Genomic DNA, 287,526 nt, shown 5'->3' with positions numbered 1-287,526 from the left:
CTAATACTGTTTGTTCAAAACTTCAACAATTTTTCCGAGATGCATTCTGACAGTATTCGCTGACAAAGGAATGGATTTTAGTTTGTCACCATAATGCTTCACATGGATTTATTTTGACCTTTTTTATCAAGATAGGAAAAACAAGTCTTTCCCCAAAGGGATCTGTGAACCGTCATTTTTCATTATTTAGCAAGAAACTTTAAATGAAGCTTCTAAACATGTATCTTTACATTTCGTGAGATTTAATAAAGTACTAGGTTGAAAATCACATGATGTTACACATCGCTGAAAAAATAGAGATTTATCTTTATGTTCTGGATGCCCAGTTTTTTAATGTAAACTTAAAAAAAAATTATGACATACATACAGGAAAGTGCACAAATCATAAGTGTACAGCTTGACAAATTTTTACAAATTGAACACACTTATGTAACCAGTACCCAGATCAACAAATAGCTCATCACAGCGCCCGGAAATCCCCTTGGCACCCCCTCCCTTTTATTACCCCTCCAGTTCCTATTGCTCTGTAACAAATCACCCCAAAACTTAGTGGTGAAAATTAAACATTTTATTGTGTTCGTGGATTTTGTAGGTCAAGAATTCAGACAGAGCACATGAGGGTAGCTTGTTTCTGCTCCATGATGTCTGGGGCATTGGCTGGGAAGGCGTGATGGCTGAGCGTGACTCCATACCTGGGGGCTCCAGAATCGTCTGGAGATGTCTTTCCTCACACACCTGTCATTCCATGATGGCAGTTGGCTGGGACTTTACTTGGGGCTGCCGGCCAGAACACTTGCACCCGGCCTCTCCGTGCACTCTGCGATCTAGCTTTGGCAGGTGGGTAACATCACTTCTGCCATACTCTGTTGGTCGCTCAGATTCAGGGGTAGTGGACGTAGACTCCTCCTCTCCAAAGGAGGAGTGTCAAAGAATTTCCAGACGTGTTTCAAAACTGCCACAAAAAGGAACCACCATTAACGTCTACCAGCAAAGATCAGTTAAGCCCCCATTTTGGGAATGCTTAGATTTTAAAGATCTTGCTAATCATGATAGCCTCATATTATTATTAGCTGATATTTCAAGGCAAAGTACACACTTAAAGTGAGTTTGTTATTGACAAAGTTGATCTGAATCAGACTTTAAGTAGCTTTCTTTCTTTCTTTATATATATATATATATATATATATATATATATATATACACACACATATATATTTGGCTTATTTCTTATGAGAACCAGTGTGTTGGTTGTTGTTTTTGCTTTGTAATGGGGCCGAGGAAAAGCTCAGAGTACGAATGGGAGATGAATCAGTTCTCCCATTTTCCTATTGCCTGCTTGTATTCTTCACATTATCTTCATTCAGGCTGTGGTTTATTTGTAGGAATCTTTTCAAGCCAATTTTCCATTCGGGGAGGACTGGTTTAGTTAAAACCAGATGATATAATCTGTAAATTCACAACTTAACACCAAAGTTGCAGAACTTTGCTATAGGCTAAAAATAAAATGAAAGAGGGCAGGCAATGGGGCTGCCTAGTGATGTAGAAGTTAATTTCTCACGCTCTACTTCACCTGCCCAGGCTTTGCTGGTTCGGATCCTGGGCACAGACCTACGTACTGCTTATCAAGCCATGCTGTGGCGGTGTCCCTCATAAAATAGAGGAAGATGGGCACAGATGTTAGCTCAGGGCTAATCTTCCTCAAAACAAAAAAAGAAGGCAGGAGCCACCATCAACCCTTCTGTGTTGTGGAATTCCCGTTCCTCCTTCAGGAAATCCATCAGTGACCATCTTATAAATGCACCAAATGAGCGTGTGAGTGTCAACCCATGTCTTGTGTACATTACAGTTTAATTTCTCTTGTGTTTTTGTTACAAAATAAATTTAAATAGAAGTTCTAATATTTTCTTCCCACACCTCAATGAATCATCTTGCACATCCCACTTTGGAGGTAACTGGTTCATTGCCTTGGTTCCGTTTTACAAACGAGACAATTGAGGTACTGACTGGTAAAGAGATTTACTCAAGGATACACAGCTAGTATGTGATGGAGCCGGTTTTTAAACAAGTCTGTTTGACTCCAATGCCCATGCTCCTTCTATCACAAACAAAAGATTCCGGCTAGTTCAGTGACACACGGTTTCCGGTTTGAGACACCCAGAATGGGGGTGAATCTTATTCTCCCAGCTGGGAGCACAGTTTCCCTCTGAGTGGTCTGTGGCAGAGTAAGGGTTAGGATTAGAGGGAGTATGTGGGCAAAATTGGAATCTAACTACCAGTCATCGGGCGCTTACTATATGCAAGATGCAGAGCTGAGCACTGAATGCTCCTCACACCCCTGTGAGGTAGCCTCTAGTGTTATCGCCGTTTTACAGATGACAAAATGGAGTAGGTGGCCATGCTGAAATTCCAAGCCAAAAATGGAATGACTCCTAAACCTGGGCTCTCGAGCAATACAGAGTGTTGCCTCTAGTCCATCTGCCTCATAGGCAATATTGTTATAGAAAGCACACAGGAAGAGTTAACAATATGCCAGGCACTGTGCCAACTGCTTTCCATGTATTCTATCTCCTTTAATTCTCACAACAGTCTCATGAGAATGGTACTCATTTTACAGATGCAGAAACTGAGGCTCAGAGAGATTAAGCAACTTGCACAAGGTCACGTGGCTGCCAGCAAGTGGCAGATCCTTTACCAGTCTGGCGTGCCTTCTGTCAGTGCTTTGGGTAGGGAATGGAGAGAATCTCAACAGAGCTAGCCTTTCTTAGGGAGTCCGCTATCCATGCTGTCAGCATCTCCTCGCTGAGCAAATGGAGTCCAGAGAGGCCTAGAATGGCGTGATCTGTGGACTGATGCCTGTCCAACAAGATAAGAAAAGAAATTGAGAGTTTAGAGACATTTATATAAATTCGATATTGCTGTGGCATCTCAGCACATGATTCATTTTATTTTTTATTTTACAAAAAGTATCTGCTTATTTATGACAGATTGAAAATTTTTAAAAAATAACCTACCTTTCACCACAGATAGCTTGAGAAGCACTGATAAAGACAAAACCTGTCCACTCTCCACCCCCATAGTCTGTCCTTTTGTGAGCAGGGGAAGTCAATTCCAAGCCAGAGGAGTGGTGAGCTGCCTGTAAATGGTTTCCAAAGGATGATGGGAATGACTTGACTCACCCCAAGTTGAACCTGATGCTGAGGGTTTGTGAAAGACAATAAAGATCTGATCTTATTTCTCTTGAGAGGTCTCCAAGAAGAATGAGGTGGTTGGCTTTAAATGATGATGATGCTAGCTTTAAAGATCCAGCATCATTTTTATTTCAAGTGTTCCCTCAGTAGTGCTCTAAGTGACCGTCCATCAACAGAGGGCATCGATGTGCCATCCTCTGGATCCAGAGATGCTACTGCTGTCCTCAGTTTCGGTAGGCACTGCCATCTCTCCAGATACAGCTGGACATGACCGAGTTAACTGCTGTGGGACAGGACGGATGGTGAGGAGCTGGGCGCTGGAACTAGATTGTAAAGTGACTTTTAGGGGGCTAAGCTAAAGGTCTAGGTGGGTGATTAGACTCCAGCTTTCCCTCCTGCCTTCTGCCAGTGCAAATGCTGCCTAACCCAGCTCTTCTTCCACCAGGCAGCTCTGCTTGACTACTCCAATCTTAATCACTTTCCCCTTCACAGAATTCTTGCTGTCTGTACCAACCAACCCAACACTTTATCATATGTATAGTATCCTGAATGGTTCTCAAATGACTTATGTCTCAATTTCCCATCTAGGTTAAAGGTCCCCAAAGTAAGCACAGGGGAAAAGGCAAGGATTTAGCAACCACAACTGAGGCACGATGGAAGGGGGGCCTAGGCCTCAGGAGCAAGGGGACTGCTTAGTTATCAGAACTGAGGTCTGAAGTCAGGGCTGGCCCAGCAGTAGGGTGACCCCAGGCAGAGTCCCAGAGTGCTGGGCTGGAGCTGCTGATGTCCCTCTGGCCTAGAGCCTGGGGCAGGAGGCTGAGCTTCTACCTAGAGGACTGGTTGATCCTCAGAAAGCGGCTCCGGTCATTGGGAGGGGAGGAGCAGAGTCTGGGAACAGGCAGGAGCTGAGTGTGCATTGTTCCTTAGCCTGGCACGCAAAGCCCTTCATGATCTGACCCCATCCTAATGATAACAGTTAACACCCAGTGAGCACGTCCTACGTGCCAGCCGCTGCTCCAAGTTTACAAATACTAACTCACTGAATCCTCAGACTAACCTTATGCGTAGGTTCCTTTATTACCCCCATTTTACAGATGAGGAAATTGAGGCACAGAGAAGTTAAGAGGTTAAGTGACTGGCCCAAAATTGCACAGCGTGTGGTAGAGTTGGGATTGGAACCTAGTCAGTGTGGCTCAAGGGGTGGATGTTTAGTCAATAGCCTACAATTTGAAATATTTGCCTTGTGATAGGAGCCTTTGATGCCTTAAGCTGAAGGAGTGGCTCTAGTGGTAGACATCTCAGACGGGGGGTAGCCTGCTAGGGGAGAGAATTCTGGTCTTGGAGACCCTTCCTGGAGGCACACTCAACTCTGCCATCCGAGCCCTACGGTTCATGGTGGCTCCTCTGTGAGACCATACCTGCCTCTTGTGTGAAGTAAATGAGGGAAGATAGTCTCCTGCTTGGGCTTGTGGCATCTTTCTAAATGATCCAAGGCCTCCAAGCCTTGACTTCAACGTTTCAGTGGCCCTGGTACGGGCTGAGTTCACTTGAACATTGTTCCAACTCAAATGGGCAGAATCTGGTGAGACCTCAACTTGAAGCATCTTTGGTTGTATTTTGTATCCTACCTCATTATCATTCGTTCTGTTTCTGGAGATGGAGAAATGGAGTCTGTGCTTTTACTGCCACTGAGTCTGTCATTGTCATCTGCGCATTCTGTGGCCTTGGGGAAAGCACATTCTGTCTCTGTTTTCACCTATCAGTCAGGGCAGGTGTAGGCGGTCCCTCACCACTGATCTGCTAAGAGCACAGTCCCTTTGTCTGATGTGCTGAGGTGTTGGTCCAGGTTGGTAGAAGGGTCAAGCTGAGCGTGGGCTCTCAAGAGAAGACACTGTCCCTGGGTCAGCTCTTCCTGTGGGTGGCTAGTGATGTCTACAAACAGCAAGGAAAGGGAGGGGGAGAGAGCATTGCAGTTGGTCCCATGTTAATGGATTTGCACGCCATCTTTGGCCTGCATGCCACAGGTTGCCAACCCCTCAACCCCTGCCAGGACAGTTGAAGTATCAAGGTCTACTACCTGCTAGGTGCTCTAGGACCCTGAGGCCTACAGCTCAGCATTACCTATCCCGTAGTGGTTCCCATTCTTTTAGAAGTTTGGCTGCTCCCTTAAAGCACAAGGAAGAATTTGCTGCAGCTTGACCACCCCTTCCAGTTGGCCAGCTGGCATCATCAGGAGTTCTGTTCCTGGGGTCCCCTGGCAGCCAGTTTGGCAAGAGCAAGCTGGGAAGAATAGTCTCTTGATTTGTTTCCTGTCTGCCAGACGCTCAGAGCTGCTGGAAATCCATGCGGATGCAATAACTAGACATGGTTTCATTCATCGAGATCCAGAGGGAGGACACACTCCTTCCAAAGACAGAGAGGGCCCACACGCCTAATCTAGCAAGTGGGGTAGGTTTACACTTCTCCACACATTTCAAAGTATAATTAAACGTCGGGGCTGCCTCATGCATCTCCTTCTGTGCTCATATAACACTTGTTTCTCAAGGCTCCTGGGGACTGAAGATTTTGTAAACGAACAAAACAGACCAAACATATATGCAAATTATTCATATTTATGAGTGAAAAATGAGTAAGACGACAGATTGATGAGGCTTCCTTCCCAAGACAGTAGTTTGATTCCAGGCTGCGGGAATGGCTGGACAGCGTCCAGAGTGGAGGAGGTGGGGGCACAAGAAGGCTGCTCGGCATGGGATTGGCCAGGCCCCACCTGGAATATTGCGCTCAGTTTTTGGAGCCCATCTTTGGAGTGACCAGGAGTGAAGGGACTCCTGATGAGAAATGGTTGAAAGAATTGGGAATGTGTAGCTGGAGGAGGAGAAAACTCATAGGGAACATGACAGCTGCCTTTATAAAACGAAAGGGCTGGCCCGTGGGCGAGAGGGAGGGGACTCAAGGCAGAGTGGAGGAGTGGAAAGTGGGAGGTATGGACTCAGGAATCCCCAGCTGAATTAATGGCTCTGCAACTTACTAGATCTACTCTCTTTGGTAAGTCACTTAATCTGCTGAGCCTCAGTTTCTTTAGCAGTGCAACGGGGAGGATAATCCCTTCCTTGCTGTGCTGTCGTGAGGATTCAGCGAGAGGGAGTCTCTAAGAGTGCTTGAAATCTGCAAAACGCTTTGCAATGTATATTACTGTGAGTCTCTGTGATCCCAGAGCACAGAGCCTAGTCGAGCGGGTGAAAGTGACAGAGAGGCAGATTTGGGGGCGCTACAATTAAGAAGAGCTACCTAACAATTGTAGGGGTTGTAAAATGCAAATGGCTACTTTGGGAAAGAGCTAGTTCATCATCACTGGAGATGTTCCAGCCAAGGCTGTACCAGCATTTTCTGGGAGGCTCCATGAGAGAATTCCCACTTAGGGAAGAAAGTTAGAGTATGTCACTTCCAGGGTCTTTTCCAACATTTGGAGTTGAAGGTTCTATACAGAGTTTCTGCACAGTTCTGTTACTGAAACGAACTGTCCATGCCCCACTTCTGCAGTCCGTCCCATTTCCTCTCACCTACCCAAGACCTTGCGCCAGCAGTCGCCCTCTCTCTCGGATATCATCAGTTTTCCCCTCTTCACTGGATCTTTTCTCTGAGCACACAAATATGTTGTTTATTCTCCAACTGAAAAAAAAGGGAAAATGCTTTCCTCTAGCTATTGCCCCTTTTCTCTCCTTCCTTTTTTCTAAACCATTCGAAAGAGTGATCTGCATTTGCTGCCTCCTGTTTTTCTCCTCCAATCTTCTCTTTTACATAGTCCAATCTGTCTCTTGTCCCCACCACTCCACCAAAGTTGTTTTTTTAAGATCGTTGTGAGATAATAGGCGAAATATATATCAGTCTCTGCCTCTGGTCCCTGGCACAGAGCTCCCAAAACCCTTGTAATTTCCTACGTAATAAGAACACTAGGAGCATGTCTTGTTCTAACATTTGTCTTTGACCGTCTCCCCAAACCCCGCAGGACTCCCAAAACCATTGTAAATTCCTAAATGATAAGAGCACTAGGAACACCTTTTGTTGTACTGAGGTGACTCTGGGTGGGGTCCTGGATGGCTCCTGGACGGGGGCTGGTCACCAGAAAGACCGCTGTGATTAGAAGCTTGGGATTTTCAGCCCTGTCTCCATCCTCCAGAGAGGGGAGAGGGGCTGGAAATGGAGTCAATAACTTATCAGGCCTCTGTGAGGAAGCCTCCATAAAGGCCCAGTAGTAAAGGGTTCAGAGAGCTTCCAGGTGGGTGAACACATCCACACCGGGAGGGTGACGCACCCCAACTTCATGGGGGCAGAAGCTCCTGCTCTCGGGACCCTCCCAGACCTTGCCCTATGTATCTCTTCATCTGGCTGTTCATCTGTATCCTTTATCATATGCTTTAATGAACTGGTAAATGTAAGTAAGTGTTTCCCTAAGTTCTGTGAGCCGCTCTAGCAAATTCATCAAACCAAAGGAGGGGGTCATGGGAACCTGAAGCCTATAGCTGATTGGTCAGAAGCACAGATGACAACCTGGGCTCACTACTGGCCTCTGAAGTGGGGGGCAGTCTTGTGGGACTGGGCCCTTACCCTGTGGGATCTGATGCTATCTCTCAGTAGATAGATAGTGTCAAAATTGAGTTGAGGGGTCGCCTCCGTGGCGGAGTGGTTAAGTTCGCGCGCTCCGCTGCAGCGGCCCAGGGTTCGAATCCTGGGCGCGGACATGGCACTGCTCGTCAGGCCACGTTGAGGGGGCGTCCCACATCCCACAACTAGAAGGACCTGCAACTAAGATATACAACTGTGTACAGGGGGGTTTGGGGAGATAAAGCAGAAAAAAAAAAAAAAGATTGGCAACAGTTGTTAGCCCAGGTGCCAGTCTAAGAAAAAAAAAATTGAGTTGAATTCTTGGACATCATGTTGGTGTCTGAGAATTGCTTGTTGGTGTGGGGAAAAACCTCCCAACATTTGGTGACCAGAAGTGTCAGAAGTAAAATGTTTTCTGTGAAGGTAAAGGAGACACACAGGGAAGAAACATACAGTGGGGAAGAACTGGGTTTTTTCCCTTCACAAGAAGGAAAAAATCCCTGAAGTTTTTCCCAATATGACCACCAACAACTTACATGCTGCCAAATCTAAGGATGAATTTTCTCCATCCTCCTCTGACTTGTTCCACCTAGGTAACTGACAAAGCTGACCTCTCCCTCCTCCCCCAGGGCACCATGCTCTCCTGGCTTTTCTCCTAACTCACTGGTTTTCAGTCTCCTTGGTGGGTCCTCCTCATCTCTTGACTTCTAAATGACGGAGTGTCCCAGGGCTGCACCCTCAGATCTCTTTTCTTTCCTAGTGTTTCCTAGTGGTCTCATCCAGACTGGTGGCTTTAAATAGATACTGGACATGGTTCTTGCGTCTATATACTAGACGACTCCCACATCCATTTCTCCAGCCAGGACCTGTGTCTTGAACTCTACCCCTGTATAACCAATGACCTCCTTGACACCACCATCTGAATGTCTAATTGCCACATCATATTTAGCAGGCTCAACACAAAATCCCTGATACTTTCCCCCAAAACCTGCTCCTTTCACAATTTTTCTCATTTCAGAAATGGCAACTCCACGCTTTTAGTCACTCGGGCCAAAAACCGTGGGGTCATCTTGCACCCCACATCCAATTCATCAGCAAATCCTGTCAGCCCTATCTTCAACAAGTATCCAGAACCCAGCCGCTTCTCACTTCTTAGTAAGACATAAATCAGATGACATCACTTTTCTTCTCAGGACTGCCCAACGGCTCCATATTACTGAAAGCAAAAGCCAAAGTCCTCGTCTCCAACCCTTTTCCCCATCACTCACCCTGCTCTGGGAATCAGCTGACCTCCTTGCCATTCCTCCGGTCTGCCAGCTAAGCTCCTGGCCTGGAATGCTCTTTCCCCAGACATCTGGCTGGCTTGCTTGCTCACCTCCTTCAGATCTTCTTGGTGAGGCCTTCCTTGATCCTCCGACTTAAAATTGCAGCCCCTCCTGCCATTCCCTCTCTCCCACTTTCCTTTCCTGGCTTTATTTTTTCTCCTTAAGTCTCATCACCACCTAGCATACTATGTGTTTTTACTCACTTATTTTGTTTGTTGTTGACCATCTCCTCCCATGAGAACATAAGCTCCATGAGGGCAGGGATTTTTGTGTTTACCCTGAGGTCTCTCCAGCTTCTAGATCAGTGCCTGCCACAGGGTAAGTGCTCGATAAAATGTTTGTTAGTCTCCCAGGCAGACTGGTGAGTGCCAAACGCAAGTTGCAGAACAACAAGAACTAGTGTGATCTAATTTATGTAAAAGAACACCCACAAAGCACCACTCTGTGTCTGTATATATCCATACATATGGATGGAAGTGCGTGGAATAGGCTCAAGAAGGATCTCAAAAGCTGTACCAGTGCTTATACACAGGGTTATCCCAGTGGGCTTGGGGGGTGGGGAGGGGGGTCAAACGAGACTTTAGTCATATCTGTAATATTTTCCTTTTTTTCCCAAGGAAGATGTATTCCTGTATTACTTTTGTGGGATTTAAAAGAAATAAAAATGAATCAATTAAAAATTATATGTTGCAACAGTTTCCGGAAAGTGAAGAGAAAGTGTGGAGGACTCTGTAAGTGCTAAGGGCCATTCTTAGGGCTGGGCCCCAGCACCGTGCTCTTCCTCCCCGCACCCTGCCCTGGTCCCCCATCACGCAGGATGTTTCTGTAGCATCATTTGCCCTGTGGTAGGCACTGTTCTAAGAGCTGGGGCTAGAGAGACAGAGGGAGCCCTTCTCCTCCCGGAGTTGGCTTTCTGGTGGGGGAGCAAGAGCACCCCAGCTGCCGAGCCCGGCCTCTGTAAGCGGAAGGTCTGGACTCTGCAGCAGCAGGAACAGTGTCCCAGAGGGCTGATGTCCAGGCCCAGGCTGCCTCCAGCCGTGTAAACTTGTCCTGGGGATTTTTCCTTCTAGAGCCCCAAAGGGGCTACCTCCTTCTCGCTTGGCTGGCGCTGGGGGATGGAATAACACGATCACACTAATCAGAGTTAACATATGTTGACAAGGGGTGTCTCTGGAATTTTCTCCTCCACCCCTGCCCCAGGCCCAGTCTTGGAGGAGGGGGGTCCATTCTGCTGCCTGAAGACAGCAGATCCAAGAGGATGCGACTTCTTGCCTCTGGCTGTCCTTCATCTCTTGTTCTCATCAGGAGAACCCCTAGCTTCTCTCCAACTCTCTCAGCTGGAGGCCTGGAGGCGACATTTCTCTGTTCAGTTCACAGTTACAAACGACAGGTACATGCACCATTTTCTCCAGAGACTGGACCGACTGCCCCCACTCTTGTCACTTCCCTCCTTCGGTCAGTACCTCAAACTGCCACTCTGGGCAGATGCTCCTTGATGGGGTCAATTGAAATGCTTTTAGCAGAGGCGAGGGCGGGAGTTATGTCTTGGTCTTCTCTCTGCCGCCAGCCTGGGCAGTCCCCAGCCCAGCCCTGCCCCTGTTTCCTCGTGCTGCCTGCTGGCTGCACTGGGCCCTGTCGAGGTCCCTTAGCTCAGTTCAGAGAATTGTACTCCCCTCCAACCCCCAGGTGAGAACAGGCTTCTTGTTAGCAGAGTGGTTTTAGAAGATGTAAAGGAAAAACTCAGCTTTTTCCTTCCTATCGAAGGGGAGCAAAATATACCACCCCAGAATATGCCTCTTTAGCATATTGATTATTTTAAGGTGACTATTTTTAAGAAACAGCAGACACAGGTGAAGCTCTGAAAACTGAGTAGAAGTTACCCTCTTGTAAGAAACATTTACTTTTATAAGAGAAATCTCCATTTGTAAAGGTGTCTCCCTCTCTGTACCAGGAAGAGAAGGATGACAATAAATCTCTAGAAACTCTTATCAGTGGAGAAGGCCATGACTCAAATCTGCAGAACAACCTTACCCTGGTTTGCTGTGCTTTTCCTGATAGCCTCCCATAACTGGCTACCTGCCGCCACCATCTTCTTTGGTCTTTAGCTGGAGATGGTTTTTAAGGCAATGACTTAGGCCATTTCAGAGAGTTACTCAGTTGTCCTGGGTCTCTCCCACGTATACAGGAGGCATACATGTTATTAAACTTCTGTTTGTTTTTCTCCTGTTAATCTGTCTTTTATTACAGGGCTGTCTCAGCCAAGAGCCTTAGAAGGGTAGAGGGAAAATTATTTTCCTCCCCTACGCTATGGAGGGAAAACCTCAGTTCTTCCCCGCTGTGTGTTTTTCTTCCCTGTGTGTCTCCTTCACTACTCACACAAAACACTTCACCTCTGGTCACCAAATGTGTGGACATTTTTCCCCACAACAAGCAATTTAATTCAATTCTGACATTACCATCTGGAGATAATGTCAGATCGCACAGGTTAAGGGCTCAGTCCCACAAGACTGCCCCCCCTTCAGACATCACTTGAAAGTCCAGGTTGTCACCTGTGCTTCTGACCAACTGGCTATAGATCGGAGGTTCCAGTGACCCCTCTTGGGTTTGATGAATTTGCTAGAGTGGCACACAGAACTCAGGAAACAGTTACTTACATTTACCAGTTTATTAAAGGATATGATAAAGGATGCAGATGAACAGCCAGATGAAGAGATACATAGGGCGAAGTCTAGGAGAATCCCAGGTGCTGGAGCTTCTGTCCCCATGGAGTCAGGATGTGTCACCCTCCTGGTGTGGATGTGTTTACTAGCCTGGAAGCTCTCCGAACCCCCTTCTACTGGGATTTTATGGAGGCTTGCTCGATCATTAATTCCCTTCTCAGCCCCTCTCTGGAGGCTGGGGCGGGGCTGAAAATCCCAAGCTTCTAATCATGGTTTGGTCTTTCTGGTGCCCAGCCCCCATCCAGGAACCCTTGGACAGTTTGCAAAAACTGGGTGCGGACCTCGTTCTACACCACTGAGTTCCTCATTTGGGAAGGAGGGTGATAACAATGATAATGCCTACTTTCAGGCTTGTAGTGACAATTAAATGGATACTTTGTTGCCTGGAAGAGCTCTTAGAACAATGTCTGGCACTAGTGGGTGATCAATACAAGGAGGCCGTTATTTTTACTCTCGTTAATATCGTATTTTATTTCATTTAATGCTTATAACAGCCCTGCAGGGGAGAATGAACAGAATGGGCTTTGGAGTCAGACAGACTTGGTCTGAATCTCAACTAGGAGACTGAACTCTGTGCCCTTTGTGAGGCACCGCACTGCTCTATGCCTCAGCTTCCTCATCTATAACGCGGAGGTTGTGATAATTACGTCTGCCTCCTGGGAGCCACGTAAGAATTGAAGTTGCTCTTCCAAAGACAGCACATAGCACAGTGCCTGGCATGTGGCAAGCCTCAGTTACTGGGAGCTGGGTTTGGTTTTATTTTACCATCCTGATTCGGCTGTGACCTCTCTGACTGGCCTTGGGCTCCTCTGCCCTCTCCCTCGAGCTCGTTTTCTTCGGCTGTTTTCAGAGCTACTGAGCCTCCCCACGACCCTTGCTCCTGCCTGATGGACTGTGACAGGTGCCCCGCGGGGCAGCTGCTGGCCCTGCCTATCCTCTGGCCTCCTTTCTAGCATCCAGGCCACTCACCTCCTCCGGGGACGGGACTTTGGGGCTCCTGGTCTTGACTTTAGTGACTAAACATTGAGTGCCATGTCTATTTGTCACCAAGTTGTTGAGACGGCACAAGTCCAGCTACCTCACCCCGCAGCCCCAGCTCCTGACCGAGGAGGAGGCTGCAGCAGGATCACTATTGTGCCTCCCTGGCCACGTCCAGGCCCGCAAGTGACATTTCTCTGCTTAGTTCACTGTCACAAAGGAGGGGTCATGGGCTGTTTTCTCCAGAGCCTGGACTAACCCACTACCCCCTCCTGCCACTCAGCCCAGCTTGTCACTTCCCTCCTTCAACCAGCGCCTCAAACTGCCGTCCTGATACAGCCTCCACTCTACTGCCACTGCCCCAGGCACTCTTCCATTTGCCCCCTCTGTCAGCTCCTGCTCAGCAGCCAAATGCAGGATTCTAGTGCTTTTTGAGGCAGCCCTCGCCTGTGGCTCTGTCTCCCCCAACAGCATTGTCTTGTCTGGGGCAGAAGCATGCCGCCTGAGCTTGTTGGATGCCATGTCCCTACAGTGCCCTTCACAGGGCTCTTGGCTCCGAGTGGGTCCTCTCCATGAGCCTGACTGGCTGCCAGCTGGCCCACTCTGAAGCCGACTCTGGGGAGGGAGTCCTGCCAAGGGCTGGCCTGGGTCACTGTTGTGAGAGAAGCAGACATCCCCCGCCCCCAGAGAGACATCGATTTCCACACCCGTGAGTGCACATGCCTCAGGAATTTGCTACCTCCACTCCTCACATTTGAAAGCTGGCTAAAATGGGCAGCCAAGGAGAGAGGGAAAGACCTTATTGTGCTTGGAGCCTTTGGTCTGCCAGCCACCAGCTGTGTGACCTTGTGCCATCACTTAACTTCTCTGAGCCTCTATTTTCTCATCTGAAAACTGGACATGAAAGGAATTACTTTATTGCTTCACAGGCCTTTTGTGAGGATCAAATGAGATCATGGATGTGGACACTCTTGATGACCAGAGATGCTGCTGCTGCTGTGTGTGCGATGTGGATGCAGCATTTCAGCTAAGACAGAAAATGCTGATTTGTTTTACACAAACAGATAAAATTTGCCATTGGTTCTACTCTGAAGTACTCAGGGACTTTGCTTGAGCAAGTGTCCTCTCCTGTTTCTGCATCGTTAACCCCCCAATGGAGCATTGCCACATTCAAGCGCACCGTACTGCTTCCTCTCTTTAATAACACCACAACCTTCTTGACCCGATATCCCCATCTACCCACCAGCCCATTTCTGTGCCCTCCTCTACAGTAAGACTCCCTGGAATTCAAGTTGTCCTTTCTGGCAATCTCTACTTCCTCACCTCATCTTGTCTTTTGAACATATTTCAATAAAATTCACCCCCCACCAAGCCTCAGAAGCCACACTTGCCAAGGCAGGACTGCTTCCACAGTTTTCAGGGCCAGCCAAACGTGAAAATGTGAGGCCCCTTGTTCAAAAGTATTTATTTCCTAGAGTCATTGTAACAAGTTATCACAAACTAGGGCGCTTGAAACAACAGAAATTTATTCTCTCACTGTTCTGGAGGCTGCAAGTCCAAAATCAAGGTGTCAGCAGGGTGGGTTCCTTCTGGAGGCACTGAGGGAGAATCTGTTCCACGTCTCTCTCCTAGCTTCTTATGGTTACAGGCAATCCTTGGTGGTCCTTGTCTTGGAGATACACCACTCCAATCTCTGTCTCTGTCTTTGCATCACCTTCTCCATGTGTCTTTCCCCACTCTTCTCTCACGAGAACACTTGTCATTAGATTTAGGGCTCCCCCTAATCCAATAAGCTCTCATCTCAAAATCTGTACCTTAATTACACCTGCAAAGACCGTTTTTCCAAATAAGGTCACATTTCAGGTGGACATATCTTTTGGGAGAGGGGCCATCATTCAACTCACTGCAAAAAGTTATTTAAGAATTCAAGATGGTCACAGAAGAGCAGTAGATCAGGGCAGGACCCTGCTGCAAACAGGGCCCTGTCCAACCACACAGGCTACACGTCCGCGAGGTGAGATTGTGCCAAGGCCCTCCATGGCTCTCCCTTCCTACTGTCACATCCAGTGGTGAGTTCTGAGTCCTCATCTTACTGGGCCTCTCAGCGGCATTTGACATGGTTGCGACCCTTTCTTGCCTTGGCTTCTGGGACACCAGGCTCTCCTGGTTTCCTTTGGTCTCACTAGCCAGTCAGTAAGTCCTCAGCGCCTTTTACTGGCCTCTCTCTCCATCCTCTGGAGTCTGGAGGTTGGAGAGCCGCAGGGCTCAGGCCTTGGACTGCCTTTCTGTGCGTTCACTGCTTTGAGGATCTTCTCCGGACTCAGGTCTTTCACTGCCCCCTCTGCATGGGCACCTGCTGCTCTGATCCCTCCTCTGGGTTCCAGACAGACAGATGCAGCTGCCTCCTTGATCTCCCCGGGGAGGTCTCAGAGGCCTCTCAAACTTAGCCCGTCCAAACTGAAGTCCTCCTGAGCTTCCCCCAGGCTCCTCCGCAGCCCTCCATGGCATCTCCTTCCTTCAGCTGCGTAGGGGAAACCTTGGGGTCATCCTAGCACCTCACTCTCCTCTCACACCCCAACATGCAGGCTCAGCAACACTTCCCATCCCACTTAGAGTGAGCTCTCCACTCCTTGCTGTAGCCCACAGGGCCCTACATGATCGGGTCCTCCTCTCCCTCACCCACCCCATCTCCTATCAACTTCACCCTCCACCCCCTCGTGCTGCTCCTGTCCTTCCCCACCCCACCTGCTTGTTCCCTGATCATGCCAAGCATGCTCCCACCCCAGGGCCTTTGCACCTGCCATGCCCTCTGCCTGGCATGAGCTTTCCCTGTTCATCCACAAGGCTTGCTCCCTCACTTCATTCAGTCCTGCTCAAATGTCGCTTGGTCAAGGAGGCCTTCTCTGACCACCCTGTCTAAAACAGCCCCTCTGGGCCCTCTCTCTTCCCATCCCCTGCTTTAATCATATCCCTTTGCTCTGTGTCGAGCTCTCCACCCAGAATGTAAGCTCCATGGGTTTAGGGACTTGGCTTTTCCACTGCTGTCATCCCCACCACCTAGTGCAGTGTGTGGCACATATATATTGAGTCACAGAATGAATCAAACTGATCACGTTGTTCTCCCAGGTTAAAATCCTACAATGCCCCATGGCATCTCCATGCCTTTGCCCATGCTGTTCCCGCTACTTGGAAGGTGCTTCCTCCTCTTAGTCAGCCTGGAAAACTCTTACTCATCCCTCAAGACCCCACCCAACTGTCACCACCTTTGTGAAGCTCCCACGTCCCCAGGTAGTGTTAGCCAGGTGACCCTGAAGCATCCTGTACATGCCTCAGTTAATGCTTGACTCTCACGCAATTTATCTGTGTGTCTTCTTCAGTAAACTGTGAGCTTCCTGAGGGCAGGCGCTGTGTCTTCACATCCTGGATGCCCAGAGCCTAGTCCAGTGATTGCACAGCCTTAAGTAAGTATTCGGTCAAGTTTGCTGACTGACTGAATAAATGAACCAACAGATGAGGGCGGAAGGGAGTAGAAAGGAGGGAAAGAGGAAACCATCTCTTTCCCTGGAGGTGTCCTCAGGGTGCCTGGGAGCCCCTTACCAGGGAACTTCTCCTGCTCCCCAGACTAATCCTGATACTCTGCCTCCTCATCCAAACTTTCTAGAAGCAGATGCTACCCTCTCTGCCACAATAACTTAGTTTCCAAACTCTAGAATTAGGACCCATGATCTGACAAGTTTGATCATGTGTTTCAGAGACAACATGACTGAATTTTTGAAATCTATTGCGTGCAGGGCCTACAGCTGCTCAGGTTTCTGTTAGGGTGAATGCACCCAGGAATCAGGGCTTATGGATCTAATGCATATTTACTGGAGAATATTTAGAAAATACAGGGAAAACCCATCTGCAGTCTTACATCCTGGACGCTAAAATTTGTTAACATTTTGACATAATTTTCTCTAGTGTGTACGTAGGCATCAATACATGTGCATGTGTGTACATGAATCATAATATATATCCATAACTGCATGTGTAAAGTACATGAGTGAAATCACTCTGTGCCTTTCATTTCATCCCAATGGCATCTTCATATTGTGGCAGACGCCTACCCACTATCTTAATTCCATGAGTGGCTGACAGTGGGTGTTCACACCAGACACCCTGGCAGGCCTGGCTCTGCCTAGGTCCCAATGCTGCCCTCATCCTCAAGCAGGGCCTCTAGGAGCGTTAAGGTGCCTGGAGGGCCAGGGCCAGGGCCAGGTGTGGGTAAACAGTGCCATGGTGGGCGGGACCAGGAGCTGGGCCAGCCCTCCCATCAGTCCCGCAGAGCCTGAAGGACCAGGGCCAGATTTCCTGGGAGCTGGGATTTGGGGATGGAGGGAGAAGATATTGTCACAGGGATGGAAACTGGGAGTCCTGCCTGGAGAAATCCAACAGTGGGGGCTCTGCAGCCTGAACTGACTGTCAGAACCCTCCACTTCAGCGTGGTCCGCGGCTGTGTTGCTCTTTTCCTGGGAGAAAGAGAGACATGCCTGGCGCACTACCCTCCTTGGTGTAAGAGACACTCATATTTTCTTCTCTATATTAAAAAAGGCAAGAAACCAATAACAAAAGTCAACTCCACTCATCTCTTTTCCTTGCCTCTCCCAAGGCAACACCTTTCTTAGATTACAGTAGTCCCCCCTTATCCAAGGTTTCAGTCTCGGCAGTTTCAATTACCTGCAATCAACCACAGTCTGAAAATACTAAATGGAAAATTCCAGAAATAAACAATTCATAAGCTTTAAATTGTGTGCTGTTCTGAGTAGCATGATGAAATCTCGCGCCGTCTTGCTCCGTCCCACCTGGGACGTGAATCCTCCTTTTGTCTAGTGTATCCACGCTGTGCACCCTACCGTCCCACTAGTCACTTAGTAGTCATCTGGGTTATCAGATAAGTTGTCATGGTGTTGCAGCACTTGTATTCAAGTCACCCTTATTTTACTTAATGATGGCCCCAAAGGCAAGAGGAGTGATGCTGGCAATTCAGATATGCCAAAGGGAAGCCATAAAGTGCTTCCTTTCAGTGAAAAGGTGAAAGTTCTCAACTTCATAAGGAAAGAAAAAAATCGTATGCTGAGGTTTCTAAGATCTATAGTAAGAACAAATCTTGTATCCACGAAATTGTGAAGAAGGAAAAAGAAATTCATGCTAGTTTTGCTGTTGCATGTCAAATATGTATGTATAGGAAAAAAATGTAGTGTATATAGGTTCAGTAGTATCCGTGGTTTCAGGCTCCACTGGGGGTCTTGGAGCATATCTCCTACAGATAACGGGGGACTTCGGTATTGTAATAGAAAAGACAGTTAGTTTTTGTTTTATTTTGTTTTAATAAAGTAGAACCTGGAGGTAAGAACTTGGTGGGTCACAAGGGGGCAGCAAAGCGTTCCTACTCTTAGAGGAAGGCAAGAAAGCCTTTCTTCAGCAGCCGGTGAGGAGAAGCAGTCTTGAGCCATGGAAGCAATAAAGGATCAGCCAAAGAATTTACAAACGACTGGCCATCACCCACTCCAGCGTCAATATTTGAAAAAGAAATAGGAGTTTAAAATCTCAGCCCAGCCACTTAGTCTATGCCCTTGGGCCCGTCACAATCTATTTACCCTCAAGTTCCTCATCCGCAAGCTAGGGATTCCTGCTTCCCAATATCACTCCTTCCTCACGTGGTTGTCTTGATAATTAAGTGGGATAATTAACATAATAGGTAAAGTGCTCGGCATGTGGTAAGTGTTCATATGTTAAATATTATTATTACTGTATAAAGAACCAAGGGGACGGACAGTTATTGAAGACTTATTATGCGTCAGGCGCTTTGAATCCTTTGAACAATCAAGTGAGGAACAATGAGAAGTTAAATGAGAGGTTGAATCACAGAAGAGAGATTAAATGACACGGCCAAGGCCACATGGCTAGTGACAGTAATAGCAGCTAACACGTAGACAGCCATCCAAGATGGTTGTTTAACTGGTTCCCCTGCTTCCACTGACTCTTATCTAAAATACTCCAACGGTTCCTTTCCTCTTAAAATCAAGGTCACAATTCTTGGCACAGCCTCTGAGGTCCTGTGTAGTCTGGCTGTGCTCCCTCTTCAGCCACATCACCTCTAAGCTCCCCCTTGCTCTCGGGACTCTAGTTTCCCCTACATGCTTTCGGTTCCTCGTGGAATGCCCCACTCCCTCCAACCGCAGGGCCTTTTCACATACGGTACCTCCCCCGTTTTTTTAAGTGAGGAAGATTGTTCCTGAGCTACCATCTGTGCCAATCTTCCTCTATTTTGTATGTGGGATGCCGCTACAGCATGGCTTGATGAGCAGTGTGTAGATCTGCACCCGGGATCCAAATCCACAAACCCCAGGCCACTGAAGTGGAGCACGTGAACTTAACCACTAGGCCACCAGGACCCCTCCTGACCCCTTTTTTTGAAACAAGCCTTCCCTCTATTCTTTGCCTAGTTAACACCCACTCATCCCTTTGATCTTGGCTCAATGATCAGTGCCTTAGAAAAGACCTGAGCATTCCTTGTATTGTGTGTTCTCAGCTAATTCTCCTTCCTGGACCTGACTATGGTTGCGATTTTACATGTCTGTGTGTGATTCTTGATTGTTGACCTCTCCTAGACGGAGAGGAGGTGCACTTAAACCCAGTGTTGAAGAGTGAGTAAAATTTAGCCAGATGATCAGCGGTAGGGGACCATGAAAGAAGGCGCTGTGCTGGCTCTGGGGACACAGTGGTGACTAGGACTGACTCCCTTCTAGCAGGGAAGACAGACAAGCAGGAGATTACAGAACAGGAAGAGTCCCTGAGAGGTGTAAGCACTGGGGGCTGTGGGAGCACAGAGGAGGGACCCCTGACACAGCCTGGGGTGGAGGGGAGTTGCGCTTGAACCCAGTGTTGAAGAGTGAGTAGAATTTAACCAGGTGATCAGCAGTAGGGGGCCATGAAGGAAGGGTCTTCACAGCAGAAGGCACCACATGAGCAGAGGCACGGATGTGTGAGACTGCATGGAGTGTGGGGGAGCTGCGGGTAGTTCTGCTCGGCTGGGCAAGGTTGGCGGTGCCGGGAGAGGATGCTGGCGGGGTGAGACACGGTGAGGGGGGGAGGGCGCCACGGTGAGGCAATGAGGAGGTAAGGTTACTGTGGGCTTTTTCACAGAGGCTTGGCACGTTTGTGGTTTGGAAAGGTCCCTTGGCTGCTGTGTTGAGGACAGGCCGGAGCTGGACACACACAGGGAGGTGAACCTCAGCTGGACATTGGGGGCAGGGGCGAATCAGAGGGTGGCACTTCTGGGGAGCAGTCACGTATCCGGGAGACCTTTGGCCCGGCTATAAAGCACAGTCACATACCCTGGCAATAAGGTCTATACTGATTACTATTGGATTTTTCTAGAAACCTACAGTATTCAGGAGAGATTAACTCAGAGCAATAAAGAAAACTCAGGCCTCGCTTGCCCCCAAGGAGCACCCCTACCTCTCCGTCACAGGGCTGCCCCTCCCCTTCCCGGCCAGATGCCCACAAGGAGGGAAGGAGTCTCCAGAAGGCAATCATTTGTTTTACATTCAAATTTGTTTTATTTTGGAAATCAATTCATGCTTACGGAAAAGCCGCAAGATTCGTACAGAGGATCCCTGTCTAACTCCAGTTGAAAAAGTCTCTATTTCTCCAGGGCAGCTCCCGCCCTTTCTGAGCATGTCTGGCCACCTTCCTCTCAGCCACCACGGCCCTTGAGCAGTCAAGATAACACACTAGGTGGTGGACAGCAGCCAGTTGCACACAATCAGTAAGGCGGCAGGAAGATGGCGGCCCTCAACGGCCGTGCTAGGTCAGGAGGTGCTGCCCAGGGCTGAGGTCGCACTACTTAGCTCGGAGCCAGCCTGGGTGCTGTCTCACCTGACACACTGAGACCTCCTTGGGGTTTGTTGGGTACACTCAGCCAGGCAGGGAGACAGCCAGAGTCACCTCAAAGAGAGGCCCAGGGGTCAGAGAGGTGTCATGCGGCCTCTAGAAGCCTCCTAGACTGTCAGTTGAAACGCATGCCCATCAGGCCTGGGACAGAGAAGGGACGGTCATTTTGTCCCCAGACCCCTGTGGGGATTAATGCAGTGTTTCATTTTGAAATGTTCTTGAATATGACCCACCCTGAGAAATGCATTTTTCATTACAACCCAGCACACACACACTCATACACACAGACACACGACATTATTGCAAAAGTTTCAAGATAATACCCTTGTACATATGATATACTCTGATATTTTCTCTTCTCTTCTCTTCTATTTTATCGAAAAGAAAATGCTTGATTTCAAAAGCCTCTAATGGGTTGCCACTTACAGTTTGAAGCACACTGAATTGGGGCTCTCAGGTTGCAGGCAAGAGAGACTCGCAGGAGCTGGTAAACCCCCATTTATCTATGGTGCTACAGAGGTCAGAGGAGTGGTCACCTTTGGGAAAGATCTACTGGGAGAGGCCAGGAGGGAGGCTTCTGGGGTGCAGGAAATGTCCTACATCATGAATTGGATAAGTATACACAAGAGCAGGTAAAAATATGTAAAAATTCATTCATCTATACACTTGGGATGTGTGTACTTTATCATAGCGCCACAGGGATGTGTCCTGGAATCCAAGGACAAGAGTGTATCCTGGGCCTCAGGATGGGAAAGAGCCAGGGCAGCAATCTAGAACAAGCACCAGGAATACAGGACTGTGAATCCAGGCAGATTGGAAACTTTGCTCTGCTACTTAATAGCTGGGCAGCTTTGGGCAAGCAACTTAACCTTTCTGAGCCTCACTTTTCTCGTCTTTACAATGGGGGTAATATATGTTAACGTGATGCGATGAGCTGCCGGATGTAAAGCAGCTGCCCAGCCCCTTGCACATCCCCCGTAGTCGGTAAATGGGAATTGCCTAGACTATCAGCATTGCCTCCTCCCTGTCTCTCTGGGCATCTGCTTCCGTATTCCCTCTGCAGACTGGCTTTCTCTGCTTTTCTGGCCCACAGAGAAAAATAGCACTCTTCAGCTCACAGTTCATAAGGTGCAGTTCCAGCCACACCTGAGCTGGACATTATATCCGCCTGGGGAATGTTTTCCCCACCTACTATTGTAAAAGAGAAGGCATGTAAGTCCGCCCTTCAATCAATATTAACTGGACAAGCTAAATGGGAACCAGTAAGATTGCCTGAGCCCACATAGTGTAGAACAGAAGTTGGAGCGCTGGTAGGGACCAATTCTCTGTTCCATAGTCCTACGTGGAGCTTAGACTGGGGCTTATGGCAAGAGCCTGTGAGCGCCTCCTAGCGGCGACTGCTGGGACTTTGGACTAGAGAATTTCCATTTGAAGGGCATTCAGACATTAATTAAAGTTACCCAGATGACTGAAGGACATGAAATGATCCTGAAACCTGAAATACACACACTGTCTTGGGTGGTATTTAGAGAAATACTCTAATGGGGATGGCAGTGCCCAGAAGAATTCCATAATATAACGGAAATGGTTTATACAGGATCACGCCGCTTGGGGAATCCAAGGAGGTGATACTCACGAGCAAGGAGCCTTTTCTTCCCCTAGGACTGACTTTGGAACTGCAGGAGGAGCTGTTGGCTCCTATTGTTACCTGGACAGTGTCCTATAAGCAGCTCTCAACTGACCGACAGAGAGCTGCTTGGCTTGTGGACGGCAGCTCCATGGTAAACGGACAACATCCCGTTTGGGTGACCACCACTCTGAACGAAGAAGGTAAAAACAAATCAGCTCAGTGGACTGAATTGTGCGCTGTTTTTAGCAGTGATGGAAGAATTGAACAGTGGTAAAAGCCCCAATGTTTGGGATTTTACTGACTCATGGGCAGTGGCCAATGGCCTGGTCATACGGTCAGGCAGGAGGACAATGAAAATCTGGCCTACTAAAGGGATGCCCATATGGGGCATGGCCCTATGGATATTTGAGGGGTGCATTAAAGTAGGACATGTCAATGCCCATCAGAAGAACCCCTTTCAGGTTTAGAAGGTGACTGGATCCCCGTGTGCTCGCTTGAAGGTGGCCATGTGGACCCATGAGGTGAGTGGACATGGGGGGGTCTGCAGCAATGCAGAGATGAGTTGAATCTAGTCATATTCCTCTTGTACCCTCTGAGGCACAAAATGCTAATAAGAACTGTTCTGTCTGCCAACAGGAGAGACAGAGACTGCAGATGGTTATGTGGCCAGTTCCCCGGTGGGAAGGCCCTGAACACAGCTGGGAAGTCAGACTGATGCTGGCGGCCCTGAGGGGCTACAAACGGGTCTTGACAGGAATAGACACTGATTCTAGACTGGACTTTGCTTACCTGGTGGTAGACGCAAATGCTCTGAGTGCTATAAAAGGACTAGGACAAAAGATATTGCACCAATTTGGACGACTGAGCATCATTTCTGCAGACCACGAGACTCGCTTTGCTGCCTATAATGTCCAACAGTGGGCACAAGACTGTCCTCCTCAGATAGTCTGATAGAGAATTGGAATGGGCAATTGAAATAGTGGTTGTCTAAAACAGGGCGCATGAAGGGCTGGCTTACGTGCCTTCACAAGTGTGTGCTCACACTCAACATGAACATGAGTGGGGCTAAAGGAGAGTCCCCTCTGCGTGGATCTCTGTTTTTCTGCTGGAGCTGGGGAAGGATGCTGGTGTGACTATGCAGTTCTTGCCAAAGGAGGACACTGGTATAACGACTATACTTCGTCTTTTTCTTTCCCACATCGCCTCAACTTTTTCTTTCCCTACTTGATGTAGTGGTCCCAGGACCACGGCTGCGACTACAAGGGCTGGAAGCAGGGATGGTTCCTAAGCAAGAAACTAGCTACTTAACCTTTATGCCAGACAGAATTCCTAAGGGCCTGATGGGGCAGACTGTGCCTTCACCTCATGTGGCAAAACTGAGATTAACAGCAAATGCAGCTCTGTGGCCTGGTCGTAAGGACAGCCCACTGGTTCTGCACCTGGGTCATCCTACCCTATGTGAACGGGAGTGGACTGAGGGGAGACACCTGCTAGACTAGTATTGCTGCCTGCGATCTAGACCAGTACGGCCGTCAAACCCAACGTCCCTTCCAAAGGTGGAAGAGTTTGGCTATAAATGGACAGAAGGAAAAATAGTAGCGGAGGGTAGGGGAATGAATAAATGGGTTACGTAATGAGGGAAATCCAATATTACATTAACACCTCCAAACAGGCTCAGAGCAAGAGATGACGCTTTCTCTTAGCTCAATTATACCAGATGCTTGAAAGGATGAAGGCATATGCTCGTCAAGACCACTCCTGTTTTTGGAACCTGACAAGATCGAATGGAAGGCTGCAAACCTGAGTGGCCTTGCCCTGGGAGACATTTTCATACAATATGATGATGGACTGAATAGTTATTAATGACTGCATGAGATTCTTAATGTGCCAGTATCCTTTGACTTGTTTATCATTTTGCCGTAAGGGGTCTGTGGCCAGAGACCAGGGGGTGGGCTGCGAGATAACAGAAAATAGATATATTGGTCTCTGCCCCCAGTCCCTGGCACAGAGCTCCTGAAACCCTCGTAATTTCCTAAGTGACAAGAGCACTAGGAACATCTCTTGTTCTAATATTTGATCTTTAACCCTGGTTCCTGACACAGGGCTCCTAAAACCCTAGTAATTACCTGGGTGATAGGAGTGTCTTTTGTTCTACTGAGGTGACTCTAGGTCGCCTCCTGGATGGCTCCTGGACAGATGGTCACCAGAAAGACCAAGCCATGGTTAGAAGCTTGGAATTTTCAGCCCTGCCCCCATTTGCTTGAGAAGGGAGAAGGGCTGAAAATGGAGCTAATGATCCATCACGCCTACGTGATGAAGCCTCCTTAAAATCCCAAAAGCATGGGGTTCTGAGAGTTTCCAGGCTGGTATAGCTGGGGGTGCGGGAAGAGTGGTGGGCCCAGAGACGGCATGGAAGCTCCGCACCTCTTCCCACATACCTCGCCCTCTGCATCTCTTCCATCTGGGTGTTTATCTGTATCCTTATCATATCCTTTAATAAACTAGTAAATGTTAGTGTTTCTCTGAATTCTATGAGTCGCTCTAACAAGTTAATCAAACCTGAGGAGGGGGTCATGGGAATCTCTGATTTATACATGATCGGTCAGAAGCACAGCTGGCAACATGGACTTTCGATTGGCATCTGAAGCAGGGGAGGGGCAGCCTGGTGAGACTGAACCCTTGACCTGTGGGAATCTGACACTATCAGATAGTGTCAGAATTGACTTGAATTCTCAGTCAATCTGCTGGTGTGTGAGGATTGCTTGTCGGTGTGGGGAAGCCCCCCACCTACACACACACTGGAATTGTGTCCAGAACCGAGATAATAGTTAATGAGGGTTTTTTAAAAAAATGTGGTCCCAGACTGTAAATACTGTTTTGCAATATATCTTTGAGTTCACTCCATGTCAGCGTACATATAGATCTACATGTAGAGAAAGTGCTTTAGAAGAACGTATGTCGAGCAGTGGTTACCGCTAGGGAAGAGATTACGTTTGGAGATGGCTGGTGAAGGGGAATTTTTACTTTTTTCTTAGCTTTTGATGTCATTTTCTTTTTTTATGAGTGGATTCATGTATTATTTGTGCAATTAATAATAAATTTATATTTTAAGATTTGAACTCTAAAAGACTAACATTCAATGTTCCCACTCTGTTGTCCACATATCTTTTGCGCCTGCTTTCATTCAATTCATTCTTCCACTCAGCTATTATTGTGCACCTGCTACATGCATGGCATTGTGTTAGACGCTGAGGGTATATGATGAATTTAAAATATGGTTTGGTTTCTGTTGATTAGCAGCTTTAAATCTGTGTAGGAGAATTGCAGGACAATTCCTCCCTCAAAGTAATAAAATTAGCACATGATGGATATGATCAGATATTAAAAAGAACACTTTCAGGACAAAATATTTTCCAGGCCCAAAGCAGGAAGAGTAAGAAATTGATTGTAACTTAACGGAGAGTTATAAGCCAAGAAAGGATGTGTCCGTCGGAAGGAGAGCAGTCAACACTAGAAAGAGAAACAGGAATTAGAGAGAAAAAGAGTTGGCAGGGCCCACCCAGTGCTACTAAGTCTGAGCGCTTCACTCAGCTTATTGAAAAGTCAGGTGTATGTCTGAATCCTCATGCCCTGCCCCCATCTCAGGAGTGGGACAGGGAGTGGGAGGGTCCCCACTGGGGCTGTGCAGCTAGAGAAGCTTAGCAAGAAAAGTCAAGGAGCAAGTCCAAATTGAAATCCAGTAGGGAGAGGCTGCAAATTAAGCCTCAAGGAGACCAAGGGCGAATGCTAAAACAGAGGGTCAGACACCGGACCTCAAATGGATGTGATTGTGGACTTGAGAGTTACCGCCAGCCAGAGACACTGCCAGGTGAGGAGAAGCTGTGCACAAGAAGGGAGGGTCCAGTGCGACGGGATCAAACAATCTTGGGGTGCATTCTTGGGGCAGTAGGTGTGTTGGGCTGTTTTAAAGGCAGTTTATTCAGGGAAAGAAGTTTGTTACTGCAGTGGAGATGAATATATCAGGCTATCGTTGCTTGCAGTCTTTGGACATTACAGCCGTCCAGCTAAGTCCTTTGCTCTGGTTCTATGGTCACTAAGCAAACTTCTCCTTAAATGTGGCCCCCACATAGATCTGCCTACTGGGAGATAATGAGCTGGCTAGCCAGCATGCGTAGTCCTTCTCTCCTGGCCTCTATTTCTCATTGTAGTGTTTTTTCAAAATGAAATCTATTTTATGATGTTCTGTTATTACAGAAGTAATAGATGCTAATTATGAAAATATAAACAAGCAAAAATAGAGCATAAAGGTCACCCATAATCCCACAGCCAAGAACAGTTACTCCTAACACTTTCCTATTATTAGTTCAGATCCTTTTTATATGTATATTTATCTAAAATGCATATACTCTTGGTCAAATATGCATATTTACCTTTGGTATTTTACCTTTATTTGTCTTTTATTTTGATTTGAAACCTCTTCAATTATGCAAGTGACACATAAGTTCATTTTCATAGAAGATTTTAACACGACATAGAACTCTATAGGGTAAAGCGTGAAAGACCTCAGAAGCAACTCATAGTAAATAGTTTCACATTTATGCTTGCAGTTCTTTTTCTATGAATTTAGATGTCTATATTACATACTATTAAGATAGAAAACCTAGGATCCTTCCATCAACTTGCTAGTAACTGCTTATTTTTACTAAAGAGTCTATCATGAACATCTTATCATGTCACTGAATACAATTTATATGATCATTTTTAACCGCTGCACAGTATTCCATTGTATGACTGCACCATGCTTCATTTAACTAATATCCTTTTTTTAGACTGACGCCTGAGCTAACACCTGTTGCCAATCTTCTTTTTTTTTCTTCTTCTTCTCCCCAAAGCCCCCCAACACACAGCTGTACACTCTAGGCGCAGGTTCCTCTAGCTGTGCCATGTGGGACAGTGTCCCAGCATGGCTTGATGAGCCGTGCCAGGTCTGTGCCCAGGATTCAAACTGGAGAAACCCAGGGCCACTGAAGCAGAGTGCGTGAACCTAACCGCTCAACCACGGGGCCAGCCCCCCTTCTTTTTTTTTTTCTTCTTCTCCCCAAAGCCCCCCAGTACATAGTTGTACATTCTAGTTGTAGGTCCTTCTGGTTCTGCTATGTGGGACGCTGCCTCAGCACGGCCTGATGAGTGGTGCTAGGTCCACACCCAGGATCTGAACCGGCAAAATCCTGTGCTGCCGAAGCGGAGCGTGTGAACTTAACCACTGGGCCACGGGGCCGGTCCCCTAACTAGCATCCTATTGTTGAACACTTAGGTTGTTTTCAACCTTCTCCTGTTACAAACAGTGCTTCAATCAACTTCCTCCTGTGTATACCATTATGCACATGAGTGATCATTTTCTTGGAATAAATTTTCATGGGTAGAATTGTGGGATCCAACAGTGTGAACACCTGAAGGTCCAATTGCCCTCCACAAAGGACACAGCAGTCTACACGCCCAGCACCCGGAGCACAAGAGTGCTCATTTTCCTCAACTCTTGCCCACGCTGGGTATTTTCAATCTTTTTAACCTTTGCCAATCTATGGGCACAATAGGGTAGATCATTGTTGCTTTAACTAGCATTTAAGATTGTTCCTGAGGTTTATTCATTTATTTAACAAATATAGTTCAGGACCTACTATGCGCCAAACACTGTATTAGGCACCAGAGAGATGATGGTGAACAAAAATGGCCACAAATGTTGATCTTATGGAGCTTACAATCTAATGAGAGTCAGACATTAATCAAATGATACCATAAATAAAGGTAAAACTGCAACTGTGATAAGGGTCATGAAGGAGAAGTACAAAGAGCTCTGAGAGCATAAAACAGGAGGCTCAGGAAGGCTTCCCTGAGGAAGTGATGATTAAGCTGGTAACTGAAGGGAGAGTTGGAGTCACCAGGGGAAGCAGGGAAGGAAGCATTCTGTAGAGGGAACAGCATGTGCAAAGATCCTGTGGTAGGAAGGAGCTTGATGAGGTACTTGAAAGCAGTTCAGTGGACTCAGAGCACAAAGAGTGAGGGACAGGTCAGGACCAGGACATTCAGGCTGGTCAAGTGGGTTAAGAATTTGGGTCTTTAACCTCCGTGCAAAGGGTAATCATTGAAGAGATTAAAGCATGAGGATGACCTGATGAGATGTGCCGGATAACAAGATCACTGTGGCTCCAGGGTAGAGGGTCGATTGGCAGGGAACACGAGTGGATGCAGGTCATCCAAGTGGGCAGTAATTGAGATGAGAGATGACGGTGGCTTGGAGCAGTGGAGCGGTGGGGTAGTTTTGTAGTTGGAGAGCAATGCACAGATACAAACTCTGGTAGAATCAGGACAGATACAGAGAATCAAGTCAAAAAAGAATCATCACTGGGGCCAGCCCCGTGGCTGAGTGGTTAGGTCGCACACTCAGCTTCGGCGGCCCAGGGTTTCGCCGATTCTGATCCTGGGTGAGGACATGGCACCGCTCATCAGGCCATGCTGAGGTGACATCCCACATGCCACAACTAGAAGGACCTGGAACTAGAATATACAACTATGTACCAAGGGGCTTTGGGGAGAAGAAGAAGAAGGAGAGAAAAAAAAAAAGAATGGCAACACATGTTAGTTCAGGTGTCAATCTTAAAAAAAACAACAAAAAACCCTGAATCATTGCCAAGTCCTGGACTATCTCCATCTGGAATCTCTCTTGAATCTAGTCCATAAACCTGGTTCCAGCTCAGGCCTCATCCTCTCCTGCCTGGACCATGCACCACTCACTTCTGTGGCCTCCAGTCTTGCGGCCTCCAATTTCTTTTCTGTACCTGTACCCACAGAGATTTTTCTTAGTAACAGTTTTATTGAGATATAATTCACATATCATACAATTCAGCTTTTTAAAAGTTACAAGTCAATGGCTTTTAGTATTTCGTGGATATGTGCAACCATCATCACTATCTAATTTTAGAACATTTTCATCACCTCAAAAACAAACCCCATAGCCATTAACAGTCACTCCCCATTCCCTTCCAACCTTCCCAGATCTAGGCAAATGCTGATCTACTCTCTGTCTCTATAAATTTCCCTATCTGGACACTTCATAAAATTAGAATCATACATATATGGTCTTTGGTGACTGGCTTCTTTCACCTAACATCATGTTTTCAAAGTTAATCCATGTTGTAGCATGTATCAGAACTTTATTCCTTTTTATTGCAGAATAATATTCCATTGTATGGATATACTACATTTTATTTACCCATTCATCCATTGATGGACATTTGGGTTGTTTCCACTTTTTGGCTGTTATGATTAATTCTGCTATGAGCATTCACGTACAAGTTTTTGGGCGGACATGTGCTTTCATATCTCTTGTGTATATATCTAGGAATGGAATTGCTGGGTCATACGTTTAACATGGGTCATATGTTTAACATTTGAGGAACTACCAGAACTCTCACCAAAGCGGCTGCACCCTTATATAATACCACCAGCTGTGAATGAGGGTTTCAATTTCTCCACTTTCTTGCCAACACTTATTATATGTCTTTTTTATTGTAGCCATCTTTGTAGGTGTGAGGTAGGTGTATCTTGTGGTTTTGATTTGCATTTCTCTGAAGGCTAAAAATGCTGAGCATCTTTTCATAAACTTATTGGCCACTTGTCTACCTTCTTTGGAGAAATGTCTCTTCAGATTTTTGCCAATTTTTAAAGTATTTTATTGATTTTTTTTATTGCAGTATAATTGACATATAACATATGAGCTTCAGGTGTACAACATAATAATTTGATATTTGTATATACAGTAGTCCCTCCTTATCCACAGTTTCACTTTCTGTGGTTTCAGTTACCTGAAAATATCAAATGGAACATTTTAGAAATAAACACTTCATAAGTTTTAAATTGCGCACCATTCTGAGTAGCACTGAAATCTCGCACTGTCCCGCTCCTTCCCACCAAGGGCATGAATCATTCCTTTGTCCAGCATATCCGTGCAGCATATGTTACCCTCCCATTAGTCGCGTAGTAGCCACCTTGGTTATCAGATCGACTGTTCCGGTATGGCAGTGCTTGTGTTCAGGTAATCCTTAGTGTACTTAATAATGGCCCCAAAGTGCCATTAATTTTTTACTGTGCCTAATTTATAAATTAAACTTTACCATAGGTATGTATGTATAGGAGAAAACATAGTATATATAAGATCGGTACTATCCGTGGCTTCCGGCATCCACTGAGTGTCTTGGAACATATCCCCGGTGGATAATGGGGGACTACTGTATGGTGTGTGGTAGAGATCCAGCTGCATTCTTCTGCGTGTGATATCCAGTTATTCCAGCATAATTTGTTGTTTTATTTTTTCCCAGTTTTATTGAGATATAATTGACATACATCACTGTATAAGTTTAAGGCATACAGCATAATGGTTTGATTTACATATATTGTGAAATGATTACCATAATAAGTTTAGTTAGCATCCATCATCTTGTGTAGATAAAATAAAAAGAAAAAGCAGAAAAAGAAAAACTTTTTTTCCTTGTGAAGAGAACTCTTAAAATTTACTCTCAACAACTTTCATATATATCACACAGCAGTGTCAGCTATAGTCATTGGGTTGTATGTATACCTTTAGGACTTATTTATCTTATAACTGGAAGTTTGTACCTTTTGACCACCTTCCTTTAATTCCTCCTCTGTCCACCTTTGCCTCTGATAGCCACAAATCTGAGCTCTTTTTCTACGATTTTGTTTTTCTTAGATTCCACACATAAGTGAGATCATACAGTATTTGTCTTTCTCTGATTTATTCACTTAGCATAATGCCATCAAGACCCATCCATGTTGTTGCAAATAGCAAGATTTCCTTGTTTTTTGTCAGCATCATTTGTTGAAAGGACTATCCTTTCCCCGTTAAGTTGTCTTGACACCCTTGTGGAAAATCAATTGGCTCTGAATGGGAGGATTTATTTCTGGGCTCTCAAATCTATTCCATTGATCTATATGTCTATCCTTATACCAGCACCACACTGTGTTGATTACTGTAGCTTTGTAATAAGTTTTGAAACGGGGAAATGTGAGTCCTCCAACTTTGTTTTTCTTTTGAAAGACTATCCTGGCTATTCTGGATCCTTCAAATTTCCGTATGAATTTTAGGATCAGCTTATGAATTTCTGCAAAAAAAAAAAAAAAAAAAAAGGCAGCAGGGATTTTCCTAGAGACTTTGTTGAGTTAGTAGCTTAGTTTGGGGAGTATTGCCATCTGAACAATGTTGTTTGCCAATCCATGAACATGGATGTCTTTACATTTATTTAGGTCTTTGTTAATTTCTTACAATGTTTTGTAGTTTTGTTTTGTTTTTAAACATTGGCAGCTGGGCTAACAACTGTTGCCAATTTTTTTTTTCTGCTTTAGCTCCCCAAACCCCTCCTGTACACAGTTGTATATCTTGGTTGTACGTCCTTCTAGTTGTGGGATGTGGGATGCTGCCTCAACGTGGCCTGACGAGCGGTGCCATGTCCGCGCCCAGGATCTGAACCCTGGGCCGCCGCAGCGGAGCGCGCGAACTTAACCGCTCGGCCACGGAGCCGGCCCCTGTTTTGTAGTTTTAAGTGTATATATCTTGAACGTCTTTTGTTAATTTTGTTTCTAATTATTTTCTTCTTTTTGATGCTATTGTAAACGGAATTGTTTTCTTAATTTCATTTTTTGAATGCTCACTGCAAGTGTATAGAAACACAACAGATTTTTGGGTGTTCATCTTGTATCCTGTAACCTTGCTGAACTCATCTATTAGTTCTAATAGTTCCTAGCGGATTCCTTAGGATTCTCTGTATACGAGATCATGTCATCTGCAAATAGAGATAGTTCTATATTTTCCTTTCTAATCTGAATGTCTTTTATTTCTTTCCTTTTTTTTGCTTAATTGCCCTGGATAGAACTTCCAGTTCAATGTTAAATAGAAGTGGTAAAAGTGGACATCCTTGTCTTGCTCCCAATCTTTTGGGGGAAAGCATGCAGCCTTTCACTATTAAGTATGACATTAGCTGTGCATTTCTTGTAAATGCCCTTTATCAGCGCATTGAGGGAGTTCGTCTATTCCTAGTTTATTGAGTGCTTTTATCATAAAGGAGTATTGAATTTTGTCAAATGCTTTTTCTGCATCTATTGAGATGATCTTTTTCTGTTTTTTATTCTATTGATATAGTGTATTATATCATTACTTTTCAGATATTAAACCGACCTTGCATCCCTGGGATAAATTCCACTTCGTCATGGAGTCGAATCCTTTTTAAATGTTACTGCATTCGATTTGCTATTATTTTGTTGAGGATTTTTTACATCTATATTCATAAGAGATATTGGTTTCCTTTTCTTATGATATCTTTGTCTGGTTTTGGTACCAAATAATACTTTATTAATGTGGTGTATTACGTTGACTGATTTTCATATGTTGAACCATTTTTGTATTCCAGGAATAAATCTCACTTGGTCATGCTGTATAATCAGTAAACTGTTGAGTTCAGTTTACTAGTATTTTGTTGAAGATTTTTGCATTAATATTCATAAGGGATATTATTCTGTAGTTTACTTTTCTTGTAGTGCCTTTATCTGACTTTGGTATCAGGATAATGCTGGCCTCACAGACTGGGTTTGGAAGTGTTCCCTTGTCTTCTATTTGAAAAGGTAGGATATTAATGCCTCTCTAAATTTTTGGTAGAATCCACCAGAGATGGCATCTAGTCCTGGGCTTTTCTGTGTTTGAAGTTGTTGGATTACTGATTCAAACTCTTTCCTTGTTAGATGTCTCTTCAGATTTTCCATTTCTTCTTGAGCCAATTTCTATAGTTTGTTCCTTTCTAGGAATTTTTCCATTTCATCTAAGTTATCTAATTTGTTGATGAACAGTTGTTCATAGTAGTTCCTTATAATCTTTTTTATTTCTGTAAAGTTGGGAGTAATGTCCTCTTTCATTCCTGATTTTGTAATTTGAGTGCTTTCTCTTTTGTGCTTAGTCAATCTAGTTAAATGCCAATTTTGTTGATATTTTCAAAGAACCAACTTTTGTTTTTTTAAAATTTTCTCTATTATTTTTCTGTTCTCTGTTTCATTAATTTCCACTCTAATCTTTATTAATCCTTCCTTTGATGGCTTTGGGTTTAATTTGCTCTTCTTTTTATAGTTTCTTAGGGTGGAAGTTTAGGTGATTGATTTGAGAGCTTTCTTCTCATTTAATGTAGGTGTTTACAGCTATATGTTTCCCTCTATGCATTGCTTTAGCTTCATCCCATAAGTTTTGGTATATTGTGCCATCATTTTTGTTCATCTTAAAGCATTTTATAATTTCTCCTGTTATTTCTTCTTTGACTCCTGGTTATATATGAATGTGTTGTTTAATTTCTATATATTTGTGAATTTTCCAAATATTTTCTGTTATTTATTTCCAATGTCACTCCATTGTGGTCAGAGAATATATTTTGTAAGATTTCAATCCTTTAAAATTTATTGAGGCTTGTTTTACGGCCTAGCATATGGGCTATGCTGGGGAATGTTCCATGGTCACTTGAGAAGAATGTGTGCTCTGCTGTTGTTGAGTGGAGTGTTCTATAGATATCTATTAGGTCTAGTTTATAGTGTTGTTCAAGCCTTATATTTCCTTTTTAAAATCTTTTCCTTATCCATTCTATCCATTTTAGGGATTTGTTATTAGGTACACGCAGAGACCTTTTTAATATCCAAATCTGATTTTGTCCTTCCTCTGGATCCTTTGGCGTCTCGCCTACCACAAGCTAGAGAAAGCGCTTCAATATGGCACTCAAGGCAAAGATCTGGCAACTGGCAATTCCCAGTCTCCTCAAATTCTGACTTTCAGTCTCATTGAATACCTTAGAGTTCCTTGAACACACAATGTTCTTTCTTCCTTCTGGTCTTTGTATGCACTATTGTTTTTTTTTGCCAAGACTATCTCTAATTCAACTCCCCCTTCCCCAGCTAACTCTTACTCATCCTTCAAGGCCTAAGGAGTCTTTCCAAACCCACATCTGATTAACTTGCTGCTCTTCTGTGGTCTCTCAGCATCCTGTGCTTACTGACCTGTGTTTACTGCACAGCACTTCTCTAAAAAACAATTGGAAGTTTGTCTGTTTCCTGTATCAGACTGGAAGCTCCTTGAGGACAAGAACAGATTGGGTCATCCCTATTTCTCCAGCATCCATCATAGGGCTGAGCAAAAAGGGAAATGTCAAATTTAATTGAATAAACAAACAAACAAGCATCCAGGCTCCACTACACAAGCCAGTAGGTTTGTGACACTATTAAGTGAAAAGGCAAGAGAGGAGTTTGTATACATTGGTCATAGCTTTATAAAAACAGATGTGTGGGCTTCGAATATTTGAGAGACATTTAGGAGTTGAAATGGGCTGGTTTTGGCAATGGATTGACATGAGGGTTGAGGGAGAAGGACATGTCAAGGATGACTCTTATGATTTTGACCTGTGTGACAGGTGCCATTCTCTGAAAGGTGGAACACTAGATGAAAATCAGGTTGAAGATCAAGAGGGGGGAGGAGATGATGTGTTTGTTCTTAGGTTTGTTGAGTTTGTTTCTTTTGAAACAGCCAGGTGGAGATGCCAGATGAGCAGCTGGATACACAAGGCTGGAGCTCAGAGAAGGGCTTCAGGCTGGAGATGCAAAATGTACTATATTGGATATTGTCCTCAACAATATATATGTACTTTTTTTTGAGGAAGATTAACCCTGAACTAACATCTGCTGCCAATTCTCTTTTTGCTGAGGAAGACTGGCCATGAGCTAACATCCGTGCCCATCTTCCTCTACTTTATATGTGGGACGCCTACCACAGCATGGCTTCCCAAGCGGTGCCATGTCGGCACCCGGGATCCAAACTGGCGAACCCCGGACTGCCAAAGCAGAAAGTGCGCACTTCACCGCTGAGCCACCTGGCCGGCCCCCCAACATTTTTTTGATAGTCATCAGAATAGCATTTCATATGGCTCTTTATTGTTGCGATCTTTGGGAAAAGGTGAAGGCATGGCATTAGAAGTAAAACTCAGGGAAGGTGATTCTGCAAGGGTGAGCAAATACACAAGTTTCCAGTGGCCTAATTTGACTGAAGAATAGAACTTAGAGTACCTAGGAGAGTGAGTGGACTGTATGTCCCTTATCCATTCAAACATGGCCTGGGAAAGGCAGAGAGGCTGCTTGTGACTGCCTGAGATTTTTAGCAAAAAATAACAAACATAATTTCCTTAATAACTAATACTTACAGCACTTATTATATACAAGTATTGTTTTAAGTATTTTACAAATTTAAACATATTTAATATTCGTAACAACCCCATAACATAGGTACTCATTATCATTATCTGAATTTTACAGGAAGAGAAGAAACTAAGGCACAAAGAGGTTAAGCATTTTGTCTAAGATCATGTAGCTAGCAAGAGGCATACTGAGATTTAAACCTAAGGGGTCTGGCTCCAGAGTTCATGCTTTTTTATGCCAACCCACATGAATTAGAGGTTCCAACCAGCTCAAAGTAAGGACTTTGAAAAGTTCTAACCACGGAAAAGTTCACTTGCTATACGTGGAGCATCTGCTTTGAAAGGCAAGCAAGACATAAGCAATGTATTCAAGCCAAGAGAAATTTGGTGGGCCCAGCTGTCATTGCCTTATGCTCCATGCCATGAATTTTGCAAGTCCGGTTCACCACATCATGTGATGGAAGAAGCCACAAAGATGATGAATTTTCTCTGTGCTCATGCCTTTAATCATGAACAGTTTACGAGCTATTTATAAGAGATGCATCCCAAGTATGGGGATTTACTGAGCTGCCATCTCCAATCAAGGACTTTTGGAATAAAAGAGTCCCCAAATCCAATTTGTCAGCCCTCCAGTGATTGACAAGATTATATTTTCCTATGGATGTGACAAGACATCTGAACACATTCAGCTTGAAATTGCAGGGGACAAACAAAAACTCTGTTGATTTGTTCAAAGAAATGCAGACTCCAACTGGACATGTGGATTGGGCAGATGGTCACTGGAAACTACTCATTTTCCTTTGTCGAGCAGCCTTGAGTTCAATGCACTCATAGATTTTGAAGAATGCTGCACTATATTTGGTGGAAAATAAGTCACAAGTGAGTGAGGATTCCCTTCCCTGGATGCAGGAGTAGGGGTGCGGAAAAGAATTTAGATTACAGGTTCCTGAGAGTCCAAGACTGAAGGAGAGAGTCTCTTAGCTTAGGCTAGACATGCAGAGCCAGGAATCTGCAAGCCAAAAAGACCAAAGCAATAACAGCAGGTCAGTGCCAACTCCCAAGCCTGGGCCATGCTTGGCAGGTGCCAGGCATGGTTGATTGTCCTGCACTTCATGTACCAGGCTCAATAGGGTGCAGAGAGCCCAGTTGAGTTTAAGGTATGGTGATGGGATGGTCAGAGGGGCTTTATAGGTTTTGCTTTTTCTAATATAACAGTTTCATTGAGATATAATTCACATACCACACAATTCATCTGGTTTGTAGGTTTTGACGAATACAGACAGTCCTTTATTTTCATAAACAAATGAAATATAATTTAAAAGACAGTTTTATGTTTGCCTTGGGAGTACAGATATTAGGTTGTCATTTATTTATTTATACGCTGCCTATGACTAAATTATCCAGCTCTCCTCTAGTGTGTGTCAACATTCAGCTCAGTGAACTGGATCCACCAAGAATTTTGCAGGTAAACATTATTTCAAGCTCTCGGGTTGGATGGCTGAGCTCTCGACAAGGTTAAGGTCTTTGTGATGCAGCTGAAAGTGTGTTCTATTTTTCAAAACTGCCAAATTTGAAGCCCCCACTGGGAATCTGTCTCTGGAGTGAGCATGAGACAGGCCCAGGCTGAATAGCACCCACTGTTCCAGTGCATTTTGTTCAATGTCAGTTTTCTACTTGATGGGGCTCAGGGCAGCCCACACCAAAATATGCCAAAGTGGCATACTGATTAGTTTGAATTAAAGTTACTTAAGAAACAGCTGGTTCAAGAAGGACACTCTGACCCTTCTCTCTGTCATCCTGAAAGCAGGAACTAAATCTCGCATGTGAAAGGTACCCTCCCTGTGCCAGGAGGTAGAGAGACATTCTCATCAGCGGAGATAGGGAATTCGGGGCTGAGAAGGCTGTGTAAACAAACTCTGCTTAGCTTTTTCACTCATTAGTACCTAAGTCTTCGCTAATTAGTACCTAAGCCTGAGTTTGTTTGTCTTGTCAGTTCTTCACAAATTTATTGTTTCTTTGTCTAAAAGGTATATCAACAGCCTGCTTTGGTCACTTCTTGGGTCCCATACCTATGAGACCTCTGTATGTATGAAATTAAATTTGTTTTTTTCCTGTTAATCTGTCTAGTGTCAATTTAATTATGAGACTAGCCAAAAGAACCAAGAGGGGGAGAAGGATATTTTCCCCTCCATGACTCTTCTTATTGAATCAATCAAAATTGACTAATGACCAGTAATTGGCCTATAAATGTGCACGTTTGAGTGAATGCAGTTGATTATACTTTTTTTGGATGCTTTTGTATTACTGTCCCTACAATCCATATTGTTGAATAGCCAACATGCCATATTTCACCATTACTATCAGTTTATGCCACCTGTATATATCTGCATCTTTTATCATGTGACCTATAATGGAAAAAATGGGAATGACCCGCTTTAAACAAACTTTCCTAAAATTTCAGTTCTCTTGTCTAGATTTGTGATCAGAACTACATAGCAGGTAATTTAAACCTGTGATCTCTGATAGGGGCTTAGAGAGCTAGTAGTTTATCTCTTTTGTTTACTGAGGGCTGATCCATTTATTTTGGACGTCAATAGAGGAGATGGTTGGTAGATATTCTGTTAAAAAAGTTGAGAAGCTTGACTTCTGGTCTCACCTAAATAGAAGGTCATAGGACCTCTGGAGGTGAGCCATGGAGCTACTTACAGTGAAGCCTGGACTTTCCTCAGAAAGCAGCTTTGGCTATTTGCCGACATGTCAAAAAGCACTCCACTGAGTCCCTGAGTTCCAGAATACGGAGCATGGCATTAACCAATAACATGCCTTGGTCGTAGAAAAACCTCAACGCTATTCCAGCTCCACAAAGGCCACATAGGCCCCCTTCAAAGAATGGAAGTGGGGTACACCATATGAAAGCAAGCTTCGATAAAGGGTGTTTGTCCTTTCTGACAAGATCCCACCTGAACTTGAGGTATGATTATTTTGGCTTTGCTTTTTTTTGAGGAAGATTGGCCCTGAGCTAACATCCACTGCCAATCTTACTCTTTTTGCTGAGGAAGACTGGCCCTGATCTAACATCCATGCCCATCTTCCTCCACTTTATATGTGGGACGCCTCCCACAGCATGACTTGCCAAGCGATGCCATGTCCGCACCCGGGATCCGAACCGGTGAACCCTGGGCCGCCGAAGTGGAACGTGCGAACTTAACCACTGTGCAACCGGGCCAACCCCTTGGCTTTGCTTTTTAGAGCTCTCTTCAAAGTCCCCATACCCCATGTCTCTGCAGGGACAACTAAAGGTTCTTAATTCTGGAACCTACCCCCACTCCCATCTATACAACCACGCTCATCCTCAGTTTCTGATGATGGACTCACAGCATTGGAATCTACCCCTGAGCGTTTGTTGACCATCTGGCATTTTTCAACTCATTTCTGGTTACTAGTGTTTTATTCTTAGACCTCATTCTGATAAGATGATCATTTCTTTTACCCTGTTCACTCAACCAACTCCTACTGCCATTCAGCCCTCAACTTAGTTATCACCACCTCTGGAAAGCCTTACTTAATTACCTGAATCTGATTAGGTACTCATTCCCAGAGCACTCCATTTTTCTCTTTATCACCCTGTATTATAACAGCCTGTATGTCTTTCTCTCCCTGCACTCCCACCTAGAATGTAAGTTTCACAATAGCACCTGTTCACTGCTGTATCCTCAGTGTTATGTACAGTGCCCAGCAGTGCTCCGTAAACCTTTAATGAATAAACAAATAAGTGAATTCATTCCACTGGCTCACTCATCCCTTTAAACCCTGGCTGTACCCTTCACTTGATCCCTCAGCTGGAGATCGGCTCTTCGGAACATCTGATTTTAAGTAAGAAGACTTCCCCATAAATTGGCTTGGTTGAATTAGCTGCAAGTCAATATGCCCCCAGGTGGCTGAACCTACTTTATAAAGTTATTTAATATTGACCAAGTGAGTACAGAAAATAAGTGCTAAAGTCAATGGTTACAATTTTATCTTAATTACTTCTAATAGGAGCAAAATACCACAACCGATTATCTTTTGAGGTACCTCTTGGCAGATGATGATAGAATCATGTCACCAGCTTACTAAGGGTCCCTGAATGACTATTTGTCATGGTAGGGAGAATTTCTGTCCAGAAGATTGAAATGTAGGTTCAAATCATTGGAGTAAAAATTTAAAAATAGGGGGCAGGCTCTTGGCAAGTACCTTCTGTCTTACCGTGATATTTGAAATAATTAATTGAAAAGATGAGGTTACAGGTGTCACCTGGCCACCAGGAGGACTCACAGGGTGGTAGTACCTTGGTGAGTTTACAAGATCCATAGTCTGTTCTTCACCTTTGCAATTTAAAACACCTCAGCTTCAGGAAAGCTAATTCATGGTGGCCAAATTCACATTAATCAAAGCAGAGTGCCAATTTACTAATTTGCAAGGAAACGCAGAACACTGGGGGAAAGTCATAAAGGGAAATATTGATAGATTTTGACTGTATAAATATTTTAAACTACTTTACAAGAAAATCCTCTATAAATAAAATTAACGACAAAAATTAATATCCATACTATATAGAGAAATCATATGAATTAAGAAGAAAAAGGAAAGTGTTTTAATATAAAAGCAGGCAAAGGACATGCACAGGAAATTCATAAAAGAAAAAATAGAGTTGGCTGATAACTGAACATTTCAATCCTTCTTCCTCCTGTCAGTGGTATGCTGGAACCTACTTGCAGGGCTTGAGACCTCAAATTGACAGCTCGAAATCAGTCATGGTGAGAGTATTTACACCATGGAAATCAGCAAATGCTGCATGTCCGGGTTGTTGTTTTTTTCTTGGATATCATAACCTATGATAAAGTTTAATTTATAAATTAGGCACAGTAAGAGATTAATGGCACTTTGGGGACATAGGTAAAATAAGTGTGACTTGAACACAAGCACTGCCACATGGAGACAGTAGATCTGATAACTGAGATGGCTACTAAGTGACTAATGGGTGGGCAGCATATATAGTGTGGATATGCTGGGCAAAGGGATGATTCATGTCCTAGATGAGACAGAGTGGGACAGCGCAAGATATCATCACGCTACTCAGAATGGTGCACAATTTAAAACTTATGAATTGTTTATTTCTGGAATTTTCCATTTAATATTTTCAGACCACAGTTGATGGCAGGTTACTGAAACCATGGAAAGCAAAAACTTGGATAAGGGGGGACTACTGTACTCATTTCTCAATCATTCCTCAACACACTTAAGCCGTTTTTTGCCACCAACATTCCCCTGAAACAGCTCTTGCTGAGATAAATGACCTCTGTGAACCCTAAATTCTATAGACAGTTCTCAGGTTCTTCTTCCCATTTCCCACCTCTCAATGTTGGGGTTTTCTAGGGATTAGCCTTGAGTCCTCTTCCCTTCTCTACTCTCTCCCTAAGTAGTCTCATCCATTCCCATCACTTTAACACTGCCTATACACCAATGACTTCTAGATTTATATCTCCAGCCCTGGCCTCTCCTCTGACCTCCAATTATCTACTTCACATCTTCCCCTTCAATGTCTCAAAGGCATCTCAAACTCAACATATCCCAAACTGGAACCAAAGACTTTCTCTCCCTTCTTCAAGCCAGAGTTTCTCCAGTGTTCCTCGTTTTAATAAAATGCACCACCATATAAGCCAAAAACTTAGGAGTCAACTCCGGCATCTCTGTCTTCGTCATCTCTCACACCATCAAATCTGGATTATCTTTCCCTGCTAAATGTCTCCCACATAAGTTCTCTTCTCTCCATCTCCACTTCCACCATCCTAGTACAAGCCTCCATGATCTTTCAGCTGGACTACTGCAATAGCCTCCTAACTGGTCTTCCTGCCTCCATTTTCCCCCCTTCAATACACTCTCCTCACTGAAGTCAAAGGGACTTTTCAAAACACGAGAGTGATCATGTCACACTCCTATCTTAAACCCCTCAGTGGCTTCCCATTGCTTAGGATTAAAATAACTCCTTACAAGCTGGCCCAGCAGCATAGTGGTTAAGTTTGTGTGCTCTGTTTTGGATCCCAGGCACAGACCTACACCATTCATCAGTCGTGCTGTGGCAGCGACTCACATACAAAATAGAGGAAGATTGCCACAGATGTTAGCTCAGGGCTAATCCTCCTCAAGAAAAAACCAAAAAGACAAAAAAAGTCCTTACGATGGCCCAGGGTCTTAAATTATCTCGCTCTATGCCCACATCTCCAGCCTCATTTCATACCACTCTCATCCCTCTATACTCCAAGCACAACAGTTTTCTTTCTGTTTCTTGAACAGAGGCTTCACACATGCTCTTCCTTTTGTCTGGAATACTCTTCCCACTCCTGTCCTCCCTTCACCTTGCTGACTCCTATTTAATCTTCAGATCTCAATTCAAACATCGCTTCCTCCATGAAGCCTCCTATGCTGACATGCTAGACTAAGTCAAATCTGCATCCCTCCCCTGTGCCCCACCTCCCCCAACCATTGTAGGTTCTCAGGGCATGATAAATCTCTCCTTAATGGCTTTAATTACAGTTTTTTTAAAGATTTTATTTTTCCTTTCTCTCCCCAAAGCCCGCCAGTACATAGTTGCATATTTTTAGTTGTGGGTCCTTCCAGTTGTGGCATGTGGGATGCCACCTCAGCGTGGCCTGATGAGTGGTGCCATGTCTGTGCCCAGGATCTGAACCAGCGAAATCCTGGGCCACTGAAGCAGAGCACACAAACTCAACCACTCGGCCATGGGGCCGGCCCCTACAGTTTTATTTTTGCATTTATGTGTGTGATTATTTGAGCATTGACTGTCTTGCCTACTAGACCATAAGCTCCATGAAGGCAAGGATCAAGTCTGTTTTTGCTTACCAGTGATCTCCAGCACCTACTCTAAGACTTGTCACACAGTAGGTACTCAATTAATATTCGTGGGATTAATGAATCACTTAGTGATCCTTGTGTATAGAAAATATACAAAACTAGCCCAACCAGTATTTCTCCTTTTATCATGGCTTCCAGGATGCTAAGAATCATATTTAAAGCTTGATCACAGCAATTATATCAACCTACTAGAAATAGCATATTTGACTTCTCTCTTTTGATCTTGATGTTCTATTCCTGGTTCCTCGACCCAGAAAATCTGTTTTGAAATAAGATGCTGGGTGTGTGTGTGTGTGTGTTGTGTGTGTATACATGCACACGAGCACACAAATACATGTGCACATGTGTATGGAAACAAAGATAAATCAGTACCTAAATGCAAGGTGTTGAGAGATTGATACAAACAAACACTTCATCTTAATCAATGATTAATGGTGGTGAGGGTGAAGCGAGTATCTCACCAAGGTGTCATTATCATCTTTTTTCCATCTCTGTCTTATTTCAATCCTTTCACAGTGCTGGTGGTTCATCTGTGGAGGACTGCAAGGTCACTGGATAGAGACCTTGTTTCTCTAGATTCTGTACCACGTCTATGGGCTGTTGATTAATGTCATTCAACTCACAGAACTTATTGTCTCTTTTACACTTTTTTATCTTGTGAAATGTAGCATATCCAAAAGAGTTCTTAAAGCATAAGGATACAGCAAAAATCAATGTTCATAAACCAAACATCCATATGACCACCATCAGGTTAAGAAATAGAGCATTGGTATTTCTTGTCTATACTGCATGTTGGATACTGCCTTATGGCACATTGATATACTACCTGACTTTTAGTGAATATATATCTAGTCTCCCCTCTTAGACAGTAACTTCTTTGAGAACAGAAGCCATACCTTATATTTCTTTATATCTCCCACAGTGCCAAGCGCAGTGCCCTAGATTTGGTAAGTGGGAAATGCATTTTACATGACTGTACATCCTTAGATTAACTCTGTGACTGGGAAGACCACTGAGGACTAATTTGGCCAAACAAGAATTGTTTGAGGAAATACAAAGTTGTATCATTTGTCTGAATCAGTATGTACAAATCAGGGTAGAAGGATAACGTATATCATGACGTGGGCAGTAAGCCCAGCCTTCTGTTGAGTTCTGGCTCTTGCCCAGTGGACAAAGCCAGCCTAGGACTATTGCAGTACAGTATATACTATATACACCATATACCATCATATGCATATGTATATACGTACATACTGTACACATATACTATATACTATCGCAATCTAGTATATATGGTCTCCCTGTCTCTAGTTTTGTCCTCATTCAATCAGTTCTTCATGTGGTGATTCAAGTGATCTGTGTAAACATAGATGTCACTGCATCAGGCCACAGCTCAATCATCATTCACAGAGTGGTTCTCCAGCTGTGATGTACCTCAGAACCACCTAGAAAGCGTGTTAAAAGCTTATACCTCTCCCATACAAAGAGTCTGATTCAAGAGGTCCGAGGTGCCTCTGCATCCATAAGAAGCACTGCAGGTGATTCTGATGCAGCTGGTTCTGGTACCATCCATGAAGAAACACAGCTTCAAAGCCTCTTTATTCCCTAAAGGTTGAAACTTCAGCACCCTTAGCATGGCACACAAGGCCCTTAATGAGTGGCCCCTTTTAATGCTGACTCTGTTCCCTCCATGCCAATCTATCCCCATGTCACTGTCACCATCATTTCTTGCCTGAACTGCTGCCACAGTGTTCTGACTCCCAAGTCTTAACTGTTTTAATCGCACTGTGTTCCAATCTTTTCCCCAAGCTGGAGCCAGAGTGACCTTTCAAAACTGCAAATATATTCATATCACTCCCCTGCTCACAACCCTTCAGTGGCTCCTCACCATCTAAGGGATGGTTTCTCCAACTGGTTCAGGAGGCGCAGCATCTGGATGTCACAGTGTTCTTTCCAGAATGTCATGAAATAATTGATATATTAAATTGCACCATATGAAATAAAACACTTTTCAAAATAACACTTCTGGGCTAGCAGAAAATATGTCTACATTATGTGTGTGCAATATAAAATCATAGCCACAAGCACAGATGCCCATGAAAAAATAAACTGTTGAATTAAGCATGATCAGTACTGGGATTGTCTGTTTAATATTCATTTGCTATTTGTTCATTCATTTCGTTGCTTGCTAGCAGATAAGCAGGAGCATCTGTCAAAGATTTAGGAAAAATTTATGGTTAAAAAAAGTTAAAATAGAGAAATTTCAATCCATTAACTGATTTTTTTCTTTCACTGTGAGCATCCTTCCCATTTGCACCGGGCATGCTTCCAGGCTGTGCAGGCATTGTCCCTGGAGAGCACAGCTTGAGAACCCCTATTCTGGAACAAAGGTCTAAGCTCTTTGGCATGACCAGTGATCTGACCTCATCTTATCTCTCAGCCTCATTTACAGCCAATGTCCCCTCCTCCACCAAGCCCTCTGGCCAAGACTTGGAATTCCCTAAGTGTTCTCCATCCTTTTCGTCTGTGATTTTATACATGCTGTTTTTCTACTGCCCCCAGGCCCCCACCTCCCACCCAGAAAAACTGCTACTCATTCTTCAAGATTCAATCCAAATGAATCTTCTTTGAGAGGCCTTCCCTCACCTCTCTGGGTCTTGCTCCTGACTGATTGTATCACTTACCACATTACTGGTTGTTTGTGGAGCTATCTGGCAACTGGCCTGGGAGCACTCTCAGGTCATAGAGTGGGTTCTTGTCATCCATTTTTTCTTGAGTCCTCTGGCGCTTATGACAGTGACTGATGAGTAGTGGGGACTCAGTGCGTATTTGTGGAATGAATGAGTAAAATTGCAAAGGAAGCAACGTCTGTCTTTAGAACCTTCCAGCTCCTTACAGGGGTCCCCTCTGCACCTTTTTTGGGACTCCTTCCTCGACCCTAGGCACTCAGTACCCTCATGCTGCCCACTGTAGAAATCCACCAAGATCTGCCATTGTTGCTACAGCCCAGGCTTCAAACATTTCCCTCAATATCCTACCAAGCCTTATCAGTCCTGTGTCCCATCCCTCTAGGGCTAGATTTCAGATAAAACAGTGGTTCTCAAACTTTAGCATAAATTAGAATCCCCTGGAGGACTTGTTCAAACACAGATTGCTGGGTCCCAGTCTTGCATTCTGATTCAGTAGATCCGGGGTGGGGCCTGAGAATTTGCATTTCTAATAACTTCTCAGGTGATGCTGCTGCTGCTGACAAAGCCCACATTTTGAGAACCACTGGAACAAACTAATGTAAAACCATGGCCAGCAGGTAATATTGCACAAAGGAATCCTTAGTTTATCTTGACTCAGCCCCTTAACTGAGTTTCTGAGTCTATCAGCACTGTCTGGATTTGGTTAATCCCACGTCACTTTCCCTCTGCTTCACTTTGTCCTCCTTTAACGTTCTGATCTTACTTTTCAGATTGTTCTTAGAGCTTCTCTACTTTAGACCAACTCTACTATCCTTCTCTTTCTCCTCTCATAAAGCCATGGTTTTAGGGCAAATCCCTTTCCTCAGCTCCATTTTGCTGCCCTCTTCCCCCTCTCTCTACCCCCCTGCTCCCCCATTCAGTCTTAGCATCCCTTACCCCAGCAGTCAGGTGACCTTTCTAAAGCTTGGCTCCAATTAGGGCCCACTCCTATCTAGCAGCGGGAGCTATTTCCCCTTACTCAACAAACAGTGACTGAGCACCTGCCAGACACTGTACTGAGCCCAAGGACTCCACCAGGACACATCAAACATGAACACACGTTCATGGTCGTACCCGAGAGTCCACTGCACTTCTTCATGAAGAAGATATTTTGCCCCCACTCATCTACATGGGACAGACATTCAAGGAAGAAACTGACCACTCATGAATCCTCTTGCCTCAACCCTCCCATCTGCCCTGTGCCTGGGCAGATGACCTAGGACCAAAGACTGGGAGACACCAACCCAGTGAGTTTCCAAACCTCTTTGGTGAAATAAGCATTATAATCCACATTTTTCGGTTATTGGCCCACTGCATTGAGTGAAGTAAGGTATGTAAAGCCCAGAACATAGTGAGCTGAAACCTTACACACACACACACAAGCACACGACACATATACCAACACGTGTACATACTGACACACACACCAACACACAATACTGGCATACACACCTTTACATACATACCAACACACGCTGAAAATATACACTGACATGCACATTGATGCAGATCCAGACACACACTGAAACACATACAAGCTGGCAGACATACCAACAAATACAAACATAGGAGTAAACACATGCCAATACACACACACATTGACACATACTGAAACACACAGACACACAGCTGACACACACACTGACACATACAAATGTAACCTACTCACACATCAACACCAACCCACACCCCACAGAAACCGGGAGGCCCAGGCCTCAGGAGGTGCTGCAGCCGCAGGCGGCGGTTCTTGCAGGGACCAAAGGGCCGCAGGAGACTTGAATTACACACTTGGTTCCAGTCTGCGAGGTCCACCCTTTTGGAGGGGGAGGCCTCTGAGAGGTTCTGAGGGTCTCTAGGGACAGGCCGGCCCAGTGGGGCGCGCTGGGCGGGTCCCCAAGGATTCTGCGCTCAAGCGCCCCAGGCTGCTTCGGGCCCAAATGCACAGAGCTTTGGTCAGCGCGGCGCGCTAGGCGGGGAGGGCAGCCCGCCGAGAGGCAGGCAGGATTCCCAGGGAGCCTCCGAGTCTGCCAGCCTACCTCCGCCAAGCCCTCCCCCGGGAACAAGCTCTCAGTTCTGGCTTCCAAATGCGCGCCTCTTCTCCCGTCACAACCCAAGCCCCACGTCCAGATCAGAGCTAGTGACCTCGAGCCCTTCCCGGTCCACCACCCCCAGCCTTTGCCGGGGACGACCTGTCTCCCTCCCAGACACCCAACCAGGAAGCGGCCAGTCACCTCTGACTCCCCGCCCCCATCCGGTCTGGGCCCAGCTTTTACAGCGGTTCCTCATACAGAGCTCTGGTCCCGCGTGTCACTGCCACCCCAAACCAGGGCCTGGCACCTCTCCCAGGCCCTGCCCCGGGTCCTTGGCGGGCCTCGGAGACAAGGGCTGCCTCTCTTCCCTGCCACCACCGTCTGCCCTGCGGGCCTGAGCTCTGTCTACAGAACTCCCGTGTACCGGTTCCTGATTGTGCCAGGCTCTTCTCTTTCCGGGTCTCTGGGGTCTCCAGCACAATGATGGACACACAGTGGGCACCCCCAATGCTCGCCTCTTCATGACTGTCTCTACTGCTACCCCCTCGTTTCTCTTTTTTCTTCTACGCCCCTCTCCCGCCCCCCTCCCCCCAATCCAAATCCTCTGCCCTCCTGTTCAGGAACGCTTAGTTGGGCGCTTCCCCGGACTAGGCACTGGGGATGCATTTTGCGGAGTCCTTGTCCTCAAGGTACCCACCACACATAAGGAACTCCCTGAGACAGTAGAACACACATTGTGTCCACCTCGTTTCTCTGCCTTCCCTCCTTCTCCCCAGGCCCCGGCCTCTGGGTCGGGTCCCTTCTCCCTCTGGCTTCCTGGTTCCTGTTTTTCTTCTTTCCTCTCTCTCCTGCCTCCCCCTCAGCCTCTCCTGCGTTGGGCCGCTGCGGGGCCATCTCCCACGCGCCATCTCGGTCCCGTTGCAGGTTGCCGCCAGGCTTTTGCCCACGGGCTTGCCTCCTCCTGGGTCCCGGGCTCCACTAGAGGCTCTGGGTCCCTCTCCAAGACCAGGGCGCCTGCCCTTTTGAGGAGTGGAGTGGAGTGTCCCGCCAAGGTTCTGCCAGGGTTCACCTGTCACAGGGAGCTAGCAAGGGGCCACTCCTGGGAGACACAGTGGGAGGCGGCTGGGCTGGAGAGGTGGAAAGGTGTCGAGGGCGAGGGAGAAGACCTGCGGAGGCGGTTGGCCAAGAGGAAAAGGAAAGCAGCCGGGCACAGCCTCTGCCTTCAGAGGTTCCCGTTGCCCTCTCTGCGCACCGCCAGCCGCCTAGTCACCGGCTGACTGAAGGTTAAGAGGAAATCAGGGGGCGGGACGGAGCCGCCGGAGCCCGCTCCCCATCACTCCCCACTGTCCCGCTCGGCAGAGCTGGGGGCCTTCCCCCGCAAGCCCCTCCTCTGAGACTCCCCAGAGGTCCCGGCACCAGAAGTGGGTGGGTCGTCTGAGCCTCCGCTCACACGCTGAGCATCTAGGGCTTGGTGGGGAGAGGAGGCGCGGGGTTTCCCTGTACTAAGTACCCAAGGGCAGTGAGCTGGGTTCCACGAAATTACAGCCCGCAGCACCCGAGGATTGGAAATCCCAGGGCAGAAGGGGCGTTTCGTCTTAGGACCGCTGGACTCGGACTCGGCATGTCGCAGCTCAGTTGTGGGGCTGCAGTGCGGCTCCCCCCAACCGTCCGCTTTCTAAGCTCCACTGTGGAGCGGCAGGTGCCGCAGCTCCTCCCCTCCCGCCTCGGCGCACTCCCGGGTCATGGGGGCGGGGGGAGGGGAGGTGTGGTGAAGCATCTAGACTCAGCGGCGGGCGCTCCCATCCAAGCACCCTGAGATCTCGGTGTTGAGAAAGAGGGGGTACAGGAGGCGGGGAGGAGGGTGAGGAGGACTGCAGAGCTCAGGCGCTGAGCTGTGCACTGGAGGGGGGAGGGATGGGAGCTCCCTTCCAGCCTTGGGGGTCTGGGGACTCAGGGATGTAAGGCGAGAGCAGGGGGGGTGTGACAATTCAGCAGAGGTCGGGACGTACCACGGAGCCCAGTGGCGGGGGGGGGGCAGAGGACGTGGTCACCAAGGGGAGCCCCCGCCCGCCTTCGCAAAGGCCTACGCCTGAGGTTGCAGGGAGAACTGGAACTGGGCTCCCGGTAGGGGGAAGCGGTGTATTAAATCCGCCCCCTACTCATACCCCACTTCCGAGGGGGTGGACGATAGAGGGAGGTTGGGGTTGGAGCAGCGGCGAGGGGGCCCCTCCCTAGCACCTCCCCCCACCGGACTTGGTCGCGCCCGAAGTGTAACACTTTCTCTTTGTCGGAGGAGCTCCGCTGTTTCCTGTGCTGTAGATCCCGTTGCAGCGGCGCCCGTGGCAGCCCTGGCGGACGCAGGAGCGATGGCAGCGACCGATATAGCTCGCCAGGTGGTGAGTGCGGGGCTTGGGTGCCAGCGCCGGGGCCCGGGCTGGGGGCATGGGAAGGACCGAGGGGACCTGACCGCGAGGAGGGCAGTGGGCAGCATCCAGGAGCCAAGGCATGGCGAGACTTCTGCTCCCGGGATCAGCGGCTCAGTCCCGCAGCGTGTCTCCGAGAACGGTGGCGGCGGGGCGGGGTGGGGGCCTGGCCCAGGCTGCGGGCGGGCTGCTGAACTCGCCTTGCCCAGGAGCTGCAGTAAGCGCCGCCGCCTCCCTCGCTGCAGCTGCGGTCCCGTCGCTGGGGCGTTGCCGAATGAATGGCCGCGCGAGCCGCCGAGCCCTCCGGGTCCCCGGCACCCTGGCCTCGCTTCCTCAGACCGCGGGGCCGCGCCCCTGCGCACAGCTGCCTGCCCGGACCCGGGCCTCCTTAGGAAGAGGGGCGCGGGGCTCGGGTTAGCCTGGGGCAGGGGGCGGTGAGGGGGGAGGGGAGGTGACTGGCTGGGGTAGGGCTTCTCCATATGCATTACATATGTGACTGCGTCTGTGTATGTAGCACTGTGTTGCGTATGAGTGCACGCGCGCGCACTCGTGCCTCCCCGGACTGGCCGCGGCGCCCAGGTTGTCTGTGACCCTGGATGAGTGCGCCTGTTTCTCTGAGTGTGCTCACTTTCATGGTGTGTGTCCGTGTGTCTGCATGTGCTGTGTGCCTCTGGGTCCCATTTGTGCGTCTGTGTGGGGTGCAGTTGGCTGGCCAGTCGGTGGCTGGTTGCGTATTTTGGCATCTTTCTGAGTACTTGACTGGGGTTTTGCGGGCTTCTGGGGGTCTATCGCGGGTGCGTGTTCAGTGTAGCTGGGCTTGTGTGCCAAAACCTGTGGAGCTGGCTTCTTTCTATGAGGACTCAGGAAAATAAGTGTGAGGCTTGCAAAAGCGGTACCGTCTCTCTTTTTGTTGGCAACCGACTCTGGAAAAGAAAAATCTTCATTTAAAGAACTGAAGTTTTCCAGCCTGGGATGTGCAGAGAAATCATATTGAAGTGACCTAAGGCTCCATGTTTGTTTTTTTAGACCAGAAGTTCGATTGCAAAGGGAGGGGATGATTCCATTTGGGGGAACAATCTAGCCTTTCTATTCATCCATGGCTATCTGGGATTTTAAGAAGCCCACAATTACCAGCACCCTGAGATGAGGAAGGAGAGAAAAGCAGAGGTAGGTCAAATCACATGACACCACATACTACTTGATGAAAATCTCTGAGCCACACACAGGCGCACACAAACACACGCACACACTCAAAATGTCTTTAAACCTTGTGACTGACTTGTTTAGGGAAATAGTCCATGCAATGCAATTCCAGTGCAGAAAAAAACATAGCCTCTAGGTATATGGTGTAGTTGAAATTGATTTTTTTTTCAAAATCTGAGTTCAGAATCCGGCAGTGTTTTCTCTACAGGATATGTATGAATTTATTCCACCCTCTTGTCCCTGTTTGGAAGGGCAGGGTGATTTCTTTGGAAGCTCCCACACCCCCTGCAGACCCCAGCACAGAGCTCTTTATGCAGTCATGATATGGAACCAGCGGAAGGACCAGGAATAGATAGGAGACAATGCTGTGTGATAATGGAACTTGAGAGAATTATCTTCTCCCCAAGATTGACACTGTAATATTTATTGCTTTAGTGTTTTGAGGGTTCCCAGAGTGCTTTTCTGCTCCTCGTTACTTGCATTTTAGAGATGGCAAGGCTTAAGTAGAGGAATTAGTCTCCTGGATTACACTTATTCCATCCTTAGTGACCACAAAGGATGTTAATGATTTTTTTGTCAGCTAATTAATTTGCGTCGACCTGTCCATAGTCTCTCACCAGTCCCCCTAGCCTTGATTAGGATTGCAGGGTGGATGTGGCAAAGAAGAACATTCCAAAAGGTTGTCTTTCACCTCAGGCACAAGTCGGGCAACCCAGAGATCCCCTTTGTTCTGCAGATGGAGGGGTGGGGGTGGTTTAGGGCCACTTGGTCTGCTTTGCATGGTTCCAGTTTGTTCTCTCTGGCCTTGCCACACTTTATGATGAAGAACATAATTGTACGCCAGATTCTGAAGCTGAAAGAGCGGCCCAAGCACTTGAGACCTTGTTACCATGATAAATGGGTTTCTGGGAAAACTGACGTCACTCTCCGTGCCCCCCTTCCCCAGCCAGTGAAGCTCTTGTTTATGTGTCATTTGTCTCTCTGCTCTCCTTTGTGTCTGCAAGAAGTTTTAATTCACCAGGGGAAGATGGAATTAACTCAGGAGACCTTGGATATCTGGTTGCTGTTTGTTTCTTCCAAGGAACGTGTATCCAGGGTTTGGGAAAACCAGACTGGAGAACACACCTAAGTGTGCCTAGCTTAGTTCTTTTTAATGAGCTCTGAGACATGCTACCATGCAAGTAGTGCTCTGGTGTGTGTGTGTTTTGGGGGGATGTCCTTTTCAGAGTCTGTTGAGGGTCACTCTGGCTAGTGAGGTAACATCATTAGTGACTAAAACAGGCTTTAGAGTTGTTGGGTAGGATCCTTATTTGGGCATGCATGCAACTTGGAAGTTCAGCTCTTGTGTACATAATACAGTCCTATCCCATTTGAATGAACACCACAAAGATTCTGCAGGACAAAACAAGTTTTTCATTGTGTCCATAAATATTTATTTGGTTGACCGATAAGTATCTGGCACTATTGCTAGCCCTGGTCAACTATACAAAAAAAAAAAGCAGTAGACATAGTTCCTGGCTTTTAAGCTTACAGTCTAGTTGGAGAGACAAATTTGGACACTGAAATAATTAGAGAACTATAGAAGATTCTTGGGATGTTCCCACCCACAGCCCGTGCTTGTGAGGTGGCTTGGATTGCTGTTAATATATACTCTTAGAGATTACATGACTTGTCCAAGGCAACCTAACAAGGCACAGTGCAGACCCCAGAGGCTGCATCTCCTGGTTCTTGCATTGAGCTGTTTCTTGAAATGTTGCATTTTGAGGTCCAGACCTTAAGTGCCATAAAAAGAACCACTCATTGATTTTGGCTTGAACCAACCCCATGAGGTGGACAATGATGCTTTCCTCCAGTGACAGCCAGGTCTTTCTCCCTGACGAAAGAGCTTGCAGGGGCTCACATAGTCCTAGCTGGGGTTTGCCTGGAGCAATTGTCTCAGGGCAACTGCCCACAGGTGGTTGCACTCCGGCCTTGCTATCAAATGGCACTCACTCTTGATTCCCCTTGAGGCTCCCCATCTCAGCCATCTCCCTCACCTCACACTAAAAGCAATATTACATCCCAAGCAGGGAGAGCAAAATCCCAGTATTCGCCCATGGCTCTACTGGGATGCAGCACTGAAGAAAACTTACATGACCCCAAATATTAAAAATTCTTGAATCAAAATCGAGGGTACGTGGATCATCATTGTACTATTTTCCAACTTTTCTGTGTGTTGGAGACTTTTCAAAATAAGAAATTGGGGAAACTATGACAACATCCCCCCCAATTGCACGTGGCCCCTTCCCTCAGGGAGTTTGTAATCTAGCAGTGGAGGCAAACACAAGTAATACTATAATTATCATTGTGTTAAGTGCCGCACGGTAGAGCTACTGCCTGCCGTGAGAATCCATCACGAGGGGACCTAATCCAGCAGTGGATGGGGGCGGTGGGTGACCCAGAGGCTTCCTGAAGGCTTCCACGGGGGGACAGGGTAGGTAGGAAGATGGGTGAGAGCTCACTTCTGCTGCTGGGCTGGAACATTTCACTTGTTAATTCACTTGCTTTTAGTTTCATTCATTCCTTCAACATGTGTTTATTGGGCACCGACTCTGCCAGTGTGCCAGGTGTTGGGGATATAGTGGTGACCAAGGTGCACGAGACTGCCCTCTCTGAGCTTCCAGAGGAGAGGTGGGAATAAGCCCCGCTTCCCCTTCATATCCTAAATCCTGGAAAGGCGAGTGTTGGCAGCGTTCTTATTACAAAACTGCATTATAGCTGAGCGATTTGTCTGTACAGTATAATGAGATTTTGATCTGCTGTCCTGTGCATAGCATTTACTTTGTGGAGTCTCTGCTGTAAATTTTCTGTTAATCGCTGGCTTTGCTACCCAGCACAGCCCCTCCCTTTGTGTGCTGTGAGGGAGCAAACCCGTTGCATTTGCCTGAGCAAAACTAATTAGAAAGATAAGTCCCCTGGAAAACGGTATTCCAAAACAAAATAAGGCTGATTTCTGGACTTGCCTGGGTTTCTGGAGTATCAGAGCTGTGGCTTCACATTAGCATGAACAATTGAGAGGGGCTTTTAATTGCATGTACATTAAAGCTACACTCAGAAAAGAAAGAGAGAGAGAAAAGAAAGAGAAAAAGAATGCCATGGATAAGTGTAACATGTTTCTTTCAGCTGTCTCAAAATGCTTCCATCTGTATGATTTCATTTTCCCCAACAGCTTCCTGGACAAGGGTTATTGTTCTCTTAATTTTATGGGCACAGGGAGACCAAGGGACTTAGTCCAACGTGTTATTGCTGGTCAGCAGACGAGACAATGAAACACCTACCAGATGACACAGATTCATATTTTTAAAAAACTTTGGCCTTTTCATGATGTTTCTAAGAAATATCAATCCTGCCCTGTCCCCTCTTACCCCTCTTTTCACTGTACTCCACCCCCACCAAGCACACTCATGGGGGTCAGAGAAAAATATACTCGGCTGCTTTGAAGACTGATGTTAAAATGATTCTCAGCTTAAATCCCAGAGAGCGCAGTCATGGCTTATGTGCGGAGTTTCTTTTTTTCCCCACATTGCTTTAAATAAAAATCTTGGAGCCAGCAGCCATGTAATGATGGATTATTTTAAGTAACAACTGGAGGAGGGGGCAGAATAAATTAGAAACACAGACCCTTCCTCCTCGGTTTGGCAGGATTTGGGATTTGAAACCGTGGGTTCCTCTGCTGCCTGCACAGAGGAAAGAGGCCACATGCTCCGGAGAGTGAGAAATCATGGTATCCTCTTCTTCAGTGTCTTCTCGTTAGAGGCAGCCGTCTGCTGAATTAGGCAGCCTGCTCTCGTCTGGCCCTGGAGTTGGGTCATCCGTTCCGTTCCCTTAAAGGTGACGGGGGAAAAGATTTGCAGGCCCTCTCAGGGACAGGACTCAAGGCTCCGGTTTCTCCTGCCAGGGCCCTCTCTGACCCCTGATGAAGGCCCTGGGGTAACAGGAGCAGAACTCTGCTTTCACGGCCTTGATGAGGTGTGAGGTAGTGTTGGGTTTCCTTTCACAGCGAGGCCCCCAGCTCTGAACACTGGCGCTGAGGCAGGAACTGGGTTTTTTCAGATCCCCTTTAAACAAGACCAGATGGAGGCAGAGGCAAACTCTGGCTCCCCAGAGGACAGTTGGGCATTCATCCAGAGGCCTGTGAGTAAACCTTTTTTCTTTTTTTTAACAGAGTGGAGATAACAATGGCCAGAACACTGAGAAAACTCTGTTTAAAGAGCCTGGCTTGAAGGGAATCTGTCTGGATTTTGTGGGAAAGTTGATCCACCCTGAGCAGGGTCGCCCCTGGCCTGAGGTGGAGGTATTTTACCTAGACTCTGGCTTATTGGGTTAGGCCACCCTGGGGATCTTGAGCAGAGCTAGGCAGCTGGCCAGGCGGAGGCTTAGGCCAGAGTCAGAAGAGAGGGAAGTGGGAGAGAGAACACAGAGGAAGGACACAAGCCCCTCCATGGCATCACTGCCTCAGTTGCCTTCCACGGGCCAGAGCCCCCTTGGTGAGCTCAAAGGCTTCTGGCTCATGTTCCGTGACTCTTCTCCCTCCAGCTGGCATCAAGCCACAAGCCTGATACCCCGGAATTCTAGCAGCATAAAGAAATATATCTGCCACTTGAGTCAGCATTTCCATTTGAGAGTGGCAGTCTGCTTGACAGGGCCTTGGATCCTAGCACCCCTGTCTGCCACTAAATCACTCTGTGACTCGGGACAAGTCACTTCCTCTCTTTGAGTCTCTGTTTCCCCTTTCGTAAAACGAGCGGGTTGGATTAAATGATCTTTAAGGGCGTTTCCAGCTCTAACGTACAGTTCTTCTGTTTCCTTATTCTCCAGCCTGATTTCTTTTAGGTCCGTGCCTGCTTCTGCTCCCGAATGAGGTGGCAGACTTTAACTCCACCCCTTCCCTGCTTTGACTTCTTGAGCTGGGTGGGGAGAGAGTTGTAGAGAAGGCAAGTCTGTGCTTTTAGCTCAGCAGGGGCTCTGTAAGTAGAAGAGAAACAACCCTTCAGATAGCGTCTGCTCCTGTAGGTGTATGCAGCTATTGTCTCCCTATAAAGGTACATGACAGCTGAATTTTTGTCTATTGAATCCCATTTTAAATGCACGAGGAGAGCTGGCTATTTAACGGAATCCTGCTGTGAATCCTTTTATAGAATGAAAAGCCACTCTGGAATTGATCTGGTGTATTAAAATCCGGAGTTTCATCCATTGGATTTGCCGAAAATGGGCCTTCTCCCTGTGCGGTGGCGATGGTCACTGCTGTGCTTCCCTGGGGTCCCTAATCTGCTCCCCCACCGAGGGCATTTCTGGGGCCCCTGAGGTGTGCTGCCAGCTTTTGCAGGCTTTCTTTCTCCTTGGAAAGGCCCCCAAGTTTCTCCCTCCCAGTTCAGGGCTCTGCCGCTGCTGTCAGTGTCTTCTTAGCCTGGCTTAATCAGCTCGAGGGAAAGCCTGACATTTGATGTGTTCGGCACATTGGAGGGTTTTATTTTTTAACCTCTGGGAATTTATCATCGCTTTTGTGGTCCTTAAGGCTGATAATACAGTGGCATCCACTCCCTTGACAACGCTGGAGGCAGCCGATAGGGCCGTCAGCCTCCTGATTGTTCCATCAAGACTCTGCTGCATATTTCAGGATATGTGATTTGAGTTCTGGTTCACATGAATCTTTATAATAATAAGTTACACTGTATAATAATAAGTTATGTATATATAATAATAATAATGTTATAATAAGGAGAATAATAGGGTTTTATTGTATTATTGGTAAAATAAATGTTTCATGTACAACAAAACTGCCTGAAAGCTGAATACTTAACCAAATTTTCTGATTATGTATGTAAAGCACCTTTTTGATTGTGGTTGAAGATTTTGCTAAAATATCTGAGGCCACTTTCCTGCCTAGGAGAGTACCATCCTAGAATCTTTTAAAACCATAACATTTTTATTCTGATTATAAAAGTGAAATATGCCTATTGTAGAAAATTCGGAAAATACAGAAAAGAAACAATACCTCCAGCCCCTCCAGCCAGAAGTCACCATTGTCTCCATTTTGGTGTATATTCTTGCAAACTTTTAAAAATGCGTATCTACTTTTTTCCCATGATTGGGATGATCCTGTATACACAGGGTTTTGTTTTGTTTAGTCTTTTGCCCAACAGTATTTGGTGATCATTTTCCTATGCCATGAAATATTCTTAGAAAATATTTTTCGCAGCTGCTTAATATCTATCATGCATCATGGAACTATTAATTGATTTTGATCATCCTGGAGATTTGCAGGGTCTATCAGAGATCAGTATCCAGGGCTGAGGATGGAGATGGAGAGAGGGAAGGAGAAAAGGAAAGAGAGATCAGCCCCACCAGTAAGTGACCCATGAGGCCACTGGAGAGACTCGTATTTCAGCGTTTCTGTCCTTTCTAGCCTCTATGTACAAAGGCCAGAGGAGAAAGTTTAGGGAAAGCCCAGTCATCGGCAGTGGGTTCCAGACATTTTGCTTTGGTCGCGTCCTTCAGAATGACAGCTAACTTAGCCACCTCAGTTTTAAACGGAGACAGGAAATTCTCCATTGACACAATGCACCCTCAGTTCCCGGAGGCCTCAAATACTGCTTGCTTACTATACCACAAAGGTTGGAAGAGGGGCGGGGGTGGGTAGCGGGGCACAGGGTTTGCCTACTTGGGTGCTTATGGGACTCTTTGTTTTCAGAATAACAGCAGTGGGAGAAAGATGCACAGCTGGAATGGCCATAACTGCGTTCTTCATAACATGAACCTTTGAATATTCAATTAAAAACCAAAATTGGTGTGTCCTCAGGGGAGGAGGCGGAAGAGAAAGAGAGTGGTGTTTCGGCCTGTGATATGAAATGTGGTGTAACGTATTTCAAAACCGCAGGTGACTGCAGATGAGGAGAAAACAGGAAATGTAATTGGGGAGGAGAGTGGGGGCTCTCCCAATTCTCAGGAGCACTGTTTGGTTTTGCCTTCCTTTTAGCTCCTCTCAGACTCTCTGCATCCTAATTACCTCTGCTGCAAAGCTGACTGAGCACTCTCTTTTCTTGTATTAAAATGTTTTTAAATTACACAGGTAATGTGTGAATACATTCATGTTGTAAAAGAATCAAACAATACAGAAGCATACTGCCTACCCCCCTGAGTAAGCCCCTATTTCCATTCCTCTCCCCTGAGGTGGCCACAGCTCTTGGTTTGGTGGATGTCTCTTCAGTCCCCTTTCTATGCACTCACATGAATTGATGTGCAAATACACATACAGAGGGCTTTTTTGCATATATGGGCTCATACTGTACTTACTGTCCTACAACTTCTTTTTTCTACATTATGATATGTCTTGGAGGTATTCACTTCAGTACATTTAGACCTACCACATTCTTCTGAATGGCTGCAGAATATTCCAGAATATTCATGTTCCATAATTTTGTCAATATTTTCCTATTCTCAGACATATAGGTTTTTTCCTAGTTTTTCAGTATTATAAACAATGCTGTAATGAATTTCCTTGTCCATGGATCCTCGTGCAAACGTGTGAGTTTCTGGAGAACAGATTGCGAGAGGAGGTTGCAGGGTTACGGGAGGTGGGCCATTTAACGTTTTGGGGACTGTGGCCTTTCTAGCATCTCAGTTCAAGCCTTGAATATGGCACCACCTGCTATTCAAGAGGATAACTTGAGTTTTTAGTGTGAAACGGCTGGGCAAAGTTGCCACTTCCGTCTCTTCTTGTGCACATTGTAATCCAGGGAACGTTCAATTATCTGCAATCAAAGTAATCAGGACCTCAATTAATCAGGCCACCTTAAGGATAAAGAGGAAAGAGATAAGATATCAGAGGTTTAGTGAGGGAGGGGGGAAGAAAATTCCAGAGATTGTCCTGGGGTCAGTGTACATTCAGTCCAATGTCCTATACTTTCTACCTCTACATATTTAGTCCCGAATAATGAGGACTGATATTCACAATAAGGACCTTGACATCTTATAAAATACATCAAAGCAAGAGTGAATGGTGCTTGCTAGACAGGATTTCCTAAGGCAGGAACTATATATACAAATGCATTTTTGAAGCTTTCTCAACTACAAGCCTTAAGACAAAAAGTTTGCTGCTTAAATCTTGGTTAGCGAGAAAAGCACATTAACCAGATCCCATGTCCTCTGTCGCCAAACCTTCCAGTTAATTTAGGCGTATTGGACACTGGGTGAAAATATACAGAAGAAATAAGGATTCTAGAAGTCATCCGCGACCTTCACCAAATCCCGATCAATGACTATTTCTCTGTAATTCTTCTTAACTTCAACCTTGGCCTCTGGCGATAGAAAACCATTGGGCCATCTCTTATTTTTGTGATCGTTTCTCCCTCTTGGAAGAATCCTCTTTGTCTTCCCATCCCTTACTTGTGGGCATTTCCTATATTCAATCTAGCTCTTTTCTCCGTGTACTTTCTCTTGGAGAACACATCCAGCTTCATACTCCTCACTCCTAAATTTATATCCCAGTCCTGAATTCTCCTTGAGCCTACAATCCCATATTGCTAAGTACTTATTGGATTTCTTATCCTGGATATCTCACCATAAAATCAAAACTAGCTTATTCAGAAGAGAAAGACAAACACCTATTATGGGCAAAGACATGAAAAGGAAGCTTACATATATGTATGAATATACACAGTACACATATATAGTTGAGCAATAAAAAATGTTCATTGGGGTCAGCCTGGTGGCATAGTGGTTAAGTTTGCATGTTCTGCTTTGGTGGCCCAGGGTTCGTGGGTTCGGATCACAGGCGTGGACCTATACACTGCTCATCAAGCCATGCTGTGGCAGGCATCCCACACATAAAATAGAGGAAGATGGGCACAGATGTTAGCTCAGGGCCAGTCTTCCTCAGCAAAAAGAGGAGGATTGGTGGCAGATGTTAGCTCAGGGCTAATCTTCCTCAAAAAAGAAAAAGTTCACCTTTACCAATAAAATGCAGATTTAGTAACACGATGCTATTTTTCAAAGATTCAATTCACAATGGTTAAAAAGCCTCAGAAACTCAGTGGTGCTCTGAGAATGGGTAAACAGACACTATCGCATATTGGTGGTGGAAACAGACATTTGTACTACTCTCTGTTGAGTGATTTCTCAATGTATATCAAAGTCTTTCGAATGTGTGTGCCTTTGGACCTGGTGGGCTTCAATTCTAAGAACTTAACTTAAGGAAATAATCAAAACACACACAAACCTGCAAGAATAAGAATTAATTGTTTGAAAACTTGGAAACATGCTAAATGTCTAGCAGTGGAAGATTGATTAAGAAAACATGGTAAATTCCTACAATGGAATGCTATGAGGCCAATAAAAATAATGTTTTAGAAGTATACTTAATTACTTAAGAAAATATCCTTATTATATTAAACATCAGGTTATAGAGCCAGGTTATGAAAAGGAATATACAGGATTATCCCTATTTTGTTATTAAAAAAAGGTATACAGACTGGAGGGAAATACGTAAATATTAACAGTGATTATCTCTAATATTTTTTATTTTCTCCTTTATAATTTTCCATATTTTCTAAAATTCCTACAGTGAACATTGATTACTTTTGTAAAATAAAAAGCCTGATAAATGTAATTTCTTTTAGTAATAGCTATTTAAAACCAGACCCCTCGACTTGCCAACTAAACAAGTTCCCTTTCCTGGCTTCCCTCTTTCTGTCCCTGGTGCCATCAGTCCAAGTCCCCAGGCTTAGACCTTGCAGCCTTAGACCTTTGATTGCTCCCCCACTCCCTCCGCCCAGTCACTCATTGAGTCTCGTCCCTTCTTTAGGAAGGCTCTCCAATTTGTTCCTCTCTCCTGAGTCCCAAGGCCGATCAGTTCACTTCAACCAGCATTTATTGTCACAGTACCTGGATGTCACTCTGCCAGTTCAACATTGTTGGAGTCATCTCCTAATATGTCTTCCTGCCCCTACTCTCTCCTCCAATCAAGTAAGCACCCTGCTTGTCTCATGGCCCTCCTTGCTGAAAACACTCAAAATCCCCTCAAAACCCATTGCCTAGGCAATAAAGCCCATACTCTTTCTTCTGCTATTTAGGGCTCTTTACAGCACTGTGCTAGGTGGGAGATAACAGTGTGCATATGGGAAATACTTGGTAAGCCTTTGACAATGAAGTAAATCTTCAAGAATAAAGTGTGGCCTTCTCCCCACTGCCCTCCACTGTCTTCAGTTTGAAAATTTCCCTTCTTCTCCTCTTGGCACTTGGACCAGAGGCTTTGGAGCACTTCAAGTTTCATGGTGCTGAATTTGGAGACAGGAAGAGGCAGCCACGGGTGATAAAATATGGCTCAGGAAACCTCAACTCTGTGTCCCTCCCAATTTCCGACGCCTGATACGTAGGAGGCTCCACTGAGAAAGCATATTGACTCTTAAATCTCCCCTGCAGTGTTGAGGACCAAGAATGAACAGTCGGACACATAATCTTTCTTTATTTGCTTTAATAAAAAGAAGGAGAAAGAGGGAAGGGGAAGCAGAAAGGAGTGACTATAGAACAAGCCCTGAGCGATGTGGGCCGCTCATGAAACCAAGCTGTCTTCAGATGTCCCTCTGGGGCTCAGAATACGCCCCCCCCAGACTGAAGGATAGCATATGGTTGTGTGTCAAGAATACTCCACTGGGAGTGTGTGGGGTGAGATGTGTGAGGGTAATGAACTTGCCAGATGGCAGTCACTGGCACTAGCCTAGCCCTGTCACTCCCTCTTGGAGGATCTGATGACACCAATGGGAGTGGGATCCCCAAGCTGGGTGAAGCAGCTATCTGGGAACCAGTTCTGACAATGTCAGCTGCTGAGAGGCTCCCCCACCAACCCAGCCCGTCCCTCTCAGTGTGAAAGTATACCCTTATTATGGACCTAGTTGAAAAGTAGATCCAGTCCAGCCTAAGAGCTGCCTGCCAGTACAGCCTGGGATTCCAGCGCAGGCCTCCTGACATGCCCTTCCTGGATTGCTCTCGGCACCCTTCTGGTTACAGAAATCTTGGTGTAGCTCCATCCAACAGAAACTCAGGCTCCTTACATAGCCCACCCCTCTTGTCTAGCTCGGCTGTCTCCAGCTTCCCTTCTCCTCCCTTCTCCCCTCCCCTGTGGCCATTGGCAGTTAGCACATTTCTTGAGTACATGCAAGTCCCCTTGGGTTTCCCCCTTGGCTCCTTGGAAGCCCGCCTCAGTTTGAGGTTCTCCCTATTTTGTAAAACCATTAAGAATAAGAAGCTTTGGAACTTGCACCCGAAGGAAGAGTCCTCTGCTTTCCAGAGCTGTGAATGGCTTGGCTGACCCTGAGGGAGACAAGGGAACCAGAGGAAGCGTGGAGGCAGCTCTCTAGCTGGAAGGAGCCACAAGTGTTCCATGGTGTCACGTGCTATTTTGGGGGTCTGCGTGGAAGGGTAACCTCACAGTGCAATAAGAACAGCGGCTGCTGTTTGTGGCGTGCTTACCACATGCTAGGCACTGTGCTCAGTGCTTGAGCGGCATTATCCAGTCTAATCCTCACACCGGTACTATGAGGTAGTAAGCAGCTTCCGATTTTACAGATGGGGACATTTTGAGAAGTTTAATAAATTGTCCGAGGTCAGAAGGTAGAGGAGGTGGGGCCCTCAGACCTGCTTGATTTCAAGGCCTATTCTCTTAACCTCTGTGCTGTGCCACCTTTGTAGGTCCCCACAATGTCCTAGAGAGAGGAGTAATTGCTTTTCAAAGTTCCTGAACACTTATGCATGCACCAGGCATTGTGCTAAGCTCCTTACATGTGTTATTTCTTTTGAGTCTTCCAAGCACCTCTAAGATGGGTAATATTATCTCATATGATAGACGTGGAAGGAAACTGAGTCTCTGAGAGGTTACCCAGTGTGTAAGTGATTGAGTCAAGAGTTAACTCAAGTCTGTGAACCTCTGGGACCAGCGTTCTCATGCCCTGACCCCACCCTCCCACCCCTTGTAAGTCCTCTCTGTAGTTTGCTCTGTCTGGAACTATGACGACATTTATTATGGAGCCCCGAGAATGCCTGTACCCAAGAACCCATGATTTCTAAGCTGACGGCCATTTTCGATTTGGAGCAGGGAGTAGCTAAGGGAAGAAATGACACTGGGCCTGGGCGGGGGTTACTTCCCAGCATGGAGAGCATTTGGATGGAGAAGTGAGACTCGGATTGCTTTTAAGCACATTTCATTTTCTCCCCTCCCTCTCCTTCCAAATTAGGGTGAAGGTTGCCGAACTGTCCCCCTGGCTGGACATGTGGGGTTTGACAGCTTGCCCGACCAGCTGGTGAATAAGTCAGTCAGCCAGGGCTTCTGCTTCAACATCCTGTGCGTGGGTGAGTATTTCCATAGCAGGAAATTCTATTAAAGAATATGGATCCTTAATGACTGGATGTGGCTTTGCAGGTAATTAGGTTAAATAGTGTGTCATTCTGATCTATTTGCAGGTGTACCCCCCCTTCTTTTATCCCTCTGCTTGTTTTTCTAAGCAGCTGGCTGTGATTACATTTTTCCCTGGCCAGTCCAGAATATGAGGCCATACCTTGGGGGAACTGAGCTGTGTGACACCCAGCGGAAATTTTGTAAGGGAGCTGGCTGGCTCAGCTACTGCCGTCAAGCTCATTTTGGCTGCAGAAAATAGGAGCCAGGACAGAATTTGGAGGGAGGTGATGGCTGCGGAAAGATGCCTGCCCACCAGCTGTGGGCAGTGGATTGGGTCTGTCTGTTTCCTCTGCAGCCCTGCTGTGCTTGGTACAGTTTGAACTCAAGCGCAGGGCCCACACAGCTGTGTGCAAAGTTCTTTTATTCCTCTTAAGTATATCTCTGCCTGGACCTTTAGTCTCATCTAAGCCACATTTTAGTCACCTCTAATATGCTAATCACAGCAGAGTTCAATAATGTTTGTGAATGAATGAATGAGTTAGCCCCACAGGAACCACTCTTTATACTTCTTAAACACTTCCCTGTATTAGCAGTTTGGATCCTTACCAGGACTCTGTGAAGTGAGCAGAGCGAATAGCATCCGTAGCCTCATGGAACAGATGGAGACCCAGAGACGTGGGAGGATAAGGAACTTACCTGAGGCAACACGGAATACAAGGCAGAGCCACGACGGGGACCTGGGTCTGGCTGACCCGTTGTCCCTCCCACTACTTCTCTAACTGCTGCCAGCAACATCTCTTGAGAACACAAAAGCACTCTGGAAACTGTCACGCACCAAGCGAATATGAGGAAAGACAGTTCCTTGACGTTCTTTAAGAATCTCTCCTTAGACCCTAAGGAAAAATCCCGAATTTGCAAACGTGATCATAGTATCTAATTTTCACTCTGCAGTAAGGCATACCTGCGTATTTTCAGTGATCCACGTCCAAAATTTAATGATTGTATAAATACTGTTATTATGACTTTATTAAGTCAGTTTTCACGCTGGCTAGAACACTCAAGCACTTGCTAATCGCCTTTTCTTATTTTTATATAGAGTGTGTGGGGAATCATTCATGTTGAGGATCTGAACAACCGAATTGGATATTTTTCTCTTTAATGTGGCCTAAAGTTTTGTTTTCTAAGTAAGGTCATTCATTTTCTTGGATTCTTTACTTTTTCTTCTCCTCCATCCCCAGCACTCTTTTTTTTTTTTCTGAAGAGGATTAGCCCTGAGCTAATATCTATTGCCAGTCTTCCTCTTTTTTTTTTTTGGCTTGAGGAAGATTAGCCCTGAGCTAACATCTGTGCCAATCTTCCTCCTCTCTATATGTGAGTGGCTGCCACAGCATGGCTGACAAGTGGTGTAGCTCTGTGCTCAGGATCCAAACCTGTGAACCTGGGCCACCAAAGTGGAGTGCACCGAACTTAACCACTATGCCACGGGGCTGGCCCCCCCCCAACACTCTTTTCTAGATCACTTTCTGTAGGAGAAAAACTGCACACTCAAGTACGAGTAGAAAATAACAAAGCCACTTCTAAATATGGACTACAGGCAGTCAACTAGGCTCACTCACTAGCTAAATGACTCGCTCTCGCACACCAACTTTGGAACCTACGAAATGAAAATATATGCTTCACAGAATTATACATCATAGGCCTTAGAGTCCAGATCTAGGCTGTTAATTCTTCAAATGCCAAAAGTCTACTCATGGTTGTGATGAGGTGCTATTAGGAGAGTGATACAAAATAAATAGAAGTCATGGTGAGTGACATCAAGATCAAATGCTATCACATCCAATACTAGCACTGCCAAATCTCTCCAATCTTTGGCTGATGGCCAACTTATTTCACATAAGATTTGATTACCGAAACATTTCCGCAGAAACACATTGGATTCCCTTGGCATTCTTCCCACGACTCCGTATGACCTGTACTGGAGTTGAGGAGATGAGAAGTGAAATGACAGACCCACCCTAAGCAACCTTTCAACTAATTGAGTGGGCTAGTAAAGCTTTAGGAGGGAGGCCATGTAAATCAGAATGGCTGTCTGAGGGCAGAAGTGTAGGGAAATTGGACGCACAGACCACAGGCTTCCCTAGAGCCCAGAGGAAGATGAAGCCAAGCTCAAGGCAAAATAGGTGGGAGAAATAGTAACCCCCTATCTTTGAATTCCAACCCAGGCACTGCACAGCTACAACTGCTTCAAGTGTGCCCCTGCTGGGATGAATAATAGCTCAATTGCCCGGGGCAGACCACTCAAGAGGGGAGGGATAGAAAGAGAGAAGGCCCTTTCACCCCCAAGGAGTCACTGGCTCTCTTTCTTTCCCCACTTGTCAAGTTTCAGGAAATGGCTGCCCTAATATCTCCCCTCTTAGCCCTGTAGGTGCAACCGTTGGATGCACCAGCCTGGACCAGGTTAATTACATTCCCCATCCCTGATCCAAAAAAGCCTACAACTCGCATCCCGCTCTCTGGCTGTGCTCACACAGAGAACACACAATTTGGGCCAAGGTCATGAGTGATTTAGGGTTGCTCTGAGGCTGCAATCTCAGCCCAGCCATGGGGCTGGGTCCTGTTGCTGACTTAGCGGTGGGTCCATAGCTTGTCTGCTGAAGGTGATTTTTTCTCTCACAGGACTTTCAGTGACCACACTTTCATGCCTACCGCCTGTGCATAACTGTCAGGTTTGCTCCCTCAATGACTGTTACATAACAATCCTGTTTGTGCATAGAATATGTTCTTTTCTGATAGGGCGTTTTAAGTGTAAAGTTATGGTAGCACTTGCTTCGACTATTAACAGAGACCTAGGATATTTTTATCACACTATTGTTTGTCTTGGTGCTGGGCTGCTGATCATAGTCCCGAGCCCAGCAGAGTGAACGCTCTACCTGCATTTGTGCATGTGTGCTTGTATGCATGTGTGTGTGTGGGGATTGGGAGAGAGAATTTTTACGAATCCAGAGTTCACCTTGTGTGTAAGGGTACCAAGAAATGGCACCTACAATGATTATTTTTAGAGGGTTAGGCACACGGGTGTGAGCATATTATGACTCCTCTCCAACAGATTCTCTAGGGTTGACAATAATTACTGAGTGGGGCGAGGTTCCCCTCCGCCCATAAAAAGCATCTACTAGTCCCTTAGCTTTGGGAATCGCTAGGATCTCATGATCCTAGATGCAGCACAGGAGACCTCAGAGGAACCACCAGAGCCAACAGTACAAATGTTCTGCTGGGAAAGAGCCCCACAGAGACTCAGCTCTCTGAATGTGCCAGCAACAGAAATGCCTGTGAAGAGCACAAAGGGTCATAATGATAATATTTACTTTGAAGCTGCTCAGGATTCCTGGGCTCTGGGCTCTGTTGAACTTGGAAAAAAATATACAAGAGACGCTGGATTGAGGCTCACTAAGGGAGAAGGGGAAGGGCAGCTAGCATTCGATCAAGGTCAGGGCTCAGTTGTCTCGTCCCCCCATCTCCGGGAAAGGCAGCTGTCCACCTGTCTAAGACACGCTGCCAGCAGTGGTGTGCTGGTCAGTGTCTCACAATCCTCTCTCAGGAGAAAACTCGCCATGCAGCAAACTAGCATTTGCCGATCTCCGTGGTGTCGTTACTTCCACCATAGCTGGTTTTAAGCTGCCAGCATGACGTCACCGCACATGGGCTTGAGAAGAGCTGCAGGAAGCAGGGCGAGCTGGCTCCAGCACACCACTGTTGGCCAGGCCTCTACAACATCAGGAAGGAGAAGAGGGCAAGGTCACAGAGCCAGACAGGACCCGTCCCTGTCCATAGGCTCCCTTGGCCAACTGGAGTTCCTGGAGAGTTTCCGTTTGGACACCTCCCTGTTGAACTGAGAGATGTTTCTCTTGGTTTATTCCAACATTTGGAGCCGCAAGAGACTTTAGCTCCATGCGATTGTGAGCTCCATGTGGCTATCTTGTTCATTGCTGTATCCCGGCCCCTAAAAGCCTGCCTGGCTCCTATTAGAGGCTTTGTAAATAGTTGTTGAATGACCGAATGAACCAACAGATCACACTTAATGGGATGCACCAGAGCATATTGGTGACAAGCATGGGCTCTAGCATCAGACTGCCTGGATTCAAATGCTGGCTCTGCCACTCACTACTTTGTGACCCTGGACCAGATACTTTGTCCACACTTTGTAGATGATGAAGGTAAGGTGCAGAGAGGCTGAGGAGCTGGGGCACATTCACACAGCTAGGAAGTGCTTTGGTTAACCCATCTGTAAATTAAGGACAAATAGTAGTTTCTCCCTCACAGGCTTATTGTGGGGAATAAATAAGGAAATATATGTGAAGTATTTACAGTGATGCCTGGCACATCGTAAGTGCTCCAGGAGCGATAGTTATTCTTATTACTCTAACCTGCTCACTTTGTGGAAAAGGAGACTGCGGCTCAGAGAGGGCAAAGAGCATGGCTCAGGTCACACAGTCATTTAGTGATAACCTGACTGAGACTTTGCATTTCATCACTTGCAAGAACTTAATTGCACAAGGTGCCAGAGGATGCTAATGTTAACAGCAAATGAGGAAAAGGACTAAGCTTTTCTTTCTTACAGTTGTGTTTATCTCAGAGTGGAGAGGTCAACACTGGACTATCCCAGGGAGTGTAGTTTGAAAAAGCATAATTCATGTTACATGTCTTAAAATGAAATTATTTTTTTAAAACTCTGATGTTTCCAGGGGCCAGCCCCGTGGCGGAGTGGTTAAGTTCATGCGCCCCGCTTCGGCCACCCAGGGTTTCGCTGGTTCGGATCCTGGGCCTGGACGTGGCACCGCTCGTCAGGCCATGCTGAGGTGGCGTCCCACATGCCACAACTAGAAGGGCCCGCAACTAAAAATAGACAACTGTGTACTGGGGGGCTTTGGGGAGAAAAAGGAAAAATAAAATCTTAAAAAAAAAAAAAAAAACCTCTGGTGTTTCCAGAATACTATCTACATTAAGCAAAGTGAGATGAAACCTTCTCGGCTGGTGGAGATGACTTTCAAAGGGTTAAGAAACCCCGCTGTCCACTATGAGGAGTGAAGAGAAGAGGGAAATTGACCCCTCGGGACTCCTCAGCTTTCCTAATTGCCAAGTCCCCACCTTCCTGCAGGGGTGTGGAATCTGCTGACCTGATTCGAGTTAGGCCACATGTGCTGCCCCCTCCCTCACCCCACCACCAACTCAATACTGGGCCCAAGGCAGCGTGAGAGGAGACAGCATCCTAGGTTCAGGCTGGGTCTGTGCCAGCCGTTGAGAGAGGTCACCCTCCGTCCCCCAGGCTCCACATTGATGGAAAACTGGAACGGGAGCCCTCGATAGCCACGGGAGGAGCCTGCTGGATTTTCTGCCCTCTTCTCGTGCTGCATTTATCACGATTCCCTAGACACCCACGGGTTCTTTCCTTCCAGACATTCATCATCGGGCATCTAATTTCCACAGCCCGTTTGTGCTGGCAGGCATCCGCGTGGTCATTTTTTCTGCTGCCTGGCCGTGCCCTGCCCTGATGCCTGGCCTCCATTTCTCCAGCTGTGCAAACAGGGCGGGGCCCCTCTCTCATAGTACGGCTCCTGAGGCCTCTGTGTGACCCTCGTGTTGGGCCCTCAGAGGAGCACAGAAAGATGCCCCATCCCCTGCTCTCTGAGAATTCTTAGGCTCAGGGAGGCAAGGAGCTAGCTCTGGGTGCCGCAGAGACAGCCCACCACTTTCTAGGAGCCACGGGGCATTGGGCAAGGAGCTCACAGAACAGAAGAGGGGGTGGTGGTGGGAATGTACTCGGAAAACTCCTTAGGCACATACAAAGGCAGGCCAAAATGTAGCCCGAACCTCAGCACCCAGAGGGAAGGTGAGTTAGGGTGAGGGGGCCACCCTTGTGCTCCCGCCTCAGCGGTGCTGGCCCCGTTTGCAGTCGAGCTGCCCTCCCACCGTGGGCGAGGGGAGGGTGATACATTCCCTCGCTTGGCCAAGTCTGCCACCTCCCACGGCAAAGGCCCTACCTCACCAAATTTTTCTTGGGACCCAAATACTTCCTGTTCCTTTAGGGAGGAAAATGGGGGCCTCTTCTGGGAGAATCTTTGCTGCTAATAGGTATAGCAGACCCTGGCTGGAAACATGATCTGTGTGAGGAGCCACTTCTCTGCGCCCTGGCAATCAACCATGTTAATCAGACCTGGCTATGAAATTGGGCAGGGGGTGGGGGGTGGGGGCGGGGAGTAGCCAGGCTGAGTTGAATGTTTTCCTTGTTCTCTCTCTCTCAGCAATCTCTCCATGCGCAGAAAGCTCTCATCATAGACAGATATTTTAAAAATCACCTTCTGCATCCATAGCTCATTATTCGGGATAAAAAAGGCATGGAAGATGCAAAGCCAGACACATCCAGAGGCTGGAGGGGAGACAGACTGTAGTAATGTGTTCTGCAGCTCTAACCTTAGCCCTGGATGCCTTGCCCGATGTGTGCTGTCGGTCACAAAGCGGGGTTTGCCAGGCCAGGATTTGCCCAGTGCCAACCCACTGCTGACTGGGAAGACATGTCAATGCTCACATCTCAAGGGTTGGGAGAGGGGAAGAGGGATGATGATAGCAGAACAGCAGGGTAGCCTCGGTCTTCAAAGGGCAGTCCAGGGTACTTAGCTTCTGAATCTTCTATTCCTGGTATTTCTGAATCACTTGGGGTGGGGGTGGGGACGAAATACAGTCTGGATCCATGGAGATTATAAGCGTCTGTAGTGCTCAGCCCAGTTTGTGGCCTCATATCAGATTCTTGCTTGACTCCCATGCCACCAATTTCCCTCCCAAGTCTCATTCCCTGAAGACTCCTTGGCTCCTGGCAGTGGCTTGACATCCCTTGGGTCTCCCAGGAATAATCTCAAAAATCTTTACCAGTCCCTCACAGCCCTTCCTCCACTGTCTCCCCGGGGTGAAGGTCAATTTTCAAAATTCCAGTGGTTTAATTTATTAGTATCCTGTAGCCTGTTAGCTAAACAAACAAATGACCGGTTTGTTTGAAATTTAAGGGGAAGAGTAATTGGTGGCCTGCTAAATTCCCTCCTCATTAGCTAAAAATGGTCGCCCCACTGGGATGCGCATCCTGGCGTCTGCAGAGCTCTGTCTGGGCCTGGCAGGGAGTGAGGTGGGGATCAGAGGAGAGGATATTTATTTGACAGGGGGCCTGCTGTCCCTTTCTTTTAAAATTTAAAATAGCCCATTAATTTTTATTACAAAAGCTATGCATGTTCCTCGCAGAAAACTTGGAAAATACAGAAAAGCATAAAGAAATGAAAACCACACATAACCCCACCGCCCAGAGACAACCAGAGATGCTGTGTTTCCTACCAGTCTTCTTCTAGGCATAACGCTGCCTCTCCGTCAGTGCCTGTAACGTAGTTTCTTTTCCTGACTATAAAAGCAATGCATACTCACTTTTCAAGTAACACAAAAAATATGAAGAATAAAAGGAAAATTGCCCCAATTCTACTATTCTGAGATGACTACTGCTAATACACGGGTGCAGTTCCTTTCGGTCTTTCTCACTTGACTGAGATGAAACAGTCCGGAGAGTTCTATACGCTCCTCACTTAGTGTCTTATCGTGTACGTTTTCCCATGTCAATAAATATGCACCTGAACTATGATGTGTGACAGCTGCATGGTGATTGTACGAATGGACCATAATTTATCTTTTTGCTTTTCAGGAGAGACAGGTTTGGGCAAGTCTACCCTCATGGACACCCTGTTCAACACCAAGTTTGAAGGGGAGCCGGCCACTCACACACAGCCGGGTGTCCAGCTCCGGTCCAATACCTATGACCTCCAAGAGAGCAACGTGGGGCTAAAGCTCACAATTGTTAGCACGGTGGGCTTTGGGGACCAGATCAACAAGGAGGACAGGTAAGGAAGGCAGCAGGGTAGAAAGGCTGGTGGGAGGCCACAGGGAGGGGCCCACCACGAGGGTCCTGCCTGGACCTCTTCTCAGAATGGTGTGGGCAGGCAGCAGATACCTCACAAGCCCCGCCTCCACCCAGGGCCCCTATCTACAGCAACTGTCCTACTCCACATGCTTTGCCAAAAGAAGGCTGTCTTCCTGATATACAAGGGTGAGGTCTCCTTTCCACTGAGCTCCTGCCTTGTGCCAGGTACGCCTGTGCTCTGACAATCTACAAAGGAATGACTTTATCTCTGCCCTTGTGAAGACCGGTTTTAAGCAAATCAGTTCCATCAAGTGTGATATGCTCTGTAAAGGACAGGGTACAAAGAGGTAAAGGACAAGTTACAATGAGAATACGAAGGAGAGAACAGTCAGTTCCATGTGGGGAGGTCAGGGAGGCCTTCACAGAAGAGGTGTCCCCTGACCTGGCCCCTGCAGGATGAACTATTTTGCCAGACAGACAAGGGAAGGAAGGGAAGGGCGTTCCAGGCAGGAGAACCGCTGTGCAAAGGCAAAGAGATGTGGATGATTATGGTATGTTCTGGGGAACTGCAGCGTGCTCTCTCTGGCTAGTTCAGAGGCAGAGTTACTGTGAAGCTAACGAAGCTTAAGCTTCAGGGCTCTCACTTGCACAGGCCCCTTCCAAGGCCCTGTAACTAATTTTTAGTCATCATATTGAATTACCTATCTTGGAGGGCCTTCAAGTCACACACGCCTAAGGCCCCACAATACCTGGGTGTGCCCCTAGGCTAGTGCTTGGCATGAGTTAGGGGAAAAGTAGGGGAGATGAAGCTGAAGAGGTAAGCAGGAGCCAGATCGTGGAGGGATCGATAGAATGCGCAGATGTGGAGCCATTGAAAGGTTTTAAGAAGTAGACTGATGTCCGATTGGCCTTTGACGAAGATACTTTGAGATAGTATGGAGGTAGACTGGAGAATGGGAAGACCAATTAGGAGACTATTGGACCAGTTAGATCAAGGCCAGAGGTAAATCAGGTGTGGAGCTAGGGAAGAGGAGATAGATTTGATAAACATCGAGTAGGTAGAATCAACAGGACTTGGTAGAGACTTGGTGTGGGGATGTGAAGACAAAAGAATAATCTAGAATGAGGCCCAGATTTCTGGCTTTGGAGAGTGGACAGATGGTGGTGGCATTCAGTAAGAGAGGTAATGTAATAGAACCAACTTTTAGAGGAATCGCCTCTGTTTTGGACATGTTGAGTTTGAGCTGTCTGTGAACCATTGAGAGACATGATGACCCTCAGTGGTAGGCAGCTGAATATACAGGGTTAGAGGTCAGGAGAGGTCTGGGCTGGAAATATAGATTTGGGTTATCAAGGTATAGGCGATATGTTCCAACCGTGGACATATGTAAGATTACCCGGGGATGGGAGTCGAGCGAGATGAACAAGGGGCTAAAGACAAAAACCTTGGGATGTGAAGTCGGCAGATGGAGGAAAGACATCCTGAAAAGAGACTGAGCAGGACTAAGCAGAGAGGTAGGAGGAGAGACCATGGGGGTTAGAGAATGTTGTGTGAGTGGAGAGCAGGGTGAGGCTCAGAGATGAGGATGTGATGGGGGCTGGGGCCAGGGAGGGGGTGGGGTCAGGCAGCATCTTCATTTAACTAGAAGTCACATGTTTGTCACACATGCCTGCTTGTCTCAGAAAAGGCCATTCATCATTTTGAGCGGTGTCTGCTCATCCTTTGAGGACTCTCCTACTTCTTAAATCAACTTCCAAATTCTCCTATTTCTCCCTTAAAGTTACTACAGCCATTCTCATTTCCCTATAATGAATAAATATATTGAACCTCTTAATAATGGAACTGGATTCTGCTTTCCATTTGGAATTCTAGATGAAGGACAACTCTGCTTTTTATTCGCTTGCTTATTGTGCTAATCTTGTTTGGTTGAGAATAATTAGACCCTGGGACAGGGGATGTTGGTCACAATATGAGTGCTTCATATCAGCTGCAGATTGCCTGAGATCTCCTCAATTAAATTCCTCCCGAGTCTCAGTAGCGTACATTCAACATATCTACCATTGGAAAATGCCTTGGTAATGGTGGTTTGGGAGGACTGAACTGATATGGCCCCTTAGAGGCTAATCTCCTTCCACTACATTTTTAATGTCTTTGTTGTTTTTCCTGATTATAAATATGATACATACTCATACAAAATCAAATAATACCAACTCAAATAAGCAGAAGTGAAAAGCCTCCCAGAAATTGGGTTGGAGAGCAGGGGTGGAGTAAGCTCTAGGGATCTGTAATAAAAAGCAGTGTTTTCTCCATACTGACAGGGCCATTTGGGCCTAGATATGTAGTGCAGCTGCCTTGAAATACCATCAGAATGCCCTGCTTTACCCAGGGTGCGTGGGTAAACGGGGAAGAGCAATGACTAAGGCTGTACCCTGGGAAAATCACCATTTAAAAGATGCTGGAGCAAGAAGAACCCAAGAAGGAGACTGAGAAGGACAGGCTAGAAAGGGCCGTGCTTGGGAACGTAGGCTTTGGCCTCAGACAGACCTGGGTTCAAATCCCATCTTGTCTACTTATTAGCCCAGGGATCTTGGACAAGTGTTTTGTGGTGGTCTTAGCCTATCGACAACCAATGTTGTGGCTGAACCAGCCCTTGTGGTTCTTATTGTAATTGCAAGATGCCCTCAGCAATAACCATCAGGAAACTCTGGGGAACAAAAGGTTTATTATTCACAGGTCCTGGAAAGCACATGGCCCGCCTGGGGCCACACAGCAAGGTCATGAGTAGAGAAAAAGAGAGAGCACATGGGCCTGGGGTTCTGCTTTTATTGGGGTTGAGTGTGGTGGCCTAGGGTTTCGCAGGCTCACTCTTTATTGATGAATTTAAAACATAAGAGCTGGAATTCAGAGTGTGGAAGGGAAAAAATCAGGGCCCAAATGGTCAGCTATGGAGATCAATCAAGATTTCTGAAACAAAGGAGCCTGAGGGGAGAATGTGGCCTGGCTCTTTGTCTTTGTGTGGCTGGTAATGGGTTTATTTGAGTTAGCCAGCTTTGAAGTGGGTGCCTCCATAACCAAAGCTTAAATCCGGCACTTGCATTATGAAAAAGAAAAACCAAGTGCCAGGGCTTACACTACAGCAAGATACTTGAATTCTCTATGCTTCAGTTTTCTTACCTATAAAGTGGGGATGATGATAATACTAATATCTACCTTGGAGGATTGTGGTGGGGCATACTTGACATATGTGCGCTATGAAATGCTTCAACAGTGCCTGGCACAGAGTAACTAAGGAACAGAAGATATTGTTATGATCATGACTTTTATTGTTAGAAGAAATTCAAGGGAGTGTTGTCTCATGTAGCATATGGGAGGAAATGATAAATGGTGTCCAGGAAGATAAGAACTGAAAAATATCCATTGGGCTTGGCAACATGAAAGTCATTAATAATGCACTTAGGAATAATAATTCCAGGGAAATTGTGGGTGGAAGCTGGACTGCCATGAGGGAATCGGAGGTAAGTAAAGGCATCAGAATAGCAAAAAGAGCAATAGAACAGAAAAGTGAGCTCAAGATAAAATTCATATTTATATGGGAATTTAGCATTTGTAAGTCGGTGAGGGAAAGAATGAACTATTCAAGAAAATGTGCTGGGAAAATAGGCCATCCATTAGGAAAAAATAAAATGAGACCCTCCCACACGAACATCATTCACAAAAATAGATTCCAGTTGGATTAAAAACAAATTCTAAAAATATAAAGAGAAAATATATGAGAATATTTTTATAACTTGGGGGGCAGAGAAGCCTTTTGTAGTCATGACACAAAATCCAAAAGTCATAGAAGAAAACACAGATTTAAATTCATTAAAATAAAAAAAAGCTTTGTATATTGAAAGATACCATAAACAAAAGTAAAAACAAACTACAGATGGGGGGAAAATATTTGTAACCTGTATAACAGACAAAGGATTTCTCTAAAATGTAAAAAGAGCTCCTACAATTGAATGAGAAATAGACAGGTAATTGACAGAAGGGGAAATAGGAATGGCCAAGCAATATATGAAATGATGCGCATTCAACTTCACCAGTGATTAGGGAAATGCAAAATGAAACAATGAAATATATTTTCATCCATCAGATTTGTAAAAATAAAAGATGAAAATATAACATCCACTAAGACCAGGTAATTTCATTCATGTCGCTGGGAGTGTAAATTGCTAAGAGATTTTTTAGAGGGCGAATTTGGTGGTATCTATTAAAATTGAAAATGTGGATACCTTAGGATCCGGTGGTTCCACTTTTAGGTATACCGCCTAGAGAAACAATTGCATATGTTCATGAAAAGCATACGGAAGGGATGTTCATTGCAACTTTGGTTATGGAATAAAAAAAATTTTTAAACAGCCTAAATTTCTACCAACAGAGCAACTAAATGAGCTGTAGTACAGCCATACAATGGAATTGCATTTGACAGTGTAAGAGAACGAGGCAGAGCTGTATGGGTTCACAAGGACATGTTGTTAAGTGAGAAAAAGAAGCTGTGGAGTGATCCACAGATCATGATGCCATCTCTGTAAATCTGCCCCTTCCCAATAAAACAATAAACATTTCTCCCCCTCTCTCGTTATTTGTATAAATGCACAGAAAAGGTCTGCAGCGAAAATCAGCAAACTGAAAATTCTAGTTCTTTCTGAGGAGGGGAGAATAAGTACATCTATTACTGGCATAATTAAAACTAAATTTTAAAAGAATGATGTTTTTAAAAAGGAAGCAGATAAAGTGGGTGTAGACTACTGACTTAAGAAGCTTTTCTGAGCTGGGAAAAAGAGAGAAAGCAGTGTCCAGAGGGAGGCAAGGAGGTCATGGGTGACGTTTTTGAAGAAGGGGGAGATGATGGGGGCTTGAACAGGAATAGAAGCTTCGAGGATAGAGAGGAGGGGGCAGATGTCCGAGAAACAAAATCCACAAGTGATAGTAACCAGATTGACGTGGGGGATCTAGTCAAGTTTATAAATACTAAACGTCTGCTGTGTGCCAGGTACAGCATGAAGTGCCAGGGATACTAAGAAATAAGGCACGGTCTTTAGTTAAGGAGCTTGCAGTTTAGTGGAGGGGACAAATCCGTTTACAAATTCTAGGTAGTGCGGTAAGTACAATAACAGAGGCATGTGGAGGGGGACTGTGGGAAAAGGAAGGGTAGCAATCAGTCGAGCCTAGTGGTGGGAATGTAGGGTGGAGGTTATTGAAAGGGGAGAGGAGGTGATCAGGGACAGCTGTGCTAAGGCTTGAAGTCTTGTAGGACGAGTAAAAGTTAGCCAGCTGGCATATAGCGGGTATTCAGTACACATTTGTTGAATGAATGAATGAATGAATGACATATACATTGATGGGAAAAATAAAATAAAGAAAATACCTCTAAGTTCTCATTCAAAACCAAAAGTATCCATTGCATGTGTTAACTACGATGCTTGTGAGGGTAGAAAAGAGTCTACAGTGTGTTGAGGAGTGAATGAGAAGTAAAAAATAAGTAGATAAATGAGTTGATTATTCTTTCAACAAAATCTCCATCCAGCCATTAAATATTTATTGAGCACCTATTACATGCCAGGCCCTGTGGTAGGTGCCGAAGACAAACTTGATTGCTAAGGGAAGAAAAGACATAGGGTAGTAGTTGGGGAGAAATGTGTGGTTGAGGAAGATTGGGTTGAGGAAAGCTCTCTTTTTTGAGACGAGGGAAGACTTACACATGCTTGCAGGTTAAGGGGAAGGAGTCTGCAGGAGGTGAGGAGCTGATAGAAGAAAGAGATTCTCAAAGAGCCTGAAAGGAATGAGATCAAGTGCCCAAGGGGCGATGGGCCTTGAACAGGATGAGGGACCCTTCATCCTCAGAGACTAGAGGGAAACAGAAGGGTTGATTCATTTTTTTTTTTTTTTAAGATTTTATTTTTTCCTTTTTCTCCCTAAAGCCCCCAGGTACATAGTTGTGTATTCTTCGTTGTGGGTTCTTCTAGTTGCGGCATGTGGGACGCTGCCTCAGCGTGGTCTGATGAGCAGTGCCATGTCCGCGCCCAGGATTCGAACCAACGAAACACTGGGCCGCCTGCTGCGGAGTGCGCAAACTTAACCACTCGGCCACGGGGCCAGCCCCGGGTTGATTCATTTTTAGAGGAGAGGGAGTGAGGCGGGAAGTTGGCGTGGTTGTGTTCAACTACAGTGTCTGTGGCCAGTCCTTGTCTTGAGAACCCTGACTAATATATCAGGGAATAGATATTTTATTATCTGTTATAACTCTGTGGTTTCCTTGTCTCTAAATAGAAAGATAGAAAAGTCTTTGTAGGATGAAAAAATATATGGTTCATAAGTCCATGCCAGCAATATAAGAAAAAAATATTACTAATTAGTTTATTAATTGACTGATTAATAATTACAAGCTTAATGTGTGCTTGTGGGTTTCCAGCAAGAGAGCCTCTGATGGCTGTGTTTGCACAGAGGACTGGCACATGGGAGACGAAGGAGACTAGGATGACCTCCAGGGGTCCAGGAAGTGTGATAGGAAGACGGTGATAACTAAGGTGGTGAGAGTGAGTGAGACCGCTCAGGGATAATGCACCTGTAATGTGTAGGATGACAACAGAAGATGGTCCAGGATGGAACCTCAGAGCCCAGCCAAGAATTTAAGGTAAGGCAAGTGAGAAGGAAGAGTTATAGAGGTAGGAGATATTGGTGGCAGTGAAGCCAAAGGACAGTGTTTCAAGAAGGGACTGGTCAGCATGATCAAGAGAGATGACAATTGAAAAGTGTTTACTGAGACGTAAAATAATTATTTTTCTTTATTATGGCTGTTTAGGAAACCCAAAGTAATCAACTGGAAAACAATTTTAATGAATAATCCTTTGGGGGCTGGCCCTGTTGCCGAGTGGTTAAGTTCACCCACTCTGCTTCGGCGGCCCAGCGAGTCGCTGGTTCGGATCCTGGGTGCGGACATGGCACTGCTCATCAGGCCATGCTGAGGCGGCTCCCACATGCCACAACCAGAGGCACTCTCAACTAGAATATACAACTCTGTACTGGGGGGCTTTGGGGGGAAGAATAAGAAGATTGGCAACATGTTAGCTCAGGTGCCAGTCTTTAAGGAAAAAAAATATTTCGGTAAAGTGGCCAGTTTCAAAATAAACATGCAGAGAGCCATAGACTTCTTATCAACCAACAAGAACCAATTAGAAAACGGTATGGAACAGAGGACGCTATTCACAGTAAAAACCCCTTTATACCTTGCCCGCAAGACCCTACGTGATCTGTCCCCTGCTACCTCACTTGCTTCATCTCTTATTCTTGTTTTTATTGAGGTGAAATTCACGTAACATAAAATTAACTATTTTAAAGTGAACAATTCGGTGGCATTGAATACATTCACAATGTTGTGTGAACACCCCCTCTGTCTAGTTCCAAAACACTCTTATCACCCCAGAAGGAAACACATTAAACAGTAACTTCCAATTCCCCACTCCCTTCCGCCCCTGGTAACCACTATTCTGTATTCTTTCTCTATGACTTGACTATTCTAGGTACCTCATATAAGTGGGATCATACAATATTTATCCTTTCGTGTTTGGCTTCACTTATGGTGTTTTCAAAGTTCATCCACGTGGCAGCAAGTATCCAACTTTTCTTCCTTTTAATGACTGAGTAATATTCCACCTTTTGTTTATCCAGTCTCCAGTTGTCGGACATTTGGGTTGTTTCCAAATTTGGCAATTGTGGCTAGTTTATTGTTCTTCCTTCATTCACCAATTCCAAGCTCCCTTGCCTTCCTCCTAGTGCTCAAACTTGTCAAGCTCATTTCTGCCTCAGGACCATTACACTTGTTATTCCTCTGTCTGGAATTCTCTTCCCCCCGATTCTCCATGACTCTCATTCTTATCCTTGCAGCTCAAATGTCACATCCTCCGAGAAGCCTTCCCTCCCTGATCACTGTATTTAAAGTAGCTGAACTCTCAGTCACTTTTTATCCCATTATCCTATTTGATTGTCTTCATAGTATGTATCACTATCTGAAATGAATAGGAGGTAGTGTGTAGACCAGGGGTTGTATGCGCCTTTGGCTTCCTTAGCAATCTAGTGAGGCCTATGGGCTCATTCTCAGAATAAAATTTTTAAATGCCTAAAATACACCAATTATACTAAAAATACAGTTACAGAAATATTTTAAAATTGCTATTTAGCAATCCATGTCCTTCTCTATTAATTCCTAAAATAGTAATATTTATATGCAGGTCTAATAACTATCAAAATTTAGAAGTTGTGACAAGTAAATGATATTTTGAGATATTTGCAACAACTGTAATAGGAAATTACAAAAATATTGGTGATTTCTGTTGGTTGTGAAAGCACAGGTACTGCTAAAATTCCTGTAGATTGTTACCTATGTTCGTACCTGAAGAAACTGCTAAACCTCAGTTCAAGCTTAGTGAAAAAGATGTGGCTTTTTTCTATCCAAGTTCATGCGTCCTATGAGTTCTATCCATAGACCCCCTGGAGGTCCGTGGACCCCAGGTTAGGAACTCCTGCTCTGAAAAGTAAAAGATAAACAGTAGTGATGAGGAACGGGAGAGTATGCTGGAGCTGGGTTTTGTAGGAGATTTAAGAGATCATAGCAAGCCAGGGAATAATGAGCTAAGAAGAAAGTTGTCCTCCCTACCCCTCCATGGAACTCGGGTGTGAGAGATGTAGAAATTCCCAGTTGAGAAGGATATGAGGGAGAGTCAGATATCACTTAGAGGAAGGAGGCATTTTGTGAGAAGGTTGACTATAGGAGCAAGGGCTTTTGCTTATCGTGGACTGGAATCCAGCGAATGCAACAGAGTGTGGTGGAGGAGATGGCCACCGCGGGAAGATGAGCCATTGGGAGTGGGGGTGAAACTCTTACTGTATTCCAGATACCGTACTGGATACTGAGGACACAAAGATGAATAAGACAAAGATGACTCACCCATTTAGGATTAGTCTACATGAAATCCTGTTGGTTGATTGGCTGGTTTGGCTGGTCTGATCCATGCACCTCTTCAGAGACCCTAAGAGCCAGAGGCGGCAGCAGAAAGATAGGCCCAGGGTATCACTAGAGATTCAGGGGGGAACAAAAAGCTAAAAATGTCCTCTTCTCTTTCCTCCTTTGATTTCTTTTGCAGAACGAAAAATAAAGTAAAAAAGGTTGGGGCCGGCCTGGTGGTGTAGTAGTTCAGTTTGCACACTCTGCTTCAGTGGCCCAGGGTTTAAGGGTTTTGATCCCAGGTACGGACCTACATACCTCTCATTAAGCCATGCTGTGGCGGCATCCCACATACAAAAATAGAGGAAGATTGGCACAGATGTTAGCTCAGGAACAATCTTCCTCAAGCAAAAAGAGGAAGATTGGCCACAGATGTTAGCTCAGGGCCAATCTTCCTCACCAAGAAAAAAAAAGTTAAGTAATGGAGAAAAAAAATGAAGCAGTGCCTTGATTAGATAATTCAAATGAGCCAATCATCCAAAAATTAATTAGATTAACCTAAGAGATGCATCCTCCTCCCTCACTCCTAATTCTTCAGGAACCTTCTAAGGATCTCTGCAACCAAGAGATTATTTAATGCTATTACCCTTCAGAACAATATTTGGCTCAGAGGGATCAAAGAAAGAAAGAAAGGACCGTATTTTTGGATTTTTCTCTGGGGTTGCAGAGATACCCTGCACCTGGATCTCTCCTCTGTATGTAGGTCTCAGAATATAGGATTCTGTGATTCATTTTTTAAAAGCTATTTTCCCTTCTCTACTAGGGGGATCTTTCAAAAAGGCCTAAGTTGGGGGCTGCTGCAGGTGGGAGGCAGTGGCTGGGCCCTGCTCCTCTTTTGATCATCTTCCCTTCTGGCAGTGGTATCTGCAAACTCACGGCCCCTGGGCCAGATAATAAACCTCTTCTAGCTTGAAGGGAGGAAGCCCCGGATGGAGAGGCAGCGAACAGACAGGGAGGTGAGAACAGAGGCACGGCTGAAGCTAAACTGACCTAGTTAGAGCAGAAAGAAGCTGCAGGGGCGGCAAGAATGGCCGAGAAGAGAAGTTTCCCAGGACAGGGAGGAGCAGAGGACTGACTCTTGTTTAAGACGCCCTAGCAAGACTTGGGGCTGCAGAGGAGAGCTGGGCGTGGAGACTCAGAGAGCTGCGCTGCATGTGTACATGTGTACATGGACGGTGTAGGGGGAGTATCTTTACCAAATTTTGCCTGAATACTTAGATTTTAAAGTCACAACCTTGGAGGAAATGAGAACAGGAAAAATACCTGGACTTTGGAGGAGCCAAGTGAGGAGCGCCGCTGAACCCAGCAAGACTGAGCAGAACCCAGTGTTCTGACGAGATTCCCCAGCAGTGGGTCAAGAAGTCTTGGCCACCACTGGGTCCCCGGCTCCCATCCTAGGCACTGGGGACCCAGGAAGCAAAAAGACATGGGCCCGGACTGGAGGACAATCAGCCCGTGCACAGGTGCTGCCAGTGGGCTCCACACTGTATCGGGGCCCCAGGGGGAATAGAGAAGTGCCATTCACAGACCGTGCCCTGCAGAAGGATGCAGTTTATTTGAGGGAACACCAGTCCTTGTGAAGTGACAGTAAGCGATCCAATAGCATAATTCTTTTTTATGCTCCTGGGTCATAGAAAGGATTTCTGGCATAATTGGGGAAGGCCATATGGAGGAGGTAGGCATTCAACTGGGCCCTGAGGTCTGGGAGGGCAGGATTGGGATGAGAAGAGAGAAATGGACATCCCAGAGTGAAGGCGCACTGATGGGCATAAGTTTGGCTCATGTGGGGACCAAGGAGGTGGCCAGCCTGACAAGATTGGAGACTCACTGAGGGGAGATGAAGAAATCCAGCTGGATGGGGCAGAGTCAGATTACTGAGGGCATTTTAAACTTCTAAAAGGGACTGTATCAAAATCCCAGTTTTTGAAATGCTCTGGCCATTTCCACACTCTCCCCTTTAGCTACAAGCCCATCATGGAATTCATTGATGCCCAGTTCGAGGCCTACCTGCAGGAGGAGCTGAAGATCCGCAGGGTACTGCACACCTACCACGACTCCCGCATCCACGCCTGCTTGTATTTCATCGCCCCCACGGGTCATTCCCTGAAGTCTCTGGACCTAGTGACGATGAAGAAGCTGGACAGTAAGGTACAGAGGCAAGGGGGAGAGCGGGTGGGAGGCTGGGCAAGCTGGACGCACTCTTTCTGGTCTCTTGTACAAAGGAGATGTCAGATTCCGGGAGAGCATTTGGGGCATCCTCATCCTCTCCTTCATTCCTTGGCCCTCCATAAGGATGGTGTTATTGAGCCAACACCTGCGTCAAACGTTTTGTTTTTCCAGCACCGGGCAAGGTTTTGCCCTGAGCTGGCTTTCTGCCCTGCTCCATCTTGGGAATAAGGGTGGATGCAATCAGGGTGGCTGTTCAGGTCTAGGCGCTCAGGCCTTGGCAATGGAAAGGTGTCTTTTCTTTGTTCCAATATTAACTGCTAGAATCAGGTGTGTAAACTTGACTTTGAAAGTTATTATTCTTATTATCAATAATAATTTTATGTGTGTATGTGTGAGGAAGATTGGCCTGAGCTAACATCTGTGCCCATCTTCTTTTTTGTATATGGGATGCTGCTACAGCATGGCTTGACTAGCAGTGCTAGGTCCGTGCTCAGCATCTGAACCTTCGAACCCCGGGCCACCAAAGCAGAGTGCATGAAGTTAACCACTATGCCACTGGGCTGACCCTAATATCAATGATAAATTTATTTTTAAGATTAGCACCTGAGCTAACATCTGTTGCCAATCTTCTCTTTTTTTTCTTCTTCTCCCCAAAGCCCCCCAGTACATAGTTGTATATTTTAGTTGTAGGTTCTTCTAGTTGTGGTATGTGGGACGCCTCCTCACATGGCCTAATGAGTAGTGCCATGTCCGCACCCAGGATCCGAACCCGTGAAACCCTGGGCTGCTGAAGAGGATCGCACAAACTTAACCACTTGGCCACAGGGCTGGCCCCAATAATAATTTTTGTAATAGCAGCTAACATTTGTTAAACTCTCACTATATGCCATCACTGTGCTAAACACTTCATGGAGTATCTCACTGAATCCTCACAGCAACCCCATAAGGCAAACACTATCATTATCTCCCATGTTACAGAACAGAAAACTGAGGCTCTGAGTGGTTAAGTGATTTGCCCGTTGTCATATAGCTAGCTACTGGCAGAGCCTAGATTCAAGCTCAGATCTGTGGCACCATGTTATATTGCCTCCATATCCAAGAAAGACACCTGTGGGAACAGGCGTGTCCTGCTTTAAGAGAAACTGAAAAATCCAAGTCCCACACCAGATATAAATTTGATAATGATTCTTCATGTTAAAGGATTATTTGCTGTACAAAAGAATAGACCACAGAATTCTTTAAAAAGCCCAATTACTGAGCCAGCCCTGATGACCTAGCGGTTAAAGTTCAGCACCCTCCACTTCGGTGGCCCCGGTTCAGTTCCCAGGTATGGAACCACACCAGTCGTCTGTCAGTAGCCGTGCTGTGGCAGTGGCCCACGTAGAAGAACCAGAAGAACTTAGAACTATACACAGCTATGTACTGGGACTTTGTGGGGGGCTGGGGGAAGGAAGAAAAAGGGAGGAAGATTGGCAACAGATGTTAGCTTAGGGCAAATCTTCCCCTGCAAAAAAAAAAAAAAAGCCCAATTATTAGTACATTTTTTCCCCTAACATTTTGTATGTGTCTGGCACTATGATGAGTCCTTTCTATGCATTATTTTGTTTCATCCTTCCAATAATGCAGTGTGGTGGATACTTTCATTATTACCATTTTACACATGAGGAAACTGAGGTGCAGGCAAGTAGCTTGCTCAAGGTCAGACCACTTGTAATGGATCTGGGATTTGGACTGAGCTCTTTGACTCCAACGTAGTTTACTTTACAAAAATCTAATTTATATGCAGTTATTTAGCAGCACATCCACTATAAAAACCGAATTTCAGCTATAGTCAAAATAGAAGGAATTTTTCATTTTTTGCAGCCCATGAGTAACGGCTGTTCTGGAAATGTTGCTGAGCCCTGCATGCCCTGTGTAGGGCGGCAGAGAGCCGTGTGGCTGGCAGCCTGGTAGGCGGGTTGAGTGAGGCACGCAGGCTTTGGCATATGTTTATAGTGTGCCAGTGGTAGGTACGTGGTGAAAAGCGACAAGGAGAATGGCCTCTGCCTGCTGCTCCACCTTGGCAAGGGCTTTGACCCCCACCCCACACAGACTTCAAGAGAGGTGACTCCAAGGTCCAGCCTTCATCTTTCTTTGACCTAGCACCTGAAGCTGAGAGGGCAGCCTTTAGAGGCACTCTTAAGGCAAAGCACGAAGGAGGTAGAATCTGTCTTCCAAGCCTGGAGCTCCTTTCAGGGCCCGAGCACCATCCACGCCACCCCGTTGCAGTCTGCTGGCAGGAGCAACTGTGCTCTCTGCGTGAACCCGAGCTTAGGTGTGCTCTGTCTCACTAAGCCCGTGCATTTCAAGTTTCTTTACCTTCTGGCAGTAAAAGCTTTGTCCCTTCTTGGAGGAATTTCAAGGATCAGGGTTCAGGTGGGGTTGAACTTTGGAGTGGCATTAGGCCTTTCTCCTGCTGGCTGAAATTGGACATTTATGGCTACTTTCTTTACGCAGAAATTCATCATGAGACTCAGGCAGTATAACTCTTTCTGCATAAGTCTCAGATCAAGTTGGTAAGTGAGAGGGTCTTCTTTGCCTAACTGGTTGGTTCATCAGTGTTTGCTGCCAGAAAGGGGACCAGGTGTGCATCTTCACCGAGCTCTGCCCTGCCTCCCCTCCCTCCATCGCCCATGTGGGTCCCTCTCACACTGGCTGGGGCGAGCCAGCACTGGATGGGTTGGGACAGTTTACTGTTAGCAAGGGGTGGCCACTTCTCCCCTTGTCAACCAAAGATTCCCAACTGTCATCTTTCCCCTTCGAATCACCCAAGCAGTGACCTTGATATTCAGATATCACACAGCTCATCAATTTGGGTCTGAGCTGGTAGACAGCTCATGGTTAAGACTATGGACTTAGGAATAAGGCCAAACTTGGATCCCGTTCTGCTGCTTACCTGATCTGTGGCCTTGGACAAGTTACTTAACCTCTTTGTGCCCCAATTTCTCATTGGTAAAACAGTGGCAATAATACCTCCTGGGAGGGTTGTTGTCAGAATTAATTGTGTTAATCCATGTAAAGCACTTAGTTCAGTGCCTAGCACATAGTAAGCACTCATTGTTTATTATATTGTTACTTGGCCACAGGGGTGGCCAGTCCTAGATCACTGGGTCGAGCTGCTCCCTCTGGCAGCTGGTGGAAGTCCTAGGTCATGCCGTTGTCAGTTGCAGATTACCAACAATGATCCCACTTTGCTCTTCCCTTCCCAGGTGAACATCATCCCTATCATTGCCAAATCCGATGCCATTTCGAAGAGCGAGCTAACAAAGTTTAAAATCAAAATCACCAGCGAGCTTGTCAGCAATGGGGTCCAGATCTACCAGTTCCCTACAGATGATGAGTCGGTGGCAGAGATCAACGGAACCATGAACGTGAGTGGGAGCACAGGGTTCAACTTTCTGACCATCTTAGTGTTGTCAACTCTTGGTTATCTGAGTCTCATCTACTTGTGAGAAAGAATCCAGAACCAAAACAGCTCCTCTCTCCTAGCGGTGGCTGCTCCAAAGCCTCGGAGGTACAGAGATGGATAGCCCGAGACTGAGGGAAGGAAAGGCTGACTCCGGAAGAGTCTGGAGCAGGGGATCCAGACCTCTCCTTCCACTCTTGTCTTTGATGCTGCTCTGGTCTGGGCCAGGCAGCCCCAAGGAACTGCTGGAGAGGCAAACAGTCTTTGTCTCTGACCAAAACAATGCTGTGACATTTACAGAGAACAAGCTGCCTGGCTTCGGAGACTCAAGGATAATCTGTACTCAGATAATCAAGCTCTCTGCCCCTGGGAAGAGAAATGACATATAGCCTCCAATTTTTCTGGTGATTAGAGAAACGTTATTTTTATGTTTCAGGGTTATGCTTTGCTTTATTAAGTGTGAATGAATCAAAAGAAAAAAAAGAAAACCAACTTGCCATCTTTCCTTTCCTCCCCCACATTCCCCAACTAGAGAAATGAGTAATGGAGAAGGCAGAGAGTCAAACAACTCCTCATGCTTCTTTACAATGTGTTGATGCTGTTGCTGTGAAATCTTCAATGTTGTGATTTCAAGGAGACAGCTAATAGCTTTCAGAAAGCCTCTGCTTTGGGAACAGATTTCTTTTTTTCTATTGAGAGACATCAGTTTTTCCTAATGACATAATGCCTGGGTATAGCCAAATTCAGGAAAGCCTTGTAATAAAAGCCATTTTTAGAAACCTTTCCTGCTGTCGCTGCCCCCTAAGTTATCATTATAGCATCAGCTGCCACCTCGTATGAATTGGCCAACAAATTCGCATAGCGGGGCAGCAAGTCATCGTCTCGCCTGACTTCCTGCCCATCAGACACCCGAGATCTGTTTGTTATTAGAAGCCCCTCATCATCTTTGACAAATCTGGCCCAGGAGTAAGGCTGTGTGGATTGTGGTAGGTGGAGTTATATCCTCTTTGACTCGTTGTAAGCATGAAAACAAAAAAGATTCTTGCTTATCCTCTCAAGCAGGCAGGGCGTTTTGATGGAAACCAGGCTTAGCCATGAGGAGAAAACCTGAAAGGGTGCCCAGCCTGCAGAAGAAGGGGAGCTGAGAGAGAAGTGATGTCTGGTATCACTGGTACTCATGTCTGGAAGCGCCTCGTCACCTCAGAACATTGGGCCCCATAGATCCCTTCCCAGCTCAATTCCCTAAGTCACCAGGCAGCCTCCAGGCTTGCGGTTTGCTTTGCTAAGAGTAAAGAGGGGCTTAGAGTCCTCAGCAATCCCAGATATCAGACAAAACTACCTCTCACTACCTTGTGGATCAAGAGTGACAATCACCCTGGCCTCCTGCTTGAGCCTAGGGCAGGCTCAGCCTCAAGCCTGGAAACTTCCTGTGCTATAATAAAGCAGCAGTTCTCAGCCACACTGATTTGTCTGTGAAGGGGTTCTTGGTCCTTTCTTACAACAGTCCAAAGTTTGCCAGTGTTTCACTTGGAAAAACTACATTTGAGTGGATTCAGGGTTTGCCCTGTAATAACGTCACTCAGCACTCACTCTCTGGCATTCCACCATGCTTTTCTGAGTGGGAAAGAGGGAGGTGGCCTCAGCTAGTGTGCCTGGAATTGGGTGTGCCCAGGGGAGGGGGGCATGCATGTGAATGCTGTGTGTTACGCATTGTTTTGGGGGAAATGTGGGGATTCGCTGCTATAAAATACACACACAGGATTGCTTAGCCTGCCTGCCACCAGAACAACTGTGTCGAAAGTCCCCAGAGTTTCCAGACAAGCTGTGGTGCATGAAGCTGCATCATCAGAGACCCAGGCTTGCGTGGTAGGAGGAATGGGTGCTGGCCTTTCAATTCTGAATTTGACTCCAGCCCCACAGCCTCAGCCACCTCAGCCGATTGTCATGGGAACTGGATTGGAAGAGGTGGAAGAAGCCTCTTGCCTAAGTGGAGGAGACCATACTGCCATCCCGCTGCCCCCCACTAGTGATTTTCATGGCAGAAAATGAGAGTGATGAGGTCTCAGTCTCCTCCTTGCCTTATGGCTGCCTCTGAGAAAACTTATTTCAGATTGAGGGCGCAGGAGGAGGGAGTGAGAGGTCTTGTTGCACGCTACTTCCACCCCATGCTCTGACAGCTCTCAAGGTTGTAGACTTGAATACTAAAACTGCTGTTCTTCAAATTGAATGTTGTTATTGGAATGGCTCAAACCATGACCAGGAACCAGGGCATAGGCCCAGTTACTCGACTCAGCTCAGTTGGTTGGCCATCTGCGAGGTCTTGGGTTTGGCTCCCACAAAGGCATTTTGGCCCAGTGAGAGCACACGGTGACCAGGAGGGTCACAAGAAGACCCACAGGCACAAGCCTGTCCCTTCTCCCGAGGGGGCAGTGCCATTTCCATTGTTTGCACATCCTTTTGCGGGAATCACCGAAGGCCGGCCTGAGAGAGGATCAGGTGATGCTCTTGCTCAGTGTCCAGTAGGAGCCTGAAATGGGAGGGAGCCTCGCCCCGTCAGGATGTTGTCAGAGGAGGAGTAGAGTCCTGACAGCCTCTGTTTTGCCGGGCTGAAGGGAGGTGTCGTCTAACCTCCCCAGTATAATGGATGTAGTGGGACCAGAATAGAATAATTCACGCCAGTTGGATTATCAAACACTTTAAAATGTACCAAGAGGAATTTAAGGCGCACACAAGACCGTAAAGGTAGTGAATCTGGGAACAAACTCCCAAGAGGAAGCTTAAGATTATCTCTTGCTGGAGTTTTCTGAGACTGGGACATCTGACATCTGAGGGCACCTCATCAGAGCTCTCCTGGCTGAGAGCTACACGGACTCCCCTTAGGGGCCTGTCTGTGTTTCAGCAGCAGCACTGTCCTGCATCCATCAGAGTCTCCTCCCTGGGCCCACATGTACAATTGTCACCCCTGGGAGTGTGGCTGGAGGGTTTGCCTTCTCCCTGCTCTGCTCGACACCCTTCTGGTTGTCATAGCCATCAGTCTCCCAAGAGCAGCAGAAAGAGGGCCAGAGCCTGGCCCCATGATTTCCTGCCCTTCATGGTTGGCTGGCTTCCAGCAGATGCCATTTACCCAGGAGGCAGAGCGCAGGCTGCCTCGGGGGGCTGGGGGAGGCTGGCAGCCACAGCGCTGTGTCCTCCCTGCTCCCTAGGAAGATTTGGACATGGAGTTAGGGACCTGGGTGACTTGTTTAACCTTTCTGTATGTCAATTCCTCCAAAGCACGAATGGGGTCTATAATAACCGCCCTTTAAGGCTGTTGTGAGAATCAAATGCAGTCTGTCGGGGAGCACTTGGAAATGTTATCCTTGCATATACTTATCAGAACAGACTTTGATGCCAGTTGCAAAGGAGTGCACTGTGGGAGGTCCCGGGAGCCCTCTGAAGCTGGCTTGGCAGGGGCTGTGTGTTTTAGAGCGGGGAGGGATAAAATGACAACAGTTTAAGGAAGAGGGGAAGCAAGTGACCCTGTCATTCTAACTAACACCGTCTTTTGGAGATAAAAATAACAGACTCATGGGAATACTGACATTTTTTATGCCTTTATTCTCTTGGGTTTTTTTCTCCTCTCCTCTTGAGCCTAGAGAAGTACTTCCCACTTCACACACCCTCCTCCTCCATCACTTCCAGCTGGGAGCCCAGGATGCGCGGGAATGATATAACACGCTTTCTCTTTCCCACCTCCTCCCTCGGTCTAGCCCTCTGCCATCACTGCCCCTTGGCTCTTTTGTGTCATGTGGCCAAACTTTGGGATCTCTGTAGGAGGAGCAACATTTTCCCAGAAAGTGTTTGGGGGTGGATTTGAGGCTCCCGACATGTCTTGGGTCCCTGAGTGGGAATGAATTGTGCCCAGATGATCCCCCTACAAAGCCGGCTGGCAGAGGTCAGAGATACTCCAGCCCTTGGGCAGGGTTCTCAGGACTTCAGTGCCCCCTATTGTCCCATGTGGCGCATGCCCAGTGACCCTTTTGATCATTGCCCACTGGAACTGATGAAACATTTCCCACCTCCACCCCTCACTCCCTTCCATATCCGTAATCTCCTCTTTCTCGCTTTCCTATGTCCCTATTTCAGGGACAGTCAGCAGAGGGGGAAGGGGTGGAGGGAATACTTGAGATGATACTCTGAGAGCAGCTGGCGGGGGGAGAGAGAGCCACTTCAGCTGGGCGGCCAAGCACCTCGGGGGCTTAGCGGACCTCCTAGAGCTGAGCTCCTGATTAAGTCTTGTGTTTTTCCACTCTGAAGAACATTCTTGGGGCGCAGAGCTAGAAGAGAATGGAGAGGAACTGGCTGTGAGATCAGTGTGCAGATTAGACAAACAAAAGACATTTGCTGTGCGTCTCCCAGAATTGAGCTGCCTCTTATAATCCAGCCTTGCACAACCAGTTCACCCCAGGGTGTAGAGTGCTCCCCTCATCTGCTTCTTAGACCCCTAAATGGGAGTGGCACACCAGCAGGGGTGGGCTTTGAAGTCAAAGAGACCTGATTCCATGCCTAGCTCTGCCCTCTTTACTACTGTGTGCCTGCTGGCAAGTCACTTGGTCCTTCTGAACCTCAGTGTCCTCGTCTAGAACATGAGGATAATGAGAATAGCTATCTCGTAGCATTGCTGTAAAGATTCAGTGAGATCATGCAATGTAGAGCACCTGGTACATAGGACATAGAGCTGAACAAATTGCTGCTGCTAATGCCAGTTCTATAGTTTCCAATACTGTTAGTACGACTGCACTTACCTACTCTGTGAAGCCTGCTTGGCTTCCCACAAAGTTAGCTGCGCCCTCCTCTGTGTTCCTCCAGCCCTCGAGCCTCTGTTTATAGTCTGGGTCTTACTGTATTATCATCATGGGCATGTGTCTCCCCTAGCAGACTGTGCGCTTTCCAGGGGTAGGCCCTGAGCTTCTTCAGCGTTGTATTCTTCTTAATGCCTAGCACACAGTGGGAGCTCAGTAAATACTTGTAGAATGGATGAATGAGCAAATGGGCCAAAATATCTGCAATCGAGGTCTGTTTCTTCAAGCAGCCCAGTGGACTTTTACTTGTCCGTGTAAAGTCCTTTTGAGCAAAGCCCCGCCCAGATTGCCTGGTTTATAGACAGTATTTATTCAGTGGTTCCATTCGGCCAGCGCTCACTCAGCACTTACCACCTGGCCAGCTCCCTGCGGAACGGGGCTCTGTGAGTGTTTCCCAGGCCCCATGTGACCAACTGGAAGCAGCTGCCACTTCTCTGACCCACAAAGCCTTCATCGGCCAGGCCTAGCTCCTCATCCCCCCCCAAGCACCAAGCTCACACCCTGTTTGTACATTGCCTTTCTTTCCTCTCTACTATTCCCATGGCCCTGCCACTGCCGTTCAAGGAGTATTTAGTAAGCACCTACTATGTGTGGGGCACCAGACCATTTGAGCCCTTGGTCATAGTCTGTCTTTTATGATATTGAGTATGTAATTCAGGCTTCCTCCCCAAGACTATAAGCTCCTAGAGGGTGAGGGAGTGTGTCTGCTGCTTCTTTTGTCCCCCTTACAGCACCTAAAATAGAACCCATCACAGTAGTGGGCAGGTGGCTCAGAACTTTACTTCTGGGCTTGAGAGTTCAGTGTGAGTTCTTGCTCCAGGGGAGGATGAGAACAAGGAGAGCACAGCTCAGTCAGCCGTGTGGTTTCAGTATGTACCCATCCTTGGGGCTCTCACACTCTGGGGAGGGGGAGGGCCAGTGATCCCAGCCCCCTCGGTTCTCTCTATCCACACTTAGCCCCCCATCCCACTCACCCGCCTTCCAAAGGCTCCTCCCCTCAGCAACTGTGAATACCGACTGGCTAGCTAACCTGTGCATCCGCTTCTTATTCTGCTGAGTTTCTGCCTCTCTTCCCTATGCATTCAGCCAGGTCATTGCTACCTTCTATTGCGAATTTCTGAACAGTAGAAGCTTGGATTGGGCTTCTTATCCCCACATAGCTCGGGAACGTAAGAAATGCCTCTTGATGATGACGACAGTGAGGGACATTGCAGCATGAGGGTCCGAGGCCCGAGGGCTGAGCAGCAGTTGTATCGTGGGGCACTCAGTGCCTTTCCCTGGAGTTCTGAGCTTTTGTTTGCCTTTTGTTTCAGGCCCACCTGCCGTTTGCTGTCATTGGCAGCACAGAAGAACTGAAGATAGGTAACAAGATGATGAAGGCGCGACAGTATCCTTGGGGCACGGTGCAGGGTGAGTGAATCTCCTGGAGACAAGGAGAAGGGAGCCCCTTCTGTCTGTCTCTTTGCCTGGCTCCAGCCACTGTGTGACCCGTCCCTAACTTGTCCCCAGTCTACTCATTTGGCTTGGGCCACAAACAGCCACAGACATCACCAGCAGGCAGACTCTGGCTTCATACCTGGATTCTCTGCCGTGAGTAGGCTCTCTTTTGTCTCTGATGGAGAAAGCATTCCTAAAACCAAACAAACGCACCTGGAGCAAGGCAGGCAGGCGGGTGCTAGAAAGCATGTGTACTTGCCCGAGTGCACCAGGAGACCCACGAGAATGTTCACAGCAGTGGTGTTCATAATAGCAAATAAGTAGAAACAACCCAGACACCATTAAAAATAAATTGGCTGAATTGCAAAATGCTCATATGATGGAATATTATGCAGCAGTGAAAATGAGTGGACTATAGTTACATCTCCATGAATGCATCTCAGAAACATAATGTTGGGCTAAATAAATCATAGTAGAATACATGCTGTATGATTCCATTTATATGAACCCCAAAAGTAGACAAAACTAAACAAGATATATATTTTTAAAAATTCATATGTAAGTGGTAAAACTATAAAGAAAAACAAAGGAATGATAACCCAAAAGTCAGTATAGTGTTTAAGTCTCATTGTGGGGAAGGAGGGGTGTGAGATGAGAAAAGGACACAAAGGGACTTCTAAGGTATAGTAATGTTTCACCTGGGGCATGGATACATTGGTATTCTTCTTTTTTTAATTCTTTAACTTGCACATGTACATTTCATGCACTCTTGCATGTATGATTATTTCTCAATGTAAAAGTGTATTTAAAGATGTACATACACTCAGGAAAGTTCCTTTTGTGGTCTGCCTGACGTGTGTTGTTAGCCTCGGTGCCATCAGTGCAGTGGCTAAAACAAGGCCTAGGACACTGCCATGGGTGGAGGAGGCATCTGGTCCTCTGAGTCTCCAGCTGTAAGCGAGGTCTCGGAGCACAGGGTCGCGGTGTGTGAGAGCGCGGCTGTCCACTGTAAACTCAGCCCCACCACTGAGCAAGCAAGTGAAAGCGGGGGTGCGGGGGTGAGCATCACACCCGAAGACCTGCATATCTTAGGGCACGCCAGAGACCTCTGGCCATAGCTGGATTTTTCCATAGGTAGGACAAGACTGTCATCAGAGCTCTGCTAGGTTTTGGTCTTCTCTGCCATTTGGGGCTGGCGATGCTCCACCAGGAACATTTACAAATGCTTTCTGGACCAACAGTCCCACCCTGGGAATGAATTTGTGTTCTCAGAGGCAGGAACCTGAGGTGAAATGAGGAGAAGCCAGCAGACGGGGTTCCAATGACTTCCTCCAATTTAGATCACCCCGCACCTACCCAACAAAGGGATTTTTGAACACTTTTCTTGCAAGTCGTGGTTCACTGTTCTTTTAGAGTGAGGAAGAAGCTGCGGATTGTCTGCACAGCCTGCAGGGGTCTTGGAGTCACTCCTTCCAACTGACCACCGGGGACCACTGCCTGGAGATGGAGAAGGAGATGGTCCTGCGAAGTCACCTGACTGATTTGACTTTTAATATCACCTTCTCTTCTATGACAGCAAGGGCCTTTATCCCAAAGGCAATGGGTCTTTTTTTTTTTTTTTTTTTGATGAGGGAGATTGTCACTGAGCTAACGTCTGTTGCCAATCTTCCTCTTTTTGCTTGAGAAAGATTAGTCCTGATCTAACATCTGTGCCAATCTTCCTCTGTTTTGTATGTGGGGTGCTGCCACAGCATGGCTTGTTGGGCGGTGTGTAGGTCTGCACCCAGGATCCAAACCTGCAAACCCCGGGCTGCCAAAGCGGAACATGAGAACTTAACCACTACACCACAGGGCCAGCCCTGGCAATGGGTCTTAAGCAAAGGGGTTATGGGAGCTGATTTGGGCTTTGGAAAGATTATTCTGATGACCACAAGGCAGTCTGCTGCAACTATACCCCACTCTGTCATCACAGGCCCCCGCCCTGCCCCCACTACCCTCTCGCAGACCTCGCAAGACAGAATCTGGGGTGACTGTGCCTGTTCATCATCTCAGACACCACAGTCCCCTCTCCACAGTGGAGCCATGCCTGCAGACACGCGCCAAGGCACTGCTCACAGCCTTGTGTTCCATCCAGAAGTCCATTTTGCTATGGTCCACATCTCTGCCCTTCTGGGCCACTGCCCCAAATGCAGAGCTTTGCTGCACTCTTCAGAGGAGGGGGCCTGCTCACTCAAGCTGGAAAGTGGGGTCCACTTTGTCATTGTCACCATTGCTGCTGTCAGGCCATTATCCACCCTCCAAAAAGCTTTGAAGCTTCTACCATCCAGATGGGCCCCACCTGTGGTCCATACCTCTCCTTGTCACTGGGTCTGTTGATGTCCTAATTCTTCCCCCTTATTCTTTGGAAACTTTGGCCCCTGGTCATAGCCTTTGCCTCTCCTCTGCTTAGATTGCCTGGATTTAATAGTTTTGTGTTTTGTTTTGTTTTTTTTAAGATTTTATTTTTTTCCTTTTTCTCCCCAAAGCCCCCCGGTACATAGTTGTATGTTCTTCATTGTGGGTCCTTCTAGTTGTGGCATGTGGGACGCTGCCTCAGCGTGGTTTGATGAGCAGTGCCATGTCTGCACCTAGGATTCGAACCAACCAAACACTGGGCCGCCTGCAGCAGAGCGCGCGAACTTAACCACTCGGCCACGGGGCCAGCCCCTAGATTGCCTGGACTTAAATCCTAACACTGCAACTTACGAGCTGTGTAACCTTGCCTAACCTCCTCAAGACCTTGCAAGGACTATTCCCCTATCTGCCTGATAAATTCCTAGTCTTCTTTCAAGAGATATCTAGGGGTTACCTCTTCGGAGAAGCCTGCACTCTCCCAGGAGGTGTTAGGCCCCCTCTTCTGGGCTTTCATTGCACGTTGTCTATCTACCTCCATTTTGGTAATTTTTGCATGATATTATATTTGTCTATTTGCATCTCTTCTTCCATGAAACCGTAAGCTCCTAAGGGCAAGACTCCATGACTTCGTTTCTGAATTCTCAGTGCCTCATACAATACCAGGAACAGAGGTTCTGCAAATATTTATTGGGCGGATGGCTGAATGTGATGGCCACTGTCCTAAAAGTGGTGCAGAGCAAACATTCCTGGAAGAGTCTGAGTGGCAAATTTGAGTTGAGGTGCTACTGAATGTCTTCGTAGATTTTTTTTTATGGTATTGCAGTTTTCCATTCCTGTCATTCTTGTAACTTTTCATTTGCCTTTTCAGTAGAAAAGTGAATTAGGAGGCAAATTCGCAGGCTCAATATACACGGATTGAAAGGCAATGTGGCTTTTAGACATTTCACCTCTCATTTTGTCCATTTCTCCTTCTTCTGGCTTTCCTTTCCATATACTTTCCCAACCCCTGCTGTGCAGTTGAAAACGAGGCCCACTGCGACTTTGTGAAGCTGCGGGAGATGCTGATTCGGATCAACATGGAGGATCTACGGGAGCAGACGCACAGCCGGCACTATGAGTTGTACCGCCGCTGCAAGCTGGAGGAGATGGGCTTCAAGGACACCGACCCCGATAGCAAACCCTTCAGGTACCTCTCCTGTGAGCCCAGCCCAGCTCAGCTCAGCCCACCCAGGAAGTGTGCAAGCCTTGCCCTGGAGAATTCACAGGGGAGGCGAGACACAGGTGCCGAGACCCAGTGCAGCAGAGCTAAGGCCCTTGCCAGTTCCACTTGCCTGTTCCCTCTCTGCCTCTGCACACCTGCCAGGGGAGCTGTGGCAGGGCGGGCTTGGTAAGCACTGGGCCAGGGAGGAGGCCCAGAGGACCAGCAAGGCCGATGGTCTCACGGCCAAAAGCACACACATGGCAGCTGCTGTCAGCTGTGCTGGAGGGGAACCCTGAGCTGCCGCCTTGTTCTGCCACGTGGCAATTTATGCGTGTCCTCTGCCTGCCTAGCTTCATCAGGCTCCTGCTACTCTGGTAGGTTTCCAGTCTGTTCCTTACCCTCCTCCCCATTATCAAAATCAGGCGGGACCAGGCAGCAGTCACCGCACAGGTATTGATGAACTTGAGCCTCTTCATTCACTGGCCTTAGTGTTTGCATTCAAGTGCGAGCTTTGTTTTGACCACAGGATGTTAATAATCACTGACATACTTCTCAAGTCAGAATCTAAGGTGCTTTCCGAGAAGAAGAAGGTTTCTGAAAGCAGTTTACTGTGCTGATATGGGCGGTACGCCAGGTATAAGTGTCTGATTTGTATGCCTGAAGTGTGACATAAGCCCACATTTTAAAGCACCATGTGGCGCACTTTGTTGCCGCTCAATCTCCTTTCAGGGAATGTTAGGCTTCGATAAGCAAGTGAGGAGGACGCTTGTGGGCTAAGAAGGCTTTCAAAAGGCCTCTGAGATCCAACAGTTCCTGTTCACAGCAGAAAGCCAGCCTGAGGGCAGAGCATAGCCAGTCTTCTGGGGCTGCCTGGTTCCAGAGGGGCAGACTCGTTTCCCTTCATAGACAGGCAGGGACGGGGCCACTGGAGCTCCTGAGGCTGGAGGAGGGCATGCTTGCCTTTCTGGTGGGCACTCCCTTAGCTTTGTCCTTCCCCTCCGACAGCTTTAATCTGCATCTGTGGAGGAAGAGGTGTGCCTCTACTGTTCATCTAGTCCCCTCCCCTCCTCCTGCTCCATCCCTGAAAACCTCCGTTACCTGCGTCTTCACCCTCTGCGCGCCTCTGCTGGCTCCTTTCCATATTGCGTGCAAACATTCTCATCCTAAAGAAACTCTCCCTTAACTGCTCCTCCTCGCCAGCCTATCCCTGTCCAGAAGTTTGGCTCTGACGGGAAGGAGAAAGAGTTGTTGTGTATTTACTGGCTTCTGCCCCCACCACTCCACTGAAACACCTCTGTCCAAGCTCAGCAATCACACACTCAAAGCCAATCGCAGTGTGCCTTCTGAGTCCCATCTTTTTTGATCTCAGCGTTTGATGGTCTTCCCCGCTGCCTGTTCCCTGAAGTTCTCTCTGCCTTTGGCTTTTCTGACACTGGTCTGGCTGGTTTTACTCCTATCTCTCTCAGTGCTGCTTCTCAGCCTCATTGGCAGGCTCATTTCCTTCAGCGTACTCCTTTGAATGTTGATATGCCCCAGGATTCTTTCCTAGGGCCCTGCTCCTTTCCCTCTCTCTTCTCTTCACACTGGTTCTTTCTACTCTCACAGCTCTAATACCACCTAGATGACTCCCAAGCTAAAATCTTACATTTGACCTCTGACCCCATTGATCCAACTGCATACTGGATACTTGCACTCAGACCTCCCAGAGAGGACGTACCTGAACTCAGGCTGTCTAAAATTTAAGTCATCTTCTTCCTTCTTAAACAGACTCTTTCTCCAGTGTTCCCTGTCACGGTTCATGGTACCGCCATCCACCTGGTTACCCAAGCCAAAAACCAGGCATCATCTTTGACTCCTCCCAAGTCCTGGGAGTTCTGCCTCCCTTAGTATTCTCCCACATTCCCTGTCCCCCATTTCCTTAACATTAAAAGTAAGACCCTGTCATTTCTTACTTGGATTGTTGCAAAGTCTGTCCTTCACGCAACAGCCAGAGTGGCCTTGCTCATTTTCAAATTGGATCAAGTCAGTCCTTCTACTTAGAACCCTGCAGTGGATAAACTCATCTCCCACTACTCCACAGCCTACACGACACTCTCCAGCCATGTCGGACTGTGCCTGCCTCCCCAGGCATGCCATTCTCTCTTCACACGCGCCTTTCCACCTGCTCCCCTCATCGGAGCACAGTTCCTCCTCTTCACCAGGCCAACTCCTATTTCTCTAAAACTAAGTTCAGGCTGGGGGTACAGAGACTTAGCCCAGGCATCTCCCAGGAGACTGTGAATGCCTTGATGGCAGGCACAGTGGCTGTTGGCTCTAGATGTTGAGAGACTAGCACAGTGTCACTTAGTCCTGTGCCTAGCACATGGTGGAGTCTAATCAAGTGTTTATTGAAATAGTTCATTCATTAATGTGATCAGTTTCAGAGCCAGGAACTGGCAGCACAGTGCAGTGGGAGGACCCAGATTAAGAGACAAGCGATCCAGTTTCTTGTCCCCGCTCTGCCTCTAACTAGCTGTGTGGTCTTGAGCAAGTCACCTCACCTCTCTGGACCTATGGCTTCATCTGTAAAAAGAGGGTATAGAAGCAGATGTCCTAAGCCACTCCCAGTTCCAAATATTTCTCCATTTCACCAGGGCCACCCCATCCCCTTCAAGTAGCCCCATGACCCTGCTGTCACATGCCAAGCCAGCTGCCCACAGCTTTGTGGTTCTGTTTTTGCACCTCTCCCAGAATTGGGGAAGGGAGGATGGGGGAACACAGGGAGCATCATTGGGGCCAGTTTTCATCAAATGGGAGCCATTCTGAAGGCAGGGGAAGTAACCTGACCATGTTCGCAGTTTACAGGAGACGTATGAGGCTAAAAGGAATGAGTTCCTAGGAGAGCTCCAGAAAAAAGAAGAGGAGATGAGACAGATGTTCGTCCAGAGAGTCAAAGAGAAAGAAGCTGAACTCAAAGAGGCAGAGAAAGAGGTAAGAGAGGGGGGCTTCTGGGCTGGAGTCTTGCAGCCTCCAGGCAGGAATGGGCACCGCATGTGAAGCCCTGCCTTGGCTGGCACAGAGTGCTTCCAGATCTGTGACTTCTTGCTCCCTCATTCCTCAGTGCCAGGATGTTTTCTCTTTCTGTTACTTAATTCTCTGGAGCTGCGCTGTCCCCTTTGGTAGCCACTAGCTCATGTGACTATTTAAATTTAAATTAATTAAATTTAAATAAGATTTAAAACTCAGTTCCTCAGTTGCATCAGCCACATTTCAAATACTCAATCCTCGTGTGACTAGTGGCTATCGGACACTGTGCCTATTGGACAGCACAGATATAGAACATTTCCATCGCCAAAGAAATTTCTATTGGCAGTGCTGCTCAAAAGTCAAGACCTGACACAGCCCCTCGAGGTCAGGTGCAGGCTAATTCTTTTCCCTCTTCCTGGGAGTTCGGAGCTCAGTAGGGACAGTTGATCACTTTCTTGGCTGTCCTGCCCCATCCTCCCTTCTGTGATGGCCACGGGGAAAGATGGTCCCAGACAGTCTTGGGGACCTTGCTGAAACCTAAGCCAGTGACAGCTGGAGCATTTCTCCATTCACTTGGATATTCTGTTCCATTTCATTTTATCCTTAAAGAAACAGCTGTGTGGCTCTAGCAAGTTTTTAAACTAAGGTTTGATGGTCTGTCTGGGGTTTTCATTACTTGAGCCATGTCTCATCAAGTGCAGTTGGTCCTCTAACCATCGCCTTGGCTCCCGGGTACCCCTACCAGTTTGCTCACTGCTGCCCAATTAAGTGGCCTCAGCTACAGTTTGGTCACGTCAACAACTGCTTCACCTCTCTAGGCCTTGAAACCCATAAGAAGGGAAGCACTTCATTTCCCGTCTCTTCCTCCTTCGGTCTGCTATGACTCTCTAGGGTTATCACCAAAGCCTGTGGTGACGGTATTGGTTTTACTTCAGTTTCACTTTTCAAAAGAAAAATGTCACCCAGGACTTTTAGGAGGAGAGCTGAGGGGATCTCAAACATAAATGAATGAAAGGCCAATGAAGGGAAGCCAGGTTAAAGCAAGTGACCGGCCGAGCTCCCACCACCCTGCCCCAAGTGACTAGTTACAGCTGGTTTCCACAGCAAGTCTGTCACACACCACTCCCTACTAAGTGACAGTCCCAAATCCCTATAGGACCCGGAGACCTGATCTCCTTCATGGTGCACTGCAAGGGCTGCGGAATCCTAAGCTCCCTCGTGAGTCCCCAAAAGAGAGTGAAATTATGCTTGTCTGCTCTTACTATTCAGGCTAGTTTATCACCACCTATAGACCCCTTGCTCTCTGATCCCTTACCACGATGGCATGCCAGAATATTCTTGCTGTTCTCCTTTGGGTCTCTGGCTCTCTTCATGGCTAGCTCAGCCTCCCTTTGGCCAAGGTGTCTGCACTCATTCCATTGTATGGAATTCTCTTCTCTCCTTCTGTGTCCAGGGACAAGTATTTTCTTTGACCGGCTTTGGCATTGCTGAAGTTTGCTCTGTGATCCATAGTGAGCCTTCCTGATTGGAGGGGATAAGAAAAGGCAGGTGCTCCTTTCATATTGGGAGATTTCATTATAGAATCTTCTAAAGAATGGATTGACCTTGGGCAAATTCCTTAACTTCTCTGACCTTCTGTTTCCTCATAAAGTGAAGATAATAACAGAACCTACCTCATAGGATTGTTGTGACAATTAAATGAGTTCATACCTATAAACTGCTTATAAAAGTCAGTGCCTGGCCTAAAATAAGCACTCAATAAACGTTATGCTATTGTCATCGATATTACTGTGAACCATGTGTGGTACCTCTTTTAAATAAAACATTTGATGAAGCAGAATGCACGGTGCCATGACCATATTCAGTAACAGGAACTTGGAAATAAAATGGCAGGAGAAGAGAACTATCCAGAACTTGGTGCCCTTTGATGCCGTCGTAACTGTCCCTGGCAGAAATGTCCCCTAAGGTCCCAGGGTCCTGCAGGGTTACGACCCTGCCAGTCCCCACCCGCCCTGGGCTCGGCTCAGCTGGGAGCTGCTCGCGAGGACCTCTCCTCAAACTCCTTGTGCTTCCCTGCCAGCTGCATGAGAAGTTTGACCGTCTGAAGAAACTACACCAGGACGAGAAGAAGAAGCTGGAGGATAAGAAGAAATCCCTGGATGATGAAGTGAATGCTTTCAAACAGAGAAAGACAGCAGCCGAGCTGCTCCAGTCCCAGGGCTCCCAGGCCGGAGGCTCACAGACTCTGAAAAGAGACAAAGAGAAGAAAAAGTAAGTGGTAGGCTGCTCTGGGGTAGCGGCTTCCTCCTCCTGCTCATCCCCTCAGGGCAGGGCCTGGAGGCTAAGGGCCGGGGACCAGAGGTGAGCTGCGGGCTGATAGACTCATTTGGCTACCTATAACTGGTCTCAGCAGCCCCATGAGACCTTCGGATTCCCTGAGTTGGGGAAACTGAGAGTAGGGGAGGGGTGTGGTCCCAGAGGCCTAGCCCCTCTGTTCCGCCACTTAGGAATGTCCTGCAACCTTGAGATAGGAGAGGAAGGGAAAGGAGAGGGAAAGCAAAAGAAGTGTGAGAGTAGGAAGAAGAAGGGAGGAAACAATGAGAAGCTGCAGTTACAAGAAAGAGATGAACAAAAAGAAGGGCAGATAGAGAGTAGTGGGAGAAAGAGAGAGCCTTAGCAGAAGCCTCTGGGCGCCCTCTTTCTCCTGGAGAGGTTGGGGCTGACCCGGCTTACAGGCCTGCTTGCTCATCCTATAACTGGGGTGTTCACCTCTGTGCCTGGAGGCCAACCGTCATCCTGCCTCAGTTCTCACTAGTGGCATCCAACAGATGCTGAAGGCTGCAGCCCAGTCCTGACCACCCACCTCTTCTCTGTCCCTCCTTCTTGGCTGCTTAGTTGTCCTGGGCCTGGAGTGCTGAGAACTTGGTGGGGAACCCTCAGATGCTAGAACAGCTGGCCCTCCATATCCACGGGTTCCACATTTGCGGATCGTGCGAGATTAGTTGAATCTGAGGATTCCAAACCCACGGATACGGAGAGCAGACTAAGGGACTTGAGCGTCCCCGGAGTTTTGTATCCGCAGGGGTTGGGTGGGAAGGTCCTGAAACCAATCCCTCCGCAGATACTGAGGAATGACTGTATACTCCGTGTGCCCCATTCTCAACCTAGGGTTTACAATCCATCTGTGTCCTCTGGTATTTGGTAAGGCAAGATAGCATGGCTCCTGGTTACCATGTAGGTCAATAACCCCAATCTAAACCCAGGCTTTGCTTGCTGACGTTACCCATTCCTCATCCTAGAACCAGAGCAGAGAAAAGCATTTCCGATGAGACCTATACAACACCAGGAAAACATCCCATGGTCCCCTGTGCTCTATAGTGGTTTGAGCAGTGTGACTCGAGGAGCCCTCAGGTGGAGTGTTAGGCAATGTCCTTATTAAAGGGGCCTGAGGACCCAAAAGATGTCCATGGTCAATGCCTTCTGCTCTTAGCCGCTTGTTCCTGGACTCAAGTATTGGATATTTGCCAGAAGGAGGAAATATCTTCCTTTCCTCTGTGTCTGGCTTATCACTTAGGAATAAAATAGTGACTTTTGTACAATATTAAAATATTTTATATTTGAAGGCACTCAGTTTTGCAATCCGATTATTCTTTATTCAAAAGTACAATTTGAACATTTCCACCAATTAGTTCAGAGATTTTTGTTACGGAATCCTAACACTATAGTATGTCAAATTCACTGACTAATTAACTTTTTTGGGTATTACTTGATGGATAAAGTTCAACTAGCCAGAAAAAAAGCCCCTTTGGACACACTGTATGTTAACCAATCTGTCATGATGTGTTAGTTGCACCAGCAGAAATGGATTTTCTTTCTTTTTTTTTTGTGAGGAAGATTGGCCTTGAGCTAACATCTGTTGCCAATCCTTCTCTTTTTGCTTGAGGAAGATTGTTGCTGAGCTAACATCTGTGCCAATCTTCCCATATTTTGTATGTGAGATGCCACCACAGCATGGCTTGATAAGCGGTGTGCAGGTCTGCACCCGGATCTGAACCAGCAAACCCCGGGCCGCCAAAGCAGAGTGCACATGAACCTAAACACTACACCACCAGGCCAGCCCTGGATTCCTATTTTTAAGATTAGAAAAATCTAAATTTGTCTTCTAGCTCTAACCCGCTGCCTTCATAGTCCTGTGGTATTTGTTAACTCAATCCCCAGGGAAGTTTCACAGCCTTGCTTGAGATTCATTTGTTCAGAGCCCACTGACACTGAACTATAAATATACCCCCTTCAGATGTTCAGTGGAAGTTCCTCTCAGATCAGGCTTTCTCCTAGTCGCCTCAAATTAACTGACCCTCCCCCGTCACCCCAGGCAGAAGACCCTACATAAGGAGACACCTCTCTCCAGTCTCCAGGGTTATTTGGGATTGGCGATGACACCCTTTCCCAATTCTGAGATGGGCGAAAACTTTGCTGGCATGTGGCACCTCATGTGAGCAATAAGGGCCTGACAAAATAGACTGTCCTCTTCCATACTTCCAGATGTATAAGTGGCTCCAGGCCTGGGCTTTTTATGTAATTCCACAAACGGTTAGCTAACTTCTGGAAACCCCATCATTAGATCTGTGCCACTCTGCTCCCATAGTGATGATGGTGGTGGTGGGTTTTGAGGGTAGAAGTGGTGACAGTAGCATTCCTTCTTAAGAGATGACGATTGGATCTAATAGAGTCACACAGTCAGAATGTCCTTTGGCTGCCCTTCAAGAGGTTAAGAAGGAGTACCAGTGTTCTAGGGGGTCCCTCTAGCCCATCTCGCCCTCTTCCCCTCCCCACTCCTCCTAATCTCCTTTGACCTCTAACTCTTCATTGTTTGTGTCAACTCATAACATTTGATTTCTCCTCAAGCTCGCTCCATCTTCATCAGCTCTTACTGTTTTACAGTTAACTCTGCTGTTTGCTGCATGCTGCATGAGACCCAGGGTCCTGGTAAGCTTTATTAACTCTAAATAGAACTGGCAGTGGCTTTAGAACACCTCTCCCCAAACCCTGCCCCCTCCCCTGCCAACACACATATCTAATCATACAAGAAGCTGCTTTGTGGTCCCAACTGGTTTCCTCTTGTGACTTACAATATTAAGAAATAGTCTGGTGTGGTTTCCAGTGTACATGTGGAACGTTTGCCTGCCTGATTAAAAGGGGGGTGTTTTTAGACTTGCTGCCAGAACAGCTGGGTAGCATAGCCGGATCCTGTGATCAGTATTGGAGCTTTCAGTTTTGACCATTTTTTCCTTAAAGAGCCTTAATCATTACTTTCAAAATTAATTAAACAGTAGTGATTAGGGAAGTTGTTGGGGTTACAAGCCCTGTCTTGCAATGTCTCAGTCAATATGACCCCCAGGTTTGAGAATGTTCTGAGCCAACAGAAACTTGCTTCCCTGTTTACCTCTGGTGGCTGTTTCTTATCTGAGGGGTTCAAGTCTCAAATTTCCTTTGGCTATGTAACCCCCCAAACCCATCATAAAAGTGAGAGAAAACGAAGAGCTCTCAGATATTATAGAGAATTCCTTACATTTAATTCTACGAGTATCAGCTTTATGAACACCTTTGAGAAGGAGATAAGCAGGTCACCTTTGGTAAAATGGATTCCTGAGGGCTAGGTGTTGTGTCTAGAGAAGTGAAGAAAGCAGCCCCTGACGTCACATAGTTTATAGGTTGATTAGAGCAATGACCGAGCACCTTCTTTTCTGTTTTTTTAAAGATTGGCCTTGAGCTAACATCTGTTGCCAATCTTTTTTCTTCTTCTTCTCCTCAAAGGCCCCCAGTACATACTTGTATATTCTAGTTGTGGGTCCTTCTGGTTGTGCTATGTGGGACGCTGCCTCAGCATGGCCTCATGAGTGGTGCTGGGTCCGCGCCCAGGATCCGAACCGGTGAAACGCTGGGACTCCAAAGCAGAGCGTGTGAACTTAACCATTTGGCCACAGGGCGGCCCCCTAAGCACCTTCTATTTATTCTGCTAGACCCAGGTGGTGGGTGGAGAAGGAACATAAATATTTTTAATTTAACATAATTAGGCTTATTACTATTTTAAAAACTTTACCATAGAAACTTTCAAACCGGAACAAAAGAGGAGAGTCTAGCAACAATGCAGCCCCGTGGACCCACAACCCAGCCCCCAAACAGCTATCAACATATGGCCAATCCTGTTTCGTCTATTACCCCAAACCTGCTGGATTATTGTAGAGCAAAACCCCTATCATTTCATCTGTAAACACTTTAGCATGTATCTCTAAGAGATAATGACTCTTAAAAAAATTGTAATCACAATGCCACCATTATCACACCTACAAAATTAACAATTCGTTAACATAAAATTTCTAGTTGGTGTTCAGAATACCCCTGTTGTCTCATAAATGCCTTTTACATTTGGTTTGTTTGGATCAGGGAATATAAAATATTAAGATGACTTCTCTCCACTCACCAATGTAGTTTATGATTTAAATGGAAAGCCTGCTGTTAATCAGCGAACTGATTGCTCCAGCGATTGCACTGGGGACCTTGGGCAGCTGGCAAAACATCCTACTTTCAAGCAAATCCCGAGGAGGAAGTCCGTAGAGGCTTCTGAAACATAAGGCCCGTGAAATTGAGCCAAAGGAAACAACCCTAAAAGAACAATGAAATGATTTATTGTCTGGCTTCAAGGCAAGTCTTGGAGCCCGTGTTCATTGACTTGAATCGAACAGCAGATTTCCATTTGGGAAGACTGAATTCCCAGTGTCTGCCCACTGCTGTAGTCCCAGCGCCTGGCAAAGTTTCTGACACCTGTCTGAGCTCAGTTCATGTGTGTTTTCTTTGTTCTCCCATTTTCAGTGAGGAGAGCAAGACAGATGTATCCTGGTAAGTTAGATTTCAGTTAGTTAATTCAGGTGTCAGTGCACGTAGTTTGACACAATTTGGTTCAGGTTTCCCTGAGTAAATCATTGTTAGTGGCCGTTACTAAAATGAATTCTGGCAAAACTGTAATTAAAGCCATACTTTACAAGCGAGAGGCAATTGGCAAACAGCGGGAACAGCCAACCTCAGCCCCAAGGAGGTTGGGTTTTCCTGGCAGGCTTCTCCCCAGCAGACCACAAAAGCAGTTCCAAACCAAACAGAGGAGGGAGGCCCTGGCTCCCGGGGATCTGAAAGCAGCAAAAACAACCCGTCCCCTCCGCAAAGCCCTCATTCCAGGGGTGGATCACAAAGGCCACCCCTCATTAACCGGAGAGCAGGCGGAGCCAGGCTTGCTGTTCCTCACTGGTTTGAAATTGCTCGAGGCACTACTGGCAGCTGTGTGCAGTTGTAAGAGAAATTCCTCTGTGACCTGTACATAGTTGCAGATACCATATCTTAATGGTTACTGGTCCCTTGACCCTTGGAGGGCTGCACAGTATACACATAACAAAATATATGAGCCCCCCATGAAGCCCAGAACATAGGCTGGTGCACTGTTGGTCAGGTCTCTTCCCCAAACAAGTAGACAAAGCATAAAATAAGAGGTGAGCATTTGTATAACATTTGACTACGCTTCAAAGCAGTTTTCCATATGATACCTCATTTTCACCTTACAACAGTCCTGTGAGGTAGAGAAGGAGAGAATACTCTTCAGTTTTTAAGATGAGTAAATGGAGGAGCAGGGAATTTCAGAGACTTACCAAGGATCACCCAGTGAGTTAGTGGCAGAATTGGAACAAGAACGCAGAACTCCTGATTCCTGGTATAAATTGCTATTCACATGATTGTGTGTGTGTGTGTGTGTAGGTGTGTGGATGTATTCACTCTGAGGAAGTGACTGTACAAACATACTCACATATGCATGTGCTTTTAATTATCCCTCCCAAATATCTAATAGTCTTTATTTAATGAGATAAATATATTCTTCAGGTAAAAAACAGGGGCTAAGATCCACAGGCAAGGAGTTCTCAGGGACACTGCGGGGTGATGGAAAGAGTCTCAATTAAACAGCCAAGGGATGTGGGTTCTGATCCTGGCTGCGACTCTTTCTTTGTGACCATGGGCAAGTCAGTTGGCTTCTCTGTGCTTCTCAGTCGAATGGGAATGGATAACTACTTGCCCTATTTGTATCCCAGGCGTGAAGTTTAAATGGGAGAAGGGTCAAAGTGCTACGTGACTGCAAACCAATAGCGGATTTCCATAGTTCAGATTTTCATGTAGCTGTGGTCTGGACCCTAGTGCGGAGCCCAGCAACCATCCCCAGGCCCTTCTCACGCAGATCTTGCTTCAGGATACCATTAGGTGATTGGGACTGCTCCAGGGCTACCTGAAGTAAAACCTCAGCCCCCTCCGCTTTCCCTATGGGACAAGGCAATCAGTGGCTGAGAGCCTGGCACTCTATCCAGTGGCCTGAGGCCACCTGGAGATTTGTTGAAGGTGATCCTCCACAAAGCGTCTGGATAGGGGAATGTTAGAAAGGACCTAGTAATTAAGAAGAGAGGAAAAGTATTCTTGTGGCTGTTGATTAGTTTGCTAGCTGATGCCACCACTGCTACCACTCAGAGGTGTGTGTGGGCGTATGAGAGAAAAAGCATGTTCCCAGCAGCCAATGCGATAAGACCTTAGACCATCTAACATGGCTGTATTCTAATTTACCCATTAGTCATCACTACTTAAACAATTTTCTTCTAACCTTTTTTTTTTTTTGTACATTAATCCATCCATTCATTAACCCAACTTCTCTTTTCATTTTCAGTTTGGGCTTCCTGTAGACACCCTTTTCCTGCGCAACAGAGCCGGGCCTCCCTTTCTCTAATTCCCCTTTAACACGTGTGGGGGGCACACAACCCGTGTCCTCCTGTCTCTTCCTGCCAAGGTTTATAGAAGCCTGAGAGTCTGAGGATGGCGCCTGGCCTCTGGTCAAGAAGCCAGCAGCCACATGGTTTGGAGATGCATTGTGCATCCCAGTTCCCCTCCCAGCACCCCCAGCCACTGCCCCCCATCTTTGCCAGACTGTAAGACATTCAGGGCTCCCATCTGCTACTTGCCACCACCAGCTTGCCCGTTTGAACCCTTATTGCTGCTTGTCTCCCTAAGGTATCTGCATCCACCACGGCTGGGTAAGCACCAGTCGGCAGGGCTTTCCCCTTCAGGCTCCTGCACCCGGGCACGGGGCTTCCCTGACAGCACTCCCCCGGACAGGAGCCGCAGCCCCTTCTCAGAGGGCTCAAAAGGAGATCCTGTGGTAACTTTTCCTTCGGGCCACCCATCCCAGCCCTTTCCAGTTTTGATTCACTCAAAGTAGCTGCACTCAAGCTGTGTTAAAAATCTGGAATGAGTTTATTTACTCCAAGCCCTTCCCAGAAGATACCACTGCTGAAGAAAATGGCATAAGTTTCCCCTCTTTATAATTCTGGGTACCCCACAGATTCAGAAGGGAGAATAAACCTGACTGTTATTACCAGCCTAGTGTCTTGAATGGTAGACTTCTGGAAATCTTCTGAGATGTCTCGGCATCTCCTCTGTAATTTCTCTTTGGGCTCCACACCATCCCAGTGAGGCAGGGCCAACAGCAGGTGTGATAATCCCACGTCATAAACTGCCCCACTGAGCAGTCAAAGAGTCGGTGTTTTCAGTTTTGCTCTGATGAGCCTTCCAGTCTGTTTAATTGGTAAATGTGATGATGAGTTTTCATCTGCATTTTGCACGTGTCCGCCAGTAAGAAGAGGTGAGAGCATCAGCTGGAGAGGAGAAACAAGGTGTTGTACCTTGAAAGGTCCCCACCTTTACCTCCAGGCTGAGGATTTGATATTTTAAAAATCTTCCAGCCCTAGTTTTTATAATGGGGCCCATTCGATAGTGGCTTTGGGAACCCCTTTGAAGTAGAGAGCCCCCCATTGTCAGGGCCACGAGGCACAGTGGCCTGTGGTGTTTGGCCAGTAGAGAGGGAGAGCTGGAGGTGACCTGGCGATGATCTGTGGCTAACATGCCGTTTCTCTGCCCTTCCTTTGCAGTAATCCATGGCTGTGTACTGAATAGTATTCCCCGCTACAGCTGGACTGGACTCCACTTAGCCTTTTAAGCCAAGGTTCTTATTTTAACCGACAGCTTTCCTTTGGGGTGCCAGGCAGCCGAGCCCCCAGCCCCTGCCACATACTTTCCCTTCAAGCCCCACTTCTTTTGAGTTCTGCCTCCCAGTCCCACTGGCGCTGACCATGAGCTTCTTCTTTTTTATTTCTTTGAGGTTTTTTTGGTCACTTTCTTTCAAAACGCACCAACGAGGCTAAGCCAAATTTTCAGGCCTTTTTGAAGCATTGAGAATGGGGAGGGGGTTTCTCTCTTCAACAATAGATAATAATAGGAAGCGAAAAGTATAAAGAATGCACAGCAGACATGCACACACTTTATCTTTTCTTGTTGGCAAAGCAAGAGGGCAGTTTTGATGAGATATATTGTTTGGGGAGTCGCTGATTGGTTAACGGCCAGAAGCAAGTGATGCTGCCGAAGCACAAGCTAGTTTCTTGAGAAAATCCAAGTCTCAGAGTGCAGCATTTTAGGAGACCCTGTGCTTGGAGGTTTAAAAAACAAACATGGCTACTCAGCTAGTAGCTCAGAAAGATGCTAAGTTTGGGCTGTCAGGTCTCCTTGAGCAAGGCATCTTATTTGCAGTTTTGATGTTTCTATGGCCAGTTTCTCTGCTGCTTCCCAAGAATCCCAAACTTAAACAACCAACTGGTCTCCATCCCCCCCCCCCCGAATAATTATTAGCATTACAATTAGGCCCCCTCATTTGCATTTGTTTGCAGATTAACTACTTGAGGCTTGAGGCGCTCTGTAAACTTCAAAAGAATGAGAGCCACCAGCCTTCGAGAGACCTTCAGGGACTAGGCAGGAATTTTGTATTAAGGGAGAAATTTGGTCTGTAGAACAGATATGACCCACTTTTTTCGGAAGAGGAAATTGAAGCCCAGAGAAGTGAAGGGACTTGCCGGAAGTCCCCGTGCTGTTTTGTGGCAAAAGCCAGGTTAGGTTCACGAAGTCTGTCCTACTCCGATCTATTTCACAAATGGATCCAATCTGTGCATATATGTTCCTGGAGACAAGGTCTTTTGATGGTCGGAGAAAGAGAGTAGTTAGTATTAGAGGGCCTTTGAGGGGTTTGTTCCTATAGAAAAATACCTGGGAATGAGTGGGGAGGGGCGGGCACAGCCGAAGACTCCAGGCCAGCTCCTGAACTGAGCGTTTCTGCTGACGATAGGAGTCACCAGGCACCTGTTAGCCCGTCAGCTTTCCTGGAAGTCTGGAATGGGGCCCAGGCATGCATATGTTTAACAGTGTCCTAGAGGAGCCTTGTAATCAAGGAAGTTTGGTAGACAAAAATCTAACCTGTGAGTGAACATGAGATCCTTAGAAAGTCAACCAAGGCTATTAAAAGAATTGAAATGCTTATTTTATTGGGTGGCTTTCCTCAGTGTAGACAGAAAGATTTTTCTCCTTCAGTGAAAAGGCTTTTTAATTAGTACAATTGTTACTATTTTTAAAAAATATCCTAAGTACTCTGTTTACTTCCGGTGAAACAAAACCAGTCATTAGAAATGGTCTGTGCTTTTATTTTCCCAAACTGGAATAGAACGGCTTTCCTGAAAAATCCCCATGTGTACACACACACACACACACACACACACACACACACAGAGCCCCCATTTCTCTTAAGCCAAGAAGTTTGCTGTTCCCAGCTGCAGGGCAGATCACTTTTGTTTTTGTTTTTGTTTCTTTGTCTTAATCATTTGGCATTTACCCGTGGCTGTTAATATGTGCTTGTTTTTAATTAAAACAAGAAGCTTTAAACCTGTGTGTCGTGTTCTTAAAACCTTCTCCGCAGATTTCCCAATGGTGATGGTCGTCAGTGAGCCCATTTCTAACCTGTCTTCTGCAAGTATAGTCTTTGCTACCTCACACTGCCCACTCCCCTTGCCCTGTCTTCCTTTGAATGTCCTTTCTCTTTGGCTAATTTCATGTTTTCTTTCTCTTTCTCTCTCCCTCTCCAGCTTTTTTTAATCTTGTCTTCAGCAGCTGCACTAAGTCTAAAGGAGAAGACTGCCATTATAGAAGAGTTAGGGTTCCATATTGTTTCAAACCAGAAATCAACCAATCCCCTCCCCCCCAACTGCGTGCACACACACACACACACACACCACATACTCAACAAGTTTTCATGTGTCCCTGTGTCCAGGCAAGAAGCTCTCTCCTGACTTACATGGTATTTTAAATAGAAGTGTCTTGTCCTAACCTAACAAGGCAGGAAAAGAACCGTCAGAGCTGGAGAATGGACCAAATGTAACCTCAGAGAGACAACTGCAGGACGACTCACCCGAGTGTAAGTGACTGGGGCAGGAGACCTCAGCTGTGGGTGTGGAAGTGCTGTTCACAAGTTTTCGTTTGAGTTTTCTGTTTTTCTTTTTAAACACCAATTCTCCGGTTCACTGGGTTGACTGTCTACGGCCACTATTAAACATTTCTGAATTTGGAAGAGAAAGTCAAGTGACGTTTGTATCTTCAGAATTCACAGACCTCCTGCAGAACCCCAGCAAGGGGAAAACGGATCCACTAACACTCAGGTGGAGAAGGGAGAGACGAGAGGGGGGTTTAAGCTTAGTGAGAGCAAAGTTACTCCGTGCAACCTTCCGAGGCCAGTTGGGGTTTTGAGAGAAGTTTCTGCTCAACCTGGGATTTGGAGGGAGAGCTTTGATGTTGATAAATCTGCCTTGAATTCACTGGTTTAACTTGCATCAAAATACCATATGAGTGTGTCCATTCCCATATATCCTTATGAACATCGCCATTCCACTGTCCAGTCTCTTGAGAGAGCCTCTTTGCATGTTTTCCAGAATCTGTGTTTGTTTTTCCTTTCTTCTCCTTTGTTCTTTTTGCTCAAAGGTGTGACCAGTCACTGGCCCTTCGGGGCTTTCATTCGCCAGGAGAAACATCCCGAAACCAGCACTGTTTCGCTTGATACCTTTCTAATGTCCATGTCAATTTTCAATAAAATTCAAAGAAATGCTCAATGGCTGTGTGATCTGATCTTAAATCATTAGGTGATCCTCAGGGTTTGCCGTAGGAGGAGTGGGTGGTTGCCTTCCAAGTGGGTGACTTGAGGGGCTCAGGAGGGTGCGATCAGCCCATATGCAATCTTCCCAGGTGTGCTGCGGTGCCCTCCCCCTTCCTCCATCTGGGTCTGAAATTCCCATGGGGCGGGCTGGAGGGTGGACAGGAAGTCCTCTGCTTTTCTTCTATTAGCATAGATTTAACTGATCCCTTGAGCTCATTATCATCTAAGATAATAGTTGGAGGAAGTGGAGTGCCAGATCCTACAGAACAAGATTTGGGTGAGTTTTAAATTCCGAGAGAAAAAGAGCTCTATGCTGCGTGTCTTCTCTCATTTAATCCTGTGGTGTGAGCATCGCGAAAATTCATTGATACAACTGTTCTTTATGACTCGAAAAGCATTCTACAGATAGCAAATAGTATTTTGTGTCCTGGGTCTGCCAGAAAGGGAAGCCTCCTGCCCCGCCCCAGCCCCCAGCATTAAAGTGGACAAGAGGGAGTGTGATCAGTTTTCATAATTATAGTTGCGGTCAAGGTGGGGTTTCCTTCCCTCGGCTTCATTTCCCGAATGGCCAGATGCTGGAGACAGGAGAGTGGTCCGTATCCTCTGCGTACGGAGGCCTGGAGGCCTCTGAAAAAGTCCCAGAGAAACAACTCTGGCCTGCATCTGCGCAGCTCGAACACTAGGGGGCAGCCGAGCGAGCCAACCATCGCCTGTGACGTCACTGAGCAGCGGTAGGCACTGAGGTGCGGAAAAATACAGGCTCAGAACGCAGAGAGTCTTACTAGGCGTGTGTGTTGTGGGGCAAGTTGAGTTAAAAACTTCTCTGTAAAAAGAGAATATCAGTAACTCCCTTGCAGGGTGATTGTGAAGGCTACATGAGCTAACGTAAATTAAAGAGCTGGGTGCTCAACAAACAGTATCGCTTATTAAGGATGAAACTTCCCCTTTACTAGAAGTATCTTAGATTCCTCTAATTCACGGTTGGTTTCCCAACTTCAGCACTACTGACATTTGAAGCCAGATAATTTTTTGTTTTGGAGGTTGGCCTGTGCATTGGTTCATCTCTACCCACTAGATGTCAGTAGCACACCACCCCAATTGTAACAACCAAAAATGACTCCAGACATTGCCAAAAGTCTCCTGGAGGGCAAAATCGCCCCATGTTGAGCACCATTGCTCTAGGTCAGGGGTCAGAAATTTTTTTCTGTAAAGGGCAAGCTGGTAAATATTTTAGGCTTTGTGGGCCATATAGTTTCTGCAACTATTCAACTCTTACTATAGCACAAAAGCAGCCATAGGTAATATGTAAAAGCATGAGAGTGGTTGTGTGCCAATAAACCTTTATTTATGGACACTGAGATTTGAAAATCATATGTGAATTTCATTTTCACATGTCTTGAATGATTATTCTTTTGGTTTTTTTCAACCATTAAAAAAATGTAAAAACCATTCTTAGCATGAAGGGTCACACAAATACAGGCGGTGGGACGAGATTTGGCCTGAGGGCCAGATTTGGCCTGAGGGCCATAGTTTGCTGACCCTACCTCTGATGCATTTTAGTGCTGGTGGATGCATCATCGAGACTAAAGGTGTTAGAACTGACTGGCCGATCAAAAGAAATCAGAAATGAAGACAAATGTCTGAAGTTTTAATGCAAATTAGGGGGGAGAATGGGTTTGATTAAAATTTGCATACAGTTTCGCTAGAGCGTATGTGGGGGCAGGGGCCTGCTGTGGCGGTGAAAGCCTGCTCCTGGGGCCTTGCTGAGAAGGTGAGAGAATACCAACTGCTTCTAGGGAGAGAGCTGGGCCTCTGATACCTTCAAAAAGGCCAAGCAACCGGGGCTCCCATTGTCAGCACTGAGGTAAAGCAGTGTCCTCTCCTTTTTGAAAGGTCCTCATTCAGGAGATTCATCTTTTGCGATAAGCGCAGCTTTCTTGCAAGGCCATTGTGTTAAAATGTGGCCACCCCTGGAAAGAGTTCCGCATTAGAACAGTAATACTTCACAGTCGCTTTGCCACCTGGACCTACCTTCCATCGGTGTCCATCCAGGTCCTGCGCTACCTCTCAAAGTCCCTGCCCTGGGCTCAATACCTATAAAAATTATACGTATATCTGTTATGTATAGGATTAGGGACAAACTCCTTATCTTGGTTTTGGGCTTAAATTATGTTTCCTTAATCAAATGATAAGGGTATATTTAACACTTCCCGTGGGTTTGGCCCAGTGCCCTGTGCTATGGGAGACACTATTGCATGAGATCTACTTAGACACTGCTCTTGAGGAACTTACACACTGGCCCTATCTTATCTACTCAACCATATTTTCCAATACTTCCTAATAACCAGTCTCTGTTCCAGTCCCTTCAGTCTCTGCACAGGCCTCTCCCTGAGTTACACAAACTACTTATTGACATTGTCCAAAATATCCTCTACTGATTTAAACCCTGACTTCCAGGCTCAGGATGCACCTTCTCCCTGAAGCCTATCTTGACTCCATCCACCTATCCTGATCTCTTCTCCATTTTTGAACTTCCTAGTTGAACTTTTATATTATTTTCTGCTTCCCTCCTCAAGAGATGTAAAGCTTTCTAAGGGTAGGAACATCATTCACAGCCCTCCAGGGAGTCCGGGAAAGTGCTGGACACACAAGAAAAAGTGATTAAGAGATCGCTAGATTGAGATTCTTCACCAATGTAGGGAGCTATTGCACTTTTCAAACATTTAATTTTGAAATTAAGTTATAAGAATTGTACAAAGTATACCCACATGCTCTTGACTCAGATTCACCAATTGATAACATTTTGCCCCATTCAGGCCCTTTCTCTGTGTGTGTGTGTGTGTGTATACAGAGATAGACAGACATAGTTTTTCTAAATCATTTGAAGGTAATTTGCATGTATCATGGCCCTTTACCTATAAATATTCCAGTGGGTATTTCCTATAATAAGGCTGTTCTCTTACATAACCACAGACAGTTAACTTCTGTAAATTTAACATTGTTAGAATACTTTAACCTATTGGATAATATGCTTTATTGCATTTTTTTCTTGCCGTTTAAGATTTGCTCTAGGATCACATTGTATCCTGTCTCTTTAGTCTCCTTTAATCTGGAACAGCCTTTCTTTGTCTTTTATGACATTGATATTTTTGAAGTCCCATTTAAAAAATAGATTGTTTTCGGGGCTGGCTCAGTAGCCGAGTGGTTAAGTTTGCGCACTCCGCTGCGGCGGTCCAGGGTTTCTCTGGTTCGTATCCTGGGCGCGGACATGGCTCATCAGGCCACGCTGAGGTAGTGTCCCACGTGCCACAACTAGAAGGACCCACAACTAAAATATACAACTATGTACTGGGGGATTTGGGGAGAAAAAGCAGAAAGAAAAGAAAAAGAAGATTGACAACAGTTGTTAGCTCAGGTGCCAATCTTTAAAAAAAAATAGATTGTTTTCATTTTAGGTCAAGGTCTTGCCCAATTTCTCCACTACATAATTGCTGGAGGCTTTTTTCTTCTTTGTTACTAATAAACAATCTGTGGGGAGAAACTATAAGTCCTTGCAAATATCCTACTCCTCATCAAAAATTTCCCCTAGATTTAACATCTATTTATAATTCTTGCCGGAACCAATTTACAAAATGATGATTTTCCAACTCCAGCAGTCCCTTCGTATTTACCAGTCAGCACATCGTATTCTTTTGTAAGCAAAGGCCCTCCCTTCTCCCTGATTATTTCCTTATCTACTTAGTGTCACTGTGGACTTATGGCTTCCTATTTTTTCAGTAGTTCATTATCGTTCTAATAATTTTGGTGCTAAAATTACCAAGATTTGGCCAGTGGGAGCTCCTAGCTACTGCTTTTAAATCCACTAGTAAACATTCCTCAAGAGGATATTGTAGTGCAGAGCAGTCTGGCCAAGAACTTTTGGTGATCTAATTTCTGGGATAGTTTATGGGGGTGGTGCTTAGCCAGGCTGCAGGTTTTCCTCCTTTCATCACTCATTGACTCCCCAGTAAGAAAAGGCAGAGAAGGAAGCTCAGAGCTGTCAGCGTGTGTGTGTGTGTGTGTGTGTGTGTGTGTGTGTGTGTGTGTGTAGTGTAAAGGCAGTGGCAAGAGCCTGTGTTAGAATAGAGAAAGATGATGGAGGGGAGGAGGATGGAGACTACAGGAGGTTTCTGGATTGTTTTAGGGTTACAATGGCCACCTTTATCATCACTCCCTCCTCCACTTCTCTTCAACCATTATTCAGATAATCTACTTCTGCTTAGCGGTTTCAATTCCTGCTCACTGAGAAATCATCTGTGACTTCTGAGCAGGGAATGGGGTGAGAGAGGTTGGCTGAGGGATTTTTCAATCAGAAGGATTACCAGGGAAAGAAGGTCATGGAGAATCATGCAAATTTTTGTTTTGTTTTCTAGAGGTGAAACTCTTTATTCCATAGTGGGAGTTACAAATGGAATCCAGTTATGGCTGTTACAGAGCAAATGGCCTGACTTTCATTTTGTAACCCAAGTTCAAAAGTCAGGTTGCAATTTTTTGTTCCTATGTGATGGAAAAATTTCCATCTAAGCTGAGGGGAAGTAGTTTTTATTTTCTCAAATATTTTTCTAGGAAAGATGTGTATTGATTACAATGCAGATTTCCATGAAGGTTGGCAGCTTAGGCTGAAATTAATCCAACAGTATAACAAATCAGCTTAAAATGTAGGCTCCAAGAAAATGAATTTCACAAGGTTGGGACAATGGGAAGAGACTGCATCGATTCAATCATTTATTTAATTCAACAAGTACCTATGGACTGCCTACAGGAGCCAGGTGTAGGTACTAAAAGCAAGATACATGTGTTCCCTGTTCTCATGGAGCTGACACTTGGGGGGGGCAAAGTATAAAAAAAAGTTCAAAAGGTGATACATGCTGTGAAGAAAATAAATAAAACAGGGCAATACGGCGGCAAATGACTGGGGGAGCACTGGATGAAGAGCCAGGGGACCCGCAGTCTAATCTCAGCTTTGCCACAAACAGTCTCCACAGCCTTCAGCAAGGCACTTCACCTCTCCGGACTTATTTTTCTCACTCATACAATGATGACTTTATGATCTCTAGGCTTCCTTCCTACTATCGTGTTCTTTGATGTGACAGTTCAAAGACTACCATTACTTCAATAAACATGAATGCCTACCATCTCTAGAGTCAAAGACAAAGCACACCCGGTGTAATGGGAGAGAGGAAATAAATCATTAGGAAACGGTGTGAAAAGTGCTGTTATCTTCTGCTCTTCTCAGTCCAATACACCCCTACACATAAGATGTGCCATATAAAGAGAAATATGTCATTAAAGAGTGAAAGAGGGCAGTGGGTCAAAGTCACCTCATCCAATGGTCCTGCTGCCGGTGGGACATTGAGTTCTATGCAGGACTATTTCTCTCACCAAGATTATAATCAGTTCTGGGACAATAGAGAAGACCCAGTTTCTTTTTCCTTTGTATCCTTACTATACTGAGCAAACAATAGGTGCCGTGTAAATTCCCGCTGACAGACACTCATTGATCAGCTATTTTTAACAGCATAGGCTGGCAGATAGGGGTTGAGCGAAGTGGCTGGAGCAGATCCACCGCTGGAGCTAAAGAGTGATTTAGCCATTTGCTGCTATGCAGCTTTTAACCCTCTTTTGGGCGCCCCTTTTGTATTTTATAATATTTTGCATGTTTTAAATTGATTGACAGGAAATACAGAAGTATTTGCAATCGTGATCAGAACTGTGTAAGTATGGTGTCTGTATTTGTCAGTAATTGGAATGGAGTAAGGACGATAAAAGTGGTTGACTTGAGAAGTGGTCCTGTGCATGATTTTCTTTGCAAGTCATTCATTTTTCCTATGTTTTCACAATAAAATACAAAGCTAATGATGCACGACGCACAGAGCTTTTCACGCTACTCTCTGAAGAATAGGCGCCTTGGAGAGCCGAAATTTTTTTAAAAAGTATAAAATCCATTCCAAACTTAAGTCCCGCCCAAAGAACACGGTCCCACCGTCGCACAGCTCAGAAACCCAGTAAGAAGCGTCAGGCCAGCCCTTGCTGCCAACGATCATCTGAGGGCGCCTTCCAGGGATTTAACGGAATCAAGTTCCCGAACCTCAGAGAACCTTCCAAAATTCCCTTCCCGGAGTCCCCGCCCTCCGCTTGTGACCGTAGTGCGTCAAACGCCCGTCGTCGGCAGAAGAGAGAAAATGTAGGTCTCGCGAGATTCGGCGACGGGATTTCGAAGTTAGGGAACAGGCGCGGCGCACGCGCACTGGCCTCACAACCTCGGGGCCGCACGCGGGTAGGTAGGCTAGCGCCCAGAGGAGGGGGAGCCCAGCGTGCCGGTGTCTTTTTCTTCTTCTCTCCCCGCGCAGTGCGTGGGGCTGCAGGTCGCTGGGGGCGCGGCGTGCGGGGCCCGGCCCGGCCTCCCCGGCGCGCGTGGGACTGCGGCGGGCGCCCTCCTCCTGTTCCTCCACGAGTTGGAGGAGTGCAGCGGGCGTGCTCCCCGGCGTCGGGACCGAGCTAGTGCTCGCCCTTCCCTTCTGCCGCTCGCCCCTCACGCACACACGCCGGTCCCCTGAGAGTTGGTCCTTGCGCCTTGGCGCGCCCCTCCTCACCCGGCCCCTCCCACCGACCCCCGTTCCCGCTCGCTCCTGGTCAGTAGTTGGCTTCATCCCTGGGGTCCCTGCTTGGGGGCGGAGAAGATGGCTGGCGGACGTCTGCTGTTGGGGGGCGACTTCCTGTCGCCGCCGCCGCTGCCCCCCCTCCCGCCGCCGCCGCTGCCGCCCCTCCCGCCGCCCCCGCCCGAGCCAGTGCTGGAGCAGTGGCGCTATAGCCACGAAAGTGACTGGCAGTGGGCTCTGCGGCGCAGCTTCATCTGTCGGCACCTGCACAGCTATCCCGGGGCTGCCCTCGACCAGCTCCTCGCGCTCTCCGCCGCCTGGACCAACCACGTTTTCCTGGGCTGCAGGTGAGGAAGATGGGAAGGTCCGGGTAGGGACCGGGGTAGGGGATGGGGATGGGGGCGGGGTACGGATGAGGGCTCAGAGGCTGGGGATTTGGAGATGTTGGAGGACACCAGAGGGCTCACTATTGGCCTGGGGGCTGGGGGGTTGGCCAAGCGAGGTGGCAGGGGGTGACAGAAGAGCAAGAAGGGTGCAGGGATCGCGGGAGCGGCCCCTCCAGGACCAGGGATGGAGATAAAGCAGCGCCTGGAAGAGGATTGTTGAGAGCTGGTCATTGTGGTGATGGTTTTGGAAGGCGTGGGAAATGACGAATAGCAGAACCTCGGACCTGCGTAGGACCTTCCAAGGATGCGGTATCCGCAGAGAATATTCGACAGTCGGGTCTGCGAGGGTCTGCGAGGGGAGGGGAGGGGACCCTGCGGTTCTAATCCTAGTCTCCTCCTGACCACTCTCTTTCTGTCCCCATTAAATAAAACACCACCAGTCTCCCTAGCTGGGTTTTACTGTCTTCTCCTGGGGAGGCGGTTTGTATGAGGTCTCTCGGCGCAGGGTCCGCCTTGCTTGTAGATTTGCGCATAATGTGTCTGGGCGCAAACAAAGAAATGGATATATCTGCTGTGAAAATGGATTGCCCTCCTCTCACCTTAAATGTGATCAGAAGGGTTAACATTTGGCCTCTGGGTGAGGTTTCAGGTGTGTGTGTGTGTTTTTCCCCTCTTTCCCAGAACCTGGTGTGCATTCTGAACAGGCCTCTTGGAAAGCTCCTTGCATTCAATGGAGACTGCAGTATGGTTCCAACGCATTCTTTTTTTCAAAAAACAGACTACTTGGACTTCTGTCCTTCAGAACCCCCAAATCGGTCCTATACTACACTAATCATTCCTTTAACAGACTGAGAGGCTTCTTTTTTTGACACTCCTGCCTCATGGTGAATTCTTTATTAGGAAGAATGAGAAATTCTGGAAAACGATCAGGTCAAATTCAGCCAATTCGGTTCCAGGAATGAGTGTAACAGATACAGAAAAATAAGATTGGCCACTCCTACTCATATTTATTGAACACAGCATGCAGTGTGATACTTTGCTTTGCTCTCATCACAAATTTTTTTCCCTATCTTCTCTAGTGTAATTTCTGCCTCCAGAGATAAGGATTATTTCACTGGAGGAACTGGTTACAACTGGGGAAACCTCAGTTATTAATCAAGTCAGATAAATCTAATCGACCTTCACTTAACAATATTGTTCTTGCAGTTGAAAAGGTAACTTTATCCTATAATCATAGGTCTCCTTAATATCACATAAGGAATATCCATGGGGAATCTGAATCCTAAAAAAAATCTTACATGGGGGAGAATAACCATCCTTTGTGTTAATAAATCTTACCTTCCCACTAGAATGTAAACTCCTTTGGGAAAAAGGTTTTTGCTTTCTTGTTCACACTTTTATCCTCAGTGCCTAGAAGAGAGCCTTCTGCATAATAGCCACTCAGTAAATATGTGTGGAGTGAACGCATGAATATAGCTTTTTGGTGTACAAAAGTGTATCTCACTTAATACACCACCCTTGGGAATTAGGTGGTGTCTCATTTTTACAGCTAAATCAATGGAGGCCAAGAAGTTAAGTGACTTTTCCAAGGTCCCACAGTTAGGGCTAGGACCCAGGTCTTCTAATGCTCTTTCCACTGAGACACAGCTGCTATATTTGGGAAGGATGGACCAGGAGTGAAAGCAAGTAACTAACACAAGCCACATCATTATTATATCTCAGGATTTCATTCCAAGAACAGCAGCCTTGTACATAACTAGGGCATTAAAACACACAAAGCAGGCCAGTGGTGGTCAGTGTTAAAAGCTCAACCATCCAGGGCATTTTGTGTGTGTGTGCACTCATCCAAGCACATCTGTGTATAGTGTGTGTGTGTGTGTGTGTGTGTGTGTATGTATAGTCATCATGTTACGTTGTAGTTAAGTCAGTTCAGTCAATACAAGAATTGCTGAAAGTCACTTATCAAATAGCGTAACTGAAAAGTACTGTTTGCATTATATCTGATAACTTAGATACAGGAGAAAGAGAAAAGGCGATAAAGAATCTTGGAAGCTAGGGACCAAGTGCACTCTTCCACTTTAGGCAGACTTTGTGTAGCTGTCATCTTCAGGTGGGTAAAATCTATATTCCCGTACTTCTTTTTTTTTTTAGAGATTTTATTTTTCCTTTTTCTCCCCAAAGGCCCCCGGTACATAGTTGCACATTTTTAGTTGTGGGTCCTTCTAGTTGTGGCATGTGGAATGCCACCTCAGCGTGGCCTGATGAGCGGTGCCATGTCCGCACCCAGGATCCGAACCGACGAAACCCTGGGCCGCTGAAGCGGGGCACGCGAACCTAACCACTTGGCCACGGGGCCAGCCCCTCCAGTACTTCTTAACGTTGATGCTGGCAGAGCTCGTGTTCTCTGGCTGTGACAAAAGACCCTTCTTTTCTCTCATGGGAACTGCAGAATACATGGTGAAACAGTCCATTCTAAACTTAAGTTATTAACTTGTTGCTCAAGGCTCATCTTTTGACTTTTAGAAGAAATTGTGAATGATAGCAAGAAGGGAACTCTGCACTTTTTTCCCCACTAGCAGGACTTGCTGTGTGCTCTTTTAGTTGGGATTGCAATAACTCCTAGGTCAAGGATGTCTTTGAAAACTCCTTGATCATAAGACCAAGCCAGGAGGAGCTCAGATGTGCAGGGAGGCAAACCACACATTTCATTCCTTGTGACAATGGCCATTTTCACGGAACAAGTTTGAATATCTTCTGGACTTCAAACAGTGGTTCTCAAACTTAAGCAAGCATCAGAATCACCTGTTAGGCTTGTTAAAACACAGATTGCTGGGCCGCACTCCCAGGGTTTCTGATTCAGTAGGTCTGAGGTGGGACCCCAGAATTTGCATTTCTGACAAGTTCCCAGGTGATTATGATGATCAGGTCATGCTGCTCCAGGGTCTACACTATGAGAACCGTTGCTTTATAGGATCGAATAAAGCAGTGTTGTCCAATCTGCTTTCTCATCATTTTTTTCCCTCACAGTCTAGGCAACCAGAAAACTCAAATAGCTGAAATTATTTCTCTTCACTTTTGATTTGTCTATTTCACAAAAGTAAACTACCTGTCAAGAATTTTTTTCCGCAAGCCATTTCTAAGATATATCTTGTGGCTAATGAAAAGTTAGTATCGTCTTCTAATCAACTACATCTATAGCACTTACATAATTGTTCACACGAATGCCCAGGGGACTGTGCAATTTTTACTTAAAAATTGTAGATATATTGGGGGCTGGCCCCGTGGCCGAGTGGTTAAGTTTGTGCGCTCTGCTGTGGCGGCCCAGGGTTTCGCCAGTTTGGATCCTGGGCGCTGACATGGCACTGCTCGTCAGGCCACGTTGAGGTGGCGTCCCACATGCCACAACTAGAAGGACCTGCAACTAAGATATACAACTATGTACCAGGGGGATTTGGGGAGATAAAGCGGGAAAAAAAAAAGATTGGCAATAGTTGTTAGCTCAGGTGCCAATCTTTAAAAAAAAAATTGTAGATATATTTAATAAAGCAGAATGTTTGGTTAACTGGAGCATTGAGTTTTCCAGTCATTCTTCATCAATAGGATTAGAAGCAGAATCCTGGCCTCTTGATCTTTGATGACATAGTAGTTAATCGGGAAAATATATCTTAAGATGAAACCAGCTTTGCCACCGTGATTATTTGCCCCTTCTCTTCCTTGTTGACGTGAGACTGGTGTTTGGAAGGTAGGTGCCGGCTGGGCTCACGCTGTGCAACCATCTTTGCACACAGTAGGTAGAGTGCATCAGTCACCAGCTCATGAATGATGTACTTTACATCATGCTTCTCCATAAGGTAGATACTGTACAGCCATTGAATTTCATGTGGTAATGACATGGAGAAAAAGCTTATGATATAGTAAATTAAAAACCAAAAAAACCTCCACCAGATTACAAATCAACATTGATGATCCAATGGTGATTTTTGGGGGGAGGGTGGGATATGGAAAGCATAGTAAAAGGCAAACCCCAAAATGTTACTGAGGTTATCAGTGGTGGGATTTGTGGGTGCTTTTCCTGGAGGAGTCTCTAAAATTTCTGGAGTAAAGCTTACTTTTAAATCCAGTACGAAAAACCACAGTACAGAAGACTGAGCAATGAAAGCTTTACTGCCTTGGCTTAATTCAAAAATGTGGAACCACTTCTTTATCCCTCGATTGCTGTTCTCTGGAGAATTTTAGAATTTTGAATGAAATCCTAATGATCTTATTAAAGATTCTAGATTATACTATTTGCATTGTTCTTTGAATAGTCAAGCGTTGGGTGCTGTACGGTCTTTTCCCTTATTGTTTGAGCTGGTTGGACTTCTTCAGTATTAATACTTCCTAATAAAGGACTGAGAAGCTGACTGTGCTGGCAACCTACGCAAAGGTTTATTTTTATAGCCTATGGGTGATGCTGAATTTTGTCGCAGATGTAATGAATGGAGAACAGTACGTAGGTATAATCATTACTAATGCTGGAAGAAACCTGGGAGAAAAGTGAGTATGAATGGAGTGAACCCCAAATGCCTCATTCACACACACTGTATGTCTGACATACATGCCATTCACAGTTGTACACCATATTTGGAATCAGGCTGTAATTGAAGGTCTGGAGAATTTTGACAGGAATTAAGGTTGAGTGGCTTGGTTGTAGTACCAATTTTGGTAGCAAGAGTGGCATCGCCAGTTTAAGATTTGTAGAGTTCATCTCATTTTCATAATCTTGTTTTCATCTTATGCTTGGAGATGGGACACCCAAATCTGAATGGAAGTGATATATAGAATGTATGATGTTTTAGGCTACACCTTCTGATGTTTAGATAAGAGTAAATGAAAATAAAATTACTCTTGGAGTTTAAATACTGGTGTCAGCGGCAGCAGTAGCAATTATCAGTGGGGAGCGCAGGTTCCAACCAGGCTCGGTAACCTGCAATGAAGGCTACCATGTCTTGACTTCTTTGCTTTGTAAGGAAAGACATCTGATGGGTGTGGAATCTACTGTGCCCAAAATGGAAAGTGTTACCCTCCTTCAAGTTCAGAACCTATTCATGTAAAGGTATGATAGTTACTCATTTTCAGAACTTTCTTCCCAAGTGCCACCAGGAGTCTCTTTCTTGGTCATAGGCCGGGAAAGGCTCTGAAGGTAGGAAGGGTGAGTACATCCCCATGATAACAAAAACTTCACTTGAGCCCATATTTTTGTTTCCCTGTAGTAAAACGCTCTCTCTCAAGCAACCAATCTACTTCATAAGGAGCCCTTTTTAAAATTGTATGTTTTAAAGCTTTTTATTATGGAAAAATCAAACACACACAAAAGTAGAAGGGTTTCATGAACACCCTTGTACCCATCACTTGACTTCAGCAGTTACCAACAGTCTGTCATGCTACGCTTCTCGTTTCATCTATTCTGCCCCCAGTTTTTTGTGGGACGTAGTGTGGAGTATATTAAAGTCTTGACTTCATTTCACCTGTGAATACTTCAGTATGTATCTGTACCAGACAAAAATTTTAAAAAACAGTCATGGGGGCTGGCCCCGTGGCTGAGTGGTTAAGTTCGCGCCCTCAGCTTCGGCGGCCCAGGGTTTCGCTGGTTTGGATCCTGGGTGCGGACATGGCCCCACTCATCAAGCCATGCTGGGGCGGTGTCCCACATGCCACAACTAGAAGGACCCACAACTAAATTATGCAGCTATGTACTGGGCGGCTTTGGGGAGAAGAAGGAAAAATAAAATCTTAAGAAAAAAGTCATAATACCTTTATTCACATTTAACAAAATTAGTAATTTCATCCAATGCCTAGTCCATGTTCAGTTTTCTCCATTTGTTTCAAGATGTCTTTTTACAGTTGGTTTGTTTGATTTATGATCCAAACAAGGTCCACACGTTGCATTTGATTGGTCTGTCTCCTTTAACCTGTAACTGTTCCCCTCTCCTTTGATTTCCATGCTATTTATTGGGTAAAGAAATTGGGCTGTCACACAGTGTTTCCTTCATTCTGGATTTGGCTAGCTATATTCTTGTGGTGGTTAACATTCTGGGAGTTAGCGGCTCAGGTTCAGGTTCAGTTATTTGGAGGGCAAGAATACTAGTGCTTTGTATGTCCTGTATGACATCAGGGGGCATATGTCTGGTTGTCCCATTTTTGGTGATAGTATAAGATTATATAAAGTTCCCCATCATCATTTTTTTTTAAAGATTTTATTTTTTCCTTTTTTCTCCCCAAAGCCCCCCGGTACATGGTTGTATATTCTTCGTTGTGGGTCCTTCTAGTTGTGGCATGTGGGACGCTGCCTCAGCGTGGTTTGATGAGCAGTGCCATGTCCGCGCCCAGGATTCGAACCAACGAAACACTGGGCCGCCTGCAGCAGAGCGCGCGAACTTAACCACTCGGCCACGGGGCCAGCCCCTCCCCATCATCTTTTTTAATAGAAATTTTTATTGAGATAATTGTAGAGTCACGTGCAGTTGTAGGAAATAATACAAAGAGACATCCTGTACTCTTTACCCAGTTCCCTCATGATGACATTTTGTAAAATTGTGTAATATCATAACCAGGATAATGACATTGTTACAATCCCTTGGTTATATTCACATTCCCCCGGTTTTACTAGTGCTTATTAGGGGTGTGTGTGTGTGTGTGTGTGTGTGCGCGCGCGTGTGCGTTCTATACAATTTATCACGTGTAGCTTGTGTGCCCACTACTACAGTCAAGATATTGAACAGTTTCAGTACCACAAGGATCCTTCACATTGTTCTTTTAAAACCACATCCATTTCCCTCCCACTCATACGCAGTACTGCACATATCAGTAGTTTATGCCTTTTTATTGCTGAGTAGTGTTCCGTGGTGTGTATGTACCAGGGTTTGACCATTCACCTGTTGAAGGACATCTGGGCTGATTGCAGTTTGGGACTGATACAAATAAAGCTGCTGTGAACATTCGTATACAGGTTTCTGTATGAACATAAGTTTTCATTTCTCTGAAATAAACGCCCAAAGGTGCAATTGCCGGGTCATGTGGTAATTGCGTGTTTAATTTTATAAGAAGCTTCCAAGTTGTTTTCCAGAGTGGCCATACCATTTTATATTGCCCCCAGCAATATGTGAGTGATCCAGTTTCCCCACACCCTCCCCAGCATTTGGTGTTGTCACTGCTTTTTGTTTTAGCTGTTCTGAGGGTGTGTAGTGATATCTCATTCTGGTTTTAAATTGCATTTCTCTGGTAGCTAATGACGTTGAACATCTTTTCATGTGCTTATTTGCAATTTGTATATCCTCGTTGGTGAAATGTTCTGTTCATGTCTTTTGTTCATTTCTTAATATGATACATTTTTTTTTGAGGAAGATTAGCCCTGAGCTAACATCCACCACCAATCCTCCTTTTTTTTTAATTTTTATTTTTTGCTGAGGAAGATTGGCCCTGAGCTAAAATCTGTGCCCATCTTCTACTTTATATATGGGATGTCTGCCACCGCATGGTTGATAAGCGGTGCACAGGTCCATGCCCGGGATCCGAACTGGTGAAGCCTGGGCCGCCGAAGCAGAGCATGTGAACTTAACCAGCTACACCACCAGGCCGGCCCCTAATGATACACCTTTTTACTCTTGTGTTTTGAGAGATCTTTATACTAGATACTAGTTTTTGTCAGGTATGTGGTTTGCAAACATTTCTCCTAGTTTGTAGCTTGTCTTTTCTTCCTTTTCACAAGGTCTTTTGAGAGGAAAAGTTTTAATTTCGATGAAGTCCATTTTATCAATTTTTTTTATAGGTCATGTTTTGGTGTTGAGTATAAAAATTATTTGCCTAGTCCTAGATCCTGAAGATTTTCTCCTGTTTTTTTGTAAAAGTTTTATAGTTTTACATTTAGGTCCGTGGTGCATTTTGAATTCAGTTTTGTATGAGGTTTAGGTTGGAGGGGCTGGTTTGTGGTGTTTTTTTTTTTTTGCCTGTGGATGCCCACTTGCTCCAGCACCGTTTCTTGAAGAGGGTGTCCTTCCTCCATTGAATTGCTTTTGCAGCTCTGTCAACAATCAGTTGAGCATGTTTGTGTGGGTCTGTTTCTGGGCTCTTCCCCATCAACTTTTCACCTGATAGGCTTGGCAGCCATTGATGATCATTTATTATCTCTTATGGGTTGCAAAATGGTAGTAGTCTATCATTCCTTCATTTATTACTTGGAATGCTTCTGTAAAAGAGATTTTTCCTCATCAGCTCTTTAGTTGCTCTCAGCTACAATTTGTACAGAAAAATTCCAGATAAATGCTTACTTTCTTCTTTTAATATTCCCTTTTTTGGAATAATGACTCCCTACCATCCTCCAAAGGTGACCAATAATGAGTTTGTAAGTATCGTTATAAACCACTGGGTTTTTAATGTATTTGATGTGTCTCAATCCACTGCAGTTACTGTTCTTATTGATACTCAAGTTGGCTCACTTTGCCAGTAGGAGTCTATTCAGATTGGGTTCTGAGTCCATTTGACACAACTCCTGAAGTCTTTGACAGCTTCCTTGTTTCCGGGCACAAGAATGTCTCCTGGGTTCATCTTATGCATTTCCTGCTCCAGACTTGGAATCAGCCATTTCTCTAAGGACTCTGATTGCTTTTCACAAAAAATGATGGAGACCACAATCTGGACGTTAACAACCCAGCAGCTCTTAACACTCTTAGTACTTTTATGAATATATAAATGTAATTAGTTACCTATAGTATGCATATACTACAGGAAAATATATCACGAGTTTATACAGCTACTTTCAATTCAAATTAAAGATAAAGTCTTCACTTACATTTCTTGATTTTATGTTTGTATGTCTTCTAGTGACTGTAACATGATTACTCATTTGATAGCTGAGTATCTTAGGGCGGATTCTTCAGCTTTATAGCCAAGACACTCTGTTGATAACATCCTATGGGAGCAATTATAAGATTGGTTCATTTAGAAGCTTTTGTTAAAACTACATTCTTATCTGTTTTAACTGTAGGTTATATTAATTTTAAATAGGTACAGCCCACGCTTGATGGAAAAGATTCTCCAAATGGCTGAAGGTATTGATATTGGGGAGATGCCTTCCTATGACCTGATGCTGTCCAAACCTTCCAAGGGTCAGAAACGCCACCTCTCCACATGCGATGGTGAGTATACTTGTTTCTGGAAGGTGGAATTTGAAGAAACAACGCGGCTTTTTTTTTTTAACGATTTGAGTGTCGTATATGATTTTAAATAACATTGGTAACATTGGATCTTACACAGATGTAGAAGAGTTTTAACTTTTAGTTATGTATGATTTTTTTTTTTTTGAGGATGCTAAATAGAACTGAAAACTAAGGTTATTGCAGTCACACTATAATGCCGTCCTTGAAGTCCATGCCATGGAACCTCCCTCTAAATAGAACAGCCTTATACTCTGATCATTTGCACATCTAAGTGACTAAATCCTCTTGGATGGGTCCAAGGTGGACCAGCTTTCTACTGACCAGTGTTAGAGGGAGGAAGCTCTAGTGTCGGCCATAGTCTTGACAGAGAGTTCTTCCAAAGCTTTAAGTTTGATGTCCTCCATAAATCATTAGTTTCCAGCTGTTGTTTGTTCTAGAAATAAAATATAGCAAACACGTTTTGTGCAGAATAGGTCAGAGCTAAGATTTGGAAGTTGAAAACCTTTGGGATCTTTTGATAATTACTTTTATTTGATTTTTAGTCGCAACTATACATAGCACCAGCACAGAGTCACTCACCTCTGATACAAAAGAGAGCAACTTTGTAAATGCCTCTGGTTATCATCTCTGTTGCGTTAGAGCCATCTCTTCCATTTGCAATCCTTAAGAAGGGAGCTCTTCAGCACAGGTGGTAAGAGATTGTACTGGAACAACCTCTTACTCGGTACACTTCACCTGTGCTTATAACTCATTAGATACGAAAGCACCTACCAGTCATGTGTGGTGGTGACCTGCATACTTGATGCAATGGCATGATTTCTATCAGGTCTCTTCCCTTACACACGGAAGGACAGGGAGCATCCCGTCTTATGCTGGAATCTTACATTGATAGTGAGTCCCTTCACCCAAATGACCTGACGTTTTTGTGATGGGAAGTATCTTGTACCAACAATGCAGCTTGCAAATAATATGGTTGGTACTATTTTCCTGCTTGGTTCTTTTGAAATATTCCCTTTTTAATGAATTGTAAATTTCACTCATTCTATAGGTCAAAATCCTCCTAAAAAGCAAGCCGGTTCCAAATTCCATGCGAGACCTCGTTTTGAGCCTGTACATTTTGTAGCTAGTAGTTCAAAAGATGAAAGACAGGAAGATCCTTATGGCCCTCAAACAAAAGAGGCAAATGAACAAACACATTTTGCCAGCATGCCGAGAGACATCTACCAAGATTACACTCAAGACTCTTTCAGTGTACAAGATGGGAATTCTCAATATTGTGATTCATCAGGATTTATTTTCACAAAAGACCAGCCTGTGACAGCCAACATGTATTTTGACAGTGGGAACCCTGCCCCCAGCAGCACATCACAGCAGGCAAACTCTCAGTCAGCTCCTGAGCCTCCACCATCACAGACATTTCCTGAGTCAGTGGTAGCTGAGAAGCAGTATTTTATTGAAAAATTAACAGCGACTATCTGGAAGAACCTTTCTAATCCAGAGATGACTTCTGGTTCTGATAAGATTAATTATACATATATGTTAACTCGTTGTATTCAGGCATGTAAGACAAATCCTGAGTATATATATGCTCCTTTAAAAGAAATTCCTCCTGCTGACATCCCCAAAAATAAAAAACTTCTAACAGATGGTTATGCTTGTGAAGTTAGATGCCAAAATATCTACTTAACTACAGGTTATGCTGGCAGCAAGAATGGGTCCAGGGATCGAGCTACTGAGCTAGCCGTAAAACTCTTGCAGAAACGTATTGAAGTGAGGGTTGTCCGACGGAAATTCAAGCACACAATTGGAGAGGACCTTGTGGTGTGTCAGATTGGCATGCCTTCATATGAATTTCCTCCAGCTCTGAAACCACCAGAAGAGCTGGTGGTGCTAGCTAAAGATGCTTCTGGGCAGCCGATTTTTAATGCTTCCGCCAAACACTGGACCAATTTTGTTCTTACAGAAAATGCAAATGATGCAATTGGTATCCTTAACAATTCTGCCTCATACAACAAAATGTCAGTTGAATACAAATATGAGATGATGCCAAATCGCACATGGCGTTGTCGAGTGTTTTTGCAAGATCACTGCTTAGCTGAAGGTTACGGAACCAAAAAAACGAGTAAACATGCAGCTGCTGATGAGGCTTTGAAAATCCTTCAAAAAACACAACCCACTTACCCATCTGTCAAAAGTTCACAGTGCCAAACAGGCTCTTCACCCAGGGGATCTGGAAAGAAGAAAGATATTAAGGATCTTGTCGTTTATGAGAATTCTTCAAATCCTGTCTGCACGCTGAACGACACAGCTCAGTTTAACCGAATGACAGTTGAATACGTCTATGAAAGGATGACAGGCCTCCGATGGAAATGCAAGGTGATTCTAGAGAGTGAAGTAATTGCAGAAGCAGTTGGGGTAAAGAAAACTGTCAAATATGAAGCTGCTGGGGAAGCTGTAAAAACTCTCAAAAAGACCCAGCCGACTGTCATTAACAACTTGAAGAAAGGAGCTATTGAAGATGTGATTTCAAGAAATGAAATTCAGGGCCGCTCAGCAGAGGAGGCTTACAAACAACAAATCAAAGAAGATAACATAGGAAATCAGCTGCTGAGAAAGATGGGTTGGACGGGTGGCGGTTTAGGTAAATCTGGCGAGGGTATCCGGGAGCCCATCTCCGTGAAAGAGCAACATAAGCGGGAAGGGCTTGGTCTTGATGTAGAGAGGGTAAATAAAATTGCCAAGAGAGATATTGAACAGATTATCAGAAACTACGCCCGCTCCGAGAGCCACACGGATTTGACTTTCTCTACAGAGCTGACTAATGATGAGCGGAAGCAGATACATCAGATTGCCCAGAAGTATGGTCTTAAGAGTAAGTCTCATGGGGTAGGCCATGACAGGTACCTGGTAGTAGGTAGAAAAAGACGGAAGGAAGACCTGCTAGATCAGCTCAAACAGGAAGGCCAAGTGGGGCATTACGAGCTTGTGATGCCTCAAGCAAATTGAGATCTTACTAATTTATTTTGTAAATGCCTAATGAGGCAGATTTGTGAATTGATGAAATGCTACATGTTCTGGTTGCAGAGTATATTCATTCTTAAGATGTTTCACCTTGTTCATTTCATATAGTGCTTTATTAGGTATTGGAAGCTGAAGAATTCTGTCCACTTGTATTAGCTTAATCCAGCAGATGATATTGTGCAGTTACTGTTTGTGTCTTTGATATGCTGTGTCCCTCGAATTTTAGTAGTGTGTACAAAGCAGGAACACATATCCAAACGGGATTTCACCCCGAGAAAGGAATTCCCATTTTAAAGGGCACAGCACAGCAATCTGCAACAATATGTAAGGTTGACATTGACGACAATAAAACTGCAGTCTTAATTCCAGACTTACCGAAAATGTCAGATCATTTTGTATTACCTATTTTCATCTTTGTGTGAAGCCAGTTATAGAATGTTTAACAGTAAATTGTGCTGTATGTGTACATGTCCTTACCAACTAAATGATGTAAAACTTTCTTAAAGTAATTTTAGTGTTCATTTATTTATAACTTCTACCATGTGGTTTCCAGAATATTGGAAGTGACTTACTGTATCTTGTGATATACGAGTTTTAACAAATCCTAGTCTTCATGCTGAGAGAGCACTACTTGAGAGAGCAATTGAAAAGTTTCAGAAACTTTGATTCAATCTGAAGAAAGGAAGCTGGAACCGTTTGTTCTTGGTGCCTTGCAGAGAGGCTGACAGCAACTCTCCATTATAGCTTTCACACGGTTTGGATGTCCAGCACATCCTAGACGGCCACAGCTGTGGTAGAGCTTGGTAAAAGACTGAAGCTACATTGGTGCTTTGAGGAGAAGGTCAGTTGGCTGGTCCCTCTCTCAAAAAGCTTATTAGGCCCCAAAAGCCAACTTTGTAACATATTTAAAACTGCTATTTTCACTTATTTCTGGAATGTAAAAAAAAAAAATGTATAAAAAGAATTAGTGTTTGCTTCCTGAATAAAAAGGAGCCGAAGTTGATCAAAACGGTGGTGTGCTTTTTCTGGGCCGTAGCCTAATAGCAACACTTTGGGTCTCTGGAGAGGGGAGGTGGTGTTTGTACAAAATATTTCAACACCAGAGCACATCTGGGTGAACACAATGACTTGGCAGATAGGAACAGCTAAGCAGTCACCCATCCCATTTTTCCTGTGGACCAACATGCTGGCTGGAACCAAATCTCAGGCTCTTTACTTTTCCATGATTTTGTTTGTGTTGGTCAGATAAATCAAGTATTAATATTCACAGATGAATATTAATATTGATAGTTAAATACTGCCAGTGAAATATTTAGAACAATTAGATTGTTTACAGTGTCTTAAAGCATTTAGCACCACGCTTCATGTAATTGGCCCACAATAAACAGTAATTTCCTTTCCCCTTTTTTATATTTTACATTAAGAAGCTGTCCATTGTAGTGAAATAGATATTTTAAAAATTTAGAGGTTAACTTTTACACCTGGATCTGTGTAAATTTTAGTCACCTACAGTGATTAACACAGTGTGTGGTATTTGCTTTCCACTAACCATCTTTCTTCCTAGTGTGTGTGGCCTTTCCTAATGTTGGTGGGAGGAGAAATGAGGTGTGTATTTTATTTTGGCACTTAATGTTTTAACACTGGCAAAGAGAACTAAGCTAAAATGTTTCTAGATTTTATAGGATTTTTTTTTGTCGCTTACAAGGGTCATGCCAACCTTGAGAAGCTATGGTTCAATTAGTGAGTTAGAAAAGCCAGCCTTCGATTCTGTTGGGTGAGAGTGGCTTTGGGGATTAAGGGGTATGAAAACTCATTTCTCTCTCTACATTTCTCTTCTCTTCCCCAAATAGTTTTTTTTGGCGGGGCGAGGAGTAGGGAAATGTTACATGTAAATGCTTAAGTAAGTTCAACAGAACAGAATATTAATGTGCTTAAGTGAAGACTCCCAAATAATTGGGCCAAGTATACACCAATTTGGTTCCTGGATTTGAGGGTCCAGATTTCCTAACTTCTTAGATTAGCTTTGGTATTGATGTGGAATTAGGGCAAAGCCACTTAAGTCTAGTCGACAGTAAAATATGTTGAGAAATGGGTTCAGCAAGAATAAGCTGCTGACAACGTTGCTGTTTTATTTTGTCCCCTTTTTGTTGGGTCCTCTATTTTCCCTCTCTTTGAAATAGCAGTCATTTTTGACCCGGTAACCTTGCTATGAAACCTGTACAGGTACGTGAGCAGTTTCATTTGAATGACTTAAGTATGTTATGCTGAGGAATTTCCTCTGCTTTCAGTTACAGACATAGCATTGAGTCTCACAGATCTGCTTTTTAGATTTTTCCCTCCTCTGATTGCAAAATGAATGGAAATTTCATGCATTCTGTTGGGCTTCTTTTTTTAGTAGTATGCAATGTGTTCACTTCGCTATGAGTAACCCCTGAAGCTGGAGATGGGTCCTAAATAAAGGACTCTAATTGCAGCTTTGGTCCCGTCATGCCCCCTTCCCCACATCAGCAGGTGCAGAATTGAAGACTCAAGTTCAAATCTGACTGCCATTTGAAAAGGGACCTCGCAAATCTGTTTTAGTTAACTTTATAATTATTGCTATAATTCTATGTGGGCAGCCTGTGCCATTTGTAAAAAAACTGTAAAAAAAAAAAAAGGCAAATTAGCATTAAACAGTCGAATGGTTTGTGGTGCCTTTGACATGGGTGTGATGCTTTGGGAGGTCAGCTTGTTGACTCTTGTAAGGTTTTAAAAGGATTATCTCATGAAAGAGATTGGGAGTAGTGTTTCTCAGGAGGTGTACAGAAGAAAAAAATGATTAAATCTGCACATACCTGATCTCACCTTAAATTTTTTCAAGTATGATCAGCAGTGTCACTAAGGGACCCAGCCACAGTAGGATGAAAAAGTTACTGTAAAACTAACCTACCAAATAAAGACCAGTTGAGTGTGGTTCTACTTTGACGCAGACATGGACTTGAGGGAAAATATTAAGCACATTTAAAGGTGTTGCTCCTAGGTGAAACAAACCAATTAATGTGGTGGTCAGTGTAGAATGAACTCCCCTGCACTGAGGCTCCTTCCAGTGGCATGTCTTAAAGGGTGAGGGGGTACGTACACCTTAAGGACTTAGTTTCATTTCATTTAGGCCCCAAACAAGTAAAGAGGTGCGAGTTTCCACAAAGTCACTGTCCTTGTCTCTTTAAAGTGAGATAGGTTTCTCCTGAGAAGAGTTTTGTTTAAACAAGATAAGATTGAGGATACCTGTACTTTCAAACTTTACATGGATCTAAAAATACCATTTTATAGTAGCTTGGTGCTCTTTGTTTTTAAGCTAGGGCTTTAAGAGATGGAATTTCAGGATCACCAAGTTAGATCTTAGGCTCTGAGGGTGCTGGTAAATATCCACGTTTGTCTATTCTCTCCCCTTACCACAATTTCATTCCCTTGATTGACCATAATATGTGCTGAAGTAACTTTGTTTTACTGAATACTTTACATTCTGTTAAAATGTAAAAAAAAAAACTAACACTTATGACTGAAAAGAAAAAAATGTCCTCTCCAACAGTATCTACTCTTCTCTTTTCCCTCTTCCAGAATCTGTATTTTTGCTTTTACCATAATGTTTAAGGGAGGAATTGAATAGATGAGATTCTAGTAAGCTAATACTAAAAGTTCATACTGAGCTAAAATATAATTATACCTTGACTACAAACTTTTAAGGTTATTTTTATTTACAAGTTTTGAAAAATGTACATTTTTTACATGGGTTACTTGTGCAAAGTTAGATTTAGAAGAGTGATAAATGCACAAAAGTTGACAATGGAACATCAGACAAAACATTTACAAGCTTGTCCCACTCTGCTACTTAAAGGTACTGTCTATCTAACGTATAGATAGCCAAAGAAAGATTGCAAACGTTGACTGTAAGGTTCTTATAATACTGAAAGTGAAGGAAAAACTAAAGCATGCAGCATTAACTCAGGATTTGAGTGGAAAAGAGTTTCCCACAGATAGGCTCCCTTCCGTGAGTTAATTAAAACTCTAAAAACCAATGGGGGATTGTAAGTTTATCTAGGGTAGCACTGCTCCTTTAAAAAGATTAAAGGATCTCCAACCTTCCCTAGCTTAAAAACTAATGATTGTTTCCATTCCTCTGCTCCCACACCTCTTTAAAAAGTAAAAACCCAGAAGCCTTAGGTATTCTGAAACTTAGCGTGGGTGTGCCCAGTGACTCTTGCAAGGAGAGGATGTGTTGGTTACTACAATTGCTGCACTCCTTTGGCCGAGTCCTTTAACAGTCTCCTTCCTACCAGTAACAACCGTCTTGTAATTCATATTGGTTAGATCTTAGTATCATAGCATTTTTAGCTCCATTGCTCTTCCAAAATAGATGTTTATATGGATTTGTTTCCCTGTTTTCTATAGGCCATATTCCAAACATTCACTGCTCACTCCAACACAAGTGAAGAACCAGCCAGGATGAAACACTTCAGCAGTCATTTTGTTAAAAATAACATCCTGGTCATCAAGCTACGCATAAGCACCACTTGTCTAACAATTCATTTTAAAAGCTCAGTGTGAAGTACAGTAACACAATACTGCCCTAAAACTGGAGGTGAGAGACAACAGAAAAGGAATTAAGCATTAGGAATTTTTGCACGTAACCCAGGTACAGTACATTTGATCTCATAGAGGGTGTTTTCTGATGTTCAAGGAGAGGGGAGAAGGGGTAGGGAAAGCTTGGGAAGGGAAGATGGAAACAGCACAACAGCTATTTTGCTTTTAATAAAGTAAATGTAATGACACTGAGGAATAGGAAGGTGACAAACACATCAATATATATTTTTCTTGTGACCAGCCTCTTCTTTTGCTGCACCCGGGTCAACAATCACGCCAGCTCTGTTCTACTATCGCAGAAACACGTTTTTCATATTCCCGCTTGTTCTCCTGGTACAGCTGAGCAGCCTGGCTGTTTGCTGGACTATTGGGATTGGGTTCATCCAATAGAGACTATAGAGACAATTTGTAAAAGGTCAGTTCCTCAATGCAATATATATATATATTCAAAACACAATTGAATTGTCCTAAGAAACAGCTAAATTTGCTCTTGGCATACTAACTTAGAGTTACATTAATCTGCTAGGGGTTAGGCAAATACATATGTTTTCTGGGGGTTTGGGTCGTAATGACTGGCCTTTTACCTTAAGTTATGACTTTCAAAAACAATTCAATTGCTAATATAAACATATCAAAGGCCACAGTTAGTCACATTAAGGAATATTCACCTGTATGGATGTTAAAATGGAAGACACATCATAGGTTGGACTCCAACGGTTCTGAAGTATGTCCAGACATATACTACCATCTGCATAGACTAAGAGCAAAGAAGAAGGCATGTTAAACATAACAAAACCATTAAGATGTTAACATCGTAGTCAAGACAAATATAGTCAAGAATACTTTGGCTTTGAGGTTTGAAAAGATTCCTAAGCTGCTTCTCAGTTCCCTTCCTAAAACGAAGAGTCATAATCATTACTAGTGACAGAATCAGGATGATCAGAGAATGTCAAATGTAATCGGTATAAAACTGGAAGATACTTAGTGCTCATTCTTCTGAAAAGACTGATGTATTATCCAGGAAATCATACACGTTTCCTAACAGAGTCCCTACCCATCCAAAGACTTGTGGGAAATTCATTCCACCAAATTTGTGAACTATATCTCCTATCTGAAGTAACAAAAGATAGCTCAGAGTTCACAAGGTTTCATTTTGGCATGAAGCTAAAAATACCCGAGACCCTGGAAAATACTTTATTAACCTGAATAAAAGGCAAGCTGTCCTAGGCTTACTACTAGGAAAAAAAAGCAAAATGTAAGTTAGAATCACCTGTGGCACTTTTCCAATACACTATACACTTGGCCCTCAACCACAGAATCTGACATTCAGTAGGTCTGGAGTGGGGCCAGGACATCTATATTTTTAAAATGTTCCATAGTAATTCTGATCTGCATCCAAAGTTGAAAATGACTGTTCTAAACGCTAGTGAAAATAATTACAACACAAGACTACCCCAATCTGGCCTAACATTAAAAGGAAAGAAACCTAAAGAGCATCCTTATTTTTGTTTAATAAGTAAATGGTAAAAATCATGAAAAGCAGGAGGCTCTCAGACTCCCAGCAAAGGGGGACCTTCACTGCTTCAGTTCTAGGACTAAAGATCGAGACAGCAATGGACTACCAGGAACAAGTTCAGTTTCCAGGAAACAGCAAGATGCCTAAGCAAATACTCAGGTACTGCAGACAGATAAATGGGAAATGTGGAATACCTCCATAATAAAAAGTATAATCGTTTAAAATACCACGTTCAAAGTGATACTTGCCATTTGGATGAAACATCTTGGAGACAAATCTAACCGTAGGTGGTTTATTTGGATATTCTTCAGTGAATTCTATTGTCAGCTTAAATGTTCCTGTAGTTAGAAAAGAAAGGTTTAAGAAAATATAGTTATCACTGTTCAGCAGCACTTTGTTTTTAATGCTACATGACTTTTTTCAAGTATTAAAAGACAGAATGTAAAGATAGAGGGTAGAGAGGAAAGTGAGACCAGGTAAGAGACAGAGCTCCAGGAGCTGCTCTAAAAATGGACAGAACTGTAAGAACCAGCACCTGAGGGGATTTGTTTTTTTTTTTTGCCATTATTCTCCCTCAAACTTAAACACAGCCACCTGAAACTCAAAATTACTGCCTGCAGGATAACTTTAGCCACTGTACATTGTGAAGACATTCCTAAAATCACAAAAAACTAGAGCCAAAATTTGGCCTTCTCTTTTAGAAGACTGAAAGACCTTAAAGGCCTATTTTAATCAGCTGCCATCTTAAACTCTCCAGTGATCTTTAAATGGACTAGAAAAATGAGAGTACAAAGGTTCAAAAGCCAATGCTAGAAATACAAATGAATAATCAAATTCTTTTTAAAATAGAAGGGAATAAGTATAAAAGTGTTCAATGGTTCCTTTTCATGTAAAACTCACTCCATAACGAAAACAACTGAATGTAAGCCAGAAAAAACTTCATAGTCCCTCTCAAAAACCCTTAAGTATGACTCACAAGCTAATTCACTATAAAATCAACTCAATTATTCACACTAATGGAGGGAATTAATGGCAGAAATAATTTAAAAATCACATTAGATTGCATTCATGTCTCCAGCAAATTTATCTTTTTAATGATGTTTGTTTAGGCTACTATTGAAATGGATTTATTTTACTTGAATACGTGTCAACTAAGGTATTGGGAGGCCCTAAAGCATACTAGGTTATAGACTTATCTACAAGGAATGGACACACTGGATCTCACTCAACAACTGTAGGATGTGATTTGGGGAGATTATTTCCTTCAAAATGTTATTTTTAATTGGGTTTAATAAATTCAAGAAAACAATTGGGCGACTGTCTTTTCCTGACTGAAATCTCTTCAAGTAAACTTATGGGATCAGTTACTAACTGGTATAAGGGGATGCATGTTCCACTGTATTACTCTGGTCCGTTTAAATTACTTATTCTAATAGACCACGCTTCAGATAGAGTATCATTTGCTACTGATTCCTTCAGAGTTAGCAATTTATTTCCTCCTTGCTTCCTTTAATAGGTTTATCACCACTTAAGAAAAACAGAGAAGATTACAATCGTTCTACAGCTAGATCTATTATATATAACACCACCAAAAAGTCTGTTTCCCACCAGCGCGCTCACAAGAACAAGTCACTAACAAAGTTGCCCTTGGTGTGAACATGTGTCACAAAGTTTCAGAATAAATTAAAATTCAACATATAGAGAAATATTCCCAAACTAGTGTTACTCCCTGAACTCTTTGAAAGCCAGATCTGAACTAGGTATTTTATAACTAAGGACAAACAGTAAAATATTTGGAATGGACAAACATGCTATAGTCCGTCAGAACAAACTTCACCTTTACCACCACCTGGTCATAAACCCTCCTCTTTTTGAGGGAGAAAGCATAGTTCTTCCTTTTCAGTACTACTGATATTCTAATACGCAAGAGAAAGTGGGAATGAGTGTTAGGTCAAAACTCTGAGCTTCCTCATGTATCTCAAGTGTAAACACTTGGCTCAATGTTGAAATCTGATATCATCAAGGAATTGCTCCCAAATTGGGCAGATGTAAGAGTACACAGAGAGCCTAGGTACTTTAAATGAAAACCGTCATTAAATATGATCCCTAAAGGTGGTGAAGCCACACATGAGCCAGGCCTAAGGGGGAGCAGGGCAGCGGAGTGGCAATGGGCACGGGCTCTGCAGTCAGACCGAGCTGGGCTCACATCCTTGCTTTGCTCTTTACTAGTTGTGAAACCTCAGGGAAGCTGCTCAACTTGAGTAAACCTCAAGTTCCTCGTCTGTAAAATGGGGTTGACAATAGGACCCACCACATAACACTGTTGTGAGGTTGTGACACAAAGTAAGTGCTCCACAAATATTCTAGCTACAATAATCCTAAAATTTCACATCTCTAGACCCAGCTGATGGAGGTAAAACCCAAAAAGCCAAACTTCCCTATCAGTAAGAAACACGCAGTTAATGAACTCATATGTTCAATAGTATTTTCTTTCTCATCTACATCCAACAGTCACAGTTGAATGCAAGTTGGGTACATGTGCTGGTGGCTCACAAAGCCCTCCATGTGAGCTTTCGGCCTAATACCTGCCCAGAAGTTCAACAAGGTGGTTACCTGGCCACCAAGGAAGTTAATCGGGTCTGTTAAAACAGCTCATTTAATGTCTTGAGAAGTGAAACAACCTGCTTATGTCTACCTGAATGTAACTTAGGACCTACCCAAATCTTATTCAAAGTACACATCTAAAAGGGGGTATTTCATACTTTTAGCTACATTCAACAATCAGAACCTCTTCAGTACAACCCTCAATGCACTTTCTGAGATCCCAAACAAATGTTACGGAAATTTAAAATCCTATCATTAATATCACACAATTGAGACTAGAGTTTATCCTCTGAAAATTTAGAAGACTAGGCTTTAAAATTACTGAAAACTTAAGCCTCACCAGTGTTGTACACAATCTGTACTGATTTTTTTCATCTTCCTGAGGAGGCCACAACATTGTAAGGAAAGTATCAATCCATCTATACATAGGAACCAGGAAAATTAAATAAAAGTGTTCACTGGCTGGTGTATGGCAATAGGTAGTGATATGGTTAAACTAGACAGTGTATTTTCCACCTAAAGATATTCACAAATTCAAATTTTTAGAATATTGCGTTGGCAAAGAAAACACCTGTAGGTTTTTTTTGCCATTTGGCCACGAGTTTGTGACCCCTGAGGAGAAAGCAAAGATCACGTACTTAAAAATTGTTTGGATGACTGAAAATTCGGATTTTAAGATAAAACCAAAATACTCTTCGTCATAGGATTTATTTACCTTAAAACACCCTTAGTAGATTTTAAGTGTTTCCTTTTTAAAAAGACACCAAATTCTTAAGAAGGCACCTATTATAAAAAGCAAATACTAGTATCTTACTGTGTCTATTAACAATTTTTAGATGATGTGATGGAGAATAGTTTATTCCATAGCCTTTGTATTCAGCATCCATACCAACCCCCCAATGTTCTGTTTATAGTGTAAGCTCTCAGGAACATACTCGTCTTACTTCAAGTGTGTGAAGTTAAAATACGTTTAAGACTTCCTTTTCTTAAGATTTCATCTCTTTAGCTAGGGCCTGGCTGTTCCAGAAGCTTTCATGACAAAAGGTTTACAAGGAAGCAGAAAAAGTAGTTTTGGGGCTGTCAATATATACGATAGATTGGAAAGAGCAAAATCAACTATGCCACTTATCCCTAATCAGTCTTTTCCAGTAAATTCCCTAACTGTAAATAAGAGGTATTTTCGAATGGTCAAAGATATTATTTTGTAGCCACGGTCAGTGTTCTAGACACCTGAAGAAGCATCTATGGATAGCACACTGCTCAACCAAATGAATCAGAAAAGGGTACTCTCATTTAGCCCGAGTAATTCCTTTCAGTAATGCCAGGATGGAGATACACATCATCAAAAATAGAGCCAGTAATGTCAAGGGGGAAGGTCCAGGTAGATAATGGATTCCATAAGTACCTTTTCAATTCATACCACTTAAAACAACAGAAGCACCCTTGAAATATTTAAGTAGCCAACCTCCAGCAAAGTGATGTACTGTGAATAAAGCTGTGCCCGGGGTGAGGCAGTCTGAATAAAACCAGGAGGAAACAAAGAAGCCAACGAAAACAAAGTCTGTGAAAGCTAAAGCAAATACACAGTTAATCTGCACACAAAGCTCAGGGAGGAAGAACTAGCAGCAATCTAGGGGGGGAGAATTAAGTCTAGCTAGCTCCTGCTATGGATCAGTTCATATGCTTAACTGCACCAAAGTGGTATGTCTTTAGAATCACTCTCTCCTGCTGTCATGCCTTTTTACGGCAGCAATGAAGAGCACTGATCTTTACTCACGGAGTGAAGGTAGAGAGGAAGCTAAAAGTATTGAGGTGACTGTCTGTAGTGTCCTAGGAAAATCTGAGTATTGGAGACAAATTGTATAATTGGTTGATATTGACCTATCTCACTACATCTTGTGGGCTGGTAGCATCAAAAAGCAATCTGACTCCACCACCTAAGGATGTACTGGTAGTTTGCAGAAATGTTTTTGTTCCCACCTTCAAACTGAGTTATGTGCATGTGCGTGTATCAAATATTATGTGACCAAAGGAATATGTCATTGATTAAAAAAAAAAAACAACAGAAAGATCCTCTCCTTTTAAAAAAGTCTTAAATATTAAAGATGTCAATCAGTAGTTCAAATACTTTTAATCATCTTTTAAATGTATTAAACTTTCAAAAACAACTACACACACACACAATTGAATGCACATAAACTCCATCAGTGTCCATTTCCTGGTTGTGATATTGTAGTATAGTCATTCAAGAAGTTACCAATGGAGAGGGGGAGTGGGGGGAAGGGTATGCAGGGTCTCTATTATTATTATTATTTATTACAATTGCACATGACACTATAATTACCTCAAAATAGAAAGTTTAAAAAAATCCTTAAAAAGCAATTAACGTGTGTGTTTTTAAAAGTCTAACCTAAATCCATTGAAAAATCACGCAGCCATAGATACATGTAGTACCTTCAAGTAGGTTGGACACTGGCCAAGAGAATACATACATTAAAGCTACCCTCAATTCTGAAGCTGTTTTGAGATTACTGACCATGAAGTCTTGATAAAAGCACACACTGAAAACTCATTTAAAAAGAAGAAACAATATTATACTCAAACTGGCCAGTAAAGGTGCCATTAAAGACCATCTTAGAGCAGTGAGGCTGACAGGCATTCGATGCCAAATTGTAGAAACCAGATAGTGTGAGCAAGGGATTCTGGCATCCATTCAACATCCAACAAACACACATTAAGCACCTGCTGAACACAGTTTCCACCTTTGTGGTAGAATTCTGAACCAGATGGTCTCCGGGATCTCTGAGTCTATCAGCAAGTGGTTGGGTGGATATTAACTCAGTATCTTGATGAGGGGGCTGAATTTAGCAGGATCACAGCCCAAACCTCAAAATCCGTTAACATCAGTGCTATGATGTGCCTTTTAAAACGTGATTGCCTTACCCAGATTTTTTTTTTAAAAAGAAGCAAGCAAGAAAAAAGATGCAGTTGTAGGCAAGCGGACAATCGCCAGAACAACCTGCCACATATTGGATTCCACTCAAGCCTTTAGTAGGCAGAGGCTAGGGAGAAGCTGGTTCCTAAGTAGGAGGCAGTTCCAGGAGGACTGAGAACCCTTTCCCCAGCTGATCAGGCTCCTGAAAGGTGGGTAAAGAAATTCTCTTACCATCCTCAAACGGGGTCCCTTCAGGCCTGCAACACAGAGAAAAAAAGAGTCAATTCCTGCTTAAGGGGCTTCCATCTCCCTGGTTCATCTTAGGAGATGGCTATTCCAAGCTCAGCCAACTCCACCCTCTCCTGGGTCGCAAAGCCACGACAAATAGATGTTTCGGGCTCAGGCACACAGTACAGGCCGCCGCGCCTAAACGCCACCACTCCCCGCCCCGCCCCCCTAAGAACCCCAAACGGTTCCCCTGGCAGCGGGAACTGAGCTAATCGAGGCACAGGCTCCGGGGAGGCGCCTAGGCCCTGCCAGACTCAAACACCTCCCCTCGGCCCTCCGCCTTCGCCAGGGGCCCGTCCCGGAGGGCACACGGAGCCAGCCCGCCGCCCCATCCCTCGGCCCCACCCGGAACGCAGACTCACCCGAAAATGACCGCGTTCCAAACCATTATGTTGTTCTCGGACGGGGCCCCGCTGACTCCGGCCGGAGGATCCTCCTGCAACCTTCGGAGACACAGACAGGGGACCCGCCATCCGGCACTCGCGGCCGCGCCCCCCCGCCCGCCCCGCCCGCCCCGGCCGGCAGCCCCGGCCTCGGCGCCGGCCCTGTCAGTTACCTCTTGAAGTCCCGCATAAGGCGCCGCCGAGCCGGGGTGGACATAGCTCTAGCGGGGTCAGGAGTGGGGCATACACCGAGGTCTCGGCTCCCCGCGGTGGCTGAGGAGGCCGAGGAGGCTGAAGAAGCCGAAGAAGCCGACGAGGAAGCTCCCAGAGGAACGGCACTGCCTCTCCGAAGTCGAGGGTCGGTCTGGCGCCGGCTAAGCACCACCCCGGAGTAGACCGGGGCTGAACCAACCTGGAAGGAAGGGTGGGGGGAGCCGGACCGGCCGTACCAAGACGGGGGGGGGGTGGGGGAGGAAAGTTGCTGAGGTCATTAAACCCCAGCGGGAGGCGGCGAGCGCCGGGCGGTCCTGGGGTGAGAGGCAAGCGGCGGGGCGAACAAAAGCCTGTAATTCACTAGGATTTCGTGGTGGAAGGGGTCCATCTCCACCTGCCAAGTCGAAGACGAACCCTGGGAAGCTTTCTTCTGTTTTCTTTTTCTATCTTTTTTTTTGAGACCAGATCACTTATTAAAGGGCGCACTGTGGATGGTGGGAGTAGGATGAAGTTCCAAACTAGAGGAGGAGGGAGTGGGCGGAGGCAAAACCGATTATCAAAAAGCGGGAACTCTAGGATGCACACCTCCTGCGGACACAGGAGACTGGGGAGGAGTGTGTGTGACTGGGTAAAATCACTGAAGATCGGAAGAACAAATCGGCCTCGACTACGAAAGTGGGCTGTGAATCCCTTTTCCAGAGCATGAAGATGCGGGATTCGGGTCCTAACATTTAGGCCAATTGATCACCCCAAAGCAGAATACAATGGTGTTGTGTGTCCTGGGGGAAGGGGATGAGAGCTTAAGGCGGACAGAATGAGGTTTTAGCTCTGGGCACTCACAATTTGGCTCTGGAACCACATTTCCCCTTGGCAGTTCAACAAGCCAAGCGGCTACTATATGTTCAGAAGAATCCAAGGTATGAGAATATCCGACTGCAGAGAACTGAAGGGGCGGTGAGTCTGAAGGAAAAGCAACAGTAAGATGCGCGTGAAAAAGCTGCGGGCTGCGGGGAAGAGTCTCAGTTAGTACGTGGACCTGCAAAAGCCATAACAGTTTTGAAGAATAATTTTTAAAGCTCAACCCAAAACAACCTAGAAGGGAGGCAACATACTCATTTAAGAATTTTTGAAAATATGAGAAAAGTAGGTCTGAGTTAAGTCCTGGAGAGTTTTGAATGCCAAGCTAATGGATTCCTTGGAAGGTGGTTGAGCAGAGAAGCAACATGATTAGAGCTGTGCTAATCGGAGATGGGCTCCAGGAGAGCAGCCAGGAGACTCTTGAAGTATTCTAAGCGAGAGATCCTGAACCAGGCAGTGATGATAAAAATGGAGAGGAGGGGATGAATGGGGAGGACTTGGCAACAGTTGAATGGGGAGGGGGGGGCAAGAGAGAGGAAGGAATCAACCATAATTGGGGTTTGAAGATAACTGGGGGCTTGAAGTGCCATTAAGAGAATTAGGGAATAGAGGGGGAGGGACAATTTTGGCAGATGAAATTTGGGGACTTACTGAGTTCATGGGACTGGTGAGACACCCGGGTGAAGATGTCCAGAAGATATCAGACGTGCAGAGATTTGTTTCTAACATGGGAGCAGGAGGCATTTGACAATGGTAGTAATTCTAGCTGCTGCTTAACAACAGGTACCTCCATGGGCAAGGATTTATATCTCCTATTAACTCCAACATATCAGTTAAGGCAAGTCTCCCTAATAGTATCACATTATGGCCATGGTGGAAAGGGCATACAAAAATATGTGAAAACCTCCTTTTCCTCTCATCTAGGAACTTGCAGTCACTAGTACACACATATGAAATCAATAAAAGCAAGATCTACCAAAGCAAGTGCATTAGTTTTCTTTTGCTGCTTCACAAATTACCGCAAGTTGTTGGCCAAGTTTAGCTCCTTGTGGTTGTAGGACTCAGGCCCCCATTTCCTCACTGGCTGTCCACAAGGGATCATTCTCAGATCCTAAATGTCACCCACATTACTTGCCACATGGCCTACTCCATCTTCAAAGCCAGCAGCAGAAAATTTCTCTCCCATCAAATCCCTTTTATGCTTTGAATCTCTTTCTTTAGCAAGAGCCACGTTCACTTTAAGGGCTTATCTGATTAGGTCAGGCCCATCCCAGTTCTCTCCTTATCTTAAAATCATCTGATTTGGGACCTTAATTACATCTGCAAAATTCCTCCACAGTAGAACCTAGGTTAGTGTTTGATTGAATAACAGGAAAAAGGGGTGTGTACATCAGACCAGGAATCTTGAGGAAGGGGTATCATCTTAGAATTCTGCCTACCAGAGCAGCAGCAAGATACATAGCAGAAGCCTGTGAAGCCGCAAACACTGAGGGACTGCATGGCAGGGGAATCATCAGTCTGGTGGGTTCAGAACAAGCTTCCTGGAATGGGCCTATTTCAGCTTTGTTTCAAAAAGGATGAAAGCAGGGCTTGGGAGAGAAGAACTCAAGGAGTTTCTGTGAGGGCAACAGCACAAACAAGGACATGGAGCTAAAGCATGTTCTGGGCACAGTAAGCAGATTAGTGTGGCTAATGGGAAATGATGAGACCTCTGCTTAGAAAAGGGAAGGTGACAGAAGATGCCCTCAAGTGCAAGGATGAGGAATGGAGGCTTGATAGGCAACTTTTATAGGTGATTAATCCTGAGAAATGTACTGAAAACATCCTACTGAGGAGCAGCATGTACTGCACTGGAGAGTGGGGAAGAGACTGGGAAGCTCCTGCCACTGGATGTAAATATTTGAAATTGATTGAAGGCTGGAAATGTCTGTGAGTTTATTGTAGGCTTGTCTGCTTTCTGAATCTACTTTGCTCTCCCTTCCTTGGACTACCTAATCAAGAAAACTCAGGAACATGAACCCAGCAGTCTGGAAGCCCCACGACACTAGGCTATGAGGAGAGCGTTCCCTGACTGCACAATGGAATTGCACTGCAGGAACGCTGGGCCCCCTCATTCCTCATCACAAGCAGGGTTGTCATAGCAAGATGCAACACAGAAGATTGTTCTCCAGCACAGATGATTATCAGGCTAGAACACACTAACTATAGCAGAGTTGGCCAAGCATTCCTTCCACCCCCTTTTCACCTTGACATCTTGAAGAAATACCCTCTTCATAGCCAAGCATCCCGCCTCCCACCACCAAGAGCAGGGGTCAAGAAACTAGAAGTCTTTTTCAATTTAAAGAAAAGTGTGCTAGCGATGCAGCTGCAGGGAAGATAAAAAATTCCAAATTGTCCACAGGCAAGGATTTGAGAATTTTCCTAAAAGGGAGGACTGTGAAATATGGGAATATATGACTAGAAAAATTGTGGGATTTCATTCATGAAGATTTCAAAATTCAGAAGACATTGTGATTTTCTTGAACTGTTTTTGGGTTAGAGGGAGAGACTAAATAAACGATCATTTCCTACCTTATCAGCTTGTGAGGCTGTATTTCTGTTGGAGGCAAAGGAATTTTATTTTCCTATATAGTTTCCACTTCTACTGATAAAATTTAGTACAAACATCAACTAAGAAACAGCAGAAAACAAAATCAAAAGTTTTTTCTTGACTCCAATAATCTCAGAAGACAAGTCAAGAGAATCACTTATGGAAAACAATAGTTGTCACAGTGCGTGCTTTTGGCAATAAAAGCAGTAGTATGCTGTCCATCTATAGCCCCTAGGACAGAAGGAGAGAATGGGGGGGGGGGTGGAGATGAAAAAGTAGAAGGAGGAGGAGGAGAGAGAAGGGAAAAATAGTGAAGGGCAGAGAAATGGGGAAATGAGGGCCACAAACATAGGATTTCACTACTGGCTGAATTGCTGAAGCAAGGGAAACCAAGACATGGCATGGTAGGCTAAATAGTGCTCTCGAGTCTTCTCTCCACCACCAAAATCTCCATGTCCTAATCTCTGGAACCTGTGAATATGTTTCCTTATATGGCAGAAGGGACTTTGCAGGTGTGGTTAAATTAAGAATCTTGAAATGGGAAGAGTATCCAGGATTAAATGGGTAGGCCTGATGTAATCATAGTCCTTTATAAGAGGGAAGGAGGAGCCCAAGTTCAAAGAGAAGGCCAAGAAATGATGGAAACAGAGACCGGAGTGATACACCACCAGCCAAGGAGCCAAGGGATGCTGGCAGTCTCTAGAAGCTAGAAGAGGCAAGGAATGGATTTGCCCCTGGAGCCTCTAGGAGCGACCAGCCCTAGACATCTTGACTTTAGACCAGTGAGATTGATTTTGGATTTCTGACCTCCAGCACTGTAAGATAATAAATTTGTGTTTTCTTAAGCCACTAAACTTGTGGTAATTTGTTACAGCAGCAATAGGAAGCTAATAGACATGGCAACAGTGTTACACATGGGAATTCAATCAAACCATCCACATCTTCCAGCAAACTACAACCAAATCCAACCTGACATCTTTTTTTCCTGTGGCCTGCAAGCTAAGAATGGTTTTCTATATTTTTAAGTGGCTCAAAAACTCAAAAGAAGAATAATATCTAGTAATATTTCGTGATGCATGAAGACAATATGAAATTCAAATTTCAATGTCTATAAATAAAGTTTCACTGGGACACAGCCACATGCTTTCAGTTATGTATTGTCTGTGGCTGCTTTTGTGCTACAATGGTAGAGTTGAGTAGCCGTGACATAGACCACATGTGGCGCTCTCATCACTTCACACTGTTGGTCAGTGCGCTACAAATCGCAGTGGTTTATGACTTGACAGTGTTTTGAGTGCCACGTGTATCACCATATTGTGATATCTTGGTTTTTTTTTTTATTACAAGTGCATAGCTGTTATGTTAAAACAAGAAAATAAAAGTGGATTTTGAATATCATGCTTTTAAGGCACAGTGGAGTGTAAATTACTTGGTTATCAAATAGATGTCAAATCATCGTGTTTATTACAACATGACACTGTAGCATTGCTAAAAGGACACAATATACATCAACATTAACAAACTACATGCTAATCACAGTGTCCCAACTCGCAGGAAAGCAATGGATGGAAGAATTGGAAAGTTTAAAATGGAACATCTTATCAAAGTAGAACTCTTCACAAAAATAAAAATGAAAATGAGGCTGCAGCCAGAGTTTCTGAGTGGCTCATTTGTTAGCCAAGCAAGGAAAACCATTTACTGATGGTGAGTTAATTAAACCGTGTTTGATTGCAGAAGCCAAAGAAATATGTCCAGGAAAATAAACTTTTTAAAGACGATTAGCCTTTCAGTGAGAATAGTGGCTCAAAGAGTTGAGAACATTGGAAGCAACATCAATAGTCATTTAAAAAACAGGGCAAATGATTTCAGGGTTTTCCTTGGCTCTTGATGAGTTGACAGATGTTACAAATATTTCTGTGTTGTTGTGGTTTACTCAAAGAGTTAATGCTGAGCTTAAAGTGATGGAAGAATTGGCCTGTATGGATGGCTGTGTGGAACAACTGCAGATGAGAATATTTTCAAAGAAGTCGAGAAAATACTAACTCAATACAAGCTGAAGTAGAATCTGCCAAGAGGCATTACAAACATGTGTGAAGCAGAAACAGGCTAGTTGGACAAATGTTCAAAGCTTGTGAAAATGTAAGTTGTTTAAATCCTATGGTTATTCACCGTGTTATTAAACAGCAGGTACTTTGCAGGAAAATATTTGAATCTATCTTGTGTCTTTCAACAATTAGTGTTAACAGTGAACTTCATTCACTCTCACAGACTAAAACCATTGTCAGTTTCATGAATTTTTGTCAGAAATAGAAGCTGAATATTCTAACTTGCTCTACTGACAGCACTTGAATAGTTTAGCAGTGGTAAAGTTTATTGAGGTTTTTTTCTTTGAGCTCAGGGCTGAGACGGAAAAATTTCTAAACTAGAAGAACCACCCTCAACCACTATTATTGAACACTGAATGGTTTTTGAAATTAGCTTTTGCTATAGACTTGATAATGTTGCTTAATGAAGTTAACCCAAAATTACAAGGCAAAACACTGCTTACGTGGGAAACTTATACTGCAGTGAAGTCATTTTGATAACAACTAACATTGTTTGAATCACAAGTAATGTCAAGTTACTTTAATTGCTTGGGTGCTGTCAAAAGTTAAGACAAAAATCAAGATTTGCATTGCCACACAAATTTGCAGTGGATATGCTTTCTGAGTTCAAATTACAGTTCCAGTGGCATTTTTTTAATTTTACTTTTCATTTTTTTCCCCAAAGCCCCCCAGTACATAGTTGTGTATTTTTAGTTGTGGGTCCTTCTATTTGTGGCATGTGGGACGCCACCCCAGCATGGCTTGATGAGCGGTGCCATGTCCACACCCAGGATTCCAACTGGAGAAACCCTGGGCCACCGAAGTGGAGCGCACAAACTTAACCACTTGGCCACGGGGCCAGCCCCTCCAATGGCATCTTTTTTTTTTTTTTTTTTTAAAGATTTTATTTTTTCCTTTTTCTCCCCAAAGCCCCCCGGTACATAGTTGTGTATTCTTCGTTGTGGGTTCTTCTACTTGTGGCATGTGGGACGCTGCCTCAGCGTGGTCTGATGAGCAGTGCCATGTCCGCGCCCAGGATTCGAACTAACGAAACACTGGGCTGCCTGCAGTGGAGCGCGCGAACTTAACCACTCGGCCACGGGGCCAGCCCCTCCAATGGCATCTTTTGAACCTCAGTGCAAAGTGCAAAGGAAATTTCTATATTCAAAATCAATTTAACTGTGCAATCGAGGAGCTTCCACCTAGACTTCATTTGGAAGTGATTATTCAGCAATGTAATGGCATGCTAAAGGCAAATATCAAGAGAAGAATCTAATTGAATTCTATAAATGCATTCTAAGAGATGAATATGCTCAATTAAAATCGGATGCTTGTGGATTGATATCAGTATTTGGCAGCACTTATCTGTGTTAAAAAAATTTTCAAAGATGAAATACATAAAATCTCATTACAGATAAGCATTTACAGATGAATATTTGCAACTGAGTTTTTATTAAGAGCTTTATTAACAGTCACTTGCAGTTTGTTGATTCTTTTGAAAAAATCAAGTTGTAAACTTTTATTACAAATTAAAAATGAGGCTCTTACAAATCTGAACTTGAACAGATATGAACAATTTAAAAACCTTTAAAGGTGTATTAAGATTGCAACTGATTTTGATGATAGGGAACACTCACTCTGAACCCTAATTAAGTGAAATATTATCCCTCTCTATAAAAGAATGCCATTCTTCTCATGAGTAGACCTGTATTACAAAAAATTATATTCAATTATTAATTATATTTTGAATTTCATTAAGAAAACATTTGTGGAAATTTGTTTTCTCTCTTGTTATATGAGTACCTACATAATGTCCTTGATTTTTCCTCTTGGCCCTCAAAGCCTAAAATATTTACTCTCTAGCCCTTTACACAAAAAGTTTACCCAACTCTGCACTAGACTAAGCCACACGAGGGGAGTGAGACTATTTATAATTGATCACTATACAACCAATATATAGCACAGTGCTTGACACACAGTAGAGGATCAATACATACTGAATAACATAGGAACTTAGGGATGACATTGGACTAAGACCTAAGGAGCAGGGGCTGGCCCAGTGGCATAGTGGTTAAGTTTGTGTGCTCTGCTTTGGTGGCCGGGGGTTCACTGGTTAAGATCCTGGGTGCAGACCTACACACCACTCATTAAGCCATGCTGTGGCGGCATCCCACATAGAAGAACTAGAAGGACCTACAACTATGATATACAACTATGTACTGGGGTTTTGGAGAGGGGAAAAAAAAAGACAAGATTGGCAACAGATGTTAGTTTAGGGCTAATCTTCCTCACCAAAAAAAAAAAAAACAAAAAAACCCAAAAAACAAAAAAACCAAAGACCTAAGGAGCAAACACTGTGATTCTTTAAGACTTGAATTGATATTTCTTTTACACTTTATTTAACTCATGTTCATTCAAGGGCTAGCATATTGCTTTGAATTCTCATTGGTTTACATCTTGTGTCTCTTGAACACTATACTTCTTCCAGCCAACCTGTCAATTTTCTAGTCACAAGCTCCTGCTATCTTCAGTAATTTCTCTGTTAAAAATCTACTATTCTGGTGTCATCATTTGGATTATTGAAGTTATCCAATGTAAACTGTCTCAGTGTTTTTATTCTGGATTGCTCCAGGCTCCTGCTGTTCTCCACAAAGAGCATCTGGGAGAGTCACTGGGTTGGGGAAGGAAGGGTGGAAGATGTTCCCTTGTACCTGGGGCAAACAGGGTCATTAAGAGGCCTCGATCTGGAAATCATTTACATGATTAGAGTCTAGTATCCAGAATATATAACAAACTCTCACAATTCAACAGTAAAATGACAATCCAATTAAAAATGGGCAAAGGATTTGAATAGACATTTTCTCCAAAGAAGATATATAAATGACCAACAAGCATGTGAAAAGGTGCTCAACATCATTAGCCGTCGGGGAAGGCAAATAAAAACCACAATGAGCTACCACTTCACACTCACCAGGATGGCTATAATAAAAAGACAGACAAAGATGATTACTGGTGAGGACGTGAAGAAATCAGAATCTCCCCTCCCATACTTTCCTGATGGGAATGTAAAATGGTAGAGCCACTTTGGAAAACACTCTTGGCAGTTCCTCAAAAGGTTAAACATAAAGTTCCCGCATAACCCAGCAATTCCACTCCTAAGTATACACCCAAGAGAACTAAAAACATATGTCCTCACAAAAGCTTGTACACCAATGTTCACAGTAGCATTAGTCATTATATCCAAAAAGTGGAAACAATCCAGTGCCCATAAACTGATGAATGTATAAACAAAATGTGGTATATTCATACAACAGAATATTATTCAGCCATAAAAAGGAATGAAGTTCCTTTTAACTGATTCATTACTAATTCTTACAGATTCACACTACAACATGGATGAACCTTGAAAATACTGTGCTAAATGAAAGAAGCCAGACACCACCAACCACATATTGTATGATTTCATTCATATGAAATGTCCAGAAGAGGCAAAACTGTAGAGATAGAAAGTAGATTAGTGACTGCCAAAAGCTGGAAACAAGGTGAGGAGTGACTGCTAACAATGTGGAATTTCTTTCTGGGATGATGAAAATGTTCTGGAATTAGATAGTGGTGATGGTTGCACAACTTTGTGAGTATACTAAAAAACCACTGAATTATACACTTTATTTTTAATTTTAATTTTTTTTTGGGTGAGGAGGAGTGGCCCTAAGCTAACATCCATTGCCAATCTTCCTCTTTTTGCTTGAGGAAGATTGCCACTGAGCTAACATCTGTGCCAGTCTTCCTCTATTTTGTATGTGGGTCACCGCCACAGCATGGCTTAACAACGAGTGTGTCGGTCCATGTCTGTGATCTGAACCTGCCAGCCCCTGGCTGCCAAAGCCGAGGGCATGAACTTAACCACTTAACCAGCCCTGAATTATACACTTTAAAAGGGTGAATTTTATGTTATGTGAATTATATCTCAACTTTAAAAAGATGCCTCTACTTCATTAGGTACTCATCCTGAATACAGCCATTAAAATCAAAATCATATTTAGAGGCACACCTAAAATCTGTATTATGCATATAATGTGTAAATACAGTCTTTTGTTATATCCGGTTTATATATATGTATATAAATGCATATACTTAGGCATACGTGTATAGAAATATAAACAAATAATTTAAATAATATTAAGAGCGTCCCAAGTAAAGCGGTCCTGGCTAACCTAGGCCAAATCAAAGGAGGTTCTGGTCGGCTCAGGGCGGCCCCCGCGCATCTTAGCCTAATGGGACAGCCCGGAAGTCCACGTGCCTACTACTGACACGTGACCAGAGTTACGTAGGGGAAGGGCCCGACGCACGTCTATGACGTCATTTCTGCCTGACCCTTAGTTTTGCTGTGAGTTTTCCGGCTGCTCCTCTGAACTATGCCTAAGGTAGTGTCCCGGTCGGTAGTCTGCTCCGACACCCGGGACCGGGAGGAATATGATGATGGCGAGAAGCCCCTCCACGTCTACTACTGTTTGTGCGGCCAGATGGTCCTCGTGCTGGGTGAGTAGTCGGGAACTGCGGGGTGTCTGCAAGGAGCGAAACTGCGCGTTCTCCGGGGCGAATTTCCTCGGGCTGTGATCTGGGAGCCGCGTCTCTGAAGATTGGTGGGCTTTCCCTCTCCGTCAAAATGCTCCCCACACGTCAACGCCCCACTCCAGGGAAGCTTTTCTGGTTTCTGTTTAGCCTTGTGATTACGTATCCAGCCTCCCGCCAAAAGAAATGCCTCCTTCAGAAAAAAAAACGCTGTATCTCCCTCTCCTCCGACTCCGCCTCTGGAAACTTTGTAACCTTCTGCTGGATGCAAGGATGCTGTAAAGCTCTTGTCTTGGATGAAAATGAAACCCTCCCTGATCCTACATTCTCTTCCAGCTATAACCCCATTTCTTTGCTTTTTTTTGTTTAAAGATTTTATTTTTCCTTTTTCTCCCCCAACCCCCCCCCCCGGTACATTGTTGTGTATTTCTTTTTAGTTGTGGATCCTTCTAGTTGTGGCATGTGGGATGCTGCCTCAGCATGGCTTGATGAGCGGTGCCATGTCCCCACAGGATCCAAACTGGCGAAACCCTGGGCCGCCAAAGCGGAGCGCGCAAACTTAACCACTCGGCCATGGGGCCGGCCCCTTCTTTGCTTCTTTTATAGCAAAATTTCTATGAAGAGTTACCTATATTGGCTGTCTCTGCATCCTCACTTCCCATTCCCCCTTGACCTCACTTCAGACAGACTTTCCTTCTTACCTCACCATCTAAACCATATTTGTCAAGATTACTAACTGAATATGTTACCAGTTCCAGTGGTCAATTATCAATGCTCATTTTAATCCCCCTCTCAGTGGCATTTGACAGATCATCACTCTATCCTTGAAACACTTTCATTTGCATCCCAGACTCCACACTCTCCCGATTTTCCTCCTACCCCGATTTTGCCCCTTCTCAGTGTCTGGCTCGTTTTTCTGTTGCAGACTTTAAGGCAGTGCATGGCCTTAGCGCTCAATCCTCTCACCCATGCTCAATCTGTCCTCATTCCCTAGGTGATCTCAACCATTCCCGAGCTGTAAATACCATCTACGTGCTGATGGCTCCCAAGTGTGTTCATATTTAACCTACACCTCTCCTCAAATGCCAGCTACCTATCCAGCCTCTCCACTTGGATGTCTAAAAGGCCTCTCAAGGAGATCATATTCAAAATTAACTTCGTGAGCCCCTCTTCCCTGCTCTCACCATTCTCCTCAGTCTGACCTATTGAAGTCAGTAGTACCAGTATCAGTCAGTATCTCAGAATCAGTCCTGACTTCTCCATCCATTCCATCAACAAATTCTGCAGCTGCTTCCTTGAAAATCTATCCTGACTCTGACTGCTTCTTACCACCTCCATTCTGCCACTCTAGTCCAAGCCACCAGCGTCCCTCATCTGAACTGCCACAGTAGTTTCTTGCTCTCCACTCTTTACCCCCACTGGTCTATTTCCACACGGCAGCCAGAATTCTGTTGCAAACCAGTGTTTTCCTATAATGTCAAGAATAAAACCAAAGTCCATACCAAGACCCTGCATGATCAGACCCCGGCTACCTCTCAGACTTCATCTTTTAACACTCTTCCTCTTGTTCACTTCATTCGAGCTACAGTGGCCTTCTTGATTTTTCTCCATCATGTTAAAATGTGCCTGCCTGCAGGGCCTTTGGGATTGGTATTTCTTCTGCCTCGAACACTCTTCCTTCAGTGCTTCCTTATTTCATTCAGGTCTCTGCTGAAATGTCACTTCCTTAGAAAACTTCCCTGACTGCCTTATCTCCAGGGGCATCCCTGTCACTCTCTGTCCTCTTACCCTGTCTGAGTTTTCTTGGGAGCACTTATCACGAACTGAATCATTGTTCATCCTCTTTTTTTTAAATTTTTTTTTAAGATTTTATTTTTTCCTTTTTCTCCCCAAAGCCCCCCGGTACATAGTTGTGTATTCTTCGTTGTGGGTCCTTCTAGTTGTGGCATGTGGGACGCTGCCTCAGCGTGGTCTGATGAGCAGTGCCATGTCCGCGCCCAGGATTCGAACCAACGAAACACTGGGCCGCCTGCAGCGGAGCGCGCGAACCTAACCACTCGGCCACGGGGCCAGCCCCTCATTGTTCATCCTCTTAACATCCTAATTTTTTTATTGGCACTTGTCATTATCTAAGATCATATTATATAATTATTATTTTTAAATTTTCTGTCTCCTCCACTAAACTGTAAACCTCATCAGGTCACGGACTTTGTTTTGTTCTTTGCTGAATCCCCAGCACAGCGTTCAAACTGCGTCTGGTACATGGAGGGCCCTCTCATATTTGTGGGCAAATGAATTCTTTTTGATCACCGAGGGTTGGATGTGAATTCTTGTTCTGCTTCTTATTAAATGTGTGGCAGATCTCCCACCCTTCCCTTCCTAAGCCTCAATGTCCTCATCTTTAACTAGGAATAATAAATGTCTACTCCACTAGGTCGTTGGGAAGAGTAATGAGCTAATGTGCCAACTGCCTGCTATTCTCTAGCTCCCTCTGCACCTCCCCCATTAATCCAGTCACTCTGATCACTTGACTTCTCTGTGATCCTTTAGGTACTTAATTTGCATTATATCAGTTTTCCATCTGCTTTATAACTGTAGCTAATTTATTTCCTGTATGTTTTTATTGTTTTCAGCTTAAAACGCCTCTGAGTGGGATGGATCATTTGCATACCGTGTGTAGCATACCGCCTACCCTCTCTCTCCTTTTGTAAGCATTTATCCACTTTCCCAACACCTTTCTCATGGGCGTCACAGGGCACTGGATTGTCTCTTCTGATTCTAAGGCATTATAACACAACCCAAGTGTGCCACGATCACAGAAATGCTCATAGAAAGCTTGAATTGCAGTGCTGGCAAGGACTTTTGAGATAATATAATCTATTCATCCTTCAAATAAGGAAAAATACCCCAAAAGAGGAAGTGATTTGCCAAAGATGGCCAGAGTAGTAATAGAGCTGGAACTAAAATCCAGGTCTCCTGACCCCAAGTCATTTTCAGTTGGAAAATTCAATAATAGGCTTCAGTAAGCATAGTAATTATAGTAAAAATTACAGTGCTAAGGGCCCCACTGAAAACTTCTGATTGCCTCAGGGTATTTTTCAGTGCCTCTATTGACCAAATCTTTCTCCATTCCTTCAGACTGTCAGTTAGAGAAATTGCCCATGAGGCCCCGGGATCGGTCCCGTGTGATTGATGCTGCCAAACACGCCCACAAGTTTTGTAACACAGAAGATGAGGAGACTATGTATCTTCGGAGGTAAGAGGTTGATCTTCTCTGTCTGAGATTTCTTTATTACATTGGGGTCTAGTTCTAGGGAATATAAATAGCCCATCTACTGTCAAACAGGTCAGCCATGTGGGCCCGATACTTTGATGTTTGTGGTAGTTCTCTAACTTCTCTTAATACAGCAATATCTTTATTGTGCTTTGTTGAAGTGGTGCTGAGATGTGATTCTATTGCCATCTGATAGCTGTAATGTGGGTTTTTTTGTGAGTAGAATGGGTTCATTCAACCTGTAATCTCTTGGAGTATACCGTGGGCCAGACGCTGAGCTAGGAAGTGGATCTGTGAAGATGAATAACGTACTGTCCTTACCATTAAAGAGCTCATGGCTCAGTGAGGGAACGGGCTCCCCATTGTGATATGATAAAATACTGGCGTGGTGAAGAGAAGGCCATGGGAAAACAGATGGGAGTGGGTCATCCTGCCTGAATGGTGGTCAGGAAAGGCACCAAGAGATGGTGACATTTGGGTTTGGTCTTGAACTAGTATTTCACCAAGTAGGTGAGGGGGAATGAAGAGCATTCCAGGTGGAGGGTATATGGAAGCATTAAAAGCATCAAATGCCGTGTGCTTGGGAAATTTGAATAGTCCTTTGTGACTAGAGCCCAGGTTACTTTCCAGGAAGGGGTTCATGCATCCTGGGGTGAGACGGAGTAAAATGCTGAAGTAGACAAGTTTGGACTTTATCTGTAGGCAATAGCCATCTCCTTTTTTTAAGCAGAGGAGTAACATGGTTAGATCTGTTTTAGATTTGGGAAGCCTTGGTGTATATGGGGAATTGAAAGATGGGAAGATAAATTACATAGAAAGAGTGTGGAACAAGAAGAAGAGAGGACTGAAAATATAGTTCTGGGAAACATTGACATTTAAAAAGCGGACAAAATAATTGGAACAGAACCAGGAGAACCTGGTGATGTGGAAAACAGGAGAGGAGAGAGTTTCAAGAAGTATGTGTATGGTGGGGGAGGGTAGTCATCAATAGGTGCCAAATGCCACAGAGAGGTCAGTCCTAGGGAATTAAAAAGTCCATCCATTCATTCTTCAAATATTTCACTTATTGAGCTCCTACTACGTGCCAGGTACTGTCCTAGAAGCCTGGGATATACTAGTGTATTAGTTTGCTGCGGCTGCTATAAGAAAGTACCACAGACTGGGTGGCTTGAACAATAGAACTTAATTGTCTCACGGTTCTGGAGGCCAGAAGTCTGAAGTCAAGGTGTCCATGAGGGGAGGATCCTTCCTTGCCCCTTTCTAGCTTCTGGTGTTTGCCGGCAATCCTTGGCATTTCTTGGCTTGTAGATGCCTCACTCTCATCTCTGTCTGCATCATCATATGGCCTTCTCCCTATGTCTCTGTTGCTGTGTTTCTTCTCTTCTTCTTGTAAGGACACCAGTCATAATAGATTAAGGGCACAGTCTACTCATCTACATGACCTCATCTTAACTAATTATACCTGAAACGACCCTCTTTTCAAAACCACATTCTGAGGTTCCCATAAGGACATGACTTTATAAGGGACCCTCTCTAACCCAGTACAACCAGGAAACAAGCAAAGAACCCTGCCCTTATGGAGCTGATAGTCTACTGTTGAACCAGAAAGAGGTACAGGCTGACATGTAACTGTGTTTGTTTAAGAAACCAAACTGTTATCAGCCCACACTAGTGAAGAGTTAGAAACCGCTGCTAGGTGACATTCAGTCGCAAATCAGGCATCAAGCACCATTGTGACAACTGGGCTTCTGGAATTGTGCAGTTGAAGAGAAAATTGGTTATGTACAAGATACAGCCAAGGGTGCAGATTATAAAACTTACGAAATTCACAAAGGAAGGCCCTTCAGGAAGCATCGGGGAAGCACTCCATGATGGGACATAGGAAGGTTTAGAAATAATGTGCCCTCTCTGAAGCTAATCCATTCTCTTGTGCTTTTTCTCCTTTCATTAACCTTTATTTAGGTTTCTGATTTTGAAAATTATCAACTATCTTTAGGCACACTAAAATATTTATTATATATTGTTGTATACATTATGTAACTATATATAACATGTATAATAGTATTATATATTACATATATTAAATGAACATATGTTGTTCAGTTAATACAGAAAGTAATCTAACAACACAACCAGGCCACAGGCTTCTATGGCACTGTAAGACAGATGCCCTCACCTCTAGGCCAGAAAACTGGGTGGCCCTAGGCTGAAGTAGAAACCCTGGAATCTAATTAGCCTGATCCTGGAAGTGAGCCAGCTTCAGGCCCAGCCTGAAGGCCGGATGTTGCCTAGGCCAGTGGCCTCTGGCCAGGTAACTCTCGTGGGCCACAGCGTTCCTAGTTTACCAACAAGGCATGGTGAACTTCCCCTTTGGTTGACACAGTTCCTGCTCTAATCGTGAACAGGCTTTCCAAGGGCCCACTCTAGTGTGCTCCCGTGCTGGCCAGGGTGGAATTTTGGTCTGCTCTTACCCTTCCTCTTTAGCCAGCTGAGTGTGGGAACACCAGTTACTGAAAATATAGCAGTCTACCCAACACATGCCCTGGAGCCCATCACTTTGCACCTCTAAAGTACCTCCATTCTATTCTAAATTCTATTTATTTCCATTCTAAAGTGCCTCTCCTTTGGCACTGTCATTTCCTAGTACTCTCTTGCCCTCATGCACCACTCCCCCAGTTGCTACTCCAGCGGGGGCTTTTCTCTGCCTGTCTTTGTTGACCACGCCTCCCTTGATACTGTCTCCTTCCTTGATTTCTGTGAAGCTACTCTTGTGATTCTCCTTCCACTTCTTTGGCTTTCTCAGTCTTCTGGATTCTTCTTCTGCCTGCCCCTTAAATGTTGGTATTCTCCAGGGATTTTGATTTTGACCTTGATTTTATGCCCTCTCTCTTTATACTCTCCTTGGACATTCTTACCACCTTTCATGGCATCAGTTACACTTATATGCTGATGACTCACAAAATCTAGATCTGCCTACATTTCTCTCCTGTGCAGGAGCTGTATGTCTGACTGCCTCCTCTACCTCTTCACCTGATGTTCTACCTCAGATCCAGCAGGACTAGGGCCAAACTCATCATTTCTCTAATGTGGAAAGCACAGCAGATTGGTTCACTGAGCACCACTTCAACACTCTTCTATTATACCTGCCTGTATACTGGTGTCTGTAAAGTTAGGGCACGTGTTCCAGCTTCCCTCCCCAAAAAAACCCCCTAAGATTCTGAGTGGGACTTAGCTTTTGCCAAGTAAAAGGGATGGAAGTAGAAGTTGTTGGGTGGGGCTTCTAAGGAAGGCCCTTTTGACTTTTCTGTCCTTATTCCTTCCTGCATTTTGGAAAATGGACATGATAATTGGGGCACCAGCAGCCATCCTGGGACTGGGAAGGAAAAGCCACAGGACTTGCAGAGCTTTTGCCATGCTGTCCTTGGGTCTTAGCCATTGCCAGGCACCACCTTCCTCTAGACTTCTTTTACGTGAGCAAACTCTCGTGTTGAAGCCACTGCAGTCGGGTCTCTGTAACTATCAGCCAAACACGATTCTTTTTCCTCCTTCTACGATGACACCACCGTTCATGCAGTGGCCCAAAGCAGAAATCTGGGAGCCAGTCCTCTCCTCATCTCATCCATCCCCGCCCCCACCATCCCCTACACATCCAGTCGCTCACCGTTTACTGTCAATTCTACCTTCTAATCTTTCTCGTGGCTGTTCAGCCCTGCTACACTGCCATCATTCTGGTACCCAACATCACTTGCTTGGGCTGTTGAAGTGGGCTCTTACCTGGTCTTTTTGCCTCTAGTTTTGCTCTCCTCCAGTCTGTTGTCTACTACCTGAATGATCTCAAATGCACATTATATCAGTCTCTTGCTTTCCATGACTCTTCATTACCTATAGCAGTGCCTTTCAAACACTTTTAGACAGCGAATCCTTTCTTTAAATGAAATTCTTACCAGAAATATAGAAGCGGGAAGCTTCTCTGATTGGGGAAGAATGGAGCCCAATCCATTAAGGACTCCTCCCCTTCCCCTATCCGATTTCATTTAGGGGTCATTGTGGGGCACAATTTAAAAAATCCTGATTAGCAGGGTAAAATCCAAGCCTGAAGGCTCTCTCTGATCTGCCCTTGGTCTACCTGTTCATCCTCATCTGCTGCTACTCCTTTGATTTTTTTTTTTTTAAACTACAAACGTTTATCATCTCACATGGTTTCTGTGGGTCAGGAATTCAAGAGCAGCTTAGCTGGGCGGTTCTGGTCTCTCGTGAGGCCGTGGTTAAGAGGTCAACCGTGGGTGCAGTCATTTGAAGTCTTGATTAGGGCTGGAGGCTCCACTTCCAAGGTGACTCACTCGCATGATTGGCAGCTGAGTGCTCACTGTTGGGGAGAAGCCTCAGTTCCTCCCCACCAGGATCTTCCATAGGGCTGCTTGAGTATCCTTGTGACATGGCAGCTGGCTTCCCACAGCGTGGGTAATCCAAGAGAAAAGAAGGCAGAAGCCACAATGTCTTTTATGACCAAGACTCAGAAGTCATACACCATCATTTCTACAGTGTCCTATTGGTGTCACAGGTCAGCCCTATTCATTGTGGGAGGGGACTATACAAGGGTGCCAATCTCAGGGGGCAAGGATCATTGGGGGCCACCTTAGAGGCTGGCTACCACAACCAGGGGGAATGTTTTGTTTTGTTTTTGGCCATCCCTATCTCATTTTCCTAGAGATTAAGGGTAGGAAAAAAAACCAAGGTCAGTTAGTCGAAATATCTAGCTCATATTCATCACTGCTTTATAATCATACCACTTAAAAGCCTTGTCTCATTTGCATTAGAGTCTCAGTATCTCAAGATGATGAACTTTTCGAGGGCAATAACCCTGCCTTATACTTCTGAAGCCCTTAGGACATCTGGCCTGATTCTCGGCACATAGTTAGGAATAGATACATTTTTCTAAACTTTACAAAATCCCATTTGTCATTGGTATTTGAAGATTAACTCATTGGGAAATATACAGCCCCCTTTATTTGATATTCCTGTGCTTTGAAAGCTTGGGTTTATGAGATTGGCTGACTTCAGGATTCTAGAAGTCAGTTGTCTGGTGAGTCTCTCCCTTCAGGCTGAGGTTGGATTTAGAGTCCCAGTAGAAACCAGATGTGGTACACAGAACCGAAAATATTGCTAGTGCCCTAGTCCAGTGATGTTAGCGAATTGAGCACGTTTGACATAAGTGATATTTGTAAGTGGAGAGGCAGAAGGTTAAAGATGGTGGAGAGCACAGACTTTGGAGTTACAGTTCAAGCAGTGCCACTTTGTGACTTTAGGCAAGTCACCCAACCTTTTTGGGCTCCCGTTTCCTTATCCCTCAACTGGGAAAATAATAACCATGTGTTGTCAAAGAGCAATTGGAAGCCTCCTACAGTACCAGAAGGACCATAAACAGTTATAATGACTTTGGAAAGCACTTTGGCAACATCCAGTATAGCTAAAGATGCACATAATGTATGTCTCAGCAATTCTATTCTTCAGTGTACCCTGGCGAAATGATTCTCCAGCCTGGCTGTGTTAGAACCATCTGGAAGAGTTTTTTAAAAACTCCCGATGCCTCAGCTCCACCCTCAGAGATTTAATATTTTTAGTTGAGATATAATTCATATACCATAAAACTCACCATTTTAAAGTATATAATTCAGTGGTTTTAGTATATTTGTAAGGTTGTGCAGTCATCATCACTATTTAATTCCAGAACTTTTCATCACCTCCCCCCCACCCCGGAACAAACCTTGTACCGGTTAGCAGTCACTTCCTATTTCCTTCTCCGCCAGCCCCTGGCAACCACTAATCTACTTTCTATCTCTATGGATTGGCCTATTCTAGATATTGCATTAAAATGGAACCATAAATATGTAGCTTTTTGTATCTGACATCTTTCATTTACTATATTTTCAAGGTTCACCCATGTTGTAGAATGACTCGATACTTTATTCCTTTTTGTGGCTGAATAATATTCCATTGTATGGATGCACCACATTTTGTTTATCCGTTCATCAATTGATGGACATTTGAGCCGTTTCTATTTTCTTTTTACTATTATGAGTAATGCTGCTGTCAACCTTTGTGTACAACTATGTGTGTGAACATGTTTTCAGCTGTCATGGGTGTATACTTATGAATTGCTGGGTCATATGGTAACTATGTTTAACCTTTTGAGGAATTGATCGAGTGTTTTCAAAAGTGATTGCACCATTTTACATTCTTGCTAGTAATGTATGAGGGTTCTAATTTCTCTGCATTCTTGCCAATAATTGTTATTGTCTGTCTTTTTGAGCATATCTATCCTAGTGTGTATGAAGTGGTATCTCATTGTGGTTTTGATTTGCATTTCCCAGATGGCTAATAATGTTCAGTATCTTTTCATATGCTTATTGGTCATTTGTATATCTTCTTTGGAGAAATGTCTGTTTAAATTCTTTGCCCATTTGTTTTTTAAAGATTTTATTTTTCCTTTTTCTCCCAAAGCTCCCCGGTACATAGTTGTGTATTTTTAGTTGTGGGTCCTTCCAGTTGTGGCATGTGGGATGCCGCCTCAGCGTGGCCTGATGAGCGGTGCCATGTCTGCGCCCAGGATCCGAACCAGTGAAACCATGGGCCGCTGCAGCGGAGCGCACGAACTTAACCACTCGGCCCTGGGGCCAGCCCCCTTTGCCCATTTTTTAATTGGAGTATTTGTCTTTTTTACTGTTGAGTTGTAAGAATTCTTTATATGTTATGGATAGTAGTCCCTTATTAGATATGTGATTTGCAAGAATTTTCTCCCATTCTTTGGGTTGCCTTTTCACTTTCTTGATGGTATTCCTGGAAGCACAAAAGTTTTAAATTTTAATCAAATCTCATTTATTTTTTCTTTGATTGCTTGTGAGTTAGTGTCATATCTAAGAAACCATTGCCTCAAGTCTTAAAGATTAACGCCTATGTTTTGTTCTAAGAGTTTTATAGTTTTAGTTCTTACACCTAAGTCTTTCATCCATTTTGAGTTAATGTTTGTATATGGTGTGAGGCAGGTATCTAAATTCATCATTTTACATGTGGCTATCCAGTTGTCCCAGTGCCATTTATTGAAAGACTATTCTTTCCCCATTAAGTGGTCTTGGCACCCTTGTCAAAATTAATTAACCATATATGTATAGGTTTATTGTGGACTCTCAGTTCTATTCCGTTGATCTATATGTCTATCCTTATGCCAGTACCACCGTGTCTTGATTACTGTACCTTTGCGGTAAGTTTTGAAATCGGGAAGTGTGACTCCTCCAACTTTGTTCTTCTTTTTCAAGATTGCTTTTGCTGTTCTGGATTTGTAATTCCATGTGAATTTTCAGATCAGCTTGTCAGTTTCTGCAAAAAACCCAGCTGGAATTTTGATAGGGATTGTGTTGAAGCTGTAGATTCATTTGAGGAGTATTGCCGTCTTAATAATATTGTCTTCAATCTATGAACATGGGATGTTGTTCCATTTATTTAGGTGTTCTTTAATTTCTTTCAGCCGTGTTTTGTAGTTTTCAGTACACAAGTCTTGCACTTCTTTTGTTAAATTTATTCCTAAATATTTTATTCTTTTTGATGCTATTATAACTGGAATTGTTTACTTAGCTTTGTTTTTGGATTGTTCACATCTAGTGTATAGGACTACCATTAGTTTTCGTATATCGATCTTGTATCCTGCAGCCTTGCTAAACTCGTTTATTAGTTCTAATAGTTTGTGTGTGTGTGTGTGGATGCTTTAGGGTTACCAAATATAAGATCATGTCATCTGCAAATAGAGATGGTTTTACTTTTTCCCTTCTAATCTGAATGCCTTTTATTTCTTTTTCTTGCCTAATTACCCTAGCCAGAACTGTCAGTACAACGTTGAATAGAAGTGTTGAGAGTGAATATCCTTGTCTTGTTCCTGATCTTAGGGGGAAAGCTTTCAGTCTTTCACCATTAAGTATGACATTAGTTTATGTCAGTTAGCAGATGTGGATTTTTCATAGATGTTCTTTATCAGGTAGAGGAACTTCCTTCTATTCCTAGTATGTTGAAAGAGCTTTGAATTTTGTCAAAAGCTTCATTGCATCTATTGAGATGATTGTGTTTTTTTTCTCTTTTATTCTATGATATGGTGTATTGTATTGATTCAACTTTTTGAATGTTACACCAATCTTGCATTCCTGGGATAAATTCCACTTGGTCATGTTGTATAATCCTTTTTATATGCTGCTGGACTTGGTTTGCCAGGTTCTTTTTGAGGATTTTTGCCTGTGTATTCTTAAGCAATATTCATCTCGAGTCTGTTGTTGTTGTGATATCTTTGTCTGGTTTTGGTATCAGGGTAATGCTGGCCTCATAGGATGAGTTGGAATGTGTTCCTTCTTCTTTTGAAAAGTTTGTGAAGCATTAGTATTCATTCTTTGAACTTTTGCTAGAATTCACAGTGAAGCCACTGGTCCTGGGCTTCTCTTTGTGCAAAGTGTTTTGATTACTAATTTAATCTCTTTACTTGTTATAGACTATTCAGATTTTCTATTTCTTTTCCAGTGAGTTTTGGTAGTTTGTGTCATTCTGTCGTTCTAGGCATTTGTTTCATCTAGGTTATTTAATTTGTTGGTGTACAGTTGTTCATAGTATAATCTGATAATCATTTTTATGTCTATAAGATCGCTAGTACTCCCTTGATTTTCCAAGTCCTAATAACATTAGACAATTTGTAATTCTCTGAATATGAATATGCTGTGCTGTTTTGCCTTTGCACATGGTATTCCCTCTGCCTGAAATACCATTTTCAATCAGGACCGTTGGTTTGAACATCACCTCCTCATGAAGCCTTCCACGACTGCCTCAGACTGACTTGGTGCTTCCACCTCTGTGTTCCCATTACACCGTATACATTCATCCATTTAAGATCTTACCTCTGCGATTACAATTTTCCTCACTAAACTGAAATTCTTTTAAGAATTCATTCAGCCAACATTTATGGCATGTCTACTTTGTTTCCAGTACTTTGCTCAGCTCTGGGGATAGAGTGGTGAGACAGACAGGCGTGGTCTCTGCTGATCTCTGATCTCATGGACCTTACAGTCTACTGGGATGACAGAAAAATAAAGTAATTATGATTATGGAAAGTCATATGAATGAAACAAAAGGCTCATAGAGAATCACATGAGAACCTCCTCGCAAAGGTGGTCAGGGAAGGCCTCTATGACTAGGTGATATTTGAACTGAGATCATGAAAGATGAGAATAGGACACCCTTGGCAAGGTGGTGAGAAGAGTATTCCAGGCAAAGAGAAGAGCGTGTGTGAAAGGCCAGAGGTGGGCAAGCACTAATGTGTTCAAAGAACGGAAGGATGACCCGTGTGGCTAGTGCGTGGTGAGGCAGGGAGGGGACGTGTGCGGTGAGGCGGGGGCCCAGTGCTGTGCTCAGTCAGTGCCGGGAAGGCCATGGTAAGGAGTTTGGATTTTACTCTAGCTGTGTTGGTAAGCCACTCTTGCCTCTGTTTAGAGAATGATTTGGAGTGAGAGAGTAGCAGAAGCAGATTCCAGAGTAAGCAATTAGAATTTTTATTTTAGATATGGATTTAGAGGGAGGGAGGCCTAAGGATCATACCCACAAACACGATTGATTTGGCCACAGGAAATCTAAAATTTTCACATGGTGAGAAAAGTCAAAGACAAACGTCAAACTAGGGAAGAAATATTTGCAAGGCCCCTTAACATTTGCAAGTCTCCTTAATAGAAAATAGACAACTCATTAGATAAAGAGTCTGAACTGACAGTTCACCAAAAAAGAAAATACAAATACCTATTAAGTATATAAAAAGATACCTATCTTCACTCTTTAAAAAAAGAAGCGCAAGTTATGAGATCACATTTTTCGCGTGCCAAATTGGCAGTAATGCATTTTCATACCATACTGTGTTGTTGAGACCATAAGGAAACAAGAACTCTCATTGGCAGTGGGAGTGTAAATTGGTTCAAATTCTCTAGAGAGTGGTTTGGCGATATCTATCGGAATTTAAGTGGATACTTCTAGGAATTTATCCAACGGATAAAAGACATTTTGGTTCATCCATACAAAGGAATACGATGCAGCCCTTATGAAAAATGAAGCAACTCTTTGTGAATTGATTGGGAAAGATCATGCATATATATTTTAACCAAGGTACATTTTTAAGTGAACAAAAAAGTAGTATAAGTTATACTTCATTTGTCTAAATAGGAAAAGAAAAAAATATATCTTTTCTTTATATACCAGTAAGAATTCTTTGTATATACACCAGCTATCTCTGAGATGAACAGAAGAAGCCAGAAACAGTATTTGCCTCTGGGGAAGAGAAGTGGGTGGATGGAGGATGAGTGGGGAAGATAGTTACTTTTCATTTTATAGTCTTATGTATACTGTGTGCATATATCACTTATTAAAAAAGTGAAACAAACAAGGGGAGAGGAAGTGAGGAGACCAGTCAGAAAGTTGTCCAGGGACTGCTGTCGTAGTCCAGGGAAGAGATGCTGGTGGCCTGGGCCAAGATGGTGGCAGGAAGTGGAGAAAAGTAGACATGCTCAAGATCTTTTATTTTTTTTAAAGATTTTTTTTTCCTTTTTCTCCCAAAGCCCCCCAGTACATAGTTGTATATTTTTTAGTTGTGGGTCCTTCTAGTTGTGGCATGTCGGATGCCGCCCCAGCATGGCTTGATGAGCGGTACCATGTCCGTGCCCAGGATCTGAACCAGCAAAACCCCGGGCCGCCGAAGCGGAGCGTGGGAATTTAACCACTCAGCCACGGGGCCGGCCCCTAAAGATTTTTATTTTTTCTTTTTCTCCCCAAAGCCCCCTGGTACATAGTTGTATATGTTTCGTTGTGGGTCCTTCTAGTTGTGGCATGTGGGATGCCACCTCAGCATGGCCTGATGAGTGGTGCCATGTCCGTGCCCAGGATCCGAACCAGCGAAACCCTGGGCTGCCGAAGTGGAGCATGCAAACTTAGCCACTCGGCCACAGGGCTGGCCCCTGAAGATATTTTTTTAGAGATAAAACCCCCAGGATTTGCTGATGAAGTAGGTGTGGGAGATGAGGGAAAGAGAAGAATCAGGACGAGTCCCAGGTTTCCGTTAAGCAACTGGAATGGTGGAAGAGTCTTTTTATCTCTGGGTAGCTTATCTAAGGTTGTGTGGGCTCTTGAGCTTGAATTCAACCTGTTCTGCTTCCTAACTCTTTGACCTTGGGCAAATCATGTAATAGCTTTGTACTTAGGAGCCATCATCTTTAAAATGAGAATGATAATCTGACCTACCTCACAGCGTTGTTGTAAGAATTAATCAGTTAATACATGTTCACTTTAGAACAGCTCCTGGCACATAATACAAGCTATACAAGTGCTTGCCACTGTTATTATTGTTGTTGATGTCATTGTTATTACTGTGACCATAACTACTGCTGCTCCTCCTGCTCTGTCAGGGAGGTGCCTGACCCATGTTAGGGGCTCAGTAAATGCTTATAGAAAGAAGGAATGCTTTAAAATTAATACATGTTCAAACTAATGAGTTAATCTATGAAATGAAAACCTTGAAAGGCCATTTTTAGCATTTGAAGAAAAGAGAGAATGAGGTTGGTGATTTATGAGATTTGTTCATATCTATTTTTTACCTTCTGTTTTCTGTGCAGGCCTGAAGGCATTGAACGACAGTACAGGAAAAAGTGTGCAAAGTAAGTATTAACAGTGTAGGTTTCTCCGAGCATAAGCAAGTAGAGGCAGAAATGTGTTAGGGAAAGAATTATTTGGATATGATTCTCTGTTATGTCTTTATTCTTATAATCTCAACTGCCTTCAAACTTCAACTACACAAATATCGATATGCTGCTCGAAGAGAATAGTGAACGTTACGTCTCTGACCAGCTGGCACCCAAAATGGTTTTTTTTAACATAGTATAATTTTTTAAATTGAGATGTAATTTAGATATAATAAAATTTGCCCTTCTTAACTGTACAATTTGATGAGTTTTGACAGAAGCATACAGTCATTCACACCAGCCCTCCCATGATACAGAACATTTCCAGTACCCCGTGTGTCCTTTGCAGTCTGTCCCCTTCCTCACCCCTGGCAATCGCTCATCTGCCTTCTGTCACTATGGCTTTGCCTTTCCTAAAATTTTATGTAAATCCTGCACTGTGTGCTCTGCTACATACAGTATGTATCTTTTACGTTCTTTTACGTCTGGTTTCTTAGCATAATGCTTTTGGGCTTCATCCAAGTTGTTATGTTTCTCAATTGTTTGTTCCTCTTTATTGCTGAGTAGTTGTCCATTGCGCCACAGTTTGTTGAACTGTGAACTGTGAAAGGCATTTGAGTTATTTCCGGTTTGGGCTGTTATACGGAAAGCTGCTGTGAACGTTCTAGTATAAATCTTGGTGGGAACTTGTGTTCTCTCTTGGAGTGGCATTGCTGGGTCGTTTGGTCCATGTAACCTAGCGTGATTTCATCCAGACCTCTTTATAAAGCCTATTATAGGACCACAGACCCAAGAAATTTAGTGTTGTTTAAAGCAATTTATATATATATATATAATATATTTTTATATATATTTCTAGCTTTAGGTTGTTAATAGTGAGACTATTAAGCTATAGTAAATTTAATCTTATTGATGTAACTACAGCTGTGTCTTAGCCCTCAGAAGACTCAGACTGGGAGAATTAAAGCAGGGAAATGGCTAAGAATGCATTTTAGTTCACAGCCACACTGGATTCATTCTGTTACTTTTATCGTATCTTATAGGTCTACTTCATTTAGCTGAAAACGATAGTAAAAATGACCAAGCAGAGAAACTATGGCGATTACCACAGGGTGTAGTTTGCTGACCCCCTGCAGCGGAGTCTTTACACTGCCTCTTGACACTGCCAAAACAAAACCAAACAAAACCCCCAAACCAGTTACCCAGACTTCTGGGAAGAACGGCAGCAGTTTTAAGTGGAAAGCAGGAGCCAGCATTTCTCAAACTTGCCTAACAGTAAGAATCACTTGGGGTGCTGAGGAAAAGGACGGATTATTCCCAGGCCTCACCTCCAAGATTTGCTGAGTCAGGGTCTTCTTAGGGAGGGACCTAGCAATCTGATCAGCAATTTCAACAAGCACCCTCAGTGATTCTTATCAAGTAATTTTGGGAAACACTGGGAAGAGCTAATCATCCGTTTGTGCCACAAACACAAAGATGCCCAGAGCCCGAGCACGCTTTGCGAGTCACTGTTTTGGGGATTTGGAGTCTGAGGCCTCCCGGAGACTGAGTCTGCTGTTTGCAGGTGTGGACTGCCACTCTTCTACCAGTCCCAGCCGAAGAATGCTCCCGTGACCTTCATTGTGGATGGAGCAGTAGTCAAGTTTGGCCAGGGTTTTGGGAAAACAAATATATATACTCAGAAACAAGAGCCTCCTAAGAAGGTAATTATCATCGAAGGAGACAGACTGGTTAACATAGCTACAGATTTAGCCTGAAATTTTTAAGTAGGATTATAGTGCATGAGAAACTGCCCTTTATGCACGCATTCTTCCTTAAGAGAATGCCATTTTGTGTATAAGCAGATGTTACAGAATCGTAACATCTATTATGTGTTCTTTTTTCTTTCCTACAGCTGTCCTATGAGTAAAGCTAGAAATTGTATGGTTTTGGGGCTGGCCCCGTGGCCGAGTGGTTAAGTTCGCACGCTTCTCTTTGGCGGCCCAGGGTTTTTGTTGGTTTGGATCTTGGGTGCGGACCTAGCACTGCTCATCAGGCCATGCTGTGGCAGTGTCCCACATAGCAGCACTAGAAAGACCTACAGCTAGAATATACAACTATGTACTGGGGGGCTTTTGGGAGAAGAAGGAAAAAAAAAGATTTACAACAGATGTTAGCTCAGAACCAATCTTGAAAAAAAAAAAAAGAAATTGTATGGTTTTTATTCACATTTATTTCCTTTGAAATTTCTTTTTTTTCCAGCATGACCAATTAAAAAGAATGAATCAGGCTAATTTTTAAATATACTTTAAAAACTCTTGATGACAAATGTTAGAAAAATATAATGCAAATAAAAACATTGGCATTTTTAGATATGCCAGCCTGTCTCAAAGAGGGGATGTCCCTTCCAACAGCCCCTCCCCACCCCCCGACACCCGGGCAAGTGCATTCACGTCCCCCCAGCACACGCACCCCCACGACTCCCAGAGCCTCTTGTGCTGAACTAGTCTGATTCCTCTTCCTGCGACTCCAGGTGATGATGACCAAACGGACTAAAGATATGGGCAAGTTCAGCTCTGTCACTGTGTCTACTATCGATGAAGAGGAAGAGGAGATCGAGGCTGTAAGTGCTTCTGCTCTCAAGGGGATTGGATTGGGGGGTGGCAAAAGGAAAGGGCACTGTAGAACTGAGCATCTGAGTAGCAGAATAATGAGAAACTTTGCTCGCAGGCCTTGCTCTTGCTCTGCTAGTAAGAAACTCTGTGACACGGGGCTAGTTCCTGTTTCCCTGGATCTCAGGGACAACTGTAAAATGAGGACCAGGGAGTTGGACTAGATCCGTGATTTTTTTCATACTGTTTTTCCAGATGCCTTAGGGAGCAAATCCCTCACCCCTCTTCAGGTTAAAAACTACTGGACTCGACGATTTCAGGTCCCTTCCAGTCCAGCTCTGATGGTTTGTGAGTCTGTCCTTAGCACTAGCAGCAATTACCTTTATGGTACTTCACGATAATGATGTCTACAGAGAGGTGTTATCTGTTATTTTAAAAATGGTTTCGGTTGGAACCTGAACTCTCCTGGATTATTGAAAAGCTGAAGAATTGAATGGGAACAGAGGCCTGCCGTTTTAGTAATAATTTCATAGTTGAGTTGTATAAATTGCCACTTAAGGTCTGTTGTTATTCAGTGGTGAGACTGCTGGTTTAAGGACACTTTTTTTTCCCCTCAGAGGGAAGTTGCTGACTCGTATGCACAGAACGCCAAAGTTATTGAAAAACAGCTGGAGCGCAAAGGCATGAGCAAAAGGCGGCTGCAAGAGCTGGTGAGTGGCCTGGGGTGGCAAGGTGCGGGGCTTGACTATTTGGATTTCTTGGTCTGAAAGACCCGCCGGCCGTCTGGAAAATCCTGTGGGAGTTCTGTCGGGGGTTACTGTTGTAGTTTGCTGCCAGGCATCTAACCCTGGGCTGTGACTGTTGTTATACCCTGCTCCGGAGTAGTGCTCATAGGATGTGGGCCCTAAATTATAGTACTTGTTTAGCTAGTCCTAACTAGAATCATATTTAAATCTGCTACTTGTGGTCCAAGATCAGGAGTTAAAGATTCGGATTCATGGACACTGTCCCAGGAGGTGATGGCGTACGATAGTGCTACATTGGCAGGACCAGGACTGGGGCTGGTCATTGCCTCTTAAAGCACTGGTACCACCACCAATTTCTGCGTTATTCATGGGCTCATCGTAGAGTCTGCACATCTGTATATGATGGTGCCTGCATTTTTGTTTTCTTGATGATAATTTACTTAGGATATTTCTTGAATATCAGACATCACTGCCTTGGTGCCTCATCAAAAGGGATACCAGTCTATTCTGGTGACTGTGGAGGACTTTTCCCTGACAGAGGTGGTGGGTCTGGGGAGCTGCTTTACCCTGCCATAGTGGTCTAGAGCCGTGCTTATCAAATTTTCTGAGATGAAGGACCAGTGCTTTCTTTTTTCTTTAAATTTCCTATTTGTCAAGAACAGATTTGTAATTTATAAAATGCAGTAAAAATGAATTTGCCTCAATTCTTCTTATTAAATTATTTAATTGTTACTCTGTCAAATTGCTATAAAAATTCCTAAAAGCTTACTCTCAATTTTTGTGCATATCTTGCATAGTCCACAGAACTTGGAATAGCACTGTTCTAGAACAGTGTTTACTTCCTATTCTGCCAGACTAGGATACTGGTGTCTCACGATGTTGAGTCCCTTGGCCCGTCAGGGGTCTTGGGGCCGCAGAATCGCCTTAGGCCACAGCCTTGTGTATTTACCCCGTTTTGCCGTACAGATAATGTCATTTTCTGTGTGTGCCATAACATCGGAAAGATTGGAAAGCAGTGGCTAGAGATTCATAACGATTTTAGAGCCACTATTCTAGTTTGTATACTAAATAAGCATTAAGGGATAGTGTTTGGACAGTTAGAATAAAGAAGGAAAATGAGAATTTTGTGTCATGTATTGGAACATATACTTTTCTTCCTCTCCAGGCTGAACTGGAAGCCAAAAAAGCGAAAATGAAGGGGACCTTGATTGACAACCAGTTCAAATGATCAGGACCTTTCTCGGAATCCAGACTGGAGGCAAGCATTTAGATCAGGAGGAAAAGTAACTTTTTTCTTGACTACATGGACTGGTTCCTACCTTTATGTCCCAGCAGAAGGCTTTACGTTGCTTCCCATTGATTTTTCTACATTCAGTGAGGTCTTTGAGTCCATCTGACCTGCTTTCTAGAGGTGGATTTTTCTAAATCTTTCTGCATATAGGTCTTCTGTGCTATTTTTTGTCCATTTGATGTAAACTTCTTCAGCTGTTTATAAACCCTATGAATAGGTCAGTGCTTGAGTATCTCTAGTTTCTAAAGTAGCTTTTCTTATTCCTTTTTCAAAGTTAATAAAATGTTTAAAGATTTTTGAAAAAAATATTATGATGTGTCACAGAAAAAAAGCACCCTGAATTATATTTAAAGTTACAGCAAGTCAGATCCTTTTAAGTGACTCTGTCTTTATTCTTAGACTACCAGGTATTGGCTATGGTTTGAATCTCTCTACAGTCAGAGAAAATCCATAAAAAGCCAGAATCTGCATAAAGCTTCCTTTACTTCAAATATTAAAGCTATAGGTGAGCCAGTAAGATAGCTCAGTTCTGAATGAAAATGGGGTCTCAATAAGCAACCCAAGGGAGCTGTCATCCTGTCAGGCAGCTAAGAGTGCTGCTTCCATGTGTGGGTGCATGGGGGGGACATCATAGAGTAAGAAATGAGACTGAGATAAAAGTGTCTGTTGGGTATCTGTTATTCACATTTGCTACTTGTGGAGGAGTGTTATATATAAATATTTGAGTGCCATGCTGCGTCAGTGAGATCAGTATGGAGTGTTTGCATCCATGTTTTTATCTGTCCAGCTGTGTGACAAGGTATTGGGGCAGAAAGGATGTTTTAACCTCCTTGTATTATATACAGTGGGTTGTACTTATTAGGTGCCCAAGGCGTGTATGTGAGGTGCTGTTGTGAAATAGCAGCATGTTTTTCTTGGCTTTTTTCCTGATTTCCTTATTTGGAAGGAAAAGTAGGTTGGAGTTGGGGTAGATGTGAGCTAGCGAGAACTGGAAGAAAGAGGGGTGGGGGTCCTGGGAAAGCCTGGGGTGGGACTGTGTTACCATCTTCCCGGTTATTCTCCTGCATCCCATGAGGTCTTTGCAACTGAGTCTTCCTCTCCACCTCGTTTTCTCTCCTCCTTCAGAGAGAGAATTTGGCATCATGTGGGTAACCAACCATAACCTCCTCATGATTCCTTGACCTCAACTCCAAACAAGGGCCTTCACAAACTTCACTCCACTTTAGCCACAAACTCCCCTGACCACAGCCTGGATGTTGTCTCCACCACCTCTGAAACCCAATATTCTATTCTCTGACCACAACCTCCTATCAAAGCTACTTTCATACACTCACTTCCACTAAACCTGTTTTGTTTTTAGATTTGAAGGGTGATTATTTTATTAGTGGTAATAATAAAAAATAGTAGTATTGATAATGATAATAATACTAGTTAATTTTTATTGAGTACTTACTGTGTGTCAGGTGCCATGAGAAGCACTTTACAGGTGTTATCTTACTCTAAACAAGACGATAATCCTATAAAATAGGTTTACCTATTATCATTCTCATTTGACAAATGACTACTCCGAGACTGAGAGTTTCATAAATTTCCCAAGATCCCATAGCCAGTAAGTGATAAAGCCAGAAATCTGACTGTAGAATTATGCTGAACTGCTTCTCCTGTGGGATTTTTGAAAATATATTATTGAGAACAGACCACAATTTCATTTTGAGAAACCAAATAAAGCGCAATGTAAAGACACTTGCCTAGAGGACCCGCTGTAGCAAATGTATGGTTATTTGTCTGCATATTTTCTGAAATATCTGTCCTTAGACGCTATTCCTGAACCATTTCAACATCTGGTTCAAATTATGCATTTTGCTTCATCGTTAAGACTGCAAATCATTATGTCATTAGCACCAAGCAAGCATATACTCTTCGTTATGTTTTATTCTTTTGCTGAAATAGTTATTAAACTAACATGACATAGCGTCTCTATTCTCTGTATTTACTTACAGTATTTTAGCCACAAGTACAGTGTTTTAATGTTAGTAGAAAGAGGCGTATTGAAATTTTGGAGAGTCTTATTCTATTTTTTGATGGTTTTTGCAAATTATCAACTGTGATAAAATAGCAAAATGTTTCCACTGTAATAATTGGTGATATTTGGAATTGTCATTATTAAGACAAATTAAAAAGCTTTTTAAAAACTAGCTTGTGTTGACCATTCTAGGAGCCTTACCACTGTGGACTACTTCCTTTCCTTATGGAAAAATCTTCCCTTTTTCATTTCTCTGATGTGTTATTCTGCTGCTTCTTCACCTGCCTCCTCCTCTTTTGCGCTCAGTTTCAGCAAAGTACAGTCCATTACACTTGAGCTTTTAATATTCTATATTCCTCCAGGAAAACAAAAAGCATCACTTACGCTACGGTAAGCTAACCCTGTTTTAAATGTCGTGGAGCCTTGATCCTCCGTTTTCTCCCAGTGTTGGGGTTCTACCACCATCTCTCTTCCTTTTGACTCAAGCTGACCCTGTGATTGATGGTCTGAATTCCTCTCACCAGCGCCTTTAACTCTTCCTACCTTGATTTTTCTATAAACTTTAAAAAAATCTTTTCAATAATTCATATTTATAGAAAAGTTCCAAAGATGGTACAGAGAGTTCCTATATGCGCTTCGCTCTGGTTCCTGTAATGTTAACATCTTATGTAATGCTGTGGGCTGAACAGTGGCCACCTCCAAAATTCCTGTGTGGAAGCCCTAACCCCCAATGTAGTGGTATCGGGAGACGGGCCTTGGGGGGTAATTAGGTTTAGATAAGGTCGTGAGGGTGGGACCCTCATAATGGGATAGTGCCCTTGTAAGAAGAGACCAGAGAGCTTGCACTTTCTCTTTCTTTCCCTCCATCATGTGGAGGTACAGCAAGAAGGTGGCCATCTGCAAGCCAGGAAGAGAGCTCTCACCAGGAACCGAATCAGCCAGCACTTTGATTTTAGACTTCCTAGTCTCTGGAACTGTGAGAAATAAATGTCTACTGTTTAAGCCACCCAGTATATGGTATTTTGTTTTAGCAGCCATAGCAGACTAAAATCTGTATAAAAGCGGAGGACATTGGTCAAAACTAAGAAATTAACATTGGTACAATAACATTAAACTACAGGCTTCATTTGGATGTCACCATTTTTTCCACTAGGTCCTCTTTCTGCTCCAGGATCCTGCATTGCCTTCAGCTGTCACGTCTCTTTAGTCTCCTTTGATCTATGACAGTTTCTCAGTAGTATCTTATGCTTTTAATTTGCATTTCCCTAATGACAGATGATGTTGAACATATTTTTCTTCTTTTTTTATTATGGTAAAAAACCACATAACATAAAATTTACCATCTTAGCCATTTTTAAATGCACAGTTCAGTAGTGTTAAGTATGTTCACAGTGTTGTGAAACAGATCTCTGGAACTTTTTCACCTTGTAAGTCTGAAACTCTATACCCATTAAACAACAACTGCCCCTTTCACCCTCGCTCCAGCCCCTGGTAACCACCATTCTCCTTTGTTTCTGTGGATTTTACTACTTTAGATACCTCATATAAGAGGAATCATACAGTATTTGTGTTTTTGTGTCTGGCTTATTTCACTTAGAATAATGTTCTCAAGGTTCATCCGTGTTGTAGCATGTGACAGAATTTCTTTCTTTTTTAGGGCTGAATAATATTCCATTGTATGGATATATCACAGTTTGTTTATCCATTCATCTGTCAGTGGATATTCAGGTTGCTTCCACCTCTTGGCTGTTGTGAACATGAGAGTATGAATATCTCTTTAAGGTCCTGCTTTTAACTCTTTGGAGTGTATACCTGGAAATGGGATTGCTGGATCACATGGTCATTCTATGTTGAATCTTTTGAGGAACCACCATACTGTTTTCCACAGCAGCTGCACCATTTTGCATTCCCATCAGTAATGTACAGGGCTCCAGTTTCTCCACACCCTCATCAAATGCTTCCTATTCTTTTTTTTTTTTTATAGTAGGCATCCTAATAGATATGAGGTGATATTTCGTGGTTTTGATTTGCATCTCTCTAAGATTAGTGATGTTGAGCAACTTTTCATATGCTTGTTGGCCATTTGTATATTATCTTTGGAGAAGCGTCTATTGGAGAAGAGTCCTTTGCCCATTTTTTAATTGGCTTATTTGATTTTGTTGTTGTGAACATATTTTTGCTTGCTAATTTTCAACCTGTATATCTTCCTTGGTGAAGGGTCTGTTCAGATCTTTTGCCCATTTTTAAACTGGGTTTTTGTTTATTGTTGAGTTTTTTTTTTTTTTTTTGAGGAAGATTAGCCCTGAGCTAACTATTGCCAATCTTCCTCTTTTTGCTGAGGAAGACTGGCCGTGAGCTAACATCCGTGCCCATGTTCCTCTACTTTATATGTGGGACACCTGCCACAGCATGGCTTTTGCCAAGCGGTGCCATGTCTGTACCTGGGATCTGAACCAGCAAACCCTGGGCCGCCAAGAAGTGGAATGTGCGCACTTAACTGCTGTGCCACTGGGCCAGCTCCTATTGTTGAGTTTTAACAGCTCTTTATATAGTCTAAATATATCTTTTATCAGATACGTGATTTGCAACATCTCCCAGTCTGTGGATTGTCTTTTCATTCTCTTAATAGTGTAGTGCCTTTCATGACCCAGGGCCATGCAGGTTTTCTTTTAGAAGTTTCATATTTTATATTTAGCTCTATGATCCATTCTGAATTAACTTTTGTATAAGGTGTGAGGCATGTGTTGAGGTTCATTTTTTTGTGTACAGATGTCCAGTTTTTCCAGCACCATTTGTTGAAAAGACTTTCCTTTCTCCATTCAGTTGCCTTTGTACCTTTGTCAAAAATCAGTTGACTATATTTTTGGACTTTCTCTTCTGTACATTGTCTATCCTTGCACCAAGACCACACTATCTTGATTTGATTATTGTAGCTTCATAGTAAGTCTTGAAATCAGGTAGTATGATTCTTCTAACTTGGCTCTTTTTTTTTTTTTAAAGATTTTATTTTTTCCTTTTTCTCCCCAAAGCCCCCCAGTACATAGTTGTATATTCTTGGTTGTGGGTCCTTCTAGTTGTGGCATATGGGACGCTGCCTCAGCGTGGTTTGATGAGCAGTGCCATGTCCGCGCCCAGGATTTGAACCAACGAAACACTGGGCCGCCTACAGCGGAGCACGCGAACTTAACCACTCGACCACGGGGCCAGCCCCTAACTTGGCTCTTTTTTTAGAATTGTTTTGGTTATTCTAGTTCCTTTGCCTTTCCATATAAATTTTAGAATCAACTTCTGTTGGTATCTCCAAAATTCTTGCTGAGATTTTAATTGGAATTGTGTAAAATCTAAAGGTCAAGTTGGGGAGAATTGACATCTTAATGATATTGCATCTTTCAACTCATGAAATGGTAGATCTCTCCATTTATTTAGATCTTTGATTTCTCTCATCAGTGTTTTGTAGTTTTTCATGTACAGATCCTGCAAATATTTTGCTTAAATTTATACCTAAGTACTTCATTTTTTTCTGGTGCTATTGTAAACATTATCTTCTTTTAAACAAGGAAAATAATCTCAGAGTATATTTGCAAACTCACTAGGCCTATTCTGATATGAACTCCGGCTGAAATTCCGTTCATCTCTGATCTCATGCCCTAAGCCCCCAGTCTGACTTGTCTCACAGTGGCATTCTGGCTCCCCAGAGCCAGTGCCTGAGTATTGCTTTTTTTTTTGGTTGACAGTAACTCTGGTAAATAGCTGCAAGACTTTTTGGGCCATAAAGAAACTTCATATTACATACTTGGCAATGTTAAGGAGACGCATTATCTCTTGGTTCAAAGGTCTCTAGGTAAACCAGTCCGGAATTGCAGCAGGTCTGGGAAGTGGGTGGAGAGGCAACAACACTTCATTAAAGTGATGACGATTACAGTTAGGTGTACACAGGCCAGACCTATAGTTCTTTTGAAAAAAATTTTTACACAAATCTGTAGGATAATAGCCTTCTGCCCAAATATTTTAAGCCACTGCCAATGATTCCTAATTATCAAATTTTTTTTTAAGATTTTATTTTTCCTTTTTTCTCCCCAAAGCCCCCCACTACATAGTTGTGTATTTTTTAGTTGTGGGTCCTTCTAGTTGTGGCATGTGGGACGCCGCCTCAGCATGGCCTGGTGAGCAGTGCCATGTCCGCGCCCAGGATCCAAACCGGTGAAACCCTGAGCCGCTGAAGTGGAGCACACAAACTTAACCACTGGGCCATGGGGCTGGCCCTCAAACATTTTGATTAACACTCTGGACTTGATTTCTATTACAGCAACCATGCTTAATTGAAAAAATAAATAGATAAATCCTACTTCCTTTTAATATCATCACATTTGCCGTGCAAGCTCGCAATTTAGAATCAGTCCTACAGTCTGCTTTCTCTGATCTTTTACTGAAATAGATGAGTGTCCATATCTTATAAATGAATGGAGTTTGACATGAATTTATGGTTCCAATATCAGATGGGTTCTCACTACAGCTAGTCAGTCCTTCTGTTATGTATTTTGGGTCAGCAACTCTCCTGTTTCCCTCAGGAACAGTTTAGAGCCTTTACCACTTTCCCAAACCTCTCCGCCTGCAAGCCCTCTCTCTCAGCAGATAACTGCCCTCCCCCACTGAGCACCAAGAACATAGGGGCATGCTTAGTTGCATCTGCTCCCATCCTTTTCTCTTTTTAGTCTCAGAGGAAGAGGTGGCATTCTTCCTGCTTAAGGCTAATCCACAAGCTTTTATTCATTCAACTGATACATATTAGGTATCTATTATGTGGTAGATAATGCCCTAAGAGCTGGGGACATAGTGGAGAACAAAGCAGCTGCCATTCTGGGGATGGGGTGACAGACAAACAAGTGAAAAGAACATGACCAGTTAAAATAGTGTGATTTGATAGAGAATGATGGGTGGTCAGGGATGGACTCTGAGGAGGAGCCATTTCAGTCATTTAAGACCTGAAGGATGAGAATGAGTCAGCCAGGTAAAGATTGGAGGAAAGCATTCCAGATTGTGGCAATAAAATAGACAAGGGCCCTATGAAGGGGTAGGCTTAGCATGTTGGAGGAACGGAAAGAAGGCCAATGTGACTAGATTGTATTGAGCAAGAGAGAATGAACAAGCCTCAAGAGGTGAGGTCAGAAGAGTGAGCAGAAGCCAGACCATGTATGGCCTTGCAGGTCCAAATAAGGATTTTGGATCATTAAAGTACAGTGGGAAGTTATTGGAGACTTTTAAGCAGAGGAGAATGATTTATGTTTTAAAATCATTCTCGCTGCTCCATGGAGAACGGCTTGTTGGGAGGCAAGAATGGAAGCAGGGAGACCAGTTAGGAGATGTTGCAGTAGTCTGGGTGAGAGATGAGAGTGGCTGGACCGGGGCAGTAAAGGAAGAGTTGGAGAAAGTAAAGGGAGATGTGTTTTGGAGGTTTTATTATTAGGACTAGCTGATAGATTGGCTGTGGGAAGTGAGGGCAAGAGGGAAATCAAGGACAACTTCTCAATTTGTGACTAGAATAACTGAGTGAATTGAAGTGCTATTTACCGAGATGGGGAGGAACAGCTTTTGGGGGAAAGCCAAGTGCTCTGTTTTGGACAGGTTATGTTTGAAATGCCTATTGGCTATCAAAGTGGAGATGTCAGGTAGATAGTTGGATAGGTAGTCTGGAGCTCAATGGGGAAGGTCCAGCTAGAGAGATAAATTGGGGAGTTTTCAGTATATAGTTGTTATTCAAAGCCATGAGACAGGATGAGATTCCCAAATATGTAAGTGTAAATAACAAAGAGGACAGGTCCAAGGATTGAATCCTGGGGCACTCCATCATTTAATCGTCAAGAGATGAGGAGAAATCAGCAAAGACGACTGAGTAGAAATGGCTGGTAAGGTTGGAAGAAAACAGTGAAATATCCTGAAAGCTAAGAGAAGTGAATGTTTTGTATCAGTGGCCAATTAGAAAACAGAAACCACGTTCAGAATTTTAAACAGAAAGAATTTAACATGAGGCATTGGTTACTCAGGTGAGAGCTGTTCTCAGGAAGAGCTGAGAAACCAAAGAGAGGATGGTTACCCAGAAATTTAGCAACAGCAGGAAGCTGCTTCTCCTCTAGGGATTCTGGCTGTTTCACCTCTGCTGGAGGTAAAAGTAGAAGTTTTATTGGAGGTAAAACTTGGGCCCCTGACCCAAGTCCAGGATCAGGGACCACCTAGCAAAAGCAGGAAGGCTGGCCCGGCAGGAGCTTGGTCCATGGAGGGAGGGCCTATCCAGTGGGAGCCATAGAGGAGACACGGCCACTGCTAGAGATGACACTCAAAACAGTGGGAAAGGAAGGGGAATACCCTGGCTTCTCCTGCTGTCTAGTCTTCAGCCAATGATTCCCATTGGCCAAACCTATCAGGAAGTCAGAGAGGAAAGCTGCCTGGGAAATGTAGTTGTCTGCTCTACACAGCAGAGCAGAAAAAGAGGAGGAATGGCTCCGAGGGCAAATAGGCAAATGAGCAACACATTTAAGTGAGATGAGGACTTTAGAAATGACTATTGCATTTAGCAATGTGGAAGTCTTTGGTGACCTTGACAAGAGCAGTTCAATAGAGTGGTGTGAGCAAAAGCCTGACAGGAGTGAGTTCGAGAGAAAATGGGAGAAGAGGAATTGGAAGCAGTGAATACAGACAACTTTTCTTTTTGGAGTTTTACTGTAAAAGGAAAGGAGAGAAATGAAGTGGTATGGGGGGTGGGAAGTAAGATTGACAGTAGGTATTTTCAAGGTGGGAGAAATAACGGCATATTTGAACACTGATGGGGAAAAAGCCAAGAAAGAGGGAAGAATTGGTAATGCAGGAGAGAGAGGAGGATTACTGGAGCAATGTACTTGAGTAGGCAGGAAAGGATGAGATCTGGTGCAGAAGTGGTACAGTAATAGGATTTGTAGAAAGTCAGTCATAGAATCTTCATCATTCAAGTTTGGAAAAGACCTTAAAAATCATATGCTCTAACTTCTCATATGCAGGAATTCCCTGTGCAGCCTCCCAGACACATATTGGTCCAGCCTTTGCTTGAAAGTCTCCAGTGATGGTAAACTTACAATTTTCCAAAGCAGCCATTTCCATTTTAAGACAGGTATAATTGTTAAAAAATTTTTCCTTTTCAGAACAACCAGATGCAATTAGTGCCTTCTTCAGGATTGGGTTATGATTTGGACAAACCAACTATAAGGGTCATTTTGGGGTCAGTTGGGAAAATATAAACATGGTATTAGACAAGATGAAAATTTATTAAAATGGTAGAGATTGTTCACTGAAAAAAGCAGTTTGCAGAATAGTATGTATAGTGATTTTATTTGGTGATTATATATATGTACACACACACATACAAACACACACAGAGATCTGAAAGGATATGCATTAAGATATTAACAGTGATGATCTCTAGGCAACGAGAATGTGGCATTGAGTTCTAGCAGAACTTCAATGAACAGATAGTTCTTAAACTGTTTTAAAGAATAGAAAAAGATAACTTCCTCCCTAATTCTTTATGTGAAAATAGGATAACTGATGCCAAACCTGGCAGTGATAGCAGGAAACAGAAATATATGGACCAATTTCACTTACAAATATAGACATAAAAATCCTGAATATAGATGTAAAAGTTCTAAATCAAATATTAGTGAATAGAATCCAGATGAAATTCTAGGGGCATTTTCATTAATGTCAGGAACAAGACTAGGATGCTTGCCATCGTGACTGTTACTCAATATTATTCTGGAAGTTCTACCTTACTGAATAAAATAAGAAAATTGAGAGGTATAAATATTTAAAAGAAAATGAAAAAATTATTGCTTTCATTAGGCTCTTTTGGGATGTTAGGAACAGACTCAAGTTATCTTAAGTGATAGAGATTTATTGTAAGGATACACATGGGAATTAGGAATAGAAGAAAATTCTTAATTATGATAAAAGATATCTATTAAAAAATCCTATAGCAAGTATCATACTTAAAAGCTTGCCTGCTAAAATTGGAAATGAGATAAGGATTCCCTCTATTACCATTGTATTGGAAATCCTAGCAAGTGCAATAAGAGAAGATAAAGAAAAATTTTAAAGATTTGGAAAGGAAGAAATAACACTGTCATTATTTGTGGAAAACACAATTGTGTACATAGGATATCCAAAATAATTGAAGGATAAACATTTTAATTGAAAAATGAATTTAGAAAGGTTGCTGGGGGCCGGCTCAGTGGTGCAGCAGTTAATTGCGCACATTCCGCTTCGGTGGCCCAGGGTTCTCCGGTTTGGATCCCGGTTGCAGATGTGGCACCACTTGGCAAGCCATGCTGTGGTAGACATCCCACATATAAAGTAGAGGAAGATGGGCATGGATGTTAGCTCAGGGCCAGCCTTCATCAGCAAAAAGAGGAGGACTGGCAGTAGTTAGCTCAGGGCTAATCTTCCTCAAACAACAACAACAAAAATAACTAAATGATTCCCAATACCAACAGCAATGGATTTCAAAGAATAAATAAATTTTAAAAAAAGGTTGCTGGACATGTGATCAATATTGAAAATCAATTGTATTTCTGTATATAAACAACAAGCAGTTGGAAACAAAATGTATAACTATTAAGTCATTGCAATAGTATAAAAATACCTAGAGATAAATCTAGGAAAACATGTGCAAGGCCTTTATGTAGAAAACTATAAAATATTATTGAGACATTTAAACCTAAATAAATGGAGTGGTATACTATGTTCATGGATTGGAAGACTCAATAGCTTTAAGGTGTCAATTCTTCACAAACTGATTTATAGATTCAATGAGACCACAATAAAAATCCCAACAGTCGTGTCTGTGTGGGGAGACGACCAGCTAATTTAAGTTATATAGAAATGAAAAAGTCCAAGAGTAGTTAAGGCATTCTTGAAGAACTAGGTGGGAAGACTTGTTCTACTAGATATTGTCTTATTATATAATGAGAGTAATTAAAACAATGTGATATTGGCCCAATGATAGACAAATAGACCAATGAAACAGAACAGAGAGTCCAGAAACAGATGCACACAGGTGTAACAGACATACAACAAAGGTGCCATTGCTCTTCAGTGGGGAAAGGATTTTTTTTTCAATAAACTTTGGTAGGACAAAAATCAATTCCAGGTAAATCATAGCTCTAAATGTGCAAGGTAAAATAATAAAACTTCTAGAAAAAATAATATAGCAAAGTATTTTTATTATTTTTGGGAAGTGAAAGGCCTTTTAATCAAAACACAAAAGCACTACCATAAAAGAAAAGATGGATACATTTGACTACATTAAAATTAAGAGCTTCTGTTCATCAAAAGACACTAATAAGAGAATGAAAAAGCAAGCCACAGAGTGGGCAAAGATATTTATAATACTGAAAATTATAAAGCTCATATCCAAAATATCTACAGAACTACAAATCATCTTTTAGATAACAGGGGCTTTCACTTTGGATTCTGTGGGGACAGTGCAGGCCATAGGACTCAGACACGAGGATCCCAAAAGGAGGGCAGGGTCACTTAATTCTTTTTGCCTCTGAAGGTAGAGCCAGTATGCAGGACAGAGATGGGAAAGTGGGATTTTGAAAGAGAATTTGCTGTCTAATGACCCTAATTGAAAGTTTTTTCTCTCAGAAGGACCAGAGGGAACAGGTAGCCACAGCCCATCGTGGCCTCAATCATAGTATCTCAAAGGTCAAGTGAGTGAAATACATACTCTCTGGAGGTAGAAGGATGGACTGTGTAAAGGTCAATTCGTAATCTCAGTTTGCTCCTGCCAGCTCAGCCCTAATCCCAGACTGAGGAGGAGGGGGAGATTCAAGGAAGCACCAGCCTGTCCTCCCAGGCGGCCAGTGGTTGGGGGTGGAGTGGAGAATCCAATCACGAAAATCCACTCATGCCTTTGGAATGGAGCTGGAGAGAGAGTGAGTTACTAAAAGACGCTCCTGTGGGGCCTCCCTCTCCTTCCCTCATGAGTCCCAGCAGGATTTGGAGGGCATCCAGGCTGTGGAACTGGTTTGGTTCCCTTGCTTCAAGGCACCAGACACAATCTCCACTACTTATTCATTCATTCTGGCCTCAACTTCTACTATGATCCCCCTCAGCTCCCTCTCATCCAGCCACAGTGGTCTCCTCCCTGGCCCTCAAACACACCAGGCACATTCCTGCCCTGAGGCCTTTGCATTTGCTGTTCCCTCTGCCTGGAACACTCTTCCCTCAGGTATCTCCATGGCCTGCTCCCTCGTGTGCTTCAGGTCTTGCCTTAAATGTCATTTTCTCAGAGAGATCTTGGCTGTCCCTTCTGTCTTAAATTGCATCACCTCCTTGTATTTCCTATCCTCCTTCCTTGCTTCAGTTTTCCCCTGAGACCCTATATATTTTTGTTGCTCATTTGTTTATTGTCTGGCACTCCCACTGTAATGTAAGCTCAGTGAGGACAGGAATTTTCTTTTTGGTCACTCTTGTATCCCAGAGCCTAGCAGAGTTCCTGGTAACATAGTAGATACTCAATAAATATTGGTTGACTGAATTAATTAAATAAACATTTACTGAGTACTGACTAGGTGCCAGCCCGTGCTGGGCGCTGAGGGTATGATGGAGAAAGACACAGGCCTAGGTCTTGCCCTCAGGGAGCTTGCAGGGAGAAAGTGACGAGGAAACAGGGCTGTAGGGATCCCTTGTTCTGATACCGTAGACGGGAGTGAGGACAGTTGCTTGGTTCCTGTGCTCCTGCAGTTCCTGGTGGGAGCCTCGCTCACAGCTGTTTGGTTTCTAGGCTTCAGAGTGGGAGCCGAACAGGAGGCCTCACAACCAGAAATGGCTCCCCTCCTTCTCTTTGGCTCCTTTGATCCTGGGCCTAAGAAAGGAGTCCCTGCAACCTATTGGTTGCTGCTCTGGAGTCTGGATCCTTGGCCTGCTCTGAAGCATGGTCGCAGCCTCCCCGCCCTGACCGAGGAACTCATCATCATGTGCCTGTTGACCACTCTGGGGCCAGGCTAGAGCGTAAGCCCCTTGAAAGCAGGGACCATGGCTGCGCTGCAAACTGCTCCATTGCCAGTCACTAGCCCAGTGCTGGAGCATTCTCTGCAGACCATGGTGGTGCAGAGCATGGGCGCCGCAGGCCCGGCTGCCTGAGTCCGAATCCTAGCTCTGCCAATTACTGGCTGGATAACTTCAGGCAAGTCACTTACTCTTTCTTGTGCCCCAGGTTCCCCATCTGTAAAATGGAGACGATAGTAGTACCCATCTCATTGTGCTGTCATGAGAATTAAGTGAGTTAGTATTTGTGAAGTGCTTAGAACAGTGCCTGGCATATAAGTGCCTGGTAGATAAACAAATGCGAAATACTGTCTGTGACTTGAACGGATGAAATGCAAATGTGCTTGCCCCCACCTGTCCTGAGCTCAGGTGTGAAGCTCACGTCTCTTTGCTGCAGAGCCCTTTGAGTTCTGGGACAGCGCAAATCTACTGCATTTCTGGGGGTTGAGGCCAAACCGCAGCACCCACCCTCGATGCCGTCAGAGCAAGTTTCCATCTGTGTCTTCTTGTGTCCTTTTCTGACTCTAATTCTGACCTGGAGCAGTGCTCGGGGTACCCTGGGCATCAGAGTTTTCATTTGCTCTCTCAGGGAGCTTGATTTCCCTCCCTCTTGGTCTTGCAGTTGGAGCAGCATGCCCTGGTCTCTGTAAAAAGTCACAGGGCTTTCTTATCTTCCCTTGGTCCGGGCTGGGCTAGCCCACAGAAACGTCATCCTGGTGCAGCAGGAAACAGCACAGGCAAGGCAGGCTGGGGAAAATGTGAGCTCCCAAGTGTCAGGTTACAAAGCCAGAGCATTCTGAATGGCAGCTGTGATAGCAGCCCCAAAGCAGCGGAAGCAGACGAGAGCTCTCCCAGAAGCAGCTGGGGGCACCATGAGCCAGGAGGGGTCCAGGCCAAGCTGCTTCCTGGGAGTGGACTAGCCTCCAACAGAGCTTCTTAATCTGGGCTCCACAGGGTTCAGGTTGAGTTTCAGGGAGTCCCTAAACCCCTTGAAATTAAATATGTTTTGTGTGTGTGTGGTAGATGGGCATTTTTCTGCGAAGAGGATTCATTGATTTCACCAGCTTTTCAGAGGGGCTCGTGAAGAAAGAATGGTTAGGAATCGTTGATCTGGTCCTCAGAATGTGGGCGGCATCATAGCTTTATGTGAAACGCACAACCTTGCCATCAGATTGCCCACGTTTCTGTGCCGGCTCTGTCACATACTGCCTGTGATCTTGGGCAAGTGTCTTCACCTCTTTGTACGTCAGTGTCCTCATCTCTAAAGTGGGGATAACAGCAGGACCTACTTAGAGGGTTCTTGAGAGGGAAAAATGAGGAAATGAGTCAAAGCCCTTAATAGACTGGAACACGGTAAAGCAGACATTATCAATGGAGATTCAGAAGATCACCTGTACTTTGTGTGTGTGTTTCTGAGATTAGGTGGTAAGGGATGGGGACAGTAGTTGGAGCTCCTGGAATTCGTGCCTAGTGGTCTGGCAAGCTGGTGGAAAGAGCTATAAGATGATATTTGCTGGGAGCGATCCACTCCTGGAAGCTGTGGGGAACCCCATCTCTCCTTTAAGGCACAGCTGGAAGTAGGCCTGACTCACCTTGTATTTAGAATGATTTTAGGATGCAGCCTAATGCCTCTTAAATAGCTCCCCTACAGATCTGCCATTCTCCATGTCCTAAAATTTCAACAATTGGAGTCACTCACAGCTTGAGCAACAAAGCCTTTGTTAAAATGTACGCTCAGCGGCAGATCCGTGCAGGGAAGCTGGGTGAGGCCCCATCACAAATGTTGACTTGGTTCTAGAATTGGATATTTTGGTTTTTTCCTAGGAACCATATTGCTACTGTCAGTTATAAAAAGTTATTGCTACTTTCTCATAGTTACTCATGGACGTCAAGCTGGTTTCCTGAGCGAGGCACAGTTGGCTGGCTGGCCCCCCGCTTTAAGCCTCTAGAGTTCCTATTCAACCCGCTCCCGGTCATGCAGGGCCCCTTTCTTCTCAGAACAGCAAGGCATTGTGTTTGAATGATCATCCATAAAATTCCTGTGTGGATTAAAAAAGCTTCTTTAATTGGGCAGTGTACTTCTCTTTTGTCACTCTAGTACCTGGTAAGCCACCTGTTTTCTACTTCTCATTATAGCAGTGGTTTTTCCTTTGTAGCTTTGTAATTAGTTTTCCTTTGTAAATTTCTACATTCTGTATTTGCCACTAATTAGGTGTAATCCTGACTCCTGTAATTTTTATTCGTCTGCTCGTAAATAAGTGTTTATTTTCTTTATTGTCAACTCTGCAATAGTTTTCTGATTGGTGCATAATGTTTAATATCCACACAGTTTTATTTGTTAGTAGCCAGATTGTCGCCATTAGCATAAGTAACTATTGTCATAACAAAAATAATGGTTATCTACTGAAGTCCTTGAATTTAGGTCTTGTTTAGGAAATAGTTTAGGTAAAAGTTTGGGAATTTAAGGACATGGTGTTGTAAAACGTTCTTCTCTGAATAATATAGACATTTCCTTGTACAAACTAACTAAATCCTAGGGAGGGAGGACAGATCCCCGTGGCCAAGCATGAGGGACCTTGAAATCTGAACACTATTTGGGCCTGCGAAAATGATTCATTCTCTAGTTTCAACTAAGACCCCAATACCACTTGGCAGTCCTATCGTACGTCCCTGGTTAGCTCCTCCTCAGTGTCCTGAAGCAGCCATCCCACGGCCATTCCACTTTCCTCCAGCCCCCAACCCCGACCAGCTCCCCTTTTCACCAGAAGGACATGTTTCCATTGTCGCAGAGCAAAAATCAGGCCGACAGTGTGAACTCCTTCAGCCTTACACCCACTGGCACAGATTCAACTCAAGTGCAATAGCGCCCCCTTCCTCTCTGTAGTGGGCACTGTGTGTGCCTCCCTGACCCCCTTCAGGACTGAGGACTCAGTGCCTACAGCAGATCGCTCTCAGCTGTCAGACCCCTTTGGGGACTGCCTCAGCTGAAGAGAGCTGCTTTGCCCAAGGGTATGCCGCCTTCCCAGGGCAGCCCACATCCAGTGAATAACTGATGCCAGAGTATAAAGGCCTGGCCCCTTGGTCCCAACTCCTAGCTTCAGAGGTTCCCAGGGGGCCGGCTGAGGTCTTCGACAAACCTGCATTGCAGTCCAATGTCTCCCTCTTCCAATCCTGCTTCCATTCCTTCCCTTCCGTGGGTGGAGATCCCAAGAGCACTCGCTAATAAACCTCCTGCATGCTGATCTCCATCTCAGAGTCGGCTTCTCAGCAAACACAACCTGCCCCTCTTCTCCTACCCCCAACCCCCCCTCCCACCCAAGGCTGAGACCCACCTGCCCCGTGTGTTCAGGCCCAGTCCCCTCACTCCTCTTACTCCATCACTTATTTCCTCTCTTTCCTGTAGCTTCAGCCTCTCCTTCTCTCTCCATCTCTTCCTCTCAGCATGGAAATTTGAACAAATACCTTCAACAAAAACCTCCTTTGACCCAGAGCCCCCCTCTAGCTTCTGTTGTTTCTTCTCCTTCACAGTCTAAGCTTCTGGAAACAGCCCACTGCAGTCTGGCTTCTGCCTCCCCCACTCTGCTGAAATGTCTCTCCGCCTGTTTCTGCCCTATCTTACTTGACTTCTCTGGTGTACGGCTCTGATGGCCATTCTCTCCTCCCTTCATTTCTAGGACACTTGGCTCTCTCCCACTTTCTTTACATTCCTTAAATGCTTGTGATCTCCAGAGCTCCATGCTCACCACTCCTTTCTTCTTATCCAACATCTCATTCATGACCATGGCTTCAATTACCCCATCTGCTGAAGATGCCCCAATTCCATATCTCCAGGCCAGACCTCCTCTGCTGAGTGATAATGCTTTTATATCCAAGTGGCGATTAGACAGCCCCACCTCAGTGTCCCACGAGTATCTCAAACCCAACATATCCACAATGGCTCTCTGAGTCCTGCCCCAGCCTAGGTCCTTCCTCCCTGTGGTCCTGATTTCAGTGAATGGCGCCATCACATACCCAGTTCCTCAAGCCAGAAAGCTGCCACTTCTCTTGGCATGACCTCTCTCCCTTATCACCTACTTCCCCACAACCACCATGTTCTGTTGATTCTGCATATTTAAGGTTCTCAAATCCCTCCTTTTCACCCCCCGACAGTGTCCTAGTGTGAGCTCTGAACCCATATAACCCATATAGCCTGCTCAGCTGCCTCCCTGCCTTGACACCCTGCCCTGACCTCCGCTGCCAGAGAAGTGTCTCTGAGTGATTGGGATCCCGGTGCTCTCTGTTCACAATGCCCCCATGGCCTTTAGAATGAAGTACAAACTCCTTTAATTGGCACCTCTCTGATCTTCCTCTTGCCTGCCTGGCTCGTCCCCTCCCCCAACCCCAATCCAGTGCTTTCTATTCTAGCACAACTGGACTACTTGAAGTGCTTTGAACATGCCTCATTCTCCCACATTTCAATGCCTACTTTGTCCCTGTCCTTCTCTCTGGAAAGCTGCCTTGTTACTCCTGGTTACTCTTCCCTCCCCCACCCTCTATTTACTCTTCAAGTGTCCTTGCAAACTTTCCCGACTCTCTGAGGTTGTCTTGGGCCCTCGCCCTTCCCCTCCTCTTTGCAGGCCTCCACTGAACTTATTGCACCTTACTCAGTGCTTCTCTTTCCAGGTCTTTCTTTCTACCAGACTGAGTTTCTTGAAGCCGACAGTTCCATCCTGTAATCCCAGTACCTGGCATGGGGTTTGGCACTTGGTTGCCACTCATTAAGGGCTTTTAGGATGAGTCCATGAGGTGTGAGTGGGTAGCAGGAGGAGAAAAGAGAACAAGACACTTGAGGGAAGACAGAAGGCAGATGCCCCGTCCCACAATTTTGTTCTGCTAGACACCCTGTCTTTGGGCTCTGACAGACCCAGATTATCCCCAAATGCAATCTGCTTTTGCCCAGAGGTCTGGGGGTGGCTGTGATCACTTCACCTCTCTGCATTCGGAAAGGAGCACGAGTGAGGCAGCACCTGCTGAACTCCGCCGTGCGGCCGGGGCCAGGCATATGGGCCCTTGCCCACTGCGCAGTGACCTTTCCCACCTGTGTCTGTGGGCACTGCAGGTCTCTGAGAGGCAGGGTCCCCCATCCGAACCCTTTGCTGATGAAAGGGGGAAAGAGAATCCTGACAAGGCTCGCCACTGCTTCTATGACTACTTTTAGATACCGCAGGGCGTGCCACCCCAGGTACTGCAGAAGGATTCCAGGAATTCTGAGATGTTGATGTGCTCAGACTTTGGGGTCCCTGGGCTGAGCCTGGGGCAGCTCTGGTCACAAGGAGCCTCTTCCGTTTTATCCCAGTGTGCTAGACAAATATTTTCTGTGTGTGACATGCATAAGGTTGAACATTGTTAAATAATATCTAATACTTCTGGTCAGGGGCCAAGAATTTCATGAGTGCTCCCGTGGGGCCTTTGCATCTTGAATTTATCTACAAGTCCCCCCCCCCCCCAATTAAAGCTTATTCTCGTGTTTTAAAGTATGGCAGGGGTGTTTGTTTATCCCTATTTGACAGGTGAAGAAACGGAGGCGCAGCAAGACTTTTCTGCTACAGCACTGTCAGAGGCAAATCAAACCTGGCAAGGGTAGCTGGCTTCCAACGAATAGGAAGATGTGGGAGCACAACGTTCAGAAGGGCCGCTGGCTGAGGGCCCGGGCCCTCTGAGGCTCCCTGGCCACAGCGCATTTATCCTCTGCCCACAAGAGGTCAGTAGGTTCCGTAGGAACAGAGTTGGGTACCTGGCCATGGCCCCCACAGTGGAAGCTGGAGCTGTCCTCCGTGATAGCAGCCCTGGTTTCTGGCTGCATAGCAGCTCCCTAAAAGGAAATCCTTCTATCACCAGAACTTCCAGGAAGTGCCTCCTCCAGTGACACAGCAGAGGTTGTGACTGGCCAAGGGTGTGCTTATCCTGGGAAGGCTGTGGAAGTTCCCAGGGGCAGCTGCCTTATTATATGGCGAATCTTCTGGGTATAATGAGCCATTTGTGGCAGGCAGTGCCTGTGGATGGGGCAGCTGGCATATGTGCCCTCTGTCTGGAAGGCTGTAGCCATCTCCACAGGAATAACTGGGATCAAAACCTATCACAAGGCTGTGTCTGCTAGGCCAGAACCTTCCCGGGTGAAGGAGGTTGAGGGTGGGGGACACTTGAAGAGCCATATATATAGCATCCTCAGGATTTAGAATCAGACGGACCTGGGTTTGAATCCTGACTCTTCCTCTTGTTAACCGTGACCCTGAGCAAGTTACTTAACTTCCCTAAAGCCTCAGTCTCCTGACTGGTGGAACGACGAGTAATAACACCTGCTCTTCAGGGTTGTTCTGAGGATGTATTCACTCATTCGTTTGACAAATAGCGGAGGGCCTAGCGCAGACTTGGTACTAGGTTCAGGGGATACACGCTTAGATTCAATGCCTGGCGCATAGTAAGTGCCGAATGAATGAGAACTTTTCTTTGAAGGTCAGGCCATGAATTTGGACTCAAAATGGCAGGCGGTTGGAGGCATTCTGAACAGAAGAATAGCAGGAGGGAAACACTGTTAGGGAAGGCTCCCCCACATCTGCAGTGTGGAGGCAGGATTGAGAAAGGCCAGCCTTCCCATTGCCACGGGGCTATTCTGAGCTTCATAACATACAGGCCGAGCAAGAGGCCTAGGACGAACAGTCGTCAGGAGTGGAGCCCGCAGTGCAGTTGGGGACGGGGAGGAGCAAGGGGGGGAGGGCTGTGGAGAAGCCTCCTGTCTGCTCTCTGGGAGCTGCTGGGCTTCATTGCGCAGATCCCCTCGCCTGTCTTGGGCAGTGGCTTCGGGATGTGGGAAGAAGGCGTGGGCGTGCTTGTGCAGCACCGAGGACTTGGGCCAGGACATTTGATGGACGTGAGAACACAAGAGTATAAAATGCCACCCTGTGGGACCCGACCCCTCTGACTCAGAGAAGGGCATCATGGGATTCGAAGTCCCAAACATCCTCCTTGAGTCCTTTAGTAAACTATCAGCCATGAATTTATCTGAGCCTTTTGGAAGCTGCAATATTTCCTTTCAGCCTGCCTCACCAGCTGGGATGCTTTCCACACATTTTGCTTCCTCCTCCAGAGAAATTCTTTCCTTAAAAGCACACCTCTCCCAGGCTTCAGGTGATGCCCTTCTTCTGGTATATCAGAATTCTCTCCCCCCCTCAGCCTGCAGGTGTAAGCATCAGCAGTAGCCCCCAACACCAGCAAAGCCGGTGAAGGACATCTTCTAGAATAGTTCCTTTAGGTCATTTTCTACATAAGCAGACTGAGGATCAGAGAGGTAAAGTGACTTGTCGATGATCTCACAGCTACTAAGTGGTAGGTAGAACTAGAAATCTCCATAGGGTTCTAGTCCAAAGACTACTCTGTGCTTTTTTCCCCAAGCCAAATGGCTTCCCGTTTGCGCTGTACTCTTCTGGACTTCCTCATTGCCTCTACTCTCCCTCTCCCACCTCCCAATTTCTTTTCATTCTGTCCATACAGTCATAGTTGGCAGCGAGACCAAAGCAGTTTGTCAGGTGGTAGAGGAGCCAAGCTAGCCTAGGCCAACTTCTGGAGAGCCAGCGTCCAGAAAGTAAAGCAGCGGGCCTTCCTGTTGGGCACCAACGTGACATGCTGGAGCGGGGGTCCTTTCAGAGCCCGCCTGAGGGTGAAACCAGGAACCTGCCGAGGGGGCATTTCTAGCCTGAGGAGTACGGGCCTACGTCTCCAGTCAGGGCCGCCTCTGGGGGACATTGTGAGGAAGTTAGATCAAAGTTAGTTGGCATAGAAGAACCATTCAGGGGCCGGCCTGGTGGTGCAGCGGTTAAGTGCGCACGTTCCACTTCGGCGGCCCGGGGTTCACTGGTTCGGATCCCGGGTGCGGATGTGGCACTCTTGGCATGCCATGCTGTGGTAGGCGTCCCACGTATAAAGCAGAGGAAGATGGGCACGGATGTTAGCTCAGGGCTAGTCTTCCTCAGCAAAAAGAGGAGGATTGGCGGCAGATGTTAGCTCAGGGCTAATCTTCCTCAAAAAAAAAGAAAAGAAGAAGAACCATTCATTTTTTTCAAGAGGAGTTGACTGAGCACCTTCTACATGCCAGGCGCTGACTAGGCACCAAGGATACCACTGTGAATGAGAGGCCAAGGCCCTGCCTCCACAGAGTTCACAGCCTAGTGAGATCCAAAACAGGCTTTTATTGCTTTGCTTCTTTTGTCAAACACACAAATTTTTTGAGTCACGAGACTGTCCTCTACCAGGTTTTGGTCAGGGTTGCAGTACCTCTTGGACCTTTGAGCCTTGTGTTTCTGGTGCCAAAGTAGTTCTGAGCTTGGGCTTAACCAGTGGAGTGCTGGTAAATGTTTAATGACCAGCTCTCTAGGAGGAAGTGTATGCATGTGTATATGTACAGAAGTCAATTCTCAATTTTACTGATATAAAGTGTGTATGCCACATAAATTACATATAACAATACAATGTACAATATTAATAAATAATATTACTTATTAATCAGTAACCAACTGATTCTCACAGAATACTTTCATTTTTGCCAGACCCTTGCATCTGTAGCCAACCTGTGGTTGCAATTGATGAAAAATATAGTTCTGACATGACTGTTGGTTGTTTTCTTTCTTTTTTTTTTTTGAGGAAGATTAGCCCTGAGCTAACATCTACCGTCAATCCTCTTTTTGCTGAGGAAGCCTGGCCCTGAGCTAACATCCGTGCCCATCTTCCTCTCCTTCATATGTGGGATGCCTACCACAGCATGGCTTGCCAAGCGGTGCCATGTCCGCACCTGGGATCCGAACCCCCCGGGCCGCTGAAGCAGAACTTGCGAACTTGACCACTGTGTCGGCCCCTGATATTTTCATTGTGTGTGAAACAACAAAGACGTATGTCAGAACTCCTTTAAATCCTAAATACTGTGAGTGACTTCTTTGCTGAAGAGGATAGTGGTTTTGAAACACTGGAAGATTATGTCCTCATTTTTTAGTATTTTTCAGAATGTAACAGCTACAGACATGGCTCACACTTGAGTTTCATCTGCCCTGTTAACAATTTTCCCTCACTTTTTTAAGTCTAGATAATCAACAAAACGAGAAATCAAACCCTAATTTATAACAGTTACTGATTTCGAACTCCCACTGTGGGTGATTTCAAGCTGCCAACTTCTCTGTGATGTTGGAAAGAGATGTGCGATTGCACGCCATTGTACAGGATTTCAACCATACAGATGTTATACGTAATAAGCTCAAGTGCACAGACAATAGTATAATACAGTAAAATGATTAGGAAGTGATGAGTTTTGGGGTATTTATTACTTTAGTTTTTAATAGGATTTATGTCATAAGTATATATATATTTTTAAACAATAGCTCTGTTTAATAATCAGCTCACATTGGTGAAAATGTAGCATTTGGCTTCCACGGGGCAGAAGGAGCCGGCCCCAGCACAGCCCTGGTCCTAACTATATTTCCAGGGCCTCAACCACCCCCATCACTACTCCGTCTCCCCTTTGCCATTGATTCAGGACCCCACAGCCCACCGCCCTGGATGGCAAGCTCCTGGATTCTAGAGCTAATCTTAGCTGCCACCTTGAATGGGGGCCCGGAGGACAGATTGACAACAATGGCTTTTCCGTGGGTGGGTGGCCTCTTTCTGCCTGAAAAAAGCAGGGGCGGAAGAGGGCCAGGGACGCTTGCAGTGCCTCTGAAAGGCACCTCTGGTGAGCACTCCAGACTAAGGGAAAGAGGAAGGAGTGGGGGCAGGGGAGCTCTGGCACAGCCCTTCCGCCACTTGGCCTTGCTCCTGGCTGGGCTGTAATTTATTGTTGAAGGCTTTCCAGAAAGGCTGGTGACACCAGAGACTGTTGGTTGGGGAGGGGGGCCAAATGCTTCTCCTCCGCCCCTAGGATGTTGGCCAGAGTCCTGGAAGCTACTCCTGAGGGCAGCCCAGTGTTTGTCTTTGGAGTCTACATTTGGGGCCCTGTTTCCTTCTCAGCAGAAAGAGAGAGTGGCAGTGGGACTTTGGGTCTGTGGTTGGGCCTCTTGCCCACTGGCTCAGTCTGCTTTAGAATATGACCCTCTCTGGTGGAAAGCCTGCCCAGCGTTCTGGGCCATCCTCTGCGAACAGGCCGCGAATGAACCCTGTCTCCCTCTGGGCCACATGCGCTTATCTCCGCTCCTCAGGTCACCTCCAGGCAACTTATCAGGCACAACTGCGCTGATACAGTTGGGACCGTGTTGGGATATACCGCTCCGATGTCACTGCACGAATGAATGTTCTGTGTCTGCACCTAGGCTGGCAGCTCTCCAAGGCCACAGTCCCCAGCCCCACCCCACCCAGCACTCGGTACAAAGACCAGCCCTCACTGACTGAATGAATCAATGAGTACAAGTCTGGCTGCCATTCAAGACTTCTTCCTGGTGAAACAGAAGCCCAGTGTGGAGTCCTGTGTGGGAGCTCTCAGCTTGTCAGCTTGTGCGAGGAGTGGCCTTTATTATTGCTAACACTTGGGGGGAGGGGAAACTCCCCAATCCCCACCCCCATGCACACGCAGGTTTTTACTAGCCAGATGTTCTATAACCAGGAAGTTCAGATGCTGATTGGTTTTCTCCCAACTTACGAGAAAAGTCACCTCTGCCTCCCACCCCCAGGCACACTGCCCCACCCCACCCATGCCTCCTGAGGCTGGCGGAAGTACTGAAGGGGAGCGATTTGCTCTTGGCGTCGCCTGAGAACATCCTGTGCAGCTGAGAGGGCAGCGTAGTACACGGGATGGGATTGACCAGGGTGAGGATGCAGACACTAAGGGCTCAATACGCTCTGAAAGGGCAGGGACGAAACTCGTCAGATTTCCAAGAGCTCCACTTCCTGCCAAGCCGCCACGCCCCGCCCAGCACACACACCAGCATTCCCACACATCCTCCAGCAAATGCCTTCCGACAATACCATTCACAGGAGTTTGGAAAAGACCGGGGCGTACTATGAAGTCTGCAGAGAGGCGTGACTGTGGAGTTTCAGGAGTAAAATGTCTCCAGACCCAGATTACTGTTGTCCTTGTGATTATGCATAATGACTGTTGAGGAGGCATCGTAAAAGCACTGTGTGGGAACTTTCTACACCTTCTGTCAACAGGCCCTGGGCTGAATGACCCTGTGTGTGTACCAAGTTGGAAGTTCTGGTGTCTGTGTGTGTGTGTGTGTGTGTGTGTTAGGATATTAAAAGTTTTGCTTCTAGGCCACATTTTGTTCCTGTGCTCCAGACCCCCCCCCCAACCCCAATCCAAATGCCTCCTGGACAGCCCCACTTGGATGTCCCACAGGCAACTCAAATTTAATATACCCAACCACACTTATCATCCTTTCCTTCCCCCTCAAACCCGCAATCTGTCCTGCCTGATGATCCCTTTCTCAATAAATGGCACTGCCACTCACCTACTTGGCCAAGTAGGAAACCTGGGCACTCCCACATTTCACATCTGCTCACAGCCAGTCACCAGGTCAGGCCTGTCCTACCCTTCATATTTGTGCTTCGTCAACCTAACCCTGCATGTCCTGGCAAGATTTTAGGCCAGGCCACCATCTTGAAGTACAGCAACAGTCTCTTGATGTGCTGTCTTGCCTCTAGTTCCCCCACCATCCCTACCCCCCCAACTCCATTCTAAACCCCGTCCATAAGCCAGTCCCAAATAACGTGCCCAACGCAGCAGGAAGAACGCCCACCTCACCGAACATGTCTTCCTCTCCAAGTTGTAGGTGCCTAACATTCCCCTTATTTCCGTCAATTCTGGGAGCGCGTGCTGTGGTATAAGCTAGCTCACTCTTGAGCAGAACCCAGCTTATCCGATTTATCTTACCGGCATCAAATTTTCCTAGGCAGAATGGAAGGAATGGGAAATGAAAAGGAAGTTTTGACACCAATGAGGAAGTCAGGGAAAGGCCCAGAGTAGGATAGTGCGAGTGTCCACAGAGCCAGAGGGGATTTCCAGGATTTGGGGGAAGTGGCTTCCAGAAAAGGAGTCAGCTGGGTCCTGAAGGAACCGCCCAGGAGAAAGACTGCACTGGGGAAGGTGCCACCCTGGAGGAGGGAGAGGTCTCAGCCGGCCAGCTCCCGCGGTGACTGGGTGACCGCTGACTGGGCTTCCCTCCCAGGGTCTCTCTTGGGTGGGAGCCAGCCAAGATTTCTCAGAGGGAGAGTGCTAAGATCTCCCAGAATGTGGTCTGGGCTTCCTTCCAGAAGGGAGGGAGAAACTGGGGAGAGGAAATTGGGAATGGGGCTGGAGAAGCAGCTCCTATTCTCTGCTGGGACCTCTGGCCTGAAGAGGTGACAGAGCCCCACATTTCTGCTCTGGGTGGGTGGGTCCTGTCCCTCCTAAGAGTTTGAGGAAGGCTTGTCTCCTTGTGTGGTCATTCTTCACAAAACACAAGACTCTCTTCCCAAATCCCCATCCTCTGGAGAGATAGCCCCCGATAGCTACAGCTCCAACCAGCCCCTGACCGTCCTGCAAGGCCAGGCTGAAGCCTAAGACTCTCACGGCTGCCTCTGACAAAACCAGGACACTACCCCATCAATCCTGCAGGATGGTGACACCACCAGATTTCTTGGGAAGGGACTACTGTCTCATTCATCTTTGTATCTTTAGTGTGAAATGTCACCCAACATAACAGGCACTCAGAAAATGACCCCTATGCCTCTCTCTGCTCAGCCTGCAACATGCTCATCTTTTCTCCTCCCAGGCCAATGCCTTTCCCTGCACTCTGTTGACAACACACCTGTTACTGCCCCCTCCCAGCCCTGTAATAGACTGTATGTGACAGTGGTCCCAAATCTGTAAACTATCAAAAGGCACAAATTAGAAAACAAAACGAGTCAGCCTTGTGGTGCAAGGTCTTTTTTCTAAATATCTCTGTGGCGTCTCTCTCATTGTCCTCAGGATAAAGTCCAGATTCTGACCGCGATGTGGAAGTCTCTTCAAGGTCTGGCCGCTGCTAAATGGGAGATGCTGGTCAAGGGTACAAACTTCCAGCTATAAGATGAGTAAGTTCTGGTGTACAGCATGCTGATTACAGTTATTAATATTGTATTATATACTTGAAAGCTGCCAAGAGAGTAGATCTTAAATGTTCTCAACGCAAACAAGAAATAATTATGTGAGGTGATGGATGTGATGGTCATTATGTGACGTAGTTCACAGTACGGTCATAATCATTTTGCCATATATAAACGGGTCAAATCACCACATGGTGCGACTTAAACTGACACAACGTTGTATGTCCACTGTATCTCTGGAAGGCTGGAAAAAAAAAGATATGGCTGCTGCTGTCATTTCTCACCACTCGCCCCCAATCCTTTGTACCAGACACCTGGTCATCATTTTTTAACTTTTTATTTGGAAATAATTTCAAAATTATAAAATGTTGCAAAAATAAAAATAGTACTGGGAACATTTGTATACCCTTTGCCCAGAGTCACCTATTGTTAACCTTTTATCCCATTTCCTTTATCATTTGGGTTCTCTCTCTCTACACACACACACATACACACGCACATACGCGTATGCACACTTTACGTATAGACCTTACATATACACACACATATATTCACACGTTATATACCCACACATCCACACTTTTTTCTGAGCCATTTGAGAGTAGGTGGTATGCATCATGAGCCCTTACACCCGCACGGCAGGGAATATTTCCCAAGCGTAGAGCAGGCCTCTTCCGTGGCCACAGGCCAGCTCTCCGTCTCCTAAACTGAACCCTGTTGCAATACTTTAATCTACTGTCCACACTGCAGCTTCATCAGTTGACACACCGAAGTCCTTTAGAACATTTCTTCCCCTCCAGTACAGGAGCTACTCTAGGGTCAGGTAGTGCATTGAGTTGTTCTTTCTATTTAGCCTTCATTAATCTGGAACATTCCATAGCATTTTTTGGGTCTTTGCCATGACCCTGCCATTTTTGAAGAACACATGCCCCTTCTTGCTAACACTTTTAACAGAATGCTGCTCGTGTTGTGTTTGCCCGATGTTTCCCCATGATTTGATCAGGGCTATGCTCCTCTGCTGGTGCACTGCACAGGTAATACGGTCTCTCAAGGCAATGTTAATTTTGATCACCAGTTCAAGGTGGTGCCAAATTTCTCTACTCCATAGCTACTTTTTTTCTCCCTTGCACATAATAAGCAGTCTGTAGGGGTACACTTTAAGACCATGCAAATATCTTGCTTCTCACTAAAATCTCCACTAGATTTAGCATCCATTGATAATTTTTGTGTGATCCAATCTTTACAGTGATACTTGCAAAGTGATGAGGTTCCAACTCCCACACCCCCTCCATCCACATTCACCAGTTGGCCCTTGAACTCTAACCATTTTGAGCTACCTTCCGTTTGCCACGCCTTCTGAGTACTCTTGGCTAACTCCTATACCTCCTTCAGCCTGGGCTGCCACCAATGGTGGCGTCCAACTCCAGGAGGCGCCAGTCATGTTGTAGCCGTGCCATGTGGCAGCCGTGGGTCTTGGTTTAGCTGGAACTTCCTCTCGGAAGCTTTCCCAGATTCCCCAAGTGTCAGTTAGGCATTCCTGCTCTTTGGTCCCGAAGCTATGTCTGCTGACCCCTAGCAGCACCTTGTTACACTATATTGTGATTGTCGTCTTACTTCTCTGTGTCCCTCAGTGGGACATAAGCTCCATAAGGGAGGACTTTTTTTCTCTTCTCTGCTGTGTATCCCCACATCTAGTGTAGTGCCCCACCCAGAGTGTGTGTTCAGCAAATGTCAAGCCAGTGGATGAATTTGGTCTTATATTATAGCTAGTTATATATGTGGCTCGCTTCTCTGGTAGAGGACAAAGTCCTCAAGGACAAGGGCCACGCTTAATTTGTTTTCGTATCCTCTTCCCCTCCCCTCAGTACTTGGCACAGGGCCTTGTTCATAACAGACACTCAACAAGGGTTTGCTGACTGAGTCTGTGTGTGTATACTGGTTGTCAAGGATACGCTTTTTTTCCCTTTCCACAGAACTGCATTAAACTCTGTGCGGGCAACCCTGGGAACCAGGTGGCGTGCCCTTTGAACCCCTGCTGTTCTGGCACAGCTGGGCCCAGCCCTGCCTGAACACAAGGCACAGGGAATGCAGGCGCATGTGGTCAGGATCATTAGGTTTCTCGTCACTGAGAGAATGCCAAACCCTGAGTGAGTCTCCAAGGGTGACTCAGGGCTGTCCAGGAGGCATCCTGAGGCTGTGAAGCCTTCCTAGATGACAGAGCCTGGCTCCTCCCCTGGAACCTCCCAAGGAGCCCCCGGCCTAGTAGATGCGTGGCCTGGCTGAGCTGACTTCAGAAGTCTTTCTGGTGCTAGGTCCCTTGGAAGGCACACTGCCTGTGTCAGAATAACTTAGAAAGAGGAGAGGCCTGGAGAGAAGGCCTAATAGGAGCTGGGTGGACAACCCAGCCCTTTGAAAGGCACAGGACACCTCTGTTGTCTGGAGCACAGCCTGCCAATCTGGCAGAAGGACTTCTGATGACCACCGGGACCTGGACCTGGTTTCCAGGCTGGTGTCTTGCTCTGCAGCCTGCAGGGCACAGGCCCATTGCCACAGCCCCATACATATCTTTGGGGAGGCTGAGCACTTCTCCCGGCTCAGCAGTCAAAGCAACACTTCCCAGAAGGTGTTGGCTGGGGAGCCTCTGAGGAGGGCTCTCCTCAGCCCTCTGGAGGTAGAGTAGGGCCCCAAGAGCAGCCCCAGGCAAAGGTCAGTGTAGTGCCTCACTGGGTTTGCAAGTCTCGTGAGAGCAGAGCAGGACAAGGGGCAACCCTCATACTCCTCCCTTTCCTTTCTCCCGTAGGCTCTTTTATGTCGCTCAAGTGCAGGAGTCCCGCCTGTCCCCTAGTCACCTGGGGGGAGGGGGAGAGAATGAGTGAGAATGAGGGCGCTGTCTGGATGCTTGGATGCTTCTGGGAAAGCCAGCTCTGGCAGAGGCTGAGGCATACCGCAGTGGTTCAGAACCTTCTGCATTTTGTTTTCTGGGCCCAAATTCTGAGCTGAGTGTGCTTAGAAACTCCCCAAGATGAGCATGGCATCGAAATCTCTTTAACCCCAGCTTCAGGCAACAACCACCCAACAGCTAAGCTTTGGCTGGACGCTGAGCAGAGCAGGGAAGAATAGGAGGGCATCAGGGTGCTGTTCCGGGTTCTATTGTGAAAGATAATGAGTTGTTTACAGTAAGCAAGGCCCCAGTGGCCTCTTTGTAAATCTCAGCCCTGGGAAAGTACCGCTGAGCTGCAAGCGCAGACAGGTAACATTTTGATCCACCTGTGGAAATTTCAAGACGATGATGCAGCCGCCCGGGGCTGGGACGAGAGCAACAAATTTTGGAGCAAACATTCGACCAACAAACTTGTTCTGAAGGTCAGTGTGTTTGGCACTCTGCTAGGCACTGGGAATCCAAACATGAATAAGAATGCTACCATTCCTGCTAACAGAATACCGCTTGCATATGCATAGGTTACTTCCGGGAGGGAGGAGCAGAATGTGGTAACAGAGATTGCCTGCGGGTGGTTAGGGAATGGCGGTGGGAGGGAGACTGAGGTGTCCCTGCAAACCCTTTGTGCCTTGTGAATTTGGTGGCAGAGCACATATTCCCTATATATTATCTAGGCAAAAAGAAATGAGGTAAGAGGGAGAGACAAGTATGCAGATGTGTAGCTGGAAGAAGTAGACAGCAGGATAAGAGCTCACAAGGACGTGTTCCAAGTGCTAGGGTTGTTGACAGAGATGGAGGAACCAGGATCAGAAAGATGGAATTTACCAATTTGTCTTCCTGGCTTGTGACAGAGTTCAGGCCTTAGCCACGACAGTTATTTCCAAGAGGTCTTTTCACCATATCCTGGCTAGAAAAAGCATGCGTTTTTTAGTCTTTGTTCCAAAGACATCACAAAGGAAATTGATAAACTGACAAGAATGCGGAGGCAGGCGAGCCCTGCCCCAGGCAGAAGGGATGTCATCCTTCCACAGGCTTTGGCCTCCTCTCACCCCCCCCACCCCACCCCCCCCCCCCCCCCCCCCCCCCCCCCGCTTCATGGACAGAGGTGGCTGTGTGGTAACAACCATTCACTTTGTAAACATACACCTGTCCCCAGCTGGGCCTGCCTCCTGGCGCAGAAAGTGTTTCCTGACAGGCTGTGTGTCCAGCTGGTCGCAGGCCAGCGCCACCTGCTCCCTCTAGCCCAGACCTGCTGAGAACCAGCGCGAGCTTCAGCCCAAGGCGGAGAAAGCTGGTTCTGGCGGTTTTCAGGAGAAGGAGCGGACAAGTCAATGTTCTGGCATGGACTGTTTGTTCCGGATTGTATACTGGCCATCTTTTATCCTGGGCTGACTTTCCCTCGGGGCCTCTCCCCCCAGGCTACCTTCAGGCTTCCTTTCTCCAAAGCCCAGCACGTCTGCTGGCGAAATAGTAATAACGTGATGATCGTTAACCACCCTTTATGGAATGCCCACATGGGCCAGGCATGGGGCTCAGTGCTCACACGCAGTGGATTTCCTGCCGTCCTCACGAGCACCCAATGGGAAAGGTCCGCTGGCTATCCTCGTTTTACAGGTGAAGAAACTCAGCCTCGGAGTGCTCAGCAGCTAGTAAGCGATGGTGATTGGATTGGAAACCCGACTGTGTGGTTATGAGCCCATAACCGCTGTGCTATTAGGCTTTTAACCACTCTGCTACACTGCCTCTCATAAAGATAATTTTAATATTAGTCTAATCCAACCCTATTTAGGAAGGGAAATGCGCTGCCAAAAAATCACTTACGAGATCTTAAAGCTAAATATAAAAGGCTTCTCTATTATCTCTTGTTTGGGGCTATTTAGGCCAAGGCTTCCCTCCAAAGGCTTGCGTAAGCAGAGGTCATATGGGCTCATATGCTTAGGGCAGACAGGAAATGAGCCCAGCTCTGCTGGCCCTGAGTCAGGGCCCTAAAAAGATCTGCTAACAGGGAAAGTGCAACCTACGAAATCAGCATGGAAATGAAAACCTTAGACCAGGCCCTGGGCTTAAAAATGTCAAGAACCTCCCTCCAGTTTACTGCCTCTGGGCTGGGGGTGGGGAGGGCACTGGACTGGGGTGAGTATTTGCAGCTGATAGCTGAGGCCTTTGTGGGTCGAAGCTGACTTCTAGGTCCCACTGGGTATCATCTTGGAATTCTAGATACTAGTATGGAGCCCAGAACAAAGAAACTTTCAGACTCCCTTATTCCATGTTCTCAGTTTACTCCCTCTGGGCTTACACCTGCAGAGAGAGCACTGGGCCTCTTATCTTCCTTAGCTTGCTGTGATGATTAATTTTTTGTGTCAACTAAGGTAAGGGATGTCCAGATAGCTGGTAAAGCATCATTTCTGGGTGTGTCCATGAGGATGTCTCGAGAAGAGATTAGCATTTGAATCGGTAGACTGAGTAAAGCGGATCACCCTCGCCAATGCAGGTGGGCATCATCCAACCTGTTGAGGGTGCCATTAGAACAAAAAGGTGGAGGAAAGGCGAATTTGCTTTTCTGGCTTGAGCTGGGTCACCCGTCTTCTCCTGCCCTCGGACATCGGCGCTCTTGGTTCTCAGGCCTTCTGACTCAGACTGAGTTACACCACCAGTTTTCCTGGGTCTCCAGCCTGCAGATGGCAGATCTGGGGACTTTTTGACCTCCATAATCGCATGAGCCAATTCGTATAATAAGCCTACTCTCTCTCCTATTGGTTCTGTTTTCCTGGAGAACTTTGACTAATACACTTGTTCTCATGAGATGCTTTTTCCCTCACATCACTTTCCTAGCTTTTTTTGTGTGTGTGTGTGTGTGAGGAAGATTGGGCCTAACCTAACATCTGTGCAAACCTTCCTCTACTTTATGTGAGATGCCGCTACAGCGTGGCTTGATGAGCAATGCTGGGTCCTAGCACGGCGCCCAAGATCTGAACCTGCAAACCCCGGGCTACCAAGGTGGAGAGTGTGAACTTAACCACTACACCAGCAGGCCAGCTCCCTTCCCCAGCTTCTTAATGCTGAGATGAGGAGCTGAGCAGCCTCCCGTGCCTGGCCTGGCAGGGCCTACAGCCCCTTAGCCCTCTTGCAGCAACAGACGGAGGTAGACCCAGCGGGCCAGCCAAGTGAAGTCACCTGGCAACCCTGAAGCCGTCCCCTCTCTCCCTCTGCCTGGAATGCCCTCCCCACTCTGCTCTCACAACTCCAGCCTCTTCACCTTCAACAACTCAGGGTAAAACCTACCTCCTTCTCACCTGCCACTGAGTCTTCCAAGTTTTTTCTATATTCAATATTGCTTTATTGTTACTACTAACAATATCAAGGATTCCAGCTACCATTTATTGAGTTCTGTTTGCTGGTCACTGTCTTATTTACATATTACCTCATTTTTTTTTTTTGACATACAGCATTCTAATTTAATGATTTTAAGGAGAAAAACATACATATTACCTCATATTTTTTTGAGGAAGGTTAGCCCTGAGCTAACGTCTGCCACCAATCCTCCTCTTTTTTGCTGAGGAAGACTGGCCCTGAGCTAACATCCGTGCCCATCTTCCTCTACTTTATACGTGGGACGCCTGCCACAGCATGGCTTGCCAAGTGGTGCATAGGTCTGCACCCGGGATCTGAACTGGCAAACCCCGGGCTGCCAAAGCGGAACATGTGAACTTAACTGCTGCGCCACTGGGCCAGCCCCACATATTACCTCATTGAAACTCCACAACCCCGCTGTGAGGTGGGTGCTGTTATTACTTTTCCCATGTTCTAGAGGAGGAAATTGAGGCTTGGGGAGGTTAAATGGCTTCCCTAGGACATAGAGCTAAGAAGTGGTAGAGCTGGGATCTGAACCAGGTCTTCCTGATCCCAGAGCCACTCTCTCAACCAGTGTGGGTTTGCCTTTTCTCTTCCACAAGATTCAGTTCCTTAAAGGAACCTTCGATTTCTTCTGGATTTCCACTTCCTGACACCCAATCCTGGGCTCCGCTTGGAGTGGGCACATGCCTGTTTGATCTCAGTTTGCAGGACGTCTGCTCGCACCATCAGGCCCGCTGGGCATCAGACTCCTTGCTCCTGCTTGGCCCTGCTAGGGAGATGCAAATGGCGAGGAGGCCAGGAGCTGGAAGCAGGAGGCAGCACCAAGTTTGAGCCATAACCCATGTCCCCTGTAGTCAGGCATGGGCTCTGCAGCTCCCTAGTGCTCACCTTGTGGCCACATCACAACTCACACACCTCTGGCAGCGCAGCTCCTGCTAATGAGCCAAGGGAAATGAATGACGCCGACATCCTGTTCGTGCTCGTTTGGACAGCTGGAGCATCTATGAGGGAAGATTGCCTTTTAATATCACTGCATTTCCATCGAAATTGGACTCTGGCAGGTATCATCTGCCCCCTTGTGGATTGTGCTTTTCTGACATTTTGGGAGAAGAGAAGAAGAAAGTACACACAGTCTCTAAAATTCCTGGAAAAATACCATTGCCTGAAAATCTTACAGGGTCTGGCACTTGGCCACTGTAACTTTCATTGACCAGGGACAGCAGAAGCCCCTGTGTCTTCTGGGTCCCTCTGCTCTTTGACTGAGGGCTCCACATGGGGTTCAGCTCCTTGCTCTTTGGCAGTAACACCCGCTCTGCATCTTGCTGGGCTCAGACCTAGCCTCTCTTTCCTTGCATTCCCCTCCCAGCGGTCTCCTTTCGAAAACAAGTCCCCTTGCTTCTCCTTTTCCCATTATCCCTTTCTTTCCATCTCCACTGCCGTCGTCCTAGCCTGTCCTAATCCCCTCACAGTGATGACAGCCTCCACACCTGCACCTCCTCCCCTCCTCGCCTGTAGCCTGCGCCCCACACCACGTCCACGCTAATCAGCCAACACCCCACTTTGCCTGTGAGCCTCCTCGTTGCCTACAGGAGAAAAAGTTCAAGGCCCCCAACCTTCCTCTCAGCCAGAAATACCGACTGACGGCCTACTGTATACAAAGCACTCCTCAGAAATCTGCTCCAGCCGAAGGGATGTGATCACAATGGCGACCAAGTGTCCTTGCAGGTTGCAGCAGGCACTTGATACACATTATGTCATTGTCTCTTCAGGACACCCCTGAGAGGTGGGTATTAATGTCAGAAGGGAAAATGAGGCTCAGAGATGTTGGGCAACTTGCCCGAGGTCACCCAGGCAATGACTGGCCAAACCAGGACTCAAACTCAGGGCTGTCTGACCCCACAGTCCATGCCTTTTCTGCAATGCCACATTCATCCGCTCACTCACTCCTGCAGCCAATATTTCTAGAGCTTTTTCTATGTGCTGGTTACTGTTCTTGGTGCTAAGGATACAGGGATGAAAAAGCCAGGCACGGCTCTGTCTCCCCTTCTTGGAGCTTCCAATCTAGTGGGGAGACGATGTTTTTGCTTCAGACATCTGTGTCCTGCTAGTTTCTGTTTGTCTGCTTGTCCTGACTCTCGTGAGTTCTGGGAAGTTTTGATTTCAACTTGGCCAAATTCGTTCATTCGCTTGTTCCTTCCTTCCATGAAAACGTCCTGAAGACCTACTACATGCCAAGGACTGTGCTAGTCACTGGGGCTACAATAGTGAGCAAAAGCAGAGGTCTTCCCTCCAGCACTTGCAGTTCCTGACCATTCACACCTTCCTGGCTCTGCACCTTCCGCCGTGCGTTCCCTCTGGCTAGATGGCCTGCCCCAGGCCTCTTTACCCGGATCCCAGCCAGCCCTCAAGCTCCTCTCGAGTCTCGCCTCCACCACCCGCCGTGATTGCTCTCGTTTCTGAGTTCATTCAACATTTGCCATCTGGACAACTCAAGTGTCTGGACAAGTCATTTGGCACATGTCAGATGTTCTTGCATCTTTAACTTTCCCATTTATACATGGATCCTGTCACCTTAACTTGACTGTTCACCTCACCACCCAGGAAACATTTTCATTCTCCTCAAGAAGCATTTACCAAACGCCTACTATTTTAGCAATGGAAAAAGTGACGAACCTTTGTGGAGTCTCTCTCAGTTAACAAAGAGCTTTCATAAATGTTTTATCATCGGATTGTCACAAAATGCTGTCACTTCCATTTTGTTTTTCAACTTTAAAATATAATTTAAAATACTTAATAGATAAATATATCCTCACGAAAGTGAAAACATTATAGATCTGGCTCCACTATTCTTTGGCCGCTGCCCCCTCACCCCCCTCAGAGATAGGGATGAGGAAACTGAGGCTCAGAGAAGTGACATGGTGTGCTCAAGTTCGCACAGCTAGTGCGTGTGGGAATTTTCTGACTCTAAATCTCTTCTTTCCATTTTTCTACGCTGCCTCCCATGAGGGAGAGGACCCCGTTTATGTCTCTCTGTGTCCCGGCTGCCCAGCACAGGACTCTGCACTGAAGCTGGGGCTCAGCACATGGTCCCATATCGCCGAACTTCCCTACAGACAGGTTTCCTCTGCACCACGGCATTGCCTCCTGAGTGGGCTATTACCCATCCCACCTGGTTAGTAAACGCTCAAAGTGGCAACTGAGGTCATGCAGGCATCCTGCTAGGTGCCCCTTCTGCCACTCCTGGGCTCTGTGACATCAGGGACCCTGAGGGTTTCCTTTGGGAGTCACTACAGCGAGACCTCATAGAGGCAAGTCAAGTGTTTGCGGGGCATCCGCTATGTGGCTACCAGTGTGCCAGAGGCCCTGCGTGACGGGGGGAGAAACACAAGGTATTATCGATAATGTGGAGCCAAGACTTGTCCAATACATCCACACACACAGCGAACCAGCCAGCACACATCCAAGTTCTAAATTACGCAAGCGCAGATGATGTCTTGGGGAATCAGGGGAGGAAGAGTGTGGCTGCAGTGGTCAGAGGAGGCTTCTTGGAGGAGGTGGGTTGGCCCGAGATAGGCGGCGAGCAGCTGAAGAGATAGGTGGCGTGCAGGTCGCCGCGCTCCCAGCCGAGCCCAGGCCGAGGCGAGGAGGAGCGCGCCCTCTGCAGGCAGCTGCGAGAAGGCGCCTGGAGCCGGACGCTGAGCGCGGCGCGCGCGGGGTCGCCCTCGGCTGCTGCGGCGGCTGCTGCGCTGCGGCTTCCTCAGCCTGCCTCTCTCCTCCAGCAGGGCACTCCAGCCGCTGGAATCGCCATTAGGCCCACAACAGCTGCATTTGGCCCCTCGGGGCGTGCCCAACCCTCCTCTCTCCTAGTTAGCTGTCTTCAGTTCCCCCGGTGGCGGGCGGGGGCATCTCCCTCCGCTACTCCGCCCATTCGCGGCAAAGACTATTGTAGCCAACACGCTGAGAGCGGCCCCTCCGAAGTTTCCCTTGAAAAGACTGGCACCTAAAGGGAAGAGGCTGGCCTCCGAGAGAGCCCGGCGGTCGCTTAACACTTAAGCACGTATTCTGTGCCAAACTCTGTTGCCTGCGCCTCGCAAATACTAACTCATTTCATCTACACTGTAGTACTGTTCTTGATCCCATTTTACAGCTGAGCAAGCTGAGGCACTGAGAGCTTAGTACCTTGCCCAGGGTCTCACAGCTGGAAAGCGGCAGAGTCATGCTCTTAACCACTACACCAAGCGCCTCTCCTGACGCTGTTGATGTTGGGTCAGTCCCCATACAGGCCGATGGTTCCCAGCCTGAACCACTCCCCTTCCTGGGGGCTCCCTGGTCATTTTCCAGGCACCACACCATCCTGCTCTGCTTCCTGGCCCTCTCTAAGTGGGGGGGCCTCTGGTTTCAGCAGCAGGTGCTATAAGTGGCTTGCCCGGTGCCTCAGTTATCCTTACCTGGAAAATGGTCATCATTGCACCTGCATCATAAACTTGCTGAAGGGATTAAATGAGAGAATCCATACACATTAGAAGAGTGCCTAACCCATAGGAAATGCTCAAGAAATGACAATGGGTGAGCAGTAAGAGACCAAGCCCCTGGCGTACCCCTAGGGGCTTCCCACCCACCTGTGAGTGAGAGAGAGAGAGAGAAAACAAACTCACTTGCTTTCAGAGCAAGTCAAAGAGGGTCCCATTCACTCTAGGGTTCTCACGGGCTTTCACTGGCCCCAGCTGTCTTAGCAGCTGGGAACATTAGGCCCAGGTACAGGAGTATGTCTGGTCTAATCAGCCCTAATAAGTCACGTGGGTGTGCAATTGGTACAGCTCTGATGGCAGCGTCCTCAGGTGCCCCAGTAACATGCCTGTTCCTCTCCCTTTGGAGTAGCCTGAGTCATCTTGTGTGACAGGCAGTGTTCAGCATTGTCACCATCATAACCAGATCCCCATCAAGTACTTACTACATAGAGGGCTCCATGTTGGGGGTTCATGATCAAATGGGCAGCATACGTTTACAGGATGGTGGGAGCACTTGATATGGAGTCATACCTGTTTTTCACATGGATTTGGGGGGGAGGTGTCCCAAGGCCCTGGCCCTCTAGTTCTCTAGCATGGACCACAGAGCAGAAGTACCAGAGCCAGGTGATTTCCAAACCCCTGCTGTATCCAGATCCTTCCTCTAAGCCCACGGGCTGGGCAAGCAACAGACGAAAGTCAGGAAGGCCCTGTGCAGAACTGGTCCCAGGTGACAAGGGGCTGGATCCAGCCAGATTCATTCAGGCCAACTGATAACCAAAGGAACAAATTCTACATGTCGTCCATTCATTCCTTCTCTTACTAATTTCTCCCTCCAATGGCCAGTTAGCACACATTGACTATGGGTTAGGTTCTGTGCTCAGTGTTAGGAAGGTAAAGAGGGACGAGACACAGCCCCTAATGGAGGCAGACAAGTAAACAGTTACCATACTGTGAAATAAACATTATAATTCATTCACTTAACAATGACTTCTTGAATACCTACTATATGCCAGGCACTGTTCTAGGCACTGGCGATACAACTATGAATTAAACAGACAAAATCCTTATGCTCCTAGAGCGGACATGAATAGACTACCCTAGCACTTTGGAGGAGGTGGCAGCGAGTGCTGGCTGGTGGAGTTTGGGAAGGCTCACAGAGGAGCTGTGACCTCAGCTGGGTCTTGAAGGACCATGCCCTGGCAGAGAGGCAGGGAAGGGCAGGCTGGGGGGTGTAATAGTACAACAAAGCTTAGAACTATGATAGTGACTGGCATGGCTTGGGAATGACAAGTGGCTTGGTTTGGGACTGTGGAGCATGCGCGGAAGGAGTAGCAGGTTACATGAGGTGCATGTTATTGTCTCTCCATATAAGGTGCAACCAGATAAGGCAGACCAAAGCCCAGGTCTCAGCATTTTTCTGAGACTCCTAACCCTGGCGAGAGATGAGGGGGCGCCAAACACCGCCTGGTCATGTGGTTGTGTGTTGGTCTGGCCCTTACCCAATGGCCCAATAACCCCACCTCAGCATGTAACCTTAGAGGGGGCTCAGCATTCCTTGCTAAGAGCCTTCATGTAAAAGGAAGGTGTGTCCTGAAAAAAGCTAACGAAACTTGGATAAAATCAAATTTAACTCTAGAGCTTTAGGTTCAAGGAAGTTTTTACAACAATAATTCTTAAATTGCCTGAAAATAGAAAATAACCTATGCTCTAAAAATGGACTCTGTAAACAGTGCTTTGGTTATGACAAATTCTATTTAATATTTGTCAAGTGGATTTTGTCTGTTGGTACTGAAACTAGCCAGCTTCCATATTTTAATATATTTCACGACCCAAAATCAATAGTTGGTCGGGATCACCTTGAAGTTCTCTTTGAAGCCTCCTGTCAAGTCAGACAGCTCAGAGTACATCACCTCACCTCTCTAAGCCTCAGCTGTAAGATGGAGTCAATAATAATACCCACCTCTCAGGGCTGTTGTGCGGATGAGGAGCTAATCTATGCAAAGTGTTTAGCACAGTACCTGGCATTCAGGAGGTGAAAATAATGAGCTATGATCCTGATTCTGTAGTTTTAGAGCAATCACTAGTACTTGGTTGCATGGATTGTTTCATGAGCAGAAGCAGGTTTAATTTAATCTAATCTGTCTAGCTCTCGAAATTCTGAAAAGAGATACAGCCCCTATTAGAAGATTTAGAAACTAATATTGTAACTCAGACGAGAAAAGTTGATTTCCAGTTTTCCTGGTGGACAAACTGAGGCATTAACCCATCATGAGGCGTGATGTGACCCAAGCCAGACAGAGAAGCATGGAGCCGGGGTGGGAATACCGCTGCAGTGGCCAGATTCCCAGCTTTCTATCCTAATTGGCAAACAGCGTGTTTTTACCCAGAAGCCCAAGCACCTTACCCCTGACCTTCACTTCTAAGGTAAGCCCACTATAAAACTCAATGTTTATAATAATAAATGGCCTCTTGAACCCTGAGCTTAATTACAAAAGGAAAGGAGATCCTTTGTTTCCAAAGGTCTCCTCCGTCCGAAGCCTCTTCCAGCAGCTTCTTTCCCTGGGGAGCGAAGTCATGGGGTTGGGTAATCAGGCTGGGGCCTCACGGATTCCTTGAAATACTACAGGAACAGAGGGAGGCCTGAGGATCACACAGTGTCCCTGGGCCATCAGGGCTGTGAGGGCTGGGTGTGAGGCAGGACAGATTTCCTTTTGGCCTTTGCTCCCTTTCATAATCAGAGTTGTAAAGTAAGTGCTCTGAGTTCAAGCTCAGGATCGTCACTATAACCACATGTTGCTATTCGGCCCATTCCAAAAGAGTCCTTTTCTTTCTTTCTGTGTGGGATGCGTTCTCTACAGTACATGTGGCATTTTCTTGAGACCGTTTTAGAAAATCTGTAGGTCAGGGATAAATCCATTACACCAATCTCCCATGAATGAAATGAAAATAATTGAAAGCATTCCAATAAAACAATAATATTCATAATAATAGCAAAGTTGTGTAAAGCAGGTGCCTGGCATTATTCTAAGCACTTTACACATATTATAAACCCCTTTAATCTTCACACTATTGCTACGAGGTAGGTCCTATTGTTATCCATATATGCCAGATGGGGAAACTGAGGCACAAGGCAGGTAAGTCAAAGTTGCACAGTTGTCAAGTGAGAAAGTTAGGTCATTGAAAATGAGACCTCTGGCCCCAAAGATTCTCATGAGCGAATCCTGAGTGGGAAGATGGGGCGCAGTGGCAACATCCGGTGATGAGGAGGTCCCAGACCTAGGTCCCACCTCTGCTCTGATGTATGGGGCTGGCTCCAAATTCCGTTTATAGAATTTTGGTGCCCTTTTTAAAAAAAACGCAAACATATCTTACTTTTGAAAATTTTACAAAACCATATGAGCAAATGAATACGTTGCTACAGCACCTCCGAGGGCTGGGAAGGCACCCGTGCCAGGGGTGGCTCTGAAGCTGGAGCATCGTCAGCTTCACAGTCCATCTGCCTCTGCCCGTTAGATGTCTCTGCTCGTCGCCGAGCAGGGCACCGGAAGCTCATTTAGACAGAAGAGTTTTCCGTTTCACTCCCAAATACGAAGCCCTTGGAAGTCGACCTGTTGATGGTGATTTAGCGCAGACCTTGCTCTGGTTATGTCTTTAGGGCCGCAAGCATCTCCGTACTGGGAGTGAAAACATTAGAGGTGGTGAAACGTGTCACGTGATCAGATTCAGCATGTTCTCTTAAATCTCGAGAGTGTTAAATTTCCTCCCTACAAAAGTTGCCCAGGGAAATGAAACCCCCGGATGGATGCTCATCATCAAGACCGCTCTTCCACTGTCTCCTTCATTGACAGTCACGGATTAACGGACTTCTTTAATTTCACTCAGTTTTGTCTCCGAAGAGGGTCCAGTGAAAACAAGCACCCAATCTGTCACTTGAACATTGTTTATATTTGTTGCCGGGATACCAAGGGCTCTTTTAAACCTTTGGCTAAGAAGAGCACTGTGCGTCTGAACTTGTTCACCTGCACATAAAGCAAATAATGGCTGAAATAATGGGGGAGCTCCTCCAAACATTTTGAGTGGAACACAAGGCATGTTTTGTGTCCAGAAATTGCAGCATCCAATATTTGTTGCTCAAATAAATCTCCACCTGCATACCGAAGTGCACATTATACATAATAAGATGAGGCTTTGAAAAGACAGATGTTAATTTTTTTGAGATAAATCAGATCACCTTTGACCCAAACTCTGAGCTGTAATTTTGTCGCTCAGCTTCTTGGTCCCGAAATTAATGTAAATCTTTACAGTTGTAAATTTCATTTGCCAATGCCAACCCACCCACACAGCCTGCAAATGACTGCTCTGAGTCAGACTATTCATTTACGACTGTGTTGGATATTTAAAAATGTTCTCTGGAAGGATTAAACCACCTAATCCCGGTCCTTTCACCGATTCTGCTTTATGTAAAAACGATGGAGCCAGAGAGCAGCTAAACTGGAAGGGACTTAGAGAAGAAACTACGGCTCTGACATTAGACGTGTCTTGCCCCCAGGTCACTCAGTGACCAAAGCTAAAACCCGAGACGAAAGTACTGGTTTAGGGTTTTAAGAAAGGGTCACACTTAGAAATCCTCACTCAGAGTCCAGAAGCTACCCCTTCCCCACCCTCCTGCCTCCAAGAGCGTCTGCGTCTGATGCCCCACAGTCTGACACTGGGCTAAGAGAATCATGCCATTTTGAATCCAAGCGATCAGAATATGATGCAGATAAAAACAAATGTGCTACGATTACAACAATAGGCATTCATTCTTGTTGGATGGCTATACAAGACACGGGTCCTAACGGTTGCTTTTGAGGAGGGGGACTAGGGATGGGAGAGGTAGGACAGGGGGACATTTGCGTTTCATTTTATATCTTTTCTTTACTATTTGACAGATTACCATGTACCGATGTTAATTGTGCTATAAATCTAAAAAACAAATTAGAAATACTATGCTCACAAACTTCACAGGAGAAATGAAATTTCTCCCAGTAACACTGACACTCGAAAATCTATTACCTAGTCCAGCAGTACTTTTACAAATTTTCTACCGAAGTATCCGTAATGGCAGAGGAGGCTGAATGGGTTCCCCCCGGGGTCTGGGGGCAGTGCCAGAAATGGTCCTCTGTAGACAAGAATTCTCTTTGCGGCTTGTTTATAAAATGCATTCAAATGGTGCAATAGGCTCTCTAACATATCTGCATTTCTTTTAATATGAAAATAATGGCTTAAATGACTTACCATCCACGACAACAGCCCCTGTGGGGAGATACCCCCGGTTTCTTTCACCGGCGGGCCGGAGCACCCGCAGCACACTGCCTCCAGTGACCGAGTGGAGAGGCCCCTGGAATGGAGAGAGCGGCTGTGCGCAAGCTGACCTGTATTCTGGCTCTCTCACCTGGAATCGGCTTCACGGATCCTGTTATGCATTGAATAGTAACAAAACAACGGCATAAATTAGGGTGTTGCTAAGATTGTGCACCATCAATGTTCGCATGAGCATAATGGACATAATGAATTCTATAGCACTATCCTGCACAGCTTGGAGAGATTAAAACCACTTTGTCTTTAAATTAAATTTCAAAAATCATTGAACAACAAGAATAGAAAGAACAACAAAAAAAAAAAAACACCTCATCTATGTCAGCCACCCAATTGTAGGAGGCACCATTTCTTGCTTTCTAATCATTAATGCCTGGGCCTAGGTTTCTTTTAATAGCTGCCAGCTCAGTGAGTCCACATCCATTGTAGTAACCATAAAGGGGGCTCAGGTTCTCTTGTATTGTGGTTTGCAGCCCTGAGTGGGCAACCTCTTAGCCCCTTTCAGGATCAAAATCTATAGCTGAAAAAGACCTAAGCTGAAGTTTATTGTCCATAAATCCTACACAATATAATATGTCTAGGCTGTTACAGAAGAATAAAAGTGGGCTTGAGTTCCTTCTTAAGTAGTGCTCTGCTTGGGCAAATCTCCAACAAAATGGATGCCTCATTATGGAAAAACTCATATTGGCGTGCTTGCTAGATGCCAGGCGTCATACTTATTGCTCTACATGCTTTACGTGACTTAACCCTCACAATATCCCTGGGAAACGTGGTTAGCGCTGATATCCCCACTTTACAGATGGGGAGACTGAGCGATTAAGTGACTTGCCCAAGGTCAAGGTCATACAGCTAAGTAAGCAGCAGAGCTAGGATTCAAATCCAGGTCCTTGTTTCTGGAGCCCCCAAAATCTTAACTGCCTCTTAATAATGAGCATAGTTACCATCCACAGAGTGCTTATTATGCATGTTCTATGGTAGATGCTTTGCATAAATTAATCCTTGCAACAACCCCCTGAGACAGGTATTATTATCTTCATTTTATAGATGAGGCAAACTGAAGCGTAGAGAAATTAAGTAACTTGCCTGACAGCACAATTAAGCGGCAGAATCCAGGCCTCTCTGATACCAGAACAGTTTTGGTTTTTTAAACTTTATTAAGATATCTTTAACATATAAAAATTATATATATTATACAACTCAATGTTTTGACATGTGTATACATTGTGAAAAGAGTTCTTAACAACTAAGCTATACTATGATTCAGGTGCTTGGCCAGGGGGCACGCAAGAAAAACCTCTAGGATCCCTGGGCATTAATGCAGGCTGCGCACGGCCGTCTGTGAGCAGCCCTTAGACACGCCAGTGTGCGAGGCTCCTCTGGAATGGGTTGCAGTTGTGCACGTGGATCACCTATTCTGTCATTTTCTACTTTGAATGTTGTGGCTTGACAGCCCTGGTGCTTTATTCTTCATACAAATCTCGTGTTACAGGCAAAGTCCACTGGATTTCTGAGACCTAATCGAGAGCTACAGAAATTGCACATTCTCACCTGGATCCCAAATCAGGGCTTATCCAAAAGAAACATAAATGTCCTCCATGGACTGGGCTAACATGTTAGGCAAAATGCAGATGCTCGGTTCCTTCTAAAAGGAATTTTGAAGTTGTGGCAGTTGTCTGGCTCTCTCCATAATCTTTACCAGCACTGCATTCTCAGCACTGCGCCAGCTCTAAGCCTCTGCTTGGAACGGGATTAAATTAAAACGGCCTGAGCCAGGTAAAGATGGATGAGGGAAGGAAACAGGACAAACACTGTAACTATTAGTACCTTCTATTTTACAACTTGTTTAAATGGGATGAAATTCACATAACAAACCGTTTTAAATTCAGCTTATCTTTCTTAATTAATAACCACAGGAAAGGTGGGTACATAGAACCTTTTGGGGAAAGCTCATTCGGCTATGACCGCCCACAGCCAATGGACCTATGGTTTTGGATGCACCAGGCCTGAATTTCAAAGCTATTCTTTGATAAGTGGATGGCTGAAGATGGGTTTTAAAAGAAAGCTCTTCACTTCAGGAGATATTACATTTATTGAATGTAGTATTTACTCAAATGCAGCACTCACTACATTACAAAATTTCTTTTTACATGAAAATAAACCACAAACAAAATTCTATTTCAGATGTTTTATTTCTTCAAATTTCTTATTTATCAGGAGTGACTGAAATAAAAAATATAATTGAGTCCCATCATCATCATGGAAATGGCTTTAAGAGAAACCTGGTCAGATGAATATTATTGCTTCCCATTTTCAACCAGTAAATAGTTGCCATTGATAAATAGACAGCCAACAGTCTGTCAAGAATGCTCAAGATATGTTACATAATAAAACATGCCTGCTCACGGCGGGGGGGCGGAGTAGGAAATAACTTATGTGAACTTCTTGATTTCATCATACAAGACAAGCACAAAAGCACCACCCATGCCTCTGAGAACATTGGACCATGCACCCTTGAAAAAAGCTTTGGCTCCTTCATCACGAGCAATCTTCCTCCAGCAGTCGAGCGTGCCTGTGTACATGATATCAGCTGCAAAGAATAAAGACATGGAGTTGGTGACGGAAGGCTGATGAAAGTCCTAAGATTTGCTAGACTAAACCAGAGCCCCACCCCTAAGAGCTAATGTCGGTTTTTAAAAACCCAACACATACACATTAGCGTGGCCAATACTGAAATATTAATGCTGTGACTAGACAACAACAGGGATATGCAGACTCCCCATCAGCCTTACCCTCTAATGCCATTTAAGCACCCTCATTCATAGGCATGCAAAGGGTCCGCTCAAAGGCAACTGTGCAGCAGACCAACCAGCTCATCCTGCGCTCTGAACAGGCTGCCGTTGTTAAAGTCAGGCATTGCCAGTTTGTGCCCATGCCCCATGCACACATCTTTACCTTCTGCTCAAGTGGAACTTACTTCCTTTGCGCCCTGACTGCATCATCATTCGGCGACGAACAGTGTCAAATGGATAGGAAGTCAACCCAGCAACCACCGTGACGGACTGTGCGATCATCCAGCTGATGAAGATGTGAGTATTCTTGGGATCTGGAAGCATTCCTGAGAATAGGAAAGAGATACTTTTACCAGAAAGCAGAAGTGAACTGACCTCTTGTTTTCTACCTCCCTTCAAATTGCATCTATACACAAGGGTTGTACGGGATGACCTGGGCTTTCCTTAGCAATTACAAAAAATCTCTGGCTCCTAGAAAATTAGGATAGCATGATGATCTTTTAAATTGTCTCATAAGAACACGGTTTCAAAGCACAGAGCAAACTTACCCTTTGCAGTGTCATAGACACCGAAGTAGGCAGCTCGGTAGATGATAATACCCTGCACAGACACATTAAAGCCTTGGTACAGGCCCCTAATCCCGTCAGATTTGTAGATCTTAACCAGGCAGTCACCGAGGCCTCTGAATTCCCTTTCAGCTCCAGCTTTGCCCACATCAGCCGCTAGACGGGTACGGGCAAAATCAAGAGGATACACAAAACACAAGGAGGTGGCCCCAGCGGCACCACCCGATGCCAGATTCCCTGCAAAGTAGCGCCAAAACTGGGTCTTCTTGTCCACACCGCCCAGGAAGATCTGCTTGTATTTATCTTTGAAGGCAAAGTTGAGCGCCTGGGTGGGGAAGTATCTGATGACATTGGCCAGGTTACCACGCCAGAAGGACAGGACTCCCTGCTCCTTGGGGATCCGAACCACACAGTCTATAATGCCCTTGTATTGCTTATCTGCGGTGATTTGCTTGCTGGCATGCTGCACCTGACAGACAAGAAGGAAGCCACCAGGGAGAGTTACAACCATGGAGAAGGGAAAAGGAAAGAGACTGTATCATCTCAATTAACGCTCCCCCCCTCCCCAAATCTAGTCTTCTCTAGCACACGGGCTGGACCCTCCTAGCCTTGTCACGGGTGATCTACACCCTTAGAGGCATTAAGCCTCCATCCCTTTGGGTGCGGAGGGGGCACCTTCACATGGACCCATGACCTTTAGACCTGGGAGAAAGGTCACTACCTTAGACTCAGGTGCAGAAGCATTAGGGCAAGTCCCATGTAGGGCACGGTCACCTTGGCGACAGTGGCCTCCGCCTCAGGTCTCCGAAGCTGTTTCCCTCCTGCTCCGCCCCCACCACTTTCCCAGAGGTGACCCGTGGGCCACCACGCCGACGCCCGTGCGGGCGCGCCCTCTAGAGCCGGAGCCGGGCAACGCGCCGCCCAGGCGGGTGGCGGGCGCCGGGCGGGCTGGCCGGCCGCGCGGGGGCGGCAGCAGAGGCGCACGCGCTTCCCGGCGCCGGCTTCCGGCCCGGCGAGGTTTAAGCGCGTCCGCCGGCTGCGTGGCCGCTCGACCGGCCGCATGGCCTCCGCAAGGCTGTTATCTCCTTGCCGCGACCTTGAGGTCGTCGGTAAGGACAGGTGTTCCTCCTCCTAGCGCCGGCTTTCAGGCTTCGCCCTTGATCCCATGGCTCGGGAGACAGCCACTCCCGGAGCGCCCCATCCGAGTTTGCTGCCTCCGGGATGCCAAGGCCCTGGTCCGCCTCACCTCCCGCATCCCCCGACTCCTTCCTAGATCCAGAACTCCAGGGCACTAAAGCATCTCCCTCAGGTCTGCCTTTTGGTCCCACTCTGCGGCCACCCCTGCCCCCAAGCTGCCACTTCTCTGGACATGTCCAAAGGATTCGATCTCCTCCATCCCTGGGGCACCCATTTCTGCGCGTCCCCCTCCCCCCACTTCCTGGTCGGTCTCTCTGATCCCGAGACGTACCTGCAGCAGCAGCTTTACCCGCTCAATGGGCGCGACCGCGGTCTTGGAGATGGCCGCGGCCACTCCACCTGCCAGGAAGTCCTTGGCGAAAGACACAGCGGCATCTGTCATGTTGGAAGGAAAGAGGAGGCGAGCGACCAGGGGACAGAACTAGAAACTGGTTTGCACTCCGGGGCTCTGGGGCGGAGCGAAGCAAATGGCCGATTTATATACGGGGAGCCGGCGCCAGGGCGGCCGGCGTTGGGGGCGGGGCGGGCCGGGGCGGGCGCCGAGCCCGAGCGCGCGGGGCGGAGAGGCGGCTGAGTGGCTGAGCGCGCGGTGGGAGGAGCCGCGGGGTTGCGCCGGGCCGCCCTCCGCGCCCCTGCGGCTCGCACGCAGCACCTGACCTGGCCCGGGGAAGGGGCGGCGACAGGGAATACCCAGGACCCGGCCGCGGGATCTTGGGAGAGCCTGGGAGCGGGGAGGAAGGGAGAGGTCACGGTGTGCCTGCATAAAACCCTCTGGAGCAGGGCCAGGACAAGGGTGAGGCGCAGGATTTAAGGGAAAGCCAACAAACCCTCGGTAATCAAATAAGGAATATTTAATACAACGTTCAAAAAAATTCATATAGGCAAACTACGGCCAGCTGGCCCGTCGCCTGTTTTTGTAAGTAAAGTTGAATTGGAGCCCCAGGGCTGGGGCAAGTGAGGCAGGGTCATTCAAGTGCAGGGTGGGATCCTGTCGTTATTTTAAATGTTGATAGTTTGTTCATCACGAGTTTTTGCATTACTTTTGATTTTTTAAAATAGCGCATTATAAAATCATTTATCTTGATTACCAAATTATTTAGCTCCCCCTTAAATTTTGGGCCAAGGCAAGTGCGTCACTCTCCTCACCCTAGACCTGGCACGGCCCTGGAGCTTCCCCGTGATGCCAGAGGAAATCGGAGGAACAGCAGAGCTGGGACAGTGTCAGCGGGCTCCAGACTCGGGTTTACAATTTAACAAAATACTAAAAAAATAGAATGTAACAAAGATCTTGCATGGGATTGGCACAGGAGAGTCCAAAGGACTCAGCTGGGGTTGGGGGAATTATTTCACCCAGAAGCCAAATATAGAAGTTGTACCCGGAAGGTTCAGAGACTGTGTGAACTAGGTTGGCATTTGGCTCCCTGGACCCCAGGTAAAGTGCTCTTGGATTGAGTAGATTCCTGAACTCCAGAAACGGTTAGGTTAGAGGAATCAATAGAGTTAGATTGACAGCCATTGTGTCAATGGACAAGTGCTTACTGAGCCCCTTAATCCCTGTCCTGGGTGAGCATTTGCCACACAGGTTCTTTAAAACCTGCTTGTTAGCTTTAGCGCACTCCCTCAGGTTCAGAACAGGAGCCAAGAGTGTAATCACAAGTTCTATGTCTAAGTAATCACAACAATGTTTATAAAACTAAGGGTAACTGTTGAAAACTGCAATTGCAGCTGGACCCTAGGTGCCCAGCATGCTGAAGACATGGGGGACATATCCCTCATTTTACTTTCTTGCCTTCTCCCACCTTCTGCCTGTTGTTGTTAGTGCCCTCAAGTGGATTCCGACTCCTAGGGACCCTGTGTACAGCAGAGTGGAACCCTGCTTAGCCTTTCTGTGCCGTCTTCTCACCTTTCGGCCCTATATCAGACAGTGCTCTGCTGCTATTCATAGGGTTTTCACAGACGATTTTTTTGGAAGTGGGTGGCCAGGTCCTTCTTCCTAGTCTGTCTTGGTCTGGAAGTTCTGCTGAAACCTGTTCACCATGGGTGACACTGCTGGTATTTGAAATCCCAGTGGCATAGCTTTCCGCATCACAGCAACACTCAGCCACCACAATATGACAACCGACAGATGGGTGGTGTGGTTCCCTGACTGGGAAACCAGCCCGGGCCGTGGCGGTAAGAGCAGCGAATCTTAACCACTAGACCACCGGGGCTGTCAGATCAGCCTGTTAAAGGACCCAGTTCTAGGGTTCCTCCAGGATTGTCAGCCTTCCGCTCAGTATACTTTGCGATTTGTTAAGTCTTCCCAACAACCCCAGCAATCCAAAGTGCTAAGCACACCCCGCAAGCATTCAAAGAGCAATTTTGAATCCAGCTTTGTTGATCCTGGGTGCTATCTTCGACCTGTGTTAATGAGAGGCTGCAACTTTGCTCATTAGCTGATTATAACAGAGATGCAGCAGGATACAGAAATGGCCTTGCGTACAGTTTCAGAGAATGGTAGAGTATATTCTCTGAAAATGATAGTCACTCCTCTACCTCTACTAGTGAGAGAATTAACAACTAAAGCAAAAATCTAGAGCATTTTATTTAGAGAGAGGTGGTTTTTAGAATGCATTTCAAAATAAAATGAAAAACCATTCTAGTTTGAACTCGACATTCTCATTAATGTATTTTTATTCAAATGTTAATTTCTCTTTGATACGCCTGGCCAGCACTTATGTACCCTTTTTCTACCTTTCACTGGCCACATCTGCTACTCCCTTTGAGCATGCTGTCCCTATTCCAAAACTCTTTTACTGTTTCAAGCACTTCCGCGTTTACTGTTCTGTCAGATTTCTGTCTCTCCACAAAAAGATGATCAAATAATTACATAGAATCTGTCCCTTCTCAGTCTTTGGGTCCCTAAGTGTAGTTTTATTGAAGATGAAATAAGAGATGGGTCATTTCAAAGCAACTTCATGCCATGACTTGGTATTTTGCTAAATCCGCTGTGAGCTGGAGCTCTCCTCCTTGCCTATCACCAGGTACAATTCAAGGAGTCAGATGTTCTCAAAAGTGTCAAAGTCGTGAAAGACAAAGAAAGACTGAGGAACTGTCACAGATTAAAGGAGACTAAGGAGAATGACAACTTAATGCAATGTGTGATCCTGGATTGGATCCCGGACCAGAAAAAGGACATCGGTGGTATTATTGGTGAAATCGGAATATTTGGAGATTAGTGAATAGTATTCTACCAGTGCTATTCTTAGTTACAGTGGTTTTGTCAGATGTTAACATTTGGAGAAGCTGAGTGAAGGATATATGGAAATTCTTTATACTGGTTTTTTTGGACAACTTTTTTATGTCTGAAAGTTAAAAAAAAAAAAAAAGAAGAAAAGAAACTAGGAGCAAGAGCCCAGGAAAATAGAGACTAATATTGACAATGATGATGATGTTGATGATGATACATGGCTGGTCAATTTATTGAAAATGAATTTCTCCTGCAAGACATAGTGGGGGCTCTGTGTTAGTAACTACTGTGTTCCTGGAAACTATGTACAATACATGTATAATTAAGAAAGAGGAACTAAAGCTAAGGCATTGCTTAGTAATTCTCAAGAAAAAACAAGGAAGAAGGTCAGAAATGATAGTTAAGGCCTCAGTTATCTATGTACCAACACACCCAGAATATGGGTAATAAAGTGAATGTAAAATGTTAATACAAGTATGAAGACACGATTTTATAGATATCATTCAAACTTAGTAGAATGGGACTTCTGACTGGCATCTGGAAAAGGAAGGGTAGACCTGGTTCAGAGAGCTACCATCTAGGAGGAGAGCAGAATAGTAACATATCAAGAAGGTATAACCAGTAATTCATTGGCCAGGGCGTGAAAAGCATTCAGTGAAAATGAAAGTGACTGTAGTTGTGGAAGTATACAAGAGACTTCCTGGATAGATAAAAGCTAAGAATAGTACTTCATAAAACCGTCACATAGGCAAGCCATGGCAATCAGAGACATGAACTATCTGAATAACTGCTGGAAGTTTCATTATTCTGATAGCAACGCACTGGATAAATTCTTGACTCTCTTGCTGATAATTCCAGTTCTCAGAAGACTGAAGAAGCAGTGGGGTAAATTGCTAACCTGGGCTTCATTCTGACAATAAATAAGGAAGATCTGGTTAGCAAAGTGAAAGTGACAAGAATCTTGGGGAAGCTGACCATGCCATCTGCATCAAGTTAACTAATGTGTGTGTGTGGTAAACTGCAAAAGGACCAGAGAAAAGGTAAGTATGATCTCCTGGCCAAAAACTAAACGAGAAAGATCACTCAAGAGGGCGGGAGATTGCAAAGAGAAATTCAAACCCATACAACTTGGAAAGATTCCAATGAGAAATTACAAGGGGAGAGATATTTAATAAAGTGTCTTTACAGATTATTCTCTGATGAGCTCAGATTTTATATAGATGACAAGAGGGCTTGGCTTCCCAGGACAAAGACCAAAGAGCATCACAAACCTGTAGGAACTGAATCAGAAGGGCTAAAGTCCAGAATAAACCCAGGCTTATGCAATGGGAAGGAGCACAATAAAGGGTTCTAATGCTTGTTTAGTGCAGGGCATTTAAGGATGAGGAGCTAGAGCTCAACGGTAGCATGTGTGAAAAAGAACTGGGGGTCTTAGTTGACTGTGAGTTGGCAATGCCAAAAAATGCTAATGAGTCTTCAGTGGGACCAAGAATATGGTGAGGAACAGATCAGGGGGACTTTCAGTGCCACTTGGGCCACTATGGGCTGGCCAACCCATAGAGCTGTATGTTCACTTCTACATGCCATGTTTAAGAGGATGTGAACAGAGTGGAACATATTCAAAGAAGGCAGTCAGGAAAGTGAAGTGCCTGTTAATCATGTCATCTGAGAAATGGCTGAATGAGTGAGAGAGATTTCACTGGGAAAGAGCTTTGGGTGAAGGAGGGACATCGTACCTGTCTTCATAATTGAAGGACTTTCGGGTAGAAGAGAATTAGATATTCTATATGGGATCAACACCAGCTGGTAGAAGTTTCATGAAGGTGGACTTCAGTTGAACAAGAAATAGCTTTCTAAAATATGAGCTACTTAAAGATGGAATGGGTTGCTTTTTGATGTGGGGAACTTCCTGTCACTGGAAACGTTAAGAGTTGAGGCAGAATAGTCACCTGTTAGGGACACTGTTGCGGAGATTGCCTTCTTGGCCCAGAAGAGAGTTCTACACCCTTCTAATTCTCAGATTCTATGGCTTAATGCGTTTGTATGTATAAGATTGAATGGATTTGAGCGTCTGAGTTTGGGAAGCTGGGACAAAACAGGCAGAGAGAGGTAATTTAGCTCAGTGTTCGAGAGGGTGGGCTCTGGAGCCAGACTGCTTGAGTTCAAACACTGGCTTTGCCACTTGCTGTAAGGCCTTGGGTAAGTTGCTTAACCTCTCCAAACTTCAATGTCTTCAGGTGTAAAGTGGGAATAATAACAGTATGTATACCTCCAAGGACTGTAGGGACAATTAAATGAGATAATGTATGCATGAACATTCTGGTACATAGTAAACATTTTAATATGTTAGATTTTATTAATACTAAGAAAAATACTAACTTAGTTTGACCAACTCTGGGTTTTTTTGTTGTTGTTTTCGGTGAGGAAGATTGGCCCCAAGCTAACATCTGTTGCCAATCTTCCTCTTTTTGCTGAGGAAGATTGTCCCTGAGCTAACATCTGTGCCCATCTTCCTCTATCTTACATGTGGGATGCCACCACAGCATGGCTTGACAAGTGGTGTGTAGGTCCGCACCCGGGATCTGAACCTGTGAACCCCAGGCCGCCAAAGCGGAGCATGTGAACTTAACCACTAGGCAACTGGGCTAGCCCCCCGCCTCTGAGTTTTAATGAACAAATCACTCTATCCCCGCTTAAGTAGGATGGTAAGCCAGTTCTCCATCCCAGCTAAGGACCCTAACTATAGTTTGGTAACCATATCAGAGACCATATAAGCAGGATTCGAGTCTCTAAGAGGTACCCAGAACAAGCACTCTCGGTTTTCAGCCCTGGCTTACATTTGCAATATGGAAGACTGTAACGTCACACTTGTGTCTGCACTGTCATTACTGAGGAGAAGCCAATTCTCATCATTTGTGGGCCAATCTCCTGTCTCTAGTCTCTCATTACTGATTCAGCTTCTAGAATAATCTTGCTCACATCCAGTTTTTATCACATCATCGATGTTGCTGAAGAAACCAGTGACTCCTTTTCGCTTAGTGGGGCAGAACTAAAGTCCTCAGTGTAGTATTGAAGCCCTTCTCTCTCCCCCGCAAGGATTTTATTTCCGGCCCCTTTGGGCGGGCTTAGAGAGCATCTGATGGATTCCAGCCCTGGGGTAACTGCTTACAATAAAACAAAACAAAACAACCTCCTATTACTCTATAATTATCATACAACAAAACTGTACCTATTTAAAGTGAACAGTTTGATAAGTTTTTCACATATGTATACACCTATGAAACCATCACAATTAAGATAGTGAATGTATCTATCACTTTACTAAATTTTCTTGTGTCCCATTGTAATCCCTCCCTCTCTCCCCAGACAACCACTAATCTGCTTTCTGTCACCATAGATTAGTTTGCATTTGCCAGAATTTCATATAAATGGAATCATATAGTATGTACCTTTTGGGGGCGGTGTCTGGCTTCTCTTACTTGATATATATATATATATTTTGAAATTCATTCATGCTTTTTTGTGTACAGTCAATTCCTTTCTGTTGCTAAGTAGTTCCATTGTGTGGATATGTCACATTTTGTTTATCCATTCATCACTTGATAGACATTTGGCTCATTTCCACTTTGATGCTGCTATAAACATTCCTGTACAACTTTTTATGTAGACATGTTTTCATTTCTCTGGGGTATATACCTAGGAGTGGAATTGCTGGGTCCTTTGGTAACTCTGTGTTGAACTATTTGAGGAATTGCCAGACAGTTTTCCAAAATGATGCGCCATGTTACATCCCCAACAGCAAGGTACAAGAGTTCCAGTTCTTCTACATCTTGAGGCCTTTTCTTCAGCCACTGTCTCCTCAACGTCATTTTTTGTTGCTTCCAGCTCCTCCAGGAATTGCTTCCCATCCACTCCTTTGGTGTTCTCATTCAGTCTCTTGGCTTTAAACATCATCTATCTGCTGATGACACACAAATTTCTATCTCCAGCCACCATTCTCCCCTGAACTCTAGATTTGTCCTGGTTTGCCCAGAAGTGTCCTGGCTTATGCTTATTGTCCCGACATGATAGTGTTCTGGTGTATTAGTTTCCTATCGCTGCTGCAAAAATTACTGCAAACTTGGCGGTTTAAGCAACACAAATGTATCATCTTACAGTTGTGGAAGTCAAAAGTGTGATGTGGGTCTCAACTGTGCTAAAATCAAGGTGTCTAGTAGGACACTTTCTGAATGATCGGATATAAACAGGTCCCTTCCTGGGGGCTGTAGGAGAAAGTCCGTTTCCTGGCTCATTCAGGTTGTTGGTTAAATTCAATTCCTTGTGGTTGTAGTACTGAAGTTCCCATTTTCTTGCTGGCAGTCAGCTGAGGTTATTCTCAGCTTCTAGAGGCCACCTCCATTCTTTGGCTCCTGGGCACCCTTGTCTTCAAAGCCAGCCGCAATGAGTCAAGTCCTTCTCACGCCCCATTTCTTCTGCCTTTTGTGCTGTCCTTGAGTCTCTCTGACCCACTCTTCCAGCTTCGTCTTCTACTTATACGGAGTTGTGTGATTAGATTGGGCCCACCCGTATAAGCCATGATAACCTCTCCATCTCAGTGTCCTTAACCTTAGTCACATCTGCAAAGTTTCTTTTGCCATTTAAGGTAAATACTCACAGGTTCTAGGGACTACGGTGTGGACACCCTTGGAGGGGGCATTATTCCGTCTACCACAGCTGGTTTGGACAATCACACAGACAGCCTATGCTCCAGTGAAGTCTACTTGACTTCTCCACTTGGATGTCTCACAGGGATTTTGAAGTTAACATGTCCAAAAGAGAACTTTTAATTCCTTCCCTTCCAAAACTCTGGCCCTCACCAGTCTTCCCCACATCAGCAAATGTTACTCAAGTCAAAAGCCAAAAACCTAGGTGCCATCCTTGAGTCCTTCCTTTTATTCCCTACATTCAATTGCTCAGCAAATCCTGCTGAGTCCAACTCCAAAATATGTCTTGAACCCGTTTACTCATCTCTGTCTTTATTGCCACCATTCTAGCCCAAGCCATCATTTCTTACTTGGACTTTGTAATAGTCTCTTAGCTCATCTTCCCACTCACAGCCTTGCTTCCCTCCAATCTATTATCCACACAGCAACCAGAGGGATATTTTAAAAATGAAAATCAGATTATGTCACTTCTCTGCATAAAAACCTTCAGTGACTCCCCACTGCATTTAGAATGAAATCTAACTTCTTGCTACAGCCCAAATGGCCGTCTGATCTGGCCCTCTGTCCGCCCTTGTCTCCTACACCCTCTCAGTCACTCACCACAGTCTGGCTACACTCACCTCTTTGCTGTTCACCAAGTCTTCCCCACCACCAGTACCACTTCACTTTCTGCCAGGAATGCTCTTCTCCCTAGTTCTTTGCATGGTTGGCTCATTCTCATCTTTCAGGACTCATCTCAAATGTCACCTCTCAGAGTGGCCTTCCCTGGCTCCCTGCTCTAAAATATTTCCCTCATCCTCACATAATTCTCTAGTAAAGCACCCAGTTTATTCCCTTCATAACATTACAATATATAACTACCTAGCTTATTGATTAGTTTACTTTTGTATTGACTGCCCTCACTAGAATGTAAGCTCCATGAGGGCAAGGACCTTACCTACCTCATGTTCCATTGTGTCCAGAGTGCCCAGCCCTTGTTGAATAAATGCACAAAGCCAGTCTTCTTACTCTGTTGCAATCACCTTTTGCTTGCTTCCATCTCTGTGACACTGCATATGCCCTGCCTTCAACCTGCAATGCCCTCCAACCTATTCTTGACCAACTAACATCCTCTCACTTCCTTCCAAACTCAGTTCAAGACTCATTACCTCCAAAACTCCCTGCTCGTTTCTGGCCCCCTCACCTGTTATGATCCCCTTAATCACTGACTCAGTAACTATATACATTGAGGCCCTTGGCAATCTTGTGAACAGTGGCTACCACATTATCATGCTCGTGTTTGCTTTGTAATCATAGTCATTTCATGTATGTAGGTATGTTTTGTTCCTTGAGACTGTAAGTGACTCCAGGGTCAATATTGCCTCACACTTCTTTATAATCCTCCTAAAGTACTTAGTCCAGTTTGGTGCACGCTGCCAGCCGTAAAGCAGAAAAGCAGAACACTCCCTTCATACCTCGGAGAAAATGAGCATAGCTGGGAGTTTATTTTAGGAACAGAGCTGGAGTTTTAAAGAGTTGTTCTGAAATTAGAAAAATGAGGCATATTCTTTCCCCCATTTAACTTATTGAAAGAAATAAAAATGCAGCTCAGAAAACACTCTTGTGTGGCAGCAGCAAGAGCGTAGCTATCTATTTCCTAATACTTGTGGAAGAATATACAGACGATATTAACATGATAACCTGAGGTTAGGATTTAGATTTAGTAAAAAAAAAAAAATTTTTTTTTTGCAGATTTCGGAACTTTTTAATAAGCTGTCCACCTCAAGGAAAACAGTAACAAATGTGAACTATTCACTCTGGGTAAAGAAGTTGCCACCCTCCAAACACTAACAGATTGGGCTACAGATGATGTTTGCGTGTGTGTATTAACTGCTATTCCCCATGAATCAGTCTGCTACAGCAGCTGGAAAAATGAGTGATTTGGGTATATTTCAACAGGACAAAGTTGTGAGACTTCAAAGATTTTGGCCAGTATATATTTAACCATAGTTTTATAACTCAGATTAGTAATAAATGACCAACTCATCATTTTTCTTTGGAAAATAAATTTAATAGGGAAAAATACTTTCAACATATTGAAAGCCTCTGTGTGTGTGTATATATATATATATAAATTAACAACTTAATATTAGATACTTTTTTAATGCATAGATAGGCACTATTCAAAAGTACAGTTATATAAACTTGACATAGAATCCTCAAGGTGGAACAATCTAAAATTTGATCTTTTAAAAAATCTGGTAGAGTTGATTAGCCTGAATGAAGTGTTTTTGTTCAGTTACATTATTTTTTGGTATGTGTCAAATGTTCTATTTGATCCTTTCTAGGCAACTGGGATATCTTGTGAGAATAACTCAAGTTGACTGAATAATTTATTTTCAGGGTAGGCTTGCAAAGCAAGTTAAAAAGGCAGAGGATTCAGGCCACTTGAACTGTACATGACTTCAACTGGGACAAGGTCTTTTGGAGCATAATTAAGCTGTCATGGAAAAAACTCGCTTCCAGAAACACAAGATTCTAAGGCTGGGATGCTCCAGATTTAAATAAAGAAGGATGGTTCTACGATGATAGTGATAACTTTTAAATGTTAAATGTTTTCATTTAGTTTCTGACAAGCCGTAATTTACACTGTGGTGTGTACTCAGAAGTCAGGAAAGATTATGAGTTCTAGCACGGCTGTATTGGGAAGTCTCAGGTCAAACTGAGTGAAACTAGGCTGACGTGGGATAGTGCAAGCTGTGACCCGGTGGCTGAGCTCCTCACGTGGTATCTGCTCAGCCATTTCAATGACATGCTGCTTTGAGGTGTCATGGCAATGCCCTTTCTTTGGTGCAGTGTAAATTGCACGTTTATAGTCAGAGTGTAAATTGCACATTTCATTACTGCCATAAAATCTGTTATAAAATCTGGTGGATGCCATCCTGAGACAGTCATGTTGGGAAATCTCTCCATGCTGCAGGTGTTCACAGGGACTGAGTTTGCTCCGAGATGGTGCATGGCCGAATCTTCTCATCCTAAGAGCAGCAGATAGAGGTACCCTCTTGTTGCGGCAGGCCTGCGCGGTTATGAGGCTATTTATCCGTGATTACAACATGCCTTCAGTCAGTGCACTTCTAGTTCCATTCAGTTTTAAAGAGTTGGTTTTTTAGACTTTAGTTGTCCAGTTTTGAAGAACTTCTTTAATTCCCGTAATTCCTGGGGCTTCAAACTTTGATCCACCCCTGGGGTCAATTTATAGCTCAGAGGAGACACAATGTAACCATTTTGGTAAAGACAGATTCTCTTGCAGAACTCAAAGGTGCCAAACATAACTCCAAAATATGGACCTATCTATTTAGAAAGAAAATGAAAATCATGTTAAAATCTTAAAAAGAAAATGTCAATGTGTCTGCAATCAACTTGGATGAGGGTAAACTAAGATAAAGGCTGGGGACAATACAACATAATTATTTTTGGAATTGGGGAAGATGGCAGAATGGAAGCTGGCACAGTGTGGGTTGGGGGAGAGGAATGGCCAAGTGCTTGAAGGGCATGCCCTGGGGAAGCAGGGGTCTGGATTAAGATGCACGTAGACAATCTCATACTGCCTGTCAACATATGCTTGTCTTGAGTGGAATCATTCACGTGTCAACTAGTGCAAGGTTAGTCTAGAGTTCTTAACCTTTTCTTTTGGTCCTGGAGTTCTTTGGGAATATGATGAAAGCTATGGATCCTCTCCCCAGAGAGAAGCACATATGCACATATATACACATTTTTTAATACAATTTTAAGATGGGGGGTTAGGTTCCCCTTAGGAGTCCATGAACCCTCCATGTTAGGAAACTCCACACTAAATGCTCAGCTCCTCTGGGATGGGGTATCAGAGGCCAAACACTGCACAGGGTCCCCTCTCTTCAGGGCTGACTGCCAGTCTGTAGTCATGGGCCTTGTGCTACCATCAGTGCTAGAGGGGGCATTTCCATGCAAACTGTAGGGGGGACCGGCATAGGAACAGGTAGAAGTGGAAGAGGCAGAGAAGCAGGAGAGACTGACCACCCCTTTCACCTTGAGTAAGTTGGCTGTCAATCCATTCCAGAGCCCCAGTATCCCTTGGGCCTTCACTATCTGCCGGAAGCAGTCCACTGCTCCTGAGAAATGGACATCTACTCCTCCACAGTGCGGAAGGTAGGGGCTCTGAGCCTGGCAGGAAATAGAAGATGGGATGAGATGATTTAGTCACCAGAAAATAAATGTTCTAGTCAAAGTAGCCATGGTCTCAAGTCTGGACTCCAGATGCAACGTCCTGGCCAAGAAGATGGCTAAGAATGGCTGCCACAGGGCTCTTCTTGTTCCATGGGTTCAGAATGAACATTAACATGGAGTAAAGTCATGACACTCTGTTCACATACTTGTGGTTTGCTTTGCTTGGAAGGAAGCAGCCATTTGGGACAGAGTCAACTTCACACTTAGCTTGCTTTCCAAGCTATGACCTCTGGACATGATAAACACACTCCCATGCTCTTAACTTTTTTTTTGAGGAAGATTGGCCCTGAGCTAACATCTGTGCCCATTTTCCTCTACTTTATACGTGAGGTGCTGCCATAGCATGGCTTGATGAGTGGTGAGTAGGTCTGTGCCTAGGATCCAAACCACAAACCCTGGGCTGCTGCAGTGGAGTGCGCAAACTTAACTGCCACACCACGGGGCCGGCCGCCCCTTAACCTTTTTAAAATGCCCTCCTGCTTCCTTGTCTTTACTGATCCCTTCTCTGTGAAGCTCTCAAGTGGGGGCTTCTGATTTCCCCACATCACTGATGTCCCAGGGTGGGGAGCAGAGTGATGGTGGCATTCTTCTAGCTCCCTCTTGCTGTTCCCACACTCTGACTCCTTCACTCTCATGCCAGAAGTTCTCAGCTGCGGCTCATGTCACTGAACCAAAGTCTTTGTTGCTGCTCTCATCTACTGACCTCCTGGCCACCCTTCCACATTCACTGAAGACTGTGACAACCGGTGGATCCTCCTCCCGTAGCTTCACCACCATCTTAGGGAATGCGGGCATCTATAAAGACAACCCATCCCATATGCAGTTTCCGGACCTTGACTTCAGTGATCCTCCCCTCTACACCTCTTTGGCCATCCCCAGGTACTTCATCACCACGCCCAGAACTATCCTGACTGATCACCAAAATGCCCCATATCTGAAAGTAACTTCTTTGTCCTTTAGAAAAACAATTTTATGATCAGATGAAATGACTTTTCCATAACCATCCATATACAAGATTGACACTACTCGTCCACTAGGAGGGGGACAGGCACTCATAGCTAGCTTTCAGAAATCGTCTTGGGTTTACATTAAACTAGGCACATCCTTTGGGTTGTTTCTGAGATGTCTAGTTGCAGTGGAACCAAGATATTGTATGTGGGAGAGGCAGTATAGTGTAACAGCCAGAAGAGCACTCACTCTCAAGTCGGACAGGTCGGGTTCTAGGCCTGGCTGCTTCACTTACTAGCCATGTGACCCTGGGCAACTTACCTAACCTTCTTGAGCCTCAGTTTCCTTATTTAGAAAACAGGAATAATACCTGCTTCCTGGGACTGTTGTGAGAATTAAATGGGATGTGCATGTAAAGCGCTCCGCAGTGTCAGGCACGTAGTCAGGACCAGTGAACGTGAGCCAGCATTGCTAGTACTATTATGGAGAAAGTAGTCTAAATATCAACCAAATTCCTTACCTAACTGATGAGTCCTCCACATCCATTTCTGAAATCTTACACCTCAGAACTCCTCGGACCAGTGTCCTCATCCATCTAGCTCCCTACTCCCTGACTCCCTGATTCCTGTTACTCATAATCCTCCAGATCATTAACCCCTCTAGTTACTTGTCCTCCTCTCCTTTACCTCCCAGGCCACCGGTTCCCTACTGGCTTCACGGTCCTCCTTTTTTGTGCTTGCAGCTCTTTTTTTTTTTTCTTGCTCCTACTCTCAAAATCCTTGCCCCTTGTCTTTCAGCTGATCCCCCCCCGCCAATAAACCCCTTCTCTGCTCCAAGCCACTGAAGACGAATTCACAAAGGGGCAGATCGGGACCACGGAAGCTTTGAGGTCTCCAGCCTCGGCTAGACCCTCATACTGTGAAGCAAGCCTCCAAAGCATCCTTTTTCATTCCTCACACTGGCTCTTCCAAACCTTACCACAGCCCTCGACACCCAGAACTGCACACCCATTTCCTCCACTCTAGGTGGGTGACCTCACCTCCTAGTTTGTAGTGAAAAGAGATTATACAGGGCCTCAACTTTTGCTTCTTTGCATAAACATCTTTTCTTCCTACCAGTGCTCTGGGTCTCACACCTTTGAACTCCTCTTGGGCACCTTTCCCAAGAGACCTGAATTTCCCCCTTAGCACATAAATAAACTCAAGTCCCTCACATCTTGAAAACAACTCCTGGGGCCGGTCTGGTGGTGCAGAGGTCAAGTTCGCACATTCCGCTTCTCAGCATCCCGGGGTTCACCAGTTCGGATCCCGGGTGCGGACATGGCACCACTTGGCACGCCACGCTGTGGTAGGTGTCCCACGTATAAAGTAGAGGAAGATGGGCACGGATGTTAGCTCAGGGCCAGTCTTCCTCAGCAAAAGGAGGAGGATTGGCAGCAGATGTTAGCTCAGGGCTAATCTTCCTCAAAAATACAAAAAAACAACTCCTTCCTCCAATCTTTTTTTTAAGATTTTATTTTTCCTGTTTCTCCCCAAAGCCCCTGGGTTCGTAGTTATATATATTTCTTTTTTAGTTGTGGGTCCTAGTTGTGGCATGTGGGACGCTGCCTCAGCATGGCCTGATGAGTGGTGCTGTGTCGGCGCCCAGGATCAGAATTGGCAAAACCCTGGGCTGCCGAAGCGGAGCGCGTGAACTTAACCACTCGGCCACGGGGCTGGCCCCCTTCCTTCAATCTTAACTTTGCACTTCAGATACTGCCCAATCTCTCATTCCCAAATTAACATACAGTAAAATTACCTTGTTTCGGTGTAGAGTTCTAACACATATATAGATCTTGTGTGACCACCACCACAATCAGGATACAGAAGTGCTCCATCAGCCCCCAGAATTCTGTGCTGCCCCTTTGTAGCCATGGCCTCCTCCACCCTGAGCCCGGGGCAGCTACTGATCTGTTCTCTGTCCCTATAGTTTTGCCATTTGAAATGTCATATAAATGGGAACATATAGCATGTAACCTTTTGAGACTGGCTGCTTTCACGCAGCGTAATGCCTTTGACATTCATCCATGTTGCTGTGTTCATTAACAGTTTCTTCCTTTTTATTGCCGAGTAGTAGTCATTGTATGGATGTACCACAACTTGGTTATCCCCTCTCCTGCTGATGGAAATCTCTTTCTCTTTTCATTTGCACTTCTTGAAATAGCTGTCTACTCTGGCTGACTCCACTTCTTCCCTCCTCGCTCACTGCTCTGCTCATTGCCATCTGGCATCTGTCTCCATTACTCTGCTTCACTGATTCTAGCCGGGCCTCTATCTTTTCCATGCCTTTATTTTCTTCAGAGTACTCATTGCCTTTTAATAGTTGGTATAATTATTTATTTTCTTTATTTGTCTGCTCCTACCCCTGACTAGAATTTCAGCTCTGTGGGAAAAGGGATTTTTGTCCTCCATCCAGTAAAGGGTAAACTTTTGGGTTGGGCCTTCCCTTTGAGGCACAGTAACAACGAGGCACAGATTAGAGTATCAGAAACAGAACCCAAAATGGAAAGGGCAGTCTCCAGCCTGGAGTTACAGGAGCCTTTGGTGAATCTCTTACTTAAAGGGTTTACCTTAGCACTGTTCCAACTCCGCCTCCTTTCTTACCCTCTTGATAAAGAACTGTCGCCAAACAGACATTAAGCCCCCTTTGCCCTTAGAAAGAATCTCCCTAACCACAAAACTTGAAGTTCCTCCTGCTACTCTAGGCCTGAAATATTGAAAAGAGGAGATTATGTTCATGCAGGAAATTAACCCTCTTATTCTGCTATGAGATAATATTGATTATCTTCTGCTGGTTTCCGATAAAACTGCAAAAAGCCCCGAGTCATGACTCAAGGTAATCATTTTGCAATCTGGTGCCCCCCACCACAACCAAAACAAAAAGACACTAACTGAGTTACACGAGTTATATAACAGGTCAATTATAATCAACTTGTGATGAATCAAGGGCCATTTATATTCAATCTTAGGATCTTCACAATCTTCCAAATGTCTTTACTTCATCGCCAAGCTCCCATCATTGCTCACACGAACTGTCACAGCACCTCCCTTAGTAGTCTCCTTGGGACATATATAGTTTGAGACTCCTTGCCTTCTTCCTCTACCGTCCACTCTCTACAGATTGGCGGGGGTGATAAAAAAAATCAGATCTTTTTACTCACCTGCTTAAAATATTTTAATGGGTTTATATAACACTTAGAATAAAACCTAGGGGGCTGGCCCCGTGGCTGAGTGGTTAAGTTCGCGGGCTCCGCTTCGGCGGCCCAGGGTTTCGCCGGTTCAGATCCTGGGTGTGGACATGGCACCGTTCATCAAGCCATGCTGAGGCGGCATCCCACATGGCACAACTAGAAGGACCCACAACTAAGAATACACAACTATGTACCTGGAGGCTTTGGGAGGAAAAGGAAAAATAAAATCTTTAAAAAAAAAGAAAAAAAAGAATAAAATCTAAACTTCTTACTGTTGCCTATAAGTTGTACTGGTAATGTAGTGGTAAATATTTAACAACTGGTTCTCTGGGGAAAAAAAAAGCCCTGAGTTGTAGCACTTGCTGATTTCAATGGTACGAATACTCCCACCATGGCTGATTTCAAGCTTCCAACTGTGAGCTCCCAACTTTCCTGCAATTTCACAATCGGCTCTCCTGAGCCAGCAAGAGCTGGGTCCAGCACACCACTCAAAGGCTATGGGCCCTACGTGATCTGCCCCTGCACACCTTTCCAACTTCATCTTGTGTCACTCTTGCTCATATGCCACACTTCAACTGCACTGGTCTTTTTTCTGTTCTCCCCTGCCTGATGATTTCCAAATTTCTATCTCCAGCCCCAATCTCTCCTTTGAGCCACAGGATTGCGTAAACAACTCCCTACTTGACATCTCCACCAGAAAGCTAATAAACATCTCAAGCTTTGTACTGCCCCCCAACCCTGACTGTCCTCTAGTTGTTCTCATGTCAGTAAATGGCACTGCCATTGACCTAGTTGCTCAGGCCAAAAACCTTTAGTCACCCTTTAGTCCTCTCTGTCCCTCACCTTCTATTATCTTACCTATCACCAACTGGCTCCAGTGCCTCCAAACATGCCCCAGATCTGTCCACTTTTCTTTCTTTCCACTATTATCATCGTAGTCAAAGCCACCATCATCTTTCACTTTCACTACGACTGCGTCTAGCTGGTCTACCTGCCCGTGTTCCCCACATAGCAGTCAGAATGATCTGATCAGGTTACTCCCTTGACTGCAGCTCTTCAACGGGTCCCCATTACCCTCAGGATAAAGTCCAGTCTCTTTCTTCTGGCTTACCAGGCCCTCCATGACCTGGCCTCTGCCTACTTTTCAGTCTGGTCCCTTGATACTTCCTGCCTTGTATTCTATGCTTCAGATACTTTTCAGTTCCACTGCCAGTACCTTATATCATCTCTCCCTTGAGTGGGGATCACAGTTTCCTTATCCAGCCCCTCACCTATAGTCCCTGCCCTTTCCAACCCATCCTCCACGTTGCAGGCAAGTACCATTCCAAATTCAACAGATACTCTCATTGCTTTGCTCAGAAACCTTCACCAACTCCCAATCTTCTGAAGAAAAACTTTTAGAAGAAAAGTTTTCCAAAGAAAAACGTAACAGGGGTCCGGCCCCGTGGCCCAGTGGTTAAGTTCACACGTCCTGCTTAGGCGGCCCAGGGTTTCACTGGTTTGGATCCTGGGCGCGGACATGGCACCACTCGTCAGGCCATGCTGAGGCGGCGTCCCATATGCCACAACTAGAAGGACCCACAATTAAAAATATACAACTGTGTACTGGGGGACTTTGGGGAGAAAACGGAAAAATAAAATCTTTAAAAGAAAGAAAGAAAAACTTAGAATTCAAAACCCTCTACAATTTGGCACCTACCTGTCGTTCTCAGTATTTTCTCCCATTAACCACCCTGTGATGGTTAATTTCATGTGTCAACTTGGCTAGGCCACGATACCCAGATATTTGGTCAGATATCAGTCTAAATGTTACTGTAAAGGTATTTTAAAGATGAGGTTAACATTTAAATCACTAGATTTTGAGTAAAGCAAATTACCTTTTATAATGTGGGTGGGCCTCATCAAATCAGTTGAAGGCTTTAAGAGAAAAAAGATTGAGGTCCCCTGGGGAAGAGGGAATTCTGCCAGTAGTCAGCCTGTGGACTTGAACTGCAACATCGACTTGAACTGCAACATCTCCAGCCTGCCAGCCTACCCTGCAGATTTCAGATGTGCCAGCCCTCATAACTGTGTGAGCCAATTCCTTAAAATAAATCTCTTTCTCTCTACATATATACAGTCGGCCCTCAATATCTGCGCGTTCAGCATCCCCACATCCAACCAACCACAGAAAAAAGGCCTACGATGGTTGTGTCTGTACTGAACGTGTACAGACTTTTTTTTCTTGTCATTATTCCCTAAACAATACAGTATAACAACTATTTACATAACATTTGCATTGTGGTTGGTATTATAAATAGTCTAGAGATGATTAAAGTATACGGGAGGATGTGCGTAGGTTATATGCAAACACTATGCCATTTTATATACGGGACTTGAGCATCTGCAGATTTTGGTACCTGCAGGGATCCTGGAACCAATCTCCCGCGGATACCGAGAGATGACCGTATACATCCTATGGGCTCTGTGTCTCTGAAGAACCTGACTACCACCCATCCCCACCCCAGGAACCCTACATCCAGTCATGATTATTATGTCTTGAACATAATGTATACTTTTTCTGATGGGCAAAATCCTTGTCCTTCAGGGCCAGGTCAGATGCCACGTCATCTTGAAGCTTTTATTGATTCTCTAATTGAACCTGCCTATTTCCTTGTTCCCTGTTCCCTTCTCTCCCTCCTTCCTCCCTCTCTCTCTTCTTTTCTTAAAATTTCTCTCTCTCTCGCTCTTTAAAATTCTTTCATTGTGGAAAATTTTAAACATATACAAAAGTAGAGAGGATAGTAAAGAGAACACAAATTTCCATCACCCAGCTTCTACAATTAGCAATACATGGTCAGTCTTTTTTCATCTCTACCCCCACAGCATTTCAACTCTTCTGTAAATATTTAATTATGTTTCTCTAAAATAGAATGGCTTCCTTTCTAAAATATAAAATATATTATATATTAAAAATATATAATACCATTTAGCACATCTAAAAATTTATAATTCCTTAATATCATCATGTATCCAGTCAGTGCTCACATTTCCTTGATTGCCTTATAATTATTTTATGGCTTCTTTGTTTGAATCAAGGTTCCTCCCCTGTCTGGTGCTCCCTGATCTATTTGTCCATACCTCTATTAGGCACAGTCTATCTGGTGTGAGTTATCTGGGGGCAATATCTGGGCTGGCAGCCCGCAAGCTGATGGGAGCAGGCACTAAGGTTTCCTCATTGTCCTAGCTCTTCAGGGTCTAACACCCTTCATGACACACAACAGGAACTCATTCAATGTCAAACCAAATTCCCCTCAGTATCAGTGTGACTAGTAGCTTTTCCCAACACAACTGTTTACTTGGGGCCAGGTTCAAATAAGCCACATGGACGGTCATGAAGTAAAAAATGGCCAATATTTACTGGGTGCTAGGTGTTAGGCATTACACTGAGTACTTTCCATATGCCATCTCATTGAATCCTCACAAAAGCCTCATGAAATACATAGTGCAGATGGTGCCTGACTTACGATGGTTTGACTTAGGATTTTTTGACTTTGTGATGGTGCAAAAGCAATATGCATTCAGTGGAAACTGTACTTCGAATTCTGAAGTTTATTCTTTTCCTGGGCTAGTGATATGTATACGATCCTCTCTCGTGATGCTGGGCAGCGACAGTGAGCACAGCTGCCAGCGAGCCATGCGGTCAAGAGAGTAAACTACTGATAGATACCCTGACAGCCATTCCGGACCCAGACAGCCCTTCTGTTTTTCACTTTCAGTACAGTACTCAATAAATTGCATGAGATATTCAACACTTTATTATAAAACAGGCTTTGTGTTGGATGCTTTTGCCTCACTACAGGCTAATGTAAGTGTTGCGAGCACGTTTAAGGTAGGCTAGGCTAAGATATGGTGTTCCGTAGCTTAGATGTAGTAGATACATTTTCTTTTTGTTTTATTTAAGATTTTACTTTTCCTTTTTCTCCCCAAATTCCCCCAGCACATAGTTGTATAGTTTTAGTTGTCGGTCCTTCTAGTTGTGGCATGTGGGACGCCACCTCAGCATGGCCTGATGAGCAGTGCCATCTCTGCGCCCAGGATCCGAACCGGTGAAACCCTGGGCCGCCGTAGCGGAGCGTGCAAACTTAACCACTCGGCCACGGGGCAGGCCTTGAGATACATTTTTGACTTATGATACTTTCAGCTTAGGATGAGTTTATCGGGACGTAACCCCATCATAAGTCAAGGAAGATCTGTATTATCTTATTAGCCCTATTTTATAGATGACCAAATGGAGTCTGTGAAAGGATAAATGTCCAAAATCACAGAACATAAGAGACAAAACATCAACTTGAACCTGGGTCTGTTTGACTCAGAATCAAGCTCTGCCCCACTAAACTACGCTGTCTCCTCCTGATGCCCAGGGCTGAGAATACTATCTTAGCCCTTGACAGACTTGTTAGCACACATCGTCACTGAATGTGGCTGCCACAGCATGTATGCTGAATGAATTCTTTATGTGAAGGCTGGAGCTCGTGGTGTGGTATGAATAAACGCCTTTCCAAGTGTCATACTAAACAGATATCCAGAACGCAAAGGCAAGCACATATTGCTGATTGCCCCCTGCTATGGACTGAATGTTTGTGTGCCCCCAAAATTCATATTGAAACCCTAACCCCCAGTGTATGGTATTTGGAGGTGATTAGGTCATGATGGTGGAGCCCTCATGAATGGGATTAGTGCCCTTATAAGGAAAGATGCACCAGAGAGATGATCTCTCTCACTCCACCATGTGAGGAGGCAAGAAGGTGGCTGTTTGCAAACCAGGAAGCAGGCGCTCACCAGACACCGAATCTGCTGGCACCTTGATCTTGCCTTCCCAGCCTCCAGAACTGTGAGAAATAAGCGTTTGCTGTTTAAGCCCCGCAGCCTGTGGCAGTCTGTTCTAGCAGCCTGAACTAAGATATACCCAAAGGAAGAAGGAATGGTAAGGCTATATACCAGTGCTTCTCAACTCTTAGCTGCATGTTAGACTAACCAGGGAAGCTTTTCCGAACCATCAATAATTGGGATCTACCCCTAGAGATCATGATTTAACTGACTTAGGGTGAGGTCCGCATGCCAGCATTTTCGGCAAGCTCCTCAAGTGATTCTGCTGTGCAGACGGGGTTGAGGATCACCGGTGAAGGCCCTCCACAGCACAGAGCAGCTCAGGGCTCAGACCTAAGTCCACCGGCCTGCTGCTGACGCTGGGAGTGCCTGGGGAAAGCATGTGGGTCCTGAAGCCAGACTGCTTGGACTGAGTCCCCACTCTGCCACTCACTAGCTCTGTGACCTTGAGCAAATGCCTTGACCTTTCTGAGCTTCAATTTCATCATCTGTAAAATGGGGTAATAATACTACTTACCTTATAGTATTGTTGTCAAAATTAAATGAAATCCATGTAAAGTGCTTAGAACAGCATTTGACATATAGCAAGCACTATATAAGTAATCACTATTATTAATATCATTATTATTTATTATCTAAACTTAGAGAAGAGACAAGTCTGCTGAAGACTAAACCAACACACTAGACTGGAATGCTAGACTACCATTTGCCCAAACTGTATCTTACTAGTAAAGAGAAGGCCATCAATCACAAGGACCTGAACATACATCCTCCCTCCACACAAACCCAGGCAACCATCCCGTAGCTGTCTAGTTCAGATCCACAGCTCCCAGGATGGTTATGCTGCATTTTACAGCATGGCATCATCTGAAAAAAGCCAGAGGAGCCAGGTCCTAGTCCTGGCTCTGCCGCTATCTGTATAACCTTGACCAAGTCCTTTAGTTCTTTGAACCTGAGTTTCCTCACGTGTCAAGTGAGGAGACTGGAACTTAACTGACCTTGAAGGCCCTTTCTTGCTCCTATAATCCAGGCTGCTGGTCCTACTCCATGCTCCTTCCCGCCTCTAGGACTTCAAACTTGCCTAGCTAGTTCTCTCTTAGTGATCAGAATAAACATCACTTCCTCAAAAAGTCCTCTCCGATCCCCAGACTAAGTCAGGAGCCTAATAAACACTTTCGGTCACCCTGTGCTTCTCCTTCATGGCACGTGACGCAGTTTGTAATGATCTAATGTATAATTATGTGTACTCCCCCGACACACCCCACCTCCCGGACTGTAAATACCATGAGGGTAGTGACCATGTCTGTCTTGTTTGTGGTTTTACCCCCAAAGCCTACCAACATGCCTGTATGGGCTTAGTACGTATTGAAGGAAAGAAGGAATAAACTTGCAGGAAGCGAAAATGAAAGACAGATACTTCAAAGCAAAGCACTTGATTGTTTCCTTGATAAACTCCACACAGGCCTTCCAACAGAGGTGACATTTTAGGTTATTCATTCTTTCCATGAGGACTGAAATAATTAAACAATATGTATAAAGATGTAAAACTCCTATACCCTTTGGCCAAAGAAATCCTACTTCTAGGAATTTATTCTACAGATTGATTTGCCCATGTGGGAAATGATGTATGTTCTAAGAATTTTTGTTGCAGCATTGTTAGTAACAGCAGACAATTGAAAATAATCTAAATGTCCACCAATAGGGGGCTAAAGACATCATACATCGTACTATGGAAGACCGTGTCAGTATTGAGAAATATGTGGCAGCTCCATCTGGGCTGATATGGTGCCATCTCCAAGGTACATTTTTAGATGAAGAAAAGGTGCTAAGAGTATACGTAGTATGTGCTGATTATCTAAACACAAAAAGAACGTAAATGCATGTTTATGCGTATCTTTGCATAGATCATCTTTGGAAAGATACAGGTGAGGAACTGGAAACAGTGTTGTCCCTGCAGAACTGGGAGGCCAAGGGACAAAGGTTGGAGAAGACTTACTTTTCAACACATATACTCTGCACATTTTGGCTGTTGTATCATGTGCATGTGTTATCTATGCAAAAGGTAGACTATTTAATTTTAAAAGAGTGTTAATCAAGAAAATGAGAAGAAAAGCCAGAGACTGGGAGAATGTTTGCTAAAGACACGTCTGATGAAGGACCATTATTCAAAATATACAAAGAACTCTGAAAACTCAATAATAAGAAAACAAACAACCTTATTAAAAAATGGGCCAAAGACATTAACAGACACCTCACCAAAGAAGATATACAGGTGGCAAATAAACATGAAAAGATGCTCCACATCATATGTTATCCGGGACATGACACACCTATTAGAATGGGTAAAATCCAGAACACTGACAACACCAAATGCTGATGAGGATGAGGAGCAACAGGAACTCTTATCCATTCCTGGTGGGAATGCAAAATGGTACAGCCATGTTGGAAAACAGTTTAGCAGTTTCTTACAAAACTAGATATACTATTACCATATGATCCAGCAACTCTGCTTGTTGGTATTTACCCAAAGGAGTTGAGAACTTATGTCCACACAAAAACCTGCACACGGATGTTTACAACAGCTTTGTTCATAATTGCCAAAACCTGGAAGCAACCAAGATATCCTTCAGTAGGTGAATGGATAAATAAACTGGTACATCCAGACAATGCAATATTATTCAGCGCTAAAAAGAAATGAGCTATCAAGCCATGAAAAAACATGGAGGACTCTTTTAATGCATATTTTTAAGTGAAAGAAGCCAATCTGAAAAGCCTACATACTGTATGATTCCAACTATATGACATTCTGGAAAAGGCAAAACTGTGGAGACAGTGAAAGGATCAGTGGTTGCCAGGGGTTGGCGGAGGGGGAGAGAATGAACATGCGGAGCACAGAGGATTCTTAGGGCAGTGAAAATGCTCTGTATGATATTGTAATGATGGACACACGTCATTATACGTTTGTGCAAACCCATAGAATATAAACACCAAGAGCAAACCGTAAGGTAACCTATGGACTTTGGGTAATTACGATGTGTCAATGTAGGTTCATCAATTGTTAACAACTGTACCACTCTGGTGGGGGGTGTTCATAGTGGGGAATATGGGAGTGTGGGGGCCGGGGGTATATGGGAAATCTCTGTATCTTCCTCTCAATTTTGCTGTGAACCTAACACTGCCCGAAAAATAAAGTCTTAATTTAAAAAGGAGCATTTAAAAGGAGAGAAAAGAAAGAAAAGGAAAAAAAAAAAGAGTCTGCTAGTTGGAGCAAAGAGGAGCTTAGAACCTTTCACTTGTAATTTGGAAACAACTTTTATCTTCTATAGATTATATAGGACACAACCTGAAGACAAAGCTGTCCAATTCCCAAGCCACCCGAGGACATATACGCGTGGAAGGCAGTTGTAGTGATGAGGATCAAGGCTGCCCCAGGGAGGGAAGCCCAAGATGACCTGCCCTACATACCCACACCGATCTATATCATCCTCCGGGAAGCATAGGATGTCCTGACCTGATCTGATCTGATTCTTATCTGAAGTTATAGGACCACCCAATAACCAGACCCCACCCACCTGCACTGATACCATTTTAATGATTTTTTTCATGATATTTCCTTTGTCTTGTAAAGAAATAACTCACACACCTATGCCTTATAAATTTAGCTCTAACCCTCAACACATTGCAGCTCTTACTGCCCATGGGTCCTGTCCCCATGCCTGCAGCTCTTCACTGCCCATGGGTCCTGTCCCCATGCTATTCCATGTTATCCTCTGAATAAAAGAGCACTACTGCCAGAACTTGAGAGTCCAAGAAACCTTTCTTTCAACTCCTTGACTCACCGAGCCCACATCAGTAGTATGAGGTTTTTGTTTTTTGGCAAATCCCCAATAATCAAACAAAAAAAAGCCAATGGTATTGGAGTAAAAAGACTTTTATATCCTGTGAACCCCATGGCCCAAGTTTCTCTTGGCAGAGCCAGGTCCTCAAGAGCCCGTCCTCATACAGCTGGGGAGCACCCCGACTATGCAGTGGGGATGTCCGCACAAGTGGGGGTAGGCAGCTGCCCCCAGCATGGCACGCCTACAAGCTACCCTCCATCCCGGCCGCAGTGCATGCCTCACGTTTCAGCAGCCGGACAGGGGATCAACTAGCTGCTCAGAAAGCCTGCGATAACAGTGGGGGAAGCGAGCACATGGACAGCAGGTTAGTATTCTGCTTGGAAAGAGAGAAGAAAAACAGTCAGTTCCTGTGTGCCGATTGGGGGTGGGGTGGGAGTGGGGAAACCAAAGTGCAGCTGGGCCAGACTAGAGAAAGCAATTGAGATGCAAGTGAGCAGAGCTGCCTAGGCGGGGGCCATGTGAGCGCATGCAGAGCAGCAGCAGCCGGAAGAGCCAACTTTTAGTGTCACCTTGATTGGGAGTGAGAGTAGGTAGGAAGGGTGAGGAAAAAGATTTGGAAGATGACAATTTTCAGAAAGCTAGAAATATACAGATATAAATGCAGTACTTGCATATGGTGGCCTCTAGGTAAATGCTTGTTAAACTAGCCCAACAAATGAATAATTAACTCTCCTACCATCCCTGCTTACCATTATCTATAGAGATCAAGGGTCTTTTGAGGTTTTGTGATGCTAGCTCATTTGTGTGTTTATAGCAATCATAGGAAACAGAGAAACACACCTGGACTGGCTTTTATAGTTCTAATCAGGCCTTCGATGCCTTGCATAGATTCTGAAGAGATGCTTCAAGAACAATAAAAACAGCACCTCGCCTTTATTGAGCATCATGTGCCTGGCTCCGTATCTGCATTAACCCAATGCAATTTTCTATACGGGTACGTGAGCTAGGCACTGTGCTTGTCCCCAGGTTTGACAGATGAGGAAGATGAGGCTCGGAGAGGTTCATGCAGACTTAAGGGGCAAGGCTGGCGCCCAAAGCCCACACTTTGACCACTGAGCTGGTCTGCCCACTAAAGCTTTAAGATGAACACAGCTGTCAAAAACAAGCAAGCCACAGTTATGTGGGAAAAGGGTGACAATTGGTGGTGTGTTTCTACAGCTGGCTGGAGGCCAGCGGAGGGGGTGAGCCAACTCCAGTCTTCATCGTCTCCTGACAGCAGGAGCTGCAGGTGACTGCTCCCAGTGGTGCGTCTTTCCTGGCTGACAGCAGGCCTTTTCTGGAACGTTCCTTTCCCTTTCCCTACTCTCTCTTCACCCCCACTCTGGAGGTGAGGTGGGCATGGGGAGGGGGGAGCTCCTCTCTTAGCTCCTGTTACTGTTTAGCTGGAGCTCAAAGAAGCCTGCTTAGCACAGGGTGGCCATTTTGATTCCCAGACTTATCTCTGCAAAGGAGTAAGCCGGCTCAGGCCAGGAGAGAAGGGCAGAGCGATTTTACAATGAGTGGAATTAGGAAGGCTCCTCCCTACTCCCTCCTTGCCTGCCCTCCAGGGACAGGACGTCTTGTTTCCATGATCAACAACTGCCATCCCTAAAGAATTCAGGGCACTCTATAGCTTTGAAAAAACAAAGGGGAGAGTTTTCTGTTCCTACACCTCAACAACGATGCTCAGACAAAGCCCCCTCACCTAAGGGATGTCCAGACATCTACCTGGATCCAAAGGCGTCCTTTTTCCTCAGACTGCCAAGGCAATGCTACTGACTTAGGCAGAAGAAGTTAGTCCCCAAGGGGGCCAGACCCCAAAGTAAGACGACAGAAAGCAGCGAGTTGACAATGCAACAAACTAAAGGTAACGTTCCCGTCTTCTCCCGCTACCCTGAGAGCTTAGAACTCAGCAGTGTTTGGACTTCAGGACAGGTAAGCTGGCTCTGTGGGAAAACAGAGCTCTGTTCCTACCGAGAGTCGCCACTATGTCATCCAAGAAATGTTGAACTAGGCAGGAAACCGGAACTCTGTTTGCAGTTCCTAGCCGGTGTGGTGATGACAACTTACTTTCGCCTCCTGGGGCTTTGTGCCTGCTCTCCTGGGGCCCAGAGAGCCAGTGGGGCTTTCTTCCCAATGCCTCTGAGCAGCAGTGGCCAGGCTGTGGTCAGCTGATGGCCGGCCAAAGGTCTGTGGCTGCCCAGTGATCTATGCTCCTCATTCCAATCGGCTGGCTTCAAGTCTTCCATTGCTAGGATGCCAGGGACTAAAGCGAGCCCCCGGACAGCCTGGCTTTCCAAAGATTTCTTTCCCCTGGCCAAAGCCAGGGCTTTGCCTGTCTGTTTCTCAGCTTGCACACTATTGTTTTGTCGACTGCTCTTGCTCTGAGACTGTGAGCTCCCAATTCCCAAGGTTACGTCTCCCTCTCCCTCAACCTCTACTCCCACACGGGGGGCAAGGGAACTGACAAAACAAATTAACCATTACCTAGCATCTGGGAGCAAGCCCCTGTACTCGCGGAGGATAAAGCATGGGCCTGAAGAAGGTGAGACCTGGGGTCAGTCACAGCCCCAGCACTGGCTAGCCATGCGACTGCTGGGCAAGTTACTTACCCTCTCTGTGCCTCATTTACTCCTCTAGAAAATAGGAATAATAACAGTGCTTGTTTCCTAGGGTCGATAAAAAGGATGAAATGGGAAAATAAACGACCTTGTCCATGTTAAATGACCAATAAATGGTAACTATTATTATATTATTACAATTTCTTAATTCCTGGGAAGGCTTTCCTTTCGTTACCTCCTCCTGACATATTTTGTCCCCACCCTGACCCCTGACAAAAGCCTCCCCACCAAAGGAGAGCACAGATTTAGACCCGTTTATTTACATCAGTCACATTTACGGAATTCAACAATCTAACAAATACAAATTCTATGACACTCTGATTTGTCAAGCACTTCCAGGCACCATACAAAGTGGTGAGAGGTTGCAATGAAGCGGGGGTGCACACCAAAACCGTGTCAAGGCCGTTAGACTCTGCCTTTCAGCATATTTGCTTATCTTGAAATGGTGACAGCCATTTGCACCGAGATACCCAGAACCCAACTGCTAAGGTAGGAGATGGAAGATAGTGCATTATCGGATCGAGGATTAGAGGCCTCTGTAGATAGGGGGCGCACAGAGGTTTCCTTAGGGCAGGCTCTTCTTCCCTTCAGCATGGGTAAGGACAAGCACAGACTTGGAGCTCACCCACTGGCAGTTAAGGTTCAATTCTGTACTCACAGTGAGATCTCATAAGGTGGGCCTGAACTTCATTCATTTCTTAACAAGTATCACGTGCCTGCTACACGAGGCTACACGCTGTGGGGATGTACGAATGTGTAGTACATGCATCCCAAAGGCAGAGAGCTCGCAGGCTAGAGGAAATAATGGACACAGAAGATTATAACACAAGGAAGCATGTGACACGGGCATAAGAGAGCTACAGCGAGAGTGAGCCAAGGACCTTGAGAACAGGAAGACTCCTGCTTGAGGAGGCGGGAGAAGACTTCAGGAGGTGGCTTTGACAGGGTGGAGATGCAGAGCAACGGTACAGAGATGGGAGAAGGTGGGGCAGGGAGAGAAATGCAATGGAAAATAAACTGGCTGGATCAGCCGGCACACATAGGCTAACAGCACCATTTAAAAGGGGTTATTCACCCACAAAGCTCTTGGAACAAAATAACTATGCCCTTGGAGGCGGGGTGGGGGTGACAGTGAAAACATCGCATCTGCAATTATTGACAGAGAACATGTTAGTTAATATGGATTCTCCTGCGCAGAATCAACTCCGAAGGGGTCTGGAACACCCCCACTGTGGTTCTACAAAGGTGAAACACCCGCCTTCATCCACCAAGATGCGTTAGGTGTTTTAGGGTTGGGAAAAGCCAACCTATTTATCAAACAAAAGCAGCAGATATGTGCTATTGTAGGTCAGAAGAGACAGCCACCACTGAGGCAAATCTCAGTTGAGCCTTTAAGGAGATGGAGATAGACGCTCCAGGCCGGAGGTGACTGGAATGGGAAATACCTTACTCTTTAGGGGAATGGGGGCGGGGGACTGAGAAGATCATTTTGATTGATTTGGAGGCTTGAATAGAGCAGAGGTGAAAAAACAGGCGTGTTTTGTTCAGTCCAGGCAGGATTTAACAATTTTTATTTGCCGACTTTGAAAAATTGGGAGATTTTACATAAAATCTGGATTTTAGGCTCCCTTGAAAGCTGGGCCCACGTTTCTAAATAGTACCCATCCTTCGCAGAGGATGAACTTGCCACAGCCTCCACTGGCTCACTTTATTCCTTTCTGCTATTCCTATTGAGATGCTGATCACATTTTGTAAGCACAGTGCTGTTAGTTCTCCAGAATGCTTTTGAAAGCCATGATGGCTCAGAATGCATTTGAAAGCTTTTGCTTTAGGGGATGAGTGTATGTTATCTGGGTTTCCCTACTTTCTCTTTTTTGTGTTACTTCCAAGTTCCTGCTGGCATTTGAGTTTGCAACTCCTGATACACAGGGTCCCTGTGCAACAAGAGCGGCAAAGTCGGGAAGGGCAGCATGCCAGGCCAAGGGGCTCAGCCTTTATTCTCTAAGGGCAATAAAGGACACACACAGGCAGACTTTAAGAAAATTAATCTGGCAGAAGCCCATGGGCCTGGCTGAAGGGAACCGAAATGAATATTGACCCTGGAGATAAGCTACCAAATTTTAAATCTCAGCTCAGGTCTTGGGCAAGCTACAGAATCTTTCAGTGCCTTGTTTTTCTCATCTGTAAAATGGGCTTGATGAGAACGGTACCTACCTTGTAGGGCTGTTGTAAGGATCACATGAGATAACGAGCACAAAGCCCTTAGCACAGCGCCTGGTACATCAGTGCTCAATGCTGATGATCATTTTTAGAGTGAATCCTGGAGACTACTTAGAGGATTATTGCTATAGTAGCCTAGGTCTGAGCTGATAAGGTCCCAGATTAGGGCAGGGACAATGACAAAAAGATGAATGTAGGGTCCTTAGGAATGAAGAACCAAATGGGCTCAAGGTTGACTGGGGGAAGAGGAAGAGTCAAAGCCAACTTCTGGATTTCCAGCCTGAGTACCTGCGAGACGGATGATATTGAAATGGAGGGCTCAGGGATGAAAGTTTCAGGGGAAAGAGAATTCAGTTTGATATATATTAAGTCAGAGGTGACAGTGGAGAGGTGATAGCCAAATGGTAATGTCTAGCAGGCAATGAGAAGTCTGGGACCAGGGCTCGGGAAATGTGGGTCAGGGCTGAAGATGTGGATTTGAGCAGGAGAAACCTCGAGAGCGGAGGGGGGCTCTGGGAGGGAGGGCATGAAGCAACAGTGTCCAGTTCAGCAAAGGCAGCCGGAGGTGTTCAGCATCTCTGTTTGAACAGGCTGGGGCCCCTCTTCCCTCACGGACTAACCGTGTGTATTCTGCTCAGTCAGCTGTGCCACCTGGATACACCTTTGTCCTTCATCTTCTGTGCTTTCAGTTCCAATGCTGACCTGGCCTGATCCTGCTTGCCTTGTGAGCCTTGATGGGGTCAAAGTCCCCTGGGGTATAAAGCAACAGGCTGGCACTTGGTTTTATATTTGATGAAATGGAGATACGTAATATGGGCAACAGAGGAGGGTGTCAGGTAGAGTTGTGGGGGGACCAAGCTTGCGCCTGGTGCCTCTCTCCTCATCCTCTCAGAAGGCCCACTAGGTTCCAAGGCTCCCACGTTCTCAGCTGCTCCCTGGATTTCCAGGGCAGCTTATTTCCCTCTCTCTTCCACATGCACCTGTCCAGAGACCCATTTGCTCAGGAGTCCCTGGTCCTTTTTAGGGGCCCACAGATGAATCAGACAAATTAATCTCCATCAATATTTTACCTTTCCTACTTGTTCTCTCAATACACTCAGTGCTGCCAGCTTCTTCGGGCCCAGGCTCTGGAACAGGTGTGGGAGATGGATACAAAGGTGAAAAGGCCAGGCCGTGCCTGGAAGAGCTTGAGCTAAAAACTCACTGAAGTGGGGCACTGGGGATTTCAGGCAGGGTAGTCTTGGTGTCCGTGAAAGTGCACCAGGTGGGGGGCACCTCATGCCCTTTGTGCAGAGAGCTGACCCATCCCCCTTCCCACCAGAAACCTTTCCATCAAAACATGCACATGCATAATTTATTTACCTCTCCATTCTCTAGCATGCCAGCCAGGAGCCAGGGCAAGAAAGAGAGAAAGGAATAAAATGAGTGTAAGCACGGTGAAGGAAGGGCTCAGCTGGTTAAACAAGACTTCTGGTTATTATCATTAGCGTTCAAGAGAGTTCCAACCTGATGTGGCATTAAATGGGCAGATTGTGTGTGTGTGTGTCTGGATAAAAGCATATTAGGAGAACAAGACATTCAAAGTGGCCAGCCAGTGTGGGCGTTGAGAAAACTCCCTGTCCAGCTGGTTATCTAACAGATACCCGACGTTGATTTGCTTCCTGACATGCAATGCCCCAAAGGAAAGCCAAGGGAATGCAAATAGTACCATTAAGTGTGTCCAGGTCAGAGCAGCCTGGCTGCCCTGCAAGGCTCCCTCATTGCAAATTCTGCTGGTGAACCTCGTCTGCTCCCAGGGGAGGAGACTATTAGGACTCTCCTTGGAGAATTTGGATTGTGTGCTTTGTAGGAAAAAGCAACAACTACAACAGAATTTAGGTTAGCCTATTGTTTCTAGGCTCCTTGTCCTCCAAACTGAAGACGTATTTTGAGTATGGATTAGTAGGTCGTTAACCAGACAGAGATCACTAGCTGCAAGGCTCTGATACCCTCAGCTAGAGCTCAGATACCCTCCATTTACCGCAGCGACATCTAATGGCCAAAGAAAGCAATGCATGCTTGCATTTAAAAGCAGTCTGTGGTTCTCTGTTGGGGGATAATTTTTTTTTAAGTAGGATGGACAAGGTGTTACTATGTTTATTAACCCCTGTAAAATAATACTTTGACGGAAACTCTAAGAATTTACTTCCTATATCTTTGGATGACATTTATGATGTTATTCATAACTGGACGCTGATCACATTTTATGAAACCCACACAATTACCTCTTTGGATTTTGTTTTTACAACCGTCATGACTTTGAATTCATTTTAAAGCTTCTTGTTGAAGCTCTGTGTATGCATTATCCAGAAGCTTTCCAGACAAGGGAGATTATCAAGTTTACCCCCAAATATCTACTTCTAGTGTATCCGACCCCGGTTTATAGTAGAATGTTGTGATAAGTATATATTCTAGAGCAGAAGGCTGTGATGGATAGATTCCCCCAGAGGAGGTCATTGTGCTAGCTCTCAAGTGGAGAAAGGAAAGCTAAAAGTTTATGGAAAGGACTAAAACCCCCACTCTCACAGTTAGATGTCATTGAATTTCATCTGAAACCCTTTGTGATTTATAATAAGAAATATATATTTGGTCTTTGCCCCCATTTCTGGCAAGGAAAACACTTAGAATTTCCTAAGTGATAAGAGTGATAAAGCTGTCTTGATATTCATAACAAACCCTTGCCAATCACACCCGAGTTTACATTAATACGATGACCTTTGGAAAGCACTTAAGGGTGGAGCTGGTTGCCAGGGGAACCAACCATGCCTTTGGAGGGTTGGAACTTTCAGTCCTACCTTCTATAAAGACCCAAAATTTTGCACAAGGTTCAAACAGCTTCCAGGTTGGTGAACCAGAACGCATCCGTGTACCACAATCCTGGGTCCCAAACTCCATGGGGCAGAAGCTCCTTTGTTTGGGACTTTGCCCTATGTATCTCTTCACCTGGCTGTTGATTCATATCCTTTAATATCCTTTGTAGTAAGACTCTTTGTAATAAAATGGTAATCTAGTGAGTAAACTAATTTCCTGAGTTCCATGAGCTGCTCTAGCAAATTAGTCGAACCTGAGGAGGGGGTTGTGGGAACCTTTGATTTATAGCCAGTTGGTCAGAAGCACAGGTAACAACCTAGACATTTTTTTTTTGGTGAGGAAGATTGTCCCTGAGCTAACATCCGTGCCAATCTTCCTCTATTTTGTATATGGGATGCTGCCAAATGATGACCGGTGTGTAGGTCCATGCCCAGGATCTGAACCCACAAACCCTGGGCAGCTGAAGTGCAGCACACGAGCTTAACCACTACACCACTGGGTTGGCCCCACAACCTGGACTTTTTGATTGGCATCTGAAGTGGGGGGCAGTCTTGTGGGACTGAGCCCTTAACCCGTGGGATCTGATGCTATCTCCCAGTAGGTAGTGTTAGAATTGAGTTGAATTGTAGGACACTCAGCTGGTGTTGAAGAATTGCTTGGTGTGAAACCCAATTGCATGGTGAAAGCCACACATCAGAATTGGTCCCAGAATCTTACGCTTTGTCACTGGCTACCCCTACCCCCAGGCTCAAGGCCCTGGTTTTGGGCAGGCCCACTATGGGGAGGAAGCTGAGCTCACCAAACCCTGAACTATGTATAAGGAACACTAAGTTATAGAAGGTGCCAGAAAGTGCTGGAGAGATGCCTCTAGCTCTGTTTCAAAAAGTGAGCCTCGAAGCATGGAAGCCAGTGATCTAAGGAGCCTTTGTTTCATCCATCATCTGAGGATCAAGAGAGGATCAGTGAGAGCCTATTCTCACTCCTGACAGTAAGGGGAACTCTTAGGGTGCGGATTTCAAAAAGTGAATAAAAAGCTTATAGTATATCGTACCTCCTTCCCACTCAACCTCTCCTTGACTTTTTTTTAAAGCCATATTTTTAAGAAAGAGCATAATCACCATACAAAGAAAGAAATCAACTTTTCTAAGGGTTGAACCATATGAAGTTGCCGTTTGAGTATGTCAAAAGGACATATATAGAATACCGGCAATTTCATACGGTTCTTCTTCAAGAAGGCTACTGAAAGTAAGGGTGAGATATACTGCATTCCTGAACGAAAGACAGAATATTTTACATAGATTAGCCCGAGTTTATAGGTTTAACATAATTATATACCTAATTCTAATCCTAATCACAAGGTAATTCTCAAGTTCATCAGGAAGAACAAATGACTGAGAATAATCAAGGAAATGTTGAAAAGAAGAGGAATGAGGAAGATGCCTTGCCACATATGAAAAGCAATCATTAAGCCCTAGGGATTGAAATAGTGTGGTATCAGCACAAGAACAGATGGACAGATAACAGAACAGAATACACAGCCCCAAGATAGACCCTAGAACATGTAAACATCTAGGAGGTGGTAAGAGTTGCATCACAAAGCAGTGGGGAAAAGAAAGAGGACTCCAACATTAATGCTTAAACAATTGGTAAACTAGTGTTTTAAAAAAGTGAGATGATCACCTCACATCATACCCCAGGTAAATTCTAAATATATGCAAGTGTTAAGTGTAAAAATTATAACAAAAAAGTATTTAAAGAACTATCTAAGTGAATAGTCATAGGATTGTCGGATGGGGCAGGCCTTTTACTCCAGAAAAAGTTAGAAACAAAAAAATAGTAATAGGTATAATTGCAGAAAATTTAAAAAATATGTACAACAAAAATAACAACACATAAACAGCATTAGAAGGCAAGTGTCAAACTGGGAAAAATATATGCAGTGTCCGACAGAGGGGTAATACCTTTAACATATAAAGACTTCTTACCAATCAGTAGAAAAAGCTGAACACCATAGAAAAATAGGCAGTGGGCATAAATAGAAAATTTACAAGGAAACAGAGGGCCAATTGATATATGAGAAATGTGCAATTTGCTTACAATCAACGAAATTCAAATGAAAGAAATATGGTAGCATTTGTCAGCTAAGCGATAGTAACTGCTGTTGATGAGACTGACGAGATGAACCACTCTCACGGCTGGCACAAGTGTAAGCTTACCACCTTTCCAGGGTGCCAACTTCACTAAGAGCCTTAGAACTATTTTTATCTTGTGGCTTCTAAGTTGATTTCTTGGAATACAGCTGAAGGGTGTCATCACAGATGTGAAAAAATACGAGAGTCTTCACTGCAATGTTATCATTACCGAAGAATTAGAAACAGCCTAAATATTCAAAAACGGAGCAATTGTTATTTATGGCACGATGGAGGCAGAGACTGAAGTGATGCTTACACAAACCAAGGAACGAGGAGGGCTGCTAGAAGCGGAAGAGACAAGGAAGGGGCATCCCCAAGAGCCTTCAAAAGGGGCACAGCCCTGCCGACACCTTGAGATTAAACCTCTAGCCTCTAGAACTTTCAGAGAATAAATCTTTGTTGTTTTTAAAAAAATATTTATGGCACATCCATATGGTAGAATATTATGTGATAATTTAAAAAATTTTCTTGAGCCAGCCCTGATGGCCCAGGGATTAAAGTTTGGTGCTCTCACCACTTCAGCGGCCCAGGTTTGGTTCCTAGGTGCGAAACCACGCCACTCCTCTGTCAGTTGCCATCCTGTGGTGGTGGTTCACATAGAAGAACTAGAAGGACCTACAACTAGAATATACAGCTATGTACTGGGGCTTTGGGAAGGAGAAAAAAAGAGAGGAAGATTGGCAGCAGATGTTAGCTCAGGGAGACACTTCTCCAGGAACAACAAAAAGATGTCCTCAATACTTGATGGCCTGGGGCAATATCCATTATATAGTAAGTGAAAAAAGCAGGATACTAACTTTTATTTTTTTATTTTTGAGGAAGATTAGCCCTGAGCTAACATCTGTTGCCAAGCCTCCTTTTTTTTTTTTGCTGAGGAAGACTGGCCCTGAGCTAACATCCGTGCCCATCTTCCTCTACTTTATATGCGGGACGCCTACCACAGCATGGCTTGCCAAGCAGTGCCATATCTGCACCCGGGATCCGAACTGGCGAACCCCAGGCCGCAGAAGTGGAATGTGCAAACTTAACTGCTGTGCCACCGGGCCACCCTGACACTAACTTTTATATACAACAGGAACACAATTTTGTAAAAAATAACCTTCTGCATATATGTGTTATATATATTTGTATTTATGCACACACATATACATACATGCATACACATACGAACATACACAGAAGAAAAACTTTTAATCACTATAGTGCATAGGTATTGGGTTTATAGGTCATTTTTTTTGTACTTTTCTGTATTTCCCAAATTTTCTATAATCTATGTTGCATTACTTTTTTTACTTTGGTAAAACATACATAACATAAAATTGACCACTTTAACCATTTTTTTTTTAAGATTGGCACTTGAGCTAACAACTGTTGCCAATCTTCTCTCTTTTTTTTCCTTTTTCTCCCCAAATCCCCCCAGTACATAGTTGTATATTTTAGTTGTGGGTCCTTCTAGTTGTGGCATGTGGGACGCCGCCTCAGCGTGCCCTGATGAGTGGTGCCATGTCCACGCCCAGGATCCAAACGGGCGAAACCCTGGGCCGCCAAAGCAGAGCGCGCAAACTTAACCACTTGGCCACCAGGCCGGCCCCCCTTTTTAACCATTTTTAAGTGTATATGCATTACTTTTCAAAATTAGGAATAATGGTTTTTATAAATTAGCATGCACTAAGTAGGTTCTAAACCTGCATGTAAATTACAATTACAACAATGTGACAATTACTTGTTTGTTTGGCTGAAGGACAGGAAAGAACACAACCTAGACAGATGAAAAGTCTGATGGATTAGAGCAGGAGAATCGGGTGTAATCCTGATGTCTATTGCTCTGAAGGCAGCTTTTCTTCACAGGTTGAGATAAGTACAGTCGTCCCTCAGTATCCATGGGGGACGGGTTCCAGAGGAAAGGAAAATCCACAGACACTCAAGTTATTTATTCTATCAATGAAACGGCATAGTATTTGCATATAACCTATGCACATCCTCCCGTATAATTTAAATCATCTGTAGATTACTTATAATACCGAATACTATGTAAATGCTATATAGCTGTTATACTGTATTGTTTCCGGAATCACGACAAGAAAAAAGAGTTTGTACAAGTTCAGGACATATACAATTATGGTAGGCCTTTCCATCTGCCGTTGGTTGAATCTGCGGATGCAGAAACCAGGCTGTCGAACCCCCAGTTACAGAGGGCCAGACTGTACTTTCCTGATTTTTAGTGCTGAGGTAAGTGAGGCCCAGCCCAGCCAAGAAAGCCACAGAGAGAAACCCGGGGGCGACTGAGCAGCAGAGGGACAAGTTAGAGACGCGCAGAAAAACAAACTCAGCTGGGACTGATCATTGAAAATTGGATTCAACCGACCCCAAGATAATATCCAAGCAGCTCGTCAGGAATATATCAGTTGTATACACTAAGATTTGCCCAGCGGAGGCCAGGAGGCAGGCGTGCCTCTGGCTGTGGAGTTTTCAGGGAGGCCAGCGGACAGGGAGCAGGACTCGGGGGATGCGAAGCCTCAGCCCTAGGTGATTCGGAGCCCGCCCCCACTGTGCAGACCTGCCTGTCACCCCCAACCTTACTTGGACCACTCTGACTTTATTTTGATCAAAATTGGCTGATTCTAGGTTAAGCCAATTACTCACTTTGGGACCTCTGATAGCAGGCTTTTGCCTCTATGGTCTATAAAGAAAATGTGAGTTTTCCCAGGTGACAATTAGGAAAATGCAGGGCCAATCCGACTGAGACACCGACCCATTTCAAATGCAGTTATTTCCTCAGCAAGGGAGTCAGGCACTACTGGACCATTGTTGTTGATAGTTCCCAGCTTATTTGGGTTCTTTCCAGCCTGTTTCGCTGAGGTAAGGAGCGGCTATGAAGGCAAAAAAGTGCCGTGTCCTCGCTGCAGAAGCTGCAGGGAGAGCAGGCGTTAAGAGGCTGCACTGATGTACCAGGCGGTGGCAGCTATGAGGAAGAGAGGAAAGAAAGCTGGGCCTCATGTGGAAGCTTCATAAATGACCTAAAAAAGCGGAGTATGGGAATGGGAGGTGGTTTGGGCTTGAGCCCATAGCCTGGAGGTCAGCAGCAGAAATGCCGTGGAGCGGGGGTTTGTGTAGTATTTGTGTGAGCAGTCACGAGCTCCCTGGAAACCCGGCGTCACTCAGGGTGGGTGTTCTTTGCTGTTGTTACCTGCCCACAAACACTTCAAGCATCATCCCCCCAACCCGATCCGCCCCCCCCCCCAACATAACTCCTCACCTGCATCTTTCTCTTCACCGTGTCGAAGGGAAAGGAGAGGGTTTGGGTCACGGCAGCAGCCAGGCAGACATTGGCAAAGTTCTGGAGGAGAGAGAACCGATCTCGGGGTCCGTTCCAGATTTTCTCCAGGTTCATGTACACTAGCAGGGAGCCAGCAGAGAACGGGAGAGCGCCTGCAAAACAAGACCGGGAAAGGATGCTGCTGTCTCAGGAAACACGGGCTTGAGAACATCAATGCCCATGGGGAACCCAGGAAAGTAAACAGGGCCGGCTCTGGGCTTGTAAAACTAACTCCAACCGAAGCAGCGGGAAAGAACTTTCTCAGGCGATGATAATGTGCTAGACTTTGATAGGGGTTGTGTCATTTGACAAAATGCATCAAATGGTTCCCTAAAGCTTTATGCACTTTACTGTATGTAAATTTTACTTCAAAAAGAACCATAAACATGGGCCAGCCCAGGGTGTAGTGGTTAAGTTTGTGTGCTCTGCTTCAACCGCCTGAGGTTCACAGGTTCAGATCCCAGGCACAGACCTACCTACTGCTCATCAAGCCATGCTGTGGTAGCATCCCACATACAAAAGAGAGGAAGATTGGCACAGATGTTAGCTCAAGGACAATCTTCCTCAAGCAAAAAGAGGAAGATTGGCAATGGATGTTAGCTCAGGGCCAATCTTCCTCACCAAAAAAAAAGGGGGGGATAACACAAGTGGGATCCCTCATCTTTAGAAAAATATAACATTTAAAAAAACAGTTTTATTATAATATTTATAATAATGTTTATTTTAAATAAATTTTTATATAGTATTTACATAATAATAATAAATAATATTTATTTAAAAATGATGCACCAACCTCTCATTTACCTTCACTCAGAAAATGCTTATGGAGCTCATGCTATGTGCTGGGCCCTATGTCAGGTGCCAGGACTACAAAGAGGAGTAGACTAATTCCTGGAGATGCTCACTATCTAATGGAGGAGACAGCTGATATGTGCTATCATGGGGGGCTATCCAAAGTGCTTTAGGTGCACAAGGATCAGAGAGATTAATTTTGCCTGGGGGAATCAGGAAGGACTTCATAGAAATCTTTTCAACTGGGTCTTGAGGGATGAGTAGGAGTTCATCAGACATTGAGAGAGTGGACAGGCAGAGGGAACAGTATGTACAAAGGGAGTGGTATTTCCAGGAAATGCAAGGATTTCTGTATGGATGGAGCATGAGTACAGGCGGAGGAGTGGCAGGAGATGAAGTACGACGGGCTGGGGCCAGGTCTGAAGGATCTGGTACGCCATTAGGAAGTGGGGCTTTTCCCTGTAGCTCAGGAGTCAGTGAAGGCTGTTAAGGAGGGCAGTGGAATGAGGGTGGTGAAATGATCAACCTGCGTTTAGAAAGATCACCACATCCTGGCAACAGTACACAGGGTGGACTGGAACAGGAGTGACCCAAGACTGGGACCAGGCAGGAGCCTCTGGTAAGTGTCTGTGGGAAAGATGATGAGAACAGGATCTAGGACAGAGGAGGTGGGGCTGGAGAAGGGGGAAAGACTTGAGAGTTGAGGTCAAATTGACAGCACTTGGTGACTGAAGTGGAAGTGGCGTGAGAGGAGGCGGTGAAGGGAGTCTAGGTTTCTTCTGGCTTGGGCCACTGGGTGAAAGGAAGGCAGTCTCATTCATTAGGGAACGCAGGAGGAGAGCAGATGTGACACTAATGAGGACATCAGGTTTAGTCTTGAGTTTGATGCGTCAAGGGAGCAAGAGGTGAAGCGTCCAATAGCAGGTATTCGTTATGCCGCTGGGAATTGGTGGCAGTCAGTGGTTAAGAGAGAGAGGGCTCTGGGGTTACATTGCTAGGCTCTTTCACTTTCTATCTATGTGAACTTGGGCAAGTCACTTAGCTTCCCGAAGCATCTATTTCCTCATCTTGTAAAATGAGGCTTAAATGAGAAACTGTATGCTAAGCATTTAGCACAGTGCCTGGCACATAGTAAGCACCAATAAATGTTAGTTGTTGTTCTTATAGAGATGAGTTTGGGAGTAGCAGAGAATAATGATGCTTGTTTAAGCCACTAGCTTAGATGAGGCCACCTAGGGAGGGTCTGGAAGGTGAAAAGAAAGCTAAAGGAGCCTGGGGAATAGCGATAGGTAGGGGGCTGGCAGTGTCAGATGAACCAGATGAGTCACATAAGAAAGAGCTGCCAGAAAGGTGGGAAAGGCAGCCAGGAGACTATGGGATCCTAGAAGCCAAGTTTCCAGATGAAGGGGTGATCAAGCTCATCAAATGCAGGAACAAAGGTCAGCTAAAGGGCGAAAGTCTATTGGATTTGGCAACTGGGGGTCCCAGGTAACCTGGGGGTGTGTAGTTCCGGCAGAGGTTACAAAGACCAGAGAAGACACGGTTGCTACCTTGGTTGTGCTCAAACGCATATGTATGCACACCGAGACTCCTTCCCGCAGTCCGACGGGGAGTGAGCGGGATTGTCTTCCTATCAGTTTGCGCTGAGCCACTTCCACTCTCTGTCCTACTCCCCTCCCTGGGATGTGACAGGCCAAGGTCAGAAGTGAGGCGCACGGCTATGGAATAGAATGAAGCTAACTGGCTCTTTATGGATTTAATCCATATGACTTTGACCTTGACTGCAAAACAGACTTAACTGGTTACAAACGAAGGTATACGATACATTCATGCATTTCAAAGAACACAGCCTTTTCTTGGACAAGGTGAAAAGTTCCATCTTACCTAAAACAGTAAGGGAAACCCCTCGATAAAGGGCCAGGAACCCTTCCTGTTGATAAACAGTAGAAAAAGCATGGAGGATACCCCTGTAAGACGGTTCCAGCATGTTCTGCACAATCAAGCGGGTTTTGATGAGGTCTGTAGGATATGTCACAATGGTAGAAACCATGCCTGCGAGACTCCCAGCCATGATGGAGCTCCACTGGGAAATATGGCCCAGGTCATCCGTGAACAACACGACAAACCTGGGAGAAAACAGGGGGAAAAGCCCAAGGGAATCAGCCAGGGGTTGTGCTAGAGTGCTCCACACTACTTCTCACAACGCTTTCCGGGATTCGGAAAGGCTTTACAAGTGAAAATTACTATCCTCATGTGTTAGGATTAATGAGTCACACAGTCATTTCTACTATATTTATATAATTCTAGTTAGCTCTACGGAAGAGAGGCTCAACCCTCTTATTTTTATCTGCCCTTCTCTCTTCATTTTAAGCATTTTTCCCCTTTCATCTGCGTAACTGTCAAGCCTGGCTTGCCTGGGGGGTGTAAATGAACAGAAGTACTTGGTAAATACAGAACTGAAATGTGCTCCTTTGGTTTTGTTAAAACTTAAACGAAATTGCTTGAAATGATGACTTTGACCATCCCCAGTAATTGAGTTTTAAAAATATATTGGTTTAATAATTATAGGAGAAGATGCACCACCCCACTAGTTGTCAGGAAATAAAATAAAAACAATAACACGATACCATGTCTCACCTAGCAATTGGCAAAGATTAAAAAGTCTGATAATATCAAGCGATCGTGAGGACGTGTGGAAACGGGAACTCTCACCACTGTGGGCAGAAGTATAAATTGGTACGGCCACTTGGCAGTACCTAGTAAAATCGAAAGAATGCCTGCTTTCACCCCAGCAATTCCATCTTGCACGCGTACATATGAAGACACACATAGCATTGTTTCTAAGTGTGAAAAAGTGGAACAACCTAAATATTCATTGGCAGGGGAATGGATAAATTATAGTACATTCATACAACGGTTACTATAGTTAAAATGAAAGAGCTTAGAAATATGCATTAACATGGATAAATCATAAAAGCATAAAGTTGAGTGAAAAAAGTTGCAGTGACCTATAGTGTATGATAACCATCTATTTAAATTAAGAAACACACCCACAAAACCATACCTTATATTATTCATGGATAGATACAGATACATGCTAAAAAGTGTAAAATGGACCTTCAGGAGGTAGAGAATAGGTGGGACTGGGAATGAGAATGAAGAGGACTTCAGCTTTATCTGCAATATTTTATTCCTTGTATTAAAAAAAGATACTTGGGGGCTGGCCTGGTGGCGCAGCGGTTAAGTGTGCACGTTCCGCTTCGGCGGCCCGGGGTTCGCCAGTTCGGATCCCAGGTGCGGACATGACCCCCCTTGGCAAGCCATGCTGTGGTAGGCATCCCACATATAAAGTAGAGGAAGGTGGGCACAGATGTTAGCTCAGGGCCAGTCTTCCTCAGCAAAAAGAGGAGGACTGGCAGATGTTAGCTTAGGGCTAATCTTCCTCAAAAAGAAAATAAATAAATAAAAATAAAAAATAAAAAAAGATACTCGAAGTATCTTTTATATTATTATCTTTCATGTCAGTTCTGGATGGTGGATATATGAGTATTTGCTAGATTATTCTTTGCGTTTCTCTGCAATTTTACAATTTAGCAAAAAATGGCTTTGAGTGGACTTTTCCAAAGCGAAATAGAAGGCCACTCTGTGACACCCTTCCTTTTGGAAGCGGTGCACCCCCAATCATGAGGGCCTCAGACGTTGTTATTAGGGGACTTTTACACGGTACCCATTCCCTGGCCAGGAATTTTACTCCTTCTTGCTGATGAGGGAAAAATCAAAAAGGGCTTGGAAACAAGGAAAAATAATATTTTCTGCCAGAGAGTGGGGTAGGGAAAGAGGGAGAGCGATAGCAAGGGTTTGAATAAAAGAAAAGTGAACAGAGCTAGGCTAAAATAGAAGTATTACATCTTTTTAAAAATGAGAACATCCCCAGTTCTTTGGCTTTCAAACTGCCAGTGAAGAGCTGTGTTTCCTGCTTCTTCAGTTTGGCAGCAGGCTGGGGCCCTCTGTGCAATACATAAGAAAAGTGGGTGTTCAGATGAAAGCATTTAAGGGGTTCTAGAACAGCTCCTCTGCTCCGGAGTAAACAGTCATTGATTAAAAACATCCCCTTCAGGGGCGGGCCCCGCGGCCGACCGGTTAAGTTCTCGCACTCCGCTGCGGTGGCCCAGGGTTTCACCCGTTCGGATTCTGGCTGTGGACATGGCACCGCTCATCAGGCCATGACTTCATTTTGTCAACCCACCTTAACTGCACCAACTGAAACAGTCGTTTGAGTTAACCAGTTACATTTTAAAGGCGCAGGTAACTAAAGCAGGCATTCACCAACGGGCCATTCGCCTCAGTTTCACTGCCTGCACACTTCCTCGTTCCTCCTCCTCGCTCCCCTAGCTAATCAAGTTGGAGGGGAACCTTAGGAGAGACCGGGGAGACAGAGGGGGTGGACATGCTTGACTGGAGGGGTGGTCTGCAGCAAGCTGGAACAATCTAGAAGAAAATGGAGTTTGAAATGCCAAAAGAAACACCATTCATCCTCATCGCCTCACTCATTCCCCATCCCACTTTGCCAGTTCCAGGGCATCAATTAATTAATTCCCCATTCATCGAACCTCTACAATGTGCTAGACACTGTGCTAGCACTCACATAGATCATAAGAGAGTTCACAGTCCTGCCAAGGAAATGACTGGAGGGCCAATAGGACAGCAGGTAGGCCCTCGGTTCACTGAAGGACTCGAACTAGGAAGAGGAACCCTGTCCTATATCAGATTGTTCTATAAAATAGGGTCTAACTATCAGATATACATAATTAAAAAGAAGAACCAAAATAAATCCTTTTTTCTCAGACTCTTACCATCTGATACAGAGACAAGGACCACCAATCCTTCCCCTTAGAATCACAGAGTCAAGGCAGGCTACCCTAATAGGCCAACAATGGTGTCATTCTGGTCCCCACATCTTAAGCTCCTGTCTGATTGGCTGTGACAGCACTGTTCCCCTTCTGCTCTTCCTCCCACCCCCACATGCACAAAAGCTTTTTCTAGAGAGCCTGGATAGGATGGTGAACAGCACTAACCCCTTCCTTTCAGCCACACGGATATTACACACACCCTGGATACTTGTAATTAGAACTGCCAACACTTCAACCTAACATGTTAGCAGCCAAACACAAGCTCATGAAGTGGTTACACAATAAGGAAATGGCATCGGTTATGAACAACCTCAGAGCTGCAGGCACCCAAACCAATGTTTATACAGCTAGGCAAGCAGTCGTGGGGTAAAGGCGGGTGAGGGCCTACTTTTGATGCATTTGAAAGCCATCCATTGTGTTAGGTATTATTTGTTTATTACAAGAACCTAGCTCCTAATTAACTCTACTGAGTGGACTCTTTTGATCGTAAATACACAGACATTTCAGCTGTGCGATGGTGGGGGCAGAGCCCTGGACTAAGGAGCCAGAAGACCTGGTTTCAAGCTCCAGCTCTACCAATGTGTTTGTGGACAAGTCATGTAACCACTCCATTCCCTGAACGTTCTGGATGTGTATGCTTTGTTCAAACCCACGATCATAGGCTGTGCCATTAGCCCCAGCCAACTGTTTTGCAAATTCATGGTCAGGAAAGACTAGAGATGAATCAGTATAATGATGGACCAAAGGTATCGTCTTTACGTAGCAAGGATGGCTCCATGCTTAATCAACCTCTTTGCTTTCTATGTCTAGCCATTCACTGAAATGCTGCCTCTTAGTTTCCAGAAAGAAAATAACCTTGCAGCAAAAAATTATTAGCAAACCTAGCCTGTGTAACTATCTGTTCTTCCTCTCCCACACGTCCCCTCTTCTCCGCTGCCACTGTTGCCAGCCAATTTCAGGTGCCCTCAGTTGCCACATGGACCAGTGAAACAGGTTCCTAACTGGTCCTGCCACCCCTAGTCTTCCTCCTCTCTGGTCGGACTGCCCTGCCACCACCAATAATTGCTGTCGAATTGCTTTAATCACAGCACTCCCCCACCCAATCTCCCACAGCTATCCTTGCATACTAAGTAAAGTTCAAACTCCTTAACCCGGCCCTCCAAGATCTCATTCGAACCTGCTTTTCTGGCTGTATTTCCCATTACCACTGTAGACACACGTTATGCTCCAGTCATGCTGCATGCCTTCCTGCCTCTGTTTCTTTGCTCGTGACGTTAACTTGCAGTATCTTTCTCCCCATCTTTGCCCAGTGAACTCCTACTCATTCTCTCAAGACCAAACTCAGATGGTTTTTCTCCTCTGTGAAGTCTTCACATATCCTCCTCCTTATGCCTCATCCAAAGTGTGAATTTCTATAGCACTTTATCTCTGGCAATCACTTGCTACGGACACACTGATCTTATTCTTCTCTTACTCTGTAAGCTCTTGGGGCACAGGGACCAGGCCCCTTTCATCCTTGCACCGTCCCCAGCATCATGCACACAGCGGGTACTTAATGAAGCCTCACTAAATTAACGTCAAATGAATGCAGAGAGAAAGGCAGTGTGACGTAACAGAGTATGGGATCTGGAGTCAGAAGGCCAGGTGGTGGAGCTCAGCTCTGTCACTGACGAGCAGTGAGGCTGGTGTGAGCCCAGTTCTGCATCTGTAAAATGGGCATAATACTTCCTGCCCTGTGGACCTTCCAGGGCAGGAGGCAAGAGTTGTAAAAGTCCAATGATGTACACACATACACAAATTGACAATTACATAGAGGTGATGGATATGTTAATTAGCTTGATTGTGGTGATCATTTCAAAACATCAAGTTGTACACCTTAAATATATACAATTTTTATATGTCAATGATACCTCAATAAAGCTGTCCAAAAAAGCCAATGATGTATATATACTAGGTGGTTAGCAGAAATGCCACAAGACTTATACCAGCCTTTGAAGTTCTCCCTCCTTCCCCTTGGTACACATTCCAAAGGAAGATTTCCACACCACTTTGTGGAGAATACAGTGGAGTGAGGAGAAAGTGAGTCCTTAAAACTCAAAGGAGAACTGTTTACAGGCTGCAGGCCAGATGTTGCTGAGGGCAACGGGGGCTGGGAGAAAAGAGAGACTCGACAGAAATGCCCCCGATCTCACTACCTTCCCTCCCCAAAGGAAGACAAGGTAACTCTACGCTCAGGCATGGGCGAAATGAGTGCTGGTCTAGAGGACTCAGTAATGAGGATGATGACATCCAGTTTGTCAGCTGCCAAGTGAACCTTCCAGCTGTGGCCTCCCAGAGCCAAAGGCAAATTCCTTTGCTAGCCTTCAAGGCTGAAGTAGGTAGGTGGTCAAGCCTGGGCTGTTTGACTAGTTCAGAGCCATGGCCATTCTCCAGAGCTGGCGCCGTACCCACCGAATGAGGAACACAGGAACCATCCCCCCAAACAGAAACGTCTCTTCCTGAAACTCCATCACTACCATTCCATTCTTTTAGGTGTTGTTTTCAGTTCAAATGCAAATATCTCTGAGCTCTGAGAAAGCTTGAAGACTCATGCATCATTTACATCTTTAGATCGTTTCCTAAGAAGCTGCTGTTGTTGTTAGAGAAGGTGGAAAAAGCCCAAATTCTGAGGTCAGTGGGCGGCGAGAGTGGGGTGAGTCAGTGGGCTGGGGGGACGGGTTGCAGCTCGGGGAGGGGAAGCTGCGGCATCTCCTGGACTCTAAAGGCAAGCTTCATTTAGGTGTGGGGGTGGGGTGTAGAAATCTGTGGCCTTTTTGTGGCAATGGATTGGGTCCTCTCCCCCTGCCAGACACTTTCTTCTCGGGGCTGTGGTCACACAGACACACTCGCATACCCACACCTTCAAAAGGGTCTCTCTCCTAAACCAGCCAAGGCAAAATTTGCCAAGTTGGTGGACGGTGGGAATGGTTAGGAGCCATCTCTCTGGAGATCTCTTCACTCCTTCCCCCCAAATGTCCTTCTGCCCCATTCCATCTCCTTGCTCGTCCAACCTCGAGGCCGACCCTTTCCGGGCCAGGGCTGCGCCCCACGGAACTGCACCTGGCAGGGCAGGAATCCCAAGAGAAAGTGAAAATCATGGGGACCGCGCCTTTGGGCCAAACTGCCCCGAGGGGCACCCACGCGATCCGGAGAAGGGCTGGGGCCCAGGCAGGGCCCCGATCGCGGGCCCCTGGGCGGGTCGGAACCCCCGCGGACCCGCCCCCCGCCCCCCGCCCGGGGGCCGCCCGCCCGCTCTTACTTGCGGTAGGCGGCGAGTTGCACGGCGCTGCAGGGGAAGAGGCGCAGGCACGCCAGCGCGTTCCCCTTCCACAGGGCGCGGGGCCCCTCGGCCCGCCACGCGCGCAGCCCCGCGGCCCACGGCCCCCGCGCTCCGTTGACCTGCGCCAGCACGGTGGCGAGCTCCAGCGGCGCGGTGACGCTGAGGCTGAGCGCCCCCGCCAGCCCGGCGCACAGCAGCCGCTGGCCGCCCGTCAGCCGGCCGTCCCGCCGCCAAGTCGCCATCGCACCCCGCCCGCCCGGCCCCGGAGCCCGCGTGGCTCGGCCTGGGGCTCCCGGGCTCCCGGGCTCCCGGCTGCGGGGCCCCGCCCGGCGTGGGGCGTCCCCGCGGGCCGGCCGGGAAGCCGGCTCCGCCCCAGGCGGCCTCGGAGCCGGGGTGGGGTCGAGGAGGCGGTCCCGGGACGAGGCCTCGCCGATTTCTGTCTGCTCTGCAGTTGGCAAGTTTCTGTTTGCAGTTGAGAAAGAGTCACCACGTTGTCTCAAGGCCTAGCCAGCTAGACTTTTTTTGGTTTTTCTTAAGTTCCCGCTTTGCTTTTCCAAGGGCACCTTTTTTTTTTTTTTTTTTTTTTTAAAGATTGGCCCTGAGCTAACATCTGTCGCCAGTCTTCTTCTCCCCAAAGGCCCCCGGTACATAGTTGCGTATCCTAGTTGTGAGTGCCTCTGGTTGTGGCACGTGGGACACCGCCTCAGCATGGCCTGATGAGCGGTGCCATGTCTGCGCCCAGGATCCAAACCAGCGAAACCCTGGACGGCGGAAGCGGAGCGTGTGAACTTAACCACTCAGCCATGGGGTCTGTCGCCCAGCTAGACTTCTTGTTTCCAAGCGGTCAGTGCTGCCTCTGCCTCGCTTCCTGTTTACCCCTTTTCTCCCTTTCCACCTTCCACCTCGCCCTTTTCCCCCTCCCGCCTCGGTTCTCTTCTCTCCAACCTCTGTTTTTTCTGCCCAAGAAAAAGCCTTGCAGACTTCCCAGTGCAGAAGGAAAACCTTCTATAATATAAACAGCTGTTACCTATCAGGCCCTTGTCAAGTATTGGGCTTTACAGACATCATCTCATTTAATCCTCAAAACAGTCCTGAGGAGGTGGGTCCTCATTATTGCCCTGATTTGGAGAGGTTGTGGGTGTGGGGGTTAGAGCTTGGACTTTGGAACCTGCTTTAGAATCTTGGCTCTGCAGCTTACCAGCTGTGTGACCTTGGGGAAGTCACTCAGCCTCTCTGTGCCTCAGTTGCTTCATCTATAGTTTCTTCCTCTAGGGCTTGTTGTAAGGATTAAAGGAACAATGAGACAGGTAAGCACTATGTATGTGTTAGCTATGATTAGATATTTTACACAGGAGAGAACCAAGACAGAAAGATCAACTTGCTCAAGGTCACACAACTACTACCAGGCAGTCACGATTCAAATCTAGGTCGGTTTTATCCACTAACATCCACTAACAGCTACAGTAGCATCCACTATGACTGCAGAGTGTAACTGGAGTAGGGACACTTTCAGTGTCTCTGTTAGCTAAGAGGACAGTAGAGACAAAGAAGGGCTAAGAGTGATTTGGCCAGAATCCAAGAAGGAATTTGATAAGTTAAAAAAAATTTCAAATTTCTCCTTGTCTCTCTTTTTAAAAAGCCACATCAGGGGCTGGCCCCGTGGCCAAATGGTTAAGTTCGCGCGCTCCGCTGCAGGCGGCCCAGTGTTTCGTTGGTTCGAATCCTGGGCGCGGACATGGCACTGCTCACCAAGCCACGCTGAGGCAGCATCCCACGTGCCACAACTAGAAGGACCCACAACGAAGAATATACAACTATGTACCGGGGGGCATTGGGGAGAAAAAGGAAAAAAAAAAAGCCACATCAATAATAATAATGAAATGAAAGGGGCAGTCAGCAGTCTGTTAGTATAAGACATCCCAGGCACGCGGTTGCTTTCAGGCTTCTTAAGTTATTTTATACCCTTACTGACACACATGATGATGAAGCTGTTCTAAATGGCATCGCAGGCTTTAGACTGAGAGGACTTGTTCTAGTCACAGAAGCCTGGCTCTGCTCTTGACAACTGGGGAATGCTTATTTTTCATGTTTTGTGAATCCTCCTGTGTTGCTCTCAGCTAATTTCGTGGCTGGGAGAGGTTGGAGAAAGCAGGTTGGAGACGCTGAAGACCAGAGGACACTGGACTTTAAGAGAGCTTGAACTGGAACTTGGGGGCTACAGTAAGGAAATCTTCAGGTACCAGTTCTGTCCTAAAGCACTCCGTTGGCCAGCAGGACTAGATCCTAGAGCCCCGTCAGGGAGCTCTGCCCCGGGGATGGAACAGTTGATGCAATAACCCAGTTGGAGCCAAAGGAGATCAGCTCAACTGAGTTGTATTGTTTTTGTTTCATTTTAAGGCCACTTCTGTGAGAGCTTCAGCTGCACCCACCTTGGGAACCAGCTATGCCCTTTTCCTTAGCACTGCCCTTCTTTTTGTCTTCAGCGAGAATCAGATGTTCAAGTAGCCAGAGGCGGGAAGTGCCATTTTAGTCTCCCTAGCAGTGGGCCTGGAGAGATCATGAGCTGACGGTCTATTTTAACCTCGAAAGTAAAAATGTATATTTTTTCACTGCAGGTACGTTGAACAGTAAGAGTAACAGCAAAGGGTATATTTGCTTCCTTCTGTCTTTTCCTGATAATGTACTAACATAACAAGGTGTGTTAATATTTTACTCAGCCAGAGTCCCATTCATTTGCTAAGCATTGGGAACTTTCTGTATATTGACCTTAAACATAAAGCAGTTCCCCAGGGTGTCCTATATTGTGACTTGTAGACTCAAGCTAAGCTTACTGCCTCTTTTGCACGCTTGTTGAAAAGTCTGTAAAGAACACAGCAGGTTAAGGGTCTCCAACTTTGGAAAATGCACGTGATGTGAAACTGGGATGCTATGTTAAAAATAAACGTATGCAGACACGTGAAACGATGTTCAACATGGCTCATTAATAAGGAAATGCGAATCAAAACTACAATGAGATATCACCTTACACTGGTCTGAATGGCTGTAACCACCAAGACAAAAATCAACAAATGTTGGAGAGGATGTAGAGAAAAGGGAACCCTCATACACTGCTGGTAGGAATGCAAACTGGTGCAGCCACTATGGAAAACAGTATGGAGATTTCTCAAAAAATTAAAAATAGAACTACCATATGATCCAGCTGTCCCACTACTGGGTATTTATCCAAAGAACTTGATGTCAGTGATCCAAAGAGACTTATGCACCCCTATGTTCATTGCAGCATTATTCACAATAGCCAAGATGTGGAAGCAACCCAAGTACCCTTCTACAGATGAATGGATAAAGAAGATGAGGTATGTACACACAATGGAATACGACTCAGTCATTAAAAAAGACAGAATCGTCTCATTTGCAACAACATGGATGGGCCTTGAGGGTATGATGTTAAGTGAAATAAGCCAGACAAAGACAAACACTGCATGATTTCACTCATATGTGGAAGATAAACTAACACATGGACAAAGAGAACAGATTAGTGGTTACCAGAGGAGAAGGGAGTTGGGGGGTGGGCAAAAGGGATAAAGGGGCACTTATGTATGGTGATGGATGAAAATTGGAGTACTGGGGGTGAGCACAATGAAGTGTATTCAGAAACTGATAGATAATAATGTGCACCTGAAGTTACACAATGTTATAAACCATTAAGATCTCAATAAAATTACTTGAAAAAAATTAAAAAAAAAATGTATCACGAGCTAGCCCTGATTGCCTAGCAGTTAAAGTTTGGCGTGCTCCACTTTAGTGGCCTGGGTTCAGTCTCCGGACGAGGAACCTCACCACTGGTCTGTCAGTAGCCATGCTGTGGTGGTGGCTCACATAGGAGAACTTACAATTAGAATATACAACTATGTACTGGGGCTTTGGGGAGGAAAAAAATGAAAAAAAGTTAAATAAATATATGATAATTAAAATTAAAAGGAAAGGGGCAGACAGTAAAAAAAAATCTTAGAAGTAGTATTGTAACATAAGGAGAAAGGTGACTGGCTTATTCAAGCAAGTAAGCAGCCTCCTGTCACCCTAGTCAGGTCCTGGAAGATGCTAACAGTTTTTAATTCTCCAACTCTCGTTTGCAGTTTCTCTTCTCCCTGAGTGAAATCTTCTCTCAGTCCATTACCTTAGTTGGACTTGCTGATGTTTCTCAGATTATAGTTTATCTTGCTGTATTTATACCGATGTTGGTTGATTCCTGCTCTCTTAATTTGTCTTTTATTCTTTAACCTTATGGAATTTTATAAATTACGAAAGTACTGTATACCTGTCGTACCAAGACAAACAGTACAGAAGTGTATTAAAGTTCAGTCCCCCTGCATACGCTCTGAGGTGACCCACGGTAAGAGCTTGGGGTGTGTGTGTACATCCTTCCTTGCATTTTTTCATGCTCAAATAAATATTCATTTATATGGGTTTTTTCTTTTCTCCCTCTTCCTTCCTCCCTCCCTCTCTCTCCCTTCCCTCCCTACCTTCCTTTCTTCCTCCCCTCTTTCATTCCTGCCAGCCTTTCTTTTAAATAAAAATGAGATAATTCCTCTAGAAGGATATCCAAAAAAAACTGATAAGCAGTTATTTCTAGGGAAGGGAACTGGGAGATTGGGAACAGAGGTGGAAGGGGGTTGACTTTTGACTATGTACTCTTTTGTACTGTTTGCTGTCCCCCTCTTTTCTCTTTACCATGGGTGTGTATTATCAATTAAAAACAATCTCTCCTGGGGCCAGCCTGGTGGGGCAACAGTTAAGTTCGCATGTTCCACTTTGGCGGCCCGGGTTCGCTGGCCTGGATCCTGGGTGTGGACCTACGCACCACTTGTCAAGCCCTGCTACGGCAGGCATCCCACATATAAAGTAGAGGAAGATGGGCAGGGATGTTACCTCAGGGCCAATCTTCCTCAGCAAAAAGATGAGGATTGGCAGCAGATGTTAGCTCAGGCCTAATCTTCCTTAAAAAAAAACAACACAATCTCTCCTCCATCGTCAATTTTCTCTGAAGCATCCCATTAGGTGCAGTATTTTCTGTGACATGGCCTTGCCATCGGGGAGGTGTTGGTTTTGAAATGTCCAGCAACTCTTGCTGAAGTTCTAAATGAGACAACATAAAATCCACCTTCTGTTTACGTGGTACTTGCATTCCTGGGAAATTCCGTGTACAAAAAGACTGCGCAAAAGATGTTTTGTCTTTTTGAGTAAAGCAGAGTTAAGTTCTCGACTCTGATAATCATAAACAGCTTTCCACCGACATGGATGTCTGGTGAGATCTTTTTTTTTTTTAAGATTTTGATTTTTTTTTTAAAGATTTTATTTTTTTCCTTTTTCTCCCCAAAGCCCCCCAGTACATAGTTGTATATTCTTCGCTGTGAGTCCTTCTAGTTGCGGCATGCGGGACGCTGCCTCAGCGTGGTTTGATGAGCAGTGCCATGTCCGCACCCAGGATTCGAACCAACGAAACACTGGGCCGCCTGCAGTGGAGTGCGCGAACTTAACCACTCGGCCCCGGGGCCAGCCCCTGGTGAGATCTTTGAAAGCCATGAAAGATGTGAGACAGTCTTGTGCATTGCAGATGTGCAGCATCCCTGGCCCTTGCCCATTAAATGCCGGTAGAGTCCCCTAATCATTGCAGCACCCCCGTCCCCCAATTTCCAAAATGCCTCCTAGGAGGCAGTGCCATTCCTTTCCAGAACCACTGCTCTAGCTGCTCTCTCTGCTTGGAAAATTCTTTCCTCAGATATTTGCAGAGCTGGTTCCTTCCTGTCATTCAGAGCTCAACTGAAATGTTATCTCCTTTCGAAGGGCTGGCCTGACCACCCAATCTACAGAGCCCCCATTCACTCTAAATATGGCCCCATTTCAGTTCTCTGTATAGCGTGTATCCCTATCTGCTATTTTTCTTTTGCTGGTTTACTGTTTGCTTCCACTTACCAGAATGTAAGATCCATGAGGGAAGGGATCTTGTCTCTTGTTCATAGCTGTGTCTCCTGTGCCTGGAACACTGGCTGGCACACAGTGCTCAGTAATCATTTGTTAGATGAATGAAGGAAGGATAGAAGGAAGAAAGGAAAGAAAGAAGAAAGAAAAGATGGAAGGAAAGGAGGAAAGGAGGAAGGAAGGAAATCTCTTCTCCAGTTGTACTAGTTGAAAAAGATTAATGGAACATAACATCTTCATGAAATTATTTATTTAGGTCATATATGATAAATAGCAAAAGATTAGCTCAAAGCACAAGACTGGTGGATTCACAGTGAATAATATCAGCCTTCTCAGAAATTGGATGTTTTCCATTTTTGTTGTTGTTTTTCAATAAACTTAATTAAAAAATATTTTATTGAGGTCATGTTCGTTCATAACATTGTGTAATTTCAGGCATACATCATTATGTGTCAGCGTCTGTATAGACTGCATCGTGCTCACTACCAATAGTCTAGTTTTTATCCATCACCATACACATGTGCCCCTTTACCCCTTTCACCCGCCTCCCACCCCCTTCCCCTCTGGTAACCACCAATCTGTTCTCCATTGGATCTGTGCCGTTTTAAGTTTCTAGCACATCTCTAATTCTAAAGTGAGCTGTGATATTTGACAGAGATGCTTGCTTTCTTCCCAATCATCATTTTCACCATGTCTTTAGCAGCAGTTGTGGCAAGTGTGTCAACAATGACTTCAGCAGCTCTAACCTTTGCGGTTAAATATGACACTATAAAGAGTGGCTTCCACAGCTTTTGCATTTTTATCCCCTGGCACACTGTATTAACTTTAGGCGATGCTTGAGTGTCCCTCCATTGTGCTTCAAAACTTTTGATGATGTTTGAATCAGGAAGGTTTCATATCGAAATGTGTGAGCCTTTTCATTCATTCACTCACTCACTCACTCACTCATTTATTCATTCCGCAAATGTTTATTGGATACTTACTCTATATTAGGAACTATGCTGGGGATACATATGTCACATAATGGAGTTGAATTTGCTCCTGTTTACCTGGCCAGGGTAATCCAAATTTCAGTGGTTTTTCATGGTAATCACATACTTTTAGTTTCTTGGTTGCTGATATTTTTAGAACACTAAGAGATGGACCAGAGGATGGAATGATACATTTCTGATACCTATCTGAAGACCTACGACTAAACTTGTCACATTTTGATTACTCTACCACTACACATTTTGCAATTTATGTACAGTAGAATTACCTTGTTTTGGTGTAGAGTTCTATGAGTTTTAACATGTGTATTGATCTGTGTGCTCGCCACCACGATCAGGGTACAGAACATCTCTATCAGCCCCCAGAATTCTCATGTGCTGCCCTTTTGTAGTCAAGGTCTCCCCAGCCTCCAGCCCTGGGCAAACACTAATCTGTTCTCTGTCCCTATAGTTTTGCCCTTTGAAATGTCATATAAATGGAAACATATAGAAGGTAACCTTTTGAGACTGGCTTCTTTTGCTCAGTGTAATGCCTTTGAGATTCATCATGTTGTTGTGTTCATCAACAATTTCTTCTTTTTTATTGCTGAGTAGTATTCCATTGTTTGGATGTACCACAGTTTGGTTATCCCTTCATCTGTTGGTGGACATTTGGACTGATTCCAGTTTTTGGCTATTATGAATTAAGCTGCTATAAACATTTGTGTATAAGTGTTTGTATGAAAATATCTCCCTTTCTTTGTTGCCTAAAAGGTGACAGTCTATAGATATATCTTTGGTACTTTGTTTTTTCCACTGTGTGCTATATCCTGGGAGTTACTGCAACTCATTTCACAGAGATTTTTCTCACTCTTCTTTGCAGCCATATAGTACTCTACTGTATGAATGTACCATAGTTTATTCAACCACATTCCCACATGTGGACATTTAAATTGTTTCCAATATTTTGTAGTTATAAACAATGTTGTAATGAATAACCTTGTGCATATGTATTTTTGTATTGTTGGGGGTTTATCTTCATCCACTGTTAAACTTTGTAATCACTGACCTATGTTGAATTCAACAGAAAAGAATGAAGCACAGGCCTAATTCCTAATAAAAATTATACATGCTTTTATGTACTTCCTGTACTAAAGGCTTGTCAACTTCTGGAAATGGTATGTTGATGTACTAATGAAAAGAACTCATTGATGTACATGGACCTTCAAGATACAAGGCCCCATACTGGTGCTCTGAGTTGTGAAATGCTTCCCCAAATGGCAGTGATCATTGGCAATGGGCAGATTGAGGAAACAAGAGGCCAGGGTGCTGGGTGGTTGGCCATGTGAATGTTGAAATCACTGAGAAGGACTGGAGAAGTTGGGACGAAGAGGACAGAAAGTGAATCAAGAACTAAAGCCTTTATGAAAGAGAGCTGTGACCAGGATGGTGACAGAAGACTACCACCAGGATGGGGAGAGGATGAAATAACAGGATGGTGTGAGCCAAGGAGGAGCCAGAGGTTTCTCAAGAGTAGGGAGAAGCAAATATCAGAAAGTGGCCTTGGGGAGCAAAGAGAGCTCCAACTCCACCTCTTGGCACTCTCTAAGGCATTCAGCTGTGGGGAGATGAGCGAATAAAGAGCTAGCACTTTAGAGGGGCCAGCAGACAGCGAAGGTTTCAGTTACAGCAGAATGTGGAGGGAACATCTGAGAAGTTTGAGGCAACTGGGACTTAGCCCATCACAGGCAAGGAGTTCTAACCTTAACCCAACTCTAACCCTAACTTAACCCTCATCCTCAGCCTACCCTGCTGGTAAGGTCCAGCTGTTGTAGTGTAAGTGTTCCTTTACTTCTGGTCAGCTGGTGTTGGCAGCTGCAATGAAAGTAGCAGCAGCCGGCTGCAAGCCATTTGCTACTGGGGCACTGGGAATGGTTTTCAGTGTCTCTTCTGGATGTTCTCCAAGATTGGGCATGAAGGCCTGGTTGGAGCTCACAGGGCTGAGCTCCTCTTGCAAGTGTGGCATGTATAGTTCTGGTGTTTAATATCCCGAACCAGAGACTAGCCATAACTACCACAATATTGCCATGCTGCTGCTATTTTGCATAGAATTTGCAGGAGGTTTGTTGCATTTGAGAGATCTCAAAGGGAAAGTCTGACTGACTACTTAGCCAGACTTCACAAGATAGCAGGACTTTGGTGGGGGCCGCTGCTATCTATTCCTTAGCTTCATGCATCCAGAAATTCAGCTTTATCAGTATAGCCTGCAGCGAGCTGGTTCAGGAGGCTGACTCTTGATAACTATTGATCGCTCCTTCTCAGTCTCCTTTGCTAGGTCCTCCTCATCTCCACAGCCTCTAAATATTGGAGTGCTCCAGGCTCGGTCCTTGAGCCTCTTCTCTGTTTAAACTGATCTCCATGGTGGTCTCATCTAGTCTTGAGGCTGTAAATACCATCTATGTCCTGATGACTCTCAAATATGTATCTCCATCCCAGATTTCTCCCCTGAACTCCAGATTCTCATACCCAGATGCCTCCTTAATAGCTCCACTTGGACATCTAATGGGCATCTCAAGCCTAATGTGTCTCAAACCAAACTCCTAGTCTTCTCCACCACATCTGCCCCTCTCCTAGTCTTCCCCATCTCAGTAAGTGGAAACTTGGTTCTTTTGGTAACTCAGGCCAAAAATCTTGTAGTCATGCCTGACACCAATTTTTCTCTTTAAAATTTGTCATCTATCACCTACATTATTGGAATTTCCTCCTAACAGGTCTTTCCGCTTCCATCATTGCTTCCTTCCCTGTTTTGTTTTTCTCTGTAGAATTTATCACTATCTGACATACTATATATTTTCCTTAAAAAAACCTGTCTCTCTTTAGCCCACTAGAATATAAGCTCCACGAGGGCAGGGGTTTTGTCTGTCTTGTAGGCTTCTATATTTCTGGCACTTAGAACAGTGTCATAGCACGTAGTAGGCTAGTAGGCACTCAGTATTTGTTGAATATGAATCAATGAATGGTCCAGCTCATAAGGTACTAATATATGAATCAGAATGTCTGTTTATTTATTGACTGTGAGAAATATGATTGCTAAGCAGACCTGAATACTCACATTGGATATTCAGGGCACCCTCTTCCTTTTAGGGGAGTCTTAATGGGCTATCACACTACAATGAGAAATTAGGGAAATATTGGGATTCTCTTAAAAAGTAACGCTATCAACCCATCTTCATTGTAGGAATATGCCTTCCTATTGGACTGTGATATTCCTGGGGGCTGCTTTGGAATCACCCTGCATTGGGCTCTTTGGCTCTCTCTTTTCTAGTTTCCATGTAGGGGAAACAAGGATAACTTCTAAATTTTGGATTTGAGTAAATGGGTGAATGGTGACACAATTAACCAAGATAGGGAAGAACTTTAAGTTTATTGATGACTTTATGAGAATAATTTCAACTGAAAGTCATGAACAAGGATAAGGTATGAAGGATGGTAAAGCTGTGGTAAATTCAAGTTGAGGGCTTGTTTCACGTACTCAAGTAGTTACACCAAAAACAAAGCCTATTATGGCAGAGACCATATACCAATATCCATGTGCTACTCTGTGTTTCCCGGCTTTCCTTTGAGCCAAGTGAGGCCATGTGGTTTTGTTCTGGCCATAGAAGTGGGTGGGATTCATCACTGCCACTTCCAGGCCTGCCCCATACAATAGCCCTCATAATTTTTATGCTGAATCTCTCTGCTGTTGGTGTGGCCGGAAGCGAGGGAGTCTGAGGGCAGAGTGCAATGCAGGGAACCTGGATCGCTGAGTTCACCACTTAGAGGAAACCTTTCTAGGAGAGTTGTTCAGACAGGAAACGTCTCATAGGACTTTGTGTGAGTGAGAAATAAACCTTTGTGTTAAGCCACTGAAATCTCAGGGTTTATTTGTTACCACAAAAGAGTCTAACCTACCCTGACTAACACATCTACTCACTGTTGTCTAGAGGAAAGCCCTTTCCATCAGAGCTATACATGAAGATTTAAGATTTAACATAACTTGTCAGTTATGTTAAGGATTTTTTTCTCAGTTTTATGAAGAGGTGGGCAATGACTATAAATAACTACTTTTGCTTAAGAAAATCACTGACTGTCTTAAGGAAAAGTCATCACTTGACTATTTGACTTTCAAGAAAAATGTGTCTTTCTGAAAAGAAAAAGCCCTTCAATCTGAATAATCATAAGCATGACTAGGATTGCCTTTGAACAACCCAAATTTATGCTTTTATGATAAGTTTCATCAGTGTTGTGCCATGCAAGAGGAACTGAATGCAAAGATTGCAAAAACTGTAGCTGCAGCACATATGCCTTGATGAAGATTGGAGTTTGGGGTATTAAATGGTTTTCATTGTCTGACTTACCTAGTTGTGAATTCAACTGAGGAACTTGCTGAAAACATTTTGATCATAATGAAGAGACTCTCGAAATGCTTGATTAAGTGTCTTCTGCAGAATTTCTCCAAAGTGGATAGCAGTGGTGAGTGGCTAATTGTGCCAATTTGGGTCCTCCAGGAAGCAGATGCTAATATGGAGTTAGAAATGCAAGATGTTGATTGGGGATAAAGCCTGTGAAGGATAAAAGGGCAGGGAGCAAGATTGGGCAGGGAAAGCCCTTAGATCATAATGTGGTCTGACACATGTGAAGGCGGGGTGGGGAGGAAGGGGAATTGGACAGAATTGCCTTAGACTGTGAGGCAGATGGGACAAAGTCTTGGTCAACCCATTGGGGAGTTCTGGGTAAAGACGACCTGTTAGAAGAGTCCCATGTTGGGCAGAAATGGCCGGGCCCTAGTATTGCCACCATGCTCAGTCATTGGTTGGAGTCTTCGAAAGGAAAGCATGGCCTTGTCAAGAGTGCTGCAGCTCGTCTTGGAAGGTGCTGCAGTTGGAGGCTCTCAGCTAACTGCACTCCTTACAGATATATGGCAAATTTTTTCCTGAAGGGAGATCTAAGTTGTGTACCTCCACGCCTGCCACAGTCCACTGTTTGTGCTGCATGGATTCATTTCTCCAAACCTGGTCAGCGTTCCTGTGGACCTCTCTTCCTGAGGGGAAATGTGGAAGAGGAGGTTAGTGGGAAGAAGTTTGCTGCATTTGGTCTCAGGGCAACCACTGGTTGGCTCTCGTCTTCTTCCTTCTCCGCTATCCATTCTATGTTTGTACTGATTTTTTACCTGCTTGATCCATCAGTTATTGACAAAGGGGTCTTGAAATCTCCAATTATAATAGTGGGTGTATCTATTTTTCCCTGCAGTTCTATCAGTTTTTGCCTCACTTATTTTGATGCTCTGTTGTTAGGTACATATGCATTTAGGATTGTTATGTCTTCTTGAGAATTGACCCCTTTATCGTTATGTAATGCTCCTCCTTATTCTTGATAGTATTCATTATTCTAAAGCCTACTTTGTCTGGTAGAAATATAGCTACTCCAGCTCTCTTTTGGTTAGTGTTTTCTTGGTATATTTGTGTCTATCCTTTTTATTTTTAACCTACCTGTGTCTTTATATTTAAATTGGGTTTCTTATAGGCAACATATAGTTGGGTCTTGTTTTTTTAATCTACTCCAACAATCTCAGTCTTTTAATTGGTGCATTTAGTCCATTTAATCACTGGTGAATTTAATCATTTAAAGTGATTAGTATCTACCATTTTTGTAACTGTTTCCTATTTGTTTCATTTGTTCTTTGTTTCCTCTCCACCCTCTTTTTCTGTCTTTTGTAGTTTTAATTGACCTTTTTATATGATTCCATTTTATTTCCTCTCTTAGTATATCAATCATAGTGGTTGCCTTAAAGTTTATAATTTACATTTTTAACTAATCTAAATCCACCTTCAAATAATACTATACTGCTTCATGTGTAGTGCAGGTACCTTATAACAGAGCGTTTCCTGTTCCTACACCCTATCTCTCGGGCCTCCAAAGTGCTCTGGTGGCAGCTATAGTTTATAGTTCAATGGGATTCTTGCTGTGCCCCTGGCAAGAGTGTGCCCCCTTTGGGAGCAAGTACCTCTTTCACTGCAGAGCTCAAAATTTTGGAGATTGAAAGCACAATGTCTCCCTATAATTGGGTTGTTGGGAATGATGGTGTATGGGGTCACTCCTGCTTCCACCCCTTGGTTCCTGCACCCATGTATGTTTCCTCTTGAGCTGGTACTTCAGCTACACCTTCAGCAGGCAATTCCATTGCTTTATCAAGCCAACTACATCTGAATGGTGTGGAATGTGACACGCATCGGGGATCCTATGGTCATGGGTACACTCCCACACTTCCTTTGCTTTGAAGTCAGTCCTCTGGTCAGATGCTATGCTGTTTCAGATTCCATGGTATGGATCAGGCACTCATTAAGTCCCTGGATAGTGGTGCTAGCTGAGGTTCAATAGGCAGGAAAGGCAAAACCACACCCAGAATAAATGTCCATTTCTATGAGAATGAATTGCTGGCCCTTTCAGGATGCAAGAGGCCCTATCATCCCCATTGCTGGTTATGAGCCCAGCTCTGTGATTGCTCCTCCTACTCTCTGCCCTGGCCTGAAGAGGAGAGCCACATGAACTTCTTGGTGATGCTGATCCCCCTCTCACCAGCACAGTCCTCATGGCCTTGGTGAACAGCGTGTTCCCTGGGCCCTTCTGTGCAACATAATCCTCCAGTGGATCTTCTGGCCTCATGTAACATATCCACTCCAGCATGCCCACCTCTCTGAGCCTTCTAATCCAGTCTGTCAAGGCAATTCAGGCATTTCTATCCAACTTAGTGTCAGCCAACATGTTTTCCACGCTTCTAGGATCCATCCTACCAGGGTGTTTGCACCATTTTCAGGGTCCTTGCCAGGGTGTTAAATCCTGTATCCCAGGAGAGTACTCCTACATTTAGAAACTATCTTTTATCTAAATTTGTGTTCTACCTCCCTACTTATTACCTAAAACCCCTTGCTAGAGACACGCTTTGGATCTCTGGGTATCAATGTCCAGTAGTCTTCTGAATGTATCCCCTTTCCTCAGTGTTGAATCACCCAAGTAAATGGCCATAAGTTCCTTCAGGGAAGGACTGGAACTATTATTATGGTGTGTAATTGCCATGGTGATGCAGGCTTCTTCCTCCTGGGGACCTAGCCGCCTCTTTAGTCAATGGGTTCTGGATCTGAAAACTGATTCATGTCCAGGAACTGTGCAGGGGATCTTGGATTTTTATTGGAGTGTTGACCCTCAGCCTCTTGCTCTTCCATTGCTACTTTAAAAAAATTATATAACTAAATAATATCCTTATTGGCTGTTCACCTATTTTTGCCTCTAGGGACACCATATTCTATTAATCCTCTTGACTCCCTGAGGGTTCCCCTTGGCTGCCCCTCTGACTTTGGCAGTCATTCATTGGTATTGTGGTCTTCTGGCTTTGGGAGGTTAAACGCAGCCACCTGGTCCTTATTAACTTTGGCCTCTATTAATGATCCCAACTCTGTGCTTGCCTTTCCTATCATATCCCTTGGTGATGCTGGCACCCCTTTCAGCAGTGCATTCCTCTTGGCCTTGGTGAATGGTGTGTCTCCTGAGCCTTTCCATGCAACAGAATTCTCTGATGGGTCTTCTGGCCTTAGGTAACATATCCACTCCAGCATACTTACTTCGCTGAGCATTTTAATTCCTTTCTTTACCATCACTGTGGCAGTTCAGGTATTTCAACCTCACTTAGTGTGGGTCATCACTTTCTCCAGGATTCTAGGAGCCACCACAACAGTGAGTTTGCACCAACCCCTGGGGTTCTTGCCAGAGTGTTAAATCCTGTACCCCAAGAGAGTGCTCTGCAATACACTGTCCCTTATCCAGTCTTATGTTCTGGCCCCATTCTGACAATCAAACACCGTCAAAATCCCATCCATGAGGTCTCTCTGACTCCTTCCAGTATATGTTGGCTAGGTCTTGCAGCTCCTTTGGGGAATAGACTCTTTTCCTTCTTAGCAAGCCCAACACATCCCTGGCTGGATTATACCCTGACTTAACCCTAGTTACTGGCCTAATAGCCAGGAGAAGAGGTGGAGGCAGATCTTGTTGCTTTATAGGGGAGAGGCCTCGTACTTCTTCCCTTAAGGGGTGTGGTGAATGCTCGGCCTTAATAGGGAGGGGTGGACCACCTCTGCATGCTCACAGGGTTCAGAGAAGTCTGGGAAGCCAAAAATCTTTGGGGGCATCCATTTAGATGTTCCCATGCCATGTGCCAGGATCCTGGGTTTTCCCAACTAGAGCCCTGATCTTGGTGTAACAGACCTGCCTTGCATGAGTGGTCATCTTTGAAGCTTGGTGACTCTAATTATTAACTTCTGGGTTTGTTCTTTAGGTTTTTCTGCTCTCCCATTGAAGGAGATAGAGACCTCTTGGTGAACTACCGAAGAGGTGCTCTGGTCTTTACATTTACGTTTCTATCATTAATTGCCCTCAGCAGTTTTATTATCCTTCCGTAGGGTGTCAATGCAACTTAATAACAGCCAGCCAATTCCACAGTCCCTGTAATCAGTATTATCCACTTCTACTTTTCATTGCATCCGCCAGAGCATTTTCTTTCACCAGAACATTCTCTCGACTCCCTACCACTGAAAGTTTTAGCAATTGGGCCACTATCTTGTACCAGGGACTATCCTTGGCCTACATACCACCTGGGATGAGGTCCTAATTTCCTTTCAGGTAGTAAGTGATCCAGTCCCAAAGCCTCACCTTACCTCCACTTTCTCAGACCAATCCTAGTACCAATTGTGTTGGTTTAGGTCCTCTGGAAAGCAGACACTGAGACAGAGTTAAGAGTACAAGAGGTTTATTGCGGGTACTGCCTGTGAAATATGAAGGGGGAGGAAATAGGATTGAGCAGGAAATGCCTCAGACCATGACTCTTGTGAACAGAAAGGGAATGGACAGCAGAATAGGGAAGAGAGAGTCAGACTATAATGCAGATCTGAAAAAGTCGAATCTCTAATGTCAGAATGTTCCAAGACTCAGTCCTTGGCTCTCTTCTCTTCTCTAGCTATCCTTATTCCCTTGATAATCCATTCCCGTCCCATGCCTTTAAATACCACCTATACTGATGACTCCAAAAACAACAACAACAAAAGAATGGACCCTTCCCTTGAGCTCCAAACTTATATATTCAATTGCCCACTTGACATCTTCACTTGAAGATTTCCTAGATTTCCAATTCAATATGTCCAAAACTGAAATCTTGCTTCCTACTCTGACCCAATCTGTACTTCTAGAGCCTTCCTCACCTCAGTAAATAGCTACCACTATTCACCCAGTTTCCAAGTTAGTCATCTTTGCTTCCTCTCCATCATTTCCCATGCATATCCAGTGCATTAGCAAGTTCTGATATCTTTCTTGTTCTTCAAACTTGCCAAGGTATTTTCACGTGCAGTTTCCTGTGCCTGAAATGATCTCCTTGTCTTTACATGGGAATCCTTCTCCTTTCATTCTCAGCTTATCTCTCCAGAGAGGACTTCTATGAACACTATGTTGTATTCTCTCATAGCACCCTGTATTTCCTTAATATCACTTATGTTGACACAAATAACCAATAACTGTTCTATAGATAAGAGAAATAAGGTGAGTTTTACTTGAGCCAACTGGAAGACTAGCCCAGGAATGCAATCTCCACAAAGGAAGAAAGCATTCTGGAGAAACATGGTTTTCAGTACAATTTTATACCTTTTTAGAACAAAGAACATACATCAAACACGTCCAGGATACGTATTCAAAGAGTTATTTAGTTACAGATTCACAGGTCAACATGACCCTGATGGAAAGGAAACATCTTTAAAGAAGTCCTGATACTGGCATCGTAGGAAAGGAAGTATGCATCCCTATATTGCAAGAGTGCATTCTTTCACTTGAGATAGTGTTTAATGCATCCTTATCTTTAATGGGTAAAGCAGATACCATAAGTCAGGCTTCTTTAGTTCAGGCCGAATCAGGTTTAAACCAAAATAGCTACTCCATATACCTCAATATGTGAAAATTTTTTCTCACTTAAAAAGTTTGTCCTTGTATATTTGTTTGTTTCATGTCTGTCTCCCTCATTAGCATGTGAGCACCATGAGGGTAGAAGCTTGTCTGTTTCGTTCCCTGCTATATTCCCAGCAAGTGTCATGTTGTAAGTGTTCAATATTTATTGAATGAAGAAATGAATTATGAGCCAGCCCTGAGGGCCTAATGGTTAAAGTTCCGCACTCTCCACTTCGGCAGCCCAGGTTCACTTCCCAATCATGGAACCACACCACCTGTCTGTCAGCTGCCATGCTGTGGCAGTGGCTCATATAGAAGAACTAGAAGGACTTACACCAAGGATATACAACCACGCATTGGGACTTTGGGGAGGACAAAAAAAGAAATGAATTAAAAATATTTCCAACAATGTATTGTCTTCTATCATTGAATAAAAATTTTAAAAATGTGGATTAGGGAAGTAAAGAAGTGCCCTTAAGGACATTTAGTTCCAGTAATATGGTAGTCAAGGTCAATGTTTCCCAACTGTGTTAGTGACATTAATATTAATATTAATTAATGTCACTAACACAGCAGCAATAACAAAGTACCACAGACTGGGTACAGAAATTTATTGTCTCACAGTCCTGGGGACTAGAAATCTGAGACCAAGTTGTCATCAGCAGGGTTGGTTCTTTCTGAGGGCTGTGAGAGAGAATATTCCAGGCCTCTCTCCTAGCTTCTGGTGATTTGCTGGCAATCTTTGGTATTCCTTGGCTTGTAGGTGCATTGCTCCAATCTCTACCTTCATCCTCACATGGTGTTCTCCCTGTGTCTCTGTCTGTGTGTCCAAATTTCCCCTTTTTAAAGGACATCAGTTATATGGGATCAGGGCCCACACTAATGACCTCATTTTAACATGATTACCTCTGTAAAGGCCCTATTTCCAAATAAGGTCAGATTCTGAAGTATGGGGTGGGGGTGGGGCCTCGGACTTCAACATATCTTTTTGGAGGGTATACTTCAACCCATAATATCAACCCTTTTGAGGAAGGGGATAAAAATATTAGAAAATATCTATTTATATTTTTAAACCAAAAGTAATATATTCTTTTTTTTTTTTTTTTGAGGAAGATTAGCCCTGAGCTAACTGCTACCTATCCTCCTCTTTTTGCTGAGGAATACTGGCCCTGAGCTAACATCCATCCCCATCTTTCTCTACTTTATATGTGGGATGCCTACCACAGCATGTCTTGCCAAGTGGTGCCATGTCCCCACCTGGGATCCAAACCGCAGAACCCTGGGCTACTGAAGTGGAACGTGTGAACTTAACTGCTGCACCACCGGGCCGGCCCCCATATATTAGTATTTAATATATAGATTGACATGGGCATGCTCACTTAGTCTTATGGCTGACAGTTGGTGTCAGAAACAGATACAAGGTATCCTGAAAGATGAGCAGGAGTCCCACAACACAGAGGGTTTGGCAGTGGTGCCATACTCCTTCTTTCACTTCTAGTATGTTGAAAGATTTTGCCCTTTACTGTGCCAAGTTAAGTGAATTCATGAATAATATGATCTGGTTCTAATTAAACTAACTCTTACAAAATTTGAGAGTGGATTAAAAAGATTCCTATAAAACAAACAAACAAATAAATAAATACCCCTCTGCTCAACCTCCTCACAAAGCCATCCATAGATTAAAAATAACGATAATACTTCAAGCATAAATGAATAGCAAAAAAGGAAAAATAAATTAAAAATACGGTAACTAGAAAGCACAAATTCAGGTAGTAGAAAGAAATCCAATAAACTAGCAATGACAAGTTTAAACAGATAAAACTTACAAGCCAAACAATGTATATTGACAAATTGTATTTTTTAAATCCATCATATGCTGTTTATGAGAGATATATCTAAGATAGAAGGACAGAGAAAGTTTGAAAGTAAAAAGACAGTAAAATATACCCAGGAAATATAACCAAAAGAAAACTGGTGTTGATACTGACCTTAAGCTCTTAGGCTCTCTGTGTTATAGAAATTGACAAGAGGCCCAACCAAAGTCTCAAGGTTGATACTTAGGGGAACATATGTAGCTTTAAATTTTTATATTAGAAAAGGTGAAAACCTGAAAAGTAACTCAAGAAGTTAGAAATAAAACAGCGAGAAAGTACAGGGAAAGAATTTCAAAAAGGTAAGAGCAGAAATTAATGAAATAGCACACCAAGCCAAATCAAGAGGAACAACAAAATAAAACACTAGTCTTTTATATGAATACAGAGATGACAAATATACATGCTAGGTACACTAGGATAGGCTTGATCTCATATACTTAATTGTTAACAAATAATTGTCGTTAAAGTTTGTATTTCTTCTCATGTAATTTTATTCTTTCTAATAAACATTATTGATTAAATAGAGAATTAAATGTGACTTAGCCTTTGTAAGTCCATCCTGTAAATGCATTCACAAATAAGAAAAAAATATACAATGAAAACCTGGTTGCTTGAAAAAGATGAATAAAATAGACAACTCTGGAAAAAAGGAGAGAAGGCACAAATAAACAACAAGAATGAGAAAAGGTGTAAAGTAACTAATACAGTAGAAAGGACATTAAAACAATAACGAAAGAACTTTATGAACAGCTTTATGCCAATAAATTTGCAAACTTAAATGAAATGGATCTTTTGATATGAAACTACAATCTACCAAAATTGACTCAAGAAGAAATGGGAAAACTGAGTAGACTTATGATTATTAATGAAATTGAGGCAGTGGTTAAAATCTACCAACCAATCAACACAACCAACAAACAAGCAAATACACAACTCACAACGCACCCCCTAGATAGTTGGT

At 45.1% G+C, this 287,526-nt stretch overlaps 6 protein-coding genes across 39 annotated transcripts; 3 read left to right on the top strand and 3 right to left on the bottom strand.

The window, feature by feature from the left end:
* Positions 1–49,077: 49,077 nt before the first annotated feature.
* Positions 49,078–111,934, top strand: SEPTIN6 (septin 6). 30 transcript variants are annotated; one of them, XM_070605835.1, is made up of 13 exons: positions 49,106–49,196; positions 49,629–49,731; positions 50,785–50,925; positions 63,228–63,342; positions 71,121–71,316; positions 82,345–82,531; positions 85,801–85,962; positions 92,152–92,248; positions 95,687–95,855; positions 98,708–98,840; positions 100,957–101,147; positions 103,818–103,862; positions 107,626–110,717. In XM_070605835.1, exons 3-12 carry the CDS (start codon positions 50,902–50,904, stop codon positions 103,819–103,821), a joined length of 1,278 nt encoding a protein of 425 aa, XP_070461936.1. In that variant the 5' UTR covers positions 49,106–49,196; positions 49,629–49,731; positions 50,785–50,901; the 3' UTR covers positions 103,822–103,862; positions 107,626–110,717. The 30 variants fall into 30 exon arrangements, with proteins under 30 accessions (XP_070461932.1, XP_070461929.1, XP_070461922.1 ...); XM_070605831.1 differs by lacking the exon at positions 50,785–50,925 and having other exon boundaries at positions 49,078–49,196; positions 49,632–49,731; XM_070605833.1 differs by lacking the exons at positions 50,785–50,925; positions 107,626–110,717 and adding an exon at positions 110,918–111,934 and having other exon boundaries at positions 49,089–49,196.
* A 6,253-nt stretch (positions 111,935–118,187) lies between these two features.
* Positions 118,188–132,226, top strand: NKRF (NFKB repressing factor). Its single transcript, XM_070606027.1, has 3 exons — positions 118,188–118,963; positions 128,045–128,175; positions 129,245–132,226. The coding sequence occupies exons 1-3, from the start codon at positions 118,698–118,700 to the stop codon at positions 131,200–131,202; spliced, it is 2,355 nt and encodes a 784-aa protein (XP_070462128.1). The 5' UTR covers positions 118,188–118,697; the 3' UTR covers positions 131,203–132,226.
* A 2,704-nt stretch (positions 132,227–134,930) lies between these two features.
* Positions 134,931–215,944, bottom strand: UBE2A (ubiquitin conjugating enzyme E2 A). Its single transcript, XM_070606032.1, has 8 exons — positions 215,780–215,944; positions 144,617–144,736; positions 143,737–143,975; positions 143,543–143,623; positions 143,124–143,149; positions 137,602–137,691; positions 136,506–136,594; positions 134,931–136,230 (listed from the first exon to the last, which is right to left on the bottom strand). Exons 2-8 carry the CDS (start codon positions 144,635–144,637, stop codon positions 136,102–136,104), a joined length of 675 nt encoding a protein of 224 aa, XP_070462133.1. The 5' UTR covers positions 144,638–144,736; positions 215,780–215,944; the 3' UTR covers positions 134,931–136,101.
* On the top strand, positions 153,629–208,825 carry STEEP1 (STING1 ER exit protein 1). Of its 4 annotated transcripts, none has more exons than XM_070606035.1 (9): positions 153,649–153,847; positions 156,514–156,587; positions 157,019–157,136; positions 168,833–168,874; positions 170,463–170,601; positions 171,411–171,500; positions 172,107–172,199; positions 173,401–173,493; positions 199,587–200,105. In XM_070606035.1, exons 3-8 carry the CDS (start codon positions 157,042–157,044, stop codon positions 173,461–173,463), a joined length of 522 nt encoding a protein of 173 aa, XP_070462136.1. In that variant the 5' UTR covers positions 153,649–153,847; positions 156,514–156,587; positions 157,019–157,041; the 3' UTR covers positions 173,464–173,493; positions 199,587–200,105. The 4 variants fall into 4 exon arrangements, 3 of the variants coding, with proteins under 3 accessions (XP_070462134.1, XP_070462135.1, XP_070462136.1); XR_011536217.1 differs by lacking the exon at positions 156,514–156,587 and adding an exon at positions 206,594–208,825 and having other exon boundaries at positions 153,656–153,847; positions 199,587–199,690; XM_070606034.1 differs by lacking the exon at positions 156,514–156,587 and having other exon boundaries at positions 153,638–153,847.
* Positions 215,945–218,030: 2,086 nt separating the features above from the next.
* SLC25A5 (solute carrier family 25 member 5) lies at positions 218,031–221,250 on the bottom strand. Its single transcript, XM_070606031.1, has 4 exons — positions 220,684–221,250; positions 219,198–219,684; positions 218,835–218,975; positions 218,031–218,447 (listed from the first exon to the last, which is right to left on the bottom strand). Exons 1-4 carry the CDS (start codon positions 220,792–220,794, stop codon positions 218,290–218,292), a joined length of 897 nt encoding a protein of 298 aa, XP_070462132.1. The 5' UTR covers positions 220,795–221,250; the 3' UTR covers positions 218,031–218,289.
* A 9,122-nt stretch (positions 221,251–230,372) lies between these two features.
* Positions 230,373–268,057, bottom strand: SLC25A43 (solute carrier family 25 member 43). 2 transcript variants are annotated; one of them, XM_070606029.1, is made up of 5 exons: positions 267,710–268,057; positions 261,467–261,627; positions 258,650–258,822; positions 232,389–232,523; positions 230,373–231,674 (listed from the first exon to the last, which is right to left on the bottom strand). In XM_070606029.1, the coding sequence occupies exons 1-5, from the start codon at positions 267,970–267,972 to the stop codon at positions 231,474–231,476; spliced, it is 933 nt and encodes a 310-aa protein (XP_070462130.1). In that variant the 5' UTR covers positions 267,973–268,057; the 3' UTR covers positions 230,373–231,473. The 2 variants fall into 2 exon arrangements, with proteins under 2 accessions (XP_070462130.1, XP_070462129.1); XM_070606028.1 differs by having other exon boundaries at positions 261,386–261,627; positions 267,710–268,056.
* Between the last annotated feature and the right edge of the window lie 19,469 nt (positions 268,058–287,526).

Source organism: Equus przewalskii, chromosome X (assembly GCF_037783145.1).
Source record: "Equus przewalskii isolate Varuska chromosome X, EquPr2, whole genome shotgun sequence".
NCBI classification, from domain to species: Eukaryota; Metazoa; Chordata; class Mammalia; order Perissodactyla; family Equidae; genus Equus; species Equus przewalskii.
The sequence above is the reverse complement of the archived record's forward strand: the minus strand, read 5'-3'. Positions and strand labels throughout refer to the sequence as shown.

What these genes read in the sequence shown, in the direction of transcription:
- STEEP1 (XM_070606034.1), top strand. Translation starts at nt 153,724, where the DNA reads ATGCCTAAGGTAGTGTCCCGGTCGGTAGTCTGCTCCGACACCCGGGAC. An exon ending in CCAGATGGTCCTCGTGCTGG is followed by an intron (nt 153,848 to 157,018) that starts GTGAGTAGTCGG and finishes CCATTCCTTCAG; the next exon opens with ACTGTCAGTTAGAGAAATTG. An exon ending in AACAAGAGCCTCCTAAGAAG is followed by an intron (nt 170,602 to 171,410) that starts GTAATTATCATC and finishes CTGCGACTCCAG; the next exon opens with GTGATGATGACCAAACGGAC.
- SLC25A43 (XM_070606028.1), bottom strand. Translation starts at nt 267,972, where the DNA reads ATGGCGACTTGGCGGCGGGACGGCCGGCTGACGGGCGGCCAGCGGCTG. An exon ending in CGGTGAAGAGAAAGATGCAG is followed by an intron (nt 232,524 to 258,649) that starts GTGAGGAGTTAT and finishes ATTTCCTGCCAG; the next exon opens with GCTCAGAGCCCCTACCTTCC. An exon ending in TGACAGCCAACTTACTCAAG is followed by an intron (nt 231,675 to 232,388) that starts GTGAAAGGGGTG and finishes CTTTCTAAATAG; the next exon opens with ATAGGTCCATATTTTGGAGT.
- UBE2A (XM_070606032.1), bottom strand. Translation starts at nt 144,637, where the DNA reads ATGTGGTTCCAGAGCCAAATT. An exon ending in CTTATGCGGGACTTCAAGAG is followed by an intron (nt 143,624 to 143,736) that starts GTAACTGACAGG and finishes GTGTCTCCGAAG; the next exon opens with GTTGCAGGAGGATCCTCCGG. An exon ending in TGGAACGCGGTCATTTTCGG is followed by an intron (nt 143,150 to 143,542) that starts GTGAGTCTGCGT and finishes TCTGTGTTGCAG; the next exon opens with GCCTGAAGGGACCCCGTTTG.
- SEPTIN6 (XM_070605809.1), top strand. Translation starts at nt 55,075, where the DNA reads ATGGAGGCAGAGGCAAACTCTGGCTCCCCAGAGGACAGTTGGGCATTC. An exon ending in CTTCAACATCCTGTGCGTGG is followed by an intron (nt 63,343 to 71,120) that starts GTGAGTATTTCC and finishes TTTGCTTTTCAG; the next exon opens with GAGAGACAGGTTTGGGCAAG. An exon ending in TCAAAGAGGCAGAGAAAGAG is followed by an intron (nt 98,841 to 100,956) that starts GTAAGAGAGGGG and finishes CTTCCCTGCCAG; the next exon opens with CTGCATGAGAAGTTTGACCG.
- SLC25A5 (XM_070606031.1), bottom strand. Translation starts at nt 220,794, where the DNA reads ATGACAGATGCCGCTGTGTCTTTCGCCAAGGACTTCCTGGCAGGTGGA. An exon ending in GGGTAAAGCTGCTGCTGCAG is followed by an intron (nt 219,685 to 220,683) that starts GTACGTCTCGGG and finishes CTTGTCTGTCAG; the next exon opens with GTGCAGCATGCCAGCAAGCA. An exon ending in TGTCTATGACACTGCAAAGG is followed by an intron (nt 218,976 to 219,197) that starts GTAAGTTTGCTC and finishes TCCTATTCTCAG; the next exon opens with GAATGCTTCCAGATCCCAAG.
- NKRF (XM_070606027.1), top strand. Translation starts at nt 118,698, where the DNA reads ATGGCTGGCGGACGTCTGCTGTTGGGGGGCGACTTCCTGTCGCCGCCG. An exon ending in CACGTTTTCCTGGGCTGCAG is followed by an intron (nt 118,964 to 128,044) that starts GTGAGGAAGATG and finishes AATTTTAAATAG; the next exon opens with GTACAGCCCACGCTTGATGG. An exon ending in CCACCTCTCCACATGCGATG is followed by an intron (nt 128,176 to 129,244) that starts GTGAGTATACTT and finishes CTCATTCTATAG; the next exon opens with GTCAAAATCCTCCTAAAAAG.